The 205,414-nt window shown below is 37.5% G+C and overlaps 4 protein-coding genes and 1 non-coding gene across 14 annotated transcripts; 2 read left to right on the top strand and 3 right to left on the bottom strand.

Moving 5' to 3' along the window:
* Positions 1–3,002: 3,002 nt before the first annotated feature.
* Positions 3,003–37,970, top strand: hdm (meiosis specific with OB domains hold'em). Its single transcript, XM_083137058.1, has 9 exons — positions 3,003–3,130; positions 5,446–5,577; positions 7,947–8,022; positions 11,485–11,674; positions 14,888–15,041; positions 18,596–18,787; positions 20,509–20,677; positions 22,779–22,974; positions 37,659–37,970. Exons 1-9 carry the CDS (start codon positions 3,010–3,012, stop codon positions 37,845–37,847), a joined length of 1,419 nt encoding a protein of 472 aa, XP_082993184.1. The 5' UTR covers positions 3,003–3,009; the 3' UTR covers positions 37,848–37,970.
* Positions 27,845–27,916, bottom strand: TRNAA-CGC (transfer RNA alanine (anticodon CGC)). Its single transcript has one exon. It is a non-coding gene; the product is annotated as a tRNA-Ala (tRNA).
* Positions 37,971–40,913: 2,943 nt separating the features above from the next.
* On the bottom strand, positions 40,914–128,485 carry LOC145999567 (uncharacterized). 5 transcript variants are annotated; one of them, XM_083136581.1, is made up of 16 exons: positions 128,414–128,485; positions 80,667–81,414; positions 74,466–76,097; positions 67,866–68,563; positions 66,369–66,488; positions 62,385–62,474; positions 59,917–60,045; positions 58,549–58,753; positions 55,986–56,227; positions 54,514–54,618; positions 51,947–52,040; positions 51,528–51,589; positions 50,668–50,799; positions 46,131–46,236; positions 43,145–43,314; positions 40,914–41,714 (listed from the first exon to the last, which is right to left on the bottom strand). In XM_083136581.1, the coding sequence occupies exons 2-16, from the start codon at positions 81,346–81,348 to the stop codon at positions 41,607–41,609; spliced, it is 4,575 nt and encodes a 1,524-aa protein (XP_082992707.1). In that variant the 5' UTR covers positions 81,349–81,414; positions 128,414–128,485; the 3' UTR covers positions 40,914–41,606. The 5 variants fall into 5 exon arrangements, with proteins under 5 accessions (XP_082992707.1, XP_082992705.1, XP_082992706.1 ...); XM_083136579.1 differs by lacking the exon at positions 128,414–128,485 and adding an exon at positions 126,062–126,162; XM_083136580.1 differs by lacking the exon at positions 128,414–128,485 and adding an exon at positions 124,283–124,398.
* Positions 128,486–149,246: 20,761 nt separating this feature from the next.
* On the top strand, positions 149,247–166,448 carry LOC145999565 (transcription elongation factor, mitochondrial). The gene is made up of 5 exons (XM_083136577.1): positions 149,247–149,446; positions 153,484–153,629; positions 155,474–155,690; positions 156,448–156,594; positions 165,975–166,448. Exons 1-5 carry the CDS (start codon positions 149,381–149,383, stop codon positions 166,422–166,424), a joined length of 1,026 nt encoding a protein of 341 aa, XP_082992703.1. The 5' UTR covers positions 149,247–149,380; the 3' UTR covers positions 166,425–166,448.
* A 6,552-nt stretch (positions 166,449–173,000) lies between these two features.
* On the bottom strand, positions 173,001–203,054 carry LOC145999569 (uncharacterized). Of its 6 annotated transcripts, none has more exons than XM_083136586.1 (4): positions 202,887–202,958; positions 185,425–185,630; positions 180,674–181,744; positions 173,001–180,101 (listed from the first exon to the last, which is right to left on the bottom strand). In XM_083136586.1, exons 2-4 carry the CDS (start codon positions 185,507–185,509, stop codon positions 179,026–179,028), a joined length of 2,232 nt encoding a protein of 743 aa, XP_082992712.1. In that variant the 5' UTR covers positions 185,510–185,630; positions 202,887–202,958; the 3' UTR covers positions 173,001–179,025. The 6 variants fall into 6 exon arrangements, with proteins under 6 accessions (XP_082992712.1, XP_082992716.1, XP_082992715.1 ...); XM_083136590.1 differs by having other exon boundaries at positions 180,758–181,744; XM_083136589.1 differs by lacking the exon at positions 185,425–185,630 and adding an exon at positions 190,732–190,802 and having other exon boundaries at positions 202,887–202,956.
* Positions 203,055–205,414: the final 2,360 nt, after the last annotated feature.

The following is a 205,414-nucleotide window of genomic DNA, read 5'->3' as shown; positions in this document are numbered from 1 at the left end:
TCCCTAACATAATAATTAGAGACTGGATTTTAAAGGGAAAAGTTTTTCCTCTAAAAAGGACAAAAAAAACAACGGAAAATCATTGCCAAAAAAGGGGGAAATAAGGACTATAGTTTTTTTTCACACTTCATTAAAAATAATATTTTAAATGAGTGCAATATATATCATTCCTATATAAAAAGGGATACATTAAATTTTGTATTAATGTATCCCTTTATATACACTAGGGTGACAGAATAAAATATACACCCATGATACGGAACACCAACATTTATTGGCAAAGCAAATACACAGGCGGTTGCTGTGAATGTGGAATCTTAATACTTGGTTTGTCTGCCTTTGTGAGCCACCAACGCCTCTAACCAACATGGCATGGTTTCAATCAAACCGTCAATGGCGCCTTGTGGTACACGTCCCCATTCCTCCGACACATGTTCCATTAACTCATGTTTGTTGCAGGGCTTCTGGGACCTCCTGTCCATGTTTTGTTGCATAATGTGCCACACGTTCTCAGTTGGATTGAAAACTGGCGATTGGCCAGGCCAAGGCAAGATACGGATCCCCTGCTGACGTTTTCAAACAGCTGTTTTTTTTACTCTGTGGCATGGGGCCCCGTCTTCCATAAAAACATACCGGGTTTTATCCAGAATGTTGTGTCCTTTGCCCACTTGTTTATAAAGCCCTTCCTTATGGAGATAATGCTGAATTGTTCTTTTCGCTAGTTGTGCCGCTTGTGAGATGTCCGCCACACTGATCCATGGATTTCTGAGGACGTGTCTCACTATCGGTCGTCTGACACGTGCCGATGGACCTGGTCGGTCGGGTTTGTGATATACACTTGTCTTCCTGTCCTTTTTAAATTGTACAATCACCATGTCACTGTTGCCAATGGTATGGCCAAAGACGTACTAATCTCTCATTGAGGTGTGCCACGGTCCCATTGCCCAATGATTTGCCCTTGTGTAAAGTCGCTAATATCCTTGGCACCTGTCACACGTGGCATGGTTGACAATCTCATTTCCTTCCTTCCTGATGTTTGTTCGCACTTGGAATGGAAAACATCATCAGTTAGAAGCACCATTGTGGTGACGATGCTCTGTCAGCAGGTGTCTATTTTATTCTGTCACCTTAGTGTATATGAATGGATTATATTGTACTTTCATTTAAAATAATATTTTTAGTGGAGTGCAAAAATAAACTACAGTCCTTCTTTATTTCCTTTTTTTTTTTTTTTGGAGGTAAAGTGCAGTGAATAATCTTACCATCCATTTCAATGAAATCTTCCTTGCAACAACTTACCGAATTTCATAGCTTTCAGGCACTTATAACTGGCTTCACCATTTCACTAACACTAAATACTGTCATTACTGTCACACAGTTAAGTTAAAACTATTCTAAAAAACTTCACGATAAAAGTCTAAATATAGCAGATACGTACACTTTCAACCCAACTGGCATGCCATTTACAGTACTTTTGTTGCTGCATAAGCCCAGATCCCATTGTTTCAACAATCGCTGCAACAAACTCCCAACACTCATGGAAGGTAAGATAGAATTCGCTTGTTCTTTCTTTCCTCTAAACTGCACCAAATAGACAATTGTTGAATGTTTTGTTCAGGGAGAAAACAGTCCTACAAAATATTTGATATCTTGTCAATAAAAGGGCAAAGGAAGATGTTTTTTTTAAAAAAAAAAGAGGGGGAAAGGAATGTAGGCTGAAAAACTAGTCAATAAAGGAACCAGAAAAAATATGTTTTTAAAATAGGAAAAAAGGGAATGTGTGGTGAAAAAGGAGAAAATAAGGAAAGTCAAAAACTATGTAATCTTGTTGGTGAAAGATAATTATCAATACTGTATTTATTTATTCCATGATCCATGAATAAATGAATAAATGAAAAAGGGCTTCCCTTTAAAATCCAGTCTCTAATAATAATGTTCTGAGATGGTGATATATTTTTATTTTATTTTATTTTATTGTATGGAAGCGGGATGGTGACTTATCCAGAATTTTCAATGTGGGGAAGAAGGGTGTCTAGATATTAGTTGGTAAATGAATGAAGAAAATTTGATATTGTTGTTTGGCCACGGTGGCTCAGTCGGTAACGCGTCTGACTACCATGCTAAAGGTCCCGGGTTCGATCCCCGGCCGGTTCAAATCCGGGAACTTTTCTAACGATGGAAGCGGCCCCGACGCCCACCCAGCGTCGAATAACATGGGTACCTGGGGGAAACCCTGGGGGGTAAAGGCGGTCAGGGGCATGATGCTGATCACATCACCCCACTCACGACCGGATCAAGAAAGTGTAGGGTGTTACCCCCACACCCCCTATACGCCTTCATGGCGTGGTGCTATGCACAGGGGAACACTTTACTTTTTGTCTCTGAATCATGTAATGAGGACAACCAATTGTTTCATAAGTTTACAAAAAGCGTTTCAATATGTCAATGAATTATTTGAAAATTAAAAATTGCAATGTTCAGAACTAAGTAGCAGAAAACGTTATTTTCTCTCAGTTCAAGTTTCATGTCTCACACAATATCTCAATGTGGAAAAATCTGTTTTGCATGCCAAGTGCTGGTGTACACATCACCCATGAATGAAGTTTCTGATTCTAAAAATTCCCCTCAACAACAACAAATATAACTCTTGAAGCTTTCCTGGCAGGGAATGATGAAGGGGTTTGCTAGGTCGGTATATCAACGGAAATGCTTCCAAGCTTTCGAGAGCTAACGTCACTCTCATCTTAATCCCTGAAGATGAGTGTCACACTAGCGTTCAAAAGCTCGGAAGCCTATCAGAAAATCACCTGGTTGATATCCCGAGAAAAACCTCTTCAACAAAAAATACATTTATAAATCTCTGTGCATCTGTGACTTAAAACAACCCAAGAGGGGGAAAAATAATCTGTCCAAACATTGATAATGTGGTTGAAATCAATCTACCCTACCGATAAGTTCCTTGTATACTATGTCATTTTCAGTGTTTATCTGTTATAGACGTGAGTGAAGATGAGTGCAGTGGGATTAAGAAGAATTTATCTGGCAGCCATAGGACCAAACATGAGCAACTGTTTGATTGTTGGTATAATAATTGCTAGGCAGGAACCACGAACAATTTCTAGCAAAAAGAGTAAGTTGAATAAGTATTGAAGTTTTCCTGGCAAACATGGACATTTGGAGGAGAGGGGAGGGAGGCACGCTCCCATCTGGGAAATGAATGTCAACCTAGAATTATAAATTTCGCACATGTACTTTTATTTCCGTCACAGTAATTTACGTTAATTATTCGAACTATGTTGCAGGAACATGATAAGCAGGCTGAAGGAGTGTTTATTTCAGGAAACAACACTATGCTGGCAAATGTGGTCTTACTAATGTTCAACCCCTTCAGTTCCAATATCTTCAAAATAATAGAATAATAAATCATGAAAATTTTGCCTACAAATGGGGTAGACATTCAGAGCCAACTTGTCTTATTCCTCAAATTAGTTTTGGTAATCCTCTTTAGTTTAAACACTACAAAACCTTCTTTAACAAGTTAGCAAAAAATAATATCAAGGAAGAAGAAAAGAAACAATACTGCCAAATACAAGATAGTATTCAAAGTAATTGGGTCTACAGGCATGAGCACTGTTGTTATGTAAAGCACACACTCCCAAACGTTTTTCACAAAGGTCCAAATTATGGTCATTTTGTCCTTAACACCCCTTAAATAAGAACTTCTTCCCACCTCCCAATGGAAGATTCTGCATAAATTTGTGATGTAAACAACTGCATTCACTCTGCTGTTATGAAAACTTTCTTAAACTGTAAACCCTAAAATAGCTCAGAAAGTCAGTTTGGATTCTTGAGAATCACTAATTATATGAAATTGGACCTCCATGTGGGCACTTTTGCCTTCCACAGTATAGAAATTCTTTAGCGTTGCACTCTGTTGAGAAATTTCTCACCAATTAAATTAGTCTCAGATTTGACACATTTGTTTTACCCATCATTATCTGCTTGTGAGTTGGACTGTCGGTTCGTTACACTTGTATGTGTGTGTTGAACAATGGTGGTCGAGTCGGTAGAATACAGGACTGCCACGTGGGAGATCTGGATTAGATTTCCGGGGTGGATGCGTTGGATTGAGTTGGTGTTTTAAGTCCACTTTATGCACAGAAAGGCTAATTGGGACTGGACCTACAGTTTAAAGTAGGGTCTGAACCACTATGAGCCTCCACCGGGTATCAAACCTGGGACCCCTTGATTACAAGGTGATGACGCTACCATTGCACCATCGGGGAGGCCCTCCAGGGTGAATCATTTCAGGTGGGAAAGCATATACTGACATTCACAGCAGACAGAGAGTGTCACGTTCCGACGGCATGGGATCTGTTACTGATAGCATGTTGTTGATCACAGTTAGATCTATTGCAGACTGCGGTGTTCCACAGTGTGCTTAACGAGCAACGTGATGAAACCTTGGCTTGGAAAGCTAACAAATGTGCTATGCGCTAGAGTTGAAGGGATGTGTATATCTGATTTCGCCAACAAGCAGTATGATTTGAGCCACTTCATGGATCGCATTCAATGGCATATTAACCAAATGAAGACACTGTCATAAATGTATGAAAAAAATTACAGTTTTTAATGGTGCAATAATTACATAACTTCTTGTTTCATCACACCCAGTCAAGTTGGAAGAACACACTTGCACATTATGTATGTTTAGTTGGAGGAATCAATTGTAAATTACTTTATGACAATAAATAATTAAACACCTTACAATTATATAATAAATAATAATAATAACCCATGGCTCTACAACCCGTAAGGGCCTTGGCCTATCTCCCGACTGACAGTTTCCCTTCCACAATCCTAGCTAGAGCTGTGGAGATCTTCGACCAGTAATGGGGTGACGTGTGGTCAGCACGTCAAGCCGTTATAGGAGATTTCCGTGACCGCGTTACGCTACTCATTCATAGCTCCCCAATTTCCTCAAGATATTTCTACCATCGTGAGGAAATTGGGGAGCTCCGAGTGAGTGAGCGTAATCCGGTCACGGAAACCTACTATAACGGCTGGGGATACGTCGGGCTGACCCCCCGACTATTCCAATACTGGTTGAAGATCTCCACGTTTAGAGGTGATGAAGGAAAGCGTGGGAGGGAGACCGGCAGTCGGTAGGTATGCCTAGGCCCTTCATGGGCTGTAGCGCAACGGATTATTATCATTATTATTTCTTCCAATTTCACTGGGTCTGATGATTCAAACCAGCAGTTTGTGAAATGTCACCTGTTTATAAAATATTATGCTGTTTATATAGGACATTTCAAATGAATTTTTTGACGTTTTTTCTTAAAACAACAGTTTGATTTTGGTGCAAGATAACTGAGTGTCATGTAGAGAAAATACGTTTAACGTCAAAGCTGCTAATGATTTCAAATGTTACTGCTTTTCCAGATCCAGACTCTGACAGAGGTGTCTTCAGTTTTACATTGAGGGATTCTCCAGCAGATTTCATCAATGCATCATTCTGGGGAGCAACGGAGTATGTTTCTGTTCTTGGAAGGAGTTTCCATGTTGGTGATGTTGGTAAGTACTTCATACATTAAAAATATGTTTCAAACAATGAAAATAACAGTTTACTTTTACCCACAAAACTACCCTTTTTTAACCTGGCAGAGGCTTCAGAAGTAACACTGGAACATCAACATTTGCTTCTTCTACTTGTGACTTCATCGAATCGTAGTACAATTTTCATAATGTTAACTCACAAGCACCTGTCCCCAGCAGAGACACACATTGGTTCTGATCTCACTTTAAATCGTAGAACCAGTCCTGATTAACCTCATTGTGTATACTATGAACTTAAAGTTTGACGAGAGCCACTTGCATTAAATTAAAGTTTGCAATATGTGTATAATCCATATTCAGGGTGTGTACAACAACCATATTTAATATTTCTTGACTTTCCAGGATATTTAATGTCTTTATGAAATTTCCTGATTTTTTTCATGACTTTTATCTCACTTCTTCAGGGTGTCTAGGTCAGTGAATTTGCTGAATTAAATGTTCATCATATCATACTGAGAGCAACTGGATTTTTGACACTTTGTAGTTTCTATTCCAATGTTTATGAGACTTTATTGAATACAGGTAGTTCTCCACTAGAGAGTATAAAATGGTACTTACAATTTAGAAGTTTGTGGATGAGTAGTTGCCAATATTTAAAGAATCTCTCCTCAGGTGTTGGATGAGGTCATTGGCACACCAAAGAGGAATGTTCCTACCCATGGAATTCAAAATTATTTTTCAGCAGCTTAACTCCCTCTCCAAAAACTTTATAGGTGTGTGTGCCTATCATTTGGGGTGATGGCCACCATGCTACAAATGAATTGAAAGGGGGGAAGGGTGGAGGGTGAGCTTTTGACAATATTCAAGAAAGATCCAAATTATTATAAGTACCATTTATAATTTTGGGATATATCTGATCAACAGAGCAATACGAACATTCCACAACTTCTTCTGTAGTCCATACAACACGATTTTCTCCCAAGATTTCTTTAGCCACCCCACAAACATGCAGATGACTATCGAAAACATATCAAACTCCTCGAAGATGGACATAAATAGAGTCTCTGAAACAATAGAATAAATGATTGATTGACTGAGTTGGTGCTTTAAGTCCACTTTAGGCACAGTAAGGCTAATCAGGACTGGACATACAGTTTTAAGTAGGATCCGAACCAGTATGTGCCTCTAGCAGGTATCAAACCGACCCCTTGATTGCCCAGGGACCCCCCCCCCCCCCTTTTGGCCCAGTATTCCTAAAAAAGAATAACGTCAATGGTAGGGAAATATGACAAAATGAAGGCTGACTACCAAGGAAAAGTATATATAACCCCTCCCTTTCGAAAATCCTAGGCACGCCACCGGCAATGACGCTACCAGTGCACCATCGGGGAGGTCCGAAACAAGGAAATAAAAATAACACTGGTTAAAATTCAGCTGCTTTCAACAATAACCACTAATCTACAAAGAGCAATTACCTATAACCAGCCTCCATGGTGGAGTGGTTAACACAACATGCTATGATGCCAGGGGTCCCTGGTTCGAATCCTAGCCTGGGTATGGATGTTCTTTGTCAGTCCCTTCATCATATCATCATTCATCCTCATCTTAAAGATTAGCCAAAAGTGACATAAAAGCGAAGTAAAATAAAGCAATCAATCATCTACCAATCATAATTCTCTACTCCAGTGATTCCCAACTGGTGCTTTCCAGATCACTCAGGGTCTGCATGCTTAATTCAATTGATCCATTTTCACAAGATTCATAGTATTTTAGTATATACCAAAGCTTACTTATTCATCCTAAGCTACTCAATATTTGTCCCCCAAAAAAATCAAAGATCGAAGGCAGAGTCCATTGTTTGTTGAAAAACAGGCGAGGACATGGACGTCTGCAGGATTTTTTCCAGGGAGGGGCAAGGAATGTATTTTTTCCAGGGGGGGCAAAGAAGGCACATTTTCTCCAATAATAGTGTTGTTCCCTCAAAAAACATTGCTTAAATTTCAATGTATCATATTCATGCAATAATTAACACACATTATTGCAGCTGAAATGAAATTATATGTGGAAAATATATAATTTTTTGTTGACTTTCATTTTCCAGGGGGGGCCACGGCCCCCCTTGCTCCCCCCTTTCCGAACGCCCATGGGCGAGGACCACAGATCTTAGCTAGTTCGTAAACACAATTCTAATCAATCTTGTTGGCATATAATAAGAGTATAGTTTCCATGTTTTGTATAGTTGCGCTATTCTGTAACAAATGTGTAACCTGTCATGGTAGCATAATATTTTCACCTTTTCCTTCCTGAACGGGTCATTTCTTTCTTGCAAGAGTTGCAAAAAAATGTGAATATGAAATGTTTGCTCACAATATTATTCCTTGTTACAGTGGAAATACACAACCCAAGAATTACATTTCGTCAACCTGGGGACATAGATGAAAAATTTAGACCTTCTGTTACCAGGTAAATAATTTAGGATAATTATTTAGATGAATGCCGTTGTATATGCCAAGGAGCATAGATGGAATATCTTTCCCAGTTATCTCTGAAAATCTCAACTCTGTCATTGTATGCTAAGACCCAGATTCGATCCCTGATTAAGTCACAATTTCAGACTAAATTTGAAAATTTTAAACTAAAGGAATCTCAAAACCAGGACACATTAGAACTGGAGGCACGTTGCATAAGCTGGGTGTTTCTGGAAAAGAAGATTATTGGTACAGCAGCTAGTGCAAAATACGGTGTTAGAGATTAAATTAGGGATGACCTGGTACCACTTCAAACCAATGTTGTTGCTCATTCTCTTTCCGATTCTCCTCAATACCAACACCAATGCTTCAAAATTGTAACAATTAAAAGTTGATCAAAACAGTGGCGTACGCAAGGGGGGGGGGGGGGTTACCAGGTTTAAACCCCCCCCTTGAGCTTTTGAAATATTATGGAAATTGCTGTAGAAAAAAATAAAAATGGCTAATTTATCACAGTCAAAGATCTGCGACAATAATAATAATAATAATAATAATAATAATTTGAATTATTATTCCCATGCAGCATGAAGAAAAACACAACATTCCAAACACAATCTAAGCGGCCGCAAAGTTCAAATTTGCAATTCTTTTTTGCAAAAAGTCCCACAGTGACTCTCACAAGAATTGTGAAAATTCCTTGCTTCGTCGCAGTGTGCCGACCTTATTGCAAACGTTCTTCCCGGTACTGATTTCACATCCCCTTGTGAACTCTCAAGTGATGCTGAGTCTACATCCACATCATTAAATAATGTTGAAGAAGTGCTTTGTGAATCACCTAGAAGTGATAAATGTGTTGGAATGTCTATAAACTTACTTTCCAACGAAAACATACTCAGTGGAATTTAGCAACATGTATTTTCACGCTTCATCATCATCCTGGGCGAGTTCCATAGGTAAAGGTAATGTAAATTCCCCTGTGCATATAGCACCGTGCCATGAAGGCACACGTAGTGGTGTGGTGGGCCCCAATTATCGAACTCGAACTATTTTGCAGGTGATGTGATCAGCACCATGCTCCGGCAGCCTTCATCTGCCAGGGTTGCTCTCAGGTACCCATTGCTATGAGGCTGGGTGCGGAGACAAGGCTGGATCAATTCCAACCAATTCCGTGAATCGAACCCGGATATCCCACGAAGTTGTCAGACTAGATCAGCGCGGCTCCTTGAATGAGTTTCATATTTCAATTATTTCAATAAATTTAATATATTTGCTTCTTTTTATGGATTTTCTTCACACTTAAAATGTCTGACTTATCATATATAAATAACCGTTGACTAGACAATTATTTTGTTACAAAGAAACAAAAGTAATTTTGTTGTATTTCTTTCATAAATAGCATCTGCATTAGTAGTAATTATTAGTAGTAATTAAACTAATTAATTAGTTAATTATAAGAATTATTAATTATTATTATTATTAATTAATTAAAGTATAATAAAACAATGTAATGTGAATTTGTAGAAAGTTTTCGAAATAACACCCCCCTTGATGAAATCCTGCGTACGCTACTGGTTCAAAATATTGATTAATATTAATAATAATAATAATCACTGTAATTAATAGCATCTTTAACTTCAGTCAAGTAAGGTTCTGCTGTGTGCACTTCATTTACTTCTGATTTATCTCCTATGCGAACATTTAAGAGGTCATTGAAGTAGTTCTTCCATCTATTTAGAATATCGCTTGGGTCAGCTAGAAAATCACCATCTTTATCTTTTATCAAGTTTACTTTAGGTTGCCACCCCTTTCTAAATTCATTTAAACCTTTATATAAATCTCCGATACTTTTGTTTTTGCTTAGGTAATAACTAAAATCTAATTATTGATAACAACTCGTTTGAACCTGTTTCCAAATTCAAATACTTAGGAGTAATATTAACAAGTGAAAATTATATTAAAGAGGAAATAAAAAGTAGGCTTAATTCAGGAAATGCATGTTACTTCTCTCTTCATAAACTTTTGTCTTCTCGTTTAATATCTAAGAAACTTAAAGTTAAAATATAAAAAACCGTAATTTTGCCTGTAGTATGTGAAACTTGGTCCCTTACGTTGAAAGAGGAACATAAATTGAGAGTATTTGAAAATAAGATCCTTAGGAAAATATTTGGACCTAAAAGGGATGAGGAGACAGTTGAGTGAAGAAGGTTACATAATTTAGAACTACATAATTTGCATTCATGTCCAGATATTATTAGAATAATTAAATCAAGAAGACTTAGGTGGGCAGGCCATGTGGCACGAATGGGAGAGGAAAGAGGCGTTTACAGGATTCTTGTTGGGAAACCTGATGGTAAGAGACCTGTAGGAAGGCCAAGACGAAGATGGAGGGACAACGTTGAGATAGACCTAAAGGAAATTGGTAGGGATGGAAAAGAGTATCTTGCTCAAGATAGGGGCAGATGGAAGGCCTGTGTTGCTGCAGTCATGAACCTTCGGGTTTAAGAAGGCTAGAGAGTTAGTTAATTAGTTTAATCACTGTAATTATATTAGAGTGCTGCACGGATTATGCTAGATAGCATACATTTGCTCAAGTGAATAATGGTCGGACAGGCAAAACGAGCAGTAGTACACGTATAACCGTAATATGTCTGTGTTAGTAGGCCCTCAAATATGGATCATGGGGTGAAAGTCGCAGTGAAATTGAAACTTAAGCAAACATAGTCAATATCTCCATGTTAAAATGAAGTTCAGTCTATCTTACCAATACACAGTGATACATGAAAATGAAACAGATGATTGGGAGCTGAAACTGCCAGGGTGGATATGTGCCTACAATTATTGTTACATTAAAATGATATTCCATTGTAAATGCTTGAGCGTAGGAGACTCGAACGAGTATGAGCCAACGAAAATAGTTCATTCCATTCAGTACTCTAAATTGTATGCATCAATTAACCAATGCTATGCTTTAAAATAGTCAAGAATTATCTCAGAATATTACAATGGCTGTCATTTAATCACAAAAATCTACTTTCTCACATAATACTGGTACTGAATAAATGATAATTCCAATTTTTTCATAATTTCCAGGGTATTGAGACTTCATAAAAGTATTGTGTGGCAGTTTTGCAGACCCCACAAAATACAAAAAAACTCCAGAAAAGTATCTACCAGTAGTAGTGCATAAACAAAATGAGGCTCAGGCCTAAATTAAATGTCAGAATTTGTACCCAAGAATAGCAGCAGTTTCTGCAATAATTTAAGTGCTTGTTCTAATCTAAGTGTATTTTGGTGCACGGGTGTGTCAATATATATTTACTTTTTTCCCAATGAAAAATTGAAAGTACTAAAAATGTCGCTTCAAATGAAAAGTGTTAACATTGTGGACTGATTCAAAGTTTTAAAAAAAGAAAGCTTTAAAGCTTAGCTACTATTTTACGGTCTCTTCCTTGCTTAGTCCTTTTCAGTTAACCTTGTCTGAAACCCACTCCCATCTACAAAGATACGAAGGCAACCCAAGCCAGTACATACCTCTGATGAATATTCCAACGAAGCCTCCCGCTGACTTCCTCACCTTGGCCGATGTTCACACCAATGGAGCAACTATGAGGGGAGAATGCGTTGACTTATTAGTTGCTATACGCAGTGTAAGTGCTTATGCTACAATACTAGTAGATAAGAAACCATCATTTCCAGTATTACACCTGCATACATAGAGACCTAAATGTTTTTCTGGTGATAAAAGCACATTCTCAACGAAGATTGAGTCATTTAAGTTGTTAGTAACTACTGTTTTTATATTCGTATTGATATCTAATAATTAGGGCCCGGATTCTCAGGTTTTAACCTATTTTATTCCTTACTTGGTAATGTCACTATTCCAACATATGAATCCTATAGGTCCTAGAAATGGCTAAAAGGAGTTAAGATCATAAAAAAGGCTAAATTGAACTTTTCAGCTAAATAAATGTAAAAAAAATCAAAAAATGCTGAAACCTTGTTTTGTTTCATCAGAGTGAACACATTGTTAACTGTCCTGCAATATGAAAACATATTCTCCCCCCCCCCTCCTCTCTCGCACACACACACAGAAGGGGGAATGGAAATGAGAGAAGCGAAAGGGCATGAGAAAAAAAAGGGAAGCAAAGCTGGCATTACAAAAGAAATAGCTTAACAATGACACGTTTTACATTTTTATTATTTTCTGTATTTTCTAAAAAAAACTGTGTTTTTTGTATGCTTTAAGTTTAGTAAACACGAAATATGTGGAGGAAATATGTTTGCAGTATTGATGCTCATGTAAATGCAAAGATTTGTGATTGATTTCAATAAAAATACGGGTAGGGGAAAAAATCCTAAAAAGGGCTAAATCATCTCTTTATAAAGCCTAAAATGATGTCTATAAAATCCTAAAACTCCAGGCCCTACTAATAATCCTGTGCGTAACAGCCCATGAAGGGCCTTGGCTTACCTACCGACTGCCGGTCTCCCTCCACGCTTTCTTTCTTCACCTCTAAGCGACCATCAACCAGGATTGGAATAGCCGGGTTTTAGTGTTGCTTTTATGCCACTTTTGGATAATTGTGGCAATGAGGATGAGTGATGATCAAATGAAATTGATGAAGGGACACACACAAAGAATACCCATGTCCAGGCTATGATTCAAACCTGGGAACTTCAATGGCAAGATTGAAAGTCAACCACCCAATGCACTCAGCCAATTTATTTATTTGCATCCTGTTTGTTCAATCACATTTTAAGTAAATACTGATTATGATTAAGCAAGTAGAATATTTTGTTTGTGGCACTAGTTGAGAACTGCCAAATCATGATCACTGAAACAATATAAACTTATGCAGGCACATATCCAGGGGGGAAGGCTCGGGGGGCTGAATCCCCTCCTGAAATTGTACAAATATATAATTTACATAGTGTATACTGGTAATTAATTTTACTGTATTGGCAGGACAACATCTTGTATAATAAGTTCTAATATACTGAGAAATTCATTTTCAGAGTTTCTACCCCCACCCCCCTTTTTGCCTTTAGATGGCATCTACTGGTAAATAAAATTCATATGTAAAGATAATCTGTGTTTTTTTAGTTTAAACCAAATCAATAAACAATTAATGAGCAAATTTGTGAAGTTCTTCTTAATTTAATTAAAACACTTTCTTGTTTCGAATTATTATTTTTACTTCACTTTTCTGCCATGACAGTATGGATGTAAAATGATTAGATGAAATTAGGCTGCGACCCAAGACTGGAACCTTTGGTTGCAAAATTATGAGTCAACCACAATAGGCTCTGTCACCAAGGCAGCCACATACAGTTGAGATTGATGCCTGATAATGAATGATGATTAGATTCAATAAACAAGAGGAAACAACAAAGAAAATGAAATGTGTGTGTGCCTGCCAGGACTCAAACTCAAAGAGCAAGATCACAAGTCAAGCAATTTGAATGTTGAATTTTTGTTTTATGCACAGATAGGCTAATTGAGACAGGAGCTACAGTTTAAAGTGGGATCAGAACTACTGTACAATGTATCTCCACAGGATATCGAACCTGGGACCCCTTAATTACAAGGTGACGACATAACCACTACACCATTGGGGAGGTCCTTCCAACATTTATTTAAGACACAAATAGCACTTGAAAGTAAATTTAAAATATAAAAAATGTATTGAGTGCCTCAGTTGTGTTCGTCTCTTCACTATTTCATCAGTTCATTATTCATCCTCATTAAGGACATGCGGGACAGTCTCCGCCTGGCTTTTCCCTCCAAGTCAGTGTTGCCAACTTAGCCAGATCTGGCTCTTTCGTGCACTTGTTTGCCTGTGACCTGGGGAGCCCGCCCCCATGCCTCACTGGTTCCGGCCCACGTAGACCAACTTTTGCCATGATTATACATTTTGCACGTGACGCAATATTGTTATATTGGCTGCATTGCCTCATCCTCTCTTATATCCCCAGCTACTTTTTTTTATAGTGCCGTGTTGGCGTGAAATTGGCATAATATTGTAATTAGGGAATCCTTTATTTTTGATTTCGTACGACCATGAGATGGGTGATGCCGCCGGATCTAGATGGTGAAAAATAAGAATAAATTGTCATCAATTTAGAGTTAATGGTAATAGCAGCACCCCACCCCTTTGACAACTAACATTACTCTAGGGAGCACTTCGTAAATCTAGCTCCTTGAAAGTCAGTTTTAACTCCATTCAAAGTGAAATTTAGCTCTTTTATGCGCACCAGGTTTGGCAACACTGCCAGGAGGCAAGCAGAAATGCATTGGGCATATGGGAATATTTTTTGATTTGTTATCTTGGGAAAATCAAATTTCCGATGGAATAGAAAATATATCAATGGGAAGAGGGCAGTTTGAAGAAGTGATTGCCCAGCAGAAAAGTCGAAACTTGCATTTGATTAGCCGTAACTTGATGATGAAGTTGATTCCCTGTTAGGAATACATGGGATTCGGAAAATTCTTATTCGTCATATTTTTTACAGGTCGTATCTAGCTTAATAATCAACTTTGAAAAATGCATTGACCTGCCACATGTGGAGAAATTCATACTCTCTTGTACTCCCACGATTTTCTTCAGTAGCATTGCCCATTCAGACAGTATTCAAATAAATGCACACATGGTGTGTAACTGTATCTCCTCGCCTTAACCCAAGAGGTAGAAAAGGAACAAAAAATTACTGAAATAAAAGTAGATTTGCCTGTATTACATTTCTGCCTGCTGCAATATCCATAACATTGATTTTCACAGCAAAGTTTATTTTCCTATAAACATTTGTCATGTTAGGATTAACCGTGGTGACAAGTGAAATAATTAAGTTTGTTGCAATAGGTTGGACCAATTCGCCAAGTGAAGACAAAAACTGGGAAGGAAATGGAATGCAGAGACATAGTCGTTCTGGACCAAACAAGTGCCGGTCTTCCATTACAAATCTGGGATCAAGATACAATCCATCAAGCTGACATGTGGCAACCGAGAGAAACAAGTAATAAGTAGCCATGTTTTGATTATTAAGTACAAAGTGCATGTATGCGAGTAGTGTGTACAAATTATCTTTCAGTTATATTTTAAATCTGGAACAACCGAGTTTAAGAACCACATAAACGTGTGTACTTGTTTAAATCTTCATATATTTTCAGAAATAGTTGTTGCTATCATAGAACTTAGAGATTTTAAGATTTTAATACCTCCTACCAGGCTGCTGTGGTCTAGTTGGTAAAGTGTCTGACTGCCATGCGGAGACCTGGGTTCGATTCCCAGGTTGGGTTATCTAAGGTTGGAATTTTTCCAGCTTTGTCCCTCCATAAAGCAGTTCTGGGACTCACCTAGCCTCAAATCAATGGGTACCTGGGGGCAACCCCGGGGGTTAAAGGTGGCCAGAGCATGGTGCAGATCACATCACCTCCAAAATGACCAAGATCAAGAATGTGTGGGGGACTACCCCCAAATCCCCTAAATGTGACTTCATGGCACGTGGTATATGCATGGGGAACTTTTCCTTTACCTATTTTTATAATAGAAAATTATACTGTAGCATTGGATTACTGTAATCCCTATTAGGTCAACAATCAGTCAATGAACCCACATGGAATAATGCCACATGTTCCCAGTAATTTGACAGTCTTGCAATATATAATATGATTATGTAATAGGTGTCAATCAAACATACACAACCACACACATATGTATGCGTAAATCAAGATAATATGATATTGAATGAGATTGCAAAACTATTGTCTCATTGAAGTATTTACGATTTCTATAACTTTTGATTGTGAATGTGTAAAATACACTGCTGTGCCAGGCCCGTAGCTAGAATTGATCTCCACGGGGGGGCTCACGGGTTATCAGGGGGCTTTGTAAACCAAGTCTATTTTCAAAAATTTAACAGTATTAAATGAAAGCAAATTGTGTGGGGAGAATTATGTTATTATAAAACATAAAATTTAGAAATATCATGCAAATACTACAGTTTTTTTTCTATATCTGCTAAAACATCTATTGAAGTACTGGTACTGACACCATCCCTTAATACACACTCCATACTATTTTTGTTGATACAGGTATTTATATCATACAAGTAAAAATGTACAATATTCGCTTCAATCATAGTGCCTACTATACCTGGCCGAAGTAATAAAACCCCCCCTTCGTTTCCAAAATTTTGGATCTGTTGTCATTTGACGCAGCTGTGAAAGGAATGTGGATGATGACGTTAAAGTCCCATATCTGTCAAACGAGAGGCTGCAAAAGGGGCAGGGAAGTTACAGATAAAGAAGCTCTCTTATGAAAGAACTTTCTAAAGTCTAGAGAATGTTCATGTTCTGTGAATTTATCTTCGCGAACTTGTGAACAAAATAATATATGCTGACTACATTTTCACTCTTCACCTCAAAGAAATCAGAATACAAAATAGTTTTACCTAATGTCAAGGGGACTGGCGGCAGAGCCAGGAGGGGCTATCCCCTGCTAGGCTGCGGGCCTATGCTATGCTTAGTGTATCAAATGATGTCTGCATAATATTACTGCAGCAATGGTCAACAATCTCCTATACAAATAAGTAGGGCTCGTAAGTTGAAGACCTATAAAGGGACCTAAAAATATCAAACCAAGGACCTAAAAACGGAAAAATGGATGTATAAATGTAATCCAAATTAATTAATAACTTCAGTTTTAATTACATATTTAATGAATAAAGAAAAGACATTCTGGTGGTATGGAACACAGTGCGAAAAAACTATATGAATGAAATGCATCTTCTTTCAGACATTATATATTTTTTTTAGATTAACATAATTTGAAAAATCATATTTGGCCTAACCACACTAGGGTTACAGAAATAGGGTTACAGAAGAAGGTGAAGTTGCAAAAAAAAAGGCTAAAAAAGGACCAATAAGCCAAAAAACGCCGAAAAAGGCAAAAAAGGACAAGTAAAACCCACCTTTTTCTGGCGTACAAAGACCCAAAATGAACATATATTATCTTGGGCCTCGTCTTCAGACACTAGGAAGAAAAATAATTTTTCCTCAACTTCCGAGCCTTACAAATAAGGTTCCTTCACCCTGTGGATCAGTAGCGTACGCAGGATTTCATCAAGGGGGTGTTATTTCGAAAACTTTCTACAAATTCACAGTACCATTGTTTTATTATACTTTAATTAATTAATAATAATAATAAATTAATTAATTAATAATTCTTATAATTAATTAGTTTAATTACTACTAATGCAGCTGCTATTTATGAAAGAAATAGAACAAAATTACATTTCTTTTGTTTCTTTGTTACAAAATAATTGTCTAGTCAACGGTTATTTGTATATGATAAGTGAGACATTTTAAGTGTGAAGAAAATCCATAAAAACAAGCAAATATATTAAATTTATTGAAATAATCGAAATATGAAACTCATTCAACGAGCCGCACTGGTCTAGTCTGACAACTTCGTGGGAGATCCGGTTTCGATTTCGGGAATTGGTTGGAATTTATCCAGCCTTGTCTCCGCACCCAGCCTCATAGCAATGGGTATCTGAGAGCAACCCTGGGGGATGAAGGCTGCCAGAGTATGGTGCTGATCACATCAACTGCAAAATAGTTAGAGATCGAGAATCTTTGGGGCCCACCACACCACTACGTGTGCCTTCATGGCACGGTGCTCTATGCATGGGGGAATTTACATTACCTTTACCTATGGAACTCACCCAGGATAATGATGAAGCGCGAGAATACATGTTGCTAAATTCCACTGAGTCTATGTTTTCGTTGAAAAGTAAGTTTATAGACATTCCAACACATTTATCACTTCTAGGTGATTCACAAAGCACTTCTTCAACATTATTTAATGATGTGGATGTAGACTCAGCATCACTTGAGAGTTCACAAGGGGATGCGAAATCAGTACCGGGAAGAACGTTTGCAATAAGGTCGACACACTGCGACGAAGCAAGGAATTTTCACAATTCTCGCGAGAGTCACTGCGCGACTTTTTGCAAAAAAAAAATTGCAAAATTGAACTTTGCGGCCGCTTAGATTGTGTTTGCAATGTTGTGTTTTTCTTCATGCTGCATGGGAATAATAATTCAAATTATTATTATTATTATTATTATTATTATTATTATTATTATTACTGTCGCAGATCTTTGACTGTGATAAATTAACCATTTTTAATTTTTTTCTACAGCATTTTCCATAATATTTCAAAAGCTCAAGGGGGGGAGTTTAAACCCGGTAACCCCCCGAACTTTGCGGCCGCTTAGATTGTGTTTGCAATGTTGTGTTTTTCTTCATGCTGCATGGGAATAATAATTCAAATTATTATTATTATTATTACTGTCGCAGATCTTTGACTGTGATAAGTTAACCATTTTTAATTTTTTTCTACAGCATTTTCCATAATATTTCAAAAGCTCAAGGAGGGGGGTTTAAACCCGGTAACCCCCCCCCCCTTGCGTACGCCACTGCTGTGGATACCAACCAAAGATCTTTTAATTGATACGTTAAAAACATATCATTCTAAAATATTGTTGTTCTTTTGCCCTGATAGTTCTCTTCATTGCCGATGCCAGAGTGGAGTGGAGCTCGTTCCGTCGTGGCATGGTTGCTTCGATAGGCTCCCGAACAGTCATTTGCCAGGACCCCGACACTCCTGAAGCTCTAGCCCTCCAGAGCTACGCTAGGACTGCACCCATACAAGCCACGGCTCTACTAGACCATTTGGCCAACTCCATACCGGATGGTTAGTGCACAAGAACCAAAACTATTGTAATTTTACCTGTTTAGTAATAAATTTTTACATTAATAAACAAATGGACTCTTACAAAATGTTTGCCAATATCAATAAAACATTGATAAAAATATACTAATAAATTATATATTACTGATCAGGTACAAAGTTGCAAATGTTTCATGAAGAACCTGCACAGTTCAATACCCTTCTTAATTGATGTATGTAACCAGGGGTGCCCTTGGGGGATAATGGTGTGGACTACACCATCAAACCTTCTGGGTTTCTTTATAATAATATAAAATTCAGCATATATATATTTTTCTACAGTATATGTTTACTCATTGGCATCATGCTTCAATATGTGTGATGAGGCAAGGGGATCAAAATATATTTCCTTAGTAACTATTTTACTTTAACTGGTTCCAAGTCACTTTTGCTACTAGGTGCACCAATTTTAATCTGTTAAATGAATAAAAGGAAGAATTTAAGGGAAGGGGAATGAAGTAATTGTTCAGTAAAGCTTTAAAAGAGTAAATTTCAGTAATAGGACAGTAGTAAGACATGCGGTCGTAATTAATTACTTTATAGGGATTATGACTTAATCTAGGGGGAGGAGGGGTTGCATGTGCCATTGGCCTTGGGGAGGAACGGGCACCCCTGGGTGATTGCAATGGGTTTTTTGCACTAAATTACATGTTTCACACTCTTAATATTTACTACTTGAATAAATTCAATATTTAGTAGTAAATTTTATGTAGTAATTCAGAAACTATCTCTGATGGCCACAAGACTATGCTCTTATTCAATCAGTAAAATTAACGTAAAGATTCTCTCGGGCTTATGACTTGATGAGTCGTAAAAAGTATTCCAAGCTCTCGAGAGGTAAAGTCACTCTCATCCTCAGAGTAGAAGTGAGCATCAACTCAATGTGTGCGTGTTTGGAGATTGAAGTTCCTGGTGAAGATGGCAGACCAGTTCAAGCCCCTTGTCACTATTTAGATTCTGCTTTTCCCCATAAATGTCTATTGCTTCTTTGAAGATGCAGTCTCAGTAGTTTGATGATTTGGCGATAATTTCTGTGTTGCTGAAATATATTCTATGGCCCTTGTTGGTGGAATGTTCGGCTAGTCTCTGGATGGAAATTCTTGATGTAACTTTTTTCTCTGCACTGCAGTTCAATTGGCCTGCATGTTTAAGGCCTAAACTGTCCTTGGGGTTGCGAAGTTGGCTCCTGATGTTCGATGGTGGTTTGTGAATGGTTTTTATGTTGTGTTTAGCAAGAATGTGGCTGATAATTCGAGAGAGGTTTCCAGTATGTGGTAGGATGGCTATCTTCTGGTCCTCTGCTTTATCCAGGTTTCCTGGAGTGGCCCAATTCCTTTCCACAACTCACCTGGTCGATAGCCTGAGAGAATCTTTTCATTTCATTCGTTGGCAGGAAAGCTTCAAGTCTTACTTCAGTAAAATTAATGTTAATTTTGTCGATAAACTGGTATGCCTATATTAGCTGGTGCTATTGTTGTACAAGATTGATTGATTTGCTTTATTTTACTTCACTTTTTGTGCCACTTTTGGCTAATTTGCGAAGATGGGGATGAGTGATGACATGATGAATGGACACTTACAAATATCCATACTCAGACCGGGATTCGAACCCGCGACTGTTGTACAAGAGAGAGTGCAATGAAAGAAAGAGTCTTACTTAACAGTTGCTTTCTTTTCTTTGTCAGCAAACAATATCCGCACAGTGATGACCGTCCGCCAGGTGCTTGATAAGGCATGGTCCAACAGTCAGGAAAATTATATGAATGGAGAAGAGTCTCAGTTCACTGCTCTGCTGTATTGCTTCGTGTCTCATCTTGACCTTGATGGATGCTCAAGGGTCACATTAAGCCGTTGGTAGGTATTCATTCGACTTGATGCATTGTTATAAATAAGCCATGTTGACTTAAGTCTTTTGGTGTGATGTTTTTGCATTTTTATTTTGTGTCACTTTTCAACCACTAGTGACAATGAGGATGAAGGAACACTCGCAAGGAACACCCGTGCCCAGATTGGGTCTTGAAGCTTGGAACTTCAGAGACAAGATCGAAAGTTGATCACTTAAGGCTCCGTTGGACCTTTGGCTGATGTTTTCGAAATTTCCTCTACTTTCAAAAACCGCAATGATATTTCAAAATCTGAAAAATTACATCTGCTTAGAATTCCTTCTAGAGCATTAATTTGAGTTTTCTTGTGAAAAATAGGCTTCACATAGATATTGTGAATACCTAGACAACAGGGAAAGCAAACACAAAGAATCACGATTCTCCTTTTTAAAAATCAATCTTTTCAAATGAATCCAGTAAAGAAGTCAATAAAAACCAAAATAACACCATTAAGCCTTGTTTCCATGATATAAAAACTAAATATGCTGACCAAGGCAGAAATTTATTTTATTATAAAACATAAACTAAACGTAACGTTTCAACCTTCTAGCAAAGTCTTCTTCACACTCTGTACCAAGTTCAAATGTAACCAGGTACAAAACAGGACGATATATATATACACAAACATTACTCCCCTCCAGACTATTAGAAAGTAGTTCTGGAACAATCTAGCAGGTGGCTTTCCCTTGTCAACTGTACTTTCACCTGATAGAGAATGTCGCTGGACTCTTTATCTCACACTCTATTTCCTTCATTCTTCTTCCTTCTTGTCTCCTCTTTCTCTCTTGTCCTTTCCACTCTTTCTAACACCTTCTTCCATTCTTTGTTTAACTTCAGTCCCCCATTCCAGTTCATTGTGTCTTCTTCACCTTTCTTCTCTATGGAAGGAGTCCAAGGAAATAGAGAAGAAAGGTGAAGAAGACACAATGAACTGGAATGGGGGACTGAAGTTAAACAAAGAATGGAAGAAGGTGTTAGAAAGAGTGGAAAGGACAAGAGAGAAAGAGGAGACAAGAAGGAAGAAGAATGAAGGAAATAGAGTGTGAGATAAAGAGTCCAGCAACATTCTCTTTCAGGTGAAAGTACAGTTGACAAGGGAAAGCCACCTGCTAGATTGTTCCAGAAGTACTTTCTAATAGTCTGGAGGGGAGTAATGTTTGTGTATATATATATCGTCCTGTTTTGTACCTTGTTACATTTGTACTTGGTACAGAGTCTGAAGACGACCTTGCTAGAAGGTTGAAACATTACGTTTAGTTTATGTTTTATAATAAAATAAATTTCTGCCTTGGTCAGCATATTTAGTTTTTAAAAACCAAAATGGTAATGCAAACCTTATTAAAATGTGGTGGGTGATCCAAAATCAGAATATTTCCGAACTTGCCCCTGCATAAAGTGTCTCTGGGGTTCACCCAGCCTAATATCAATAGGTACCTGGGAGAAACCCTGGGGGGAGGTAAAGGTGGGTGGAGTGTGGTGCTCATCACATCACCTCCAAGATGGCCAAGATCGATAATATGTTGGGTCCTACCCCCACATCTCATAAATGTGCCTTCATGGCATGGTGCTTGGGGAACTCTACCTTCTACCTTGCCCGATTACAGATTAATCTTTGAACTTTTAAAACGAAGTTTGAAAATGGCACATACGAAATATTTTATTGTGTATCTCCAGAATGCAGCTGTCTAATATATCCACCTTTACAATTCCAGCTTCCTCCAAGAAAAATTACTTTCTATGCCATTGTCTCCACTGACTACATCTTACTTCTGTCTTTCTTTCACATGTGACTTCTGAAACAACATTGTCAAACCAATGTTGAAAAATATGAAATGACTTTCCAATTTTTTGTTCAAAGAGTATTGCCACAAAAGAGCATTGGAACTTGTACTAATAGATGTTCTAATGTTTTAACTTATTGCCTATAAATGTATTTATTGAAAATAAATTTGAATTTGAGAATAAAACTGTTGTGCCTCTATTTCTTGTTCTTGTATTTAGAATACATTCTAGTACTAAATATATCCAACCCATCTCTCCTAATTCTTAATTTTCATTTCCTCCTTCCCTAGTTCCCGCTGTCAGATCCCTGTAGATGAAAACCTAGGAGGTGTATGTGTAAATCTGGAGTGCCCTGTAGGCTCTGGAACTGAAATAGCTGCACCTGAAGTAATGTTTGACCTTCGAGTAACATTAAGCGACCACACAGGCTCAGTGTCGAGTTGCCGTCTTGTTGGTTCTACTGCCGAACGAGTACTCAGATGTACGGTAAGTATATAGCCTTTATTAATTGAAACCAATTGTCTGAACAATTGATCGCAAAATTCACCAACAATTTATATTTACAATGAAGGTCATAGAAAAATGTATACTTGTCCTTTTTAGGAAATTTTGGGTGTTCGAGTTTTAAGCATCATGATATTTCAAAAACATCAATAATTAAAGACCTCCCACACAATAGGCACAAGAAATAATATCAAAATATTTTTTTTCAGAATAGAACAAAATAAATCTTCCAGTGTGGCACCTCCAAAATTCCAGTGTTGCCTAGTTGTGATGGCAATTGAAACCGTTAGTAGCAAACTCGTGGTTTTAAAAGTCAGAAAAAAACTATGATTGAACTCGATCGTCTGACCACCTATCACCCAATGAAAAGACAGGCCTTGACCCTGAAAGAACTGTAGTGCCCTGGAGCTTTTAGGAGTAAATTGAGAATGTTAGAATGAATTTACAAACAGCAGACATCAGTATAATGTAAAAATTGTAAAGTACTTTTAAAATATAGTTACAAAACTAAGACCCACTGTGAATCTTTGATTTTTTTTTATTTGATTTATTTTATTTTACTTCGCGTTTTGTGCCTCTTGGCTAGTTTGCGAAGATGGGGATGAGTGATGAAATGATGAAATTGATGATTGGACATTCACAAACAACCAAGCCCGAGCGGGATTCGAACCCGGGACCCTTGGCATCGCAGCGTGATATGCTAAGCACTAGGCCACAGGGTCTGGCCCACTGTGAATCTTTAATTGGTATTGGGTCATTATATTGATTGATTGAATTGGTGCTTTAAGTCCACTTTATGCACCGTAAGGCTAATCGGGACTGGACCTACAGTTTAAACTGGGATCCGAAACCACTATGTGCCTCCACCTGGGATCGAACCCGGGACCCCTTGATTACAAGGCGAGGACGCAACCTCTGCGCTATCGGGGAGGCCTTGGGTCATTATATAAACTACACACATTCTTCACAGGAAATTTTCTTCGTATCTGAAGATCTTGTATGGATGAGAGGGGGAACTGGAAAAAGGCATTTTCTCTATCTCACTCTGAGATGGAAGTTGCAGAAGTTGTCCTTTGAGGGTAGAGTGATGGAGTCTGATTTATTGTTTATTAGTTTGAATATAAAAAAAAAAAATTACACCTTTCTGTTTTCAAGGGAGGTATAGTACCTATCAGGTCCTCCGTAGCCGAGCGGGTTAAGGCATTCACTCGTCTTGAGATCGTTCGCTGCGGGACGGCGTAGGTTCGAATTCCGGCTCTGGTCGGAATTTATTCGGCCTACGTATAGGGCCGGTGGCAACCCACCATCGTGAGGAAATTGGGGAGCTCCAAGTGAGTGAGCGTAATCCGGTCACGGAGACCTACTATAACGGCTAGGGATACGTCGGGCTGACCCCCCGACTATTCCAATACTGGTTGAAGATCTCCACGCTTAGAGGTGACGAATTAAAGCGTGGGAGGGAGACCGGCAGTTGGTAGGTATGTCTAGGCCCTTCATGGGCTGTTGCGCGACGGATTATTATTATAGTACCTATCAAGTAAATCCTGGTGATAAGGTAACACCTTTGGATTGGGGATTAGAGACACTTTTTTTTTTTATGAAAAACTAAATATGCTGACCAAGGCAGTAATTTATTTTATTAAAAACATAAACTAAACTTTTTTTTAATTTGGAGAAGATTACCTACGGATTTTACCAAAAATTACACCTTTACAATGAATAGGATAGGTGATTTCCTAGTATAAAATAATAATTTATAAAAAAATTCCATTTTTCACCAATTCGAAAGGATTTTTTTTCATAAATGTGTAATAAACAACAAAATTGAGAAATTTCTGCATAGATTTTTCATGATACAGTTTTTTATTTCGTTTTGTTTTTATTATTACCCTTGAAGCAGCAGGATTGTAATTGAAGGGCTCGAGTGAAAAACATGGTAAGTGCAGGCCCATTGCTAGAATTAATCTCCAGGGAGGTGCTTTGTAGACCAAGTCCTTTTTCGAAAGTTTAACAGTATTAAATGAAGGTAAATTAAGTGTGTGTGTGTGTGGAGGGGGGGGTGGTCATCAAGTTAATGTAAAACATAAAATTTAGAATTATCATGTAAATACTACAGTTTTCTCTATATCTTCTAAAACATCTCTTGAAGTGTTAATTGACTTCTACTGACATCATCCCATACTACTTTTGATGATACAGATATTTATATCATACAAGAAAAAATACATAATATTCAATCATAGTGCCGTACATTGCACCCCTGCCCGAAGCAATAAAACTCCCCTTCTTTCCCAAAAATTGGAAGCTGTTGACCTTTGATGCAGATGTGGAAGGTACAGATAAAGAAGTTTCCCTAAAAAAGAACTTTCTAAAGTCTTCTATCAAGACTCATCAAAAAGATGAATGAATGTAATAGCTGCTGTCTGCATTTTCACTTTTCACTGCAAATAAATTATACAAAAAATACTTTTACCTAATGACCTAATGTCTAGGGGGCCGATGGCAGTGCCAGGGAGGCTGAGCCCCCACAGGCTACAGGCCTGGGTAAGTGACATTTTGGTCATTCCTGAGCAGTGGCGTAGGGCAGTTCTCTGGGGCCCCCTTCAGTGAAAAGAAGAAACATTGAGATGATGCCAGAGTGGAACGGATGCACAATAGTTAGCAACCCCCCCCCCCCCCAGTTGTAAAATGAATTAACTTGAACCCTTCCTTCCCACTTTTTGTCATCGACTTAGGCTATATATCAGTTTAGTAGTTTGTCGAAACTAAATCAGGGTGGTCTGAATCTCTGAAAAATAACTGGATGAAGAAATGAGAAATGTTTTCTCTTACTTCAACACGGTGGCACAGCGAGGATTCTTTTTTTAAGGAGGGTGGAGGCTTCACACAGCCAACTATTTTGTTCGTGATCCTTTGTATTTTTTGTTCAAAACGTTTTTCTTATGTAGGTTACATATAATACGCATATATTTTTAAAAAAAATTGTTTGGGGAAGTTGTTTAAAGGATAGTAAACACTCCTTTTTTGGACTTAGAGGTGGATGCACCTTCAGCGCACAAAGCCATCGTCTGGCTATGCCAGGTCAAGATTCAACGTAAGAGACGCTCACATTACGCTTCTAATACTAATAGTGAGTTATATACTCAAGCAAACTTATCATTTCAGTTACAGGGGTTGAACTGGACCTCTACATTGTCAATGGTGACCTAATTTAAAAGAGTAAATTGCAATCTGCTGCTAAGAAATAGAGGCGGACTCAAGTCTTGAGAGATAGAAAATTAAGCAGCGACTGGACTTTATTCACTCAAAATTTGTTACTCAATGAAATGCCGATTGGAGCACTTTGACCACTGCATACATTGTATACCGTGCATGGCAAAATTGGGGCGACAGGACCTAAGGGCAAAGGGAAAATTGCCCCTGGGCTCAACATCCTGAGTTTTTGGGTCCCTTTGAAGTAAAATGTAATAGGTGTGGACAATGTGGGAAATTTATATCAGGTCTTATTTCAATCTCATAGTGAGGCTTGCCGCCCCCCCCCCCCCCCCATGAACATATTTGGTGGGAAGTTACATTTTAAATATCAAGTAATATTAATGGCAATAAAAAAGGTCATAAATTATCAAGTTTGTTTGTTTAGGTATTGTGTAACAATAAGGCATCGACTGGTTGAACAACTGAATCTTTCTACTCGATTCACAACTGTACTACACTATGTACACTATACTACGTTTACGAAAGCTATGTAGCTATGAGATGAGAGAAGTTGCTATTGATTGCCATCTATGAGCAAGTAACTTAATTCTGAATTTCGGAGAAGACCCATAATGTCAAGTTGTCTGGGCCCCTCTGGCTGAGACAACACACCACTGCTTATTATCGCAGATGTCGTCATATCATATGTTACTGGGAACCAAATTTCTCTTTCATAAATTCATTTTTTAAATAAGCGACAGTAACTACTGAATTTCTGGGATTATATAAAATTTCAGGATCAGAGAGAGAACATAACGGGGCCCCTGCAGCTCCCTCCCCCCTCCCGCATGGCGGGGCAGCTGCTACGCCACTGTTTCTGAGTTCATTAAGAAAAAAAGGTTATTAGAAGCTATAATAATGAAAAAAAAATCAGAGATCTACAGCCCTAAAGGCCTTGGCTGCCAGTCTCCCTCCCACAATCCTACCTAGAGGTGTGAAGATCTCCAACCGGTAATGGGGTGACGTGGGGTCAGCACGTCGAACCCCCAGCCATTGTAGGAGATTTCCCGAACCAGGTTACGCTACTCACTCGTAGCTCGCCAATTTCCTCATGGTGGTAGGTTGCCACTGGCCCTATACACGGGCCGAGAACCCAGGTGGACTCGAACCCATGGCATCCTGCAGTCGGATCACAAAGCACAATGCCTTACACTGCACTGCCATAGAGGAGGACCTTTGCATAAATGTGTAATAAACAACAAAATATTAAAAATTCTGCATAGATTCTTCATGGTACCGTTTTTTTTTTTTATCATAGCCCTTAAAGCAGCAGAATTATAAATATTAGTAGTACCTTTCATTTGTAAGCAATTATAAGCAATCAAATGCTATAACTAAATGTTAACTCTTAAAACATTCAAGGTCATTCCCTGGTCATGGAAAATCTTTGAAATTACAAAAAAAAAACATCAAAAATTAATTATACCTTTTTCTTAAGTTTTCAGGTATATTCTCAATTTCTTTCATGGAATTAATAATCGAAAATTAGAGAATAAAATGGAACACACGCAAATGTATTCAACATTTTAGGAATCCGTACTTTCCATTTCGACTTACTTGAAGGCAATTACTCAACGAGAAGGGAAAAAAAATAATGTGGAGGTGCTGGGGTTCGAACCCAGGACTTTCTGCATGCGAAGCAGACACTCTACCACTGAGTTACACCCCCAAGGTGCAGTTTCGTGTATAAAATCTCTTACACACTTACCCGTTGTACCTTACTCCATATTTGAGGTAAAATGAGGTCATTTATTTGTGTTTTATGTTAAATAGGATTGTTTTGCACGACACTGTGTGAAATTAAGCAAAATATGTTACATTCGCCGTTACGTAGTTGCCGTGTTCTTATTTATGAAAACAAAGGCGAGAAAGTAAAAATGTTTTATTCGTTCTTTTCCGAATCCTTTAATCCTTGACGTCATTCACATTTATTAAATCGAAAATTTTCAATAATATTCAATATTCGTGTTTGAGTATTTCATTACTTGTAAATATTGCATTTTACACACTTACCTCTCTACCTTCAGTGACTAGAGAATATTTTTTATGCTCATGCGGGGGGGACGCATTTGCCAGTGCAAAAATAAAATGTACAAATATCGAAGAACATCGGAGTGGAGACGCAGGAAAAGCTTGATTGTGATTGAATCACGGTCGTCCCTGATTAAATTAACTCTCTCTCACCTACTGGCGTACGCAAAGTGGGGGCTGATGGGCATGGACGTCCGCAGGATTTTTTCCAGGGAGGGGCAAGGAAGGTATTTTTTTCCAGGGGGGGCAAACGAAGGCAAATTTTCCCCCAAAATAGTGTTGTTCCCTAAAAAACATTGTTTAAATTTGAATTTATGGTGTTCATGCGATAATTAACACATATTATTGTCGCTAAAATGAAATTATATGTGTGAAATACATATTTTTTGGCTGACTTTTATTTTCCAGGGGGGGCCACGGCCCCCCCTTGCCCCCCCCTTCCGGACGCCCATGCTGATGGGGCTACAGCTTCCCGAAAATTTGTGAAAATCAAGGCAATAATTATTATAATCTCGATATGGATTACATAGTATTTCCATGGTATTTCTCTTCTCTTCCGAGTAACCTTTGATGTTAGTCCTACGCTGATGTATTTATCAGAACAACCATTCTTCTTGAGAACAGCATTCTTCAGTTCTTCACCAACGAGCAGTGGCGTATACTGAGTCTAAGGTCTGGGCTATCTATGTCACGTGGTCCTAGGCTATGAATAGAAATAAGTTTACCAACTCCTAAAAAATCAGGTTACCAACTCATAAAGAAATCAGGTTGCCAACTCATAAGAAATCAGGTTGCCAACTCCAGAATCACCGTCATCATCTCACTGATCTGAATAATTTTATTTACAATTTCTGATAGATTGTTCCCCTGTATTTTATTGTCTAGACTTCAGGCTTCGCAGATAGCCTAGCTAGCCTAGAATATACGCTCCTGCCAACGAGATACGATCTCATACGAGAATCGTGTGTTAATGTGGCCATAAAAGAGACAAACAAGAATATCAGACACCTGTGTAAAAACTTTAGTAATGTCGATATTGTTGATGTAAGCAGGCTAGAGAGAAACAATTTCACAAATCACGGCATTAATCTGAACCGATCTAGAAAAGAAAAGGTGTCAAAAGCAATATACATAATAATAATATACTGAATACATCAGAAACCAAAGAAGAAAGTGCAATCCCATTGAACTGAAATGCAGTGGCGTGCGGTGACATTTAAACTAGGGTACGCAACATGGGCCAACCGAAATGAATTATGGGGGCTAGAACCCCCCCCCCCCTTCCTCCCTGGCCATCATGTTATTCAGAAAATAACTTTTTTCTACAATTTTATAATGGGAAATTTCTCATCCTTGTATCAATATCCAAATGTAACGAGGTAAAATATATGTATGATATTTTATATTCGCAAATATATTCTGATAGTAGCTACGTAGAGTCCAACAATTCAACTTTGATTATTTCCTTCATGCAGTGCGATGAACATTGAACGGGAAGGAAATGGCTCAATCATTTTCCGTCCTTTCAAATTTCATGTAATAAATTTGATATCTCAGTATCCTCTACTATTTCACAACACCTTTCGCAGAGGAAACCAACGAATAAGGCCAACAATAAAGTTCCACTGTTTTTCTACTCAGTCAATCACTCTGTAGAGATATTTTTTCTTCTTCTCAAAAATCAAAATGCCTAATATACTGCTTACCATCCTTCACAACTCCTGCCTGAAACAATTTTTCCAAATCAGGAACAGACCTTCCATTTCGGATTGTTTACACTTTTTTCGTAAATTCCGAAAATCCCTTCTCCAGTATGTCATCAATAACTCCCGGTCCCCCTATTTTATCACTTCACAGCACCGACAAACAATAGAGATCCTGTAATGTAAATAATATGAACGAAACACTCGCTGCAAATTTCACACGACAGAAGAAAGCAAAAGTCAACCTCCCACGGTACCTTGTGTCCGGTCCCGCCTATATTCCTTGCGGTCCCGCTATACCCGAAAACCACGCGTTCTTGTGGACGAATGAATCGGAGTTGCCAGTCAACAAAGTATTTTGTGGAAGGGAGATAATTAAGGACAAGTAGAAAATACGTTAGCATACATCCCAGAACACTTCAAAAGCTAAACTACCGTACATCACTTTGGAATGTCTGTCTAATCCCATTGTAAGCATTATGTTTTATTATGTTTTTCTTTTATCATTCATTCATATCGTCGGGTCAACAATCAACACCCATGCTATGGAACTCAAAGGAAATGTTGATCCCGAAAGGAGATAAACAGATACTCTCATACACTGAGAATTGTGCGAAACTTGCAAATTGTTCACATATTTTCCCCTCGACACAGTGACAGTCCATTCTGGTCCTCACCTCCCTATACGAAAAAAAAAAACCTTGCTAGTGTAACTTTAACCTCACATAAATATTTTATATGTGATAGTTTACGCGTATATTAAATATGATCTTCCACCACTACATATTCTTGCCCTCCTGTCTGATTCCTGTATCACTTTTTATAATGTATTTTTATTGCAACCCAACAGTGATCTATCTACGCGTGGCTGCTAAATGCTAGTAAGCTAAGCATTCCAGAAACAAATATGTTGACTACTGTCAACACTGCATACGCTGTCAAAATCTTGGGTGCCCTCGATTGCTGTACCTCGATGCTTAGAACCGGGAAAGAAGTGGGAGAGAGGGTAGGCGCGGGCAGACCCAAACACGTGGTCGGGGCTGATATGAGCCAATGGGGTTACCTTCCGAATTTCTAGGGTACCAAGCAGAAGAAACAGCGTCTTTCTGCGGAAATCGGCAGGAACGCGGATCGGGTGGGTGCCGAAGTCACAATCGGGATCATTCGGGACTGCCTTCAGGAAGGCAGGAGCGTGTTCGTGCGGAAATCGGAATTTCTTGCAGTGGAACTGCTTTCGGAGCGATAATTGTTGAATTTTCATGTTCGGGGAAGACGAAAAAATGTTTATTTTTTCTTACTGTGTTGTGTGGTACGCAGTGCGTACCTTGCGTATCCTGAATGCACGCCGCTGCTGAAATGGCACCCCATAAGTAATCAGGGAAGTGAAGTGGTAAATGGAAAGAAATATGGTGATGTGGTAAATAGCGGAAAAGTCTGTCTTGTGATGAATGGTGAAAAATGCAGTAAAATGGTAAGTGATGAAAAAGGTAGTGAAGAAAATGAACATTACAGTGAAGTGAGAAAAGATGAAAAAGACAAGGAAGTGGAAAATGACAAAAGAGTTGATGTAAAACAAAAAGAACCATCTGCACGAACATCCGATAGAATAAGGAGTGTTCCGGGCAAATTTCAAGATGATTTTTTATCGTAAAATGTAAAAATGCAACAAGTACTGTAAATGTTAAACCTAAGGAACAGGGTCTTCCACCCAATAATTTCTCTCAAATGGAGAAGAGAGTTATACAATGCAATATTGTGCATCTAAACATTCAAGGTATTACAGGCAAAGCGTTAGATTTAGAAATGCTCCTAACCGATGAATGTTTAGATGCACATGTACTGTGTGTTACTGAGCACTGGCTGTCCAAAGATGAAATTACTTAACTTCAAATTCCAAATTTCCACCTACCTAGTTTCTCATCAAGGTCTCTAATAAAATGAGGGGGAACAGGCATATTTACAAAAAATGATATAATTGCCAAACAAATTGTCCCCAAAACTGTGAGACCTATAGAAAAACATTTTGAGGTTAGTGTTGTACGTCTTGCACAATATAATTTAATAATAGCATGTTGCTACTTAACATCTGAAGCAGACTATACAATATTCATAAAAAATCTGTCAGTATTGTTAGATGAATTAAAAAGTTATACATGTGAAATTGTGGTATGTGGGGACCTAAACATTGATTTTCTAAAAAATACAGGACGGAAACTGCACTTTGAAGCCACAATAAACACTTTTGGCCTAAAGCAAATTGTAACTACACCCACGCGCATAACGAAAGAGACACTCTCCCTCATAGACCACATATTAATAAGTGTACACTCAAAAGAGTTTCAATGTGAAAACATATCAGTCCACTAATCCGACCATGAAGCACAATTTTTATGTCTCACATGTAAAAGAGAAGCTACTGAATATCATAGAAAGCCACTAAAAATGCAGAAACGTAAATATGATGAAGGTTCTATACTCATGTTTATTGGAAAACTAAACAGCGAAAATTGGGAAGATATTTATAATTTACCTTCCACAAACGAAAAATTTAATCTCTTTCTGAACAAAATTATCTTGTTACACAATGAATGTTTTCCACCTAAACAAGTAAACATATCCACTGAGTGTAAACCATGGGTCACAAACGGAATCAGAATCTCAAGTAGAAAACTAAAAATGCTCCATTCTGAAAGTAAGGTGAATCCCAATCCATCTTTTCTGAAATATTACAAGAGGTATAAGCAAATATATAAAAATTTACTCCCCCAATCAAAAATTAATCATAATGACCGTAAAATCAATAATTCAAACAATAAATGTAAAATAATGTGGGAAATTATAAGAAATGCATCAACAAAACACCAATCTTTACGTAATACGAGGGTCACTATTTATATTTTGAGCCTAACAATGAAAAAACAGGAATTTGGCATTGAAAACTGCTTTATTGTTTTTCGAAGTATTCTCCTTTATGGTCAATACATGTTTGCATTCGTTCGAACCATTTGTCAAAGCAGTTTTTCCAATCTTCTTGAGACACCTCCATAATATGGTTTTTGAACGCATCAACGGTGTCTTCCGCTGACGAAAATCGTTGTCCACGCAATTTATTCTTGACATTCGGGAACAAGAAGAAGTCATTGCGTGCCAAATCAGGACTGTACGGCAGATGACCCATCAATTCGATTTTTTGACTGTTCATAAAGTCGGTTGTTAGACGAGATGTGTGACAGCTGGCATTGTCTTGATGAAGAATGATCCGACGGCGTTTGTTTGTTTTCTGTATTTGACCGAAGACCTCTGGCAAACAAATTGTTGTGTACCATTCAGAGTTGACCGTTCTATGTTCCTCTAAAGGCACAGTTGCCACATGACCAGTTTTCCCGAAAAAAACAGGCGACCATTTGTTTCGATGTGCTTCGAGCGCGAACAACTTTTGTTGGATTGGGTTCATCTTGAAACACCCATACAGTCGACTGCTGTTTACGTTCTGGCTCATATGCATATATCCATGATTCGTCACCTGTTACAATCTTATATACGTCTTTTGAAGCACCACAATTGCATTTATTGAGCATTTGTTTGCACCAATTGACGCGAGCATCTTTTTGAGTTTTTGTCAAATTGTGTGGGATCCAACGAGAACATACCTTTCTCACAGCTAAATGATCATGTAATATTTTATATATGCTGGTGGAACTAATGCCTATGGTTGCCTCAATCTCACATATGTCACATGACGATCTTGCAGTATTAGGTTTTGCACAGCATCAATGTTTTCTTGAACAACAACTGATTTTGGACGACCTTCGCGAATCTCGTCGGTGAGCGAATGGCGGCCACGATTAAATTCGTTATACCAGTGTTTCACAGTGGCAAAGGATGGGGCTTCATCGCCAAATGTGGTAGTAAGTTGATCGATGCACTCTTGTCTTGATAATCCACGTCGAAAATCGTAAAAAATCATCGCACGAAAGTGTTCACGAGTTAATTCCATTTTATTGTTGTCGCGCAATCTCCAAGGCAACATAAACAACACAAATCAAGCTATTGACAAAACATTTGAAGTACCTTATGGTCAATAATGCCAGACGATTCCGTGCAAACGTCAAATCGCTCGTAACTTCAATCAGTGTTGCCAAGGCTCAAAATATAAATAGTGGCCCTCGTAATATGGTGATATGCATCAATGGAAAAGAAGTCCAACATCCCCCTAATGTTGCGAATGCTTTCAATGAGTATTTTGTAAATGCAGTTCCAAATAGAAGGAATGGGCTTATGGGTGCTCCAGAAGAATGTTCTACACACATAACAGTAAATGACAAATCCTTGTTCATTTCCCCCATTACTCAACAGGAATTAAAGATAATCTTCAGGCGTATAAAAAACAAACGATCTTCCGGCATTGATGAAATACCAGACTTCCTAATTAAGAAATGTTATAGTTCCCTATGTAAACCATTACTACATATAATAAACAATTCCATTGAACAGGGTATTTTCCCAGACAGGCTAAAGATAGCTGTTGTTACACCATTACTGAAGAAAAATTACCCAAAGGATTTATCAAATTACAGGCCCATTTCGCAACTCTCAGTCTTCTCAAAAATTATTGAACATGCAACAATGATGAGAGTAGAAAATTTCTGTAGTAAACACTCAATCTTAAGTTTGTCGCAGCATGGTTTTAGGTCGGAACGAAGCATGAAAACAGCATTAGCAGACTTAGTAGAATGTGTCACACAATCGCTGAATAATTGTAATCACACGGTAGGAGTCTTTTATGACCTATCAAAAGCTTTCGATTCTGTAAATCACGAGATATTGCTGTGGAAACTTCAAAAACTTGGTATTCGTGGACTACCACAAAAGTGGTTTCAATCTTACCTTACCAATAGAAAGCAAATTGTAGAAATCGCTCACACCACAGCAAAAGGATATGTAACACATCAACACTCCACCATAAAAAGTGTAACATGTGGGGTGCCTCAGGGAAGTATTCTTGGCCCTCTTTTGTTTCTTATGTACATAAATGATTTACCAAATGTTATACCCGAGGCAAATGCAATATTATATGCCGATGATACAAATATTATAGTAACAAGACACTTCCAAAGATGCTCTACAATCTAAGGCTAATAACATATTAAACAAATTAGATGACTGGTTTTTAAATAATAATCTACTCCTCAACAGCAAAAAAACAAATTACATTACATTTTCTACAATCCAAACCAGAAACCAAATATGCCTCAATCTAATATCTGGGAATACACAACTAGAGCCTAAAAAAATTCAAAATTTCTGGGTATCATTCTGGACGAACACCTTAGATATAAAGAACACATAAAAATGCTACAATCAAAATTAAGTAGTGTGTGCTATGCCCTTCGAGAAATGGTAGACATCTCAAACACCCAATCTGTAAAGTGCCTTTATATGGCAAACTTTGATGCTTTACTAAGATACTGTATTATGGTTTGGGGTAACAAGGGCCACTCCAATGTCCTTTTTATGCTTCAAAAAAGAGCTATAAGAATCATAGCTGGAGTAAAGAAAACTTATTCATGTAGAACTCTTTTCCGTAAACTTAATGTGTTAATTCTCCCCCTGCATATACATTTATGAATGCTAAGCAAAATATTTCCAACTTTGCCACAAATGAGGAAATACATGGCCTAAACACAAGAAATAAAGACAAACTTCACATAAAACACTGCCGCCTCAACTTATGTAAGAAAGGTCCCTTAAACTCTTCCATAGATCTCTACAATAAACTACCACAAGATGTGAGGAAAGAACCAAAATTGATGATATTCAAGCACAAGATAAAATCAATGCTTCTGAAGCATGTTTTTTATTCTATAGCTGAATACATGGAAGAGACTTTTACATAAGACAAAATATATATAATGTAGTATAATCACATATTATTCTTGTAAAATTAAATGTCAAATGAAAGTGGATAATTAGTATCACCTAGAAGTAGGCTGCAATGTTCTATATCTTCTCATGTTATATTTTTTGTGATTTTGATATAATACCAGAGTAAGACCCAATTTTTTACAATTTTTGGCTATATATTTTGTATTTGTAAAATCTATTAATGTAATATTGTATTGACATGTCCTATATTACCATGTACTGTAATTTGTACACACCGGTAGTCCTTCGATGCAAATAAACTAAACTAAACTAAACCGTTCATAGAAATCCCCGAAAAACTACACACATCTGACACACGAGATTATTGAAACTACAAGAATGCTTCTTTATCTGTATTTACCATGCATACTGATTTACTGTTCTACAGAAAACGGAACACACACAAAACAATACAACCTGCGACGGGAGCTAACAGCAAAGTACTGTCTGCTGGAATGTTCGCAACGACAATGAAACATTTTGATTGTTATGAAGTGTTTGAAACGCAGTTCACCTGTTTTACCATGACGCTAGTTTAAAAATTGAATCAACGTTTTCTTTAGAATGAAATGTCTCAAATTTAGACTTTATTTTCAAGCTTTCTCCTAGATTTTTATAAAACGGGACAAATAGTGTTTTTTTTTTTTAATAACACCAACAGGATGACCCGGGTCATGCCTCTGAAATTGGACTGTCAAAACAGGATGTATGGTCACCCTACCCAATTTCTCATTTTTGGGAGTGGAAAGTTCTAATTTATCGAAATAGCTTATTGGCTTAATGTGTATGCCGCCTTTCTGGAAAGCAGCCTATGTCCTATACACCTTTATAATTCCAACCCGTCCCAAAAAAAAAATCCTGTGTACACCAGTGCTCTCACCCATGCTTATTTGTTACTTCCTTTGCAGTAATCCTTGCCACCTAGCCCCTCCTCTCAGGTACAAACTTGTATTCCATCAATCAATCATTTTCTAAACAAAAGCTGCTTACAAAAGAGAATGTTTTCCCATTTTCACTTTTTAAAAAACAGACTGCGGGACGACATGGGTTTGAGCCTGCCTGGGTTCAGTCTCTTAGTTTTCAGCCTGTGTATAGGACTGGTGGCAACCCACCATGTGAGGAAATTGGGGAGCTACGAGTGAGCTACCCGGTCATAAAAATCTCCTATAAAGGCTGAGGGTTCGACGTGCTGACCCCACATCACCCCATTACTGGTTGAAGATCTCCACACCTCTAGGTAGGATTGTGGGAGGAAGACTGGTAGTCGGGAAAAGGGCCTAGGCCCTTCAAGGGCTGTCCAGCCAGGGTTGTTATTATTATTTAGTTTAAAAATTATATATTAGTCTATATATGTGTAGGGAGGGTGAGAGAAAAAAATATAGACAGGTTATTGCAATTTTAGTTGCTTTTTTATTTTTAACATAATGAATACTAAACTTTGCCCACAAATAAAGAAATTCTAATATGAATAAAGTAGCATTATTGTACATGAAGAATATAATGCCATTCATTATGTGTGCGGACCAACTCTATAAACTGTTATATTTTCAAAATATTGTACTGATTTGATCAAATGTTAACATTATTCAATTAATGCAAAATGTTTATTATTAAACCGATGTTAGGAGTTTGGACCCTCCCTTTGCATACAGCCATGATGTAAAATCCAGTGATTTTTTTTTATTATTCCAAATGAAGAAATATTGAAACGGTGATTTATTATGATACAAAATTTGATATTTCATGTTACAGGTTGCTCAATTTCTAGGAATGTCAAGTGAAATAAAAACAGCTCTGAAATGGAAGTTTTTGCTTGAACGTTGTGCAGCTCGAGTTCTGGTATTGAGATGCTCATCAGACAGGCCAAGACCCCTCGTTTCTCTCTTGGCCTGTGACCCTGCAGATCCAGCAGAGGTGGCAACTCACTGCCCTGTGAATTAAATTAGTTTTATTGATCAGTGTTGCCACTAACACATACCATTGCTTAATGTTAAACAAGATAATGTTCAAGTTCGTTTATTTATTACCTCTAATAAGTATGTACCAAATATATATTAGTGTTAACTAAACCTAACTGATTACTCAGTATTTGATGTATTTATATTAAGACTACTAATGTCTGTAGTTTAATATTACTTACCTTGTATAATAAACAATAGAATATAAGTATAATATTGGTATGATGTTCTGTAATAACAGTGAATAAACACATTTTTGGTGTCGATTTCTTGTTTAAATTTTAGCTTTTGCATCTTCTGAGTATATACATTATATGCACAACTGAAAAAAATATTTCACTACCTTTAAATCAGTTTGGTCCTATGTTATGTTACCCGATACCTTCAAGCTGCAGAAATCGAAATATTGGTCCTTTCAGTCAGCAACATTTCAAGTATTGGCAATATTGTTTTCAGATAATAAAATACGTATGAAAGCGTTTTCTTCTAGTTCAAATTTAATTATTTTTATCCTTTGTTTCATTTAGCAAGATGTTTATGCTTCAGCTGTACAAATCGGTGGAACTGTGCATAATGGGATGCAAAAAGTATTGCTCACTAAATTGTCCATGGCAATTTTAATTTTTTTTCTCTCCTGCATCCTGCATTTCTCTCTGGCATTTTCTTTCAATTCTTGAAGCTCTATTTGCATGAAAGAAAGAGAATGAACATCGTGAATGGTAGTTTTCTTTGTAATACTTATGCACCCCACTCTATGTGTCTGTTTAGGAAATGGTATTAACTTATAATTTTTGACAGATTTATTTTTAATTATAAGTTCTCTTAAAAAGAGAAAGGAAATATGTCACACCATATTAAGAACAAAAAAATGGCTTGTAGTAGGAGTCCAACTACATTTTATACTTTAAACTCTTAAAAACTAAATCAATAAGGAAAAGTACTTAAAAATTAAAGACTTTCCAAAATTTCCAAGAAATTTACAATGAAAAACTCCAAAATTAATAAAGCTTTGCTGCTAACCTTCAACCTTTCATTTTTATCCCTTTAAACAAGTTGAGAAGTGCTTTTTTAAATATTTTTCTTATGGTGGAACAGTGGTTTTATGAACATTCACGAAAGTGAAAAATTAGATCTCATTATAAATCCTCATACAGAATTCAGGATAACTTTGAAGATAGCATTCACAGTTTTGAAATACACACACATTTACAATAGCTGTACACATATATGAACATTGGCTAATGTAACCACACTCAGATTATCTGCATTCTTTAAGATTTCAATAATCAAATCTAATTCTTCAGAATTTAGTGTCCTCATTATACAACTTTGCTTCCGCCGTTTTCCGACAGGTGGCAACAACAGGAAGTAGCGGTCGAAAGAAGCAGATCGCATACGTCACGCAGTTAGCTTGGACCTTTGTCAAGATAACCCCATTCAAACATTAGTCGAGTGGTGTGTGCATCGTGAAGTTGTTCGCAATTGAAAATGTCAGTGTACGAGCCAAATTCTCGCCATTTGTGGGAGGTTCTACTTTTTTGTTTCAATATGAAGAAAACTGCGGCTGAGGCTCATCGAATGCTCTCCACTACGTATGGTGAGGACGCTATAAGTGAGAGAACCTGTCGTGAGTGGTTTCAACGCTTCAAGAACGGTGACTTTAACGTCGAAGACCGGCATAGTGGTGGAAGACAGAAAGTTTTCGAAGATGCAGAATTGGAGACATTGCTGAGTGAAGACTCGCGTCAAACTCAAGAAGAATTGGCACGATCATTGGGAGTGACACAGCAAGCCATTTCAAAACGTCTGAAAGCCATGGGTATGATTCAGCATGACAACGCACGACCCCAAGTTGCCAAAGTGGTGAAAACGTACTTGGAAACATTAAGATGGGACGTCCTACCCAACCCACCTTATTCTCCAGACATCGCTCCCTCTGATTATCACCTGTTTAGATCAATGGCTCATGAACTGGCTGACCAACACTTCCGATCTTATGAAGAAGTCAAAAAGTGGATCGATTCGTGGATCGCCTCCAAAGATGAACAATTTTTTAGACGCGACATTCGTACGCTGCCCGAAAGATGGGAGAAAGTAGTGGCCAGCGATGGACAATACTTTGAATAATGCCTGGGTAAGCAATGTTTTTCATTCCAGCATCATATTTTTGGGGAAAAACGGCGGAAGCAATGTTGTACACCTTGTATATACACACTAGACTCTCGCTAATCCGGCCATTCCTTGCACATATGGGTGCCGGATTATTGAGAGGGTCGGAAATTACGTACTTCTATGTAGTTTAAACACATAGGGACTATACAGGCTGTACTTTACATGTTTCCTTTTAGAAGCCATAGTATGTACTGAACTTTACTGCAAGAAAGTCACAATTTCAAATACTGTACGCATGTATAGCATTGTTTAACATTTTTAACTAACAACATTGTTGAACACGATAATTCATTGTTGTGCGCGTCATTTCTGCTTGAGTGACTACAGACCGGATTAGCGAGAGTCTAGTGCATTTATAAAAATGTTAACACTGCTGGGTCTTTGGAATGTCTCAGCAAAGATTTATTTTTAAAATTTTCTCTCTTTTTCAAAAATAGGAAAACCATGCGACATTTCAAATTCTGAAAAATTATGTTTGTTCAAAATTCCTTGCACAACACGAAGATTCACTTGAATGCTCTTGGTAGGCACTCTAAACAGATATTCCTTTCAGACCAAAGTGACATATTACATACTGCACATCACTTGGAAGTAACTTTTCAAACTGAAGCGACACAACAAGCTGCACGTCACTTGTGGGTTGCTCAGACTGGGCAGTTTTCTCAATAAATGCATCATGTCACCTTGGTCTGCACATGCATGGTGAATGCTTGCCTACAGACAGAAGGAACCTGTCACTTGTTGCTTCTGTGTGAATCCCCACTGTTGCATGCCACGTGTCCTTTGCCACTTCAGTCTGAAATCTTCCAGTTCCTCACAAAGCGCTAAACCATGCACTTGTTTGTGTGCATCACTCATATTGGAAATAAATAAAAAATTACCAATATTATGTGCATTTTATTACAATAAATTACAGTTTACATTAATTTTTCCATGTTCCTCTTTACGGTTTCACGTTTACACATGAATAGATACTAAAACTTCAATACATTTCAAAATAACTAACCACAATCATCTAGTGAGTCATGAAAAATAATAAACAAACTACAAATATTATGCCCTCTATATAAAGGACAAAAAAGAAATAAACCATGATAGCTTTGTGAAGCTTGTCTCACAAAGCACCCTACCTATATTTCCTGTGTGACAACAATGAGGAAATAATGTACAGATAACAAAGAGCTCATAGAAAAAAAATACTATTTGGCAGTGTAGTTTATGCCACTGATTATAATCAGTTCTCTCACAATTCATGCTTTCCTTATCTTTAAAAAAAGGAATGAAATATTTATTTATCAGTGGCATTATCCTATGTGGAACACCACAATCTCTTTCTTGTCAACCGTTCCTTCACTTGCGTACAAAAAATCCCTGCCAACTACACTATTTTGGTTGTGGAAAATTCATTCATGCATGTTCACACTCTTTCATGCATGCACACATGTTGCTCATATGTGCTTGCATAGACGGATGTGACTAATTAGATGACAAAATTCATGACTTTTAGAAAGGGTGAAGCTTTATGTGAAGCCACGGCATATTTTGGGAACTCATCCGAATGCAACTTCCTCTATTTGTTGTGAACTAAAAGTATGCTCCCTGGGGCACTGAACGGACCAACCCGACTATGGACATCGACTGCACGCACTGCAAAGTGGTACTTGTGACCTTCCATGAACTGAAAGAAAATAGAGAACTGTTGTTAGACAACACAGCCATCGCAAAAATAAAACTTAAGCCTAATTCTAAGTTTAATGGAAAAATATTTCAAAATTAAAAAAAAAAAAAAGTGCAATGTCAAGACTATATGCCAATGTAGTCAAAGTATTGAACAGAAAAGAGGGGATAATGAAAATAGAACAAAATAAATTATTCATAGCTGCAGTAAAAGAAATTGGTTTTGCATTGTAACAGAAGTTCTCAACTTAAGTATCCATGGATTTGGTTGAAACAATTCCCCACTTTGTTTCTCCGTTACATGCTTCCATGGAAACATATCTGACAAATTTTCTCAACATGAAATTTTTAATTTAGCATACATTACATGCACAAATATACCTTTGCTGAAACTGAGTCAGCAAAGGAATATTTGTTCATTAAATGAATTTGTTGCTTAAGGCGGCTCCTTATTTTTCGTATTGTATTTTAGTATGTTTGTAATAAATCATTTACTTTAAAATGTATCCTAATTATTTCTTACATTTATTAGCACTGTTAATTTACTCCAGAAATGTGCTGGCTGCTATTATTATTATAAAATGTTGGTCTACTTATATTTTATGCAGTTAAGTTAATTGAAATCACAATATGTAACAATTTGGTACAAATGATGATTTCATTCCTATCTTGAACAAATCCAATGGTTAGAGGTAGGACCTACAGTTTGGATACAGCTGTAACACAGAGAGGAATACTCACCTAGTATGTTCATACTATAAATTTGTACTCTCTCTATACCACTAAAATAATTTGGTGCAACTTTATACTGATAGTCCAACTACTGTGCAATGCCTCCAGCAGGGATTGAACCTCTGTCCCATTTATTACAAACAACAGTGTAAGCAACAGAAAGGCTCAATGAATCCATAAAAATTGCAACATTTGCACTTGCAAAATGTCAACACTCCAAAATCCAATTGCATCTTACTTGGCATACTATGTGGAAGACCCGGGTTCAAATCCTGGAGCAGGGATCTGGACAAGGATTTTTCCAGTCATTTCTGTTTCTGTGTGGCTCTGAGGCGCACTGAGCCTCATATCAATGGGTACCTTGGGGGGGTAAAGATGGCCGGGCATGATGATCATCCCAACTATGGTCGTGATCAAGAATATGTGGAGCCTACCTCCACATCACCCTATATGCCTTCATGGAATTGTGCACATGCACCAGCGTACCTTTATCTATTTTAGTCCAAAATGAGCAAGATACGTAAGGAAGAAAACCTACATTTACGATTTGTTTGATTTGGTGTTTTAAGACCACTTTATGCATAGTAAGGCTAATCGGGACTGGACCTACAGTTTAAAGTGGGATCCGAACCACTTGTGCCTCCACCGGGTACGACATTTACGATAAGTAATTTTTAAGCAGATGAGCCCGCTACATACCTGTGTCAATGTGCACGCCATGGGAAGTGGCAAAGCTTTCACGTCACCCACTTTCTTCCACAATGATGTGCTAGGTGGCGCCGGACCTTCCTGGTACGCATACAACTGGTAGCTGGCTATTTCCTCATATGTACCAATAGTAATAGTCATATTCCACGACAACACAATGCCTGCAATGAAATACATTACCGCAATGAATTTATGAACAAACAAAAGTAATCAACATATATTTGTGATAATTCAACTTCCCAATCTTAATAGTAAGACTAAGAAGAGTTAACAGATGACAACATTTGATTTGGAAATGGATCAAATTATCATGAAATTTTATATTGTTAAGTTCTGAACTAGAAACAGTTAAAATTAACATCTTTTTATTAAATAAAAACAATTCCATGTTATTTGTAAAAATAAAAACAATTCCATGTTATTTGTAAAAATATATTTCAAATGTCCTCAATTTTTGTGACATTCTGGTGTCATTTCCATTTTGTTTATTTGGACCTAGGATACAGATCACAATGCATCCAACTAACTCTGTACAATTAATGTTCTGCATTTCCACATTGCGATTTTTTTATTATTATTAATAATTTCAAAGGACCACTGCTTCATTAACAAAGGTTACGGTGTCTGGGATGGACCTTGTAACATTTGCTTTAGAGCAACCATAAACACAAGAATCTTCACACATTTTCCCCTCCATCCATTCAATTTGGGCCATAAGGAAGCGTGCTCCACTCCATGTGCAAGTACGATGTACAGGACATGCAATTCTATGCAGGTTCTTTTACCTGCGGTACCGCAAAATTATGGGGAAAAAACAATTAAATTTGCAATATAGAAATAAGTAACATAGCCTATACAGTATTAAAACCACCCACTATGATATAGCAGGGATTTGTTATCAATGCTTTATACAGGGTGGGTAAGAAAAACCTAATGATTTTTTAAAATGTAAATAAAAAGAGTTTGTCTTTATTTATATGTTCCCTTACAGCTATATGTATGCCATTATTATTATTGGGGGGATTATGATTTGCATTAACATTAAGTGCAGAAAATAACATCCTGCAAATGGCACCCACTTTGGTCCACACACAACTGGATTGATTGATTGATTGAATTATGGTTTTAAGTCCACTTTATGCACAGAAAGGCTAATCGGGACTGGACCTACAGTTTAAAGTGGGATCCGAACCAGTGCCATGTGCCTCCACCGGGTATCGAACCCAGGACCCCCTTGATCACAAGGTGACGAAGTTACCACTACACCATCGGGGATGCCCTCACACACAACTGGAGTCGGTCGGTGAAACTTCTCTTTTCTCGGGTAGATGGTGGGGATTCCACTCCTCTCAAGCTGGCATGGAGTCGTGGAATGCAACACACCATGCTTCATTGTTGAAACATTGAAATGTTTGTGAATGTTTATCGTGTAATTCACAAATGGAGCTTATACAGTGGTTCGCCCAGGTTCAAGAAAATCTCCCCAACCCTCTCCTCGTTGCATCTTGCGTTCCCATCTTTAAAACGTTTCACCCATCTTCTAACACTACTACCACCCATGTACACATTTCCATAGACATCCTGAATTCTGTGGTGAATTTCTTCAGTGGGGATTTTCTCTTCCATGAGAATTCAATCACAGCACACTGATGGAACGAAATATTGCTGTCCACAATTTTGTTAAGAATAATACTGGGTGAAACCTATCTTATGACTAGGGAACGGAACTTTAGGTAAATAAATGTTTCTTTTCTGCAATAAGATAGAGACCATCGTTTTTGCAAAAATTCTGATCATAGCCTTATATGTCAACACAGCAAATTTTATTTTAGATAAAAACACATATTCTCCAGTTTTCCTTATGTAAATACATATTTTGCGAATTTTCATTTTGAATACATAAAATTGCTCATCGACTTCAGCTACTTCGAAATCCTCGAAGGAAAAATGTTTATTCTCCGCACCTCCTTCATATCGGGAGTGTTAGGTTTGTTTTGTCTTTGAACACGCTCGCTGGCAGACTTCTGGCACCTTGCCTACAATCCTATTGGGGGAAAAAATTACCCCCACTGGATCTAACGCACAAGTGCTAATGTCTAAATGTACAGACATTTTGGGGAAAAAAACCAAGGTTTTCAAACTTTGTGCCAAACTGCGCATGTTTTGGAAGGTGAAGTAGAGGAAGAGGAAGCTTTGGAAAACTTCAGCGCTAGTGACATTTCGTGCTACAAATATGCAAGAATTGTTCCTTGTGACGTGGAGGGATCTCTTTCGCAATATAAGATGCTTTTTAAAGATAATCGTCACAGATTTACAATGGAGAATTTGGAAAAAAACTATTTTGATCCACTGCAACTTTTCTAAAAAATAGCTCACTAAGAGGTTAGGCATTTAGAAACGGATTTCAGGTGTTGAAAATGCATGTAATATTTTGTTTTTGTTACCAAATGTTTTTTTTTTTTATTTTTGTCACATATTTTCCTGTTTTTATCACATATTTTCAACATTTATGACACATAAAAAAAAATATTTCTCTTGAGTTTTTAGCACATAAAGTTCCGTTCCCTACTTATGACATGCAAGGATGCACACAATAGATGGTGCTACCCATCACACAAAGTTCATTCTTCTGCTGGTACAGATTTGCACATAAAAAAATGCTCATTACTTTTTGTTATGACCCTTGCATAAAGTAGGACGTGGGAGTTTTGGAAAACTTAATATTGAAGTAAATTTTCAATAATTTAACACTGCCTTTTGTCAGGGCCTGGCTGAACGTATTAGCTGAGAAAACGTAAAAATCAGGGTGCCTTTGTAGTAGCTGATTTGCAAAGTACATCATAAGTAACAAATAAAATACTATGTGAAAAAACAACCCAGTTGATAATGACCAGCTACCACACACAGGGAATCCATATGGAGAAAGGCCCTACCAAAATAAAGAAAAAACACACAAGGAAATACGAAATGGACATACCATTAGACACCTTTGATATTTTGAGTGATGGTCTAGGAGGTGCCAATTTCCATGCAGGATTACTCGGCTGGATTGATGGAGGCAATGGAAGTGGTGCCGGATGTTGCTGAAAATTATAATTTTTAAAAATTAATAATAGTTGCCAATCACAACAATAAACAAACAATACTGCTATGTAAGAGATTTCTTTCACAATCATATTTTTTTTTTCACTTTATACATTTCACACTTCATTTTTTTTTGGATTTGTTGTTAACTAGGTCATTTCTTTTTTCAATCCAAATATATTACTGTTTGCATCTTTCCTTACCAGATGCAATATTTTTTATTTATGCCACTGACACACTCAGAATTCTGATACTGCTTCACAAACATTAATTTTGACCAATTTTTGTTACTGGCAAAATATGCAATTATTAATTGAAGTTTTGCATTATTTTGCACTCGACAACCTTGCTACTTCCATATTGATTGCTTTTTTTAGCTCAATGAGAAAAACTGGAGAGAATTTTCTGGCCGAGATGTGTAGATTGCTTATGGGAAAATATTTACTTTGATCATATACTAATCAAGAGGCTTCCCGATCGCATAACATCGCCTTGTAATCAAATTGTCCTGGGGTTCATACTCAGTGGAGGCACATAGTGTTTTACACTACATTCAGTCCCGATTAGCTTATATGTGCATAAACTGGACTTAAAAACACTCAACAACTACTCATTTCCTGATACAATTTTGCATTCTCACATTACTTGCTAACATAATTCTCTTCCTAAGCTAAAAAATTAGTCATCTTCACTGATGCGTGGCTCTTAAGATTTTTTTCAAGTCTGAGGAATTCAGAACACAAGTGGTAACAGTGTGGCTACTCTGGGATCTTGATAATATTCAAGTATAATTCCCGGTTTTCAAGGCGAACTTTCCAGAAATTCAAGGTACAAGAAGATGTTTTCTCTATTTCAACATTACATATTACCGCCTCTCACCACCCATACATAGACATACGCAAATATATTAACAATACAAAGGGTCTGCGTGATTCCAATTTATCCAAAAATTCTAATTTAAATCAATTAAACGGTGTGTATATACATTTGCCTTTTCACATCCTCAAGACTCGAAATAAATCTGCAAACACAAGTCACAAATGTTGCGGGATATACTAATCTACGAATTTTTTTTTAACTGTATGAGAATTTCAAACTGGAAATTTACCTAATCAACTTTCAAGATATCTTGCAGTAATCTTCCCTCTGTCATAGATTGTTCTGAAAAGGACACTAACAAAGCAAACAGATTGACAGAATTCTGTTTCATTTTCCACGCAGCTTTCTTTTTTTTCCTTTCTCAATAAAAATAAAAGCTAAACTGTCAAAGCCTTGCCTCAGGGCATTAATAAATATGTATAAATTCAATTGAATTTTGATTAATAAAAGTTGGCATTTTTCATGTCTACGGAGTAAAATTCACGCATAATTCCCAGAATTCAAGGAATTCCCGGTGAGTACCCTGTGGAACTCCACTCATGGCAATTTTTAGAATAAGGCACATTTAGGTAGAATTCACACCGAAGAGACACACGCCATGAGAGTTTGACACCGAAGAGACAAGGTGCATGTGACACATGACACTCGTTTCTTTGCTCAGTTCGCATGATGGTACCGATATAATTGCACCAGTTTATTAGTCACCCGAAAAAAAAAAAACATAACAAGAGACATTGTTACATGTAAATAGCATTGTAAAATTTATGCAAGTTATGGAAACTGGGGAGAGGCATGTTACGTATGAGAAAACTGAGAAATAATATGCACTGACCTCAAACTGTATATGCTAGACTTTCTAGCCTGAATAAAGCAAATACCTGAACACTACAGAAATTGTTCTCAACCTTCGTTTCGTGAAACCATGTCCCGGTATATAAGATTTTATGCATGAATTAACATGTACCTATGAAATTAACCCATCCGCATACCATTTAAATGCCGAATTTTTTGCCATGAAATACCATTTAAATTTGGCTATCTCCCGTGAAGGTTGCACAGCAATACAAGATGTCAAAGATTGTGAAAACTATCGAAGCAATTTACGTGAACATTTTATATATTGAAGTGGAAGTACAGTAATAAGTATGCACATATGCAGTTTACTTGAAACATAAATAGAAACTTGCCTAATAATTTTGATCACACACATCCTTTGCATTCCATTTCCATTCCTCAACCTTTTATTTTTTTCCTGCCACAGCCACCTCTTCCTCTTTTTCAGTATATTCTTCAATTTCACTAACACAAAATGAATCCCCGTGTTCATCTCCACTTCCAAAATCCACATTTTCCTCTTTATCGCTATTGAAAAGCAACTTTTCAATCGCAGAATCTTCTACAACATTCTTACGCAACATCGTATCAATCCATAGGATTGTATGTTTATTTTATTAAGTCTCTCTGAACGCTTCATGTTGACCAGGGCATTCACTTGTTTTTCTCTCAGCTGTCTCAAGCCTCTTAGGCATGTTTACAATGCATTGTGTTGTGCCATGCAAACCTCCTGAGCATTCAGGAAATAGGTAACACTTCTGGGTTTGGTGTCAGCGGTTTGCATGGTAGCAATTATGATAATAAACACGATTCGGCGATTCGGCATCGAGGAAGAGCTCGATGGCCAGGGAATATAGAGGTGAGACAAGCTGGGAAGTGACTGGACTTTGGGAATTGAGTTGGTAGAGAGAGGAGGTCAGCAAGGCAGGAGGTCGATAGTGGAAGCACGCTTTGGTCAACAGTTAGAGAGAAGCTCACAGAGGACTTCGCTATTTTCATTCAGCTAAGAGACTTCAGTTAGACAGGTAATTATCCTACACCCAGCCATGATACAGGTTCAACGGTTCACAAAACACAACGAGTGTCGATTGTCTTTTCAGTAGTTTAATTCCTTTGTGTAATTTGTACCTTTCGCATGCCAAGCAATAACTCGTCATGTTAATGACGAGTGGTCTCATCGAGAGGATGAATGATGAGTAGTTTACATCACCCCATCAGTTAACTGGTTAACATTCTAGGTGCTCTTAAGATCCCACGAACTTTAAGGTTCGTTACGTGGTGGAGATGCTGGGCAACGATCCCAGTACCTCTCGCAAGCCAAGCAATAACTCGTCATGTTAATGACGAGTGGTCTCATCGAGAGGATGAATGATGAGTAGTTTACATCACCCCATCAGTTAACTGGTTAACATTCTAGGTGCTCTTAAGATCCCACGAACTTTAAGGTTCGTTACGACATGATTGCAAGACATAACAAATGAAGGTTTGTTTACATGAGAAATTACTCAACAAAACACGCTTTAAATAGTATGAAAAACTTAGCAGCACAAACAAACACGTCATAGATTCGAAAGATCATACAACCTCTGCCATGTATTGAATGAAAAAGAAACTACGTGATGAAAATCGGGAACCCGTTGATTCGACGACTAGGTACAGCAAGTGAACGTCCAGACAGGCCGTCGATTCGAGGACTAGGTATGAGGATGGGTTAAATATTGATAAATAAGTTCTAGCATAATCATAAAGAGTAATAATAGTTTGATTACATGTAGGATTGCTGACAAATATAAAAATATGGATGATGATAGTTGTTAACCGCAAAACCTTTTGCAGCTCAGTATAATTAATACGAGAGCACGGTGTCAGGTTGCGGCCCCGCGGTTGATAAACAATGCACTATGAGTACTTTATCATGTTGACTGATCCATTTTGGACCAAAGTGCCTCCATATGCTGGATTTTTAAAATAAAAGCAGTCACATCGTAAATGGCCAAAACACAGCCTCTTTACATGAAGTTGAAGGCAAATTACAGCCGATAACTGCATCAAAAAACTTGATAAAGCAGGAAAAGAACGTTTTGTGATTAAATATTAAAACATTGTTAAAACATGTTCCTGGTTGGACTCTCTTCTAGTCTAAATATAGCTCGTTGGAATGAAGCATTCGCTGCCCATACACAAACAACAAACTGAGGCTTCATGATGCATGGTATTGAGAAAATGGCTCAGTCCAAGAGACATAAGTGACACGTGCAGTTTGCCGTGTCTGTTTGGTTCGAATGGTTGCATACTGAGGGCTCGCTTCCATGCGACATGTGTCGCATGTCTCTTCAGTGTGAATTCTCCCTTAGATAACTTAGTACTATGTCTAGCTGTTTGAGTACAAACACAGTAGTGCCTCTATGAGAAAGGATTTGAAACTTAGGATATACTTACTTCAACCACTCAAATGTTGATACTACACAGTTCTAAGTTATACATGTAACTCCATTTCCATGAAAATTGGAGTTATGCCACATGTGCTCTGAACCCCTCACACAATACCTCACTGAAAAGTTACCGAAAACTAACTACAGTCCAAGCAGGGATAAAAGAATACAATAGTTGTTATGCACTTAGTAGTTTTGAGACTAAAATTTCTCCACACTGAAAATCATGCTCACACCAACTCATGCACACAAACAATGCAATATTATTTATAAACACACACTCACCACAATTTGAAGCGGCATTCCTTTGCCAGCTGCAAGAGCCTGTGATGGAACTGTCGATGTAACGCCTCCAGTTGAAGACACCAATCCAGGTGCCACTCGGAAAGGTTGAGCAACTCTTGCTGGGCCTATCACCTGTGAAACCCATGCCTTCTGTGTTAATGGATTTTTTATGTGTACTCATTTCTCATTATTTATATTTACAGTAAGTTATCATTTACTTTAATTTTGTAACATAGTATCATTTCAATTTGTTTTATAACTAAAGGTGTGCATATTTTGTTTTTTGACGAAAACACGAAATTTGAAATAACATGCTGAAATGTTCATTTATCATGTTTAAATGAACCGTAAAATGCAAAATAAACTCAAAACACGAAATTTAGTTTGTTTACCGACGCAACACTTTCTAAAGTCCGATTTATTCTGTGGGTTATTCAAATCACGGAAAATTGATTGATGTAAATATTTCAGAAGCAAAAATGAACTCTTTTACAAAGTATTACACTTAATACTCTGAGAACTACATAAAATATAAAAATTGTGCTATTAGAAGAAGAAAGTTAATTTTGTATAGTAAGTGTCGTTTTTAAATCACAATTAAGGTTCTATTCACTATTTTTACAACAAAATGCCATTCTGCTTTTCATCCTGAAATGTGTCTAGTTTTTATACCCAAATCTTTATCTTTTATTCACCATAAATATGTGGCCCTATAGATGATGTATGGCTCAGGCCTACTCAAAGTATTAGTTCACTTATCTAATTCAGGACAATATATCACAATATTATCAGGAATAAAAAGCATGCACATAAACACACACACCAGAATGGAGTTTTAAATATTCCTTTGCTTTACATACCTGCTGGATAGGTGCATTTGTAGCTGGTCCTATGGACTGAAGAATAGTTGGTGTGCGTCCGCCTGAAAGAAAAACCATTTTCCTATTCAACACTCAACTTCTGTACTCAATACAAGAAATTAAACCTACAAATTTCCACAATAAAGTTTACAAAATATGTCTCACGTTTAGAAAGCTCAATGCTTGTTCAAAGTACTGTCAGAAAGAGCTTCTGCTGGAGTGAACATGTCAATTCTCGGCATTAGTTGACCTGAACAAAAAATAAAACATTAACTGGTAATATTTCCGAGTTTCTTTTTAAAATCATAGCAAAATTGTTCAGGATTAAAATTCACAGATGCACATTTAATTCCTAGATCAAATTAATCCTGGAATTTGCAGACATTTTTTAAAGCAAAAATGTAAAAATATACCAGTACCTTGTTGAACTGGGAAAAAGGATCCACCCTTCAACATGACTGTCTGCATAGGCTGCCGAACACCTGAACTCTGAATTGAAGTAACTGGCCGTACCTTAAAGAGAATCAAAAATCCACAATTAGTGCCGGCTGCTTAAAGCACTACCAAACAAATTATAATACCCAAATGACACTTGACAGGGCTGCCAGGAAATATATAAGTTTCTTCCAGAATGGCCAAGAAATCCAGACCAATTCAAAGTGCTTCATATCCATTTTAAAACTGATGGATATTCTGTATTAATAGAGGCATGCATATTTAGTTTTTGACGAAAAAACGAAATTTGAAAAAACACATTGTAGTGTTAATTTTCATGTTTTTGAAAGGTGTGAGATGCATTTTGTGACCATATTTTGTCACGAAATAATGCGAAATGAACTGCAAAAAGCGAAATTAACTCTTAAACACGAAATTCAGGGTTTATTCACCGACGCGACACCTTCTGGGGTCTGAATTATCCTGAGAGTTATGCAATTCCCGGAAAATTGGTTGATTCTGCTGTTAATATTGGAGAAGCAAAATTGGACTCCTTTACACAGAAATAAACTCAATGCTATGATAACTACATAAATGTGCTATTAGAAGTGAAATGTTAATTCTGTGGAATAAGTGTAGTTTTTAAATCAAATTTAGGATTATATTCACAATTTTAAAACCAATATGTCTTTTTATATACCACTTTTCATCCATTTTTTCACCGCTATAACACCGATATTTTATTTTATTTACCGCTTTTGAACCCGAAATTGACTCAGTTTTTGTACCGAAATTTTGCTTTTTTATTTACCAAAAATATGTGCCTCTATGTATTAATTATACTTAAAAAAAAATATTAGAAGGTTCATGTATCTCATATCTGGAATTCAAATATATAGTACGTCCAGAAAGTAAGTTCCGATTGAAATTCGTGCTGCAGCAGTGCTGCTGCGATCAGGAGAGTGCACATGTGAACAGAGTTGTTTGACCCATTGGCAAGGCACAGACGTCAGTTGGAGGATATATGGTTGTGCAGATGCTTCACAGTGGGTTGTGATAATGTTCAAGCAAATCGAGATGCTCACCTCACCACGTGTAAAGTGAGGTCCGTGATCCAATGTGAATCCGTGTAATGTGTCAGCAGATGAAATCATCAGATTGGTGAAGTGCATGGGGAACAGATCATGAGTGCGACAACCATCCATGGTGGCTGACAACTTGGTCCATGCAGTTGGAGAGAAGATTACAGAGAACAGACAGTTCACCCTGTAGGCACTTTCAGTGCATTTTCCGTACTGCAGTCCAACATTCTGTTACCACTTGGTTATCATCATGAGTGGCATCGTTCTACGATATGGGGAAGCAAAGCATGGTGTCTCGTTATGATAAGTGTCTGAACAGTGGTGGCAACCATGTTCAATATCAGTCCACAGTATTTACTTCAGTGTGTAATAAAGGTATTTGTTACACTACATTTTGTGTTTTTTAAATTAGCAAATGGAACTTATTTTCTGGATGATCCCTGCAATGACAATATATGAATTTTCTATCCATCATCTATATACTTGTGATCTGGATATATTAGAGGGTTGTCCAGAAAGTAAGCTTGATGGGCTATTACGGAAACATGATTATATTTACAAACTATTTATATTGTCATTTGATGCACATACCACACACAATTTTTCAACACAGTTAAGCAACTTGTTGAAGTAGGGCACCAGTTTTCATATTGCTCCATCGTACAATAAAGAGATGCAAAACATCATCTTTGACCCTGTCATCAGCATGGTACTACAAGGCAGCAAGGAAAGATTGATGCAGGAGCACTCGAAAAACACTTGATGCTAAGTCTGGGATGATGATCAAATAATCTCTTTTCACAAATGCATTTCACATGCTGCAGGCTTCTTAATTTTCTTATTAAACTTTAAAAACACAGAGCACAATGATTAAATCCTTTTTCAAGATCTTAAAATGGTGTACGTACATACACTGTAAAATCTGAAAAACATTGGTTTCTAAATGGATACAGGATTAATTTGAAATTTGTCTGTGGGACGGCATGGGTTCGAGTCCACCTGGATTTAGTCTCTGGGTTTTCGGTCTGTGTATAGGACCGGTGGCAACCCACCATCGTGAGGAAATTGGGGAGCTACAAGTGAGTAGCATAACCCAGTCACGGATATCTCCTATAACGGATTGGGGTTCGACATGCTGACCCCACGTCACTCCATTACCTGTTCAAGATCTCCATGCCTCTAGATAGGATTGTGGGAGGGAGACTGGCAGTTGGGAGGTAGGCCAAGGCCCTTACAGGCTGAAGAGCCATTATTATTTTTATGTCACTTATCTGGATTTCTTAACAATTTCTATTCTGGATTAACTTGTGATTAATCCACAGTATCTGGATACAAAGTTAATCAGATAAATTTTGTATCCAGATTTATAGATCATTAGTATCATATCTTTAGATGAGTGATTGTCAATGCAACTTGGATTACACACAAAATTCATTACATACTACTGTATTCACTATTCGCCAGCTTACCTGAGGTCCTGAAGAAGCAATAAGCAGTTGCCTTTGTTGTACAGGAACTGCTGAGGTAGGTACCAAATATGCCAACCTAGGCCCAGCTGCATTGGTAGTGTTGGTCTGTTGATTTGGACAAAAATATTGTTTCAGTTCTCCAAACCTGGACATCCATGTTGTATGTATATACTACATGTAGTTACAATTCTATCAGAATGTTACACTAGATGTAGTTACAATTCTATCAGAATGTCTACATAACTACTACTAGTCTACATTTACAAGAGTTTTCTACGCATAATCTACATTAAAGTTTACATACAGGGTGTTTCATAAGAAACCATTTTCTAATTTAAAATTCCTATTATTTAGTCATAAATCAAAATTTCAAAAAAACTATAAAGAGTAATTATAATAGCACAATTTTCTGTCTCTTTACTAACTTCCATAGTACATAATTAGCTTTTACCTATAACTAAGGGCAAGTACATCAACTATTATTACTTCCATTCTTTATTTCCTTGCAAGAAAATTCTGAGATTCTGTTTTAACATTCCTTCTTTGAACAGTCCCTCACAAGCATGACAAGAGGAGATAGAAGCAGGCCATACAATTCATATTTCATAAAATTCTCAGCAAAGTCCTTTCTTTTCTTGTAATGTTTATATAATTTATGGTTCATTCATTGTAACATGAAAAATGAGATACCAGGGCCTCCCCGATGGCATAGTGGCAACCTCGTCACCCTGTAATCAAGGGGTCCCAGGTTCAACACACGGTGGAGGCATTTAGTGGTTCAGATCCCACTTCAAACTGTAGGTCCAGTTCTGATTAGCCTATCAGTGCATAAAGTGGAATAAAAAAACACTCAAACAAAATGAGAGATCAAAAACATGATCCAACTCAAAACTTACAATTTTAATGCTGAGAATAATTTAACAATCACCCTGTATGTAATATAGGCTACAGACAAAAGTAATTTGCAATGTGGTTTTAAAGGCAAATTAGTATTCGAAACAATTGCTCAATATACACTATTGAATTAAGTTCATGCATTACTCTTGAAACAGGAAATGTTAGTAGGAACACAAATAACAATCAAAGATTCAAACTGAGCTCACAAGAGGTATGATATGGATGCTGGGTTCATAGCTCCTTGGTAGAGCAATGATAAAGAATGCTTAGGAGTACCCATGTTGCCCAAATGAGTCATCACTATCAATAACTAATCTGTCATAAGATCAGTCCATTCATAACTATAATCATACAAACTGCAGCTTTGACATTAAATAACTCACCACAATATGACAGTGAGCGGCACTGGACCATCAGTAATGAATCTGACTACCATGCAGATGACCCACATTTCATTCCGCAGGTGGTAAATATTTCTGTCTGTGCTTCTGCATAAGCAGGTTGGAGATTCAGCCATCCATCATGCATCGCCTCATGCAAGATGCGATCCAGAAGGGGACAGTGTAAATACTAACCTGTGCTAACATAGTTTGTGGTGCATTTGCAAGTTGATGTGTTGGCACAACACGGATTCCCCCACCACCGACAGATGAGCTGGCTGATACTGTCACAGGGGCATTGAGAGCAGCCGAGAGGACAGACGTGTTCACGGTCGTCAAAGTTGTAGCAGCAGAAAGAGATGCGGTCGTGGCAGCAACCAGAGGGGATGAAGCAGCGCTGGTCGTGGTGGTGTTGCTGGATGCAACTGGTCTCAATTCTGAAATAGTTCACAACATGATATTCCAGAAGAAAAAAAATTATATCTCTGAAATATGCAATCGCCCATCCAAAAAACTAAAAAATTTTAGTAAAAATTTCTGAGAAAGCACTTTGTGGACAGATTACAAGACTCAACCTACAGTTTTCTAAGGCATTCATACCAAGAAGGCTACCTGAGCAAGTAGTCTGAATAATCTAAAACCGAGAAAAAAATTCAAGTACAGGGTGGGATAACAATCACTTTCCCCAAAAATGATCAATGTACAATTTGGGGGAAAGAGACTTTTATTCCACCCTGTATAATTCCAGGTTTTCACTAGGCTAATAAAAAAAAATAACAATTCTTATAATTAAAATTAATCTACATTATCATCTTACTCTCAATATTTATGAATGATTCCTTGTATACATCCACCAACTCATCTGAAACCCTGGCACGGGAGCAGTGTCACTAGTTAAAGTTACAGGAAAGACTGTAGTTCGCATATTTTCCGAGGTTTCAGAAAGCTTGGTGGATCTATACATCTTATAAAGTATATTAGTAACTGTTGACAACATGTCAAATACTATGAAAATAAAACCACCAAATTTTAACTAATTTTGGGGTGCAAAAATTAAAATCACGTTCAAAATTGTGGATTACTTCTTATTTCCTCATACATTGTCCTCACAGCAAAAACACTAGTACAATTCTCTTTGTTGTGTGCAATTAATGCCAACCGCAGTAACTTACTAGACAGTCAAGAGAACTATCCATATGTGAGGAAATTACATTTATATCAAGAAAGCATGCATTTACTCTGGCCATTAAAAACCTCACTACATGTTCATCAAACACAACCTGTTGCTACTTGTGTAAATAGTAGTGCTGGGCGATGAAGCAAATTGCAAGGTTTTAAATGTGGCTAGAAGTCAAGAAGAGAACTTCCCAAAGAAAAGGCAGTCAACCACTGATGAAATTCTGTTTCTTGCAGACTTTGTACTGTACTGTATAGTGTATTTAGGCCTATGCCTCTAAATCACACCATAATAAACTTGTTTCTTTGCTATAAACGGAGTTTTAATGCACTTTCTACTCTTCTTTTAGGTTATTTCAGTTAATCCGGACTTTCGTTAAACAGGTAAACTTATCACCCCCATTAGTCCGGTTAAACGAGGTGTTACTATATATCGTTCAGACAATATATCACGATATTGAAAAAATACCATCCAGGCGATATGAACTAGATGATATATCGTCATGATATTTTGGTGGTATATATCATGTCGGTTCGAACAGGTGTTCTCGGGTTACCAGCCAGGTTAAATTGGAGTTGGCTTCCAACGTTTCGAGGGCATACATTGCTGTCATCTTCAGGGAATGTAAAATTGGAGACCAGTATGAGTGGTGTAGTTTGGACTCCATATTCCTATTGGTTGGCTCTGGATCACTAAATATTAACAATGTTGCTAAGCGTTTGCGATCTATCTCTTTTCTCCGTAATGTGTGAATTGCCCCACAGGGCACAAAAACTAAAATATTTCTGAGACACCCCTTATGCGTATTTCTAAACAATTAAATAACACCAGGGATGGAAGGAAAGAGTTATGAAGGGGTTAAAACATAGTTAAAAGAATTAAAAAGTATGAAAACCTCATGTCCCTGCTCTGATCAGATGTTTCTTGCAGCTACTTTATGCTGATGTAACCTTTATTTCAACCATGTTTTAACCCTTCAATAATGCTTTCTTTCAACGCAAGGTTGGTCCAAAAATTCAGGACAAAATAAATAAGAAATTACACAAACAAGTCCTATAATGTTTAAACTGACAATGTTTCAATACTTCCAGTGTATTTTTGCCATGTCATGTCACTCATATTTCCTACACCTAACAATGTTTACTTTACATACATTAACAATAGATTCTTGCAGCAATACTTGCAACTGCAAAAATTTTTCAACATGTGGAAAAAGAAAAGGATTGTTTACTGTAGCAAATATTAGTTACATTGCTTGACAAAAATACTGCGAGAACTGAAGCATTCAAAGTTTCAAAAATTATGTAAACAAGCTTATGCAATTTCAATGCTTTAGAGTAATAACTACAACAAGATACGCATAGAGTAATAAATGCAACAAGATACGCATATCATCAAAAATGAAAATAGCTGTTACGTGTATTTTGAAAACTCTAACCAGTGTAATATTTTCATCGTTGTTTTTATATGCACCATGTCTATTTACACATATGAACAAAACAGTCCTTGCCCAAGGAAAACTTCTGACATGATTACTGTAAGCTTATAGAACTATATAATAATTGCAAAATGATATCTTACTGGATCTTGGCATTTCTTCATCCGTCAAGTCTATCACTTTAACCCCCTTCCCAGCTGCTACCGTGGTCGTCGTGGTGGCTGAGGAAGATGGAGAGGCAGTAGTTGTGGCAGAAGATGCAATACGCCGAGGTGCTGGGGACTGAGACGGTTTCAGAGTTTTACATGTGCCTGTTGCAGATGACACACCTGGGCGGGTTCCAAGAACCTGTGAAATAATTATAATACTTACAATTAGTAAGCAAAGCAAATAAAAATAAACATTAGCAAATATCCTTCTAAAAATAATTTTCAATTCCAAATAATAAGGGGTAAGGCTACCCCTGTTCATGTGCATAAGACCATGAAGGTATAATGTAGAGCTCCACATATTCATCTTAGGCAAAGTTGGAATGATGTGATCAGCATCATGCCCAGCCACTTTCACACACTGATTTGAGGCTGAGTGAGCCCCAGTGTCGCTTTATGCAGGGACAAGGTTGGAAAAAATTGTCAATGCAGGTGTACAATAAGCAAAATTGAAATTAGGAGAGAATTCAATTTTGCTTATTGTACACCTAAGTTGAAAATTTTACTGATTTTTCAACTGATTTGGTTTATTTTACTTTGCTTTTCTGTAACTTTTTGGCTAATCACGAAACTGTCATTATTTTGCATGGAAATTTTCTCAAGATAGGTTGAAATGTAGTGTTGATATTTGAAATTTCACTGAATATCACTTTTATTTTGTTGACACAATATTATTTTTTTAGATACTAGTGCAAAATGAAATTGTGTCTGAAAACAAAACAATAACAATACAAATAAATTATGGGTAATTTGTTTTTCATTTCACAAAAATGTAAACTACAGCTTACATTTTGCCAGCTGAATACTATTTTGTCGTATGTCCATCTGCACTAACTATTCAGGAGAACGTGGATTTTGAATACATTACACGATTTGCACACACATTTAATTTATGCTGAAAATTCACAGCCAGATGCATGATGCATTAACATGTACAGGACACAATAATGTAATCAACGCATTTTCGACAAAAAGTGGAGATATGACAAACGAGTATTCAGTAAGTGATTTATAGACATAAATATCTTGCATGGAGATGGCACTTTGACCAATGCTCACACTCTTACAGATTTCCACTGAAAGTCTTCCTACTTGAAAACATTAAGAATTGTAATAGTGACAATTCAAAGTACAATATTTATAAGTTTTTACACACAAGACTTTTATTTAACTATACCATATTTATCTATCAACGTTTTGTATTAAAATTATCATAACTTTACACAAGATTATCAAACATAATCAACGACATTTCTGACCAATCAGTGGCAGCATGGAAAAAATATTCAAGCAACCACTAACCTTTCCGGAAAGAGTTTGCGATTTCCCCAAACTTCCTGGTCCAGCTTTCCCAGACAAAGGGCTCCCGCTGGGGGATAGGGTTTTCTGTGCTGCTGCTGTGGACTGTGTTGGCCTATTTGCACCCAGACCCTGAAAATTCAAATAGGTTCCTTCACTCCACACTATTTCATCGCCACACTCCAAGATACTAACAAATAAGTTTATAAAGCTTGCCTGAAAAAATCTCATGCTGGTATTGAAAACACTAACCGTTTGTGGATAACACTTTCCAGACTCACACCTTTCAAATGCACCTAAAAATATTGTAGCAGAACTAATTGCCATAGAAAGATGAAGTCTGTTTTATCTTAGTGCTGAATGACGGTCCTCTCAACGTAAGTGTATTTCATTTATCTTATTTTCCACCAATGGAAGTTACAGAGAACAAATTATGCAGGTCACTAACTGCACAAGAAGAGATTTAAAAAATATATTGTACCCATTACTGTATGTTCCTACAATTATGTCCAATTGCATTAAAATGCATATAAACTATAAATTATATAATGCTCCTCAAAAGAAGCCGTGTATGCAACTCCAATGACGTATCACTTGCATCCCCAAATTTTGAAGAAAAAAATACATTAAAAAGGTTCAAAGGAAGCTTTTGGAAATGAGACATCTCTTGCCGCGTTCCTAATTACCACTAATCAAAAATAACCCTGCTTTGATGATAAAGAGCCAGCCATGAAAAAAAAGATTTTTTCTAATTGGAATCAATAAGCTGCCTTGTGCTGGTAAACAATGTTCCAAAAATTCAGATTTATCAGTACGTAAGACATTGGCTAATATAGGCATATTGGTGTATTCGTAAAATTACTGACATTACAGAGACAAGCCGGCCCCCATGGCGGAGTGGTTAGCACATCGCACTACGATGCCAGGGGTCCCGTGTTCAAATCCCAGCATGGATGTTTGCGAGTGTCCATCAATTTCATCATATCATCACTCATCCCCATCTTCGCAAATTAGACAAAAGTGGCACAAAAAGCAAAGTAAATCAATCAATCAATTACAGACCCAATGTATATCTTAAATAACCTGTAATTTAATGTAAAAAGTCTGCCATTTTGTTATAACTTTTTTGAACATACAAACTACTTTATGACTGTCACATGTTTTTTTTGTTTTGTTTTCAGGTGAATACATGAAAAGTGAGATTTTTCTCTCCAAACCAGTGTTTCCCACATACACAATGAAAACCGTAAGCCAATAAATAGAGGCACGCATATTTCGCTTTGTTTAAAAGAAATCCACATTATTAATTACACACTGGAATGTTCATTTTTCATGGTTTTGAAAGGTATTAGGTGTTTTTTTCTAACAGGTTTTGTCATGAAATTATGCAAAATAAACTCTTCAAACATGAAATTCAGTTAAGCAAATCATGGAAAATTGATTAATTCTGCTGTAAATAATTGAGAAGCAAAAACAGACTCTTTTATGCAAGACTGGTAAATTAATAAATGTGCTATTAGAAGGGCAATGTCTGTGTAATAAGTGTAGCGTTTTAATCAAATTTAGGGTTTTATTCAACATTTAACACCGAAATGCCATTTTATATACCACTTTTGATCCCAAGATAATGTACTAAAAATCTACTTGAACTTGGTCTCTTATTCACCATAAATTCAATGTATACTGCTTTTCCGCATTCTCTGGAGTAGCGACGTGCAGAGGGGAAAGCTTGTCGGCGGGGTCAGACTAGGTGGAGAAGGGTGCGGAATGAAAGCAACGAAACGGCCATAAAGCAAAACGCTTTCTGCTGCCAATTTCTTCTTTTATTCTTGACAATGGCCAGTGTATTGTTTTACACAAATAACAAATAATATTGCACGTTTATTTGTCTTTTGATGCTACGAAGAACAGAAAAAAAAATTTAACAAATTTAAACATACATTTTCAAAAAAACACACAAATAACCACAAACTATGAAACATCGTGTATCAAAATGAGTTTTAAACAAGTATGAAAAACATGTTTCAAACACTTTGTTTTAAACATTTGTAAAAAAACAAAGCCAGTGTTTTAAACTTTTCAAACAAGTTGTTCTCGAACACATTCAACACTATGAGGCGCTCTCCTGAATGCAGAGTTCCCCTAGACTTGCGAGCTGACATGTGTACTACGGAACTACTGGACCGCGAATGAGCCCCTCCCGTGGATGCCCCTCCCCTCTGCACGATCATTGGACGAGGCGCACACCCTTCCACATGCGCACAGAACGCGTTTGCGTTCTCTTACTCCAGAGAATCCGGGAAAGGAATATATATTATTTGAGTACATCATTGCCATTCAGTTAAAACTACTACACCAAGAGTCCGAATTCTGAAAAATTACAGCTCAAAATTCCTCCACAGGGAAGGGGAAGGGACACACACATGTGTACTACCATTTACATGCAGTGAATATTAACACGTGTTCCTCACCTGTGGACTTTTTGATCCTGCACCAACTTTTGATATTCCTCCTTGTGCAGTTCCCATCATTCTGTTCCCACCTTTATTGCCAACGAAGAACTGAAGGAGAGAAATATGTTAAATCTAATGCTGGTCCAACAGGAATAAGAAAGAAATTAGACAAAACACTTATGCCTAATAACTAGAGAGCAGATATTTAGGTAAAAACATATATTTTTTGATGCTTCAGAAGTCGGCCATACTCAGTAGGAGTGTCCACCACATGGGTGCAATGTAATCTGTGAAGTCTTATTTCACATAGTGTTAAGAGGGAGAGAAAATAGTGATTCTGTGAGTAAAATGGAAGAATAATACATTATTTTAGCAGCTTATAATATGGTCTGAAAACACTAGAAGTACAATCTTTATGACTTCAAGTGTGTATTGACAATGCATTCACAATATTCAAGCAGGAATTTGCATTGCATTTCCTAACCTACAAAAATATACAATAACAAGCCACACATTTTTTTTACAGAATAGGTAAACCTATAGTTGTATACCCTATATTTCTAGCGCAGAGAAAACTAAAAAATATTTAGGTGCCAACCTGTTATTCTTTGGAGTCAGGAATATTATTTTATTTTATTCCTTGCAAATATGAGCTAAGAAAGTAACGAATCTCGCTAATATAAGCTATGAAGTGTGATCTTAAAACTGTGAAACGCCCTCCCTTGCTCGGGAAAACAAATGCTACCACTACCTAGATAGAGGTGGCAAAATCTCCCTCGGACAAGTGAAATAGCGTTACGGTCCAGGTTGAGTTCGTGTATAGGGACCGGTGACCAACAGTGCATAGCATTAGCCATATCAAACATAAAACAAAAACATATATACTTTCAGATTAGCACCTCTTTACCTGTAGCCGGGAAGCCGCTAGCTGCACACCTGAAAATCACGGGTAGCGACATGCGTACGAAATGATATAGCCCAAAATTAACATGAAAAATAAAAAGTATATTCTATTCATAACCAACAAAATCAATTTACTACATCTCACCTCTCTCGCTCACACTTTCACTCACACATTCAATCATTACGGGGTCATCAACACAAAATGATACATAAAATGTACAGGTTTCATGACGACAAGCCCTAATTATTGCATTCTCATTTAATTTTACCTTGACTTTTGTCTAATCAGGTCATTTGTGATTTTGGCTCCAGTGCTACTTCAACTCACTAGCCACCCCTTACTTAAGTTCACCTTTAAAAACAATTAGGTCGGTGCGGTGACATTACATTATTTGTCCAGCATAAACAAAAGCGTCTCAACAGCAATTACGCTCACGTGGGCGGACGTTTTCCTTTTACTTGACCTCACGTGGTTCCAAACATAACAACCACCTCCGTTGAGTGATGCAAACATATACTCTCTAGCAGGCAGGACTTCAACACTTCGCCGCGACGAGCAATTTATATTACCAGGCAAATACTTTAACAAATAATCACATACGCGACCTGACCTAGCTAGCAGCGACACAGCGCGGACACATAAAAATGAACAAACCTCAAATAGATTAAACAATTAAGCGGGCGGCGCTTTACTCTATTAGTACGCACTTTAAACAAATACAAAAGGAGCACAAACAACAACGAATTTAAGATCATTAAAAATAAATCACAAGAAATAAGTAAAATTGACCTGAGACAAATAAATTACAAATGATAAGCGCAACGGGAGTTTGGTATGAAGTTTCGAGTTGTGTGGGCGTTTTCAAAATGTTGACGAATTTCTGGGGCGTTCTCTAAATATCAATCGAGCCAGTACGTGTTGACATTCATACAGATGAATACATTACCACCTCTCAGGTTCCAAGGTGCATCCTGCCGTCTTCATGGGCGATTGAAATCACTTAGTATTCACACGAAAGGTTTTCCTATTCTTCCTCGGTCGCGACGATGAAAATACGAAGAGCGTTCATACATCTGGTTCCTCGGCGTCTCTTCCTCTCGGGATCGGTGAACATCTCCGCGGTCAGGTGCGATTCGGACGTCGCATCTGGGCGGTCGTTCTTGGCTCGTCGGCATCTTCTCAATCACCGTCGGACGATCTCAAGCATCGGGACGTCAACAGGGCAGCGTTCGGCATCTCTCTCTCTCTCTCTGTGTGGCGGCTGGTAGGCATCATCGGCGTGGCTCGGGTTTCTTGGCATGTTGTAGGCAATGGTCGGCATCTCGTCTGGCATCGGGCGAATCGAGGGAAACCCCTCTTCTCTTCTCAATTTCATTTCACAAAACTATAAACGGCGTAAGATTATCACGGAAACACAGTCTCGCTTCAACTTCCTCCAGCGGTTGAGGTAAGCTCACTCGTATAGACTTACTGCCTATCACACACTGATGTTCGCAAAACACAACAAAGTCCACGGTATACGGAGAGGTAACACGGAGGTGCTCTCGCTACAAGAATCGCGGTAAAACTGTGTGTCGAAAAAGCATGTAATTCGTTTTATCTGGATTTCGAAAAAGGACGCTCGGCGGTCGTTGAAGGGACGCTTCCGGAGAGGTCATTCCAGTTCGCTCCATTGTCTCCTAGGCTGGACAGGGTCGTGTTTTGGGTTTGGTTCCTTCGGATTAAGCTTCCGTCTCGCTGGCGCCCAGAGCTCAACTGCAATCTGTGCCCATAAACCGATCGATTACAACCAATTCGATCTGGCATCCGCAATTCTTGCTTGATCGCGACGAAACTCCACACATCCATCCTGGCACACATGCTGCTGCGCTGGTAAAAGTTTCACATAAATCTGACCGCTGGAACCCGAGATATTTAAATGGTTGTCATTACAGTCGAATTTCCTAAGCTTTAGACGCATAACGTGACCTTTCTGGCGCTCGCCCGTCAGACACGCGAATTTCTCCTTCCTCCCGTTGGCTTGGTACATCAAATATATATAGATACAAATAAAGACACTCAACACCTTGATTAAGCACATTTTTTCACCCCTATGGATTTGAATAATAATAATAATGACGACGGTAAACCTGACTGTCACAAAACATTTAATTTATTAATTCAAGATTGGATTAAAAGTTAATAATTTTTGGGGCGGAGTGGTCTTCCTGAAGAAGGCACATTCTAATATATGGCCAAATCTAACACATCACTGCAGATTTCAAAATTTGGCTAGCAACTGTGGAAAAAAATTAAAAGCAGCATGTTTATATACAATACACATGATATGATATGGAAAAAACAAACAAACCCTGTGGTCATTATTTAAAAAAAAAAGAGTAATGGAAATTTTTGTAAGTGAACTCGAAATATTATGAATTTTAAAATTAAAGCATTCTGTGAGAATTTTCAAGTAGGCACCCTGTATGTATCTACCCCTGTATATTTCTCTATGGACAATATTTTCTAATGAATGAAACCAGATGTCTGTGTGAATATTCCTTTAGCATTGAAGTAAGCAGGATCCAACTGTATTCTATTATCAGCCAATACAGGCACATTGGCTTATTGATAAAATTGTCTAATTTACTGACACAATATTTTCATAACTTGGTACAAAATTCTGTCATTTTTATTATTGCAAAGGTAAAGTTTTATAAATAGAAGTTTGATTTTCAAAGGAAAAATCTACTACAACCACCTAGTGCCATGCATTAATTAAGGAGGTGAATGAACCATTCAGATTCATGATAAACATTTGTTGCATTTTATATCTGTGAAAATATCAAATTGGTCCAGTATTGCACTAACACAATGCCAATTGTAACTAAATTCATTATTTTTGACTCCAGAAATGGGTGTTTGAGGAAGGGAGTATCAGTAAGTAGTAGAAAATTACTTTCAGAGCATTTTTGCAGCCTACATGAACCAAATTTTCTCACCCTTTCATTTACTCAAAAATGCACACCAAAAATAAAATAAAAAAATGTAATGAAATGTGTTAAAAAAAAAAAAAAAAAAAAAAGACATCCCATTTCTATGAATGTCCAAATACTTACCGCCTGCATTTGAACTTGCAAGCCAACAGATCGAGTAATTTTCACAGGCGCCACATGCTTGTCCCTCTTCGTTCTCTGATCATTCAGAAATTTTTTCACAACCATTGAAAGATCGTTAACCTGCAACAATAATTATGCTATTGATTACTTACACCTTGCTTCATAATGTTACAAATTATAGTCACACTAACTATGCCTATGTCGCTAGCACACAGTCGTCAAATAATATAAGAAGAAAATTTGAAAACAGCTGCCCTTGCGTTGGCTGAAGGTCCAGTCAAGCCTTAATTGTTACACTGCCTTCCACAACAATTGAACTAACACAAATTGAAAAAATAGCACTAACATTTTTGTATTTGTTATTTTCTTATTTTATATTGGTTTTCTGTTATTTTTGGCTAACCACAGCACTGAAGATGAATTGACGCAATTGTCGAAAGCACACATCCACAGGTTGGGAACCTTTGGTGGCAAAATCATGAGTTGATCATTGAATGCACAGGCACCCAGGTAACTGAAAATAACCAGATGTTGGTGGAAACAGTTGCTAGTAATAGTAGTAAAATGTGTGTAGAGTCCAAATTATAATCATAATAATGAGGACTGACCAGTTTAAAATAGGATGCAGGTCACTGAAATATGGTTCAGTCACCATCCTTGTTACAAGTTAACAGCATTACCTACTACACAATATGGCTCTCGTATTCTGCGTGGGCAATCCAGAATTCAATCTGTTGCAATGTGTAAGGGGGTGCCTTGGTCAATAGACCCGCCTTAGACAATAGCATTTCTCTTCACATTTCCACTACAACTGAATTCTATCATGTACAGTGAAGTAATTTTATAATGAGTGAGATCCAAACAATTTATCGCTTCACATTTATAAAAGCCGATAACTCTTCAACCGAGAGTAATAATGATTCCAAACAGGTGTTAGGTACAAATCAATGGAGCTGATACATACATACTTTATAACATCTATAGTATATGTATGGAAGAATACATTGGTTGTTTCAATTATAAACACCGGGAATTAACTAGTGGACAGAAATATCTCATACACTTAAGCTTGATGGTTTCATAAAGTTACAATAATATGTGTAAACTTTCAGTGTGTTTACATACCTTGTCAAATGAATAACAATTTCCTGTTTTACATTGCATATTTTCCTCTTTAAATTTATTAGTTATTAAGTGAAAACTGCATAATTCGTAAGCTTTTCATGTTGTATATATTATCCAACATTCTCTCCACACTTTGCATTGTAAATGTTAATAGAAGAGGTGCGTGAAATGGTTCCGTGTAAATAATATCTGCTATAAAAAGTGCTGTAAGAATTTTGGAAGCATCTATGCTAGCAAAAATGTTAAAGGAAATGTTTTTGTCTAAAGTGGGCTTACAGTGTAATTGAGATAAGAGACTCACTAAAGCAAAGAGGACAGACAGACCTATTTCTGGGGAAGGGAGTGTCAATTTATTACTTTTCACCAGCTTACCTGCTTTTGAAGCTGATGAGCCTTTTTCCTCCACTGTTCGAGCAACTGCTCCAAAGAGTCACACCGCTGTCTCATTTCACCCACGTCACTTCTGTTCGTTATCACTTCGCACACTTTCTGAATGAGCAACTCCTCCAACTCGTTCCTACTGAGCGTTTTCATGGTCTTCTGTAGGTCACGTAGAACCGGCAGAGGCTGTTTCGGAAGAGGTTCGGCAACTTCCGCTGGGGCATCCTGCTTTGATTTCTCCGCCGACGACTCCCCGGATTCACTCACAACCATACAGTCGTCGGCACTTTTTTGTTCACTTTTGTTGGCTTTCACCTTTGTTTGGAGGAGCTGGTCCCTCTCCAGCAAGAGAGCACCGTGCCTCTGCAGTTCCGGAGATATTTTCACCTTTTTAACTTCGATGAAGTTCTTTTCCGATTCATTCGGTCTTTTCAGCACTTTATCGGAACTTGCAACTGTAGAGAGTGCATCATTAGTAGCACTTGGCTTCTCGGCACTAACACCACTGTCACTTCTCTGAGTCGATTCCTTCTCCGAAGCACTTGTTACCTTCTTTTCTGCTTCTTTTGTCAGGGTGCTCGATTCCTCTTTTCTCTCTCTCACAATTCTTGCTTTTTTCAAATCCCTGAGGCTTCTTTCTTCGCTACTGGACGATGGCCGTTTCTTGTTATCGCTTTCGCTTTGTGCAACTGAAAAAGTTAAACAATATCACAAACTTCTTCACAGCAGTCTACTAATACATTAAGTTCTTACAAAGAAGCCATGGGAACATACAAAACATGCAAAAATAATAAAAAATAAAGTAAAAAATACAAAATGGACTGCACATACAAAGATGGGATATAGTATATGTCAACCCTAAATGGTTTTCAAAATCTGCAGCTGTTAAAATGTTAAGACAAAAATTATAACAATAAATAATAATAATCCATGGCTCGACAGCCCTGGAACAATAAATATTCATCTCAAACATAAAGTTTATGAATAAGACAGCTCCAGTCAGAATAATCATTATTTATATAGAATGGTTCCAAATTTTAGTTTAAATGCACCTCTTATAAGCCTAGCCTTAACAATCACACCAAACTGAAATCCCATGAAAAAAATGTATTATTAATATTAATGGTTATATTTTTAAAAAATAAGCTAAAAGTTTCTTCCACATAGTAGTAACCACAAAGATTCAAGACTTGAAAAACTTCAAATATAAATTATACAGGGATACATATTAATTAACACAATTTGTTATTAAAACATTCCTATAAGATTAACTCGTGGTATTTTATGTTTAAAAGGACACACCCAGATATGTAAATTGCTAATCTCAAGCTAAACTAATGCATGCATTGTGCAAGATGTTATAACTATCACCTTATGCACAAACCTGAAAGTGCGACAATACTGAGAGTGAAACAAGGTATTGATATATAATAACGAACATTACCAAACTGCAACAAAACCATTGAAAATGCAGCTACTTTCCTTCATGCTTGTGTGTTATAGTGAATATTTTGTCACTAGATTTACTCAATGTTTTGTATATTAGTTAAAAATACACAAAACAACTACTAAAAAGATATATTTCTGCATGCAAAACTTTAGTTACATCTTGCTGCATTCTAACCACTTTCATTCCTAAAGGATTTAGAAGTTATAGGAATTTTTACAACAAAATAACTTGTGTTATTCAGAAGTACATTCATGATCGGTTCTAAGCCAATGATTCCCAAAGGGTAAGATTGTGTTATCTAAAGCAGCGGTTCTCAAACTTGTATCCAAATATTCTAATCAATCCAATCAAATGGTATATATATTTACAATATTTAATTTAAGGTGTGGAGTTCACATTTGCCATTTCACATACTTAAGACTCAAAATACATCTAGAAACATACGGGACATATTAATCTACGACAAATTGTTAATTATATGTGAATTTAAAACTCACATTTACCTAATCAACTTCAAGATATCTTATCTTGTAATAATCTTTCATCACTGCAAAGGAAACTAACAAGGTACAGGCTGAGAGAATGTTGTTATTTTCCACGCAGCTTTCTTTTCCTTAAACTGTTAAAAACTGCCTTGGGGCATTTATAAATACGAGGGCCACTATTTATATTTTGAGCCTTGGCAACACTAATTGGAAGTTAGGCGTGATTTGACGTTTGCAGGGAATCATCTGGCATTATTGACCATAACGTACTTCAAATGTTTTGTCAATAGCTTGATTTGTGTTGTTTATGTTGCCTTGGAGATTGCACAACAACAATAAAATGGAATTAACTCGTGAACATTTTCGTGCGATGATTTTTTACGATTTTCGACGTGGATTATCAAGACAAGAGTGCATTGATGAAGCCCAATCCTTTGCCACTGTGAAACGCTGGTATAACAAATTTAATCGTGGCCGCCATTCGCTCAACGACGAGATTCGCGAAGGTCGTCCAAAATCAGTTGTTCAAGAAAACATTGATGCTGTGCAAAACCTAATACTGCAAGATCGTTATGTGACATACTGTGAGATTGAGGCAACCATAGGCATTAGTTCCACCAGCATATATAAAATATTACATGATCATTTAGCTGTGAGAAAGGTATGTTCTCGTTGGATCCCACACAATTTGACACTCAAAAAGACGTTCGCGTCAATTGGTGCAAACAAATGCTCAATAAATGAAATCGTGGTGCTTCAAAAAGACGTATATAAGATTGTAACAGGTGACGAATCATGGATATATGCATACGAGCCGGAACGTAAACAGCAGTCGACTGTATGGGTGTTTCAAGATGAACCCAATCCAACAAAAGTTGTTCGCGCTCGAAGCACATCGAAACAAATGGTCACCTGTTATTTCGGGAAAACTGGTCATGTGGCAACTGTGCCTTTAGGGGAACGTAGAACGGTCAACTCTGAATGGTACACAACAATTTGTTTGCCAGAGGTCTTCGGTCAAATACGGAAAACAAACAAACACCGTCGGATCATTCTTCATGAAGACAATGCCAGCTGTCACACATCTCGTCTAACAACCGACTTTATGAACAGTCAAAAAATCGAATTGATGGGTCTTTCGCCGTACAGTCCTGATTTGGCACCCAATGACTTCTTCTTGTTCCAGAATGTCAAGAATAAATTGCGTGGACAACGATTTTCGTCGGCGGAAGACGCCGTTGATGCGTTCAAGAACCATATTATGGAGGTGTCTCAAGAAGATTGGAAAAACTGCTTTGACAAATGGTTCGAACGAATGCAAAAGTGTATTGACCATAAAGGAGAATACTTCGAAAAACAATAAAGCAGTTTTCAATGCCAAATTCCTGTTTTTTCATTGTTAGGCTCAAAATATAAATAGTGACCTCGTATGTATACATTCAATGGGATTTGGATTAATAAAAAGGACCTCTCCAATGGCATAGTGGTAATGTCGTCACCTTGTAATAAAGGGTTCCTGTGTTTGACACCTGGTGGGGGAACACAGTAGTTCGAATCCCACATTAAACTGTAGGTCCAGTCCCGATTAGCCTATCTGTGCATAAAGTGGACTTAAAAAACAAACTCTATCAATTGGATTAATAAACGTTGCAATCTTTGATATGGAGAAAAATTCATGCAGAATTCTCCGAGCCAATAATTCATGCATAATTCCCAAAATTAAAGGAATTTCCAGTTAGTAGTCACCCTGCTCTTTTTAAGATTCCTGAGAGTTACCAAGGACACATCCAGAATAGTGTACTTAAAGTAATAAAAATACATTTGTTTTCTTCTTTTTAATAAAACTACCTCTAGTGATTATGTGAACATTCAAGAACATGTTCTTGGAAACTGCTGGACTCTATATTACAATTACGACTTTCTTATTTTGATTTAATTTATTCTTGCAGAAGTCAGTGAGAATAAGTATATAAAAGCAAAACAGAACACAGAGTTAATATGAAAACAATAGGTGGATGCATAAAGAAGTTTAGGAATCATTTCCATAAACAATATTTAAGTCTGATAAGCAAAAGCCATTTCTTTCTGCTGATATGATGTCTCATTTCATGGGAGAGGCTCATTCTATTGCTTAGCATATGTAGATTTTTGTTCATAAATGGAAATTATCCTCATGGAATTAAACATAATTTGACAGAAACAACTAACAATACAAATCTAAAGTGATTGTTTCCTTAGAAACAAAGAGTAGAAATACCTGACATAATATTAATGTGGGAAATGAACGCGTGGACATATATGCCAAACAAGCCAAAGTCTTACAACACAACAATTTATGGTTGTGGGCAATACATATAGATGGATAGCAGATTTTATAACAAGAGACCCATGGTTTTATTTGTACACACTTCCAGGGCAAGTCATAGTATTCATCAATAGATTAAGGACGGGACACGTGCGTTACATTTAGCAAAAATACATATTACAGCAAATGTAGTAATGAAAATCCTGATGCGCAACATATATTCTTAGAATGTCCAATTCTCTCACATCAACGAATCACACTCTATAAAGGAATACGTTTGAAAATTCCATTTCCCATATCAGTCTCTTCCCTTCTATCAGAATTTTCTCCTCCACTAATATGGCCTCTGTACTGATATGCACGAAAATGTAGACTTGAAATATAAAATGATTTTATAATGTAACAGCACAAGGATAAGTGATTTATTTATATAATTGATTTATGTTTGTGGTACTGGTGAACTTGAGTGACAATCTACGAACTTCAGAAGGAAAACAATAACAGAAACGCTGACAAGGTCATATAAAAGAAGAAGTAGTAGACAAGCATTATTGTCCCTACAACTAGTATAGAAGCAGTTTTAAAAGTCATAGCTTACATCTTGTAGCAATAAGGAATACTTTCTCTTGTAGTCTACGATTATTACAAGCATAAAAACACAGTTTTTCGTTGTGACCTTTCAGGAGAACACACACTACCTTCCTCAGACCATTTTTTTTAGTGTGACTAAAGATACAGTTATAACAATAATTCTAGAATGCAAGCAATACGCACATACAAGAAAAACTATAATGAGGAATACATGGACTGACGAAACACCAGAGAATGAATGATGAATAGCTGGGAAAAAATAAAGAACAAAATGCACACTAACACACTTGGCCCTGGCTAGAACTTTAACTCCGATCCTTTGAACAGAACACAAGTTGAACACCTAACATGCTTACTTACCAAAACATACTTACAGACCACTGTTTAAATTAGCATCAGCTTTAAGAATCATATCCAATATATATGGACTAGGGAAATCACACTTTCCGAACCATCAACACTTATTCATTATACTTCAAGAAGTGCTATGATCTCCAGTCTAAAAAAATTATCTGGTAGTGCTCTTGCATTGCTACAGTGCACCACATTCTCTAGAAACTATTGCTAAATAGCATTCACTTTTGCTCTATTCATGCTTCTAATTAGGATAGTTAAATATATTTACCACCAAGCATCCAGTTAATTCTTAAAATTAATGTTTAGAAATGAATATGTTCAAATTAAACCTGAAAGTTAATAAAATTAGAATTCATGTTCTGAAAAAGTCACTGCAATGTGATTTGCTTGAAACTTATTTTAATTGTGTACAAAGAATTTGTTTGCAATATTAAATAATGTCAAGAAATTGTATGATCTAACATACAGTGTGTAAAAAAAGTGACTAAAAGTTGCAAGAATGTTCCAACCTCATGTACAAAGTTTATCAATATATGTTGGAAAGTGGATGTGGAAAAAAGAACTAAGTGACGAGAATATAAGTAATTGATTGATACATTCATTTGGTTTACTTTACTTCACATCTCTGCCACCTTTGGCTAATCGCAAAGATGAGGAGCCAAGATGAGGATGAGTGATATTATGATGGACACACAAAGGACATCCATGCCCCCAACCAGGATCTGAATCTCAGACCTCTAGCATCATAGTACACTGTGCTAACCACTTTGTCACCCAGGCCGACAATGATGTTTTTTCACACGATGACCATTTGAAGCTTAAAGCCATAGCAAAAAGTGGAAGACATTAATTAATAATGTTAGAAATGAACATAGCACTCAATAATATCTATTGTACAATGTTCAATTATTGAAAGAAAAAGAAGTTAATATTTCAAGAGAAAGTGTTATTCTTATAGTTGAAAGTTCTATCACACAATGATGAATTGGTGATTGAACAATTTCCCTAGGATTCAAAACTAGGACTAATGACTTGAAGATCCATTAGGAGACTAACAAAAACAATCAATTAGACAATGGGAAAATGAGTAAGACTTGTAAAGATATTCCTTGATTCCGACCACAGAGTACCTTCTCAACTTTCGCAGGAAATTTTCTGAGACACACTGTACATGAAATGGTGAAAAAAGAAATATGTGCATTGTGTTGCTAAAATAGGGTTCAGGTTATAAGCTGCTATTTTAACATGAAAGGCATTCATAACCAACTTGTGACAAACCAATCACCACAGAAACATAAAATGCAAGCATAAGGCTAATAAGGATGTAACAAAAGATACAGAGGTGTAGCAATCATAAAAGAAGCACAAGACACCACAGCCATATGAGCAAATGTTCATTTTACCTTTTTCTGCTGACTTAGCAGCAGTGACATCAGTCTTGTCTTGTTCCTCATTCACTGATTTGGATGCTGAATCAGTTTCTGAGGGGGATTTTGGCAATTCAAGTCCTGATTTCATTACAGATTCACAAACTTCCTCATTAGATGAACTCTTGTCGGTGGATGTTACGTCTGTACAAGATTCACTCACATCTTTGTCATCAGTGGATGCTTTTCCTAATTCTTTTTCTGTTTTGCTGTCTTGTTTCTTGTATGATTTTACATCCTTTGTCTCTCTGTGCAATGCAATGTGATCTTCTGCATCGCTATTTTCCTTCCCTTCTTTGTCTTTTTCAATTTTGCATTCCATCTTCTCCAATTTTTCACTCTTATCCACAATTTTGCTTCTTTCAGAGACATCACTTGTCACACTTTTCTCGTCAATAGATAAAACATTATTCAGCGTCAGTTTCCCATTGTCAGATTCATCTGTGCTCTTTTTGTTCTTCTCTTCTGCATCGATATCCATGTTATCGGTTTTGCTTTCCCTATCATTCAAACTGTCAGGCTTATCCTGACTTGAGGAAACAGCTTCATTTCTTCCCACATTTTCCTCCAATTTTGAGCTGCCTGGTACTTTCTGGTCATCGTCGTCAGTTTCCATGGTTTCAAGAATGGGTGTTGGATCCCTTTCTTTCGTCTCCGATTCACCTTCTACAATTGCTTTTATCGAGTTAGTCTCTACGTCATTATCTACCACTTTGTCAAGTTTCTCCTTACATTCCGATGCATCTTTCTCCATACTATCCCCATCATCTGTGCCTTTTTTCAGAGTTATTTTCAGTTCATCGACATCAGCACTTTTGTCGCCACTAGCGACCCCTGTTTTTGATTGGTTAACTAAATGACTTGGTTCGCTGGAATCAATCTTTCCAGCATCGCCTTCCGCAGGTAACCGAGATACATTACTTTTACTCTCAGAATTTGAAATACTTTCCTCCTTTTTAGCAACTTTTGATTCTAGTTTATTGTTTTGCTCCATACACTTTCCTTCCCCTTTCTCCTTTGTGTGATCATTCGTTGAGGAATCAGGTGGCTCTGTTGGACTTTCCGACTGCTTCGATTTCTTTGAAACCACGTCACTTTCTTCTTTCAACACTTTTCCATCTTTAACAGTACTCAACACCGCACTGCTATTCACAGTATTCTTATTTTCATTCGTACCACTTATACTATCATCACCTTTCCCCAGTTTATTTGTACGGGCCTTTTCGCAGTCGTTTTTCTGCATGTCACAGCCATTAGTTTCGTAAGGAGACTTCCCCACTTCATCACTCAACTTTGTACATTCCTTCTCCTCTTTATAGTCTGAAACTTTGTTAGCTATGTCACTTTTGTCCTTGTCGCCATCGTCCTTTAATTTACTCCTGCTTACTTCACACTGTGATGTGTTAACTTCTTTCTCATTCACAGCTGAAATATTGTCTTTAATTTTGGAAGCATCCAACAGAGCAGTGTTTTTCACATCCTTCACACTCAATTCTTTACATACACTTAATTCTGAATTTCCAGTTTTAGAAACAGTTGCTTTGCACTCTGTCCCTGAAGAAGAATTGTTCAGTTTTGTTGTTTGTGATGTTGCCTCCTCTTGTACTCCTGTAATAAGAGCTTTTTGTTAACAAAAATCCCTGTTATACAAGAAAAAAGTTAACACTGTAATTGAGTTCACATATTAGAACTTTCCCTTCTATCACATAAACCTTACACATATTGTATTTTGGTAATTTTTCAGCACCCTTTTCTTCATATTTGGGTTAAGAATAAACAGACATTAATGACTTAATCAGGATTCAATTCTAGGATTCTTGCCTCCGTATCATATCATCCAATGTTAACCACTTAGCCACGAACACATTCGACTAACCTTTATTCTTTTTTTCTATGATGAAAAAGATCGAATATATAATTCTTTCAGTTTTTGTACCAGCTATTATAATACCAACTATAGTGGTCTATTGGTTGCAATTTATCTATCTTATTGACACACACAAATTCTACATATCGGTTACCGTTGAATTCTGAGGACAAAAAATTCAAATGTTAAAGAAATGATTAAATTAAATTTCAAGTTAAGATAAAATTATATCACTTGACCTTATAATGATTAGATTTTTCTGATGTTCTTGGGTATATCCAAGATTTTCATGAAATTGCAACTGTCATTTGACATACGGTTAAATGATCCAATTTCAAAAGTAAATAGCAGACTATACTCATTGCCACAAAAGCCAGCCCAAAGAGACTTATCAAGAAAACATAGTGATAAACATAATTTTTTAAGGTGTTGCCTGCCACACCTTATGCCTCCTCTCAGCTGTTCTAGTTAATTTAAACAAGTTTCATGTCGACCTTCTGACTGTGCACATATACCTTAACACCTGTACCTATGTCCAGTACAGCTTATAAATTAAGTGTTTCAAAATGCACGCAAATCCTAAATTTCATTGCAAATAAGAACAAAACTTAAAGATAATTACAGTGAGCTCCCTTCATTATGAAGCTTTATCAATTAAGATTCTATTGAATGTATTTGTTTACTATAGTTTACCGCACACAGGATATTTTAGAAATTAAGTAAGTCAGTTCTTCCCTTCCCAAGAATATCAAATTAGGGACAGAGAGATCATAATTTGAGGTTTTGGTCAAGTGATTGCATGTAGCACTTCATCGGTTTGGGAACAGCAATATTTGCGAAGTTAGAAAGTTACCATTTAGTGTCATATACTCTTGGTTTGCAACATCCAGAATTTTGTCCGAAGATGCACAAACTATGTGCCCAAGTGTGGAACTGTCACATGAAAAACATCAATTCATGATTTTTACTTGATTGATTTAGTTCATTTGACTTTAAATTTCTTCCACTTTTGGCTAATCGCGAAGATGAGAATGAATAATGACATGATGAAATTGATGAACGGGCACACCAAGAACACCAATGCCCAGGCCAGGATTCAAACCTGGGACCACTGGCATTGTAGCATGGTGTGCTAATCACTCCTCCTCGGAGACCGGCTGATACTTGCTTGAAATGTAACTTCTGAAAGGTTTCATCCCATATCCCATTGCTGAACTGGTACAATGAATTAATCAGCAGGATACAGTACTAGCGTTGTCACGTGCAACAGATTTATAGTCGAACGCGAAGTCTGAGATTAACAGCACCTGTTACAAAACTTCAATTTATAACGAGCAATAACTTTTATCCCTTTCCCGCATGAAATTTGTCTTGTAGGGAAAAAAATTCATACTGACTTACTCACTCCTTACTAAATTTATAGAATCAGTAATCAATAAACTCCTTCAGTATGTACTTCTAAACATGTATAACAATTAAAATTCATATGATGACATCAGAATGGATAACACAAAACTAGTTACCTTTACTTCCATAGGTACACATTGATGAGAGGCTGGGTAAGCCCCAAAGTCACATATGGAAGGACATTATCGGAAAATTTCACACAACCAACTATTCCTTGGAATCAAACCCAGGTCTTCTGGATGACATTCAGATGCCTTACTGGCTATTATTATCCCAATGTATCACTTACATATATGAGGGGTGTTCAGAAAGTAAGATCTGGAAGGGGTTTACAAGACACAAATATTTGTTACAAAATTATTAAACCAAAAAAAAACTTCTTGATACAGTCACCACCATTGTTATGGAAATTGCCATACCAAGAGAAATGATTTTGTAAATGCTGCCGTTGGAAGCCACATTGTGGTGGCATGCATTACACATGTTTATGTTTTTGTTTCCAAGGTGTTTGACATTTAGTGTGTTACAAACAATGGCAAATACATGAAGATTCACTACTGTAACACTGTTAGCATATGGTTGCATGAAAAGTAATAAACCAGAAGTCTACACACAATGTAGAACAACTGGATGTGGTCTTTCGTGAAGGAAAAGATTGGCGGAATTTGAAAGAAAGGATTTAAAAAAATGAGTTACCTGTCTTTAAGAGTGAACACTCCCGAAATGTTGAGGCTAAATCTAGCTATGCTTGGAGAATACCAAGAAGTTCAATCATTGAGAGCTGCGCTGACAATCTAATAGGCATTCTTGTCCTTTTTCACTTTATAATGCATATTGTTCAGTTCAATACAGTTTCTGCACTGATTACAGCATTTTATTTCACAATAATAGTATTATATCAATTCAGAGCATAACTTTTGGACCATGCTGTACAATTCCTAGCATTCCAGCACTGGATTACACACCGGACACACTGCATGTCTTTTGATTGTCTTAAATATGTTTAGCAATCTGAGAAAACACATACACCATACCCATGCAGTCTATTTGTAATGGTATTTGTACGTGAAACTACAGTGACATGGAAACAAACAAAAATGCATACTTGTGAACAACGAATCTGGCAGTCAAATTCTATGACAAGAGCATACAAAAATCTGTGTAATGGTCTGACATGGCAGAGACAATATCATGAAATAGTTTTATGGTGTAAGGATCGACCAAGTTCCCGATTGTGTAATTCCAATATTGGGACAATCCATGTCAAGTGGTCCAGGATATGAGAAAATCGTTGCTCGATAATATTTAAAAAATCTAATTGTTTCTGTGCAGTTACTTTACCATGTTGTTAGTTGAAAACAGTCATTATTTTAATTTTAGTGGCTGTAGGTTTAGAGTGTTTTGTTTTGTTTTCAAAGATCCGCCATTTGGTGGTCTTGTAAGGGGTTACCGAATCTGAAATATCTCAGCCCCTAATTATCCTATCGATGTGGAACAAAAACCAAAATGATCAGCAAACTGTAAGCTACAAGACTGTGCATTAGTCATTGTTATATATGAATTATGAAAGGCTGAAATTTATGTTTGAAAAAGTAGGTCATTGAAGCTAAAAGTCCCGATTTTAGCAGATAATATTTGCAAGAAGGGAAATGGTCAGGAAGTTGAGCTTTACTGGATAAAGAGCTCTGATATAGATGTGCTCATTCACCAAGTTTCAACCCTTAGACATGCCCCCTTTTTTTCTAGAAATGATTAAAAAGTTAGAAAAGTTAAAAAAGTGCAACTTTCACAGGGTGACCTGATAAAAATATACAATCCCTCCCCATAACAGTTCAGTATGAATATATTATGTACCAAAAATTAGGATTTTCAGATTTCATTATAAGCACCTTTAATATTAACACAAAGTTATACCTACAAATAAGCATATGCAGAAGTACGAATAAACAAGAGTTTACTGTATACATCATAAATCAATTGACAGTGGACGAATAACTCACAAAGGGGTTTTCAACTAACAACATGGTAATGTAACTGCACAGAAAAAAATATTTTTTAAAAAAAATTGTCGAGCAACAAGGATTGGACCACTTGACATGGATTGTTCCTATTATCATTATGTATATGGCTATTTCTATCCGTTTTCAAGTACATATTGAATAGTCATAATCATTACTTACTGCATCTACCATGAACAACTATTTTTTCATCCCATATTTGTGTTTCCCACAAGCTGCCATTTGTTCACTTCCTTTTAGGATATGGACTACTGCTGCCATCTACAGGTGTTCCATGTTAGTAATTTCAATTCTATAATTTTATGTGGTAGGTGCCTGGGGCTTTGAGAATTAAAATTACACCCCTAAACGGTAATGTAACTAAGTTACGCCAAACATTGGGATCACAATCTAGCTTCATATGTCATGCAAGTAGGTTGGGCACATCAGTTTTGGAGCTCCTACCTATGAAAGTACATCCATAAATGCTTGTGACTGCATTATACACACACAAAAATGCATACTTACAAAGAGCCATTTTTGAGTATGTTAGGATTGCTTGTTCTTAAATGTCCTTCATTTCCTCCACATGTTCAGAACATTTTCAATTCAAAAGTTAGATTTGAAGGCAGAACCTTACAAGTGCGTTCACTTGTGCAACCTATGCTTCGTAACATAATTAATTTTAATTATGCACACATTAATTACTATCGTCAACCTTACTTCCACCCTCATGTCTAAGAAAGACTTCATCCTCCAATAAAATTTGCAAAAAATCAGTAAGATTTCTAAGCGACCTTTTTAACAGCCTAATGCAACTTACTTTCTGAACACCCCTCATATTTTATGAACACTAAAACATAATCGGTACAAAGATAACAAAAAAAAAATTAAATGGAGGCTTACCTTTGGTTTCTTTTACAGCTGTCCCTTTCTCACCAGCACCTTTATCTGGATCCTGTTTCAATTCTTTGTCTTCTAGAGCCTGCAACATGGCATCCAGATTGTCCACTTCGGCATGACTGAAACCAATTGTTTCATTCTCCTCGGTGAAGTCAGTGTCCATCGTATCCACTATGCTCAGAGACTTGTCAGTCTCATCGTCCGAGATTTCTAACTTCATACTCTCATCGTCAGACGACAGAGAGTTGGCGTTATGTTTTTGATTCAAGTCGCCATCAGCCTTGCTCTCACTCGATTCAGACACCGAGTTTTCAAGCTCTGGCAACGATGATGCGACCTTGTCTTTCTTTTCACTACCTATCATGCACTGCATGACTTTGGTTAAGTCACTGGAATCTGCGGTTTTCTCACCATTCTGTGGTCTACTACCCTTCTCACTCACTTTAGCTTCCCCGTTCACTTTATGCTTCTCTGTCAAAACACCACTTCCCTCCGATATATTCTTCATTATGGAATTGTTGAGTGTCCTGGAGTCTATTTCCTTGGTCTTCTGGTCAACTGATTGGGACAGCATGAAGGTACTGTTTTTGGTTGCTTCTGAATCAAACCCACTATTGCACTTTTGTTGCACTGGGAATGCACTATCACATGTTTCTAATGAACCAACTAAACTAATCAATTTCATGATTTTTTAACTTTGTCATGGCTTGAGCTGTCTGCGACACCAATAGGAACTGCAGCTTTGCTAAACCTTAAAATAAACAAAAAAAATCAATAAGTTTTAAGTCAACATAAATTAATTCTTACATAAAAAACAAGAATTACTATGATACTATGAAAGAGTAAATTCCTGTGGATTATATGATTGAAATTAAAATTTTGGGTGCACCGGCACTTAGGCTTTTTCACCCATCACACTAGACTCAGCCCCTTACCGTGACTAAAATCTCCTTGCTCATATTAAAAGCAGTGGGGCACTCACATAAACAAAACACAAGACAACACACAACCCTACAAATAATTATACAGGTTGTAGGTCCAAACACCAGAGCCTTGTTAGCCTGCAGTTATGGGGAGGTACTACATGTTGTATATACAAGTTTTGCAATAACACTCATACACATAAAATCATAAGCTCACAAATCACAATTCGAAATATAACTGAACCCCACACCACATCAATTGTAGCCTGAATCTATGAAACACAAAAAATATGTATGCTGTTATGTAGTCCATTTATATGCATGCATTGTTTTCATGTGAGCTAAAACTTTGAAGTCCACTTGTAGTATTAATCTTAATTGTTACCCAATTTAGGTGAATAGTAGCAAATAAAGTTACATTATTGCAACTTCAATAAGTCTTATGTGGAATCATCTTCTACATTAAATGTTGTTCTAATTACAATATTTTAAGTGTTGTAATAATGTGTGCATCCACCCCATACTTAATTTTCTCTAATAGAGTTTGCCAAATGTTATCAGCGACGTAAACACAACATAACATTTGACGTATTAATAAGAAATTTGGGAATGGTAATAACGTTTCAGTAGAGACTGTGCAGGTTTATTAAAAGGATTTTAAGATATAAAGGAGGTATTCAACCCACAGTAATGTGATGCATTTTATTTTCGGGAAACAACGTTTCTACAATCAATCGGGCAAATCAATAACTTTTCATTCCATCGACAAATCTTATACTTCACCGGTGGGAATTTTATTTATATAATGACTAAATTTCCTAACAATCTCTTTTATTTATTTTTTACATTTCGAAACTGCGTTCTAATTCCCGGTTCACAAGACGTTTTCATTAATAGTAATGTTAAAAAGAAAACAAAATATTTTTTGAAAAAGGAAACGACGCTTGAAATATGCCTCCACTACAGTCTACACTCGCATGACACATGTGCAAGACATCAATTTGTACTTTGCGTGCAGTTAAAAAATCATTAAATTACTTTAGTCGCCCCTAGGACTTATCCTACCAAATACATTTCTAGTCTGTCTTCATGTATACCCCAATCTGGCCCAATTATTATTCTAAATTTTGTAAATGTATTACACTTTTGCTTCTGGCTTCCAATATTAACAATAAGTACATTATCAAATACATCTGATGTGCTTCTGTTATCTAATTTGAAAGAATTTGTTTGTAAATACTGCAGGGTATACAGAAAATATCCCCTGCCCTGTTGTGGTAAGCATGCCCTTTTTCGACTAGGTACGCCTGGACAACCTATAGCTTCATATTTCACCTTTTCGAGTTCAACGAATTGAAAAGATTAACTGTTATCCAATCCAATGCTATCAGGTGACTTGGTATCGAATCACACGAAAAGAAAAAAAGTTTAAATTCATACTTACAATTCATTTATATGGTCTTTCTCACTACAGAATGTTTATACACAGTGTTTTCCACAAGCACACGAACCCAAACATCCCACTGCAGCTGTGCCACTAATGGCTTCCCGCGGAACCACGTGACCTTTTCTGCTGCACTGGATTGGCTAGAACATAGGTAGTAACCCTGTCTTGTCTTGCACTTGCAGAGCTCGTGGGGAAAAACAAATTGGCTGGTTCGTAATTATTCAAATTGGGAAACGCTCCATCTTTGAACAAATGACTATATGACACTAGTTAGAACAATATCCACATAACGTTGCTGTACCGCCCCTTTCATTTGACTTCACTTTCTACACTACGGTCAGACCGGGCAGTTATGTAATCAATATGGCGTCCAATTCTTAATGGCAGCTCAACTATTCCCTATTATAAGACGACTGTTGTATGTTCCGACATAACTGCCTGACCTGGTTGGCCATATAATTACAGTGACGTTTCGAAATGAATGATTGTTAGATGTATAAATCAGCAAGATATGATACACAAAACTGGATTTATTTAATAATTTCCTGGTGCCGGAGTCGAGAATGTCTGGAGCACACGCGTTAAATTTACACAAATTTACAAATGCACAAAACCATGATTTTCAACTGGAAGTTATTCTAACAGCCCTGAGTAAAATTAATTATTTGCAAAAAGTTGGCCGGGCCTTCCCGATGGCGCAGTGGTAGCGTCGTCGTCTTGTAATGAAGGGGTTCCGGGTTCGGATCCCACTTTAAACTGTAGGTCCAGTCCCAAGTAGCCTTACTGTGCATAAAGTGGAAGTGCCAAAACTAGGGGGCGAAGACAGAATATTTCCCTTTGTAGATAAGGTCTAGCATACTGCGGGGGCAAAAGTGGCGAAAAGTTGGGGGGGGCAACTGCACCCCTCGCCCCCACTGAGAGTAGGCCAACTCGTGCAATCAAGCAAGAAGTTGCCCTCCGGCCGGGTATAGACTACTCCCTTGAAAAACCCACAATAGAAAATGTCTACAACATCTACTTCACAGCATTCTAGTCACGATCTTGCCACTGAAGGTTCCAGGTTCGAGTCCTTGCCTGGACGTTTCTTTACGAGTGACCCTTCATGAATTTCAACACAATTCAAAATGACCAATGTCAGATGTTACTGATACTACATATATCTCATGTCAGTAGCGAAGCGTAGTCTTACGAAGGAGGCAAGCAATGTTTCAGTACAACAAAACATGTAGTACAACGACATGCCGAGGGGAAAGATTCAAGGTTTATAGCCTCATTTACCCAGTCGCTGGATTTGTCAAAATATCGTAATAAAGTGACTGTACTAAAAATAAACCATATGATCCGCAAACGTCACATTTACTTTTTTAAAAAAATCCAGGTAACGTTATTCATATGATATTAAATGTTTTGCATATGCGAACTTTCCGCATACGACTCAAGGGAGACGGAATTTCTTACTTACTTATTAGTACCTTTATTTGTTCATTATTATTTAATATGGTCAAACGGTGACCAAACCGATTTAGATAAAAAAAAATGGGAATCATTTGTTTATTTTACGCTGCATGATGTAATTTAGTATTTTTGGGCACCCTAAAAACCGCATTGGAGTAACTTAAACACTAAATAAAAAGTTAAACACAAACAATAAAAAATTCATTTCAAAGCAAAGAAACACATGCATAGACGATGTACTCACCACAATAAATTTCAAACTCTTGGTGTTGGTCGACCCCCTTCCACGATTTTCATTTTAACACTTATCTCTCTCGAGCTAAACGAAGCAATTTTCAATTGCTCAATAATACACCCGCACTTCACATCAACCGTTCCTAAATACGCGTTCATTCCGATAAATTCACAGCACAAAACACGAAGCAACAAACACTCACACTATCCCACGCGCTTTCCACAACTGCAAATGCAAGCATCTACACAAGATCACTTTGAAAATCTCTGAAACAACAGAAAGTGATACCAACCTATTTCCTTAATTTTATCCGTCACAAAGGAAAGATATATCAGTTTGGAGATAAAAATTACGCGGAGGAATCACAATCATTTCAGCAGAACGAGTATGTACATTAATATTTAAGTAATAAAGTGTCATTCAATGGCGTGCCCGGGGCGAAGGGAGGGTGGATGGTAGACATAACCCCCTTTTGGCCCAGTATATCTAAGAAAAAACGTCAAAGGAAGGAAAAGATGACAAAATGGGGACCGTAAAAAGACCCTGGGAACACCACTTGCGTCATAATAATAGAACTTAAAACATATTCGGGCCTCCCCGATGGCGCAGTGGTAGTGTCGTCGCCTTGTAATCAAGGGGTTCCGGGTTCGATACCCGGTGGAGGCACAAGTGTTTCAGATCCCATTTTAAACTGTAGGTCTAGTCCCGATTAGCCTTACTGTGCATAAAGTGGACTTAAAACAACAAATCAATCAATCAATCATTAAAACATATTCTTGTGCTCATAATATGCAGAATGTATACGATTTACTTCTATGCCATGTACAAATGTCAGTAGATAGTTCTTTCTCAGATAGCATTATTTTCACCCCAAGTTTTATTCAAAAGCAGTCAATTTATTGATTGTAAAATTTGTGAAAGAGCTCACTTGAATTACTGCGTAAATAATTTGGCAGTTGCAAACACTGGTAGCGGTCAACATTTCTGGCGTAATTTGAGCTGGACCGACCAGGAAGCAGGGTGCAGGACCAAGGTCCGTCCAATCTTCCCTCCCTCCCTGAGAAAACTCTTCACGGGGGTGCAGAAATTCCACTGCCCCAACTCCCAATGTCAACTTTTTTTACGCGTTTTACATTTCGCGAAATCTAAAATAATTTGTAATATAATATGATATATATGGAATTTAGAACAGTGATAATAACTTCTTTTAGTTATTTTATGACTAACAATTATTATTATATTTGCGATCTTGTTTACGTGTTCATGAAGACAAATATTCGTTACTAGTCTTTGCTGGCAACGTACCCATAGATGAATCCTTCTGCTTTCGGTTGAACTCGGCTATTTTCGGGAATCACGCAAGCTCGGAAAGCACAGCTTTTTGTAGAAGCTTTGTGGACGGGTTCCACCAGAATTCACGCTTCGCCATATGACTCCTTCGGAGGCCTTATTTTCCCGCGGAACGGCTGCAAGCATTGAGGCTGGTGCTTGCTACAGAGCTGCTGGGGGAGTTTGCGGCCGCATTTTTTCGCGAAATCGAGTGCGATGGAAACTAAATACGGTTAGAACATTAAGTACATTAAATTATATTCGAATTATGCAAGCAGTGCTTGCATTGCTTGTACTATATCTTCGCCTCTGTCTCATGTAGAATCGGCAATTCTAATGTACAGATTCTATTCCGGTCAACTAATGTCTGAAGTGTACGTGTCATTTCAGACCGAAGCGACACGCAACACACGTTGCTTCGGAACGAGCCAATCAACAGCAAGGTTTCACACCGCAGTGGCAAGACAGGCCGAAAAAGCCTGTGTTCGATTGGTGGAATCCTCAAGCGACACGTGTGGCTTGTCGCTTCTCGTTTTAACTCGCATCAAATATAAACTGCTCTCATTCAAGGAATGCATGGCCTTCTTATACATGCTTGTTAACAATCTGTAGCCTAGAATACTTTCGAATTTCGGGAAGAAAAGAAAGGGATATGATTCTATTTTGACTAGCTAGAGTCTATTTCCACACATCTTCTCTAGCGTGCGATTTTTTTATTTACTATCTGATTGCCCGGCGTTGTCCGGGTATTTATTTATCCCAATCTTCTATTAGACAGGAATATAATGAATTCTAACTATAGTGTAAAATGAACTTGTGAGTTGAACAGCATTGAGAGTGTCACTATTCATCTCAGAGGCCCCGAAAACTATGGATTCCAAACTAATATCGGTCGTTTTATATGTCACCCTTTCCCACCCCCACCCCTAGGGTTGCCAGGGGTGTATTGGAGTTGAATGGCTTTGGGAGTGTCACTATTCATCTTAGCGACACCGAAAACTATGGATTCCACACTAATATCGGTCGTTTTACATGTCACCCCTTCCAACCCCTAGGGGTGCCAGGGGTGTCTTGGAGTTGAACGGCATTGGGAGTGTCACTATTCATCTTAGCGACACCGAAAACTATGGATTCCACACTATCTGTAGTTTTCGATTATTTGTGCATGTCACCCCCTCCCACCCCACCCTAGGGGTGCCAGGGGTGTCTTACCCCCAAAGTATTTCTTTCGAGATTGCAAGTGAAACGTGTTCCGAGTTTGGTTGAAATCGCTCCAGGCGTTCGAGAGTTATGCTGGAACAAACACACATACATCCATTGTTATATATTAGAAGATTATTATTTTACAAAAAAAGGGACATGCATTAATGTCTCCAAACACGCCATAAAGCTTTGAAAATAAGAACCTTGAAAAATGAGTTACAATATATATTCCGGCACGGACCTAATAATGTCCGATTTATGGGAAATGCAGTAATTTATCCAGACAGCCCCAACATCCCGCCAGGGCCTCCCCGGGGCGCAGTGGTAGCGTCGTCGCCTTGCAGCGGCGGCGCCAGGATTAATCATCTAGGGATGCGGAAAGAAATGTAGGGGGTGCGATGCTGAAAGTAAGGAAAACGTTAAAAATACGCATGCAACCTTTCAAAACTGGGGGAGCAAGGTGCCAAAACTGAGGGGGGGGGGAGGAAAGTTTACTTTCCCTTGGTAGATAAGGTTTAGCATAGTGCGGGGGCAAAATTAGCAAAAAGCGGAAGGCAACTGCACCCCTAATTGCCGCCACTGATTAACATAAATTACTCACTGAAATGAAATTATATGTATGAAATATATAACTTTTGATTGAGATTCATTTTCCAGGGAGGCTGTGCCCCCTTTGCCCTCCCTCTGGACGTCCATGATGAAGTGCATTAAGTCTTATACTCCAAGAATGTGGTCATACAGTGTAAACATTCAGATACACGTTGCAGTCTTATTGAACTATGTACTGAAATACAAAATGAAATTATCCTTGCCTTTAAAAACGCAATTTTTGAACTTTTCAAAGTAACCAATGGAGGTACAAAATACAGAGCACATTGTACCTTCCGCCTGCCACTTCAGGACAAAACGCGAAGTCCACAGCAACTTCGTCTTCGTTAAAACCCCTTCTGCCGCGCTATCACCAACAACGAACTGCTGTAAAATTTCTTCGTGAACATTGGGCCTCTTCCTAACAGTTTTTGAAAAAGCCTGAAATCGTATGTTTACTAGACATGTTAGGTGGAACAAATACATAGAACGTATTAACAAGACAACTACCCTTCACGTTACAACTCGCATTAAATAATTTCCCGAGCACGGCTTGGTGAGTGCTCTGTGTGAGAAGAACAAGCAGGCGGAAAATAAACCGTGTATCAACAATGCAAAAAGAAAAGAAAAAACATAACTCACATTAATAATAATAATAATAATAATCCTTAGCGCGACAGCCCATGAAGGGCCTTGGCTTACCTACCGACTGCCGATCTCCCTCCCACGCTTTCCTTCGTCACCTCTAAGCGTGGAGATCTTCAACCAGTATTGGAATCGTCGGGGGGTCAGCCCGACGTATCCCCAGCCGTTATAGTAGGTCTTCTCGACCGGATTACCGGATTACGCTCACTCACTCGGAGCTCCCCAATTTCCTCACGATGGTGGGTTGCCACCGGCCCTATACGCAGGCCGAATAAATTCCGACCAGAGCCGGATTCGAACCTACGCCGTCCCGCAGCGAACGATCTCAAGACGAGTGAACGCCTTAACCCGCTCGGCTACGGAGGAGCTACAGGCAATTATCGAAAACCTCAAACATACCACTTGAAAAAACAAAAGAAGAAAATTTCATAAAAACAATGCTCACGAAAGAAATAAAAGGGCCGCTGATCTTTATAGAGGCTGCCTGCCACAAGTACAGGAAACTATGTACTCGTACATCTGCATCTCTTTCGGTGCTTGCTTCTCGCATGCAATTATAACGGTCTTACTTCAGTACCTAACATTCTGTGCTCAATATGACGACATGACATAATATGACACTCTAAAGTTAGTGTTTTCAGTTGAACGTAGGGGGTGCGGAAGAAAATTAAGGGGTGCGCAAGCACCCCGTACCCCCTCGCGCCCCCTGGCGCCTTGTAATCAAGGGGTCCCGGGTTCAATACCCGATGGAGGCACATAGTGGTTTGGATCCCATTTTAAACTGTAGGTCCAGTCCCAATTAGCCTTACTGTGCATAAAGTGGACTTAAAACAAATCAATCAAAAACATCCCGCCAAGGTTTCCTCAGCGCCCCTACAATTTTTCACAAAGGTCCACTATATCGTCATTTGGGCTCTAAATTTATCCTTACACCTCCTAAATACGAATTTAAATCCCCCAATATTAAAAATTCTGGATAAACTCCTGGAGTATGGTATGGCTGGTATTATTTACGAGTGTCGAAACCTAGGTTGTATTTCCGACCAATACTCTCTGTCATGCCACGCATCCAGTGCTCGAAGTGGAAGGGGGTGCAGGAGAGCGGTATCCACCCAGTTATAGGAAAAATTACGCAAAGCTTCCCCCAGCTGAACCATGTTAAAAAATAGGAGCACCCCAAGCTAGCCCAAACTCTACAGCAATTTCCACTTTGAGCACTACACCCATTCCATAACGAACCCAATACTGAAAATGCACGTTACACAGAAGCGGGATCGAGTGGGCGAAAGGGGATGGCAAAATAATATAGAAACTGAATCTTCAATGTTTAAAAATTTAAAAATAATTCGCCAACAATTGCCTTCATGAGGCGAAATGGTAAATAAGTTTGTGTCAATTATTATTACATGTACAACACTATAAATGGACATTTGCCTGTAGTGTCAAGTTTTAAGTATAAAAAAAAAGTATTTTGTTATTTTAATCCAAAAAGGAGCGTCGCCTTATACCACAGAGTACACAATACTACTACCAATGTATAAGGGTCTTATACATTGGTTTATGCTGCTGCTACTACTATTCTGCTTAGGGTGACCAGACACATACATTAAAAAAAAAAAGAGGACAGTGCATGGCGAAAAAGAGGACAAAGCCCAAAAAAAGTAGGACACCGCAAAAAAAAAATCGCACCACATTTTCAATTATTACTCTTAACTCTAGTTTACCCGACGGGGGTGGAAAGGTGAAGGGGGAAGGTGGGGCTGTCAGGTCCCGAAATGGACCGGAGCTGACCGGAACGGCGTTCTGGTTTCATGAATATCTGGAACTTTACCGTTCCGCCTCATTACTGTCGTAATCGGAGATAAAAACAGACAAAAGCATGATAACGAAAGTAAAGCGTTCCGTTTGAGCAAATTTCCAATTTGCACCCAGGCTGTGCCGGACAAAAAAAAAATTGGACGGGACTGGCACGGTAAATGTTTCTAAACCCTGCTTTCGGGACGGGAAAAAATTGCAATATCGAGACGGAAAATGCTCAAAATTGAGTGATCTTTTTTGTTTCTGAAATAAAATAAAAAATTAAAAAAAATCCGAGAAGTTTCAGACACTTACAATGCAGAAAACATCAAGAATTTATCATTTTTTTAAATGTCCATTTGGAATCCTGACTGTTCGGGATCTCGAAAGTCGGGATCGGGACATTATTATCTTTTTCGTTTAACCTATTTCCAAAACTAAATTAATATATGTAGTTTAGGTTGGGACAAGAGATATAATTTTATTGCCGTGAACATTTCTGGCACGCTTTCATCAACAGGAGAAAGTCACTGACTACTTTACACCCTGCCTCATATTCATTTCTCCAATCCTTAAAACCTTAACATTTTCTTGCTTTCATTGTTGAACTTACACTTTCGCTTCGGTATTTCATAAAATTAAATATTACTCAATAATTAAAATTCTCACTACGCGTTTCTGTATAGAGTACATATGACTCGTAACGGAAATGCAGCGACTGTATGATAGTATACTCTCTTATAATAGCTACTGATGACATGTTTGGATAAAGTCCCAGATGTTCAGTGAGCATTGCTCGAATATTTAACGTGCTCCAAGCGATATGCTTTAGATGTAAAATCAGGCCCGTAGCCAGAAATTTTTTGTAGGGGGGGGGGGGCGAAGTCAATCCTAGAGGGGGCAAATTCTTAATATATTGTGTGGCAGATATAACAGGGCACACAGAGGCACTTGCCCCCCTCCCCCAAAAGAGATAAGTAACAGAAAAGGGATGATATCTTGAAACTGCAACGAACAAAAGAACTTCGAGCAACATCAAATAGCAATATTTCGATAATGACCTTTCCAGATTGCCAAAGAATATGAAGTTTAACATAAATACCTAGGTAGGCTAATAGGGACTGTATCTATTTGATATTTACAGGTCCATAATGTTAATAGACGATTAATATGCACCAACAACGTTGGGCCTCTCTGCAGAACTGATTAAGGGAGCCCTTTATAAATCATGCTTCATAATGATTTCCTCTAGTATGCAAGATTTTTACAATTTTTACACACAAAGGAATCTAACGAGAATCCACAAACACCATTGTGTTGTGTTATGCAAGAAAAAGAGAATTAATTAAATAATAATGGTTACATATTACCTACACTTTGATGAATTGTGTAAAAATTTGTAGCTAATACATTTTTTTTGTACCTGCTAAAACACTAAAACATGGGTCCCTTAGTCCACCACGGACTCTTTATTTCTTTCAAAGGGGAGACTCTTGCATCACTACGGATAACGTTTGCCTACTGGTTATGTTAACCATTTTGCAAAACATGTTTTGACACCTGACAAACAAATAGGAATCCCTTGATTGATCAATGACTTCTTGGATTACAGTGTCATCATTAATATTTCATATTAAGTTTCATAGAAATAAATTGTTTTAATAGGGTGCAATAATTTTACGGGGGCACCATGGCATTCTCTTTAACATTTTTTTTTCATATAGATCATTTGGCTTCCAGGGCCGACTCCTGCCGCCCGATAGCTATGGCTCTCAACTTGGACTTGGACTTGAACAGTACATTGCGAGCGAAGCGAGCAAGAAAATTTTACGAAATGTATTTTTATTTGTATAAATTTTGAAATCGAGGGGGGGCAATTGCCCCTCTGTGCACCTTGCAAGTGCCCTTGGCCGTCTAGTAGAAAATGCAAGGAACACGTAAAAACTAATTCCATCATGAGTATCCAATTGTCCTTCTATTCTTAGATTCTCCTAGTCTTGTTTTTTTACTTAAATGTTTGCTTCCTTCTGTCTAAGGTCAGGGGAAGGGGACGATGCCCCGTGCCCCTGTAGTTGCGGCACTGTTTATGAGTGTCTCTTCATCAATTTCACATCATCCTTCATTGTTGCGATTAGCTAGAAGTGGCAGAGAGAGAGCGCAAATTAACAAAAAATCAAATATCCACTCCCTCTCTCTACCACACTATTACCAAAAGATAGACTTGGGAAACAAAAATTTAAGCAATTCAAAGTTCATAGCAACACATACAAGAAAAACATCGAAACACATAAGTTAAGGCACCTTTAATACAATACTGCTCAAAATGTCACAACTGTTCTAGATACTGAAAATTGTGAAATCATTTCCTGAAGTCTAAACTGGAAGGGAATTTTTCCCCCAATCCTGATATGACATTATACAGAATCCCATACACCATAAATCACAAAATCAATAATTGTCTTTGTAATGTTGCTAGAGTAACACATGATATAATTGTAAAGATTAGTGAGAATTCCAGGTGGGAATGTGTTCTGTATTTTTCACAGGGGGGGCAGAGCAGGCTCTCAGGGGGGCAGTTGCTACGGGCCTGTGTAAAATAACAAATGATGATCCTTATGCATGGATACATTCTCTGTGCAGCACATTTGCTATGGCCGATGCTATGTATACTCTTCCCAAAAAATGAGGACATTTACGAATTTCTCAAAAATCCGCCCGGACACCGGACAGACACCTAAAAAGGAGGACATGTCCGGATAAAAGAGGACGTCTGGTCACCTTTCTGCTCCTGTACACTCAACAGCAAGAGATTCATTGTTTGTTGTTCTTTTTTTCCACAATGTGGTGATGAAGAAATAAGAACCTCAATAAGCATTCCGAATCAACCGAACTACATTCCATAAAAGAACACAAGATGTAGTATAAAAAAGAAAGAAAACAGCGATGGACAATTTGCCTGCTATTAGGCCCGTTGGCTGTAACAAAGTACCTTGACCAAAGATTAGGTCTATTTTATAAAGATTTTAAAGATGATAGAGTTTGTCCATTTTCAATAGCCTCATTTTGTCAGCCGCATCATAATCTCCTATTACATTTAAATTTACATAACTACTATTTTGTTTGATGATAATTCTGCTTTCTAAACTTAATTCATAATAATAATCAATGAGTAATGCACAACATACCAAATTCGAACACGCTTATCGCTTAGTTACGCCGGGCAGACACGTCAAGCAGCGCCACAAACAGGATTTCGATGAACTACACGTTTCGTTCCGAGTTTTTATTAGATTTAAGTGCATACCAGTGTAGTTTCACTTTTCTTCAGACGAATTTAGCTTCTCACATAAATAACATGTTACAATTCTGCATGATACCATTCTACCAAATCTTTAAACTTACATTTCTTCGAACCACAATTCAGGAAAGATTCAGTTTAGTGAGAACTGAGAACCTGTTTTCGGCTCAAACCAAGCATGCCAGGATTCATATCATGAAGCAGAAGCTGGTATAGGAGAAAGCGCCCCCTAGTATCCTCCTTAAATTGGTTAGAAAAAATCGTAATTAAAAAATAGTAAAATGTACATGCATTCCATATGCGTATTAACCAGTGGGGTCCGGGACTGAAATAATCTGGGGACGGTGACCCACTCTGCCCCTTTCTCAACCACAACATGCACTCAGGCTATGTCATCATCACATCACTCACGGGGAAAATTATTTACGATTGGGAACTAATTAAATTAAATATTAGATTGGAAAAGAAAAGGTACAGAGGGAATAATTATTTGACTACCTCTTCAATTCGAACAATGATTGAATAGAGACCGGATGTTAGGCACTAAAAAATCCAAAATATGCAGGCAAAAGCACTAAAATATAGAAAATAAGCACTAAAACTTGCTATCAAATTAAATACAGTACATTTTTAATTAGGATGACATATCTGAGTACACACGTGGCTTTACACTTCATACAACGGACGCAATCGAATCCAAAGAAAATAATACAGCACTGTATCACTGTGAGCAAACAATAGTCCTTGGCAGCAATTGAGAAATAGTCATTGATTGCACATAGAGAACAACATACTAATTCAAATTTTCCAATTTTAAGTTTTTACTCCAATCGACATTTTTTTTCAGATCCGAGGTGGGGGTATTGATGGTGGACTGACCGTGTACAATAGCCACAAATTTGGAAAAACACCCCCTTGCATAAATAAGTTTTGAGTCGCCGGATACATTATGGGTGGGAATATGAAGTGACATTCTTACGACACGGAGTGGAAAGTAAATCTAATTCAGAAAATATTTGCCACTGTACATTTCAATTGTTTTCATACAATGTAAAGTTAAATTCGATAATCAAGTAAATAGGTGTTATACACGAAAATTGTCAGAAATTAACATTAGTCCCTATACCCTGAAATGCCCTTATATTACGTCTATTTTATAACATCTGTAACAATAAAGAATAGTCTAGTGTTGACTGTAGTACAAAGGGATTTGCAGATCACATCAGAAGTGTACATGGATCTGTACGAAAGCTGAGACACTGCGCCATTGTAAGGGACAATTTTGAACGACCAGAAATTACAACTACAAATACGATAGGAATGTACAGAGTGGTTTAAATGTTGTCACCCCCTTAAGTTTCAGTGAAGTTGTGTATTTACATTTCACCCTCAATTACACGAAAATGATGGTGCTTATACTGACATTGTGGATGCCTAAACATTTGTCCTGGTGACAGTCAATCCATCAAATGTGTCTGTTTATTAGAATACCTTATGCTGTATTGGATTATTGTGTTATTACATAGTTATGTAGGGGTGACAAGACATTTGGACCACCCTGTATATTGGTGTCACCTGTCTTAAACAACAGGAACATAGAACAATTATGCCATTCTGGTCAGTTTACCATGAGTCATTGAGCAGGCCCTGAAGGCTTACATGCGCGGGAAATGTGCGCCTGAGTGCAATCTGTGCCACGGTTTGGTCGAGCGGTATTGTGACACGACTGAAAACTTTCTTCTGCCACTACCACATCTGCAAGAAAAAGTATTCTATACACAACCTAGTTCGAGCAAGATGGGGCTACAGCCCACACAACCCATACCACAACGATGTCAAATTGAGGCAGTTCTTTCCAAATCGACTGATCTCAAGATTTGGGGATGTCCCTTGGCCGGCAGGTCACAGATCTGTCAGACCAAGACTTTTTTTTTTAGGGGATAGCCTATCTCAAAGGGAAAGTTCCCCCTCGGCGGCTTGAGATTGAGGCTATTCCACAGAATTTGAGTGTGAGTGTGAGTGGAATAGACGAATTACATTGGTTTTTATTAAAGTTAAAAAAAAAATGAATATGTCGCTTTTCTGCCACTTTTGGTTAATTCAGACTATGAGATGGATGAAAGGACAGTCACAACCACATACGGACAACACAGATCCCCACAGAATATTATCCTTGATGAGAGTCCAAGCTCCAGAGCCTCGTTAGCCCACAAAAATGCAGTCCCTGGTGTAATAAGTGGAAGATAAGTTGATAGTTGAGTGCCTTCAAAGACGATCACTCCTTGTAAAGAGTGGTACAGCCAACAGCAAAGATAATAGTAGGCACATTGTCATTACTATTTTCATTCCTTTTTTATTCTACTTTGTTGTTTTAAAATAGGGAATTCTGCTCATGTGAGGCATGTTATTGTGTGTTTATTGACGTTATCATTTATTTCAATTAATGACCATCACATTGTAGAAAACAAAACTGACTGAAAATGATAGACAATTCGCCTACTATTTCTTTTGCTGTTGGGTGTACCACTAAGGTTATTTGTTAGGGGCGTATCAGGTATTATTTGAAACTAAAGAACAAGAATTTGATGAAAAAATTCGTGGTTTGTCTATAATAAGTCAAAAATATGTTATATCTCACATTAATACATTTCTGGTGTAATGGCCTGATAAAAATTAATCTAGATTTCTGCGATTTTATCATGTCCTTACCTTACCTGCAGGACGTACATCTAGACACAACATTTTAATTCCTACTTTCAGGTATTCGACTGGCGACCTATTCCGTTGTAGTTGAGGGATATCTGTATTTTACAACGCTATATACGAGAGTGAGAATGCCTGCCTGCAACGCAACTTCACAGCGCAGGTGCGAATACTTCTGGCTGTCCAAGGGCGCATGCGTAGTAGTCAGGCCCAGGACATTGAACTACGCGTTACGAAGGCCGAGCAAATAAGGCTAGGGTCACACGAGCGAATAATAGTAGCTCTCGCACTGAAACGGTCGTGAAAATACAAGCCGTGCACCATTGTGGTTACTCCACGACGTTTCTAAGCAATCTGATTGGTCATGACGTCATCGATTGGAGAGCACTGAGACAGGGGCGATTCCTCCATGTAGGAAGTGAGGGCTTGTTTCAAATAAAAGGAAGTATGCATACACAGCGACATGCTTTGTTTTACTACCATGCGACGATCCATTCCCTATATTTTCTTTATCCTGTCGATTTTGTTCCTGAGGAGATTTTACGGCAGTAAATCGATAGATGGTTGAGGTAAACAAATCACTTTCTCAAACCGTATCAAGTTCTATGCTGAACCCATTTCGTTTGTTGAGCCATTGCACACATTTTTGTCTAGTGAATAATAAGTAACGCAAGTTCAAAACTCGAAAAGTATATGCATAATTAATCTTAAAACTGCAGTTATCCGAAAAAAGTAATTAATAATAAATCATAGCACAATTTAGAAGCATTTAGCATAATTTCAGAGTTTGAGCAACACTTTTTATTATCCTCAATCCACACGACAGGGAGAGGGGATAAAATCGAAAGTCTTGCAAAATCTGAAATATCGTAAATGCTATTTTCGTTGGTTTTTATAGGTTCACATTTTTAAAAAATCATGGTTCAAGGGGGCAAGGGCAGTCTCCTTTCAGAAATATGAATATTTAACTTACTGTCTCACCCTTATGTGATACGAAGCAAAGAAAAATATCGTAGCACTAATCCAATCAAACCACAGTGTATAATACAGGACACAACACACAAAAGCAACGTAAGACAAGGAGGCATCAAAAGGAAGCGCACATAAAACTTATGGTCAAATGCCGTTTGTACAATTTCCCTGTGTACTTTTTTGCAACAGTGGCGTATTCAAGGAAAGGGGTGTAATAATTTGACACATTATATCAAACTGCCACTTTATCAACGAATGGAAGCAAAAACAGAGAGAAAACTTGCAACACTGACGTTGCTTTTCCTTCAAACAGTACACACTGCGCTTCCCAGAATGCACCAGCGTGGATCGAGCTCGTGAACGTGAAATCTGGAAAGCTTCTCACTGAAACAAATGAAGGCTAGATTCGGAAAGCGTACAGTGTCGTCAATTGGGTTCCCAAACTGTGTGGGGGGGAGGGGGGCAAGGACAGTTGACTTTCGTTTGGTAGATAAGGTTTAGCATAGTGCGGTGGCAAAAAGTGGGGGGTAAATGCCCCTCAATCGCCGGCACTGCATACGTATATCCGAGTTTATTTATTATGAAAAGGACAGTGATAGTGATGAAATCTTAAAAGCCATTTTATGTTCTCACAAAGTGATGCTTCAACATGTTCACTACGAATTTAATTAGCACGAATCAGAACAAATTTCTAAGACGACGCCATTTCGACGCATCATCTCTACAGGCCAGTGCAAAATGATGACGTCATAGTTTAATCTGGTGAAAGTTTGGTGGGTCATTCCACGCCATTTCAACGAGGTCTGATATTTCATTGCTTACCTACTAAATATATCCTACACCTCGATTTCCCTTCAAAATTGAATATCAGTCAGTTTTGAAACTAAATTTCCGACATTTGCATTAGATATGGTGAAAAAAGGTACGGAACATAAAATATATCCAGAAATGTACTGAAAACAATGTTTTTTACCCTAGATTTCTATAATTTTTCTTAGCTGAGTTATCATAATTATTGCAACTGTCTGCATAGGCCAAAAATGTTGGAAGTGATTAAACAAAAGTGGCCGCCATTTTCAAACGAAGTGTAGTTTTAGAAAAATAATGCCTGTTTTGAACTACCCTTGTACAGGGGTTACAACCACAAACAGATGAAAAAAATTAAAAATGATCGAACGACCAGTGCTGGACCAATTTTACGCAATATCCAAAAAAACGTAAAATGTTTATTAGACTGAATAAAAAAACACAAATTTCATTTTTTGTAGAGGAAGAACATGTCTTTGCAATGATTTTCAACATCGAAAGCTTTTGGTTTCATTATACCCACATGATGAAAATTCAGATTTTCGTAACCTGGTTTTCCCACCACAAAAATTAGGCTACAAGTCCATAATTAGTCTTTTAATAGGCATTTGTAAAATTCTTTGAGTGTTGATGTATTTTTTTCTGAAATCCTCGTTACTTCATTGAACTTTGTGTAAAATTTCAAAGAGATCATCTGATCATTGGTTAAGGTGAAAATAAATAAAATGTAAGCAAGGGTATCTTGTGTTGAGGGTCTCAAAGAGTGGCAGACAACACTAATTTCATGACATTTCAAAGTGCTGTAAAATGAAAACCGTTTGAGGTAGAATGAAAAACATTTAGGGGGTTTCTTTCAACCATAAAGGAAGGGTGTATACCAAATTTCATCGAAATCGGAGATGGTGGGTGACAAAATCTTAGTTTTTTGCGTTGATTTAATGTTGAATGACTGGTTGACACCAGTGAATTCTGGAAAGTCGAAGCGTAAGTCAGTGGTGCACCAGCCTTCGCTTCCATGCATCATGATGCTGTTAATGCACATCAACAATGCACCCTTCCTTATAAAAATCTGCTGTTTACTGATTTCCATAAGCAATCTATGACGAATTACAACAACAAATAATAATAACGAAAAATTATGGGGTGGGTCCGGCTATTTGACTATGAATAAAACATAGTCCGGCTCAAATTTCTCCATGAGGGGTATGAAATGTTGCCAACTGCAATGGCGGCCTTCAAATGCTAACTCCCCTCAGGCGCCTGGTTCGTAAAAATTAAACGGAAATAGCCGTTACTCCCATTAGAAGCAGAGACATGCCACAATTAATGGTCCATGGATGTATAATATTATTAACTGGAGAACTACTTTATATTAATTCTGGAGCTGTACTAGAAGAGAGAGCGTGAGGGGGAGAGAGCACGTGTGTGTGTTGCACACAGTGTTGCCATTTTAGTTCAGTGGCAAACGTTGCTAAACGAAGTGCGCAGAGCCAGTGGATGCATTCGGAAGGTCTCGAGGGAAGAGGCTAGCCGTTTGCCTACTGCAAGAATCCTTTACCAGGCGAAACATTACTCTCTTGGTTCAATGTAATGTTATTTTTCATGTTAAGAAATTTGAAGCCAGGTTATTCAATAATATTGTATGTGGCTTTAAAACTGTCGCTTCTGAAGAACACAATCTTTAAATTCGTGTTGAAACATTTCCTTTTAAAAGCACGACTTACGCACACATCATTTTGCTATTGTGTTATTATAGAAACAGCTGATTCATGTACGACAGTAAATAAATGCAACTTAGTTATATAACCGCAGAACAGATATTTATGGTTCAATATGGTTGTTAGGCACTCAAACGTCAACTTCTCTTCAATGTAGTACGTTCTGGGCTGAATTTCTTAAGGCTAGCGAGTCTCTGGCGCTTGGAACCACAACCAGCATTCGTTGCGAGCCAAAAGTAACAGAAAAGCGACGTAAAATGAACTAAATCACCAATAATTCAATGTGGTTTCATACAGAAATTGCGTAATTTGAATTATTTTTGGAAAACAATTTACCAAGAAAGGTAATACGTATTTTCAACTTCATATTTAAAAGAAATATGAATTAACATATAGATATAATAATTATGCTGGTTACGAGTGCTTTCAGGCATAGTGGAGATCCATTGCTTACTTAGCGCCCCTCCCCTTCATTTGTCTACTTCTCAACAAACGAGATGTGGCTTGATTGCCCACCTGATAAAACCAGGAAGGTGGATGTCACAGAAAGAAAGTATTTGGAAAGTTAGTTGAAAGTAACCGAATTGCATAGTAGTTACTTTGCTCATAAGACAATTTACTTACAGTAACTTCGAAATTCAACTGATTTATTTGGACACTTTTAACCCCAATTAAGAATACAGTATGGGGCTTATGGCGACAGTGTTGCCACATGGTGCTGTAATACACGCCGAAACAAATGTTATCGAATCGTCGTCGCCTTGTAATCAAGTGGTCCCGAGTTCGATACCTCGTGGAGGCACATAGTGGTTCGGATCCCACTTTAAACTGTAGGTCCAGTCCCGATTAGTCTTACTGTGCATAAAGTGAACTTAAAAAGACAAATCAATCAATCAAATGTTAGCGAGCCACCGTTACTATTTACTACGAAACGAAAATGCACAGCAAAATATATGGCGTTAAAGAAACACTAATTTTAAAAGCAATAATAGCTCAGATTTGGTTATTCAGAATATTACTAACTTCACATTCCACAGAAGCAAAACCGTCCATTGCCTCGTCACAGCTTCAGAAAGCCACCTAACACAAGAAAGCGCACACAGGAAAGGTGGTCTTATGTGACGTCAGGATGCACACAGCCGCCATGTTTGCGGCCAATTTTATTTGTAGTTTGTAAGGAAATATATCCATAGGGAACGGAAGTTTAGGTAAATAAATGTTTTTTCTGCGATAAGACAGAGACCCTCGTTTTTGCCAAAATTCTGATCATAGCCTTATGTGTCAACTCAGCAAATTTTATTTTACATAAAAACACATATTTTCCAGTTTTCCGTATGTAAATACATATTTTGCGAATTTTTATTTTACATGCATAAAATCGCTCATTGACTTCAGCTACCTCGAAATCTTCCAAGGAAAAATGTTTATTATCCGCACCTCTTTCATATCGAGAGTGCTAGGTTTGTTTTGTCTTTGAACAAGCTCGCTGGCAGACTTTTGGCGCTTCGTCTACGATCCTACTGGGGGAAAATATTACCCAGATGAGGCAAATGCACAACGTAATGCAGAGCTTCGAGAGTGTTTCTGCTTTTGTCATGTTCTGATTCGGTGCTTGTGCAGCAGTAGGTGTTTTCTCGTACGATATGCCAAAAGTTAAGGCAAGTGTTTCATCTCGTTTGCAACAGTTCTGTAAAGAATATAAGGATGTGTTTTCAACTGATGGCAAAGTGTTATTTTGCCAACCGTGTGGTAAATCTATCGCAGCTGACCAACGTTCGCAAATTACGCAGCATTTAGGTAGCTTCTTCACGTTTGAGCGGCAGACAGGCACTTATCGGGCAACAAACACCATCTACTTCTGGGGAACCGTCGAAATTGTCCGCGTTTTCAATGGACTTGTGCAGAGCTTTTGTGTCCGCAGATATTCCACTGTTCAAATTAAAGAACCCTGATTTACGAAACTTTCTCTCGAAATATACGAACTTCGAACCGCCTGACGAATCAACGTTGCGAAAAACGTATCTGCACAGGTGTTACGAGCAAACCTTACAACATATTCGCTCACAATGTGCGAATCAAAATATTTGGGTATGTATTGACGAAACTACAGACTCCACCGGTAGAAAAGTGGGAAATGTGATTGTGGGAGTGCTACATAATGACGTAAATGTCTCAACGATAAATTATTTGCTAGTGTGTAGAGAGCTAGCTGGGGCTACACATGTAACGATAGCAAGGCTTTTTAACGAAGCAATGCAGCTATTGTGGCCGGAAGGCATAAAATTTGACAATGTTCTTCTCCTAGTGACAGATGCTGCAGCTTACATGAAAAAAGCTGCAGTAGGCCTTGCCGTTAGCTACCCCAAAATGGTGCACGTTACATGTGTGGCTCATGCGTTGCATAGAATATGTGAAAAGATAAGAGCTCTTTATCCCAACGTCGATAAACTGGTTTCAAATGGGAAGAAAGTTTTTATCAAGTCGCCTAGAAGAATAGACATTTTTAAACAAAAATGTCCTGAGGTTCCCCTTCCCCCTACACCTGTAGTTACGCGGTGGGGCACTTGGTTGGATGCAGCTGTATATTATGCCCAGAACTTTGAAAATTTTGTATCTGTTGTAAACGATCTCGACAAAGAAGACGCATCGTCTATAGAAATTCTGCAAGAACTGTTGAAGGATCCCTCCTTAAAAGTCGAATTGACATACATCTCAACAAACCTATCCTTTCTCTCTAATTCCATACGAAAGCTTGAATCGTCCGCGAACACTTTGGCAGCTTCCGTGGGTGAAGTCCGTATAGTAGAAACGAAACTGGAAGAACTCACTGGATCTAACTCACAAGTGCTAATGTCTAAATGTACGGAAATTTTTGGGAAAAACCAAGGTTTTCAAACTTTGTGCCAAATTGCACGTGTTTTGGAAGGTGAAGTAGAGGAAGAAGAAGCTTTGGAAAACTTCAGCGTTAGTGACATTTCGTGCTTCAAATATGCAAGAATTGTTTCTTGTGACGTGGAGCGATCTTTCTCACAATATAAGATGCTGTTTAGAGATAATCGCCACAGATTTACAATGGAGAATTTGGAGAAAACTATGGTGATCCACTGCAACTCTTCCAAAAAATAGCTCGCTAAGAGGTAAGCATTTAGAAACTGATTTTAGGTGTTTAAAATGCATGTAATATTTTGTCTTTGTTACCAAATGTTTTTCATTTTTATCACATATTTTCCTGTTTTTATCACATATTTTCAACATTTATGACACATAAAAAATAAATATTTCTGAGTTTTTTAGCACATAAAGTTCCGTTATCCACCACGTAGTGTTCGTTAGATCTACACCAACTGCAGGTTTGTTTTAAATCACGAACGTCCGTGTTAGTATCTCCCGCCCGCCCTGTTGAATTCCGTATGGTTGCAAGAACTGGCCCCAATCATGGCAGCTCGAAGCCACAACAGTTTGTGACGTAGGAGTCATTCCATGCCAAATCAACACAGATATGTGCAATTTTTAACCTGACCATCACCGATTTTCATGAAATTTGGGGAGTTGAAACTATGCATAGAACTTATTAACTATGAAAATTTTTAGTCTCGTGCATCTTGTAATTGTTAAATTATTCAAGGTCAAAGTTTGCAGAAATTGCCTTTTTTGAGCCCGCTTAGCTATACTAAATGTGCTGTAACTCCGTCCCTATTTCGCCTAGAAAGCTCAAATAAAGCTTATTGTACAGGGAATTGAATAAGCTTTCCAGTGATATATAACAAGTCTACCTTTGGATAAAAATATAATTTTGTCACGTGACCTTGACTTTTGACCTTGAATATCTCAAAACATGTCATCACCAAAAATCGTGAAAAAAATATATTTGGTCCCTCATACCATACTCTAAAACATACCAAAAAAATCATTCTGGGACTGCAATGGGATCAGAAGATACAAAATAATATGTGTAACTATGTGACTGATAAAAGCCTCATTACATGAACTATGAAGAGTCAAAAGTCCCTTAACACCCCCTACAAAATGTAAAGGAGTTATCCTGGGTATAATTGGTCATAAAAGAAATAGGTTAGGCACAGGAAGATCCCTAGCCGTGTGTGTCAAGCGCAGGTCCAGCATATTGTTGACCGCCATATTGAATTCAACGCAAAAATTTCAAAGGAAATGATATATCAAATGAGGCTAGAATTTCACTAGAAATGAAGTGACGAAGGCTTATCCAACATATATTGGTACTACTTTACTATACCTGAGACACCTGGGAATCATTTCTTTCGCACTTTTTTTACATTGCTAACGTACTATTCTGCATTCCGGAACACTTATTTAGGTGAAATAATTGAATTTGTTAGGAAAGTAATGTATATTTCTTACATTTACGAGTACTAACTGTTCTTGTTTATTTCCACACACAACATGGCGATAGCTTACCGTTGATCGTTCCTTGAGCCAGAAAAACCATTGACGTTAGCCCAAAAATTCACGATAGCCCCAAGAACCATCACGGGGACGAAGTATGCCTGCTAGGTTGGGTTAGGCCTGTTAGGTTTGGTTCCATTAGCACTCCTTTCGTTCAATTTAGCATATACGGACAATACGAGAGCGTATTGTGCTCTCATGCAGGAAGCAAATGGCGGCAGCAGCAATAGCGCGTCGGAAATAGATTTTCGTACAAAACCACATGCATTCGCATAAAAATGAATCAAAATTACATTCCCGAACATCAACAACGCTACAGAAAATGATTTGCGTAAGTACTTTCTCCTGTAAATTTGAAGAAATCTGTCTCAGGTATAGTAAAGTGTTACCCATATATTTAACCAGCAAAAATTTATTACTGCATGCTTGTAACCATTTTCTCCTTTTCGAGGTGTTAAAAACAAAGCATTGGAATGCTCCTAACGTGTTAGGAACTCGAGATCACGCTGACATCTTGGGAGAGAAAGAAGTATACGCACCATTGCATATGATTTTAATCAGCTACATTCACCAAATAGTTGAATAGTGAAGAATATTGGGAAAAGTATCTCAAACAATTACGTGACACTTCCTTTGGAATGAAAAATTCTTCAGTGACGAGGCAGATTTTTATGTTCACGGTGAAGTTAATAAAAATAATATGCAATACCTGTGATTTGCTCAGTCGAATGGTTGTTGCTGGTAAGCTAATTATGTGGTATAATATATGGCGAACGGAAATGGTTGGTCCATATTCAACAACGGAACCTTAAATGGTGAGGGCTTCTTGGATTTGTTACGTGAACAGGTTTTTTCACCCTTGCTTACGGGATATGGCACTTTTCGAGAGTTTTGAAACAGGACAGTGCGTGACCACACTATGTAAACATTTTCGCAATTTCTTCATGGTAATTTTCTAGGTAGATTGATGGGCACACGGGGATCTATTAAAAGGCCTGCACATTCCTCAGCACATTCCTCAGATCTAACATCTTAGGAGGACTTTTACCTTCAGAAACATTTGAAGAGAATGGTGCATGCACTAAAAGTCCCTGATATTGACCATCTGAGAGAAGGCATAGTTGCTGCTTGCGATGTTGTTCCACATGCTACATTACCAAATGTTCTATGCGAGTGTGAGAGACGTCAACGAGTGTGCTCACAGGAACATTGACAACATTATAATGTGCATATATCGTAAGTGAAAGATATGTGTATAACTTTTTGCTGGCGTAAGATACGTTGGAAAATCCTTCGTCACTTCATTTCTCGTGAAATTCTAGCCTCATTTGATATATCACATCACCTCCTTTCCTTTGAAATTTTTGTGTTGAATTCAATATGGCGGTCAACAATATGCCGGACCTGCGCTTGACACACACGGCTAGGGATCTCCCTGTGCCTAACCTATTTCTTTTATGACCAATTATACCCAGGATAACTCCTTCACATTTTGTAGGGGGTGTTAAGGGACATTTGACTCTTCATAGTTCATATAATCGGGCTTTTATCAGTCACATAGTTACACATATTATTTTGTATCTTCTGATCCCATTGCAGTCCCAGAATGATTTTTTTATATGTTTTATAGTATGGAATGAGGGACCAAATATATTTTTTCACGATTTTTGGTGATGACATGTTTTGAGATATTCAAGGTCAAAAGTCAAGGTCACGTGACAAAATTATATTTTTATCCAAAGGTAGACTTGTTATATATCACTGGAAAGCTTATTCAATTCCCTGTACAATAAGCTTTATTTGAGCTTCCTAGGCAAAATAGGGGCGGAGTTACAGCACATTTAGTATAGCTACGCGGGCTCAAAAAGAGCAATTTATGCTAACTGTGACCTTGAATAATTTAACAATTACAAGACGCACGAAACTAAAAATGTTTATACTTACTAAGTTCCATGCATAGTTTCAATTCCCCAAATTTCATGAAAATCGGAGATGGTCAGGTCAAAGGCTGTGTTGATTTCACATGGAATGACTCGTAGGTGATACACACCTATAGTCGTTTTCAAGTTCAGAAGACACAATGGGCTCTTATGGACAATGCTTTTCTTATGGGAAATACGAGCGCGCTGTTCTGAAATTTCTCGATTTACAAATTTAGCTTACGTAAAATCGGTACCTGCAGTGTTGCAGGAAATTTTGTAGAGAATACGATGGTGAGCGTTTACATATTTTTAGATAAATTAAAAACTCAAATTTTTCTGTGAAAACACAATTTTTACATTGTTTTCATTCCTAACGTTGAAACATGCCGTAAAATTGAAGCATTCATTATGAAAAGAATTGACACTGTTTTTTAATTGTCATAGGTTATGGTGGTGTTCAGAATTTATCAATACTTTAAAGCATATTCGCATTAAAATATTCAAATAAAGTATGTGGAGATTTTTTATATTCGTGCAGTAGAAAATGTCGTCGCTGGCCATTTTTTTGTTCTGTAATTCCAAGTAAAAACTTCCAGCGACAAAGTTGTGAAGAAAATAATGAAATTATTTTTTATAACCACTCAAAGGTTCCCAGAAATATTACTTTAATGCATTTGGAGTTTCGTTTTAACCCGAACCGCGCGCGAAGTAAGGGGACGTTGTCTGGCCATCTTCAGCCGACTCACCGCAGCATTCCGGCTAATCACCACCAAGTTTTCGAGTTGTTATTTTATTTCCATTCAGTAAAAATATTAACTTCATTCAGTTTGTTATAATATAATTGCAATTAATTTAATAATTGACAATTATTTCCAATGCTGCTGTTGTGAGCAACATTAGTGCTGTCGCAAATACAGGTTGTTTTTGTTTACATTACTGTCGACATTAATACTGAAATGAAGATCACCTTTCAGTTTCCAACGTACACATAAATTCATAGACAATAATGAATTTATATATATATATATATATATATATATATATATATATGTAACACATTACCATATCTCAATGTTATTCTATGAAATAATTACAGAGAAAGGCGAATGAATATTAAATGTGGCTGTGTATTAAATTAAATCTAATGGGAAAATGGCATGCTAATGAACTGTAATGTTCACAGTATAATACTAATATTAATAATTACATATAATTATCATTATATATATATATATAAAATATGTAACACCTACATTGTGAAGGAAGCTCATCATTTCCCGGCGACATGAGCTAGCGCTGTATTGCCAACACTGTACGGTTTCTCCATAAGCGCCGTCGTGTCTTCTGAATGTGCAAACGACAATAGATGTTCTTTTGCCTGGACATTCCCCGTCATCAGGCTGTTATTTACATCCCCCCCCCATATCGTGGAAAACAGGAGAACAAATACCTTTTTGTGAAATGGTCTGGACTGGAAGAGAAAGGGTACAAAATTATAACATTACATTCCCCATACTTGGTGCATATTCATTCTTTTCTCTTTAAGTAATAACGGCTTTCCTTTGACAAAAACGCTCTTATTTGGTTGAGGGTGGTGCCCTCAAAAGTAAAAGCCCGGTTGTGTATTTGCGAAAGGATGAAATTTTTAACTTCGTCAGGCAAAAATCCGCGTGCTGAAATTTTTCTCCATGCCGTATCTGTCGCGGATAGGTGGGCAGTCACCTTACAAGAAAAAGGAACAGAGAAGGATGCCAGGTCCGGCTCAAGGTGGGTGTGGGGCCTGGGACACGCGGGACCTTTCACCAAAAGTTTTCATATTTTGAAAAAATTCGGAAGTTTGGTCCCTCAGTTTGAAGTAAAGGTGTCCATATAATCACAATATAAATATTATTTGAATTAATAAACCATTACCTAATTTATATATTTCGCATTTCCCAATAAGAACATGTTGAAGGCCAAAACCAAGAATTATGGGCGGTTAATGAAAGTTTCTCAATTAATGCATTTCCAATGAGCTACTGGTGCGATGTTCATTATATTTAATTACTAAACTGACTGTGTTCATGCGTATCAAAGTGGCAATTTTTAATCATATCCAAAAACAATTATTTTCTTTTCCTTTCATTGAATTTTCACACTTGAATTTACATTCTTTCATATAAAATAATATTTTCGCTTCATGGTTTCATTCTTTATTTATGATTGAAATATTTGAACAGGATAATACTTTGTTTGGAACATGATTTCAGTGATTTTGGATATTTTGAAGTAATGTCAAAACAATCCATGAAGTCAAGAAAAAATCGGATTAGTTGTTTAATTGGAAGCATTAGCATCCTATAAACCTGTAACAAATCGTACTTAATTATTTTAATCTGGTGTGGGCTCCCCTGAAACGCGGGGCCTAGAATGAATGTTTGACCTAATCTTGGCTAATGTTCAAAATGAGTGAATCTCAAATGCATATTACTGGACTTACGCAGGATTTTTTCCAGGGAGGGGCAAGCAAGATTATTTTCGGGGGGGCAAACATGGCACATTTACCCCCATAATAGCGTTGTCCCCTAAAAAAAACCTTGCTTCAATTTGAATTTATCATGTTCATGCAATAATTAACACATATTATTGTGGCTGAAATGAAGTTATACTATGTGTGAAATATATAATTTTTGGTTGACTTTCATTTTCCTGGGGGCGTGTCCCTCCTTGTCCCACCTTCCGGACGTCCATGCTGAAGACAGATGTTCAACTAAGGGTAAGGGAGTAAGGCTAAATTAACGACAAAATGACCATAAATTACTTTTGTGAAAATTTTAGTGGGTATTAGCCAACATTTGCGGGGGTTGTGTGGATAAATTACTGACTGACAGTAATATGGATCCTTCCCTCATCTTTCAACATTTAATGGAAGAATTTACTTTCATGCTTCTTGACCAACCAAACCCTCCTAAAAGCAAAGAGAAAGAGAGTCTGCATGTACGAAAACTACACAAAGGGATAAGGAGAAAATATTTCATGAAGTGTATCTGGGAATGTGCCATGGAAGGTTCTCTTCCACTTTGTTAAAAATTGACAATTGATAGGCCTATAGTAACAATGTATGGTGCACAATGACTCTGCAAAAGCGAAAAACATCAATATAAATATGCATCTAAAATCGATCTTGCTGAATACATAAATATTCAACCTCTCGTTACCAATTCGATTACTAAGCTAACACTTGATTTTCGGCAAGGTAGAAAACATTCTTCCACATGCAGCTGTTGGTGAGTATAATAAGCATTCACCTCCACTCTGATTCAGCTCCTGTTGAAATAACGATAAGTTAGAATCAAATCAACGGGCTTTCACATGTGCAACCATATTCGAAGACAGCTCATGCTTCAATAATGCCACCCACAGTCTTTAAGAGGTGCCGAAATGGCACTGGGTTGCGATAAACTGCGTACACGCGCTCTGCTAAAGAATTCCAGAACTCTATATATATTGTGGTCTACAATTTCACAACTCCTATCCTAACTCAGCTATTATGAACTGGAACACCCTGTATATATTTGTAAATCTACCAGACGTTTGCATAACAATAAATCTCAGTCTAAGTGTATATTATTATGCAGTGCAATACATGACCAGCACCTGAAACGGAAAATGTTCCTGTGGTTCAACATGGTGACAATGAGACAACTCGGAGGATGCCTTGCGAAAGTAGTTAGCCTGTGGGGGATACCATCCCCCGCATTCCCTTCTTTGAGCACTAAGTGTGTGGGAATATTCAAGATTACAAGTATAAAATCTTGCCTTCCGAAAAAAATTGTAACACTCGATTTGTTTCAAGGTCAACCCGTCTAACTGAAGTAGGATGGTTTAATAAATCAACACATCGAAATTCCCATGAGAATTTACTTGAGTACTCCACTAAACCATTTTAATTGCTCGTTAGTCATCAAATTCAAGATGGCGGTCAATTTGGTTCACATTGCAATTCAAATTATTAATTTTCAGTTCGCAAGTCCCAAACTCTTGTTCTAACCTTCTACTGTTATTTAACGCACCTTACTATACTAAAATAAGCGTAGAATTATTAAAACTACAAGACATTCATTGTCAAATGTTCTTACTTACCTGCCTAGTTCACCACAACAGAACTAACAACAACTGAAAATGCCATGACTAAACTAATCGAGTCTTGCAAACTCTCCTCCCGTGCTTATCGCGACAGTTGATCGCCTGCTCACTCCTGGCCTTCTGGTTTGGCTGAGGCAGGCTCAGCGTGAGCGTACCCTTGTAGCGTACCTTACATTTCATCCCAATCAGATATTCTATTTTGTAAACTTTTCAGTTACGCCAAGCCAGGTGGATATAAATACAGTAAGAAATAATACCCACTGCCTTTTTATCCAATGTATTTTTTAAAACTGCACCATCCAATATCGATCACGTAGAATAAGACTGTTACATGTATTTTTAACTCAATTATTTGTTCTGTAGCTAAACTAGATTTCTGAAATACACAGAAAGGAGGAATTCAAACAATAGTCAACTTGCTTTTTAATCATAATAGTTAGCGCAGCATTACTCTACTTTGGTGGCTTATGGGAACCCTTGCAACTAGCCTCCTCCCAAGGCTACAACATTCTCTCCGATAGGTGTCTCCACTGCTGCAGCGGATTTCGATTGCAGCTCGCCTACCAAGGTCAGGCTGAACAGCGCACGCGTGACGCACAGAAAAGGTGTTTTGCAAACAGCAAACCAAACTGCTTGTGTTGAACTTATTTTTCAACACACTGTACAGTTTGATAAGCAATTCTAAACCTCAAGTATACTACTACTCAGACAAACTCACTCATTTTAGACGCAAACGCATAATAAGTTCACCTTTATGGTCGAACAATTATGGACATGTAAATTGGTCCTGCATTTTCAGTCGAATTCAAAATGGTAATCGTGCGAGGCACCACATTGTTACAAATCGGTAAGCTATAAAATTATCGAAGACCGTTGGACCTGTCTCAGTTCATACTCATAGTTCGTGTCCTGTGAATACCAGTGACAAGAATGAGGGACAGTAGGAATTTTGTAGAAGAAGTCAGGTCTGAAGTCTGGACCAATACGCAGTATAATCCTCTGTGGGAATTTGTTTTGTTTCATCCACGTTTGTCCGTGATTATCCCTTCATCCATCTCATATTATCACCACAGACAACAGCGTCACGATTAGCCAGAAGTCAAGGAAAGCTACTTAAGATAATTAAAATACACAAGACAATTCGAATATAATTACTGTAACCTCAAATATTTGCATTCAGTTCTAATACCATTTGACGGCGGCGTGTCTAGGATTTTCGAAAGGGGGAGGTTATGTAATTTATTTTTATAAGTAAGTCCTATATATTCATTCATCTTTTACGTCATTTGACATTCCTTTTCTTCTGGAATGCCGGGCCAAAGAGGTGTCATCACAACCCTCCTTCAGCACGACAATGGAGCTTGAAATGAGTGGGTTTTGTTTGATTGGCCTTGGGGCATAAATGATGGATTCTGTCTGAAGTTCACTCTATGTTCGTCACTGAGCCTACAGTTTAAAGTGGGTTACGATTACGAACAACTGTGCAATGAGCCTCCGCCAACTGGGAGGGCAAGGACATTTTACTTCTTCTTGGTAGACAAGGCTTAGCATTAAGAGACCACAGTGCAAGGGCAAAAAGTGGCAAAAGTGGGGGGCAATTGCCCTCCTAATCGCCACCACTAAACTCCACAGTGAATCGAACTCGAGACCCTTTGATTACAATATGGTAGCTTTACTACTACGTCACTGGGGAGGCCGAAATGAATAGCCGAGAGAATGCTTGTACATTCAACAAATTTAGTAGTGCTTACACAGCGCAATTTGGTGCACTCGTTTTAATGTCTTGTAAAATGAGGAATATGTAAAGACTAATTACACGAGGTAGTAGAAAATTCTGCTTAAAATATCGAATAATTTTGAGCTGTACGTTGGACAAAAGTGTTGTAAAAAGAAGGGAATTGCGTCACACTGAGTGTATGGTGCAATATAGCTGCTCGCATTGCCTTGCAACTTGGAAAACTATTTGCGACAATGAGAGAAAAGTGCTACGAGGGTCACTATTTATATTTTGAGCCTTGGCAACACTGATTGAAGTTAGGCGCGATTTGACGTTTGCACGGAATCGTCTAGCATTATTGACCATAAGGTACTTCAAATGTTTTGTCAATAGCTTGATTTGTGTTGTTTATGTTGCCTTGGAGATTGCGCGACAACAATAAAATGGAATTAACTCGTGAACATTTTCGTGCGATGATTTTTTACGATTTTCGACGTGGATTATCAAGACAAGAGTGCATCGATCAACTTACTTCCACATTTGGCGATGAAGCCCCATCCTTTGCCACTGTGAAACGCTAGTATAACGAATTTAATCGTGGCCGCCATTCGCTCACCGACGAGATTCGCGAAGGTCGTCCAAAATCAGTTGTTGTTCAAGAAAACATTGATGCTGTGCAAAACCTAATACTGCAAGATCGTCATGTGACATACTGTGAGATTGAGGCAACCATAGGCATTAGTTCCACCAGCATGTATAAAATATTACATGATCATTTAGCTGTGAGAAAGGTATGTTCTCGTTGGATCCCACACAATTTGACAAAAACTCAAAAAGACGTTCGCGTCAATTGGTGCAAACAAATGCTCAATAAATACAATCGTGGTGCTTCAAAAGACGTATATAAGATTGTAACAGGTGAAGAATCATGGATATATGCATATGAGCCGGAACGTAAACAGCAGTCGACTGTATGGGTGTTTCAAGATGAACCCAATCCAACTAAAGTTGTTCGCGCTCGAAGCACATCGAAACAAATGGTCGCCTGTTTTTTCGGGAAAACTGGTCATGTGGCAACTGTGCCTTTAGAGGAACGTAGAACGGTCAACTCTGAATGGCACACAACAATTTGTTTGCCAGAGGTCTTCGGTCAAATACGGAAAACAAACAAACGCCGTCGGATCATTCTTCATCAAGACAATGCCAGCTGTCACACATCTCGTCTGAACAACCGACTTTATGAACAGTCAAAAAATCGAATTGATGGGTCATCCACCGTACAGTCCTGATTTGGCACCCAACGACTTCTTCTTGTTCCCGAATGTCAAGAATAAATTGCGTGGACAACGATTTTCGTCGGCGGAAGACGCCGTTGATGCGTTCAAAAACCATATTATGGAGGTGTCTCAAGAAGATAGGAAAAACTGCTTTGACAAATGGTTCGAACGAATGCAAAAGTGTATTGACCATAAAGGAGAATACTTCGAAAAACAATAAAGCAGTTTTCAATGCCAAATTCCTGTTTTTTTATTGTTAGGCTCAAAATATAAATAGTGACCCTCGTATATAGATTTGGAAAAACAAAATTGTTCTACTGATCGAAGGAAACTGAAGCATTGACTTTTCGCGCTGAATATGCATCTATTTTCATAATTTGTTTGGATAGGATAAACATTAGATTCTGCTAAACAACCGAATACTGCACAGTACTATCGTAAAGAAGGTTGAAATCTCCCGCCCGCCAGCTTGAATTCCGTTATGTTTACAAGAATCGGCCTCAATCATGGCTGCTCGATCCACAATGCAACAGTTTGTTACGTAGGTGAAAAACACCTATTTTCAAGTTAGAAAGAAGTGAACGCAGACTTGCGATTATGGAGGGAAATAATACCTGAAAAATCAGCGCGCGATGTGCTAACCACTCGGCCACAGGGTTGGGCTGTATTACCACCTACCAAAGTGTAAATTTTAATAACATTCCGTTACTGTATCCATCATAATTCTGACATGTTTACATTCCAGTCCTTGCCACATTTGAGCAAATTTATATTTTTGCATACAAACTTAGTTTTTGACATCGTGGGCTAATAATTATAATAAATATTATCCAATATTTTTAACAGTACGTTTTTCTTTGGATTTTCACACTTCCTTTTCAAATATAAAGAGCCAAAGAAGTGAAGTGAAGATTATTATATAATAGTTATTGCATTAATATGACTGTTATAAATATTATATAATAATTCATCTTACTATTATTGGGACTGGCACGGAGCGACTGCCTCTCTTCTACCTCTTGACAAGAGCCAGGCACAATATATTTTGAAAGTTTTGGTAACTGTTATCACATATTCTGTTACGGAGTAGCTATTTATTGTAATTTCATTCTTCATCTAAGTAATATCAGTACTTTAGTAGCACTAGTAGAGTCAGTCAGTCCGTAGAAGCGCAGACTTCACATAAAGATTGGGGGTGGGGTGATATTTTGTATATACTAATAGTCCTTGATGAAGTTTTGGGAAGGCGAAAATTCCTCCCCCGCCCCCTCCATGCTAGTCCGGAACCCCGTAAGTCTCGTTAATCACATAAATGCACAAATACTTGGTTTTATAATTATTGTTATTGTGTATTGATTCAAGATTATAACATATATTTAATAAATAACAGTTATGCAAAAGTCCAGATGACTACAAGTTGATAGGAATAACACGACCGTCGCATATTTTGCGATAATTCTAAAAGTGAAAAAATATTTTACTTAACTGAAATTTTAATGGGCCCTTGACCATCCCTTGAAATCGCCATTAATGAATGAAGAATGTGATGAAAAACATCAAGGTTATCTTGAGAGGTTTTATTATATATTAACGGTTCTTTATTTAAAATGTGTCAATTTTATTGTTTCTCGAAGTATTGTTCAAGTCATTGTTAACAAAATAAGAGCTTTCTTAACATCACAACAAGAATTTTATATTTAAAAGATGGAGTAAATTTCGAGTTACGTTGCAGCTTGTAAATGACTATTTTACCAATAGTAAACAATATAACTATAATCCAACTATAAACAATAATACAACCCTAAAAATTGCACTACTGCGGTTAAACTGAATTTCAAACCTTTTCGCGGGAATTTTTATTAGATTATAATTTGAATAATTTGTTTTACTTGTCTGCTTATGTTCAATAGGATGAATTATTTGTACAGTGGGATCCATGAGTATTACCGTGCAAATTGTCCATGACTATTTTCATTAACTTTTTTCTTACATCCTGTGTGTTTTTAAGCGATGGATTTTTATGTATGGTGGTGTAGAAGTTATCAACATCTTGTTTTGAGTTTTCTTTGAATTCTTGAAGCTCTTATCGGGTCAAATAAAGTGCACGAACATGGTGATGGACAATTTGCACGATAACACTCATGGATCCCATTGTACATCTAACAGAAACTGACACAAGAATACAATGAGTAAAATGTGTCCATGATTAGAATTTTTGCAACACTTGTAAACACTTATATTGTTATTTTATAAAATTGAATGAAAGCAAAGCTCTCATTATTCTATTCAACATATAGTTATGTAAAAATAACTCTGCATATGAACAATCAATTCCTTCTTAATATTTTTTCCGACTATATTCTAGATACCACGTAAAATCAACAATGCTCTCTGTTCCTTGCAGCAGCAGATAAGCCATAGATGGCAGTGCAGTACAAACGTAGTCCACATCGCCACCTCCAGGTGGAAGCACTGTACGGAATGTAGAGCTTGCGACTTGCGAGTACGAGCAGGTATCATGTCATCGTAAACGTAAAGACTGATCACGGCACTTTTGAGAGAGTATTTTTGGCTACTTTCCACAACACAATCAATTTTTACTGTATTTTATGCAGCTATCCATCTAATTTCTTCAATATTGTCATTCAATAAGATAAGTATTAAAAAATTGATCGACAAAATAATTCAATGTGCATTGACTGAACTAACTCCCTTGGTACTCTTTCCAGTGTTCGGCACTTTATTCCCACTATTTTGCTTTGCGCTATTATTTTATTAGCTTTTATTCAAATATTTAGTATTACAATCGCTTTTTATGCCGGTTCTTACAATTACTATCCAGTTCATTCAATTGCGTGGTTGTTCTATTCGTGTTCAATCTAATGTTTTGCATTGCATTCAAGAATTTTAAAAATATATATTCAGAAGTAACATTACATCGGTCGGGCACATTTATTACATTTCATTTCCAGTCGCCTGAAAAAGGAAAATCACTCAAGTAAGAATAAGTAGGACCTTACAGTATACAAATAATATCACTATATATATAATATATATAAATGGTGTTTTTTTTTTCAACGAAATGAACCGCACCCCTCGCAGTCCCCCCCCCCCCGATTCCAGTGTCGTACATATTTATACCACAGAGTAAGTAATTACTTACTCTGTGTTTATACATACATCACATCATCAGAAACTGGAGGGAATGTTTGTTTTATAAAAATTATATGTGACTTACAGAAATTGTGACATTGCGTCTACCAGGCACGTATCCAGTGGGGGGGCTTAGGGGGCTCGAGCCCCCCCCGAAAGTTTTAGGTTTACACTAGATAAAATGAGGTTTTTGGTTTCTTGTGGTGTGAAATAAAATAATGTGACAATAATTTAAGGAAAGAAATAATTATCGAGGCAAGACGGAGAATGTTCCGTAACCCTGTTATTGATAAAAGCACGTATCCAAGATGGGACACAGGGGGCTCGACCCTCTCCCCAGGAAATGTTTCAGTTTACGTAAGATAAAATTAGGTTTTTGGCTTCTTAAATAATGTGAAAATAATGTAAGGAGAGAGATAATTATCGAGGCAAGACAGAGCATGTTTTATACCCCTGTTATTATTAATAGCACGTAGCCAAGGTGGGGATGAGGTGGCTCGAGCCCCCCCCTCAGGAAATTTTTAAATTTACACTAGATAAAATTATTTTTTTGGCGTCTTGAATAATGTGAAGATAATAAATTTATAAATCTGAGAGAAATAATTATCGAGACAAGGCGGAGAGTGTTCTATAACCCTGTTATTGTTAATAGCACGTATCCAAGCTGGGGTTGAGGTGGCTCGAGCCCGCCCCCCCAGAATTTTTTTTTATTTTACACTAGATAAAATTAGGTTTTTGGCTTTTTGAATAATGTGACGATGATTTAAGGAGATAGACAAGTATTGAGGCAAGACGGAGAATGTTCTATAACCCTGTTGTTGATAATATTGCACGTACACTTTTCTTGCGCTTTCGGTGTTCTCGCAGCGCACTTGAGCACTATGTAGATACTTGTCAGCATTTGGAAGCTGCACAACAAAGGTAGCGCCACACTTAGGGCGATTCGTTGTAATTTCTAATCTCTGGAACGCGGGAGGGGGTACGTTCTTGAATGAGAGAAGGAGTCAACTACTGGCAATATTAACGAATCGTTTCATCTGCGGAACGTTCTACAATATAATGAGGATATAAATATGCGGATTCAATTTTTCGATTGATCTGTACAAAGAATCGGTTAATGAGATTTCAGAGGTAAGTGTGACAATTCATACAGTCGATTGGTGATCAGATCAGTCAGCGTCCTCTGATTGCTTTATAAGATATAGTGATTCGAAAATGAAGACATTGACGACAGCAGAACTTCCGGGGCCTCAGAGTAGTGCTAGCTCGGTTCGAGGGCCGAAGAGATCAATGCCCCTCTCTCTCTCTCTCTCTCTCTCTCTTCTCTCAAGTGAATATTTCATCAGTACCGGATATTAAAACAGAAATAAACTGCATAGATCAACTGAAAATCAAAGTTTTGAGTGATGATTTAGTTTTGCCAGAACTAAATTTCGTATATGCAGTCTGAGAATTTCATGATATAAAAAAATACTTTTGTTTAAGCCTACTGGGTTCGAAACACATTCAAACACTTAACTATCATAAAGAGACAGCTGAAAATTTTATGAATGTCGAGAAGAAAAAGCAGGAAGATGTTGCATATGTAGACATTTTAGGTGGAAATTGCAGGCTCTACCAGGATCCAAATCAGGGCTCTACCAACTGAGCCACCTAGTCATCCTTGACTTCAACCGATTTTTCGTTAAAATGTCTACATAGTACATGTCCTGTGTATATCAAATCGTAAGGTGATGCCTGTATAGTGAACAGCACAGAAAATATAGGAGAGAGAAGAAAACTGAGGAGCATTATCACCGGTTGAGGATATTTTTTTCTGTGGTCAACAAGAGCTACTACTTCGAGGTGACAATGACAGTGGCCTAATAAGGGAGATTTCACACCGTGTCGCCTGAAGATTAGGTTTGTGCGGCCTTTTGTGTCTCTACGGTGTGAAACGTTGCTGTTGATTGGCCCATTCCAATCAACATGTATCGCGTGTCCCTTCGGTCTGAAACCTTCCTAAGTCTTGAAAATCCAAGTCACAAGGATGGAAAATAAGGGCCTTGTTAAGGTTAGGTGTGAAGGCAGGCAGACGACAGCACCCTAAAGGATCATATTCAAACCTGCAGGAAGAACGCAACTCCAATACGATGATAAAAACTTCTGGCGAGTTCATTTTAAAAAAATTGTCCGAGATAGAGAGAGGCGTGCCCAGGATTTTCGGAAGGGAGAGGGGTTACGCATACTATTTTCGGTGGTCATTCCTGATTTTGCCATTTTTGCCCTGTCTTTGACGTTCCTCTTTTTTTTAAATGAATACTGGGTCAAATGGAGTTATTACCTCACCAAACCTCCCTTCGGCACGTCACTGGAGATAAATGAGTAAGCATTTGATCATAGTGGGAGACGAAACATTATGAACGGAAGGGTTTTCACTGTGCATTAATTGTTTCGTGATCCACCTGTATTCGAGAAGACTTCCTTTGTTTTGTGCCGATACATGACAAGACAGCGGAAACTGTGACAGGCATTTTTGAACACTTGTGAGTGCTAAGGCCTGAATCTGAACAATTTGGTGGGTTTCGGCTTTTATAAGAGCTGAAAAAATGGGAGGACAAGACACGTTAGTGGTGTTCAGGCTCGAATCAGAGAGTAATATTCGAGAGCTGTCTGCGTCCAGTTCGCAACCCACAATTTGAATCTCGCGTCTATGCTCGCGTTGTCGAGTGGATTGTCCATCCCGTGCATGTGTAACAGCTTCGGAAAAACCCTCAAAGATACCATAGATGTTTTTATGCCTGATGAGAAGAAATGGACAAACACACATACTGAGATGGTTCCAGCACACAATATTAATGCATGGAAACAGAGGAGTCGAGTGGTAAAAAATGTTTCGATTTCATGTTCTGATTAAAATGACAGCCTTACAATGGCAACGATTTAAGAGATAGTTGTTCCCCATTTTTTATTTTTTTGCCTCAACATTATGGCCTCTTAATGTTAAGCCTTGGCTACCAAGAGAAAGTAAACTTTCCTTGCAACGCCCTACGCACCCCCCCCCCCCCCCGGTTTTGGAACCCAATTGCCACCTCTGGTCTTAAACACACAATTGTGAGGTTCTTACTATACCCCTTAAAAAATGGTGTTGAGCCCCCCCCGAAAGGAATTCCTGGATACGTGCCTGGCGTCTACGATGATGCAAGGAAGGCAATTTTGGACATCTATTTATTTGCAAGCTGGCGCCGGTACTTTCACACGGGACCGCATTGCTCGTTTGGAGCCCTCTTTGTCTTGACGGCCGGGGCGACCCCCCTAGCTACCACTCTTGACTTGAAGCCAGGAAGAAGGTGACCCTAGTATAGCTGTTGGGCTAGTGAAAGTGAACTATTCTGTTACATTTCTTCTAGTATGTTTCAAATATGAAGTGACTTTCTACTATGGATTCCTTATTTTTTTTCGGAATGCGGATCGACTAAGACAGGGAAGTTGTGTCCCTTTTTTCTCGGATTAATACATAAAGGACTGCTGCAAAGTTAACATGTCTCAGGGCTTACATTTCATCGATCACCCTTGCCATGCACAACTATGTAAGGGGTTAAAAGGTTTCCAATGTGAATCCATCTCTTTCAGTCTAGTACCTAGGTGGACAAACGTAGCTATGTTTTGAATCAAATAATTTGCAAGTTTCACATGATCACAGCCCATTTTGAAAGATAGTAATTGAAACATATCATTTGAAATTAAGAGCTGAAGAAGTCACTCTTTGGATGAGGCATGTAACAAGAATTCTGGGACATGTTTGTTCTATTTGTATGTTTTACGCTTGCAAGCTCGTCGAAAATGTCAACCTTATATTTTAATTATGTTGACTGCATTCAATCAATTCGCTACTGTACAAATATATCTATAAATCACCTTTATGCAGACTCGTAACCAATCCAATCGATTTCCAGGGCAATTTGCTTTTGCGCATACAGATTTTAACATAATATTCTCACTTTCGCTGATTCCATTGTGCAATGTAAGAATAATGTAAATAATTCATAATTAATTCATTGAGTGGAATTTGTGTGACAGCTGGGCGCGTTATAGCAATTACCGCGATCACAAGAGAGACGTGGAACCATCAAAATGCTCATTCCGTTCTAAATGCATCTTTTACAAATAAGTTGGCAATTAAATATTACTCTAATTCTACATTAAGTCTCTTAACCACATGTAATTTTTGTTTTTGTTATTAATTTTGTACTTATTTTCTGTTGTTAATACGTTCCAATGTAAAATGGCTAACCCTGTATTTGGAAGCTTCTGTCAAATAAATAAATTTCATTGACACAAATTTTTAAACTAGCACTTCAAAAACTTTCAATATTTATTTACACCTTACTCCCTCTCTACAGGGGAAAAGTGTAATCGTTTAATTTCCACTCTTTCACTCTTTGGTAAAAACAACTTTCATTTACAAATCAAAACACTGGAGAATAAAAAAACTGTTGAAGGTTCAGATATACATTTCATCAAAAACGGACCAACAGTTCTCGAGAGGAGGACAAATACGATCCTACGTTCCCCTACATGCGTTTACTGTGTGCGCCTTGAACAAGAAGGGAACGTAAAATCGATAAGGACCCTTCTCTGTCGATAGTACTAGTTCGGTTTCGACAGTCCTTTCAACTTGTTATTGGTCCGTTCAAAAATTTACTGTTACTGGGCGTGCGCAAACTTGCCTCGGCGAAGCGTCACACCCAGTACGCCGACCACTCGTCTTTTCTCGATGTAGTCATGCTATGACGAGGCAACACGACTCGCCGAAGTATGCGAGAGTTTTGTGGCGCCTGCCTTGGAGGCTAGGATCCTGAGGAACTTGTAATTCGATGTGGCAGACATGACTTTGTGGGCAGCGTACACTCAAGATAAAAATATTTGTACTGAAATAACTTGCAAATTTTAATTTCCACTGCTGTACTGCGAGAAAAGGCTGGTATGCAGCATATTTAACAGATTTATTTCTTTATGTCAGGATTTAATGTTACCTGCTGCAAACGTAACGATTATTCAACATTTTTTCTCATTTTCATCTTCACACGTGGCTGGTACAGCCGGCAGCAAACGTAATAGTGAACAAATTTCCGACTGCTGTTTACATTCACTTTTATTTCATATCCTGCGTGTTTATAAGAGTCTAAATGATACGGATGTTGGAGTAGATGAAGCTGCTTTCCTGGCAGCTTTCTTTCAATCCGCGAACCTTACACTGAATAAAACAGAGCTAATGAAAATGTCAATGAACAATTTCATTACATTTGTCGCTAATTGTAAAGCCAGCGGCAAAGACAATAGTAGGCAAATTGCCCAATGTAATTTTCATTCTTCTTTATTCTATGGCATTCTGTTGATGCAAATAAATGTTGTTCTCTTCTTATTGACGTTTTTATCTCAATTCTTGATCAGCATATTGTGGAAAACAGGCTGAATTGAAAATAATGATGGACTATTACTTTTGCCGTTGGGTGTACGATCATAATGCTTTCAACCATGATTTCTTAATCAAGTTGAATTCATGAATTACTCTTATTTCCAAAATTTCTACGCAAATTATTGCGTCTTAGTTTGGATGGAATGGATCCTGACACTAGATGAATAAATGTGAAATATTTTACGTAACACTTCCGTTCCGCTATGATCCAAGAAAGAAAATTTTGACTAGATCGTTACACAATGAACTATTTCAACATTTACAACACCCATTATGTAAGAATGACTTACATATGGAACTGCACAATACCACGTTCTACCAAAAAGGGGTAATATAATGGAATAAGCTTGTTTAACATGCTACCAAATGCAATCAAAGACATAAATTCATTTATACACGTTAAATGTAAAAAGATTCCTAAGGGAACATTGTTTTTACACAGTACAAGAGTACATCGATACCGTAAGTGGCAGGAACAACAACAATAATAAAAAATGAAACCGCATGCACTATCATCGGTGTTTATATAGTTTATTTTCTTTTGTACCTGTGACTGCAGTTTTGGGTCTATTTATCTAGACTAGATGTAATATAGGTGACTATCTGATGCTCTTGTATAATATTGTAGAAGATGAAACAAACACAAATTCTATTTTATCTCTTGTAAATTACATTATCTACTATGCCTGTAGTTTTATAGATGTATTCTGTTTGTACATGTACAATGTGACAATTCCAAGCTTTGTAAAACTTGAACAGATGCTAATAAATCAATCAATCAATCAGTGTGCCATAGAATTTCATAAAAAGGAATTGGCTTTGGCAGCACTGTTTTTATTTTACCTTCCAATATTTTTAAGCAGTGGTGGCGCCAGTGCGAAGGGGTGCTTGCACACCTCTTAATTTCATCCGTACCCCTTTTTCGAAACCTATTTTGACCCAAAATACTTAACTCTTGCAGTGTCATATTACCTTATGATGAGTTATTAAAACCATTTCGTCATACAGAGCGTAGAATGTAAGATACTGAAGTGAGATCCCTATTATTGTACACAACATGCAAGCCATTGTTCCTAATCTGAAAGAGAAGACGCATTTACTTTCCTGTACTGATCATAGTCTCAAAAGGATCAGTGGCTGTTGTCTTTCTTTCATCAGCATTGTTGGTATTGTTTCATACTTTCTTTATTCATCTAGCCCGTTTAGGGCTTTTCGATAATAACCTACAGCTTAGTAAGAGTTGTTTTTTTGTTTTCTTTCTTAAGCATTGTTGAAAAAATCAAGGACGATGTTTTCCTTTGCATTTGACTACATAGTTCAATACAATTGAAATTTGTATTAGTATGGTTACAATGTATGGCCACTTTCTTGGCCTGCCTTGAACAAGCTTTGATCATTTCAAATTACAAAACATGTGGTCGTAGTGGTCAACGCAAGCAAAATTGAATCTGGTCACTAGCAGACAGCAGTCCAGTTTTATTGGAATATTTCCATAGAAGCTCACTGTCGTTGATTAGTGTTTCATGTATTTACCAAAGCATGTATACATGTTGTCTTTATTGTCAACTTCACACCCCCTACATTTCATTCTGCATTCCCTCAGCAACCTTAGATCAGATAACTAGTAATCCTTGCGATTATAATCCACTGTTTATAATTTCAATTGGGTAAATGATCCAGGATAGTCTTCTGTAGCCAGGAACTTCCTATACGTATCATCTGTTGCTAGATACGAGCAAAGTGGTATCATGGTGTGGAGTGGAGAGGTGTGGAGTTCTTCAACCGGTATTCGACATGCTGACCTCATGTCACCCCATTACTAGCCGTTATAGGAGATTTTTATGACCGGGTTAAGCTACTCGCTCGTAGCTCCCCAATTTCCTCACGATGGTGGGTTGCCACCGCTCCTATACACAGGACGAGAACCCAGGCGGGCCCATGCCACGACCAAACCTTATTTTATAACTCAATAATCCCCAAATCACTACCCACCGATATGATGAATCAATGATGTTCTTATTGAACATTCTGCATATTATACGTTCATTAGTCGATGAAACAACCTCCGTATGCGAATAATAATTATATTCATGGCCAGTTTGTTTTACTTATTTTTAACTTATTTTTTTTAACAGCAATTCTGGCATATTGAAACTTTATTTTAACCGCAATTCTGACATATTGAATCTTTAAAGTGTGACGAATACATACATATCTGCTCATAATTTCTGTCATACAATTAAATTACTTCCGATTCAAATTTTATCATAGACTTCCGAGATCTAATAGTGGACATCAATGTTAATCTTTCATCTATATAGTGACGGTTAGATTAACGGTAGTCACGCGTGATGTTAAATATCCAAAGAAATCGAAGCGTTTATTTTCACTCTAAAATAGAATATATCTACATCTTTGCGCTTACCTGGAAATACATGTAGGCGTGCATGATTTCACTAAGCTGTTATTCTGTTAGCGGCACTTCGAAAGAAACTCTGTAAGTACACCTAGAAACAAGTCAGTCACTCACTTGTAGCTCCCCCAGTTACAATACAATGAACTGGTGCTGCCATCTGTACGTGTCATTTGTAGTAACAATAATAAAACCACAAACAATAAATTTAAAATTAGCAGGCAAATATTCCAGGTTAATACTTAGCTTCTCTTTATTGTTATTCTTGTAAATGGGAAGGGAACGAATGAATATAGGCGTTTCATGAGTGTTTTCTCCTTCTTGCTTCCAACCTCAACCAGGTCGCGGCAGGGAAAAAACGGTTCTTCCAGGCGCGATCAACCGATTATTTTCACACAGCGGATGTTCTCGTTCAAACTGATCATCGCTTGCATTGCCTAGTGCACAGCATTGACAACATTCCATAAGCCCTGGCAACGTTTTCGTTTCACGATTTATTTATTTATTTGTTCCATACATATATTATTACAAACCTTTCGCAGTTTAAAGATAAAAGAACATGTACCCCAAGAATAAAAACTTCCATTGCAAGCAGATAGGTATTAGGCTGCGTGTACGCTGGGCCTAACTTTGAAACATCCTTGTGCAATTAACAACAGTAGAAGAATGCCATTGATGTTTAATTCATGCCATTCAGATTTTTGGAGAATTACTTTGTGAATATTTTTCAATACCTTACTGAGTAGTAAGTATAACTTGTCATACCGACATACTTTTTACTTGCGACTATAATTCTGTATCGCTGGAGCTAAAATGCTTATTTTGTGTCATACGCCATTCGATGCTGATCGTTTCAAAAGACGCTGTAAAACGTTCTATCAATGTTGAATTTTAATAATAATAATAATAATAATAATAAAGGGTTAGAACGCGCAGTTACATGCTGAACGTACAAATTTAGATATTAATAATATACAGAACACAAGCCGTGCAACAGAATTGTGTGTTGAAATAAGGGAGATGAAAATTGGGTACATGGGAAAGTAAGGTGAAATAACCTAGCTTTGAAAAAAAGAAAAAACAGTGCGTAATGAAAAATAGTTTCATTAAAAGAGACAATGACGGGCAAATATAATATATTTTGGAGGGAAAGATGAACAAACCGAAAAATCCTGTGTTGGCTCAACATCACAAGGACAACTGAGCAGCTATCTAGAAGGAACAAAGCAGATTTTAGTCTAATAATCTAGATAATAGCGACGATGGGACTCGATACTCTAACCGCACGTCAGCCAATGAAAATCCATTTGGCAGGTCTTGGCACAGACAAATTACCCTTCTTAGTCTGTGGTCTTGGTTCTCAAACGGCCGTTATGCCACTGAAATTTGTTCCATGTAGGAAAGCTAATCTGGAATTTTTGAAGTGTCGATAATTATGATCAGACAGAGATATAACATCCTCAAACGTCTGATCGATCATCAGATAACAATTGCATTATTTTGCTCATAAAACTTATAAACGAGACATCGTATTTATCGAATTTAATATCGCGTAGCTACGATTTTAAGAATGGAATTCCATCGGATTTTCACAAAATTTTACATATTCGTCAACTCTTGACTAGAGGATCAGAGGTAAGAGAAAACTTACATCCTTGAGAATAGTTTCATAGTATTTAGGTTGAACAATCATATGGTTTCAATGTAATTTTAGTAAAGTCTGGGTGAAAAAAACATGTAAATAACTAGGCCATGACCCTTATGAATTATTACTAGAGAAAGCAGACTTACCTGCGGTTATGAACTGTCACTACAGTAACTTTCCAAAAAAAAATCTTGCATTAGACAGGCACTCAAGTACACTACAAAAATTTTGAGTTCAACGCTCCCCTCCTAACAAGGGATTGTGTGTTAGAACCACAGAGCGACACATTCGCTGGAATGAGAAATGTATTTCTCAGCGCCTGTGCGAGAGGCTAGTGGAAAGTGCGCGCGCAGCTGGCAGTGAGTTACGGAGACAACTCTCTCCGACTACACTTCACTACACTACAGCAGAAGTTAAACAGTTGTGAGGATCTGTGTTTGCGACCACATATCACAATGAAACTTACTTGATTAGGCTATACAAAATCTACCAACAAGTTGCACTCAAGTTACCATTGTGTGACTTTTCTCAAACAAGTTTAAACTGATGTTAAGTTATCAGATTCGCAAGAACACTTTCTCAGTAGCGACCCATCAATTTTATAACAAATTTGAGTGCTTTTGATTCCGGGAGTGGAAAGCTACGTATGTATGAACTTTGTGCAACTCACAAAAATAATCTGTATTCTTTCTACCTGAAAGTTGCAATATAAGGTAACTACGATTCTTTATCCGTCTGCGAAATTTCCGATTGAAGCACAAAAGAAATCTTGCCGTCAACGGTTCAGTGTACACAATCTAATCAATAATCTGTAACGATTGAGTGAAAGGAAATATAGAAATGCCATTCCTGTCCTAATAGATAGTTGCCAACGCATACATTTATAATGTAATGATATTGTTCTTTTAGGGGATAGGGAGAATATGATTCTTTCCTTGTCTACTCAGTATTATATTTTTTCAGCTTTCATGTGGTTGTATTTGACGTTATTTTAAAAAGTGATTTTAGAATAATGAAGAAATTACCCGTTCCCTCTTTCCGTCCCATGCACGGTGTTGGTTGATACGGACGGATAGAACCGTAGGCAAGTCTCATTTTAATCTATTTGACGTGACTTGTGAAAGAGGCTAGAACTATGTCGGTCGATTCGTGGTCCGAATAGTTCTCCTTTGCGCAGAATCAGTGGTATATAAAACATGTTACATTTCACCATAGAGATTTTGTAAAAGTGGTCACCTAAAATCTTTAAATTTTTGGCATTTCAGCTCCTTTCCTAAAAGAGGAAAGTGCAGTATGTAGGTACAAGTAAAGCGCAAGACTAGTGCGTCACTTATCTATAACCAGTTTTATAAACCACTTAGAAACTTTGAATGACATCCTTACCTAAACAAAGCCACAATATATATCTATATAATCCTTCATTCCATCCAATTTTTTGCGACCCTTTCAATTTTGCAAAAAAAAAAGACCAATTCATCCACTCCCATCGAGAGATATCTGCTAATGTTAATCTGCCACTTGTATACCCCAATGATAGCTGTAAAGTAGCACTGCTCCTAGATCCGTATTTATATATGTGGAGTCCCGAAGCTATACTCTGTCCAGGGAATCTGGAGCGAGCGAACGAAAGCAAGTGTCTGCCCAAGTAGTGACTCGAGTGGGCTCGGCCAATGAACGCGCGAGAGGGAACTGCATTGCTTGCGTGGAGGAGGAAGAGCGCCTACAGTTACCAGCCTTTCCAGCAGCGTGTACTGCTTCGCTCCGCCCACTTACTGTCTCCCCTTGCCTGGCCTTACTACAGAGATTCCCGAGATAGAGTATAACATCATCATGAGCCCCCACCCGGGCTCCTGATATACAATTTCAGAATTTTACCACATTTCTATTTTTTCCCAGCTCATTTAAGGAATTTTTCCCAGTGAAGGCCCCTCTGCAGGTTATTTATTGTAGGCTACGTCGCAAAGAAGAACACACACTCAGGCCAGGACTCAACCCCGGAACATTCTCTTCGAGGCGATTTTCGATGGGATTATTACACCCTTAGAAGTGTTAATGATGATTGTACATGGTTGAAGAAAATCTAGAATTATTGCAGTGATAGTGTAGTGAAAATGCAAATGTTAATAAATGAGTATTTCGGATAGTTTTATTTCCTTGGGACTACAAAATTTAAAACCTACTTCAGTAATTTATACTGTTATCCTTTCATATGGATTATAAAAAATTATAAAACCAAATATAGGCGTGGCACAAAAATTACCAACAAAAACTTATCATAAACACGATGTACTAGAAAGGAATTGTTTGTTTTCGATTCACGTTTCATTCTTTCCATTTTATTGAGAAAAGTAGACAATGTTCTGTAAAGCTTGACAGGCTATCAAAAATTCAGCTATAATAACGTACGCAATTACTAGCAGAACATAAACTGTCATACTTAGTTCAATTCACTACATTTCAAATGTTTTAAAGAGGAGCCTGAAATTGTTCTGACTTACCTTTACGTGTTCTCCTGTTGTATAATTTTGATGAACAGTTTATGAAATCAAACAGAAAAATGGCGAATACTGTTGCAAACTAATTAATTTTGAGAACACACGATAGCCAATCAGGTTCGTATAAGGACCTCGTCATCAAGGTTGCTATAAACAACAACTTTTTTTTTACATAGCAACGAGATAACGTTAGAATATGAATTGCTCATCTTGCACGGAAATGTACACTTGAAATGTAAAAGCTATCACAATGAAACAGTGCAAAGACAAAAGTGATTTATTTATATAATTGATTTCAATGTGTTACTGTGGTGTTCTAGGCAGAAGCTCTATATTGATAAATTAGGGTGGGCAGTACAAACATAAGGCATTAGGTGAGTTTGACTACCATCGTGAGGAAATTGGGAAGCTCCGAGCATGGTCGTAGACAGGAAATGTTTTCGGGGGGGGGGGTTCATCCATAATTGTTCCCATGGGCGTCGCGAGAAATTTGAATAATAGTAATAATAACAATAATTATACAATAATAATTAAAATTTCATAGTAATAAAACAATTTTATTCCATAATAATAATAGGCCTAATAATAATAACAATTATTATTATTATAATTATTATTATTATTATTATTGTAACCGCCCCTGTTGTTGTTATATCCTCGACGGGGCTTACTTAATCTAGCAGACGAGTGAATATCCAGCACAAGTTGTTTTTTTTTACGTTTCATACAGTGTGTACTGAAATCTACAATTATAATAGATTGTTATTAAATTTTAGATACCTTCAAGAAAAAGCTTTAAAAGTCTGATGAAAATTTTAGTCGCAATGTTTTTGTTGTTTGACCTTAAAACTTAATTTTTGGAATTTTGAAAAGTGTGGAACCAGTTATTATTTTTAAAAAAACTTAGCCTGGTGCATGGATTGTCTCAATCGCGAATGTAATACGCTACGAAATTGGAGATCGTAGGTTTGAACTCCTATCAAGGGGATTTTCAACTTTATCGAACAGGAAATTACAAATTTGGAAAGGGAACTTTGGGACAATCATAAGTGAATTTTCAGTCTATATTCGTTGTGAAGCAGGAACAAGACAGGAAAGAGGACAGCAGAAGTGAAAATGGAGGGGTCGCGGGCGAGTTGCGATTCCGGGAATAAATCCTGTTTCACTCAAGTTTCAGAATTCCAAATGTATGAAAATTCTAGCTTGATCGTTTCAACCTTGTCTCCTTGTATTTTGTGATGCTTCGAAAAAAAAATTGGAAAATGAGTTACAGTTTTTGGTTTCTGAACTTCCATTAATCCAACATGTCAGAAGTTTCGGGGGGTTGAACCCTAGAAACCCCCCCTCTAAATACGGCCATGGCTCCGAGTGAGTGAGCGTAACCCGGTCAAGAAGACCTACAACAACGGCTGGGGGTTCGTCGGGCTGATCACCCGTCACCCCAATACTGGTCTAAGATCTCCACGCTATAACAGGTGACGGAGGAACAGTGTGGGAGGGAGACCAGCAGTCGGTAGGTAAGCCAAGGCCCTTCAAAGGGCTGTAGCGCTGTGGGTTTAGTTTAGTTTTTAGACTAACACGTATCTCCCCCCCCCCCCCCACCCCCTCTCTCTCTCACTCGAGATTTCCTCTTACCTTGTGTAGAAAGCGATTTGGACACAAGGAATTCATCAAACCTAATCATAGTATCCAGCAATTCGCATCGTTTTTACAGATCATTTGGGCTGTAAGTGTGACCTTTTCGAACACAGTCAAATGCCAACTTCCCTCCTGAATAGTACACCCTGGAAACTGTATTCTTGTGAGTCTGTGGCGCCTGTAACAGCAGTCAAGATAATCCTCTTGGTGTTTTGTGTCTCCTTGTGTTTATGTTCGTTCCTTCATGACGTTCATCTAATTACCATTCAACCTCACCGTTAACATTGGTCAAAACTAGCAGAAAATCGACTTGAAATATAACAATGAGTCAAATTAGTCTTGATTACTTTCCACAAATAGAGTATCAATACTTCATATAACACTTCGAAAGTTGAGGTAGTTATTTCAACTCCACAATGCTTCATTTATTATCAAAACAGATAACTCTGCGAACAACGATGTGGTTTTAACTATATATAAATAATAATAATAATAATAATCTCAAATATTTTTGTCCGTACGTGAAAGAAGTAGTTTAAATCTCAGGCCAATCCATAAGTGTCCGGAAGGAGGGGGTGCAAGTGGCACGCCCCCTGGAAAATGGGTCTTACCATAAACTTATACATTGCACACATATATTTCATTTCATTCACAGTAATTTATGTTAATTATTGGAAGAGTGCTGCAGGAACATGATAGCTTCAATTTTAATAAGTGTCTTTTTTTAGGGGGCAGCACTATTATCGGGGGGAATATGTCTCGTTTGTCTCCAATTGAACAAATTGCCATGCTTGCCCCTCTCTGGAGAAAATGCTGCGGGCGTCCATGGGCCAAATCATAATAATAGTGTAATCCACCTGTTAAATGGACACATTTTTGGGGCCTCCGATAGCGCAGTGGTAGCGTTGCTGGCCTGTAATCAAGGGATCCCAGGTTCGATACCCGGTGGAGGCACATGGCACAGTGGTTCGGATCCCACTTTAAACTGTAAGTCCAGTCCCGATTAACCTTTCTGTGCATAAAGTGAGCTTAAAACAATTGAAATGGACGCATTTTATGTTACGATAAAATAATACGGTTGACAGAGTTATTTCTGTATATTGTCTATCCGAACGCATAACGCTCTCATCTTATAATTAAGGGGTCCTGGGTTCAATCCGCAGTGGAAGCCCAATGCACACTCGTTAGGACTACATCTTAAAATGAAGATCCAGTGACAATTAGCCTATTTGAGCATGTTGACCTTTTAAAAATATCACTCCTGGATTATTATCCTGATTATTTATTTTGTTATTTAATTTGGCTACCTCATTATAGGTCTCTGACACCCTCGAGTCAAAGTTTCTTTCCACCCCTTCCTTCATCTTTTTTTAAATTCATGCAAGTTAATCATAAGAACTGCATAACTGATAAATTTATATGTTGGAAGAGAACTTGTAAATAGTGCTAGCCACTAATAATATCAGTTCAGTAATTCTATAGATTTTTTCTAAACCTACAAAACTTTTACATTAAAATTTGGTCACCTCGGTATGGTAGTGATTGTGATTACTCGTTATTAATTACAACAAATTTAAACTTGTAATTTTAGAAACATTACATTATTTGAAAATTACAGTTATGTAAAAAAAACTGTGATAGAATAAAGAAAGTGGCACATCAAATTACCCTCGGATTGGTTATCGCAGTGGGTTATAACGCCAGGGGTCCCGGGTTCGAATCCCGGTCTGAGCATGGGTGTTTTTATGAGTGTCCCTTCATCATTTTCATCATCATCATTCATACTCATCATTGCGATTAAGGCTTAGAATATGTCTTTATTTGTTTATTTTCTATTACTTTGATCATACCCAGGCCGAGATTTAGGCTATGTGGAGGCCCGGTGCTGACAACATCAAGAACTCACTCCCATTTATGCACAGTTTCAGTTAGTCTATAACTGTTAGTCCAAATCATGGGAGATGGTTAAGTTACATTTTTTATACTTCCACATTCCTAATATATTTTTTTCTTCAATATATGGCTTATTTCAAAGCAATTTCTCCCCATTGAAGGCTCGGAGCCGCAACCCTCCAAATCCTTCTAAATCCTGATTAACTCTTGATCATATAGCATACCTCATAATTGTGAATATCCAATAAAACTTACTAAGCCTGTTGATTGCTTCTAATCATAGCAGTGTTCATTAAATTACATTTTAAAAAAGAGTTCTGATAGTGCCTTTAGCTTTCCAATGACAAAATTAAGGAACTGGAAAGCAAAGCTTAAATTAATTTCATTCAACAAGATATTTGCTCTAATCTTTGTAAACTTACTTGCAGGCCCGTAGCCACGAATTCTTTGTAGGGGGGGGGGGGGCGAAGTCAATCCTAGAGGGGCAATTTTTTTTATATATTGTGTCGCATTGAAGCACTTTGCCCCCTCCCCCAAAAGAGATAAATGACAGAAAAGGGATGATATCTTGAAACTGCAATGAACAAAAGGAAACTTTGAGTTCGAGCAACATCAAATAGCAATATTTCGATAATGACCTTTCCAGATTGCCAAAGAGTATAAAGTTTAATAAGTACCAACAGCTTTGGGCCTCTCTGCAGAACTGATTAAGGGAGCCCTTTATAAATCATACTTCATATGATTCCCTCTAGTTTGTAGTATGCAAGATTTTTACGCACAAAGGAATCTAACAAGAATCGAACAACACCATTGTGTTGTGTTATGCAAGAAAAATCTAATTAATTAAATAATAATGGTTACATATTATCCTACACTTTCATGAATTATGTAAAAATTTGTAATACCTTTTTTTGTACTTGCTAAAACTTTAAAACATGGGTCCCTTAGTCCACCACGGACTCTATTTCCTTCAAAGAGGAGACTGTTGCATCACTACAGACAATGTTTGCCTACTGGTTACGTTAACCATTTTGCAAAATATTGTGTGAATTGTATTATACGTATTATAGTTGAAATACATGTTTTGACACCTGACAAACAAATAGGAATCCCTTCTTGGATTACAGTGCCATCATTAATATTTCATATTAAGTTTCATAGAAATAAATCGTTTTAATAGGGCGCCATGGCATTCCCTTACACCAGCGGCGTATACTCTGGGTCATCTAGGTAATCGCAGATGACCCGGCTGTATTTCTTTTTTTTAAATATATATATATATTCCAGCCGGTGGAATGACTTCAGGGAATCTCACCCTGACGTCATTCCTCCCGCTTCCCTTACAACCCTTGGCGAGGAGGGAGGAGAGAGGAAAGAGGGGGAGGAAACACTGCTTCTCAGGCGCGGTGATTCCGTGGCCAGGGTAAGCTCCTTCTTGTGAGAGTCCACCGGTCGCACTCTCAACCTTCAGAGCCTTTACCGTTCCCTCCGCTGAACTAGGGAAAACATACCTGGTAGAATGCGAAGAACAGGAAAATTGAATAACATGGGCAAACCAATGGACATTTCCACTCAATTTTTTTTACAACAATTTTAAAAACTACACCCTGGAAAAATGACCCCTGCAAGTTCTCGCGTTTCTCTGCGTCCAGTTTAAGGCAGATAAGAGACTTCCAAAGTTGCGAGGCTAGCGTTGCGCTGAAAACACGCCGCCGCCATATTAATACGTCACGCCTTAGAGAGAGCTCGTTTGTCGTCTGCTTCGAGCATCCAGTTCCGGATGGGTAGCCCACGGTGAGCGAACACGTGCAGCAGTTTTACAAATCTGTACCGATTTAAATAATGGAAGAAGGAGCGATAGGAGATACGAAAGCTATGCTTTGTAATGATCATTCTTCTATGAAATATCAGTGCTGCTCACGTGCAAGATAAATGAAATGGTTCAGCTGCGTGTGTGTTCTCAGGCTATGCGAAAAATATTGCTTATAAAATTGCTTGCTGATCAGACACTCAAAAATATTTTTTAAACTTATATTTATCGAAATTTACCGTAACCTATGTAGTCCAAAATAAGAATTTTCACATTCTTCACTTTTTTTATAAAGCCTATTTTACTTTCTTTTCCATAAAGCAATTTCAGTTTGTGTTCCATTTCTGTTGCGCAAATTATGATCAAATATTTTTGTGCAGATAAGAGAAAATACACTGAGAAGATTTCATTAGATGCACAGTACTTATCTATACTTAGTTTATGTATAATTATTACAAGGAAATAGTATGTATAACCAAGGGCGTATTTAAGGGAGATTCAACGGGTCCAACCCCCCCCCCTCTTATTTTGGTTCAATAAAATTGCCAGAGTTACCTGTTCTATCCGCTTGTTCATAAAAATTTTCTCGGACTTATTTCATTCTCTTAAATTAGAGACGAATAGGACGGGACACGGATGGGAAGGAAATTTCGTAATTCCACACACCAGATGGGACTGCAGACCAATGTCTGCAATTTCCTGATAGTTTCGTAATTTCTGCGATAAGAAACTGCATTGAGACTGTCAAATCAATATTTTTTCCCTCTCGAGTCATCTTAAAGATATTTGGTTTTTAGAAACGCAGTGACACAAGATGAACAGAAAAGTATCAATACTAGCGTGACTTCGTGACTACATACACACAACTTTGTCGGGTCCAGCACCCTCTGCTCCCCAACAAGCTTCCAGCCAGCTGTGTCCTGGATTTTCACTTACGAAATAAAGCAACCCTAATCATACCAAAAGTTGATCCATCCCCCCTACCCCGTGAACTATATATAGGCTCATGTGTATAACAATATCCCATAATGAAATGGTACGATATATTTTGAATTTTGTACTGCGAAAAAAGCCACCTCATCTCGTTACCCCGAAACGCATTAATTGGTTGGTTCACAACTTCACCACTAAGGATCCTATCGAAACGAGACATGGCAGCCTTGGTCTCGTTCTCGTTTAGAGTCGTAAATGTCAGTTTCGTGTTTATTTGTAAATGTCTCATTGACAGTCTCGTCTCAATTTATAAACATCCGTCTCGGTTTGGAAGGGCAATTCTCGTTCTCGTCTCAAGTCTAGAAAAATATAGAATTAACAACGTATGCAAAGACTTATCATTATAAATACAAAAAAAACTTTCTTAATATATATATTTTTTTTTACTCCTCATTTCGACGGTACGAGCCCCTCGAAAACTGAATATTATCCTGCTTTTATATGCAAACCATGTTCCAGGTTTGACTCTCGACCTGGGCATGACTGTTTCCTTGTGAGTGACTTCATTGAACTGGAAATTGTTACATGGGAGGATGTTTGCTCGAGATTTTGGGGAGAGCTAATGGGATGCTTCTATTGTTAATGTTAGTGTTGCTCACGAGACGAGACACTTTCCGTCTTGTCTCAAAAAATAAGATGGGACAAGTGAATGTTTTCGAAATGAGATGGGACAGAAGAAAAAGTTCGTCTCGTATCGTGGCAGGTTGGGTGAAACTTAGATTGTGCAGTTGGTGGTAGTGTGTGTATGTGTGGTGGGGGTGTACTCCTGCACCCCGACCTCGAATACTCTTCTAATCATTCATCTTCATTGGAGCGATTAGCCAAAAGTGGGAAGAAATGTGATGTTAGAGATGATACATACTAAATTAACCATGCGTTCTCATCGTTGCGGTTAAACAAAGTGAACGGAAAAGCGACGTAAAAGTAGGCTAAATACAAAAATTTGCAATAGATATTAACTGAAGAAAACTGTCATTTACTGCAGGAAATTAAAAAACACCGTACCTTTTTATACCGTATCACCTCTTATATTGCATAAATTGGCGTGTAAACCAGTGTTCTAAAAGTATTATCTTAAAATTTGCGAAGAAAATATTATGACGAAAATAATTGTAATTCCAGCAAAAGGCATTCCTATAACATTAAGTTCTTGCCAGTCAGAACCAACCTATGCATTCGCAATGAACAAGCCTGTTCACGTGTTCAGCCATTGACTGTTACAAGGTTTGCTTTGTCACCCTAATGGGAAAACCCTCTACAGAATGGCTGAATTATAGTAAATACTGCTATACTGCTAGGGCATAATTCATCTCCAAGAAATGGAGCACAGATTTTTGCACTGGAAGTTGCAAGATACTTGTTTTACACAATAACAAGTGAGTTTGCCGTCGCTTCCGAAGCTCATGCTACGTTGACGGGACGAGCAGAAGCTCTGCCTGCACGCATTTCTATGTGATGACGTCAGAGGACCTCGTGTCTGTGGAGAGGACGTTTTCAAATCCGTGACGTAGGGGGTGAATTTCAGCGGTGTTTGAAGGCGTGTTTCTCGAGAACCAAAACAAATATCGCCAAGATATTTTGCACATCTCATGTTTGTGTCATTATCTGTAAAATGAATGGACTTAAAACGTTTTTCATGTCAAAGTGGAAATGTCCATTCTACGCTAATTTTCACTTTACATTTGCTTCTGTCTTGCTGATTTCTGTTACTTGAACATAAATTTATCAAAAGGAAAAAGCTTAAATATTGAAGATGAAGCAAACTAAATTAAAATTCAAAGCTTAAACAATTAAAGCACCTATATGCTGACTCCCCCCATCCTTGTATTTACAAAAATAGTGATTGTTTCTCCTCTCTAATCTTCAAAAGCAGCGATAATACTTCTTTCACGGAACTGAATATTTTTTAAATGGAAAGGGAAATATATCAAAAATAAATAAATTAATTATATATATATTAGTTAATTTAAGTTGCTATATTCCGCCTCTTTAGATAAATAGTGATGAAGATGAACGAATTAAACATAAAACGAAAAAACACATCAGGCACGTAGCCAGGTGGAGGACTCGGGGGGGCTGAAATCTCCCTCCCCGAAATCCTACAAATATCTAATTTAAAAAGTGTATAGTGGTAATTAATTTTACTTCATTAGCAGGATTAAACACCTTGCATAATACGTTGTAATAATCTGAGATTCATCTTCAGGACTTCTAACCCCACTGTTTCAACTTTATGTGGCGGCTGCTAATAAGGGATGATCCCCATCCCTAAATAAAATTCTGGCTTTGGCCTGCAATGATTCGAAGTTTGAAAACCTGTGATTTCGAGCTCGGAAAGGGATTTTTTTTTTATCATTCATAGGGAATTTCATTCTGAGCCAGGAACACAACAACAGAAGTTTGGCGCGTGAAACTGAATGCGTGTAGTAGTTGGCTTCGTGTTTATTATTGATTTAGGTGTTAGTGTTTGCCGTGATAGTGCTGTGTTAAAGGGTAATGGATGTGATACAAGATTTGCTGGTGAAACCTGTTGGAACAAGATCTTTTCAGGAGAAGTTGCAAATTGTAAATACAGGTAGGCCAGTGTCATCGCTTGAACTTATTTCTACACACAAATACAAAAATCGGGAATATGTGAGGCATTTTCGCAAGCAAATTATGACAAAACACCATGGTTGACAGGAAGTATAAGTGTTAATAAGCTTTGCTTTTTTGTTGGCCGTGCTTACTTTTCGGGGCTGAAAAGAATGTATGGACGCGTGGCGGATACTGTAATCTTTGGAAAGCTTGTGCCAAACATGAAAAATCCAAAAGTCACATAACTTCCTTTGTTAAGCTGCAATCTTTCGCACAGACACGTATTGACGTGCAACTGGACAAACAGCGTGCTTTGGATGTGGTACGGCACAAGTAATCGGGTCCTGGAGTAAGTTGAATTTTGCACTTAAATTAATATTGCGGGTTTTTATTTCACTAGTGCAGGTCTTTCATTTTATATTTCACAGGTTGTTTTTTTATAGCTTTATAATACTGTCTTGTTTTATTATTTGAAATTCTACACGTATATTAAACTGCAATAACGAGAATTCATTGATTGTGGTCGTAGCAATAAGACAAACATTCCGACACAATATTCCTAAATCCAATATGGATCCTGACATAAATTGCACGGAAACTTTTGGAGTTTGAGGATCAGAGGTCGGAGATTACCCACTCGTTAGAACCAGCATACGCCACTGCCTTACACATTTCTTTTTTTTAATATAGATCGTTTGACTCCCAGGGCCGACTCCCGCCGCCCCATAGCTATGACTCTGAACTTGGACTATAAGAACATCAGATATTACGAGCGAAGCGAGCAAGAAAAATTTACGAAATGTACTTTTATTTGTATAAAATTTGAATTCGAGGGGTGCAATTGCCCCTCTGTGCCCCTTGCAAGTCCCCTTGGCCGTCTGGAAGGAAAATGCAAGGAACACGTAAAAACTAATTCCATCATGAGTATCCAATTGTCCTGCTATTCTTAGATTCTCCTAGTCTTGTTTTTTTACTTCAATGTTTGCTTCCCCTAGAATGGACTTCCAAAGTGGGGAGACAATGCCCTCTGTCCCCCTGTGGTTGCAGCACTGTTTATGAGTTTCTCTTCATCAATTTCGTGTCATCACTCATTGTTGCGATTAGCTAGAAGTGGTAGAAAAGGAACACTAAGTAACAAAAATAAAATATCCACTCCTCTCTCTACCATATGAATCACTATTATCAAAAGGTAGACTTGGGAAACAAAACTTTAAGCAGTTCCAAGTTCATAACAACACATCCAAGAAAAACATCCGAACACATTAGGCACCTTTGCACCTTTAATACAAGACTACTCAAAATGTCACATGTTCTGGATACTGAAAATTGAGAAATCATTTCCTGAAGTCCGAATCTGGAAGGGAACTTTTTCCCCCCCAATCCTGATAGGACATTATACGGAATCCCATACACCTTAATAAATCACAAAATCAATGAGTGTCTTTGTTATGTTACTAAAGTAACACATGATACAATTGTAAAGATTAGCGAGAATTATAGGTAGGAATGTGTTCTGTATTTTTCACAGGGGGGGGGGCAAATCAGGTTTTCAGGGGGGGGGCAATTGCCCTCTCTAGCTACGGGCTTGCTTACTTGTTACACAATTCGCCAAATGACAGCAAAGCTCGTTATGGGATGAAACTTGTGAACTTTCTAGTATCTACAATATTCACAAGTAAAATATACATGGAGTGAGGACCAGCCTATACTTACAGAACCATTACATTTCCCTAATTAGGATTGATTTGGTTAAAACTTACATTTCCCTAATTGTATATATTTATTTAATTTGATTGGGTGGGCACAGGAATTTTTGGGTGGGCGCTTGCCCACTCGTGCCCATCCCTGTCGCCGGCCCTGGAGACTGTATAGGACATGAAGGCAAGCAACTGCTTCAAAGGCTGGGCTGAGTCTTTGGCAGAAGCTAGCTAATTTTTCTCCTTTCAAAAAAACCACTATGATGTTCCAAATCTGAAAAATTGCATATACTTAGAATTCATTCAAGAGTGTTCACACAAACCTTCTTGCTGTTAGGTTTCACTGTTGTGTAAATATTCGCAATTAAAATAAGCTTACGTAACAAGTCACGAAACTATTGCCAATATCTAGACAACAGCGAAATGAACACGAAGTTCACTTGAATTATTCAGAACTAATTCTAAGCATATGTAATTTTGGAATATTATGACTTTTTTTTCCGAAAGGAGAGGAACGTTCGAAAACGACTTCGGCCAAAGGTCCAACCAAGTCATGCACGAGCTAATCGGGACTGTTGCTGAAACCTTGTGCCCCCGCCCCCCCCGAAAAATGAATGTCAACCTAAAATATATATATATATATCACACATAATTTCACTTCAGTCACAGTAATTTATGCTAATTATTATAAATTCATTGAAGAAACATGATTATTTCAGACTGAAATAGTGTTTTTTGAGGGGGCATCACTATTATCTGCCCCCCCCCCCCGAAAAAAAATACCTTGCTTGCTCCTCCTGGAAAATATCCTGCGGACGTTCATGATACGAACCCTCGAAAATAATATTTTATCCCGTCTGTATTGTATGCTTTCAATAATAATAATAATAATAATCCTTTGCGCTACAGCCCATGAAGGCTCAGCTACCTCCCTCCTACGCTTTCCTTCGTCACCTCTAAGCGTGGAGATCTTCAATCGGGATTGGAATAGTCGGAGAGTCAGCCCGACATATCCCCAGCCGTTATAGTAGGTCTCCGCGACCGAATTACGCTTACTCATTCGAAGCTCTCCAATTTCATCATTTCATTGCCACCAGCCCTATACACAGGTTGAAATTTCCCGAGACTGAACCCGGGATCGAACCCATGCCGTACCGCAGTCTCTACACATACGTATTGTGAAAGTATGGACATTTCAGGTGATTCTGGTAAGCTTGGCAGGGTAATTCCTTGAACACATAACTACAATAAGATAAAACTATTTACTTTGCCTGTCTTATATAATTTAAGCTTATTTTCACCACCTTTTCTTGTGCAGCAAAAGCTCCAATCATATAATCGAAGTTTAATTTTGACGTCACATTTCTTTCTATGAAATACCTTCCTCTTCGAAATTTCATGGATTACATTTGAGATCACCCTTTTCCCTGTCACGCACGACTTGGGCTGTATCATCAACTCATTACTAACGCAAACGTCATCAACACCAGCATCAAAACTTTCTGTAAAGCGCGGGCGTTTCTAAGGAAACCTTACCTTTTATAATGTGTTGTGTTTGTCCTGTGCAAGTTCCATTACAACTTGCATTTTTAACTTCTCTCACCCCTTTCTTGGGTTTTTAGATAAGGACATTTTCTCGCGTGCAAATGGCCATACGCGCCGAAGCAGCCAAAAACTTCAATTCAATCACGGGCCTGCAAGCAAAATTTTTCAGAGGACTCAAAAAATCACAGATCTATGTTCCTCACCCTATATATTCAAAATATAGACATAATTAGAAGTGAGGACTAAACGTGGTAAACGATGTAAGTGCCAAAAGCGAAAGTGTTGGGAAATCGCATCGTTCCGTACATCAGCCCGTAAGAACGTTCACAATAGTGACAGGCCCGTAGCCAGGCAGGGGCCAGGGAGGCTCAGCCCCCCCTGGAACTGCTGTCAGCCTCCGTGACGGTAAAACTATTTTGTATAATTTATCTGCAGTGAAGAGTGAAAATGTAGACAGCAGATATTATTTTGCTCACAATTTTGGTGAAGGATAAATTCACAGAAAATGAACAAGCAGCTGTTACATTCATTCATCTTGTTTATAAGAAGAACAAGTAGCGGCAAGTATTTGGAAGATTCTCTTCTCTAGACTTTAGAAAGTCTTTCACAGGGGAGCTTCTTTATCTGTACATTCGCTGCCCCTGTTACGGCCTCCCATTTAGACAGAAATCTGTGACTTTGACGTCATCATCCATATTCCTTCCACATCTGCATCAAAGGTCAAGAGCTCCGAAGTTTTGGAAACGAAAAGGAGTTGCAATGCTTCGGCCGGTGGTTGAATGTACTGTAGGCACTATGATTGAATATTGTGTATTTTCTTTTGTGTGATATATATCAACAAAAGTAGTATGGAGTGTCTAGTAAGGGATGATTTCAGTAGCAGTCAATTAACACTTCAATGTAAGTTGTATGATATTTCTAAATTTATGTAACTTAATGACCCCCACACACACACTCACACATAATTCACCTTAATTTAATACTGTTAAACTTTTGAAAAAAGGGACTCTCTTTACAAAGCCCCATGATTACCCGTGAGCCCCCCCTCCCTGGAGATCCATTCTAGCTACGGGCCTGAATAGTGACCTCTTTACACGCACTTTGAACTACTTAGAGGGCTACCAGCCACTTTTCACGTTTACCACATTATAAAGCATGACACATTTCACAGTTTAACGTGGAAAACAATGTTTGAATTATTGTGGCACTTACAGCGTTTACCAATTTTAGTCTTCAATTAATAATAATCAATTAGTTTATAGTAATAACTCATGGCTCGACAGCCCTCGAAAAGGCCTGGGCCTATCTCCCGGATGCCAGTCTTCCTCTCGCAATCCTATCCTACTTAGAGGTGTGGAGTAATTAATTAGTTCATATTTTTCGTATTATTACCTATTATTATTATTACCTAAGAGCATCAAGCAGAACAGTTGGAGGTTAAAACCACGAATAAAAGTATCTGAATTAGTGTTCCTTTCATTGAAGTTTGACGCTGTCCCACATAAAAAAACAAATTACCTCATACACCATATTCATTCTTTAATTAACCGAAAAGTTCATATTAACTATTTTTGATTTAATACAATTATATTATTATTTCAATACGAATTTTATGTTTCCACTTTGTTTAGAATATGATTTCAGTATTTTTTATTAATTATAAGTATGTCTAAAGAATCCACGAAGTCATGAAAAATGAAATTAGTTGCTTAATTGGAAGCATCAGTGTCACTCGTAATAAATCTTACACAAACAAATTATTTTTATCTGGCGCGAAGTCCCCTGAAGAGTGGGGCCTCGGGTGAGTGTTAAGTTGTCCTTCCCTAAGGTCAACTCGGTAAAGACAAATCGGGTTGTGATCAGGCCCGTAGCCAGGAATTCTTAGTAGGGGGGGGGGGCAAAGTCAATTCTTGAGGGGGCAAATTTTTAATATATTATGTCGCATTGGCAGATATAGTGGGGTACACAGGAGGACGCGTTGCCCCCCCCTCCACACAAAGCAATTACTAACCGGAAAGGGATGATATTGTGAAACTCCAACGAAAAAAAGAAAAAAAAGTCTAACATCAAATATGAATAAAATTTAACATAAATAGGCTAATCCGGACTGTATCTACTTGAAATTTAAATGTGCTGCCACCGAAAATCGAATCTGAGGCAACTAGATTGCAGGTCGATAATGTTAATAGTACATTAACACGTACCAATTTTATAAATCGTGCTTCATAATGTTTTCTAGTTTCCAGTATGCAAGATTTTTACGTATAAACGAATCTAGCAAGAATTCAATAACACCAATGTGTTGTGTTAAGCAATAAAAATCGAATAAAGTGAATAATAATGGTTACATATTATCTACACTTTGATGAATACTGTAAACATTTGTAACGTACAACGTCTGTTACGTTTTTTGTATATTAAAACATGGGTCTCTTAGGACTACCACGGATCCTATTAGCTTCAAAGGGGAGACTCTTACAGCACTACAGAAAATGTTGGCTTACTGGTTACGTTAACCAATTTGCAAAATATTGTGTGAATTGTACTATTTTATTGTTGAAAACACATTTCTTTGACACCCGACAAACAAATGATTGATCAATGAGTTCTTGGATTACGGTGTCATTTCATACTAAGTTGCATACAGGGGAATTTTTTATCCTCTTTACATTATGAAAAAAATGTTCCTTAATGACTATAATATGAAATCAACTATACAGTGTATAAGGGGCCTCCTTCACCTTACTTCATCCTTGCTGAGTGAGGTCTCACGGGTGCCTGTCACCACCAAAGCGTACAAACCCCAAATATCAGGGTTTTTTTTAATACTGATACTGGTTTCTGTGAAAAACAGAATGGCTTAAGATGAGTAAAATTAGGAAAATCCACTCCACAGCAGAAGAGTTGACAGAATGTTTTGGCAAAAAATTAGGTTATAAAAAAGGCAAGGTCTCCTGTATACAGCATCGTGCCATGAAGACACATTTAGGGGATGTGTCGAGAATGTGTCTTCCAGGCGGCCAAGAGCACCTGCAGGACACAAAGGGGCAATTGCCCCCTTGATATCAAATTTTATAAATATAAATATAATACAATAAATATAATATAAAATTCGTAAAATTTTCTTGCTCGCTTCGCTCGCAGTTTCTGCTTTTCTTGCAGTTGTTAAGTTCAGAGCCGTAGCTAGTGGGCGGCGGGAGTTTGAACTGGTGCCGAACGATCTAAATGAAAAAAAAAAAAAATTAATGAGAATTCCATGGCGCCCCATGGAATTTTTTGTGCCATATTAAATCAATATTGTTTTCAGTTTGCAAAAAAAATTTGGATGTAAAAGATTTCTTGCTCGCTTCACTCGCAATTTTATTATTTTCTGTAATGCATTGTAAATTACCAGAGAAAGAAGTTATAACTAAGTACTTCACACTCTTGCTGCTAAACTATTTTGTCTTAAATGTATGAACACAATTATTTGAAGGAAAAGGAAGGCAGCATATTTCACAGATAATTTATTTATTCATTATGGTGCCTCTATGTTACTGCATTATATATATATATATATATATATATATATAGGATTCGGCCTACGTATAGGGCCGGTGGCAACCCACCATCGTGAGGAAATTGGGGAGCTCCGAATGAGTGAGCGGTAACCCGGTCGAGAAGACCTACAACGGCTGGGGGTTCGACGAGCTGACCACCCGTCACCCCAATACTGGTCTAAGATCTCCACGCTATAACAGGTGACGGAGGAACAGTGTGGGAGGGAGACCAGCAGTCGGTAGGTAAGCCAAGGCTCTCAAGGGCTGTCGCGCTGTGGGTTATTATTATTATATTAGATAGATAGATATACCAATACAATCAGTGGCGTGCCCAGGATTTTCGAAAGGGAGGGGTTACGTACACTTTTTCTGGTAGTCAGCTCTCATTTTGCCATCTTTTCCTACCTTTGATGTTCTTTTTTTTTTTAGCAATACTGGACCAAAAGGGGGGGTTATAACCCCCACCAACCCCCCTTTGGGCACGCCACTGAATACAATGAAACTAAACAGAGGGATAAAATGAGGATTTTCTTTCCCGACTGAACTTCCATCAAGGCTTTCGCCCCCTCCCCTAATCAGAAGGTCTCCTCACGTCTATGCCCGTGTCTGTGCAAGAATCTGGATCAGTAAAGAAAAGGATGGTGGTCGCTTTACTGTAAGGGGAGTTGTGGAGCACGTGGTGCTATTAACACAGAAGACCGTCACCGCGAAGTGGTACACCTGCCCAAGTAGTTCAAGCTCTCAAAAACACTCGTCCAATCTCAAAGGCAGACGCTTAGTTTTACCACCATTACAACGCTCCTGAGCAACGCTCCAAAGTTTGCAACGAGTATTTGGCACGTACGGGACTGAAAGTGCGGGAGCATCCTCCCTACGGTGCAGACCTCGCTCCATGCGACTCTGCACTGTTTCCTCACGTCAGTAACAGGCTAAAAGGAATAGATTTTCCAATGAAGAGAACCTTCTAAGGGCGTGGGATGACGAGTGTACAAACTTACCTGAGGAAATATTCCATATTGGTTGGTTCGACGAATGGTTTTGAAGGATGAAGAAGTGGTGGAAAGTATTTTCAAAGATTTTGAAAATGAAAGGTGTATTGCAAAACTTTCCTAGAACCTTTTCTATTTACACTCCAAAAGATACCTGGTGTAACACATATCACACCACAATTTTTATTGCTTTCTAACAGAAATAATAAATGTGAAACACTATCACATTTTCGTCATGTTTGGTAACTGACCCAGTAATCTGTCCTACATCTTTCACTAGCCGACTTCCATGGTGGGGTGGTTACACAACGCGCTGTGCAAACCCCAACCTGGGCATGGGTGTTGTTTGTGAGTGTCCCTAAATCAATTTCATATCATCACTCGTTCTCATCGTCACGATTAACTAGAAGTGGCAGTAAAGAGACGTTAAGTAATGTCCACTATCTCTCTTTCTCTCTCTTTCTCTACCACATGCAGCACTATTAGCAAAAGATAGATGTGTGAAACAAAAAATTGAGCAGTTCAAATTCCATAGAAATACATTCAAGAAAACATATCCAAACACATTACGCAAGATTTTTTTTCCCCAATTCTAGTACGACATTATGGAATCTAACACACGTTCCTTAATAAATCACCAAATCCATAAGTGTCTTTGTTAAGTTCCTAGAGCAATATAGGATAGAGTAGAGGCGGCGAATGTGGAAAGGTCGGCAAAAGTGGAATACCATGATATTTACAACTACATACGTCTACCATCTATCGGGGTAGTTTAGAACCATCAGACGGTATGTACAGATGGCAGCACTGAAGCAACCCCCGCCATCCACTGTGAATGTTTGCTGACAGAGCACATAAAGCTGTTTTGGAGGGAGCGGACTTTTTTTCGTTACCGTCGTTTTGTACACACAAAGCAAACACAAGGTAAGATTTCTGCAAGTGTTCTATGTGACATTGTTCACCAATGTCGTAGCTAAATAAGCATTGTCAATTAGGTGTCCTGGAAGTTTCCGTTATTATCTAATTTAAGATTAAAAATGAAGAGTAGTTAGCGGGTAATGTGGAATAGGTGAGGGTGGTTACCCTCTCTTTTTCAGGCCTTGATACAATTTGTTAAAATCACATTTTTATAGTTTTATGACTTCCTGCATGCAGTTATAAGGTACAGCTAAATGGCAGAGAATGTTTATCATGTTGTGGAGGGTTCAAGACACCCTCAAAATTTCTGCAACTTGTTAATGAGAACATTTTTGGCAAATATTCCCTTGACATTGATCTTATTATGCGGCAGCCATTCCTTCTTCAGCCCTTATTACTGTTCTTATTACGTAATTAGATTTTCCTAAACCCTTGCAGAAAGAAGATTGAAATTGTACCCATGTTAAGATAGAATAATTACTGTAAATGTATTATGACAAAAAATCCTATATTTCATCTGCATATTTAATGCTCAAAATGGTCTCTTTATATTTTGCAGTTTCACAGACCCTCCCAGAATGCCGAAAGGAGGAGTACAGCAGAAGAAGTGGGACCCAGAGAAAATGACGCAGGCAATGACAGCAGTCAGGCAAAAAGAAATGGGATTTCTGCGTGCCAGCAAAACATATGATGTTCCACGGACCACATTATTTCGATTAGTTAGAGAACATTCTGACAAATCTGCAGATGACGTTGCAATAATACGTGTAGGTCGAAAGCCAATCTTCTCTCCAGCCATGGAAAATGATCTTGTCAGTTATGTCTTAGAAATGGAATCTCGTTACTATGGACTCACAAAACGTGACATTTGTTCAGTTGCTTATCAATTAGCTGTTCGAAATAATGTGAAGCACCCATTCTCTGTGGTAAGATAATGTGCTGGTACCGACTGGTTTAGATTGAAATCCCACTGGAACCTAATTTGCGAGAGTAAATGGCTTCAGTCGCGAAAACGTGGCTAAATTTTTCAACAACTTGGAAGATGCCTGCAAGAAGTTTAATTTCCCCCCTGACCGTGTGTATAACGTAGATGAGAGTGGACTTACTGTGGTGCAAACCAAACAGGACAAAATCATTGCATTAAAGGGGAAAAGACAGGTGGGTACTCTGACATCCGCTGAGCGAGGATCACTAATAACTGTAGTAACATGTATGAGTGCGGGTGGTTCATTTGTCCCTCCCATGTTAATTTTTCCAAGGAAAAATGAAAATGTTCAACTGAAGAAATATGCACCTCCAGGTTCCATCGCAGCGTACCATCCTTCAGGCTGGATTCAACTCTCAATATTCACTAACTGGTTTCGTCACTTCATCAGTAAAGTGAAGCCAAGCAAAGATGACCCAGTACTCCTCATACTTGATGGCCACTACAGCCACACCAGGAATATTGAGGTTATTGACCTAGCTCGGGAAGAATCTGTTGTTATAATTTCTTTGCCACCACACTCGACACATAAGCTACAACCTCTTGATAGAACATTCTTGGGCCCTCTGAAGAGATATTACAACGAGGAGTTGAGATTGTTTCTCCGTAACCATGGGAGAAGAGCAACTCATTTAGACGTAGGAGAACTCTTTTCCAGAGCTTACCTACGTGCTCAGTCGGGCGAGATTGCTGTTAATGGATTCAAATGCACAGGGATTCATCCCCTGAATCCAAACGTTTTTAGGGATAGTGATTTCATTGGAGCTACCAACACAGCCAGTAATGACGTCTCTCTACCTCCTGATAGTGTTAATCCACAACCATCCACATCTTCGTCAACTGAAAATCCCACACCGCCTGTACAGGAAACAACTTCACCAAGTGAAAAGTCTACAAATGCTGTCTACACTCGCCGATCAACTCAACCCAACCATGCAGTAACACCATGGGATATATCTCCAGTTCCAACTACAAGTAATGCACAATCCAAGAGGGGAAGCAGAACCACTTCGTCAACTGTACTCACAAGAACACCTTATAAACATTCTCTACAACACTCTCTTCATGAATCAGAAAAGAAGAAGTCAAACAAAAGCAACTCGTGCAAGAGATGTATCTTCAAAGAATCAAATCAGTGTGAAGGGGAAGGAAAAGATGAAATGGTAAAAACCAGAACGCAGCGTGGCAAGAAGCAGGAAGACATTGCACGTACAACAAGTGAATCGACCATTGAAAGTGATGGAATCACCTCTGATCATTGTAGTGTGATTGGTGAAAGTGTAGGTCCGAGGAACCCAGACACTGAGTGCTTGTTCTGTGGAGAGAATTGGTCGACTGATGTTCCAGGCAGTAAGTGGATCCAGTGTTTATTGTGTGAATTGTGGGCCCATGAGCTCTGTAGTGCATCAGAGGGAGATGTGTTTATTTGCGATTTTTGCAAGTAAATTTGTAGTTTTTCATTTAACTGCATAACGAATGTCGAATTAACATAAATGAACAGAACAATAAGGCTAAGTGTCAAAGTTGTGTAATCTCTGATTATGAGGGTAATGTGGAATACTGTATTCCACATTACCCCCACTTTCATTTTGTTGACATTTCGCACTTTATTCACTAATGTTTTTTTCTTCAAAAGCACATTAATTATTTCAAATATTCTGAGTGTTTTTTTCAAAAAGGAATGTGTATTGTATTTTTTTGTTGAATTTTCATATCAAAATGTGCACAAATAAAGTAATTATAGTTCAAAACAAAAACGGTATTCCACATTTGCCGCCTCTACTTTATATGTAATTGTGAAGAACAGTGAGAATTCCAGATAGGAATGTGTTCTATATTTTTCACAGGAAGGCAGTTGCCCCCCCTGCCCCCCTTCTAGCTACGGGCCTGGTTGTGATAATGTGGTGCTCAAACATGAACAATTATTCTTCCTCATTGAAAACCCTACAACTGTACTATAATCATATACCTATGCATTATCATTATCTTCGTTATTTATTGGAACTGCAGCTTTACTATGGCTTTACATTTTGTTCTTGTTCACCATTCTAATACATCTGCTGTGCTGACCTACACGGCAAACGCATTTAACGTGCTCTCGCACCATCTAGCAGCATGCTACCGAACTTCTACTAGAAATAAATATGTAATTTGCTAAAAGATGTCAGAATTCTACTGGAGCACACGAGCCGACCCGAGCATATGCATCCAGCATGCCATCTGTTAACAAAAACTGGAACTCGATGTGCACAACACAATGCACTACGCACTACTCTCAGTAATGGTGAAAAGTGTAATTTGTAGGTGCAAGTGTGTTTTCTTACCTGCTTTTTTACTTATTGCAACACAGAAATATGTTGATTTTGTAGTTCAATAATGCCACAAAATGTGGAGAGGAGTATTTCTTACGAGATTGATACAATACCCGAAACTGAGGACAGTTTTACGTGTGGTAAGCAAAACATCGGAATTATGTAATTCGTGTACAAGGTTGATTATAATAATAACATCGTCTTTATTAGAGCGGGCGTGTTTCAGCCTCGAGGGCCGCTCTTACAACAAATCCTTGTCTGGGTGATTATTACAAAGTAAAGTTAAAGTGGAATATATGAATAGGTATACCCTGATTATATGTAAGTTGGATGAACACTTAATATAAAAATATAAATTTAATAAAAATAAGAGGAAAGAAAAAAGGATTACATGTATAAACTACCCAAATGGGTAATTATGCGATATCGCCCGAACACCTGTCACTCGTTTATTTCGTTAATTTTAGCATTGATACTTACCCATTCTGCATTGTGGAAGATTTTTGAAGGTGAAGTTATGCCTTTTTCCATAAAATAGTGTCAACTTTTCATATTATGAGTCATTATTTGTCTTCCCTGTTCCGCTTGGGTAACAGACAATATGGCGTGCACTCGTCATGGATCATCGCGCGTCGTGCTTGTGTTTTGTCGATTTGGAGTGGGTATGCAGTGTTTCGACCTTCTTAACCGAAAAATACCTACTTTCGTGTTCATTATGTCATCACAAACCATTGGCGGATAGCCTCAAAAAACCATTCACGATAGCCCCACAAACCATTGACTGAGAGCCCCTAAAATTATTCACTATAGCCCCACGAACCATTGACGGATAACCCCAAAAAACCATTCACGATAGCCCCAAAAACCATTCACGATAGCCCCAAAAACCATTCACGATAGCCCCAAAAAACATTCACAATAGCCCCACGGACCATTTCCGGCAAGGTTAGGTTAGGTAAGCATAGTTAAAATAAAAATTCTTGTAAAAAAAGGCACGTTTGGAAACACTGGCGAGACCGCGTGACTTTCGACGCGCGCGGCATCTGCAGGTACATAATGGAAACAACAGCATAATGTTGTCGCTTTACAAAAATGCAAGTTCCTTACATAAAAAGTTATTATTTCCATGAAGTTTTCAGTTTCCGCGAAAGAAAATACCTCGAAGAACTTCAACAATGCTACAGAAACTGATTTCAGTAAGTAGTTTCTTCTGTAAATTTGAAGAAATCCGTTCAGGCGATATCGCATATTTACCAACTAATGAACATATATTTTGGGGTATGGCTTAAGATGACCGGACCACTTTCAGATTTTCTTCTTTTTTGGCATACTTACTAATTGAGGCCTGCTAATGACGAATCTGAAGTTAAAGTTTGTTGGAAATGTCTAGCAATTGCAAAATAATTGGGAACCATTGATGTGGTTATTTTTGTTTCGGTTAAGTTAGGCAAACATAGTTAAAATTTCGTGTCGTGGTAGTATCAGGATCTAGAAATTGCAAAATAATTGCGAACCATTGACGCTAGACCCATGAACCATTGCCGCTAGCCCCATGAACCATTGCCGCTAGCCCCATGAACCATTGACGTGTGGTTAGGTTAGGCAAACATAGTTAACATTTGGTGTCGTAGTAGTATCAGGAATATATATATTTGCTTGTGAAACAAAAAATTTCGCGGAAATCGACTGTTTCCATTCCGAAAACTAACGCCTTATTTTCGCTTATTTTCTATTTCTAGACGTTTCCGACAACTTTTAACTTCAGATTCGTGATTAGGAGACCTCAATTAGTGAGTATGCCAAATATGAAGAAAATCAGAGAGGGGTCCGGTCATCTTAAATCGTTCCAAATTTTGGTTTTGTACACAAGAATAGCTGATTTTTATTCCATTTATCTGACATGAAATTACAACAAGGTACATTTTGCACTCACATGCACTGATTGGCCCAAGTGCCTTTTGTTTTATTGCGATTTCATCATGCTATGTTTCGATTTCCATTTACGTCTGTTAACACATACTGCAGAATTTTAGCGATTACTTATGTCGGAGTGTTTGAAGATTTTGTTTAATTCATGCTTTCGTAGTTAGCTTAGGTGGGTCAGGTTTAGTTCTCTTAGCATTAAAATAATATATCTCTATATGCTTTCTAAAAAAAAAATTTCTAAATTACTTCTACATTAATTTCGGTTCAAGTTCCGATTGTTTAATACTGAATTAATCATGGTACACAAGCATATTTTACATGGTTCGATTTATATTTGTGTCTGTTAACGCATACTTACTTCAGAGTCTTCCGAGAGCGGGATGGCATGGGTTCAGTCTCGGGGTTCTCAGTCTGTGTATAGGACTGGTGGCAACCCACCATCGTGAGGAAATTGGGGAGCTACGAGTGAGTAGCGCAATCCGATCATGGATATCTCCTATAACGGCTAGGGGTTCGACGTGCTGACCCCACGTCACCCCATTACAGGTTGAAGATCTCCAATTCTCTAGGTAGGATTGTGGAAGGGGACTGGCAGTCAGGAGATAGACCAAGGCCCTTACGGGCTGTAGAGGCACGGATCATTATTATTACTCCATGTTTTCTGGAGAACAATTATTCCTTCTGTATATTCACATATGATTATTTGCGAGCAGCCATTTGTTTACTGTCTTGGATATGGACTGCTGCTGTCATCTACATAATGTCCCTAAATGCTTTCGTTGTTAGGTCAGTTGAATCATGTTTAGAACTCTTAGTATTAAGATAACATCCCTAAATTCTTGGAACACCTGATTACGTAGCATATGGTCTCAAGTATGAAACTCCCTTCTAGCCTCACATGGAAATTTGAACTCCGCACCTGAATTTACCGCAAACTAAAAACAGCTACTTGCTGCAAAGCACAGATTCTTGCATAACCTACTTTTCAAATCATAATTATTTGTTTAAAAAATATATAGCCTATATCGGAGTGAAGCTTTTAACTGTGCAAATTAGTTTTTCCAAAGGTTGAGCTTACTTCCACAGTTATTTCCAGTATTTTGAACCACTTCCAAATTCTCCAATAAAACTTTGGAGCGAATTTACAATATCGGACCCCTCAACGATTTTTTGTAATATTTCGCATACTCGCTAATTGAGGCCTCATAATCACGAATTTGAAGTTAAAATTTGGGGGTCACGTGTAGAAATTGCAAGATAAGCGAAATTAAGTGTTCCGCAATCGGAACAGAAACCCTGGATTTCTCCACGAAAACAATGGTTATTTCAATATTATACGTTTTAGACCGAAATTTTAACTATGTTTGCCTAACCTAACCTAACCTTACCGTGAATGGTTTGTGGGGTTATGCGTGAATGGTTTTTGGGGCTATGCGTAAATGGTTTGTGGGGAACCGTAAAAGATGTCAGTTTCATAGCACTTGAGCGACAAATTTTAACTACACAATCATGATTAAGTGTCCTAAATTGTTGACTATGCGATATATGAATGAATGCCCTGTATTATTAATATGTACCCAACTAAAAGTTACTAAAAAACTTACGAAAGAAAGAACTTTATTTCCTACCTTCAAAGTTGCCATCTTCCTCACACCACGCAGATTGCGGAACAAGTGAATGGTATGTTGAACAAACATGGTTTCCATGCTTGTATACGGAGAACGATCACGGTAATTGAAAAAGCTTATTTTACAACTTCTACACGTCAATTAGCAATTTCAACACGTCACCCCCACATGTTAACCTCAGATACTTCATCGGGACTACGTATTTCGTGAGTATAAGAACTAGGATAGAAATTACGGAAGGGTCCGGTATTGTAAATTCTTACCAAAACTTTATTTAAAAAATCCTTAAACATTCGGAACGTTACCCACCAGTGATTTTTGTACACACCCCTAATACCTCCCAAAATTACCTCAATATCATTTTCTCAAAAGCACAATTTATGGCCAGTTTGGCTCTAAATTAACATTTGAACCCCTCAGATGGACAATCCTGGATAAATCACAGATAAACACATTATGGTGTAAATTGCTAAGTATTGATTTATATTTGTAATTAATAGTAATGTCTATCTCTGTACAGTACTTCGGGTCAGTTTATCCATACATGGAAGCCTGACTATGTTTGTATATTGGATCTTGAGAATTCACCTATGTTGACGATATTTTTAAAATTACAATTGTAGCCAACATGCTGTTACAGCAGGGAGGAGAATCCAGTGTCTCATCACACAAAGATACCTGGACTCAATTACACACCCGAATACAGCAGCGAGCAGCAGGAAGAAGTGTTGCAAATTCTTAATGGCAGTAATGCAGCAGAATTGGCTAAGTATGTATACCTCACGTTTATGGTATTTAATATCAAAGTAGCATGCTAGATTCTGAATTGGGTAACAGTTCGTTATATCAGAAACACATAAAAATAGGATATTTTGTGTTTTGCATGGTTCATACTTACCAATTGTGTATTGCGGAACATAGTTCAAGGTGCCATTATGATTTTTACACAACAACAAACACAATTTTTCACATATGGAGTAGTTTTTGTTATTCCTTTTTTCGCTTCCGTAACACACAATATGGAGGGCAGAGGTTGACTAGCATTGTAGGTATGCAATGTTTCCAACCTTCTTCACCGAAAAATGCCTACTATCGTGTTCGTCACGTGTGCAAATTGTACATTATGCACGGGTAGCTGACGGATAGCCCCACGAACCATTTCCGATAAGGTTAGGTTAGGTTAGGCAAGCATAGTTAAAAAAAGGGGGATTGGAAACAATGAAAGGGGGTTACGTCATCAAATGTATGCAGCATCTGGTTCACATAGCGAAAGCAATGGCACTTGTGCGTCGGTGAGATATTTCTCTTGAAAAATACATGATTTCCCGATCAAATAGATTCCATGATGAAAGAAAATACCTCCACGAACGTTGGAAACCTTAGAGAAACTCATTTCCGTAAGTAGTTTCTTCTGTAAAAATGAAGAAATGTCTCTCCGATATAACGAACTGTTACCCTGAATTGTTTAGCAAAACTTTTAATACTTTTTTCTTCATTTATAGATTTTAAATCACAAAGGGGGGTGGGCTGAAACAAAATTGAGTGCTTTTAAATTCTGTTCAATTAAATTTAAGACCGACCACAAATCTTCATCAAGCCAATTTTGTTAAACAGAAGTTAGGTTTGAGTTATGTGTGTATTGTAATTCAATAAGTAAAAAGAATCACTCAACTGATTTTTGTGCATCCTTAGGACCTCTTTGTGCATCAGGTCAATGAAACATTATTTTCTTTGCTGATTTGTTGCGTTTCATCAATATATGGCTTGTATTAAGTGCTTCTTTGAGTTACAAGTACCACATGTACACCAGCATGTGTTCATTTTCATTCAACCGCTCGATGTCCATTTGTTTCTTAATTTATGCCAAGCAGTGTATGCATATATCATACATTTTATAAACCAAAGAATTATTCTCTTTCAAAAATACTTGTGGGAATAAGTTAGCGTACCTTAATATTTTTGCGGTTTGTTGAGTGGTCATTGTCATATGCTATGAAGCCAGAGATCCCAGATTCAAATTTTACTTAATGTATGTATCATTGTGCAGAATTTTCAGTGAAAAATACTGGCTTGACCATGACTTGAACCTGGGTCTCTGGCATACCATTCCATTGCTCTACCAAACAGTGAAAGCAAAAAATCAGGTGAAGCGATGACTTACTCAGTAGCTCAGTTGGTAGAGCAATGGAACGATATGCAAGAGACCTGGGTTCAAGTCATGCTCGAGCCTGCATTTTTAGCTAAAATTTCTCCAAATCTTAATGTATCATTGTACTTGTCCCTTCATGCATTCTAACCATTCATCCTCACCGTCACAATGACCAAATATATATATATATATATATATATATATATATATAGCTTTTCCTCCATTCCTTTCATCAAAACACTTTTTAAAGTTGAAAACACATGTCCAGCTTCTAAATTTGACGAGAGCAACAACTTACATACCTTAAACCCAACAGATTCACATTCTACGAACTTCAAACATTAATTCCCTCATTCCTGATGTTTCATACGTTCACCTTATCTTTCTGTACATTTTGCGGATATCATTCGGTGCAAGAAAGTGAGGTCACAAACTATACTTACATGTTTACTGTATTTGCATAGGTTTAACGTATCGAAAGTCCGTGTGAAGAATCTCAGTTCATATCGGAAGAAGCATGGGGATTTCAGGTCCCTTGAACAGGTTTTGGAAGTCGATGGGTTTGGAGTGAAAATGCTAGAGAACATATGCAACAGCATTTTGTCCGGCAGTGATGTCGACATTGGGAAGAACAAAAGACTTCAGTTGATTAGTCCGTATCTCAGCGAACAGAGGAGAGATGTAAGTAAGAAGGATAATATAGAAACTTTAAAAAGTATATAATTTGAATATTGGTCATTCCATGTCAAATCAATAAAAAAATTTTTTAGAACTTTTAGGATTCAATTTTTAAAATTTTTAGTTCAAAAATTGTAAAATAGATTAATATGAAGACTCCAATATGAACCACTCAGTTTATATTTACAGTTTTAACATGGAAGCAAACACATTTAGCAAGTTTAACATACTGTACAATACTAAAATATAATTTCCAGGAGAAGCCATTGGCATCCCATCATGAAATTTGTCATGCAATTAGTATCTTGAAAACATTTTTAAAAAATGAAAATGGGTATTTTTGAGATTTTGGAAAAAAAAAAGTTTTTGAAATGTTACAAGATTCAAATATCACAGTGATGTTGCATTTCGAATTAAAGCTCATTAGAAACATAGTTTTGATCTATAGCTGTTTAAAGATTTCAAAATGAAATTTTTTTTGTGAATTTTGTTAAGTCAATAGGTCAAACACTAGTGCCCAAATAATCTGAAATTTTAGTTCTTGTAAACTTTACATGTACTACCACTGTATCAAAAATTATCAATTTCTGAGATGTCAATATTCAGATCATTGGATGATTTGATTTGGTACTTGTTTGAAGCCTTATATATATATATATATACTTGTCTGCATAAATTATTTCCTGGTAAAGTTTGCAATTCTGTCATACATTTCTCTTTGATAGTATTCATAATCCAAATTTGCCTCGTCTCTTGACAGAGCATTCACAGTGCCGTAGGCATGCGATTAGGGTTCGACTCCATTAGCTGGGCCCACATCAAAAGAGGAGGTGATGTCCTCGATTGGGATACTACAACCATGCAGAGCGAATCAAAGAGATTGCAGGATGCTGCTTTATTTGAAGCTGTAAGTATTACTTGTCTGATTTATTTTAGGGATGGCCACGAAGTCCAGATAATGGATATCCAGATTTCAAATTACCCGATATCGTTTTGGATGCAATGGATAATCTGGATAATCCAGATAGTATATATGTCCAGATAGTCTGAATATCTGGATAACCGGATAGAGCAGATGTGATGAAGTATTTCTAGAAAATCCATACAGTGAAATATGAAAATGACAAATAAATGACCTTGTGAATAGCCTGTAAAACGGACAAACGGTAAAACCATCCGGATACAGGGTTTGTCCGGAAAGTAATGAGACTGGGTCCAGGAAATAAAATTTATTGATCCAATTGGTACAACTTGTTAAAATTCTTCAAAGTACTCTCCTTGGCTATCGACACACCGCTGCCAGCGCGATTTCCACGCAGCGTACGCCTCCTGGAAGTCAGCTTCCGACAACCCCCTCAGAACACCCGTCGTTGCTGCTTGGATGGCCAAAACATCGTCAAGACAAAGACCTTTCAAGCTTCTTTTGAGCTTGGTTAATAGAGAAAAGTCCGCTGGGCTGTATGTTGGCTGCAGCAACGTGGATTCTAGCCAGTAATGACATCACGACGAACGCAGTGTGACTCTGCACGTTATCGTGATGGATCTTCCAGCATTTGGCAATCTCCGGTCGGACCCGATTGACTCTGTCTCGCAGGCATTTGAGGACTTCCACGTAGTAAGTTGACAGATTCAGTTCTTCAGTTATCATTCTCACACTCAAACGAGGGTCTTCGTCCAAGAGTTCCTTCACTTTGACGACATTTTCGTCCACACAACTCGTCGAAGGGCGTCCAGAGCATTCGTCGTCCTCCACGTTTTCCCATCCGTTCTTGAAATCTCCATGCCAATGGAAAACCTGGGCTCTTGACAGGGCTTGGTCCTGGTAGGCCTCCTTAATCATGGTGAACGTCTCTGCAGCAGTTTTTCCAAGCTTGAAGAAAAATTTAATGGCGTATTGTTGCTCAAGCAAACACTGCATTTTGAGCTTCCAAAAATCTCGACTTCGTTTTTAAACATGGTTCATGCGATAAGCGACCCTTACTCTACCAGAGCTCGGAAGCGACAGATCCGGGTAGCGTTGGTTAGCTAAGATTCCCCACCACCAATCCCACTCGTGGCGGATGCGCTGTTGACGACTGGAGCGCCGTGCAGTGGCCAGTCTCATTACTTCCCGGACAAATCCTGTAATACAGACAGACAATTCGGATCATCTGTATATATGAATATCCGATATCCAGCTTTGGCCTCCCTAATTTAATGTAATAAATAAATTCCATTGGTTTGTGGACTTATTTTCTGGAGTGTGACTATAGCAGAGAATTTTTCCAATTGTGTAACATTTAATTTGGTACTTTGACATGCACAAGGTCTATTATGCTAAAAATTATAAACCACCAATGACGTCAAGGCACTATTATGTAATTTGACACTTTAAATCAGAAAACCTATCCAGTACACACTTAATAGACACGTGCAGAATTTAGTTTGTATAAAAATCACGAGTGTACCATGGCGGTACCGGAATTATGATCAAAACCTGGGCCAGAGAAAGTGTTTGGAATATGCACATAAACTCAAACCATCACATCCTCCTTGTCAAAATACGACTGCAAGTCGCAGCGTTTCAGCTTTGCTAATGTAGGTTGTCTACTGGGCAAGAATTATCCATGAAATGTCTTCATATGCTAAAAGTATTGCAGTATCTATTAATCCAAACCCAAAGAAATGTAGATTTTTATAAAGATTCTGATGTATATTTATCATTGCTATTTTTCCTTTAATCCTTTCTAGGAAGATGAGGATATTGATGGTTTATTTGTGGTGAAACATAAACCCAAACGCTACCAATCATTTTGTTAATTTTGCTTGCCGAGGAGATTTTACAGTATCTAATAGACAGCAAACCATGCGCTGGCACAGCCAACCTCTGTAGTGGAATGGTTAAAGCAGCATGCTCCCATCACCTGGGGGCCTGGATGGTCTTTGTGATTGTTCAGCACTCATCCTCATTGTTGTGATTAGCTAAAAGTGGCAGAAAAGTAATGATGAAAAACAAAAGTCGATTTAAAGCAAACACTGCACTGGTGCAAAAGTGACAAGGTTTTCTCGTCTTACCTAAAACTCAACTCGGCTTGGTGTCATGCTTCCACATTTTCATGGAAGGAGACCCTCCTGTAATCTGAAGATTATTATTAACTCATATGTAGCTCCCCTAACGATGGTGGGTGTCTACTGTCCCATACACTGGCCGAAATCTCAGGAAAAGTTTTCTGTTTATCCCTGGAGTCTTGAACCTGCGTTACACCACCTTGAATAACGTAGTGTGGAAAATGACCCAAGAAACTGGTTCCTGAGATGGATGAGAACATAGATGGCAGTGTGATCAGTATCGGTGCTAATTTTCTGGTAACAGTAGGATAAGCCGGAGACACATTAAACTCGGTTGTTTTCAAATAAAAATCATTGCTACTTACCTGATATGCATAGCGGAAGATTTTTCAAGCTGGCCATAACTTTTTTCCATGAAAAACACGTTAATTTTAACATTATAATCATTTATTGATCGGCGGGCAAATCTTGACTCACGTTGTCTATTGTCAGCTGATATGCAGTATCGTCAGCTGATGTGCAGTGTTTCCAAACTTATGAACCGATAAATGCCGCACAAACTATTCACAAAAGGTTTTTAAGCGAAAATTGAGGCTAAACTGTACTTTACGTCCTTATCTGCATGGTGATTGCTTCTTTGCACTCGCGGTGCGCCGATAAATGCCGCACATTTATTCACAAAAGGTTTTTAAGCGAAAATTAAGGCTAAACTCTACTTTACGTCCTTATCTTCATGGTGATTGCTTCTTTGCGTTTCCGCTGCGCCGATAAATGCCGCACAAACTATTCACAAAAGGTTTTTAAGCGAAAATCGAGGCTAAACTCTACTTTACGTCCTTATCTGCATGGTGATTGCTTCTTTGCACTCGCGGTGCGCGATGGTGGTGCGGCACCCGGCATCTCTTCGGGTAAGTACCTTTTTCTTTTTACACTTTCTTTTCACGATAGCCCCACTATCCATTCACGGGGTCGAGGTATGCCTACGAGGTTAGGTTAGGCCTGTTAGGTTAGGTTCCATTAGCACTCATTTCACCCCTAAATATGTGCTTCATTATCTAAACAATTCCTTAGTATGTTCAATCACGCATATCCGGACAACATCGGTTTTTCTCGATTTACTCTTTCAGGAAATTTTTCCTACCTTTCGGATTTACGTTGTTCACTTCCTTATAAAATAAGCTTTCCAACGATATATGACACGTATTCCTTAGGAAAAGGACGTAAACTAGAGTGTTACCTTAAATTGGAAGAAAACCCCCGCTCACACGTCATCTTGTAAAACTACCGCGTGGTTGCTACACTGTGAGGGGGTTACATAACCGAACGCACGGAACATTTGATTCACGTAGTCAACGGTAATGGCGGCACGAGCTATCGCACAACGGAGATGCATGATTGACGAAAAATACCTTATTTACAGGCAAAATACGTAGCACGATTCTAAAAAACAATATCTCCGGCTTCAGAAAGTCCTCAAGAACACAATTCCGTAAGTACTTTCTCGTCTTTTCTCCTGTAAATTTTAAGAAATCCGTCTCCGGCTTATCCTACTGTTACCAATTTTCTTATGAAAGTAATGCGGCTTTGTTAGTTTTTGGAATATATCATGTAGATTTGTTTGTCTTGAAAGGCGGTACGTGAATTGATGGAAAGAGTTATATTTGTGGAGTGATTTGCAGTCACGAAATGGCATTAATTTGGAAAGAAAAGTAAAATAAAATAAATAGCATGGTGCGTAACACAAGAAGAAACATCGCAATGTGATTCTGGACGTCAGGTCTTGTACTGTGTATTAGAGTTTATTTTTCTATGTTAGAATATAAATAGTATCCTGAGATATATTTCATACCAAGGTGACAAACTACAAGTGACTAGAAAGCGAGCAGTCGGTAATCAATGCAGCCTTTTGAACCGTAGGGGGACAAGCTCTGATTGCACAGTTTCCTCAAGGAGATTTTAGACCAAAGCGACACGCGACAAACTATATGAGGATTTCACACCAAAGCGACACGGGTCCTTCGGTCCAAGGCAACTTTAATACCGAAGCGAGATGCGACACATGTCGCTTGGAAACGAGCCAATCAAGAGCAACATTTCACATTGTAAAGGCATGACGGGCAGCACAGGCCAGCATTCGGTTGGTGAAATCCTCAAGCGGTAAGTGTCGCTTTGGTGTGCAATATCCCGAAAGCAAGACACTCATTGCAACGCGCATGCGCGAACAACAAACCACGGCAACATGTTGCAAGCTATCGAGGAAATGGCCCAGTTTGAGTGACACACAAGCAACACGTGTGGCTTATCGTGTCGCTAGATCTGTTCTTCGCACAATTGGCAGCAAACGCTTGCTAATAGACTGAAGTGCCGCTTCAAGGCTGTCGTTTGTCACTTAGTTGGGAACTTCCCCTGTAGCACATCGGTTCGGTCCGATCACCCTTCCTTTAAGGAGCTTTCCGACCAAAGTAACAAGTAGCATGCGAATATGACATATGAACGTGTCGTTTGCTGTTTCGACCCTCATGCGCAATGAATGCTATTTTACAGTCTGGAAGTGTCTGTGTCACTAGTCACATCAGTATAAACATCCCGTGTCGCTTGTCCCATTGGTCTGAAAGTTTCCTTACACTCATGTCGATGGCATTAAGGACGTTTTATGGGTTTCCCCTTGTCGTTTCATGCAATCATCATTATCATCATTGCCGCGATTAGTTTAAAGCTGAAGAAATGAGACAGTAAATATAAAAAAATATAAATGCTTCAGTGTGTATATCTTTAAAAGAAATGATGATGATGATTATAATAATTATGAACCTAATTCTTACACAAAAATTTAGTTACCAAGAGCATTCCTCGCGTATTTTTTCTCCCGTATTATTAATGAAAGTATAACGATAACAGGACGTGGTCGACTCTATAGAATGTTCGTTAATATCTTCGCGACCACTGAACTAAATATCATATCAATTATCACATTCATAGAAATACTTCATGTAAAAGAATCAGACGTTGCAGCGAAAACTCCATTTACTTCCATTATAAGCAGACGAATACCATGCAGCTGTACCGACACCAGCGCCTCTAGCGGTATCATATTCGAGTGGAACCAGCCAGAGAGCCCAGAACCGTGCCGTTTTCCACACTACGTTATTCAAGGCGCTGTACCTGCGTGCATCCTGGAGACCAAAACTTGACAGCTTAAAACACATGGCGGTACTCTGTAAAGGTTTTAATTTTCTTAAATGTTTTTTCTTTGTAATAACATTGGTCAGTCTGTGCTTTCTCATAGTGCATAAATCAGTGCAAAGTTTACTTAACTTTGTGTGAGGTTCGTTAGTGAAATTTTCATGTCTTTAGTGTACAGTGAACTACTTGTTAATATATATTCAAGGTTCCCACACACCTGGAAAACCTGGAAATCTCAGGGAATTTGAAAAAAAATAAATACAAATCTCAGGGAAAATCTTGTAATTGATTAATGGTTCCCAATGAAGCAAAACTGAGGAATTATAATATGCTCCTGTCTGTGGATAATCTAAGCTGTTGTAGCATTTCTCTTTCAGCAAGGAACTCATATCTATTTGTTTGTCCATTTCTTGTTTTTAAATGTTTTTAAATTTTGCACTTTTTAAAATTTAATTAACCGATTTCGATCTTTTACATGACGTAAAATATATTTCAAGATGTGGAAAACGCATAATAAAGATAACCTGATGTCTAAAGGTAACTGTGTCCCGTTTAGGGAAATATTTATTTTCTGCCATCTTTTTTGTACAATATTGTTGATTGTGTATTTACTGCATTTAGAACAGAATTTTAAATATTTACTTACTAGTGCCATATATGAATTACGTACTGTTCATAAATACTCGTACATATTTTAAGTTTTTGATCATGTTCAACTATTGTTATAGTCATGACATAACACATGAATTTTTACATGCCTCAATAGCTCACATATGTGTAAAATGGAATTACTTGTAGGACCAGCAGATCTACATTAATATCATGTAGTGAAATAGTTTTCCCAACAGATATGCCAGAAATTGAATATCATGAGGTGAAGGGCAGTCGAATGGTGTATACTTATCCCCCTCCCCCATCACACTTGCATTTGCAACTGTCACTAACTTACCATTACGTACTAGCATTCCTCACTTCTTCATCTTAGATTAGGCTTGGCTTGTTTTGTTCCTGTCATTATCACTGTCACTCATAATATTACCAATTCTAAAGCATGTTTTTCTTGCAGGATATTTGTAGAGTTGGTATTTAAAGGCTCAGGAAAAGTATGTCTACTTTTCACTAGTTTTAATCCCCGGTGGATTGATCCAGGTGTCAACCCAGAGTGAAGTGGCTAGAGGACGTAAAGGACAGTCGGACACAAGCAAAGTGTAAAACTTGTAAAAAAGTGTTTGAACTTAGTAACATGGGACGTCAAGCTATAGTAAGTCATTCAAAAAGTGCTGCACACAAAAGAAATACTGAAGCTCAGTTGCATCGATCTGTGAAAAATTATTTCCTACCAAGCACAAAGTTTGATGGCCAAAATAAACCTTCTAGTGCTGCAGTAAAAAGCGAGTTAGAAGAGTCAACACTTTCAGTTCCTTCACAAAGTGAACCAAAATCTACTTTGGAAAATTTTGTTGTGAATGAAGATGTAAGAGCAGCAGAAATTATGTGGACTCTAAAAATGGTCATGGGCCATTGTTCCTTTAATTTTCAGGCAGGCTTAGGATACATTTTGAAGAAGATGTTTAAAGATAGCAAGATTGCTCAGCAGTTTACACTTGGTCCTACGCAAGTGTCATATTTAATTTTGTATGGATTAGCACCATATTTTACAAATTCTCTTAAAGACGATATTTTGTTGAGTTCCTCCTTTATTGTGTGCTTTGATGAATCTTTGAATATGATTGTTCAGTGTGAACAGATGGACATTGTTTTGAGGTACTGGAATATAGTTGATACTAATGTGTCCACCCGGTACCTCACCTTAGTATTTTTGGATCATGCAACAGCCAAAGATCTTCTCGGCAAGTTTCTAGAAGCTTTGCCATCTCTGCCTGTTCAAAAAATGGTTCATGTTTCAATGGATTGAACAAATGTAAATTGGGCTTTTCTCCATGAATTGTCTAAACATCTGGTTTCAGATGAAGAAGATCCAGAGCTACTATCAGTTGGTAGCTGTGGTCTTCATGTAATGCATGGTGCCTTTCAGCATGGTCACAAGAAATCTGGGTGGAGTGTCCATGAATTTCTTAGATGCATCTATTATTTCTTTAAAGATTCTCCAGCTCAGCGTGCAGATTACACAAAAATTGCTGGCAAGACTGATCTGCCTCGGAAATTCTGTGCTTCTCTGTGGGTTGAAAATGTAGCTGTTGCTGAAAGAGCTATAGCCATTTTCTCTGACTTGAAAAAGTATTATCATCAGAGTAAATGTTTCAAGGGATCATACTGTTTGTCAAGAATTATGGCAGGGCTTAATGATCATTTTATGCTTGCAAGGCTCAATTTCTTCATGACTCTAGCTAGCTCATTTGAGCCTTTTTTGACAATGTTCCAAACCCCCAAACCTATGTTCCCATTTCTTCATGACTCCCTAGAAAGTGTTGTTGGAGATGTAATGGGGAGATTCATAAAAAGTGACATCTTGAACAATGCAAAAAATAGTTTTACATTAATGCAAATTGATGTCAGGAATTCTGACAACTTGATTCCTTTGACAAAGATTGATATTGAAATTGGTGCCAAAGCTGCTTTGGAAGCTAAAGAGGTGAATGAAAAGGAGAAGCTTATGTTTTTTACTAGCTGCAGAATTTTTTTGCAACCAACAACAGAGAAGATTGTGGAATGTAGTCCCCTTAGTTAAGTTCAGGTTGGTGAGAGCCGCCAGTTGTTTAGTTCCGAAGCAAATGACTCAGTTTCCAAAGCGATGTGCTCAGCGCATGGAAGACCTGATACAGGAACTTCTCAGGAGAAAGAGAATGAAGGCTGTAACTGGTGATAAAGTAATTCGCCAGTTTAAGACATTGTTGCACAATGTCAGTAGTGAAAAAGAATTAAAAGAGACGTTTTGTAACTTTTCATTCAAAACTGATGCACTAGATTCTTTTTTTTACAGGTGTCATGAAGGGCAAGGAGGACTTCTCTGAGTTATGGAGCACTGTTAAGTTGGTTTAGATTTTATCACATGAAAATGCATATGTGGAAAGTGGGTTTTCTGTAAATAAGCAGGTTTTAATAGAAAACTTGAAAGAAGAGTCTGTTGTGGCTATTCGGCAAGTTTATGATGCAGTGAAAGTGGTAAGAGGAGTGTCAAATGTAGAAGTAAGCAAAGATATGATCCAGAGTGTTAAAGGTGCACGTATTAGATACGAAGAAGCATTGCAGAAGATGAGAAAGAAATGTGATCACAAAGAAAAAAAAAACGTAAAGGAAGTGAGATCCATGCTTTACAAGCCAAACAAGAAAAGATGCAAGAAGAAGCAAAGGCTATTGCAGAACAATTAAAAAAACTTGAAGCTTCTGAGAAGTAAAGTTTCTTAATTTGCTGTATCAGACATTAAGTACATTTCTTGTTTTATATTTCAGTCTCAGTAACTTATTATTCCTTTTTAAATTAGTACTAATAATTGTCACTTCATTTTTATGTTTTAAAAATTCCAATAATTTGTTTGTCTTAATTATTATTGTATGCATTACAGATTAATTGATATTGTATCCATTTATAAACATTATGAAAAGTGTGAAAATATTTCAATTTTCAATGTTCTATATCAGATATGTTAGAAATTGTTTCAGAGGTGTTTAAAGTTCTAGAAAACTGGTCATCTTTGTTCTTAATTACATGCAAAGAAGTGTAATTTTATTTTATTATTGAACTAGTTTTGTTGTTTTCACCAGAAAACAACAGTAATAAAGCTGGTGAGAATGATATGGCTATGAGGGGAAATGGAGGAGGCCATTGTAAAATTATAGTAGTCATTTACTGTGCATTCAATACTCTGGAAAAAATATGAGGATTCTGGAAAACTCGGGGGATTTGGAGTTTGCGTGGGAACCCTGTATATTGTAAATATTAAGTAATTGTATTATAAAAATGTTATTTTTATCCTTGAATTTTTGGAAATTTCATCTTGTAATGAAACTATTCTTGAGCAAAAAAGTTTTGTGTAGGCCACACTGTTCTGTTCCTAATGAAAAAAGGGTGTATAAGAACACATCTCTTTGTTGCAGGTTCTTAACATGAAAAACAGTTTACCGTCAGCTGACGTGTATGTGTTAGAAGGTTTCCCCAACACGATGCCACAACCTGCTTTCTTATCATCATTCATGCACCTTCGGGAATTGAAGGCGATGCTCCTGGCTCTCCTCAACAGTAATTTCAGTCTTGCTGGGCAGCATCAGGTGTTTTTCATGAAATCCCGAGCAGTCGGAAGACTCTTTAAGATCCAGGTTGGCTCGGAGCGTGTTTCGGGCCAGTCGGTACTGGAGAACATTCTAGATGGATCGGACAAGCATGCTGTGTCGAGTGAGATTACAATGCCTATGGAATTGCGTGAGCGTTATCAAGAACAATCTGGTTCGGTGAAGGAACAAATGTGTCAAGCACTTTTCCTCACCATGGCATTTTTTGATCTGATTGTTTATAGGAGGCATGAAAGTTTAGATGCTGTATCTAGGTAATAAATATGTATTAATTTATTTAGATGATTTTTTTTAAATGATTATAAAAATATAGATAAGTAAACCTTGTTTCAAGTTGTAGGATCTCTACTACTAGCTGGGTTTTGCAAAATAAATGTAGCTGATTTCCATGGCAGAGTGGTTAGCACTGTGTCATACGACACCAGGGGTCCCAGGATTGATTTTGTTTATTTTACTTCACTTTTCTGCCACTTTTGGCTACTCGCAAAGATGAGCACGAGTGTTGATATGAAATTGATGAAGGAGGACCCAAAAAACACCGATGGCCAGACCAGGATTCGAAGGCTGGACCCTTGATGTTGTATAGAGCGACCACAAGGAAAAAACCTTGGTCGGAAAGTCTCCATGCAGCTTTCCCTTCTTCCTTTCAGCTCTGGCCATAAGGAAGCATGGTCCACTCTCCCCCTCCCCTCCTCGCGGGAGTATGGTACACAGGAGTCACGGGTCTGCTTGTGGTTCCACTATAGTACGTTGTACTAACCACTCTGTCATGGGGACCAGATAGGGTCGTGGGTTTGAATCCAAGCTGCATTCTTTGCTAGTGTCCTTTCATAAAATTTCATATCACCCATCCTCATCTTCGCGATTCCCCAAAAGTGAAGTAAAAATAAACCCAATGAAGTGTGGGCTGGCATTGGACTTAAGATTTACATGACATATATTGTTACTGTATCTTGTTATTACTTTTAACACACTTCATACAAGAATTACTGTCTCTTGTTATTACTTTTAACACACCTCATCAGGGCTCGAAAAATCCAGGTTGCCATGGCGACTAAAAATTTCAATCTGGCGACTGTGATCTTTTGCTGTAATATTGTCTTTTTTTGTAAGTTTGCATGTACGAAATTTTGAAGATTCTAAGTTCAAATTGCAGTACAGCGTAAGTTAGCATTTCTTTTTATCAACAACATATTTAGCAAATTATTTTTTTATCAACGTTGTGAACATTCCATAGAATCAGTAACAATTTCTTACTCTTTGTCCGCCAACCCCCCATTTCCCGATTTCTCACATGATTTAGCGATGTTTTGAATACGGTGATGCTTGGCTTCTTGTAGATTGATCGATTTTTGATTGACTTCCTTTATTTTACTTCACCTTTTGTGCCACTTTTGGCTAATTTCCGTAGATGGGGGATAAGTGATATGATGAAATTGATGAATGAACACTCACAAACATCCACGCCCAGGCCAAGATTCGAAACCGTAACCCCTTTTGCTTCATAGCTAGATGTGCTAACCACTCCACCACGGGGGCCGACTCAGCTTCTTATAGTATGCACAATTGCTAGTAGGTGGTTTCCTGGTGCCTGATTTTCAAAGCTGGCGCCTAGCTCTGAAAAAGATTTTTCGAGCACTGCACCTCATACAAGAATTACTGTATCTTGTTATTACTTTTAACACACCTCATACAATAATATATTTGAATCTTGAACCTGGAGCTACGACAGGGGTCCTAGATTTGAATCTCGGCTTGGGCATGTGTGTTCTTTGCGAGTGTCCCTTCATCATATCATCACTCATCTCTGCGATTAGCTACAAGAGACAGAAATGTGAAGTAAAATCAATCATAAGACCCAAAAGTGGTAGAAATGCAACATAAAACAGCAAAAATACAAAAACTGCTGCTCAACAAATGTAATTTCTCAGAATTATCAACATTGTAGCATTTTTTCGAAAATAGAAAAAATGTTTGCTCTTTTAGTGCTAACACAGGGAAAGAGAAACAACACTTTTATTTATGTACAAGTCTTTGTTTTTTGTTTTTTTATTGTGATTCAAGATCATCTTGGGCATTGATTTGCCTACAACAGTGTGAAATTTGACAGCTACAAACCATGAGAGGCTCCTGGAGCCCAAAAAAAGTGCTACAAGTTACAAACAATGTACACACACAACTTATACTTGGGCAACGGCTAATTTTTTGTTTCTTTCCTTTGCAGGAATTCGAGGGGCGGGGGGGAAAATACACAAAAGAGGCAAAATATTCAATGTCCAAAAAATACAATCAATTTACTCTCAATAAAGTCTCGCACCCACACACGCACGCAATCACTTCCATTTTTTTTTTAAATGGTATACTCTGAAAAACTATAATTTGTTCTGTAGTTTCTTTTCATTCTGAGTACTTTCTGCTCACAATCTGTCATGATGGCAGTGTCTTCAAAAACATGTCTAGAAACTCTGTTATTTGTTTCTTAAAGATACATAAAACTGGACACTTACATGTAACTAATTATTGAAGTCTTTAAAACACAGACAATTTTACAGAAAGACAGATGCACTTAACAAAAAAAAGTCTGCATTTTTCTATAGGAACAGTTCAGTATTCACTTCACTTTTTTTTAGTATGCTGCATAGCAGCCTTGTTTTTATAGTCACCACAAAACATCACCTTCTTTCACGTCAACTAAAAAGCATAATCTATAATACATAGCTATCTCTTTTATTACTTTTCTCTAGCATAAAAAACTCTTAAAATTCTACTCATTTTTTTTAAAAAAAGCCTCTTATTAAGGTGTTACTTTTCTTTAAAACAATAAAAGGTATATATATAATATATATACACACACATCCCATGCATACACACATACATAATAACAATAGGTTCATATAAGTATTTGTACTTTTGAGCAAATACTTTGTGATGTACAAAGACATTTTTCTTTTTATATATTTGTCTAATATTAAAAATACATAAGACATAATATTAATAATCCTTTGGAGCATTTATTATTTCTTCTTTTATTTTTTTACTATGTTTTACACAGTAAGAAATATCACCGAATCACTGGGTTTGGACTCAGAAAAAAATGCACCATTTTCTCTTAAACTTATGGTTCATTCTGGTTCCCACATTACATTTTGCAGGTTCATAATTGGGGATTAAACTATATCTTTAACAGTCAAATAAAGCTTTAAACATTTTTAACAATAATTTAAATGCTAAGGGTATAACTTGCACAATATTTTTTTTTAAAAAAAAAAATAAAGAAAACTGTTCAGTTCGTTATTTCTGCAGTATAGGTTCTATTTTAAAAATTATTTTTAAGTGTACCACAAGAACTCAAGTCCTTTGTACCCATTGCACTAGCATTGCAGAAAGGGTACCATAATTGACTTTAGCGCTATGAATTTAAAGACATGGTTAACCATAATATAATTAAAAGTCAATAATTTTATCGGTACATTTAAATTGATAAAGTAATGCGAACATCAGGGGAAAAAAAAGTCTCAACAGGCCATAAGTGATTCATGAGTTATGGCTTTTTTCTCTCTCCCCATGAATCATGTAATGTTTAGTGAAGCATGAACATCCATTGAACAGAGATTTACACGTAGTTTGTAAATGTGATGTTGTACTTAATCTGTCTATAACACACATTGGAAGTTGGTCTAAATATTATCAAAAATAACCTAGGAGGAAGGTAATATGATAAAACATTTAAGAATTGGGCTATAACGACCCCATTCAGGGAATCTAAAAAAAAATGACAAACAGACAGCTTGGATGGCATATTTGTTGAGAATATGTACGGTAGAAATATGGACATGATGAATAAATGATATCCCAATGGAGAGTCCTTAAAACGTCTAGACTATATAAAACTAGCCAGATAATGTGCATGGTCAGATATCTGGATTAAATATCCAGATAGAAAATAATCTTATATCTGAGGGCCTCCCCGATGGTGCAGTGGTAGCGTCGTTGCCTTGTAATCAAGGGGTCCTGGGTTCGATACCCGGTGGAGGCACAAGTGGTTCGGATCCCACTTTAAACTGTAGGTCCGAAACCGATTAGCTTACTGTGCATAAAGTGGACTTAAAACAACAAAATCAATCCAATCAATAATCTTATATCTGGATTTGGCCATCACTCAAAAAATGATGCATATTATGACTTCGTCTGTTGCATTTATCACAATTTCAGTGTCATCAACCACACCAATACATATATAAAGCTTCATCAATAACTATAGTGGAACCACAAGCAAAGAAACCTGCGCAGACCCACGACTCCTGTGTACCGTACTCCCACAAGGAGGGAGGGGGGAAAGCTGAACGGAAGAAGGGAAAGCTGCACGAGGACTTTTCGTGCAAGGTTTTTTTCCTTGTGGTCATGCTATACTGACAAGTGATTATCCATCCATTTCTACCTCTTAACAGAGAACAGTGGGAACGGTAGAAACAAATACCCCTCTCTCCTGAAAAAATCCACCCCGTAATTTGACACCCCCTACCACTTGCCATCATCTTTCCGTGCACAGATGTGAAGTAAAGCTACTCGATAAAAACCCTGGTGAGGCATGGATGTATCATTTATCTTTGCCCCACCCATACTCACTTGTGACTAGCACATGGGGTAGAAAAGCTGAAATAATCAAAATAGCACAAAAGAAAACAAAAGTGATGCCCTGAAATATTTACCCATTTACTTTGTTCATTTGCAAGCATTTACTGTTTTCCTCCCCAGTTTTATGATCATTTAATCTAGGAAGATCTGTCATGAATACCTACGAAGCACTTTTAATGCATATGCTGCTGTTATGAATCGTAAATCTAGGAAAGTAAAATAGAGCCATTGTTTTTTTCATTTCCAAGAAAACTCCACAGGTCTGAGTACTGAAAGTTTACAATTTCGGGACTTTTTGTTTTCCAATGGGAAATATTGTTGCTGAAACTGACCTAAAATTGTTCATAATTTTTGCACAATGCATTAAACTGGAAATTAAAATCGTGAGTAATGTGAGACCAGAATTCACCTATTTATATAAAATGCCTAAATTGCACAATTAAAATATTATACACCACATAATTTCTAAAATTAGAAAATGTTTCAAGTACTATACATATATTTATATATATTTGGCATTTGTTAACAGAAAAAAAATTGCTGCCATTGTACAAATGGGTGCTACAATATTCTTTCAAAAAAATAAGAAATATGTAGATTTACAGTTTGTAAGAAAACTGCGGATATTCTTCTTTTAACACTGAGATAAAATATGTAATTACTGTCATTTTTACATCAAAGAGCATGTAAATATAATAATACTAAATGTGAAAACAAAAAATAACTTCATTACAAATAAAGTCATATATCTTTTTTTACAGAGAGCTAAAAATGTGTCACCTCTTATAAAACACCAACAGTTTACGTTTAAAAAAACTGGTTTTTAACCATTTTTTTGTTTTGTTTTTGCTGAAATAATAGTTCCAGGAACTGACTGATCCATTCAATGGTGAAAAACAGGACTAGCTATTGGTACTAAGCATTTTTCTTTAGAAAAGAAGAAGAAAGCACAATGATTGCACAATTGATTTTTCTACTATTTTTATACATAAAAAAAACTTTATCTCCGAGTTTTAAAAGGAAACCCTCTTACTGTACAGATTAAACATGCGACTATAAAAATAAATACAAATTATAAAATTGACCACAGTAAATAAACACAAGCGTTCAACTACAATGTAATAAGTCTATTTTTATTATTATTATTTTTTCATGGGCGTTTCATGGATACAATGTACCTTGTTGTCTTGCTTTAAAGAGAATATTACTAGTATACAGACCAGTCTATGTCCTCCCAAGGAACTTCTACACCTTTTCTCTATTCATGCATAGTAATATGTAAAGCTGAGGTGATGCAAAAAACATTGTGCATTGACTTCAAGGCAGTTTTCAGACCGATGTGACCACTGACGGGTGACGATGCATGTCACTTGTAAATGAACCTTCAGAATTAAAGGTAACCTTTCGTACGGAAGTGACGCGGTAAGTTGAGGCTATATCTTGGGAAATTGAGTTTGGGACGGGACTTTGTGTACTGGTAGGGCACGCTATTGGTATTGATTATGTCGGGTACTAGCACATTTGCGAGAAAAGGAGCTTCAAAGTTTCGAATTTTTCCAAGCATTACTCATGAGGCGAAGATATTGACAGACTGTCAAAGTTGCCAGTTGGCCTAGTGGTAACATACTAGTTTCATGCACTTAAGGTTCTTGGTTTGATTGCCCTTACTTTATTACCTCAAGCAACTATTTATTGCAAAAACTTGTATTTTATTTCCAGTGCAAATTGTTGAGAAATTTATTTTTTCCAAACGCTTTTACGATAATTACCACTCTGGATTGTGTAGGGAAAATGTAAATAAAAGGACTGATTGTGAACGGGTATTCTGAGTTCGTTTCTTGATCATCATCTTTTGTCGAATATAATACGTGCAAATGTTTGTAAAATTATGAGAAAATTGGAAAAAAAAGTATCGTGTAAAAATTACCATCATAAATAACATTGAATCACATTAAAATAAGTACACCCCCCCAAAATGAATTAAAATGCAATATATATATATATCTTTATTTCAATAAATTGTTAAATTCAATGCAATCAATAGTTATAACACCATTAAGCCTTGTTTTCATGATAATCAAAAACTCAGTATGCTGACCAAGGCAAAATTTATTTTATTTTCAAACATAAAACTAAATGTTATGTTTGAACCTTCTAGCAAGGTCTTCTTCAGACTCTGTACCAAATACAAAATCAAATTGTATTTGGTACAGAGTCTGAAGAAGACCTTGCTAGAAGGTTGAAACGTAACATTTAGGTTTATGTTTTAAAATAAAATAAATTCTGCCTTGGTTAGCATACTGAGTTTTCAATTAATAGTTGCTCGAGTTAATAAAAAAAGGCAGGAGCAACTGAATGGGAAACAAACCCAGAACCTTTGATGCATGAAACTGATAACGTTACCCCTGGCCCACTTGGTAGTCGGACAATATCTTTGCCTCATGAGGCACGCTTGGAAAGCTTTGAAATTTTGAAGTGCCTTTTCTTGGAAATAGCTGGTTAGTGCTTACACCTTGGCATATTAATACCTATAGGGTGGGTACCCTACCATTACATGAAGTCCCATTCCAAACTCAATTTCCAAAGCCATAGTTTCTGCTTGTGAGCCATTTCCACAATAGCACATACTGTGAAACCTTGCTCTGTTAGTAGCATATGTGCAATGAATGCTTTCTTACAAACTGCCGTGTCACTTGTCTCTTCGATCTAAAAGCTGCTTAAGGGAAGACATAAATAAAATGGTGAGCTTTTTCCCAACTAGTATTAAAAATTAACTATCAATATTATTACATGGCACTATTTTCCAATATGGCTTCAGGATGATGTTACTGGTTAACACCCTTATTCTTTCTGCAATCTTATATTGTATAAACCTACGGGTTAAAAGTGCCTTATGTTGGCAGACACAAGACAAATTTGGAAAAAAAACATTCAATTCAAAAATGTATTTTGAGAGGGGGTCATTTACCTTAAATATTAACAAACTTCTAAAATAAAATATTAAAACAATAATTATATTCACTCTCTCTCATATGAAGTATATTTTCCCCCACTGTATTGAGATAAGAATTGAATTGGGTTTAATAGTTTTGTATTGAGTGTCGACAAAAATTAATGCATCATCATGGATGTATGCTATTTATTTTATATTATTTTTATATCTTCTTATTATTACAATTGAACTTTGATTTTCTGACCAGGCTGAAAAACTTAAAATGAGGCAAAAATCTGTAACATTTTGCTGTAGTGGGGACATCACGATGAAAAATGTAAAACTTGGGTTCTATTGCATTATTATTATTATTATATGTGATATACTTGGTTAGTCTTATAGGATCCCTCCCAAAATACATTTCTAGATACATGAACACTGCAGATGGCCTTGCAATTTTTATTATTATTATTATTTTTTGTTTGTTTTGTTTTTAAGTCCACTTTATGGATCCGAACCACTATGTGCCTCTACCAGGTATCGCATCTGGAAACCCTTGGTTGCAAGGCAACGATTTTAGCAATATGCCATCGAGCAGGGTGGCCTTGCAATCCAACTAATATGCTTCCTCCGCACATTTGCTCCAATTCAATTCTCTAGGTTAACACTTGGATATTTTTCAAATGTGAAATAGCATTAAAATCTAGTTTTATCAAATTTTAACCCGACACCCACCACTTTTGAAGTGGAAACATTTGCAACGTAACACGAACAAACTTGCACAGCATGTAGAGAACAACAACAAAATAGTTTTCTTTGTCATATTTAGCTCATCAAGGACTCTCGTGTCAAGAGACCTTGAAAAAATACATTTTTTCCCATGTATACACACACCAATGTGGCATAGATTCATGGTTGCCACTAACCGTTATATTTTCAGTTGGAATATGACAATTTGTCGTACTTGTACGTCAGCTTGTAATTAGGGGAGCCAGATTTGATACCTGTTGGAGGCTCTTAATGGTTCGGATCCCACTTTAAACTGTAGGTCCTGGCCTTTCTTTGCATAAAGTGGACATAAACACAAACAAACAAATCAAGCTGGTACTTGAAAATTGTTACAATTAAAAGTTGTTCATTATTTATTAGTCTGTGAATATTCTACTTCAATTATAAGTACCAGAGTTTTGCTTCAAAATATTCAAGAATTATGACACAATGTTAAAATACCTGTTATGTATCACAAAATACAATTTTGCATACAATACTGTACTGGGTTTGAATCTCAGCCTGGGCATGGGTTATTCTCTGTGAGAGTATCATCATTCATCCTCATCTTCACGATTAGCCAAAAGTACAGAAAAGTGAAGAAAATAAACCTAATCAATAAACAATCTCACAACACTGGAGCAAAATCAATGGAAACTTCAAATTTTGGATAATTACACTCCTCAACAATATTGCATGGCTTAGAACCAAAATGCCAGAAAATATTCGGCCAGTATCGATAAATAAAATTGAACCGATACCGATACATCAGTATCGGCTTAGCCCTAATTATGATCTCTGCAGTCAATGTGATGCAATATTCTTTAGCAGAAAGACCTTTGCTAGCTGATGCATTATTTCAAGTTTCAAACGTTACACCCTAATCTATCCTATTTTAACAGAAAACACGATAATGAAACTCATCCTTACCAATAATAATGTATCGTAACAATTGTTATTATGTTTTTGGCGCACAACACAATTGTTTTTACACAATTTTTGATTATTTTTGTCATCAAATAAGCTACGATAAGCATCTAAGTTACCAGTTTGAGCACTTTCTTGAAAGTTCACATAATTGTTATTCGATTGATTGATTGATTTGGTTTTAAGTCCACTTTGTGCACAGTAAGGCTAATCGGGACTGGACCTACAGTTTAAAGTGAAATCCAAACCACTATGTGCCTCCACCGGGTATCGAACACGGGACCCCTTGATTACAAGGCGACGACGCTACCACTGCTCCATCGGGGACAATAAGAATGCAAAAAGAAAATTAGTATTTTTCAGTGGTCTTTTTAAGTCCACTTTATGCACAGAGGGGCTAATCGAGACTGGATCTATTGTTTAAAGTGGAATCCAAACCACTATGTGCCTCCACCGGATATCAAACCCATAGCCAAAGTTCCTGGAAACTTGATTGTAATGAAATAAATGATGCAACAGGAACCACTTGTAACTACCCCCTTTTTTTAAATATTCAATTATATTTGACATTAAAACTAACCATGACATTGTATCATTATTGATCACCTGATGTTGACAGTGTTTCAAACATTGCATAAAAACAAGTTTATGTGCTAAGAAGACCAATAAAACAAAGGGTTTCAATACATTCATTAAACACTTCAAAATGCAGAAGAAAACCTAAAAGAGAGGGAAGAGAGGGAAGATAGGTTTCATAGCATTCAACAAGGGTCTACGTTTAATCCCTTTAATTAATTTAAGTATTTTTATCCCAAGGAAGGTGAATGTAATGATCAAAATGTTCATTGAACCTATTGGCTCCAGCATTAGATATGTCCTTTTATTGCAATATTCAGGCATAATCGGAATAATTTCTTTAAATGTACAAATCTTCTACCCTGACCTTACATATGCATAAAAATAGGAAGTTTCATACTTTCATGTTAGGGTACTTTTATGTACTTCAATCACCTTCACCACGTACATAGGTGAACTATTCCTTTATGTTCTAACAATTCAACATTGTTATGAATATTTTTGATTTAGTAATCAGTAATTTGACAACATTGGCTAAAATTATTCCATTTAAAATAAGTAACGAAAAATAATGGACATTACTTATACATATACAAATAAAATATGGTTTAGGATCTGGAGAATATCATAGCAAGACAATGTTATCGGCATATATTGTTTAATCTCACAGCACATTTTACTGTAAAATAATAACAAAAGCTGGTTCAACTCCAATGTGGATTCTTGTTCTTAGGACAGTAACAAAGCTGAGCACGAATTAATGTAAAACAATCCTATTTATTTGTAAAAATCTTGCACATGCTGGGAAAGATAAAATGTACAGAAAAACTGTTCTCAGGTAGTCATTCATTTCTTTAAAAAATCTTTCTCTGGAGTTCTTAAGGGGCAGGCAACGTGGAAGAACTGCCCAGGGCATCCTCATTGAGTAGCACCAAAACCTTATTTTTGATTGCATAAGCGTGGCTATTTGTTCTAAAAAGAGTTGGCTTAAATGTTCACAAAAATTAATTGTGCATGACATAATGAGTATAAATATATGCGACTTGTAAAAATTTACCTTTTTAATAATACAAGACACTACACGAGTTACAAAAAATACAGTACTCACATTGATTAATTGAAAAACAACACAAAATGTGTTTTCATTTTCTGTTTCCAAAATAAAGAATAACAAAATTTTGTTGTAATTGTTTGAGGGTGTAAAACTGCATTCAATATTGCAAGAAGTAAAGGGAGTGTATTTAAATTTGTATATTGCAAAATCAAGTATCAATTTATGCTAAGAGCTTATTGTTATTTTGATCTCATTACGTAGGTGTTAAATTATACCTGCAATAAACAATGCTTTTTAAAGGGGTGGAAAGTTCACCTTACGCAGGTGAAAATTTTATTTTGAACTACCCATGGCGGTGCTCTAATTGGTATGATTTCTTGACTGCCATGTGGGAGACCTTGGTTCGATTCCTGGAGTAGGTGACTGCAGGTGGAGTTTTTCCCAGCAACGTTGCTGTACAGTGGCTCTGGGATTCATCCAGCCTCTAAGAAATGGGTACCTGGGGCAACCCATAGGGGTAAAGCCAACTTGACCATGGTGCTGATTACATCATCTCCACAAATAGCTGAGATTGTGAATGTGTGGGGCCCTGCATTCATATCCTCCAATATGCCATCATGAAGGAATACCTTTATCTTTATCACTGGTGTGTTCTTATGGGCCAGACTAAAAGATATACCATAACAGAATTATAATGCCAGTCTGTTGGCTACATCTCCAGAAATAGGTCATGGATTGAATAAGATATATTGAGGTCGTCCATTTTGATTTGAGTATATTTGCTTGTCAATAACTGTCATTTTATAAGGAGTTGTGTTGCTCTTACCAAAATGACCTTAGATAAAAATGTCACGTATCCACAACAATGGAAAATGCATAATAAACTTGAGGTGTTTGACAGTGAGTATTGTTTTATGTTATTAACATTTTTTGTCAAAAGAACTTGTCAATATTTGCTACAGGATCAGATAAGTAAAGTAGTAAGTGCTGTTTCGTTCTATCCCTATTAACATTCCTGTCAATGTAGAGTTTCAAGGTCACCGAATCTTACTTTTTGAACAACCTCCCAGGAAAATAATGAGAAATCTTTACGTGACAAATTCCTCCCTCCTTAGCCCCGGCATCAGGCACAATTACTACAGCTAGGCATCTGCATGCAATGCATACAAAACCATTTATTTTAGTACAAAATCCCTTTTAAGAAATGCCTGTTATATTATTCAGTCTTTTTGCTTTTCATTTTCAGTTTCGTATTACAAAATCTCAAAACATGATTTCAAATAAAAATCATACTGCAGTTTTTCAAACTGTTTCACACGTTCACACACACACACACAAAATAACCATAAAAAAAGGAACGCAGCTGACAACAAGGATTATATCCATGAAACACCTTCGAGAACACTTACGCATCTCATTCACACCAACATCCACTCACACTCGAAGCTTACACCATTAGTAGGTGTTAAGAAGACAACTGCTAAGCTTTTACATTTGCAAAATCCAATATTAAACACAAACATGGCAGAGAAAGACAATCTGCATTCTCATAGAACAGCACCTTATGAAAACATCAATTAAAATATATCACTCTACAATATTGTAAAATTTAGTACAAGCAGATTCTGTTAAAAAAGTTATCTATATAGCACTGCTATTTCTCTCACCTCACTCAAAAAACACTATTATGTACATTTTTACATATATATATATTTTAAAAACTATGCAATTAGCTATCACATACTATTCAGTTGATCTAAGATCAACATCATGCCGATTGTATGACACGCCTCTCACATTAACCACAATGAATCAACTTAAAATACTATACATTGGGGGAGGGGAACTATAAAATAGTTAATAACCAGGCCCACAACATATCTACACTGAGCAGCCTGCTGTTTTGTGGCCCTTGTTAAAGCTGAAGGAACGAGTCACGTAACATGAAATACTGAAATAACTTCGTCTCACTGGGTTGGCTGTAGACTGGTTGGAGGTTTGAAATCGTTTGTGTTGGCATTCGTGAACTGGCTTGGTTGGTTGAATGTAGGACCGTAACACTGGGGGAAGTACAGTTCAGGCTTCACTATCGTTGGCGCAACTCGATGCATTGGCAAGAGTGTCGGACCTCTGTCGGTCTGCTTGTTTTCTTTCCGCGACTTTGAAGCGTGAGGATTCATGTGGTTGTCAATGTGCTTTTTCACTTCCGCCTCGGTTGCGAAGCGTCTTCGACAATTCGGCAGCGGACAACAGAACGGGCGGTCGCCCTGGTGGGTACGTGTGTGCTGGTCCAAGATGGCTTTTTGTCTGAAGTCCTTTCCGCACTGGCCACATTTGTATGGTTTTTCACCGGTATGTATGCGGAGATGCTGGTTCAGGATGGTCCGCTGCCGGAAGTTCCGTCCGCAGTAGATGCATCCGTACGGTTTCTCGTTCGTGTGAATGCGGAGATGTTGCGTAAGGTGAGACTGCTGCCGGAACCGTTTCCCGCACTCTGGACAAGGGTACGGTCGAGACTCAATATGAATACAACCGTGCTGCAGTAACGTGGATTTCTGCTTGAATTCTTTGTTGCAAATAGGACACCGTACGTACAAGGGCATGCCTGCGCAGCGCCCGTGCTGAATAACATCCGGCAGGTGAGGCCTGCCGTCTTTCATGTTCTGATTGCCTCCCATGGAACTGCCCGACTGTTGGCCTTGTTGATTAGGATTATTGCTGCCGGCAGGTAACAGCACTCCGGGTTGTTTCAAGTAATGAAGAGCACTGAAATTCCCTCCAAAAACAGAGTGTTGCATGCCTTTCGAGTCCTTAAAGTATGACTGATATTGCATGTCTGAGAAACATTGACCTGACCTTTGATCCGGATTTGATGGTCCCTGCTGCGAGTTCTGACCTTCCGACTGCTGACTGGATGAAAACCCGTCTTCCTTCACGTTTCCGCAATCGGCACCAGCCCCTTCAGCTTCCGGTGGGTACGGGACATCTTGCGGCCACAACGTCGGCGTCATCCCGTTCTTGAAGATGAGATGGGGACTTACGTCTGAAAAATCAAGGTACCATGTAGAACATTACCTTTCACCACATAAACAACATTATAATGCATTTTGATTAGAAAATAATGAATATTTCTAGCTGAAACTGTTGCTATTCTTCTAGTATTGTAAAACAAATTCTCTATTCAGTGATAAAATGACACAAAAAGCTATGTTTTTTAATTCTAAAGGTACTGAAAGAAGCAAACCATTACTATTATTTAATACAAAAAAAGCAACAATAGCACAATTCTATGCAGACAATATGCCATCAGTACTCAGTCATCAGATTGATCAGAAGCATTACTACTGTCTGTTATTTTATAATCAGTACTGATGGTCAACAACTTATACGGATCAAACAAGGCTGATGCATAACTTTGAGCAAGAAAATGTTCCGGTTTTATATTAAAAGACGGGAAAGGAAAGAGGGTAGGTATGCTCTCAATAAGTTTATGCTTCTCTTTCTTAGATTTGGGAGGTCTGGGAGGCGGGTGGGTGTCAATATGCTTTTTTACATCTGCCTCATTAGCAAACCGCCTTCGACAGTTTGGCAGAGGACAGCAAAAAGGGCGCTCGCCTTGGTGGGTGCGGACGTGTTGATTGAGGATGGCCTTCTGTCGAAAGTGCTTCCCGCACTCAGGGCACTCGTAAGGCTTCTCACCAGAGTGAATGCGGAGATGCTGGTTGAGGATCGCTCGCTGACGGAAAGTTCGCTCGCAGTAGACGCACGCATAAGGTTTCTCGTTAGCATGAATCCGAAGGTGCTGAGTGAGGTGCGATTGTTGACGGAACCGCTTCCCGCACTCGGGGCAGCCATACGGCCTAGTGTCGGTGTGGATGCGCTCGTGCTGAAGCAGGGTGGATTTCTGCTTGAAATCCTTCCCGCACACCGCGCACTTGAACAACCTTAGCTCACTTGTAGCACTAGACTTGCTTTTGCCTTGCTGTACGATGTCCGGGAGCGTCGCTCCCCTCATATCCTGCACCATGCTGTAGGGACTATTCTGCATTGAGGGTGCGTTTGAGTTCTCGGATCCGGGAATAGGACTTTGCTGATCGGGACCCATTGGGCTGGGGCCTAGAGGAGTTAACATAACACCGGGTTGCTTGAGATAATGCAGAGCACTGAAGCCAGATCCTAACATAGGTGGAGGCATGGTCCTTGTGTCCTTGAAATACGACGCGTATTGCATATCGGGAAAGCACTGTCTCTGTTCTATCTCACGAGGTTGTCCTTGCGGGGGTTGTTGGGGTGGTCCTTGTTGTTGCTGTGGTTGTTGCTGCTGATGTGGCTGGGGTGGTGGCTGACCAGGAGGTTGGTGTTGTTGGTGTGGTGGTTGTTGGGTCTGTGGTGGTTGTTGGGCCTGCGGTTGTTGTTGGGCCTGCGGTTGCTGCTGCTGTGGCTGCGGAGGGGGAGAAGTCAGTTTCTCCGTGGGATAACTTTTCTGCTGGTGGTCATCTTCCCTCTGCTGCTGTGTCTGATCAGGTGGAGCGAACGGTGACTGTGCCGGAGGAGTCGTTTGGTCTTTCGGAATGCCGTCGTCACACTGGGGGCCCATGGGACTTGTGGCCTGAGGATATGTTCCATCCTGCGGCCACTGCCCTTGCCGCTCCATCCCGTCTTTGTAGAAGACGTAGGGTCCAGCGTCTGAAAGGAAAGGAAAAATTGATCACAACCACCTCCATGAAAACACAACTCTAAAAAATTAAATCAGCTATTAGTATTTATATTGATTTATACTTTTGCATACAACTCACACAAAAAGTGCACGTTTGTCACACTAGAAATAATAAAAAAAAAACATGCATGTGATGTGTTAGTGAAAATTTTCGTAAAACTAGAATATTTATGAAACAGAGAAATTTCACACAGCAGTACTGACAACATGGAGCTTCAAAAACTAATTACTGTAGGGAAACTCAAAGTTTCCTTTATATTTTTCAGGGTTTGAAATGCCAGAGCAAGGTACGCATTCTGCAAGTTATATTATGAGTGCTAAATTGGGGTGTGCAGGATCCAAAAATGTTGATACAGGTATCAGAGGAAAAACTCACATCTCGATTTTTGGGATTCAGCAGAGTATGGAAATTTTGAATACTCATGTATAAAAAGTACTTCTTTTTCGAAGTTTTGTTGCAAGAGAAGTATTGATTTAGTTAATTTTATTTCACTTTTCGATCCCTTTGGCTTACTGCGAAGATGAGGATCAGTGACGATACGATGAAATTGATGAAGGGTCATGCCTAAGCTTGGATTCAAACCCACGACCCTTGGCATCATAGCATGCTGTACTAACCACTCCAACATGGAGGTCGGCACAATAGAAGTATCACAGTGGAGGCACATAGTGGTTCGGATACCACTTTAAACTGTAGGTTCAGTCCTGATTAGCCTTTCTGTGCTGCATAAAGTGGCCTTAAACCAGCAATCTTGGAAATGGAAATTTTCATGGGAGTAAAAAGTTGCAGATTTTTGCAACGCATGTAAAAAAATGTAACCTGCTTTAGATAACTCATAAAATAATAAATTACCAATAACTAATTTGTCATTGAAATAGTGCAGGGTGCAGGGGAGCCATGATCCCCCAATCAGACAAAATTTATGAAAAGCATCCATCATGTGTTTCACTGTCACCATATTGTACCCCATAAACATCCCACCACTTGTTCATCCCCTTCAAGAAGTACCACACCCTCAACCCTCCAAGCATTCTAACCAAAGGATTCATGTGAATGCTGTTATAGATATCTATGTTAAAGGAGTTTGCATTGGACTATTGTGGCTTACTTTCTGCTGCCCCTTCCAGGTAATCATAGTTACGCAACTAATCTGTGCCTTAGCTGAGATTGAAAAGGAAAATCAGCATGCTATATGCCAGCTGCTTAAACATGGAGATCCACAAATATTTCCATGTGCCTCGGTTTAAATGAAACACATGCACCAACACTGTGTTTTCAATTTCAACTTAGCGTAAGTGAATGTATATCCCGCACCGTGGCCGTGAAATGTAAGGCATCATGCTTGAGCTACAGCTACAGGACATGCTCAGGTTCGAGTCTCCTGGGGGGAAAGGTAACACCCTTTTCTTAGATTTTGGCCGTGTATGGGACCGTTGGCCACCAATCACTGCGAGGAAATTGGAGAGCTACAAATGAGTAGCATAGGTCCTGGCCCTCACGGATTGTTGTGCTACAGGTTACTAGTGAATGTATGTAATGGGGGGGGGGGGTCATATTATTACAAAATATTCCAAAAGGAAAGGGACAGAAAAAGAGTTTAAAGTGACTCGGTTCTATCCAAAGTAACTAACGGCAAATAATGAGGTCAAAAGAAAAGTATAGATGTAAAAAATTTACTTGAACTAATGAAGGGTATCTGATTTCCAAGTCCTGGGTGCAATATCTGAATCATATAGCCAATATTTAAATCTAGTATGATCTGATAAAGATTTGGTTCCATCATTCCTTAGTTCGGAAGGAGATTAAAAATGAAGACCCAGGGGGAAAAACGATGAATGTCGATTTTTCGCCCATTTTGAGATCGCAGCGCCATCTGATAGATCAAAAGCTGTACTATAAGAATGAGAACGGCCTTGGTTGGGAAACGGTGATAAGTGCCTGAAAAATGCATTATTATTTTGGCATATATTGACGTATTTATGAAAGAGAAATACTTGTTTTTGATTTCCTGGCAAATCGTCTCAAATGAACATTCATCGTTTTTCCCCCTGGCCCTTCAAATGCTCTTTCATAGAAGGTGGATAACATTTTCTAGATGTCGCAGACTGAATTCATTCAAAGTCATGGACGTCCGCAAGATTTTTTGCAGGGAGGGGCAAGGAAGGTATTTTTTTTCCAGGGGGGCAAACAAGGCACATTTTCCCCCAAAATAGTATTGTTCCCTAAAAAAAACATTGCTTAAATTTGATTTTATGGTGTTCATGCAATAATTAACACATATATACTTTCATTTTAGCCACAATAACGTGTGAAATACATAATTTTTGGTTGACTTTCATTTCCCAGGGGGGTGGCATGCCCCCCCCCCTTCTGGACGCCCATGTTCAAGGTTCATTGTAAGTTTTAAAAGCCATCCGAGCCGATAATGCCTTAATTTTAGATGTCAAGTAGGGGAAGTGATCACTGCTAACTCTTTTCTTTATTGATGATTTTGTTTTTGACAACTATGAGGTGATCACACAAGTTTAGATTCCAATTAGGGTGATCACCTCAGTTTAGATTCCAATGAGGGTGATCACCTAGGATTAGAGTCTAAAGAGGGTGATCACCTAAGTTTAGATGAAAGTGAGAATGATCACCTAAGTTTGTTCCAACGAGGGTGGTCACCCAATTTTAGGGGATGGCTTAACTTTATGACAGTGAGGGGGTGGATATTTAATTTTAGGTGTCAAGAAGCTTCAATAGTGGAACAGAATGCACTAAAAGATAACATACAGTAACAATAGATTATCGCTCTTTAGAACATGGTAAATGTAACAAAATTACTTCTTTCTGCATGTCCACACATGATTCAGGTTCTGTAAATATGATGGCTTCTATCACTATGACGCTGACCAAAGGAAACAATGTTCCAATACAGATGGTAACAGAGAAGACCAGAAGTAATATAACCACAAAAAATTGATGCATGGACATTGTAAAGCACATTTTGTACTTTTAGGAATACCTAGTCATAATATTCCTTGAAACGATTAACATAGGAGCACAAACATGAACTTTTAAAGAATTTGGTAGCAGTTTATTGAATTATAACAGATTATGACAAATAGCTTCTCCAACAATGTGCTCAACTTACTGTGGAACTACCTTCAAGAATATAATATGATATCTGAAGAAATATAAGAAATTATAAACTGGAACAAAACTCTATGAATCAACTTCAAACTTCACAACTGCAAAGGAAAGAAATTATTGATTATTCCTCTGGAAAGTAAACATCATCTGTTTCACAGCTACTTGAAAAATAATATGAAGTGAGCAATGAATGAATATATCCATGCCAGGCGAGTACAGCAGGTACAAGAAGAACTGGGTGTAAGAGGTTAGTCATCAAGATGAAGATACATAAGCCCTTAATATTGCATTTGGGTTACATCGTGCAAGAGATTTAAGACTTCTTGAAGGGTCAATATATGTTCCTACTCTTTGAACATGCAGTTAAGATGAAGACTGGAATGACAACATGCACAGAAGGTCATGTCGCAATGCAACACGATGATATAACAATTCAATTTGGACGAAATGTTTTATTTTGCCATGCTATTAGCGAATGCACGATGCGATATTTTATAAATGTCTTGTTCTTACCCTGGGAAAAGCAGTACATGATATGACTGGGGGCCTTCAAACGTGCCGAAAAACAGGCAGCAAATGACGAAAAATTGATATTCATCCTGAATACGTCTTCTTGTCATATTACGACTCAATCAAAATACCCTGAGACAATTGCACTAACAGAATCCAAGCATTTAAGTACCCTTCTTTCATCGATTTCCATGTTGGTCAATGTATTCCTGCAGAACAAGCAAAAAAATAATAAATGACTACTGGTAATCTACAACTAATGTGAATCTTCTTTTCACACAGTTAAAACGAAAACACTTTCCCACTTTCTGACAAGGCCAACAAATGTATATGTAGTCCATATCCAATATTATCTACATTAACAATATAAACATATGAGGGGTTACTTCATTGACAGGTGGCAGCACTGGCATGCAACAATCGTTCACTTGTTCCTTAACATCTCTACTTTTGTGTCACGGTGGGGTAAGCAGTTGTATGAGAGGATGTGTAGCAGTCGACTATGGTAGGAAAAGAGTTAAATTTCACTTTAACTACATGCTCTCTTTGTTCAACTGCTTCTCTCAGCATGGGAGACAGAAGTAGATACATTAAGGAATAAGTGAGCGCTTGTATCACCCCAGTGTTGCCACCTATTGATGTGTTATAAAGTAAGAGGTATTACTTTTCATCCACTCCTCGTGTATGGGTGTGTTTATTAATAACTCAAGTTTAATTATTGTTCACATAATACCAATACTAGCTTAATTCACAAGAATAATATGAAATATATAACAATGAAGTAACCAGAACATAAAATCGTACATAAAAAAAAAAATAATATGCCCAAAGCAAGTAGTTACTATATTGGAAAATGTGATTAGATTTTTTTGATTCATTCTTGTCCATGGATACCTTTACTGCAAGAACGAAACAGCTACAGCAATGCACCTAGCACCTCTCAGCAGAACATTATGAACCGGAAACCCACCAAATTAAACAACCATTTCCAAGATAGACGGTAACAGTCGACACCAAAATTAATAGAACAAACATAATTCGGTAACTAAAGGGGCTCATCATGCTAAAAAAAAAGTTATAATAATTTGCATAAAACAAATCAGATTAAAGATGCAGCAAGTACTTGCTTTGGGTATATGCGTCGTATGTCTCACCACATTTTCCATTCCTTGAAACAGAAGTATAAATACATATAAATACTAGACCAGTGATTCTCAAACTGTGGTACGCGTATCCCCAGGGTTACGTGAAGGACTTGCGCGATCAGCTCGGAAGAGAATTGTTAAGAATATCCACACGACATTTGACTTCATTGTTTCAGACTTCATAGCTTTAATACTCAACAGGATAATAAGGCTATTACATATGGGGGGGGGGGGTACATTGGACCTTTAGTTACGACTAAAGGGTAGCATAGAATGAGAAAAAAGTTTGAGAAGCACTGTACTAGCCTACTATAGTAACACTTACATCACTCACTTTTTTTTTCTTGAAATACATTGTGCATGTTGATTGGGTTTATTTCACTTTGCTCTTTTACCACTTTTGGCTAATTGCAAAGATGATGATGGGCGATGATAATGAAATTGATGATGGGACACTCACAAAGAACAACCCATGCCCAGGTTCATGGACGTCTGCAGGATTTTTTCCAGGGAGGGGCAAGGAAGGTATTTTTTTCCAGGGGGGAAATAAGGCACATTTTCTCCAAAAAAAGTGTTGTTCCCTAAAAAAATATTGCTTAAATTTGAATTAATGATTTTCATGCAATAATTAACACATATTATTGCGGCTAAAATGAAATTATATGTGTGAAATACATAATATTTGGTTGACTTTCATTTTCCAGGGGTGGGGGGCACGGCCCCCTTGCCCACCCCTTCCAGTTCGAACCTGGAACCCTTGGCATTGTAGAGTGCTGTGCTTTGCATCTGTACAAGATAACTGATGAAAACATTTTCGATTTCATTTTCGACTATTTTGATGAAACTAACTGAACAGTTGTCTGATACTTATATTGTCCACAGTTCATTATTAATTAGTTTTAAATCTGATCATGCTTTCCAGTTCCCCACATCCACATCGTAAGCTCCCGTAAGCTCCTCCCTCCCTCTACACTCAGTGTTGCCAGCCTTAATGTTATCTTACCAACTGTAAGATCGAATATGTTCATTATGGAATAGTCATTGGTGGGAACGATAGCATTCTTTGAAAGTTTGTGAGTGAGTCGTCATGATTACGTGAAAACATGTCTGTAAAGTTCTGTGAATCAACTTCCATTAAACTCTTGGTTCTAGGCATCAAAAGGCCTGTGAAATAACTGTACACCCTGCATACAATTCTCTTAGATTCTTCGCTAACATAAAGATTTGGGCTACACTGATAGTGAAAACACTTGCATTGACAAAAGCAAAACAACGATTTGAATAATTAAAAAGTATCATTCTATAAACTTTTCCATATGGGTGCATAAATTTTGTAGCATTGCAATCATGCATAATGAGATGAACTGTATAAATCAAAAGTTTGGCTATACTGTGTCTTCAGGTTAAAGGCTGATGTGGTCCATGAGTTTGATATGCATAATTTATAATGATGCAAATTTCAATTCATGTAATTTGCTAATTCCATTTGTTTTTGCCACTGCCCTCACTTCTAATTTCGATAAAAGTAACACAGTGAACACTTTGGTTATTACTACAATGTTGTAAACAAATTACATCTTCTAAAAGCAGCAAATAAAAACTCAAAATTTTAAAAAGCTATATTTTGAATTGTGTGGTGCTATTATATACACAGTGTAAATAAAATGGTATGGAGAGACTGTCAAGGCGGATACCATGCGTGGTAAGAATGAAACATATTTACACAGCTACATAACAGTTGGGCTGAAAAGTTCGTAGGCTAACATAGTAAAAAATATTTTTTTTTACAAAATTCGATTTTATTATTATAGTTGCCTTCGAGGGCGATACAATGATTATAGCGGTCATACAATTTTTCGATGCCATTTTTATAGTACGATTTCTCTTTAGCCTCAAAATAGGCCTCAGTTTCGGCGATTACCTCTTCATCAGTGCTAAATTTCTTTCCAGCGAGCATTCTTTTAAGGTCTGCAAACAGGAAAAAGTCACTGGTTGCCAGATCTGGAGAATATGGTGGATGGGAAGCAATTTAATTACGGTTGAATATCGCTAAACATTGCTCCGAATCATCAAAACGTTGTTGCTTTTGATCGATTGTGAGCACGCGCGGCACCCATTTTGCACACAGCTTTCGCATGTTCAAATATTCATGCACAATATGTCCAACACGTTCCTTTGATATTTTTAGTCTCAGCTATCTCGATCAACTTCACTTTACGATCATTTAAAATTATTTTGTGGACTTTTTTGATGTTTTCGTCGGTAACAGCCTCTTTGGGGCGTCCACTGCGTGCATCATCTTCGATGCTCATTTCGCCTCGTTTAAATTTAGCAAACCACTTCTCAACGGTTGATTTTCCTGGTGCAGAGTCCGAATAATGTTTATCAAGCCAAGCCTTGGCTTCAACAGTATTTTTTTTCGCCAAAAAGCAATGCTTTATTAACACACGAAATTCTTTTTTATCCATTTTTTCACAATAACAAAAGCTGCTTCACTCACAATGCTATATCTCACGAACTAATTATCCTGCAGCTGTGAAATTTATACACGTATCTTTTGAAGGTTAGTACTAAGTAAAAATCACATGGATTTAATTCTAGTAACGCCATCTATGAGTCAGCCTACAAACTTTTCAGCCCAACTGTTATATCAAATGTGTGTAAGTTTGTTTTAAACCACTTTATGCACAGATAGGTTAGTAAGGACCGTGACTGCAGTTTAAAATGGGACCCGAATCAATATCTGCTTCCACTGGGTATCGAACTTGGGACCCCTTGATTACAAGGCAATGATGTTACCACTATGTCATCGGAGAGGTCCCTACATACGTCAGACAAAACAATATGGTAATAGCAAAGATTATATACCTCCAATTGTAATTATAAATAAAAAAGAAAGTGATATGGGATTAGGTGATTTCTGGAGTTAGAACAGATGTTCAGAAAATAGGTAACATGTAAAGCTATCCCCTGTACATTGAACTCCAACATAGGGCCAAACACATTCTCAGCCAGTGCAGAGATGATGTGGTCAGCACCACACTCCAGCTGCATTTACCCCTGCCCCAGCATTTCACTAAATAGATGCTGGACGAGACTAGAACTGTCTTATACAGAGATGTGCCAAAAAATTTCAACCAAAGATTGCCCACCCCTTGAAGAGAACCTGGGTCTTTCCTTTGGCAATTAATGCCCTATACATTACAGCTCATTTATGCCACCCTGATGACATACTGGTAACATTGTAACCTTGTAGTCGAGGCATCCTGGTTCAATACCTGGTGGAGGAGGTTCAGAACGTACTTCAAACTGTAGGTCAAGTCCCAATTAGCCCATCTGTGCATAAAGTGGACTCAAAACTCAAACACGAACACTCTGGAATTTGAACATTTCCTTCATGCTGAATAGCATCGTCATGCATCACACGCTGTACTGACAAATATACACAAACTCCCTGTAGCAATTGCAACACTACAGTTCATTCCAGATAATAGATGGGACCTCACTCAGGTGGCGGTGGCTCAGTCGGTAACGCATCTGACTACCATGCTAAAGGTCCCGGGTTCGATCCCCGGCCGGTTCAAATCCGGGAACTTTTCTAACGTTGGAAGCGGCCCCGGCGCCCACCCAGCATCGAATAACATGGGTACCTGGGGGAAACCCTGGGGGGTAAAGGCGGTCAGGGGCGTGGTGCTGATCACATCACCCCCACTCACGACCGGATCAAGAAAGTGTGTGGCGTTACCCCCACACCCCCTATACGCCTTCATGGTGTAGTGCTAAGCACAGGGGAACACTTTACTTTTTTTTTTTACTCACTGACGGTGAAGTGGTCACATCGTAGTCTTGTAATCAAGGGGTCCCAGGTTCGATACCTGGTGGAGGCACTGGTTCAGATTCCACTTCAAACTAGAAGTCCAGTCCCGATTAGCCTTTCTGAGCATAAAGTGGACTTAAAACAACAAATCAAACATATAATAGGTAATCAAAAATAAGCTGCTCACCATGGGTATTATAAAATTTGAAAATATTCAATCCATTTTATCTACACAATGTATTTTGTGCATTCAACTGCATGATAAATACATACCAACATTTCAGTGCTTAACACAGTGCACTCGAAAAACAATTTACAGAAAATGAATGTTTTGAGTCACACAAATACCAATAATTTCTCGTTATCCATTTGCATTCCATATTTCTTTCAAATAGTGTTTATTTGGAATCAATAGAAACCTATAAAACAGAAGAGTGTCTATGAACATTACTGCAAAACTGAGATGGTATTATCAAGCTCACACAAAAAGTAACTCATTATGATTAATTTGAAAAGTAACAGTAAATTACTTTTACAGTTAGTTTACTCTATATTCTAAGAGTATCTAATTTGAAAAGTAACAGTAAATTACTTTTACTTTAGTTTACTCTATATTCTAAGTGTCTAATTTGAAAAGTAACAGTAAATTACTTTTACGTTAGTTTACTCTATATTCTGAGTGTCTAATTTGAAAAGTAACAGTAAATTACTTTTACAGTTAGTTTACTCTATATTCTAAGAGTGTCTAATTTGAAAAGTAACAGTAAATTACTTTTACAGTTAGTTTATATTCTAAGAGTATCTAAATTGAAAAGTAACAGTAAATTACTTTTACCATTAGTTTACTCTATATTCTAAGAGTATCTAATTTGAAAAGTAACAGTAAATTACTTTTACAGTTAGTTTACTCTATATTCTAAGAGTATCTAATTTGAAAAGTAACAGTAAATTACTTTTACAGTTAGTTTACTCTATATTCTAAGAGTACCTAATTTAAAAAGTAACAGTAAATTACTTTTACAGTTAGTATACTCTATATTCTAAGAGCATCTAATTTGTAAATAACAGTAAACTACTTTTACAGTTAGTATACTTTATATTCTAAGATTTGGATTGGATTGATTTGGTGTTTAAGGTCCACTTTATGCACAGTAAGGCTAATTGGGACTGGACCTACAGCTTAAAGTGGGATCCGAACCACTATGTGCCTCCACCGGGTATCGAACCTGGGACCCCTTGATTTATATTCTAAGAGTATCTAATTTGAAAAGTAACAGTAAATTACTTTTACAGTTAGTTTACTCTATATTCTATACTCTATAACTCCTAGAAAGTGTAGCATGAATGGCTTGCAAGCAGGCAGTTCAATTCTTTTGATGATCATCTAAATTAACATTGGTTTCCATTAAATTTTAATGAACATTATATGTTTAAATATGAAATTATAGAGATAAAAATTCAAAGTAAACCCTTATACTTGATTAAATTATATGGGACAGAACATTTGCTCCTAATAGATGTCATTATTTCTTTTTATCAAACCATACTTTGTTCATTACAGAACAATACAGAAAAGTAATTATTAATTTCTTTACTCATCTGATAAAACTGATTATGTTACTTATTTGAATAAGTAACTGTGTTATGTTAAATTTCCTAAAAAAAGCAACTGTGTTACAGTTAATGTACTAAAAAGTAACCATGTTACAGTTAAATTTACTACAAAAGTAACTGTGTTACAGTTAAATTTGTAACTTAGATTTACTAAAAAGTAACTGGGTTACTGTTAAATTTACTAAAAAAAGCAACTGTGTTACAGTTAATGTACTAAAAAATTAACCATGTTACAGTTAAATTTACTTGAAAAGTAACTTTTCAGTGAAATTTACTAAAAAAGTAACTGTGTTATAGTTAAATTTACTAAAAAGTAACTGTGTTACAGTTAATGTACTAAAAGTAACCATTTTACAGTTAAATTTACTTAAAAGTAACTTTTAGTTCTATTTACTAAAAAGCAACTGTTATAGTTAAATTTACTAAAAAGGTAACTAACTGTGTTAGTTAAATTTACTAAAAGTAACTGTGCTACTGTTAAATTTACTAAAAAAAACTACTGTGTTACAGTTAATGTACTAAAAAGTAACCGTTAGAGTTAAATTTACTAAAAAGCAACTGTTAATGTTAATTTTACTAAAAAGTAACTGCGTTACTGTTAAATTTACTAAATAACAAGTGTGTTACAGTTAAATTTACTAAAAAGTAACTTATTTACAGTTTAACATTACTAAAGAAGTAACACTTCCAGAGATAGGTCAACCTCATAATAGTTAAATTTGTGAGACTCTCTTACTACCATATGCTATTTACCAGGTGAAAATAACTTAAAGAGTTCCTATTGGATTGCACTAATCAACTAAAGCTGTGTTCATTCAAACTGTTTCTCAGAAACTTCCAGAGGTACAAAGATGAAATTTAGTGGACTGATATATCTACCAAATAGTAGCGCAACGTAACATTCGTAAATAAAGCATCTGCCTGACTTCTCAACATTGTGGAAACTTGAAAATTTGAAGATATGAAATTTTCTGAAGTTGAAAACTGCATGCTCTCCTCAATTGGTTCAACTCGGGCCATAAGGAAGCATGATCCACTCTGACCCTCCCCTCCAAGCAGGAGTACGATGCACAGAGTCACGGGTCTGTGCATGCTCTTTTGCCTGTGGTTAAACTACAACCATTGATTTGAGGATGGGTGAGCCCCGGAGCTGCTTTATGCGGGGACAAGGCTGAAAAAATTCCAACCTTAGATCATCTACTCCGGGTCTTCCACATGTAAGTCAGATGACCTACTGGGCCCAAGTTCCTTTTGTTTTATTGCGATTTCATCATGCTACAAATGAAATTTTAACATGGTTAGATTTCAATTTACTTCTGTTAACACATACTGCGGAGTTTTAGCAATTACTTAAGATTTTGTTCAATATATGCTTTCATAGTTAGGTTAGGCAGGTTAGGTTTGGTTCCCTTAGCATTAAAATAAAGTTCCTAAATGCATTCTACTAAGGTTCCGATTTACTTCTACATTAATTCCCACTAGTCTACGATACGTAGTCGCTTGTCAACGGAAAATACATTGTCCATGTGAAGCTGGCATGCTTGCGTAATTTTTAAGTTGTTTTTTTCAACATAAATAACTTCTTTTCGAAATCCAAACAGTGGTCATTAATTTAAGGAAGGTTCAAATTTCTACGATAATTAGTCTTCCTGCCAGGAGAATTTAAAAAAAAATCATAAAACAATCGGAACTGTTATCCCCTACCGACCAGACCACCGCAGCAATAATAATAATTCCTTTATTTAGTGGGTGAGGTTCAGCCGTAGGCTGCTCTACCACCTAACCTAACCTATTACTCTCAATAATATTTAGTATCTCCTAGACCAACCTAACAACAGTATAGTTATGAATCAAAAGACAGCTTTATTCTCCATAGACCAGGTCAATGTACTGAACAATTTGACAGATTTAGATATCTGAGTGCCTGGAAGTATGGTCTCCCCCCACCCACCCGCCACATCTAGCTATAGCTCTGTAATGATGTGACCGGTCTCTATTGTAGAGAATAAGAGACAAGTGTGAAAAAGACAGATGTACCATGATAGAGTAGTGTCAAAAGACTATATCCATCAACGAATGATAATTGACAATGATTATAATGATGATGATTTACCACCAAACGACAAACACAATGCATAAATGGGGACAAAGACATAATTTTCTCCCAAATAACTTTCCTCAATTATAATTACAGTGAAGTTTAAACCTCTGAGTATGTTGTGTTGTCAAGGGTGAACATTATGACTAACATGAAATGTCTCAGAGTCATGACCTTGATAACCACATGACCTTGCCTCTGAAAGAGCGATAAGCAGGATAAGTCTACAAACTCTTACTACAGACACATACACTTTGAATACTCAGTATTTTCTTGTTTGAAATGTCTCCAGTACACTACACATCGTTTATACCTATATAGGTTATGTGGAGGTAGAACTCCACACATTCTTGTGTGTAGGAAAAAGTGGAGATGGTGTGATTGATTGATTGAGTTGGTGTTTTATGCACAGAAAGGAAAATTGGGACTGGACCTACAGTTTAAAGTGGGATCCGAACCGGGTATCAAACCCGGGACCCCTTGATTACAAGGTGACGACGCTGCCACTGCACCATCGGGGAGGCCAAATTGATTATTTAAAAGTTATAATGGATACATCAGCATTGAGGCTTCTTGCAGTTTCAGACCAAAGCAACACATAATATGCAACAGGCAGCAAGAGACAGACATGTGTAATTTGGAAACAAACCATCAGACAAAATTTATCAGTCAAGAGAAAAAAGAACAAATATTACGAAGATGAATTCCTTATCAAGAACAAAGTAAAACAATTCCAATATCAATATGACAAAAAAGGGGGGGTATCTGGAAATACAGGGTGGCTCAAAAAGATGGGAAATTTTGAAACAGAGGTTTAGAGAAGAGAATAAATAGTTGCAAGAGATTTTATCATGGAAATGAATAGTTCTGAGGATGCCATTACATAATTACACACTGCCGTAAAGATGTCTTGTTTATGTCTTGAAGACGACATCCAGATGATGATCATTTCTCTGCAAACATTCCTGCAGTCGCAAAGGGACATCCTGCATAGCTCGACGCAATATTTTCACTCCAATCTGGGCTATTTCCTCATGGATACTTCCGACCAGGCCTGCTATACAACCAAGGAATCACTCAGATTACAGTGTGTAACTATGTAATGGCATCCTCAGCACTATTAATTTCCATGATTAAATCTCTTGCAACTATTTATTCTCTTCTCTAAACCTCAGTTTCAAAATTTCCCATCTCTTTGAGCCACCCTGTACATTGTCACGGAAAATGTACTATAGACACAAACAAGTGAAACACACGAAGACATTCTCTAATAAGCCTATCATAACTTGGGCAAGTAAATAAATGTAGCTAACCTAAGTGAGAAGCCATTCCCATGTAAATGGTTAGAACTCTTGCCTTTGGTGTAAGCTGTCCCAGGTTTGAGCTCTACAATTTCAATATTGGCTCAACATTGTGAGGACAAGTGGGGAGCTACTTGAAGGCAATGATGGACCACTAGTGTCTCTAAAACCACAAAATATTGGCAATGACCACATGCCACCCAATGAAAAGTCTCCTGGTAGGCCTTGGCTCTCAAAAGGCTGTTAGGGCCTCCCCAATGTGCCTTGTAATCAAGGAGCCCCGGGTTCGATACCCGGTGGTGGTACATAGTTGTTCCGATCCCACTTTAAACTGTAGGTCCAGTCCCGATTAGCCTTACTGTGCACGAAGTGGACTTAAAACACAAACTCAATCAATCAATCAAAAGGCTGGTGTGTTCTGTAGTTTACTTTCATCTGTGATAGGACTGGTAAAAATTATTGGGCTTATCGTTTTCAGTTGCATGTAAGTGAAGCATTAACACGAAACAATATTATAAAATAATTTATTAAGTTATTTTCCTGTAGTTTACGGTTATTACAAGCATAAGAAAACAGTTTTTCGTTGTGACGTTTCAGGAGAACACACGCTCCTTTCATCAGACATTTATTTTCATTTTGACTAAAGATACAGTTATAACAATGGTTAGCAATTTTTTAAACAAAAAGAATCCCTTATATAATGGATGTTGTCAATGTTACAATGTTGTCTGGGAAGTTTCGTTCATTGCAAAGAAGCATGATTAAAAAAAGAAGGGTTTTAAAAAGATTGACGGGAAACATAGAGTTGAATGTCGGAAGCTTCGTTCATTGCAAGAACACTGGAATAAATTAAATAATGAAAATGGTAACATAGATCCAGTATGGAGTTTTCTATTTCACAAATGGAGTAAGCCACCATCTTTAAAATTTAATGTAACAGAAAACATCAAGAGACTTTGTGAAAACAATGATAACTTTGAATTACCTGATGATATTTGGGATTCATAATTTTAAATAAAAAAAATAATGCGATCAATTTTTTTTTATCTGAAGTAAAAATAAAACAGACTGCTTCTTTTCACAGTTAAGTTGCTATATTACAACAATGTAACATTGACAACATCCATTATATAACCATTTCTTTTTGTTTAAAAAATTGCTAACCATTGTTATAACTGTATCTTTAGTCAAAATGAAAATAAATGTCTGAAGAAGGAAGCGTGTGTTCTCGTGAAACATCACAACGAAAAACTGTTTTCTTGTGCTTGTAATAATTGTAAACTACAGGAAAATAATTCTACAATGCAAAAAATGCGTACATCCAAGAAAAACTATAATTTATTAAGTATATAATATATTTATTAAGTTTCACGATTTCAGACCATCTTGAGCATTGCTAACATAGGATGTTGATGTGGAAGTGTATTCACTGGAACAAATTTTACAGCTCACTATGTTTTTCAAAACCTGAACTGTAATAGATTTACCTAATGACTAAAACATTTCTAACGATGGATGAAAATGCACAAAATTTCTGATATTGAATGAATAATTAAATGGTTCTGGAAGCTTATAAATATAAACATTCTCCCTTTCCTTTCTTCATTGTCACAAATTTGGCAAAACTTGTATCTACACACAACTGGAAAATAGGCCAACAATCTATCTTACATCAAGAACTATTATCAGTGTTTGAATTGAAGGGGAGTAGGGGAAACCAGGAAATTCGTCCTCCCTTGAATTTTCTTATCCAATTTGTACCAAAACAGGTAATAAAGTTGCATTGCTACTGAGAATATATATTACTATCATCATTATTTTCTTAATGCTCGTGTCAAGGGTTTACAGTATTCTGTATTAATATTAAGGAGAGTGATCATTAGGGCACGGATTTTTATGTAGCAAAAACATGCAAAATATGTAGAAAAAATCGCTGAAACATAAAAATATGTAAATATACTGAAATATGTACGTATATTAAAATATCTAATGTGCATATTATTTCTCATTTCTCAGCTGCTTTTTTAGGTTCCTGACAGTAAAAAATTTACTTATACTAAATTAATTTTTAATATTATATTTTAAGAATTTATTTTGAAATAATGAAATTATAATGTGCTAAATTACATTGGAAAATTGATAATCCGATAAATTGGTAACGTAAATGACAACAGCCATTACTTCAAGAATCAGTTGCAGTGAAGAACAAAGTCATCTTCAATATGAAGATCACCATAAATCAACTGGCACAATACTTAACTTCACACGGATTAATAATAAACAACAATAAAACAAAATTTATGATATTCAATACATTCCGAAACATGGATTTTGAGTCACAAGCACTATGCATAGACAATGTGCTCATAGAAACTGTATCTTCAGTAAAGTTTTTGGGAATAACACTAGATCAAAAATTAATGTGGGAAGAACAAATTAACAACATCTGCAGTAAACTATCATCTAATCTATACCTGCTAAAACAAATGGCTGAATATAATTTAACAGAAATTAACAAATGTATATATTATGGACTAATTTACCCCTATGTTGAATATGGCATAATAGCTTGGAGTGGATCATTTTATAATAATTCTGTCAGAATACTGAGACTTCAAAAGAGAGCTCTTAGAATAATGTACAAACTAGGCTGTAGGGAATCTTGCAAAGAGTTATTCAGGGAGAAACAAATAATGACAATATCCTCCCTATACATCGATAGGGCTATAACGTTTGTTCTAAATACTGGAAGCATGACTAAAAATAACCAATTACACAACCACAATACAAAGGGAAAAGATAATTATTACCAGAACCAACACAGACTCAATATCTCAAAACAATCACCAATGAATGCCGGAAAAATATTCTACAACCAGCTGCCTCATGACAAAACTGATATCTCCAAAAAATAAACAAATACAAACAATAAAAAAGTATTTGACAGAGAGCTCTCTACAGTATCAAAGAATTCATGGAACAAGACAATACAAGGCCAATGTACTAAACAATATGTATTTTAATTGTATTCTTATTTCAATCATGCAACAATAATAATATGTTTTTATTTTTATTGTAGTGTAATGAAGTGTATTTTTCAATTTTTACTTTGGTGTAGTGTTGTAATGTACTACACAATGTTTCTTCTTTTTTGTTATGATGTACTAAACTAATTATTATTTCATTATGTATCTTGACGTTTTCCATGCCCTTTTAATCAAGGGTCAACGGAAGAAAATAAAATAAAATTCAATTCAATGCAGCTTAAATGTCGTGAAGTAAAAGTAAAGTGACGGATTTGTAGCAAGTAAATAAAAATTAGTGGATTTTTGGAGAAATCAAAGTTTGAACGTTTTTCCTATAATTATGGTTCCTTACTTGATGAAAAATCAGAAGAGTCTACCTCGATGGCGAAGTGGTTAGTAGTGTATGCTACAACATTATGGATTCCAGGTTCTTCATATTTAATCAGGAATTCTAAATATAACATCTTTTAACACACTTATCAAATGTACTCTCAATGACGTCTTTTCTTAAACTATATCGAAAATCTAGTATCAAACCTTTTACATTTGTATTTAGCATAAAATATTTGCATTCTGGTTTTCAAAGGTAACATGTACAATTTGACTTCATGGTCGCTAAACCTGAGCATGCAGTAAGTCGTGACACATTTTGGCCAGCTAGTGCAGTAGTTCTCCAACATTGTGAGACAAAATTCATTTTATAAAAGTTGATGACCTGTTCAAATATGTTATCCCTTCCTGATTTTTTAAACATTATGCATTAATATAGCTCCTTAATATTAATAAATAATGGCATATGATATCTGTCTAGGCTTGCTGATAAATATAAAATTGTGTTTAAAGTAGGGCTGAGCTAATGCCGATACCAGTGGTATTGGAAATTATCGGTTGGAATTTATTTACCGATACCTTTCCAGCATTTTGGTATTTTACTGAATCCGCAAAAATGCCTCTCGTTACTTCCCCAGAGGTCTAATTATCATGGAAATTAAGCAAAATTCGAAGTTTCTCTTCATTTTGCCCCAGTTTTGAGTGAAAAACTTCATTTCGTGATGACATAACATGTAATTTAATATTCTAATGTAATTTTTGTATATTTTAAAGCAAAAATCTTGGTTAATTGATGCATGTAGCTAGAGTGGAATAATTACACAATATTGTTACTTAATATTTTGAATAATCTTTAATTATTACAATTTTCAAGTATCGGTATCGGCATCGGTGAGAGTATCGGTTCAGCCCTGGTTTAAAGTAGTTGGCAATTACTGCATCCAATGAACTTTCGTGGCCAGGGTCCGGTATGGGACTACAGCCTGCCAGTTGAGAAACACTTCTAGTGCACGGTGAGATTAAAACTGAGGTGTAAACTAAAAACAGATTGGCCACAAGTGGGAAAAAAAAGTAATTTTTTACAAAAAATCTGGGTAAATCTCAGCAAAATTTTCTTTGAGTACACTTTATGCTCAGACGCGATACTTGGATTACTCCTACACCTTAAAATGTTAGCTGTTTACATTTGGAGTATGTTATATTACCAAACAGACAATAAAGTAGGAATGATTATGAAGCCATTACCTATTAATAATAGTAAACCTATTACTATTTCAAGAATAAATCCTAACCCAAACAACTGTGCCTCGATTGGGGATTAACTTGGAAACCTTTCACTACAAGGTGCCTTTGGGAAAGGCTCATTCTTTTATGTAGCTATTTTGCAACAACAGTACTCGCAATAAGTAACAATTTAGAATATTCCTTGTAGTAGCATACTGATCTTTGGTATTAAATGTGGTGTATACTCATGTAGTTCTGCATACATATTATGAATAGTAAAGTTTTTAATTGTCTGAAACATCTAATAGTTTAATATTAACATTTAGATAACTTTTTATGACATGAACATAACAAGCATGTGAAAGTTTGGGAATGAGTTTACAATACCGGACCACTCTCCAATTTCTATGAAATTTTGCCTACTCACTAATTGTGAACTCCTAATCACGAATCTGCATGTAATAATTGGCGGTCGAGTATGGAAATCGAGAAAAAACGAAGTAAACTATGTTTTCTTAACGTCGTACCCCTACCATAAGAACAGCAGCTCCACGGAACACGCAATTTTCCCCGAATGGGTGTCACTTACAGCACAACACTTTAGCAACATTGTGTTTGGGCATCACGGGAGAGAGTTTTTCATGTTAGGCAAGACAAGGTAACGCGTCTCTTAGCAAAAATATTAATTTTTCTTTGTATTTATGCTAATGGAACCTACCCTAACCTCGTAGGCATTCCTCGTCTGGCGTCAATATTCAAGGTAGCCAGATTGTTGTGCGTAAAGGAAGACCATTAATGAATTGCTGTGTATGGACAATCACAGTGGTAAATCGCAAGGTTATTTTACAAGTTCTACACATAAATGTACAATTTTAACAAGTGACCGCCAAATATGAACTACAGATATGTTATCAGGACACCGAAATTAGTAAGTAGGCGAAATTTTATAGAAAATGGAGAGTGGTCCGGTATTGTAAACTCATGCCAAAGTTTGTTTTAAATTCATTTCACGCTCAGATAAACCAATCAGGACTGGGCCTACGGTTTTGAAATTGAATCCGAATAATTATGCAATACATATCCACTGAGGATCAAACCTAGTTCCTCTTGATTAGATGGCACCAGTATTATCACTTTGTCATTGGGTAGGTAAAAAAAAACTCATATACGTTAAAAACAAAGTAGTAACTAAAATACTGGCCAAAATGTGTCTCTCTGCTGCTACAGAGTTCCAAAATCTGACATTACCTCTAAACTCCTAAGTGACACTGCAAGTGAAATATGTTAGCTCCAATTAGTAAAACGCCAAAAAAAGCCAAAATTTCAGGTTTATTAAAAAAGCCAGATTTTTCCAACTCTGTATAATGTTGAAACTATTTAGCATTAAGACCTATCCCATAAGAAAGAGACCTGTACAGCAGTGTTATTAAACAATGGCATCTCATTCATAATATTTCCGAGATAATTGAAATTTTTTAGCTAATGTGTCAATATATCTAGATAATGTAAAGTAGCTATATCTACATACTGGATGCAAGAAAATTCAAAAGTGCTACTGCATTTTTACTCCAAAATGCAAAGTTTGTGTTTCTTTTTTATCAAAACAACAAGCACTTCAATTATACAAATTAAGGATCAGGAGGCGGGAAATTTTCTGTCAAAAGCGTTTGATGTACTGGACTTTACAACATGCTTTTTTTGTTTCATACATGTGACATTTCAATTCATCAGAGCATTTCCATTTACAAGTTCAGTAACGTTTTACAATTAAAATTTCATTTTTCCGGACTTTGAAAGGTTGATTTTTTCGCTTGGCCCTTCAAATGTGTCTGGCAACATGATGCTAAAACAAGACCTTAGGATCAGATGAAGATTTGGCAATGTCATTTGCTTTTCAACAAAAGCATAAAGGATGAAGAAACCAAGTTCAAGTTGAATCGCTTTACTTTTTACTAGTATTTTCAACAAGTAAAGATTTGAAAATATCAATCCTCTAAACAGCGCTCAACAAGTACACAAATCTCATCAAGTCATGGAATAAAATAATTTCGGAATTCTTGAACGTAACAGAAATTAATTACCAAAATTTCTCGAAGACAATGCCATTTTGAAGTTTATTTCCTATTCTAAATATGTATTTGTTAAATTGTTCAATTTTGTTAAAACATCGACCTGTACAATATTGTTAGCACAAGCGAAAAAAAAACACGTGCCGGGCGAAATCGGAAAGTGCTAGGCAGAAACACCGGCAATAATTTTTTTCGCCCATACAAGATGAAGTCTCAACCTTTCACTATTCGTTTCTATAATCTTCACAGCTACAGGTATTTTAATTCTAGCATCCAACACTATTTATACAAAAATTCAAGTAACCGCTTGCTTTACGGACGGATTCTTCATCGGAAGATCTGGCCCAATGCTAAAAATAAAGAACTAGCTGACGGTAGCAACGAAGAGTTACAAAAAATATCTCACAAAACCTGACTAATTATGTATTATTTTATAATATATAACCGTCGGATGAATCCAGTATATTGTTGCTAAACATCAATTCCATTCACTCATTCTGTCCTGCACTGGATATTGTTTCCAAAGCATCACTAATCGGAATGAAACCAGACAACTTTTTTATCACGCGTTTTTTGCCCACACCACACATCGATACACATAAGCACAATACGAAACGCACAGCTTAAACTACGTACGCAAAAGAATGCACCTCGCTGCTGAAATACTGCATAAAAAACTGTAACTGCATTCGCCCTGCACACTGGCCGAGCCGTCCCTCTCCTTTCCGGAGCAGATCGCCAAATCAATCTAGTTTCTCATGCCATATATCAGCGTAGGTGCACTCTCAGAAGCAAGCAAAGCATCCAAGGACCTCGTGAAAACACAAATAAACTAACTCACCAGGCCTATAATATTCCTTCAGATATCGAGACGCCCGCACTATTGAATAATATAGGCTGACATACGGGGGTGCACCCGCAGATGCAAGAGCCATCTATAAGAGATGCTACGCAGCGTTCCCTGCATAAAATTTTTGCTGAAGTTTTTGCTCACTGGCGGGGTCCGCACTAGCTCCCGACTTGGAGACAAGCGACCTCATGTTCGGCTGCTGCAACTCGCTCTCCCAACACGAGGCAGCGTTGCCAAACGTCTGTCTCACGTGCAAAGTGCAGCTAGGATAGACATCCATATAGAGGATAGTGCCCAACCAATCAATAACACATATAACTCAAATTTCTGATCTTCAACTTGATTCTGTCTTCATGATCTCATTGTTACGTAACTGAGAGCGACATCTGAAATCAAATGTAATGCAAAGGATTCAAAAAATAACTACTTCGCCTAAAATTTTTACATTACTCTTTTTAGTTTAATAAGTAAATAGTTTTTATTTTTTTAACAAGTGTACATTTAGTTCTTAGCACTAATGTGAGGTATCAAAATAAATTTACGGATAAAAACCGAGATTTGTGTGGAGAAATGAATAATTTCAACACGCAATTAATATTTTTCTCTAGTTCGACTAAATACATACATTTTATAATAATGTATGTATATCCACAACGCTTGACTATATACAATGTCTGGGTAGTTTTTTTCCCCCATACAAACGTGTTTACGTACTTCTGAACACAGTACCCAGATTTTCATGTCAAATTCTCGTGCCACTGTCTACATAAATACCAATCTAGGCAAAACCTATCGCATTCCTTGTAAATAGAAACTTGTTGGAGCTATGGTTACGGAGTAGGGACACGTTCTCACAGTTTCGAATATCAGACTAATCAAGTTTCACACTAATTATCTCTCACCGGGATCGAACAATCCATACAATATTCGTTTTCGAAATCCAAATGGGTCTCTTATGGTCGTAGCGTTAGTGCATATTTTGCCGTCTATTTTAGAGGCTAAGCTTATACATCTCCGTGGGATATCAAGATTAAATAGACGAGGAATTTGCAGTACACGCTCGGTCATTTTGCATAGCAAGATCTGCGGGACTTGCAAGTTGGTGTACTTCACCTGACAACTATGCAACCCCAATGCAGAAAGCTGTGATGTGGGTGGCCTAATAGAAAGGATACATTCACATTTTTCAACTATGAGCTTTCTTGTTCCAATCTCTTCATCTGCATTAGTCTCCAAATTCGAGAAAACTGCGACGCCAAGGGTCCTGAGTTCCAATCCAGCTCGGACATGGTTGTTTGTGAATGTCCATTCATCAATTTCATCATTTCATCACTCATCCCCATCTTCGCAAATTAGCCAAGAGGCACAAAACGCGAAGTAAAATAAAATAAATCAAATCAAATCAAAATCAAATTCGAGAAAAAGACAAGCGAATGCTTGTGCGCGACTTTAGGTCAGCGCCCTGGTGGCCCCAGCCCCACTAAAAATTCGGCGCCCTTCTCCCCGCTCGAGCAAATGTTCCTATTCTCTAGTATACAGCTCTATTTCATATTCACACTCAAACAGCAACCCTCAGCTCGTAAGGAATCCATTTCAGCGCATATATATATATATATATATTATAATTTAATATAGATATATTATATATAATAAAGTATTATTCATTTCTGATTAATTAGTAGTAGTAGTGTTAAAATTGTCTCAAGTACTCGCGCTTCTCTACAAACTATTTTGTCTCCTGACGCCAGGGGTCCCGGGTTCGAATCCCGGCATGGGTATGGATGTTCTTGGTGAGTGTCCCTTCATCAATTTCATCGTATCATCACTCGTCGTCGCGATTAGCCAAAATTTACAAAAAAAGCGACGCTAAATAACAAAAAATCAAAATCATATCAATTTTTTTTGTCTCCTGGCTAGAAAAACTCACTAAGACAAAATTCAGCGGGATAATTGACAATTAATATGACGACGTCGTATATTTTTGTGACGGGGTGGTCCGGCAGTTGACAAAGTAATTGCTAATTTATTATTATTAGTAGTAGTGTTAGTATTATATTCTTGGGGAAAATCCTCAGCTCAATCCACTTGATGGGTGATTATGTAGAACAACTGCTTTTCCTTGTTTCTTGTTTTACATTTCATTCAGTTAACATATTGAAATGCATTGTTATTAATGTTTTGTTATTAGCCTTTGCTCAAGAAAATCCCTTGAAAGAGGGAAATTTTGGTTCTAAAGTTCTCTTGTGCGACCTCTCACATAAAAGTATTTTTTTAAGAAATGAAAGTTCGTGAAACCATCTATTCATTGGAGATTGGATTAAGTGAAAGAATATGAAAAAAATAATAGTTCTTGCATGGTTGCTGCATATTTTTGGGACATAACACATTTTTAAATAATGTTAATCTTTTGGAATAAATAACTGACTTTATTTACATCATACTAGCTTGAGATGAACGGTGTGAACTTTCAGGTAGCATCGACTGACGGGTTCTACGCCCACTCCCGTCATCTATGGTAG

Source organism: Lepisma saccharinum, chromosome 15, assembly GCF_977018435.1.
Source record: "Lepisma saccharinum chromosome 15, izLepSacc3.1, whole genome shotgun sequence".
NCBI classification, from domain to species: Eukaryota; Metazoa; Arthropoda; class Insecta; order Zygentoma; family Lepismatidae; genus Lepisma; species Lepisma saccharinum.
The sequence above is the reverse complement of the archived record's forward strand: the minus strand, read 5'-3'. Positions and strand labels throughout refer to the sequence as shown.

Excerpts from the sequence above, each read along its gene's own strand:
- LOC145999565 (XM_083136577.1), top strand. The coding sequence starts at position 149,381 with ATGTGGAGAGGAGTATTTCTTACGAGATTGATACAATACCCGAAACTG. Across the intron at positions 153,630-155,473 it reads AATGCAGCAGAATTGGCTAA|GTTTAACGTATCGAAAGTCC; the intron begins GTATGTATACCT and ends GTATTTGCATAG. Across the intron at positions 156,595-165,974 it reads ATGCTGCTTTATTTGAAGCT|GTTCTTAACATGAAAAACAG; the intron begins GTAAGTATTACT and ends TCTTTGTTGCAG.
- hdm (XM_083137058.1), top strand. The coding sequence starts at position 3,010 with ATGAGTGCAGTGGGATTAAGAAGAATTTATCTGGCAGCCATAGGACCA. Across the intron at positions 11,675-14,887 it reads TATTAGTTGCTATACGCAGT|GTTGGACCAATTCGCCAAGT; the intron begins GTAAGTGCTTAT and ends TTGTTGCAATAG. Across the intron at positions 20,678-22,778 it reads AGGGTCACATTAAGCCGTTG|TTCCCGCTGTCAGATCCCTG; the intron begins GTAGGTATTCAT and ends CTCCTTCCCTAG.
- LOC145999569 (XM_083136585.1), bottom strand. The coding sequence starts at position 202,980 with ATGGCTCTTGCATCTGCGGGTGCACCCCCGTATGTCAGCCTATATTAT. Across the intron at positions 181,745-202,886 it reads GAAGGAATATTATAGGCCTG|ACGCTGGACCCTACGTCTTC; the intron begins GTGAGTTAGTTT and ends CTTTCCTTTCAG. Across the intron at positions 180,102-180,673 it reads ACACGTCCGCACCCACCAAG|ACGTAAGTCCCCATCTCATC; the intron begins GCGAGCGCCCTT and ends TTGATTTTTCAG.
- LOC145999567 (XM_083136581.1), bottom strand. The coding sequence starts at position 81,348 with ATGAAATTGATTAGTTTAGTTGGTTCATTAGAAACATGTGATAGTGCA. Across the intron at positions 68,564-74,465 it reads TGCTAAGTCAGCAGAAAAAG|TTGCACAAAGCGAAAGCGAT; the intron begins GTAAAATGAACA and ends TAACTTTTTCAG. Across the intron at positions 58,754-59,916 it reads CGCAAACTCTTTCCGGAAAG|GTTCTTGGAACCCGCCCAGG; the intron begins GTTAGTGGTTGC and ends ATTATTTCACAG.